The sequence below is a fragment of the Diadema antillarum genome, unplaced genomic scaffold, assembly GCF_040938485.1.
Source record: "Diadema antillarum isolate AM-2024a unplaced genomic scaffold, OU_Dant_1.0 scf00000102, whole genome shotgun sequence".
NCBI lineage: Eukaryota > Metazoa > Echinodermata > Echinoidea > Diadematoida > Diadematidae > Diadema > Diadema antillarum.
This window is the reverse complement of record NW_027270991.1, coordinates 30,857-319,214: the sequence shown is the minus strand read 5'-3', so window position 1 is coordinate 319,214 and position 288,358 is coordinate 30,857. Positions and strand designations below refer to the sequence as shown.

The 288,358-nt window shown below is 38.5% G+C and overlaps 1 protein-coding gene across 1 annotated transcript; it reads left to right on the top strand.

The window, feature by feature from the left end:
* Positions 1 to 103,276: 103,276 nt before the first annotated feature.
* Positions 103,277 to 229,579, top strand: LOC139718919 (prenylcysteine oxidase 1-like). Its single transcript, XM_071630369.1, has 5 exons — positions 103,277 to 103,345; positions 223,268 to 223,505; positions 224,512 to 224,689; positions 226,106 to 226,314; positions 228,786 to 229,579. Exons 1-5 carry the CDS (start codon positions 103,277 to 103,279, stop codon positions 229,577 to 229,579), a joined length of 1,488 nt encoding a protein of 495 aa, XP_071486470.1.
* Positions 229,580 to 288,358: the final 58,779 nt, after the last annotated feature.

Below are 288,358 nucleotides of genomic sequence, written 5' to 3'. Positions count from 1 at the left end.
ATGCTGTGTTTATTTTCAGCACACCCTAGGTGTTTATCACACACACATGTTTATGTTTTAAACGTTTCTGATGTTTAAAAACTAAACACCAGCTCTGTTTATAGCCTAAACACCAAACATTTACACCATAATCACTCGCAGTGTTTAAATACTAAACACCGCACAGTCATATAATCACCCACAATGTTTAAGATCTAAACACTTAACCAAAAAATAAACATGACGCACTGTTTACAATGTAAACACTGCGACATGTTTATTCGCTGTGACAGATTAAAAACACTGCGACATGTTTATTTGCCATTTGAGTGTTTATTCTCAGAACACTCCCATGTCTGATTTTTAGATCGATCACAAAATTGCATACACTAAACATGTGACATGTTTACATATTAAACATCGCAATTTCTCAGTGTTTATATGATACATGTTTACCCCTTATACATGCTGAGTGTTTTTATGAGACATGTTTACACATCGTACATGGTAATTTCCACGTGTTTATATGAGACATGTTTACACATCATACATTCATACATGGTAATTTCTACGTGTTTAAATGAGACATGTTACTCATCATGCATGTTAATTCCCATGTAATTATTAATGTAAAGTGGACTGTTCCACTTTTGCATGGAATGAGATAAACGCATAACATTATGTAGAATTTACCCAGTGTTGTACCAAATCATCAGCACACTTACATCGCATAATACCAGGGAAGACCTGGGTTAGCTTTCACAAACATTTTGGCTACAAGAGTCAAAGGCAATTCTCTGAATGCAAGTTATCAAAACATCAGTCAAAGCTTGGGCAATATCTGATGAATACTTAATAATAAGTTAAAATCCTTTAAAGGGGAAATCGAGTCCAATAAATAAGATAGTCTGATAAAAAAGAGTAAAATCTTACAAGTTTAACAGTAAAAATGTGAATGAAATCGGATGAAAAATAAAGAAGTTATAAAATTTTGAAGTTTTGCTAATTTCTGCAAAGCAGTTAAAAGTGGATATGAATATGCAAATGAGTGAGTTGACCATGTCATAACCTCACAATTTTCCATTGATCGTATACAAAAAAAATGATGAAATTCAATGTTTATGTTAATGAAATGTGAAACATTATGGTATTGCCGGTTGAATAACTTCAGAAAGTGATCAGTTAGATATATCAGGACTTGAGCCTCGGGAATTATTGCGTTTGGATGAAAAACTTTAAATTATTAAAGTAAGTTGTGAGGGAACGACATGCCCAAGTTGCCATTTGCATATTCATATTAACCATTCAAGAACTGTATCCTCAAAAATTAGCGAAACTTCAAAATGTCATAACTTCCTTATTTTACATCCGATTTCGATCAAAATTTTACCAATGAACTCTTCATATTTTACTCTTTCTTATCAGACTAACTTGTATTTGGACTGGATTTCCCCTTTAGATATCGCCATGTTTTGCTATACGACACCATACTGAGTTAAATGCAAGATACCTGGGAGTCACTGGCCTGTACACGAAGACGTAAATGAAATTCTCTCCTATACACACAGTAAAGTTTGTATATGCAGGAAATGGCACACAACTCATTTTGGAGAAAAAAAAATATTGCATTTAACAATTACTTTTCAGTCACATAAATTCTTGGCCTACTTTCAAGAATTGCCGTCTTTCTACTGTATTCAGAACTAATTCTTAGTATTGTAAAACAAACGAATAAACTTATTGATTGTGAATTGCAACTCAACGCTTCGGAAGCTTGACATGTAACACCTCCAGGAACATAACTGCAATCTGTGAACAAATCCATGCCGACCTTGAAGATTGCATCAATTATTGGCAAAGTGCTTTGGGTACCCGAACCAGATTGGGCTCACGGCAAATTATACCATGCACAACATTATGGTCGTATTGGTACTGATCAGGGAGTGTAGATGATGCACTCCATCATAAAGAGACAAAAAAAAAAAATGTTTTCACTGTATTTAGCCTGTGGTGAACATCTGCACTCCCTGATCAGTACCAATAATGGAACTTAAATACATACATGATAGTGTTCTTTTCACTGCGACGATCACTGAAAGTACATGTAAGCTAACAGTACTGTATGGATTTTTCACTTCTGCTATTTGGGGAGAATGTTTAAATAGTGGATTTCAAGGGGTGAGTGAGAAAAAACTTCTACAACTGTACCTTGCTAGAACCTTGGAGAAAGAAGTCAAACCCAATGGGTATACATGAATAGTCTTTTAAAGTCTAATCAGTCTCATCATACTCCACATAATCATGGTATGGAGGGCTATTTTCAATCTCGACACAGCAGAATTTTTGTAAAGACAAGAGGATATGAACAAAGAAAAAATAATGCATTGCAACTGGAGGCGGGAGGGTATGCAAGGCTGTCATGAACACGCAATGTGATCAGCAAGACTCCTCCCTTGTCAATTTTTGGGTCAGTTGCAAGACTCTTCCCTATTCGCCATACATGTTGTACTACATTTCTAATACCTCTCTCCATGCGACGGATTTCAAGAATATCTCAGAAAGAAAATATTAACTACCGAATACTGCATTTCCTATCAGGTCTACAAGAAAATTGCAAAGAATTCCAAACAAATACAACTACTGGCCTCTTATTTGCGTCCAATATCTGCTGATTGTATAGGAAGCGCCTAAGGGGAAAAAATGAAATGACAGATATTTTGATTTGATTTGTTTTGATTTCTATATTCCTTTTTGCACAAGAATATAACAGAAAGCCAATCGAACAAAGTTCTTGAGTAATACCTTAACAGTGAATTACAAGGACATTGGTTGATGAATAAAATGAAGCGAATAAAATTGTTTTTCTTGATAGTGCAAAACGATTTCGAGCAAGTGTCTTTACATATTAGATAAAATTACAATTTTATGTACCAGCTGTTAAAAAGACAATTACACATATCTATGAGCAATAAGAATGCAGGTGACCATTATCGTAAGCACAGAGGACAATAGAACCGCTTTGTTTTGGATATCCCTGCCATTTCAAAACCAATTTTCATCAAATAAGCATTAAATTCCTCTTCGAATTATATAGGCCCCCTACCTTCATATTTCTTTAGAGGTTCGATCGTCATTATGTAATACACACACGCATACACACACACGGAGAACTGAAGCCCCATCGCATACAAAACCCTATCATCCCCCATATACTAAGCATTCTAGTATACAGGTTTACATGCACGCTGTCAGAGAAGAAAAAAAAATAGAAAGGTTGCTCTAACAGGTGGGATGTCTCCTAACAGGTCTGTAGTGCATCATGACGACGTGAGACATCACATGGCTAGCGGGAAAAAGATTATTGATATTCAAAATTGTTATCCATGGTTCATTTCTTTCATATGGCATGTAGGCCTATAGATATACTGTATATCAGTATATCTTGCGATGTCCTTGTAATCCTCGGATGTTTGCACTTTTAGACGGGTTGTATAGAAGTAAGCGCATGCATCTTTCATTCTAATCCAGACAGGTTTGGCGTGATACCAGATCAATTCTTCCATGACGTACTGGTGCTGGTAAAAAGAAATGATTACACAAGGAAAACAAATCAGTTGGCTTTGCAATACCATGGACTTAACTGCTCCCATAAATTCTGAAAATGAGTGGATAGCAAAGAAGTTGACTGAATCCATAAGCAAGTTCAAATTAAAAGGAATGACAGAATCCCTTCATCACATTAGCACTTAGTGTATTGCGTCAGTTTTTACTTACTTTGCTGAATTTTCTGGAAATAATTCAAGTCCTTTTTGTTGTTGTTGTTGTTGCTTCTTTCTTATTCATCATCATTTTCAAGCAGAGTTACGACCATTTCTGTATCCTTTGTCTCTTGGGTGAAGAGTTTCACATCTGTAATTTACACTTTCAACAATATTTGCAATAAATCAATTTTCCATATTTATTTTAGCTAATGGATTGGATTCGGGAGTCGGGAGTAGGTAATCCCCCCCCCCCAAAAAAAAAAAAATCACACAAACAAACAAACAAACAAACAAATAAACAAACAAACAAACAAACAGAAGAACTTAGAGCATCTAAAATCTGCATTTTATAGAAACTCATTTACATGCCCTTTAACTCCCATAATATTCATTGATTTGGCTCTGCAATTTTGAGTACTTACTTGATTTCCACTTTCCACAAGGGAAGTATACAGAGATGTACTATCCCCAGTTAATTTACTCTGCGGACTGCACCATGCCTCGTTCTCTGCCAGCAGAGGTAATGTCTTGCAGAATTTATACAGTCGTCAGGACATCGTCACCCACTTTGTTGCCATCGGCATCCCTCTTCAAGACATCCTAATGGGCTTTACATTCAATTTTCACCACCTGTTGAGTTATGAAGAATCTACAGTGAATAAAACTGAATTTCACTCAAAATATAGTCACTAACCCATCGGCATTCACATGAAAGATACAATCAACTTCGGATACCTCGACGTCGGATAAGCCGAATATCACTTACCTCGGGGGCAAAATGAAAGTCCCGATTGTTCCTATGGAGTTTCCGTGTATTAACATTCGCGTAGCTCGAAGAAAATAACTCGAAGTTCGGTAGTGAAATCTATTGTCCCGATCTTAATCAACTTATTGTTTTTCCCGGCATGTAGCTCGAATCGAAATTGCAGCATCACTCAGCATCTCCGATAAAGCGCGCGTGGACAGCGAAGAAGACATGTCACAAATCTTTTCACACTCGACTGTAAATATTCCCGACCAGAACAATCGCGCGCCCAAAGAAATACCCGGTACACAACTGACAAGAAAATCCCAACACCTACCTACATACGTACAAGGCGTATCCGGGCAATTACCCTCAGAGAACAATTACCCCCCGGCCAAATACTGGTTAGTGGTAAGGTTAGAGTAAAGATTAGGGTTGGGGTTAGGTTTAGGGTTAGGAGTTTGGGTTAGGGTTAGGAGTTTGGGTTAGGGTTAGGGTTAGGTTCAGGATTAGGATTAGGATTAGGGCCAGGGGAAGGGTGCGGGGTAATTGCCCAGGGGGTAATTGCCCTAGACCCGTTTGGACAGTGGACCGTGACTAATGCCAAAGATATAACTGTCAACACCTATAAGCAGGTGCGCCACGACGGTTAAGAAATCTACGCGCACGGTATGACTATCGTGATCAAGAATTAAAACACAGCGGTTAAAGAAAAGAAGATGATGGGGCAGAGCGTAGTGCTGTCGTCCAAAGCACTCCATTGCTTGGCAAGGGTGCTATGTGCATACCTTGTACGGGTCTAGGGCAATTACCCCCTGGGCAATGTTTTAATTCTTGATCACGATAGTCCTACCGTGCGCGTAGATTTCTTAACCGTCGTGGCGCACCTGCTTATAGGTGTTGACAGTTATATCTTTGGCATTAATTACGGGCCACTGTCCAAACATCAATCTCCTGCGTAGTACCTTTTTAAACTTATTTTTATTTTACCTTTCACGAAGTATGTTTCATTTATTCTTCCCCGAAAACGCAAGCACTGATTTTTTTTTTTCAGCGATGCGATTATGAAAATATTGTGGAATATGATGTGGAAGTATAGGCCGAGCATAATAAAGAATATAATAGACAGGGCTCCACACTATTAACTTTTATCTGGCCACCAGTATCACTGATTTTTATTTTTTGGTGGTCGAATCTACTCGAATTTAAAATCAGGCGACACACAAAAAAAAAAATGGAGAAAAACTTTAGAAAAACTAAATCGGTCCTACAAAACATAGAAAAAAAATGAATACTAAGCATTATTAAAGTCAAACAGATGCCCATGTCTAAAACAAATGAATACAAAATCCAATCATCTGGACTCTGTGTTTTAAGATTTAGCAAATAGGCGTATAGATTATTATGAAGGTTGATGCCTATATATTTAGGAGGTCAAAACTTAGGTTTGAAATGAAAAAGTGGGAGCATTTGCCGACATTTGTTAGCATCCGACATTTGTTTTAGCATTGTAAAGAGGCGAAAGTTACCGTTATTCATTTCTTATTGTAAAAGCAATCATCCAACATTTATTTTATTAGTCTGTTAGCACCTTACGGAGCCGAATATTACCGTTAATCATTTTTAAATGTAAAAGCAAACAACCGACATTCATTTTAGCATCTTACGGAGCTGAATGCTATCCTTACCAATTTCCACGCGTGAAAGCAAACATCTGCTATTTGTTTCAGCATCTAGGCCTAACTGAGCGGATTAACACCGTTAATCATTTCCAAATGTAAAAGCAACAATCTGCCATTTATTTTTGCATCGTACGAAGCAGAATCTTACCGTTATTCATTTCAAACATACGATATTTATTTTATCATCGTACAGAGCCGAATGTTACTGCTGTCCTCTTCCGAAAGTGAAATGAATCATCTGACAATTATTTTATCATCTTACGGAGCCGAATGTTACTGTTTTTCATTTTTGAACGTCGAAGCTGACATCAGACGTTTATTTCACAATCTAACGTAGCTGAATGTTACTGTTATTCATTTCGAAATGTAATAGCACATATCCAATATATATTTTTTTTTGCATCATATGGGACAGAATGTTACTGCTATTCACTTCCAAACATGCCAAACGTAAAAGCAATCATTCGAGATGTATTTTAGCATCTTCCGGAGCTGAATAATATTGCCATTTATTTTCGAACGTAAAAGCAAACATCCAGCATTTATTTTATCATCGTAAGGAGTTGAATGTTGTTATTCATTTCCGAACGTCAAAGCAAACATCACACATTAATTTTACCATTGAACGCAGCTGAATGTTACTGTTATTCATTTCGAAATTTAAAAAGCAAACATAAGTTATTTTAGCATCGTATGGAACTGTAGTAGTAGCGCCCCCTAGCGGTTTTACCCTACCCCCCCCCCCCCTGTCTATAGGGGAGGTATAAAAGGGATTGCCTTTACGCGCATCCCTCAGTTGTGACCTGGAACCTGATTGAAAGACATACTGACTGAGCTACGAGACAAGTTACAGTTGCAACTCACCAGTAGTGCCGGTAAGTACTACCGTTACTACAACAGTGGCGTCACGGACAATTGTCCTACTTCCTGTACCATTGTTTTCGTGGACATAGAGCCGCAATTTAAAGATAATAAAAAGTTTTGGTACCTCAAAAGTGTCCTTGAATTTCCTTCTCTTAGTTTGTGTTTCAGGTAAAAGTACCTTTCATATAACTAACACTGTGAGACTTACTCGCCCCAAAGTGCTCTCATGTCTTAGTAATCATGCAGTTAACTGCGACCAGCAGCCCCATATGCATAGCGACCAGCAGTCCCATACGCATAGCGTAATCGGGCTTCGCATTGTAGCATTCAGGATCATGACAGTTTTAGTATCGCAGGGTAAGTGTCAACTTAAAATCCCATAAATTCTTCAATTCGAAGACTTACCAATTAAGTTGAAGTATTGAAAACAGGCTTCGGGCAACGTTTGCTTCTGCCTATAGTCAGTCCCTTTCTGTTCGAATTGATGACTGAATGTGACTCGGTCGACAGGACCTTAGGAGAGCTACATACAGTACACTGAATACTACAGCCAGTGCCTGCGAACACTGTCATCACATGAGCACAAATTTCAAATCCATGAACGGATAAGATGTTTGAGTGCGCATGCGCTGGCCATAGTATCCAGTGTATGTAGCTCTCCCAAGGTCCTCTCGACCGAGTCACATTCAGTCATCAATTCGAACAGAAAGGGACTATTGGCAGAACCAAACGTTGTTCGAAGCCTGTTTTCAATACTTGAACTTAATTGGTAAGTCTTCAAATCGAAGAAATTTTTGGATTTTAAAACATTTACCCGCGATACTAATTCCGTCATGATCCTGAATGCTACAATGCGAAGCCCCATTACGCTCTGCGTATGGGGCTGCTGGTCGCAGTTAGCTATGCGTACAATGGGCTGCACGCTGCTGGTCGCAGTCAGTGGTTTCGTACGATATTTATCGACGCTGTACAGCGTCTGCTCTGGTACGAAACCACTATTGCATGATTACTAAGACATGAGAGCACTTTGGGGCGAGTATTTCTCACAGACAACGTACTTTAACCCGAAACACAAACCAAGACAAGGAAATTCAGGGAAGCTTTTGAGGTACCAAAACTTGTTATTATCTTTAAGCTGACTCCGCTGCCGCTATTATTTTCGCCAACAGGCGTTGCACTCCTATACCGCACCGATACGCGAAGGGTGGAGCACATGCGACGGAGCCGAGGCGAGAGCTCTTGGCAGCGCGAGGGAGCTTGACGGTGTCCACGTTTGTCGATTGTTCCTGTGGTGTAATTTGTCTTGTGCATTACAAAAAGTCTACACGCGTCGGCGGACAAACTCTTAATGAGGTATGATGTCATATTTCCATTAACATACAACCAATTGAAACCCGTTGCTGATAGTGTATAATGAATATTCATTAATTGATCACGCGTTGACCTCATTTACATACAAACACAGGTCAAAGATATTAGCCAATCACGAGCTAGTGCTGGACGACTGGCTAGCGTGGTCGCGCTCCGCGAAATACCAGCATGCGATACGCGCAGCTGTATAATGCATGCACTGCTAGTATAAGGGTCTGAGCTTAGCTAGCTTAGTTACTCAGTATACGTATGCATGCAACACGATAATACTGTTAGAACTTATTTCATATTTGGACAAATTCAACGAGTACTCTATTCTACTAGTACTAGGCTACTTCATTCTGGAACCAATGAGTGAACACCCAACCCAAAGACCAAGGAGAAGATGTGCTTCATATTCCATCGGACATTTCAAAAAACTCGCGGAGACCCAGGAGAAGACAACTGCAGTGCCAGCAGTGGAACAAAAAGTCAGCCTTTGATGTCGAGGTAGGCCTAACGACAAACGTTAAACTCTAACAACAGGCCTAAACGTTAAACTCTACTAAACATCATTCTAATATTTTGAAGCATGTTTAAGCATTGTCTCATGTAGGCCTAACTGTTAGCGCCGATGTAGAATAGAACCTGTAACGAATCAAACTAGTGTATTATTCAGGGGCGGATCCAGGAATTCTGTAAAGGGGGGGGGGGCGTGACTAATATTTTTGGTGCCACTTCCGGGTTTCATTGCAGTATTTTCTTTTTATTTTCTTTGTTTTTAACGAAAATTTAAGGGGGGGGGGGGGGGCGTACGTGCGCCGGTTGCGCCCCCCTCTGGATCCGCCACTGTTATTAATAGAGGAGATTAAACCTAAACTTAAAGGTCAAAACTATTTGTGCATTCATCAAACCGTCACTAACAGTAACACTAAAAAAAGTAAACTGTGTACCGTAACAGTAACACTCTAGACGTCTAGTCTAACAATAAAAAACATGCTCACAGCACCAACCTTAAAGGGCTCCTATAGTTTTGGTTGAGACCTAATTTCAGGTTTCTAACGCTAACATTTTTTGTGAGATACCAATGAGAAACATGAAAGAGCATGGAATTCCATGAGGAATTCAACATTTATTTGATGAAAATTGGTTTTGAAATGGCTGAGTCGAGATATCTAAAGGCTTAAAGCAGAGCGATGTTACTCTTATTTTTTATTATTTTTTTAGGGTGAAGCTTAGATTTGAGGAAATGATATGATTGACAAAAATGTTTGAAAATTTGTCACACATTGTATATAATGTGAAGGTGAACAAGTAACACAATAAAATGAGATTTTGTTAATATGCAGTATTGCACGTCACCAGGAATCCACATGTACACGTGTATAATTGGAAAAGATGCTTGTTCTTGAATTGTGTAACATAATTCATATAATCTACCAGGAATCTTCAGTCGCGTGTCTTTTCGTGCTTACTTGAATGCCCTGTGGTATATGGAATCTAAATAACGTTTTTACTCTTTTGATTGCTCTACTCATGTGAAACTGAATGCCCATTATTTTGTTGCCCTATCGAAATTGAATGACTCTCTATACTCTTTCATGCACTAATACGAAATTGAACAGGAAAACGTATATTCCTATTTAACATGTAATCCGTGTTTAACATTACACTGCCGAAGGGATAAAGCCATTGTTATAATTCAATTATACATTCATTGTGCATAATTCCTTTCTACCTACATATCCTTTGTGTGTATACTTACCACTTCTCTAATAAATGATGGGTACCTATGTAGTATCATCATCTTTGATTTACAGAGAGATTGTATGAACTTGTTTTTTAATTTCAGGCGGATCTCATCACCAAAGAGGATTTTTCAGGCAGCTGCGGAACAGCAAGTGATGTCAATACTGCGCTCAGGCTTGCCATAAAGGAAAAGCTTACAATCAGCATAAACCAGAATCCGGAGTGCGTGGCACGTGTCCCTGTAGATCCACTGGTGTTCGAGGAAGTATTTGCACCTTGCAAAAATACTCAAGACCGTAACCTATTAAATGAATGAGCTGAATGCCATCCTAGGACCCGACTGGAACGTAAGAATAACCAATATGGCAGGGGATTTCGCATACGTGAAAGAAAAGGGGCTTTACCTAAAGGTTAGGAAAATGAGACCAATTACCGAATTTGTGGAACGTAGTGGTACCCTGCCAGGACATCATCTGGAGAGAGGGCACTATCTGATGTTGAGGTTCATAAGGTCGTATGGAACTCGAGAAGAGTGGAAACAGCAGAAATGAAGTCAAGACACAACAACTTTTTGTTTCAGGGTTGTTTAGGAGTTTTACAGTTTCTTAAATTCAAAGTTATTTAGACATTTTACACTCAAACGTCAGTTCCATATTTTTTATGCAGTTTGATTCATTCATGAACTATGGCATACTTTTTTTTTTAAATGTAGATTTGGCTTTTGTTACTGAAGTTACAAAGTTACATAATTATGCATAAGGGTCCACATCAGGTTTCAAACATTGTGTTTTTTTCTATATGCCAACATTATTCTATGAATATGTCTTCAACTCCTCGTCTACTGAATGCAATAAAATCGTATCTAATCAGACCTATTACTCGAATAAAGCAGTCACGACGAGGAGGGAAGCAGCGAGCTCTGTTCAGTAAGGGGCTTAAAAAGACAAAGACATGGCAGCTTAAAATTTTGCAATCAGAATGTCCGCAAAAAAAGTCTGCTTGATACCATAAAGAAACTTAAAAGAAAAATTGAGAAGTTGGCATACATAAAACAGAAGCTTGAAAAAGTTTTGAAAAAGAATGAACGCTTTGAATTGATCAGGAAAAAATACAAAAAACGTGCTCTGCATCTCTCTATGTTACTGAGAAATAGACAATCAGGCAAGCGATCAGCATGGATGAGAAAAGAACATTACTCAAGGAGACATGCCAGGAGACTCTCAATGCATCTCAAAGAAGAGTGTCGGGCCAGGTTACAACTTCTTGATTCGTAGGGAGTTCTTGTCATACATATCACTGTACGAGACAAAAACAGTGAAGAACTGAAGGCTATTTCTCTGATTGAAGATACAGAGGAGTTGTGTAGCATGACAGGATGTAATGAAGAGGATATTTTACAAAGGGTAAATCTCGCCGTGCTAGTAAAGGATGCTCATGGCATCTCAGATGAGTCTTGGAATGCACTTGCGTGTATTAGCAATATAGTAGCCTAGTACTTGTAGAATAGAGTACTCGATGAATTTTGTCCAAATATGAAATAAGTTCTGACAGTGTTATCGTGTTGCATGAATACGTATACAGAGATGTTGTTGATGTTCAAGATAGTATGCATGTCAAAAAACAAACAAACAAACAAACAAACACTGGTGTTTAAACTTTGGGGTACTCTGCCCTACTTTGGGTAAAGGAAGCAATTGACAAAACTGACATTTATTGTAAAAAAAGAAAAATGTTTCTGTCATTCTTTATTGACGCCAATGTAATGTCATGATGTCTTGCCCAGCACATCACTTGGTAGGATGAGTGTCAATGCACAAGAATTGACTACTAAGAGCACACTAGATAGAGTATGAAAATGTCACTAACTCAGATTGGATGGTATGTCATTTGCTTCCCATTGCCAAAGTAGAGCAGTACTGTCCTGATAGAAGTCAACTTTTTGAAAGTTAAAAATTACCCTTTGAAGAAAATTGCATAATTGTGTATCTTTCCTGCGAATATAAGGGTATAAAGTTCTATTTTCACATTACACCGTTTCATGTTTATTAATGTTACTATGATGGATGTACATGACAAACTTTTTATGTTTCCGCCAGAAGAGGTCCGAGAAGTTTTCGGGTTGTTACGACCTATTGTATTCCTTCACAGTACATGTTATAGTGCTGTGTCGTGCACACTTAAAAAAAGTGTTCATAATCATATCCATGTATATCAGTTAAACGACTTAGAAGCAATGAACACATGGCCCAGTCGTTCTGAAATGGACATGACTTTTGGATATGGATTCCTAAATGGTAGTTCTGAATACATTTGATACAAACAGTTAATACATTGTACTATATTACAACTGAAAAGTCATGATGCTCCTTGTTATCGTTGCAGATTATGAAATTTATGTAAGGTTTTTTTTTTTTTTTTGTTAGGGAATGTGGTGAATTATAATGTAATTCATTTTAAATCTTTCCAAACCTCCGTGAAATGTATAAATTGACTCTCTCATAATTGAAATATCCTAAAGATAAAGTCATCAAAAATATAATTGTATTGGCTGGAATAGTTTAGCTTATGAGTCATACAGCCTGCTTCACCCGAAAGCTCATCAGCACTGACCAGTATTTTTGCATTCAAAAGAGAAGACGATACAACCCTTCGTGCCGTCTTCTTCTCTTATAAATGAAAAAAGCAAAACAAAACAAACAAATGGTCAGTCACTGATGAGCCTTATGGTGAAACACCCTGCACGTCTCATTAGCTAAACCATTCCAGCCAATGCAATTATACACACAGCTCCTCTAGTTCAGCGCTTTTCCAAACTTCAGTGTACAAAACGTGTATTACACTCTATTCGTATTTATAAGCAAAATATACCCCTGATTTTTTTGTTACAAGTTTTACGCGCATAGGTACAATCCTGCCATGAAATTAATCCATACATTGTTGCCACAATGACTAACTGTCATTCAATTTTGCACACGCTGGATTCTTTTCTAAACCGTCACATAGTTTTGCAGATATCTATACCTTATAGGACTAAATATTTAATTTATAAAGACAATAGATGATTTGTACCAATTCTGTCTCTTGTTAGAAGATTTGTACCAATTCTGTCTCTTGTTAGAGCATTTGTACCAATTCTGTATCTTGTTGGAGAATTTGCACGTATTGTAATTTTGCAGATGACTAAAAAAGAAGACTGAATAAAAGCAAATGGCTGTTGGTCTATCTTCACACTGTTTTTGTGTTTATGTCCAAAAGGTTTTGTCAGTGATATGACATGTGTATACAGCATGTGTGCTTGTGTTGATTTTGCTCGGTAGAGGTGTGCGTGCATACATTAAGATATGATGTACATGTGTGTGTGTGTGTGTGTGTGTGTGTGTGTGTGTGTGTGTGTGTGAGTGGGGGGGGGGGGGATCGAACCCAACGGAATCAAAAAGTAATTACGACAGTGCAGAGCTCAGTGACATACAAGTACTGTACATTATGCAATTCAGCCACTCAACGACATTGAAAATTGATTAATAGTTAGAATTTTATTCATAGCCGTACACAAAAATCTAATCCAAATGATTAAGTGTCAATTTTATAATAATCAAATTGATAGCTTTTATATTACTGACGTACTTTTCTAGCTGTGCGAGCTGTCTTTAATATCCAATGGGCATGTATTTTGATTTTGCCATACTCTACTAGTACGAGTAGTAGTACGAGTAGTAGTAGTAGTAGTGCCATGGAGGTAGAACCTCCATGGTAGTAGTAGTAGTAGTAGTAGTAGTAGTAGTAGTAGTAGTAGTAGGAGTCGTAGTAGTCGTAGTAGTAGTAGTAGTAGTAATACATTAAAAAAAAAAAAAAAAAACGTATAGAAGGGATTATAGAAGGCAGGAGATGCAGAGCACGCCAGCGCAGGAGGTCACAAAGTACATACACTGTATCCGATGCAGCGAGATCATTATTTTTGAATCTGAGGTTCTTATTTACATGAAGCCAATCACAGCGATCCAGTGGCGTGAGTAGTGATGAATATTAATGAAATGATCACGCGGTGACCGATTGCCCGAAAACCTTTTAGCCAATCAGGATGCGGTATCCTAAAGTGCGGCACGCGTTGAATAGAGTGTATCAGAGGCAGATTCTGTCAGCAGCTATGGAATATGAATATTGCAGAGGTACCTATGGGAAAGTTTTTCCAATTGGCTAGATATTTTACATGAATATTCATTAGAATATGATTATTCATTTTAAGGAGTTACTTTTTGATTGTGCGACAGGAATAATGGTTCTTTTACCTCTCGAAGTAGGTCATCTGATGGGACCTCTCCCTGCCTGTTCGCGCGCACCGCGCCGTTCATATAACGCGCAAAAATGTGTGTCTCTTGCGGAGTACTGAATCCTAAGGTGAAAAACAGCTAATTTTCAACTCAAAAGGTACCTATGTAAAATGTGTACAGAAATGTAAAATTTCTGCATCTACTCCAAGTGTACGACCTACCTTTTCATTTTAATGAGTTACTTTTACTTCCCGAGATATTACTGCGCAGCTTTGGGCTCATGAACTAGACTTTGCGTGTATAAGCCCTATACCTGTCTATGCGCTCAGATCAGTGCTTTTTCAAAACGTGCTCTGCGTATGGAAGATGTCACTTTAGAAATTGTAATGGCTTGTTTTGTATTGGTGTGATCGTTTTCATTGGTAATTTTGCTTATTGGGGAGGAGGAGTGTGTGCCGATTGTTTGAGTGACAGTGCGTGATTTGTAACATCTTGCACTAGACCAGGCCCACCTGTCTTAAGGGAGCCCAAAATTCATTGAAATATCATCTTTTCTGAATGTTCTAGTTGCAAGCGTGTTTCGTTTTGTTAGTTTGATTGTCGATGGTGTTTGCTGAAGTTATTCTTTGGCGTGATTTCAGCTTGTGAGTGCGATTGTCATTGTTTGCGTGGTGCGTTTTCCTTTTTAAACGTGGTCCAGGTCTAGATCTCGGTCTAGCCCTGTATACGCGTTAGGTGTATTTGCGTGGTGGTCGTCTGCGTGCTAGATCTACATTTGTCACATTTGTTTCACGTGTTTCGTTCCACACGTGTGTCTCGGTGGCTTGGGAAGGTGGACCTCCCTTGCCCCATTCGTTGCGTGATATCACTGTATTCGTTGCGTGTTGTATCCCTGTGTATACCTGTGTGTCCCAGTTCAGGCGAATTTTAACTTGCCTGATATTTCGCGCGATAGCGTTGACGGATAGCTCGTGTGTGCGGTGTGTATTCACTGCACTCGCTAGCCGTTCTGTCAAAGCTTCCAGTGTGGGGAATCAAGATGGCGGCCTACGAGTGAGACGTATATCTAACACCTGGGAATTGAAAATGCCTAAGTCTAAGCCCTCCTCCGGTTTCTTCGCCTGTGGAATCACACCTCAGAAGAAGAAAACCAAACTGTTTACTCAGAAAGACTCTCAAGTCATCAACTCAACGGTAAGCCAGAGTTCAACTGAAATTGAAAACCAGCCGAACGTGGCAGCGCAAGTGATCATGTCTGACCATCATGCTCGCGGGGGCTCCGCCGGGGCTGCCCCGGTCGCAGCTGCCAGTACCAGTGCGGGCTCTACCTCGGCTAGCTCGGAATCTTCAGTCACATCAGCCCATACCCGGGATGACAAGCTTCAGGCACCGGCTTGGTTTCAGGCGTTTGAGACCCGGCTTGAAAGCCGTTTTGACGTATTGCTTGCTGAGTGTCGCGAAAAGCATGAAAGCATGGAGATGGATATTGCCAGTCTCAAAGAGGAAGTGGAGAGATTGTCCGTTTCATTGAAAAAAGCTGAGGAGAAAGTGGACGACATTGAAAACCGAAACAGACGCAATAACATAGTTCTGTTCAATGTGCCAGAAAAAGCTGAATGCGCTGACTGTGCAAGCTTCGTAAACAACCTGCTTAACGAGGCTGGCTATCCGGATGTCAGAGATGCAGTACAAAGAGCACACAGAAGTGGCAAGTTGTCCAGAGAGCAAAATCCCCGCCCGCGCCCCATTCACGTTGGATTCAGCACTTACCTGGCGAAGGAAAAAGCGCGCAAGTCCCTGATCGAGTTCTTCAAGAGCAAGAGACAGAGTGATTACCAGACAAGAATGTTCGTCTCCGACGACTTCAGTCGCAGAGTACAGGCAATGAGAAAGGAGAAGCTACCTCAATTGATCAAGCTCAAGAAAGAAGGAAAGATTGCTTTTATGATCTATCCAGCCACTATCCGTATCCGCGATAAGATTACTGGAGTTACCGGTACTAAGGACATTTGACTGCTGTACTTTTATGATTGTTGGTAAGTGGCAATAGACCTCTTTTTGGTCACCTCCTCTCCAATCTACCTATACTGGATATGCACTACTGTGTGGCAGGAATGTTCTCTTGAGGGGAGGGGTATGGATGTGTCCCATGTAGTTTTTGTTTTATAAACAAATCTTGAACATATTTCAGACATTACTTTTTTTTCCTGCATGTTTCAAAGCAGCGCCAAATATGTAATTCAGTTGATCATATTACAGTTGAGATACATGTAGATCTTCCAATTTTTTGTTTGGAACGTGCCTGTGTCCCGCCATGATGTGTATGTGTTGTATGTGTGTGTGTGTGTGTGTGTGTATGCGTGTTTATGCTTTGTACGATGCTGTGTTTGTAATTAATACATGATTGTTGTTAGAACTTATTTCATATTTACCGCAGAATGTTGATCTTGATATTGTTTTTCTTTTTCGGTGAATTTCCTTTTTTCTTTTTTTCTTTTTTTTTCTTTTTTTGGAAATTTGGGCTTACATATTTGTACTTAATATTTTTGCAGAGATACCCCAGGTGTTTACTTGAACATCAGTCGCTGTCTATGACCAATTGTAGTATGTTTTTTTTTTTGTCATGTTTTCGTTATTCATTGTTCAATCTTGCATCCAGCCATTAATTTTTCTTCATTTCAAATTTTGGTACTTTGGTTCGTATGTGTCAAGAGAAGAAGCCAGACTATCGCATACCTTTGAATTATTATGGATTGTGTCATGTCGTCATTGAAAACCAGTTCTTTTGATTGTAGAGGAATCCAGGATTTTTTTTAAAAGGAAAAGTTTATTTAATCATTTTCATAAGAGAGGTGATGATATTATATTTCTACAAGAGACTCATTCTCATAAAAGAGATGAAAATATTTGGTCTACACAATGGGGAGGTAATGCATGGTTTGCGAGTTACACCTCCAATAGTAGGGGAGTAGGAATATTAGTTAAACCCTCTAAAAAAGTACGTATAAATTCTTCTTGTGAGGACCCAGAGGGGAGATTTCTTGTTTTAGAGGTTGTGATAGATAGTTTTATTTCAGTTTTAGTTAATATCTATGGGCCAAATAAGGACTGTCCTGAATTTTGGGGGGACTTACATGGTAAGCTAGAAGAGATAGGATCTTCCCACCTGGTATTAGCAGGAGACCTGAATCTGGTATTAGGCCCGTTTGATTATTATGGTTCTAAACCACACCACTCTATTACTCAGTCTCAAAGAGCATGTAGACTCTTCATGGAAGACTTTAATTTGGTAGATATATGGCGGAAAGATCACCCAAACGAGAGGATTTTTACCCGATACCAGTCAAACCCTGTTGCTTCCTCACGTTTGGATTATATACTAATTTCTACAGATTTGATTGATAATGCGAAGAATAGTGATATTGTTTCTGGTGTAGGGTCAGACCATTCAGTGGTTTCCGTGCAATTACTGTGTAATGAGTCTATTCGTGGTAAGGGATATTGGAAATGTAATACTATGCTTCTTAAACATGACTCAGATTTTGGTTTGTTTATAAAGGAAAAAATAAAAGAATTTAAAGAAAATCAAAGATTCGGTTTGTAATCCAAATATTATTTGGGATGCCTTTAAATGTACAATAAGAGGATATTGTATAGAATACAGTGCCAGAAAAAAACGAGAAAAATATAAAATTAAGAAGGAAGTAAAAGATAAAATTGAATATGTGAAAAAAAGAACTATTATCACTTATGGGGATGGAGCTCAAGATCAGTTAGTAGAATTAACCAAAGAATTGGTGAATTATGAAAATGTTATCAAGGAAATGGAAGATAAAGAAAGAGCAGGTCTGATGGTGAGATCAAGAGTGAAGTGGGTAGAGGAAGGAGAAAGCAGCACAAAATATTTTTGTAATTTGGAGAAAAGGGTTGGTGAAAAGAAAGTTATTCGTCAGCTAAGGTTGCAGAATGATAAAATAATAGGGGGAAAAGATGAGGTACTGTTAGAATTACAAAATTTTTATTCTCACCTCTACACTTCTGAAAATGATCAGAACTCGTTTGAAAAGATGTCAGAATTTTTGAACAATATAGATATTCCCCAGGTAGCAGAGACAGAAAAAACAAAATTAAATGCCCCAGTGACAAAATCAGAAATTTGGGCTATAGTGAAAGCAATGAGTTCCAATAAAACTCCAGGACTGGATGGGCTTCCGGTCGAATTTTATATTGTCTTCTTTAACGATATTATTGATTTACTGTTAGATATGTATAACTTCTCATTTATAAACTCTTTGTTACCGCAGTCTCTGAGACATGGTGTCATGACGTTGCTACCAAAGAAAGATAAGGATCCTTATTTAGTGAAAAATTACAGACCCATATCATTACTGAATGTAGATTATAAAATAATAGCAATTTATTTTTTTTTTTGCAAATAGATTAAGATTGAGTTTACATACCATAATTAAGGAAGATCAACAAGGCTTTATGCCAGGTAGAAATATAAGTGCTAATATTCGGACCATTGTGGACATGATTGAATATACGGACATATTGAAGATACCAGGAACGATTTTGCTTCTAGATTTTGAAAAAGCATTTGATAGGGTTGAACATAATTTTTTATTTGAAATTCTAAAGAAATTTAAAGTGGGTCTGCATTGGTAAGAAACATGTCTAGCGCCATCATAAGGCTCATTTCTCTCTGTGGTGCCCAGCATGTCTCCCATAATGCCGAGCGGCGTGCATCAAAATTAACCCGTTCCATACTGAATTCCGATATTCCCATAGACTTAACACACAGATCACCAGGTTCCCGTAAACGTAGGGGATGGCCTAGCAGCGCAGCGGCTCGCTTCGCTCCCGCATTATCTTGAGCAGTCCAGTGCATACATTCACGTACCACAGATATCTAGATTTAGTTAGAGTCTATATCACTTCGCGATGCGCGCGATCTGCATGTATGTCCGGTGCTTTCAAACACTTCGACACTCAGATCGTTTATTCTAATCGTTGTGTCGAACTTCAATCTGCGATTATGTCGCGGATACGACTTGGTAAATGCTGGATCCAGTAGGAGGAGATGCGAGCTGTTTATCGGCAAGAAATGAACAAGATAAATGTCGCCCTTGACGGCCCATCAAGCCATTCAACACAGGATGACTTTGCTGGTCATTAATAACTGCGGCGCGGTCTCCGGGGCTAGCTGGTCATCTGCTAGCTGCTGGATGTCCACCACTGGGCATCAGCACTGGTGTCGAGCCTGTGAAGCTGTGTGCCAGGATTGCGGGATCAACCCATCGTGAAAGTTTCCACGTGCACTCAGACTGAGTCAGAAGCCTCTAATAAGCCAAGATGGGTGAAACTCAACTTGTATGATATACAATTGTACCTACTTTTTATTCAGTTTCAAATGACATTCACTTAACGCTGAATTTATAACCTTCCAAATCCATGTAACGACTAACGTTACCGTTGGCGTTACTCGAATTAACGCTGCGTTACCGTTGATCATCATAACATCGCGATGAACGATGACAAAATTTAAAACAACCTTATTCACATTTTTTTCAGTGATTATTACAATAAATACTGACGTCCAACTTACGACAAGAAGTGTCTATGATGACTTAATGACTAGACCTAGACCTAGGCCTGATTAAGTCAATTAGTGAACGTGTACGGTGTAGACCCATAACGGGCCACATCAGTATCACTATCAATCAGTATGAACGTTTTCATTTTAGCGTTTAAGGTTATTGTTCCTCACTAACCCAGCCTCAACAAATTGTCGAATGAAATTTCTAGGAAGGGAAATCATGATCAATTCAAGATATGTTATCTGTTTTCCAATTGCAATCTCGAGATATTAGCTTGGTGTCATTTCTCACATGCTTTTGTGTGATAATAATATTCAGGGCAGGGGGACAGCACATAGATATAGGAACCGCATGTAGGCCTACATTTGTTCTGGTACTACTAGGCCTAGTAGTAGTACTATTACTACTAACGTTTAGATCTATAACTCTTACCGTCTAACTGTTAGTAGTAGCAAAGATTTATGTGTGAGAGATATTCGTAAATGCATCTGGAGCTTTCATCACTCATGAGTCATTGTGTTGGACTTCATGAAAACTCAATAAAGAGCATGAAATTTGAAGGAATATTTTTACTGCACATCATGTAGATATCTAAATCAGCTGGCCCGACGAAGAAACCGACGGCCACATTACAGTAATTCACCGCCCAGCGATGTTTTTCTGCTCGCTGCGCTGGTATTGTGTATAGCGAGTAGGTCATTTGGCTGAGTGAGTGGATTGTCGCGGATCTCTCTCGCGACAAAGGTTTAGTAACCCGTTCCCTCGCGATCGGCCGAAAGATCGAGGCCGCGCCGGGCGGGCCGGGCTGGGCTCTCGGTACCCCACCATGATTATTATGCATTGCTTGTGTGTGTTCTCTCGGCTCTGTGCACAGCTGCTGTGAGATCGTGCGCTGACCGGCATATCATGCAGGCGCAAGGCGGCGATCAGCCACAAACGATGTAACCACAGAACTAGAGTTCTGACTAGAGTTCTATGGATGTAACCCGGCCACCGGAAGTTTTGATAGATGGCGCTCTTTACGAAAAGTTCTGGCATCAAAATAATGGCCAGTGCAGACCGGCTTTAACCTTGGAAATAACTTCATTCAGTGGATCAAAACTTTTTATAATGAGAGAAGTAGTTTTTTGATAAATAATGTTTTTTTCACTGATCAAATTTCTTTGTCTAGAGGTATTTTCCAAGGTTGTCCAATATCCCCACTACTTTTCATTTTTAGCCATAGAAGTTCTGGGTATTGCTATTCGTAGCAGTGAACATATTAAAGGTATACCCATTGGGAATTATGAAAAAAAGTTGAGTATGTATGCAGATGATACAACAGTATTTTTGAATGGTGATGCAGAGTCTTTTCAAAATCTGTTTAAGTTGTTACACAAATTTGCAATATTCTCTGGCTGTAAAATAAATCTATCAAAATCTGAAGCTATACACATTGGATCCTTAAAAGGGTCTACCTTTCATCCTCTTCAGTTGGAAGGTTTACAATGGAAGGAAAATTCATTTAAAGCATTGGGTGTTCTCTTTTCGATGAATACGAAATCATTGTATGAATTGAATTATGTACCCAAGTTAGTACAAATAGAACATACACTTAATTGTTGGAAACAAAGAAATTTGTCATTATCAGGAAAGATAGCTGTGGTCAAAGCACTGCTCTTACCTCGGCTGACTTTTATGTTTACTGTGCTTTGTTTAAATATACCTCAGTCGTTCTTTTAAACGACTGAATAGTATGCTCTTTAGATTTATATGGAAAGGGGGTAGAGATAGAGTGAAAAGAGAGTTAATATGTAATGATTATGATTCAGGGCGGTTTGCGTATGATTGATCCTTTGGTTTATGCACAGGCTCAGAAGATGACATGGGTTGCAAAATTCTTAGATCCTTATTCAAATACATGGAAGGATATTGAACAGATAATGCTATTGAATTTTCATGAACAAAGCTTAGTCTTGTGGAGAGCAAACGCCCCAGGTTGTGTTTTGAACAAGCTTAAGAATTCTCAATTAGTTGAAACCTTAAAAGTATGGTACATTTATAGAGAAGGTATTTTGAAAGACCTTGGCCTTTCAAATTTTCATTTACAGGACTATATATGGTGGAATAAGAAAATTAGTTTGAAACATAGACCTTTTTTTATTACTCTGACTGGTTTGAGAAAGGAATTCATTTTATTAATGATTTGCACATAGGGGGGTCGTGTCAAAACCTTTAAGCCCCCTCACACCTGAGCGAATGTAGGGGGACGAAGGGGGACGAATGGGAAAAACGCACGAAATGCGCGCGAATTCAACGATTTCAAATACAATTGCCTTCAAATCATCCGATTATAAACTAAAGTCAAATAATATGATTAACGAACGGTAAGCGAAGGATAAATACGACATGCGAAGGATAGCGATTTTTTCGGTTCACTTCTTTGAGTAAATTGCGGCCGAAGGCGAGCGAAGGGTTGATATGACTCGATAACACGAACGAACAATGAGCAATGGTTTGATATGGCGTGCGATTGGAAACGAAGACAAAAGAATATAGATCAGGCGTTCTCGTACGTGTGTCAGTCCAGATTTCAGTGCGGCCAGAGAAATCATCTACGCAACATTTACATTTGAAGGACGTCAAAGATAAACAGTAAAATCAGCCGGAAGATTCCTGTATTTTTGGCACTGTAAACATTAATGTTTTTTTTTTCGCAAAAATTGTGCGAGTACGTGGAAGGTGATAGTCATCACGATGACGAGTTGGGTAGATATGAAAAGAGTTATTTCTTATAAACATAAGTGCAAAAATGTCAGGAAGCTCATCAATTGAACATTTATACATAAAAATACCAACATTATAATGAAACAAATTTTTACATAGTTTGTATTTTTTTTGCAAGAGATTTTGAAAAGTACAGTTATGAATATTTTATGATAATCAGTGGCACATAAATCTGCAACGCTGGATGCATCTGGAAGGGATATAGATTAGGGCGGTCCGCGGACTACAGTTATTTAGTTAACTTGCCCAACGCCTGGCGGCCCTGTCAGGTGCATTCAGTGTTACGATATTTTTGTGTTATTGTATTGATTGATTATTTTGAGCTTTGTAATTGATTATTTATTGCATGTTTTCTGCCAAATAAAAAAAAATAATAAAATCAATCAATCAGTTTCAGATTTTTGCTTCTACACAAAATATCATTTGTGTGAAATAAATATCCAATATTATTAATTATTCTTAAAGCACGTTTTTGAAGAAGAAAAAGGTATCAAGCAAAAACTGAAACGAGTTGCCCCAATTGCTATCATTTTAGCAAAACAATAAATATTAAAACAGTAACAATGGAGGTGAGGTGATAACAAATCTGACGTACCCCTAAATTGAAAATCCAATATCATTAATTATTCTTAAAGCACGTTTTTGAAGAAGAAAAAGGGTATCAAGCAAAAACTGAAATGAGTTGCCCCAATTGCTATCATTTTAGTAAAACAATAAATATTGAACCAGTAACAATGGAGGTGAGGTGATAACAAATCTGACGTACCCCTAAATTGACTCGACCTACCCCCTTTCCCCTGTTGTATCATACCTACCACCAACATCGCACCAGATAAATTTGTAGTCACTGTCCACTATAGCCAACAGGATTATACTAAAAAGCCCTTGTAGTTGCAGCATAGCGAGCCGGACAGAGGAGGCTTTCTGATGGCCACATGCTTGCCATCAATAGCTGCCACACAGTGGGGGAAATTCCACCGCTTGTAGAATCCACCTCCAGCAAGTTGTTTCCATCCATTAGGGGTTGAAGGGGCTGTCATGACTTCATCTGCATACTCGTCACATATGGCCTGACACACTTCCCTGGCCACTACAGATAGGGCGTTTTCAGGCACCCTCCACCCATACTGCATGTCGGAGTATACTTGGTGCCAGACACAAGATGACGGAGAGTAGCTGCCAACTTGAGACCTTCTTCCAGCGGCTCCCTGTACCAGGTGCACTGCCTCCTGATTCTTCCTCTGACCCTCTCCAGGATTTCATCGTAGAGTTCAGAGGGCATGCAGAGAAATTTCTTGAAAGTCGAAGGGTCTTCTCTTCGGAGCTCAACCAACAACTGGTCGTAGATTCCAAAAGCCCTTCTTCTGGCAGGGTTCAGCCACGTCCTTCTCCAGATACGACGTCGTCTGAAGCCTCGTCTCCATCTGAAGCGGCCTCTGATGAACTGGTGTAGGTTCAGCTGCTGATGTATAATATCATTCTGAGCCATTGCCAGTAAATACTGGACTCTGAGGCGGGCTGCATCTTCCATTTTTCTGAAGATACTTTGAAACTTTCAGGTGGAATGTTTATAAAAATATATGAGTTGCGCGGTGAGTGGCTGGTCACATAGAGCAGGTCAGCATTCGCCATTTTTTTTTTGTCAGGTCATTCGCTCGTATTCGTATCACTTCGCAATCCATAGTTTGTCATAGTATCTCTTAGACTTGCCTTCGTGTATGCATCGCCTTTCAAATTTAGTAAAAGTCAATCTTAGTTTCCCTTCGCATAGAAGATGGCAAGCGAAAATACGTTTGCCATATAGTATCTTCGTTTCTATGCGCAAGTCATATTTAGTCATCATGTTGCTTCGTTTAGAGTTCTTTCGAGATCGGTCCACCTTGGCAAAAGCGCGAAGAGGGACTATGCGTGACAATAGCACACGAACGATAAACGAACGATTACCGCAGACTAGATAAGAGATGCGAATGCCAGACGATTTTTCAATTCGTCGGGAAATTTTAAACATGTTCAAAAATCCCGTGCGAATTTGAATAATCGCAACTGTTAGTTCAGAAGGTGTACGAACCCAAACACGAAGGGTAAATATGACTTACTATAAATTACCATTGAAAACGATTTTTCCAAAAATGCCTTTCGCCAGCCATCGCAAGTCATATTTCAGGCAATTCGCTCAGGTGTGAGGGGGCCTTGAGAAGAGCTAGTTCTGGAATTTGATATTGCAATTAAGGATAGGAGAAAATATAATTCTTTAATGAATGGTATTTATCTTTCATGGTTTGATTCTTCCTTGGATACCGATGAAGATATGTTTGATAAAATAGTGTCAGAGCTGGTGAAAAAAAAAGAAAATTTCTAAACATGCTTATTCGGTAATAAGAAATGTACATTGTGACTCCTCATGTGAGAAAAGAAAAGGTAAATGGAAAGACCTCTTCTCCATTAATGATGAAACAGTTCAGTGGGATGTTATTCATATGAATAACTATAAATGTACTGTTGAAACACAACTTCGTTCCTTTTATTTTAAGGTTTTTCATGATGTTATTGGTCTAAATGCATTCTTATTTAAGATTAAAAAATAGAACACCCAAACTGTATGTTTTGTAGTCAAGAACAGGAAACTGCTTTTCATCTATTTGTACACTGTCCTAAAACACTACCTTTATGGAAAAAAATTATTTGATTTCATAGAGGAAAAGACCAAAAAGGTATATACCTTTTTGCCTTTTAATATGATGTTTGGTGTAAATAATGACGTAGAATTTTGTACATTTATAATTTTTTTATTTCTTTGTCTTAAGTTTTATATATATAGATGTAGATTTCAAGGTTCAACTTTGAATTTTGATGCATTTATGGCTTTAGTAAAGTATAAACAGAAAACTGAATATGCTATAGCACAAAAGAAAGGTAAATTACAATGTCATTTGAGGAAGTGGTCCATGCTTTTGTAATGGTTGATCCTCTGTTTTCATATATCTCATAGACATCCATCTTCTTGTGTTATTCCATTATGGCAGATAGTTTAATGTGACTTGTTTACTGAACCCTTTTTAATGCTATAGGCTGGACATTTGTACATTGTTTATATTGTGTGTTTTGTTTGTTTTATGGTTGCATAGAAAATAAAAAGAAAAAGAAAGAAAAAAAAAGCTTCCAGTGTGTTCAGGCTCTGGCGTGCACAGTTCTCCATGTCCATCGTGTGTAAGGAGGGAGGGTATTTCCCTGCGGTGAGCTGCGCGCCTGTTGTGCTGGACCTCTCTGGCATCGCGTTCCCCTTGCAGTGTGTATTCGTATAGCGCGGCTATTCGTGTTCTTCTTCGTGTTTTCTCTATCGCGCTCTCTCCTACTTTTCGCAACCTGCGAGATTCGAGGCGCGATCTCCTTTCTTTCTCGATCGCGTTTTCTATTGTCGCGCTCATTCTTTCTTTGTTTGTTGCGTCGACATTTTCATTTTCTACTGTCATTCTGACTTTCCTTGCTACCTCTATTTTGCCCTTTCCAGTGCTCTCCTCTCTGTAAGCTGCTTTACTCGTGGAACGTTCGTGTTTTTCTATTTTCGCGGGAGTACTTTGCCCCGCGATTAGTTAGTGGCAGCGGAAGTCTGTGCATTTCCCCACCTTTTGTGGGAGGTATCCCCCCCCCCCCCCTACGTGAGGGAGTGCTACGTCCTTCTTTTCGATTGGGAAGGAGGAAGTTGGTGGGCATCATTCACTCCTCTTGGTGAGGAGGGCCTGTCATTATTTTCTCCCTTACTTAGGACTCGATTGCATTTTCCCTTTTGCTCTGCGGAATTGCAACCGTTTATACAATAATTTTTAATTGTTTGTGTGACTGTCCTTCGATTGACTGGTGCTACAATTTGGCTCATTCATTCTCAATCATTTTGCGTTGCTGAAGGACATCATTCCGGTGAGTACGCTGTGTATCGGATACATTACTCTGTTAACTTTTGATTTGTTTATCCGGATAATAGATTGCCATATCTGTAGTGTATTTCTTCATGCTTTTACTGTCATTTTGGATTGTTTTGCAGATACGAAAATAGTTCTGTATCCGTAATCACATTTGACTTGGGCCTAGTTTCTACTGCTTATGACGTGTGCTGTATTGTTGCTGTGCGTAAAGTGTGTTGTCTTTTTCACTTGTGCTGGTGGTAAAGTTAATTGTGACTGATTGTTTTGCTTCTGCTTTTGCGTTTGTAGGGTAACTTTTAGCGTAAGGAAATTGTGTTTTCATAAATACCTGTTTTTTCTGTAAGCACATATTTATTTATTTAGCATTGCCATATGCTATTCTGGTTTTATATTTGTGGGTCCTAGACTCCAGAGTCTTACCCAAGTTGAGTTGTCACTGTGACCTCTCTATTTTTGTGATAAGGGAGGAGTGAGATCTGAACAGCTGTGATTATTTTTCAAGTAACATCAGGCAATAGAAACGAATTGTAATTTCCCATTTTAGGTTCGTAATTAGTAGCCATGTTTACAATTGTATCTGGAGTTTGTTTTGAGTAGCATTTTGGGAGTGTTTGAGTAGTAAAATTAAAGTGAGTAATAGTTTGTGTGTCAAATGATGTGTCGCTCATTATGATAATTACAGATTGTGGTAATTGGTATATCATTAGTCAGTACCAGTAAGTATATGTTTAAGGTCTTTTCTTCATTAGTGCATGTTGATTTAGTTTAGTTATTGGTACCTGTTTTAAACATATTATTGGTTGAGTGAATAGATTGTTTGCATAGGTGCTAGTCATGGCGATGCCCATTAATTATTTATCACGTAGTGAGTTTGTACGTCTTGGATTGTCGTTAATCCAAGTCAATGACATTTTGAAGCTCAGGAATGAGAATGGAAATGTCACTCAGGACTTGTTAGAGTCCTCTGACATTCCAAGGATCGAGGATTTCATCCCGAAATTTGTGTTCTGTCCGCAGTTAGAGCCTGAAGAGTCTTTAACTTCAGACACTGCGACTGCTGATCCCATTGAGACATCAAGGGGAGGAGTCCAATCTCGGGGGACTTCCCCGTACCCCCATGATGTATATCCTCCCCCCAGGGAGGATCAAACAGGGAAGACCCCATCCTTCCCATGCAGGGCAGTTGCGTCACTGCTCAGTGCAGCAAGATAGATCCCGACAAAACACCCTATGTGGGAATTCATATGGAGGTGCTTTCGATTATGACACCTCTGCCTCCGACTCCCAAGAATTTGAGGGTGTAGCAATTGGACAGAAAATGTTTCAGCGACGTGGAGCTCCCAGAGGGAGGAGTTGGAATGATAGGGAGTACTCCCGAGATAGAGAGATTATTCACTCCCTACCCCAAGAGCATTCATACACACGTATGGGTGGAAGGGCACCGCGATGGGATTACAATGAAACCCAGTGGGGTAGGCAGGAGGGGTACCCTCCTAGCTCTGCCAGGAGAAGTGACTCCCATGACTTCTCCAATGATAGGCCTGGGATGGACCCACCACACCACTGGGGTTGCGAATCCCTCCCAAAGACTGTTACCTTTGATGGAACAGCTAATTGGAGGGCATTTTGCCGCAAATTTGAGGCTTTCGCAAATGCGAGAAACTGGAGCCCGGCCCAGCGTTAGGATCAATTATACTGGTGCCTGTTGGGCAAGGCTAGCAATTTCTTTGAGCTCCTGATTAGTCGCGAGCCGGAGCTCAGATATTGCGAAGTCGTCTATCGCTTTGCAAAACAGTTCGATCGTCAGGAGCCAGCGGAGGCCGCGCAATTAGAGTTCAGCACTGCCAGTCAAAGCGCGGAGGAATCTCTGTGCGAATGGGCGGATCGTTTGAACGAACTTGCTAGCCACGCATTTCCAGAAGTCCCAGAGAGAGCGGTGCAGCAACAGCTGGTACTCCGTCTATGCCAGGGGTGTACTGACAAGGAAGCAGGGTGGTATGCCCTTGACCGACACCCCTTGAATGTAGACGACGCAGTGGAAGCCTTACGGTGGTATCAACACTCCCGTATAGCAGTGTATGGCAGGCCACGCCAAGTCAAGACCATGGCACTCAACCCAGAAGATGAGGGAGAAGCCCAGGACTGTAGGGTGGAAAATGCCCCCCTTCCATTCAGGTCAAGGAGGTACACGAAATGGCCAACCTTTGCCCACAATGGAGTGCCGATTATCAAACTTAGAAGGCTCTGTTGAACGATTGAGCAACAGGTTGGATCGCCTAACATCCATGGAAAACATACTGGGATCCATGGGAAGGAAGCTAGACAACTTGTCCTCCTTAGGAAAACAGTTGAATCAACAGAAGGAGAGACAGAACCCCTGTAACTTTGGGGGAGCTCCAAACTCTCCAGGACAGCAACCCCTTTGCGTCCACTGTGGAAAGGAAGGGCATGTTGAAAGGAACTGCCCAAAATTGTCTAGATTTAACAAGAAGGCGCCACTCAGGAAAGCCGAGGAGTCAAACTCCTCGGGGTCGGAGGATTAGGCCCTGCTCCGACCTGCACAACTGAGGGCCAACCTTCCACTGATATCCAGTATAGTGCTGGAGATGAGGATGGCAGTAGCCAGCCTGAATTTATTCCAGTATTTCCTATATTGTCACCAGACAAAGAGGGAGTAAACCAAGTAGGCGATGCACCCTCTAGTCAGAAAGGAAATACAGGTCAGTCAAGAGATGGAGATAAATCCTTTGGGGTGAGTCCCTTGAGGGAGTTGGACCCTCATACACTCCTAGATGAGGTGGCTGTATGCAAGGTGAGATCAACTCCCTTGTTTGCAGTACCTATAAAGGTAGGTAACCATTCTCTAAAGGCAGTGGTGGACACTGTGGCGGAAATATCAATCATATCCCACAAGGTGTATGAAAAGTTACAACCTTGTCCACAAAAGACCAGGGATGTGTTTATTTCCGCAGATGGCCGTGATTTGAGGATGCCTGGTATGATTGTAGACCCCATTCGGATCAAACTAGGGGGTTGTGAGTTCTTGACGGAGGTTTATGTGGCCCCTATCGAAGGTGAAATGCTGTTAGGGTTAGATCTCCTCCGTAAGTATAGAATTATACTGCACCTACAAGATTCACGGCTAGAAATTGGGAATGTTCACATCCCAATGATGCATGGTGAACAGTCACCATATGGACGAGCTTCTTGCGTGTGCTTGTGGAAACGCGCAATCATCCCTCCAAACACCTTGAAGAGGATTACTGGTGTGATACACCAGCCAGAGAAAGATTTTGGGATTAAGTTTACCCAGGGTGTATGCGTGGCGGTATCCCACGCTACTTATGCAGTAAGGTGAAAGGGATGGGATAGGCATAGATATCAGGGCCACCCCTGTAAGGAGTTAACAGAGGTGTAACAAACCACCTCTATGCTTTCTCCTGTGATTGTGGAAGGTGGATTTATCACACCTTCCAGGTAGGGGTTTACCCTGCATAGCTCCCCAGTATGCTGGGCGAGTAGCTTCCCTGGTGGTTAGGACACTAGGGAGGAGTATGTTTAAAAAGCGATGAGGAAGATCCCATCACCTTTCTTGGGTGTAAGAAGTACACCCATGTCTTTTTGGAGCTGACTCAGCCCTATACCTGTAAAGAGAGTGGTGGCTGCCACCACTAGATATTAGTCCTATAATCTAATGGGAGGATCAGACCCCCACGCAAGGATAAAGTATAGTTCGTATAGGATTTTGTGGGATAAGAAAGATTTGGTTAGGTATCTGTTTGAAAACAAATTTAAAGGCATTTCTGGTTTATCATTTTTTTTTTTTTTTACAGATGCTAGGCTAGGGAATTGCTTAATTTATTTTGGTCACATATTAAGGTTTTATGAGAGTTTTGGTAGCCGAAACAACATATTTGTTATGGTTCGCCAACTAAGCTTCTGCTGCATTCTATGCACGTATTTGTTTTAAGAATGTTTTCTTTGGCGGTTTTTATTTGTATATTGGTGTTCCTTGTAATAGGTACAGTCTTATATTTTGGGACTTAGGTCATCCTATGAGGGGGTGTTTCCCCTATTTTAAGGTGTTGTTTTTAATGCTAGTTAGGGCTATAGGGTCTTTACTCCCTCCCAACATCAACGGTCCCTAGCACCTCCACTCAGTACATGAGTGACCTAGGCGGTGGCCCGCTGAACTGCCCTCGGCAGACCCCCGAGGGCTGGTCAGATTGTGCATTCCCATGGGTGGGGCTCTGCGAGATCCCCGGTTGTGCGGGATTTGGGGATTATAGTTGGGTCTTTATTTTGGCCGGGGTTGATTTTTTTTCCTATTATGCCCCTTGTTTTATAAAACGGGGGGATGTAGTAGTAGCGCCCCTAGCGGTTTCTCCCTAACCCCCCTGTCTATAGGGGAGGTATAAAAGGGATTGCCTTTACGCGCATCCCTCAGTTGTGACCTGGAACCTGATTGAAAGACATACTGACTGAGCTACAAGACAAGTTACAGTTGCAACTCACCAGTAGTGCCGGTAAGTACTACCGTTACTACAACAGAACAGAATATTACTGCAACTTCCGAACATAAAAGCGATCATCTGACATTCATTTTAGCATCTTCCGGAGCCGAATGTTATTGCTATTTCCTTTCGAAAGTATAAGGAAACATCCGACACTTATCTAACCATCGTACGGAGTTGAATATTGTTTTTCATTTCCGAACGTCAAAGCAAATATTCAACATTTATTTCAGCGTCTTCCGCAGCCGAATATTATCCTTATTCATTTCCGAACGCAAAATGAAATATCTGACATTAGTTTTACCACCATACGGAGCTGAGTCTTATCGTTTTTCATTTCCAAAAGTATGAGCAAACATCCGACCTTTATTTTAGTATCTTACGGAGCCCATTGTTACCGCTGTTTATTTTCAAAAGTAAAGGCAAACACCCGACTTTTTTTTTTTTTGGTGGCGCGATAGGGCCACCAAAATCTTCATTTCTGAAATTTTGATTTCAATTCCGATTTTCATTCAATTCAGTCATATAAAAGTCGATTCAATTCCAATTGACAAGCATGCAAACAATCGGTAGGCACTGTAACAGATACCATGTTGAACATCGATAAACGTCGGATAGGTCGAAGAAAATTCGACGTACGTACGCGTACCTCGAATTTCGCGTACCTCGAACCATTTTCTTCAGTCCCGACGACTTCGAGGTATCCGAAGTTGACTGTACTTCATAACTTCGTAAAATTAAAGATACAGTGAGTTTACCCGCTAGGCCGAGTTTACCCATAACTACGGTACCGGTTATCTGTAGAGTGTAGGCCTATTGTAACGTTAACAACACTAACACGTTACAGTTATAGAGCGTTCCCCGTTCTAACGTTAGATTTAGAAATAGAAAACTAAAACAAACGAGCAAAATCTCTTAGGGCGTAGCCTATTTCTACGCCTACTATATAGTTTTACATTAAACGAGGGCAATTTTGCAATAAATCTTGTTATTCACCGACTTAGCAGACTTAGCAGACTTACCGCTTTCATGCAGGCCGGCCAGGCTAGAACTTTCGCTTCGACGCCATCTTAGCTAGATCCGCTCCTTTAGCTTTGGCTGGCTGGTGCTGCCCTAGCAGCGTGATGTGCGTAGGCCTACAGTACGTGCGCATTCGCTCTAGGCTTGGTATCGTCCACTACACTGTACTTACGACTCGATCGATTGCACTGTGAGTCGATCGAGTCGCAAGTACAGTGTAGTGCACGATACCAAGCCTAGAACGTATGCGCACGTACTGTAGGTCTACGCACCTCACGCTGCTAGGGCAGCACCAGCCAGCCAATCAGACAGATCCATCCGTACAGGTACGTACGCGCACATCTCCTTTCCCGCCAATTGTGCATTGATTATGGTCATAATTATGCATAGCACGAGTGTGCGCTAGAAGCGCACGCACAGGGCACCACTGCGTGCCTCCCCCCCCCCCCCCCCCCCCCACGGAAAAAAGCAGTAACTGACATTTTTATGAATTTTTACTTTTTTGGAAAAATGAATAGTTTACCCAATGCTCTTAAATGTGAATAAGTCAGTTTTGAAAAAAAAAATGAGATTGACCAAAAATTCAATTTTTCACTTTTGCAAAGAGCAGTAACTGCATCCACTTTATTCAAGTTTTCAAGTTTCCCCACGGAAGAAAGCAGTAACCAACAAAACCTACGGAACCTACAAAACCTACAAAACCTACGGAAAATCGAATGGAAATCGATCTGTGAGGACGTGTGCGTTGTGCGCTCTTGATAATCCACGAGTTTTATACAGAATGTTTCACGCGCGCGGTTCAATCATGTGCTACGGATTAAGAAGCGGTGCTCAACGAAAGGAACATGCCAGAACTCCGGCGGAGAACATAGAGCGAATGGAGGACTCCCATGCTGACTTCGAGACCTTCGTCCGACAGGGAATCGCAGATATTCGCTCCATGTGCAAGGATCTCGAAAAAGCGTTAGAGTTTCAAGCTGCTCGAACCAACGACTTGGAGAAGCGAGTTGACCCACTGGAGAAAAAAAAATGCGGAATTTGGAACTCAGAGTTCAAAATCATGAAGCTCTGCTGCAAAAAGCCGCCGCGGCTGAAAACAAGCTGGAAAGATTTTCCCGTAAAAACAACTTTCGCATTGTGGGACTGAAAGAACAACTCAATGAGAATCCTATGGAAGTTGCTAAACAGTTTCTGTGCAGTCATTTTCATATGGAAAACCCTAAGATTGAACGCGCACATAGAGACGGACAAAAACTCCCTGTCAAACTCCGACATTTCCTGGTCAAACTACTTTCGTATCAGGATAATAGATATGTGGTTTCGCAGCAACGACGACTTCTCGCCGGCAATGACATGTATGTCATCGATGATCTCACCAAAATGGATCGACTGGAAAAGAGTAAATGGAAAACAGAGGTGCAGAGCGCATTTCAGGCCGGAACCCGCTTCCACTTCGCTGGCGGAAGATGGAGAGATCAAAAAGGTAACCTTGCGCCATTTTATTCAGCCACCCGCAACGCCGAGAAAGCCACGCCCCAACCCAACGCTACCATTGCATCCAACGAAGAGTCACAACCCCCATCCCTGGCCCCCATGACGGAGGGAGCTGTCGGTGGTCAACCCGCTTCACCATAGACCGGCTCATATTCGGTATGAGTCTTGCATCTAGCCAGTATATTACCAGTGCGCCTGTGTCTACTCAACTAAGCTTATTTCGGCGTTTAAAGCAATGATATACCACTGGAACGCCAAAACATGAACGCAATGCCGGATTTTCCATTTGACTGTCTATTACAAACTAAAATACCAAGAATTCCAAGCCTTACTTCGTATTCAAATTTGAACTCATTATCGGCATTTTATTCAAAGCCTCGCAATCTGTTACATCCTGGTCACTGTCCTACGTGCGCAGCGGACTTGAGGAGTTGCGTAATCCTTACCTCATCCACCAGATTTCTGCCTGAAACAGCACCATCACAACGAAACGCTTTGCAACACTTCAAATCTTAGTGTGGTGATAAATTTGTGAGCTTATACGTTTCAACGCACTCTTGTCCACGAAATACCTTACGTAATGCTCTGATGCTGAGTGTGTGAAATGTAAGAATTCACTAGAATTCTATAATTATTTGATACTTCTCTCAATATAATACTCTCGGATCGTTACTCTCGCTACGTACAAGCTGTTCACGTTGTTCGAAAGTTTGCCTTTCTCCAGAAGCTATGCATAATGTGAGCGGCAGATCCGGCAATGAACCGCGACCTTTAACCTTATCTAATGTATCGGAGATCCTTTTAACGGGATGTTTTGACAATCGGATCGCAGCCTTTGCACATCTTCTGGATGTCACATACAACCAAGCGGTGATCATCGTGTACACGTAACTCCTAGCTCCAATGCCCGGAATGCTCCACATCTATCCAGACGCCCAGACCAATGTTGCAGGCCATGTTATGTTATAATATAGCAGACGAAACGCGACCTTTTATACGTCTAATCGCTGATTTTCCTTGTTCTTTTTTTTTTCTTACGTCAATATAACCACTCAGCATAATTTTATGCAGGACCGCACGCAGTTGTTTCCCTTTACGTAACTCCGATAAATTTGTTTCCTGATCACCACAAACAACCCAATTGGAACATTTCGGATACAGTTAGCCTTTGATATAGTGCAATCGATATTAATGGTTCCGCTGCTGGCAACATCTTCCCGTTGCATCTATAGCTATAATAACCAGAAGCGTAATTAGCCTGTCACGCTGTATCAATCACGGAAGGGACTGATAGGACTGACAACCCCTCAAGGAGCTGCTTACATGTCTTTGCATCTTGACCATCGCTCATTTTTGCCAACTTCTCGTAACTATCGTAAATGAAATGCAATAAGTGAAATCCCATCTCAAATGTTAAAGATAATTTACAATTCTATTTATACGCTGAATGTTGCGACTTGTCTGTGTGGGGTTTTTATAAGTTTAAAAAAGAATAAAGTTATTACCCTTTATTTACAAATTGAATCTTACAAAAATCCTTTAAGAGGAGTCTATTCGACGTGATCATGTAATCCGGGTTTTTTTTAATGTCAATAATATGGTTGAATGGCGAGATGGCCCGATATTAGCACGTCTTATCTTGCTTGCTGTCTTGCTGTGTCTATTGTTATGCCATGCGCATAATGCAGATGCATGCTTGCAGGTAGATGATTGGTATGATATTTCGTCTAAGACAGAAAAGTACCTATGGCTTCATTTTCATTGGCATCAACAGCATAATCATTTGGGGTAATATGCTAGATTTGTTTTTCTCCCTTTTGGCCTGGTATCAAGCAGAACCTCTTAAACAAGCAAATTCTATTATTTGAAAAAAAGAACCTCCTAAACGAGGGTATTCTTTGGTGATACAGACATAATCTAACGGTCCATTGTAATGATGAAAGGATTACTTGCAAAACTTTTTTTCCATCTCTTTGATGGGAAAATGTATTTCTTCCCGTCATTGACCCTTGTCTTTTGGGTTTTGGATATGTTTTGTAGGTATTTTGTGGTACCAGGGAGGTAGGAAGAATCCACCTCCCTGGTGGTACGGTACGCGATATATGCATATTTTCTTTTCTATGTCCTTGTTCCGACTTTAAGATCCTACCATATCCCCATATCGTTTGGGTTTGTTTTAAACACAAGGTGTATCCGAGATAAAGGCATTTTTTCTCAATAGTGTTTTGGATAAAATACTGCATTATTGAATGGATAGGAGATTTTATGGTATATATGTGACCGTGCACCTCAAAACGAACATAAAGTCGCACACACTGATTTTGCGTGAGGACTGAAAATAAGTGAAGTGGGTCAACCTAACCGAACTTGACTTTTTCATATTTTCTGAAAGAGAGGGTCTTCCTTTACATTATGCTAAAATTTGGTATCATAAAATGGGCAGGAATTACTGTGTTTTTTAGCAGTTTATCTCGAACATTTTTTTGGTAGAATAGTGTGGTTAGGTGTGTCTTTAGAATCCCTTTTTCATTTCTGAAAAACCTTGTCCACACTCTTCACTTTCAACTGATAACTTTTGAAAAGATAGTGTTAACGCTTTGAAAGTTGGCATTGATTATGGACAGAATGTGTTAATGAGGCATGCTTAATTTCAGTTTAATCTGATAATCCCTTCATTGTTGTTACTCTGGTGGTTTACTTCCTGTTTTTTTGTCTCATTCATCGCACAGCCAGCACGGTTTGGTAAAGATTAAGCGCTTGAATAGCCACTGTACTTTAATAAGAGCCTCTTTTCTCAGTTCACACTTTTCCTGAGTTTGTGCTTTCTTTCCAATATTTAGATAGGTTAGGAGAGTCCATTTGATTTGAGTTATACATCATTTTAAAGCTTAAAGTGTGCTCTTTCAGAATATGGTCTTAACTAAAAATTCATGTCTGGCGACTTTTTGTTTGTTTTGAGGTGCAGGGTCACATATGCATATTTTCTTTTCTATGTCCTTGTTCCGACTTTAAGATCATACCATATCCCCATATCATTTGGGTTTGTTTTAAACACAAGGTGTATCCGAGATAAAGGCATTTTTTTTTCTCAATAGTGTTTTGGATAAACGACTACATTATTGAATGGATAGGAGATTTTATGGTAACACAGTGTGCAGATTTGTCACTGCAAAACGAGAATGGTTGGAAAAATACCTGCTTATTTTTAGCCCAAATTCAGTGCCAGACACGAAAGTAATTAAAGATTTTGATAGGGAGTGCCTAACTCTCTTTGTACGGCGAGTATGCGGGTATGTTGATCAATGCATATCTGCGATCTAATTCCAATTTTAAGTTTACGTATTTTGGTATGACTCATGTAGGATAAAACTGTTTATAAATATGAAATATTCATATGTATTGTATACGATGTCCAGATAAACTAACAGACGAGTAGCTAATGAATGATAACCGTATGTTCACCTGAGTAACCAGACTTTCCCTGAGGGAGAAATTTTCTCTCCCCCTGTTGTTTTTTTTTCTTTCGCTCCCACAACTTGTTACGCTACACAATTTATATTTGCTCCATTTCATGTGTATGTGTGAATGAATATCTAATTTTGTAAAAAGCTCAGTGCTTTGGTGGTTACCCGTGCGCTGCTCTTGTCTGTTGTTTGTTTGTATCGGACTTAGTTTTCTTGTTCTTTTTTTTCTTGAGCTTGTAATCCGTGATGAGTTCTATATGACATAGAGCGGCTTGCTTCCGGGGGCGCTGGGTCCATTCTATGTATGGATTTAGTTCTCCCGGGAGTAAGCTCTTCATCTGTAGTTCGGAAGCAAACCGTTTGCCTATAATAAAGATAATGAAAAAGAATGGACATCTCAATAAACTATAAACTGTGTATGCAAATGAAGTAAAACAAAAATATACGGTAATTGGTAGATAACAACTAATTACATTTTAGTACATACTCGGTAAGTTTTCAGAAAAAAAAAACGAAAATGTTAAATTGCATCGATCATTTTGCAAGCTAACGTGTTTTACTATTCCTTATGTATATCTACAAAAAAAAACGGGACTTTTATCATCCAGTTAACAAAATTGTCAAAGTAAATAAATCATAGAGATTGTTGCCATAGAGTTGGGATACGTCATTCTGCCTAATTACATTGATGAAAGGGTTGAGGCGCAGATATTTGTAAGTCAAGATACGTTGTTTTGGCATACTGAAGTGGCTTCGCGGGAGAATGCTTACGCGCCGTAAGTCAGGATACGTTCTTTTGCCTAATTGATATGTTGCCGCGTGAGGATTCTCGCACAACGTAAGTAAGGATACGCTCTTTTGGCAAACTAGAATTACTCATCAGCACAGTGCTGTGATTCGGTAAAATGCTGTATCTATTCTAAACATGGCGATTACTCTAAAACGGGAAGTCCTATTTTAATGAAATTTTCCCGAGATATTCTTTATTAATGCCTAAGAAACTTCGCTGCTTCAGTGTTTTGCTCCTATGACGGAAAAATGGGAACCAATTGAATTTTCAAAGTCGTTTTTCTCAGAACATGATATTCTGAGTTACGTTGTTTTGCCTTATTACGGCCGTCCTAGTCCCGTGTATTTTGTTTTGACTAAATCAATAATTAAGTCATGGTGATGAGCTATAACTATAATCGACTATTAAGTCTCTTCGTAAAACGGAAACTTGCAGTTGATTTAAAGTTATAGCAGACTTCAAGTTGGATAAAGTTAGTGTTGATTTCACAATCAATGCTAACTTTATCTTGATAAAACAGGGCCCTGATCATTTAGCATTCCACGATACGCGTTACCATATTTGCGTATACAGGAGGTGCATATTGACAATAGTGAGGTTCACACCTAGGCCCCTTTACCTTAAGGTTTTCTAAACCTCGAGGTTTTGTAAACTACGAGGCACTAAACTCCAAGTTAGCGTAGATGTAGACGCATGTAGTTTAGAAAACCACGTCAAAACCTTAAGGCGAAGACACCACGACAACACCACAAGATTTCTTAGGGTGTTGTCGTGGTTTAAGCGCGTAGTCTAAGCGCGCTGTGGCAGCGCGCTTAAACTATGACAGATGTGAACGGAGTTTTGTTAACCACGACGCTCAGTTTTTTCCACAATAGTGCGCAACCCTATGTGCAAACTAGGCGCCCTTTATTTTCTATCGTAGTTATCTTTACCTCGAGGTTTTGCTAACTGCATGTAGGTGTGAACGGCATCGAAGTTTTGTCGTGGTTAGGGGAACGCATTTTTGCGCTCGTAGTTAGTATAACTACAAGTTTTTGGATAGGTGTAGACATGGCTAATGACATGCGCGTAAACTGCGCATGTGCTTAACGCATTATTACAGCTGCTTCTCGTACAGGAGGCCAACTGCAGTCAAGTAACGACAAACATACGTCCTTGATTTCCTCAAATTTCTTGTTAGGCAGTTGACTTTGTCGTAATATTAGCAGTTGCCCAAGAAAACTAGTTTCCTGAGAAGGCTCCGATGATTGTTTTTAGGGCTGAACTATGCATCCCACTTTTGGGCAGCTTAGTGGTAGCCTACTCATTCTGCATCCTGTCTAGTTTTGCTCTGTGTGGCCAGGGAGGTTTAAAGAATGGAGTAACAACAGTCTCATTCCCTTTGATCCCATGTTTCATGCCGCCTCCCAGAAATAAATATTTAAAGTATGTGCTAAACTAGAGCTGCCCCACAGATAGGAAACGATTGATTCATGTCCCATTGCACTATGACTAGTCACTCTCAAAGAAAGTTATATGTTTTATGATGCTTATTACTTTTCGCTGTCTGTTCTTACAAAACAAGCGGTACAGTATGTATACGACACGGGGAAGTGCGAATAAAAATTGTTCAAAAATGATGAAATACAAATCAAAATTACTCGAATGAACATGACTTTACACTATCTAACATATGAATGAATACTAGTAAATAATTGAACTGGAAAGTTATACTGTACCAGTTTCATTTGTCGGAAGTGATCGGAAAGATGATAAAATCGGCTTTGTAGTGAGGGTACAGTTTTGAACATTTTGACGACATACAGCTCGGGGGCGACCGCACAGAAACGTTGTTAGCGCTAACAGCGCACTAACAGTACTGGTAGCGACGACGGCGGCGACGACAGTGAAAGCGTAATGCCGCGCAGAAGCTTTATCAACTCACTAACAGTGCCGGGGGCACTGGTAGTGACAATGACAGTGAATAATTTCTTGAGAGGGCTGTAAGTTCAATTGTCTCCTTTGTTACAACATGTCGACATACTTCAAAATAGATCGACCTAGACTTAATTGAGAATGTGGCGGGTAGCGGGCGACTTAGATTTTGCTGTGAAAAGTTTTCGTGAAATTCTCTTTATATTTTCCTTATATATGATTTGATTTGATTTGACTTGGATTTATTGGTTCCTGTAATATATAATTGATCATGCAAATACATATACATATGTATATATATATATATATATATATATATGTATATATATATGAAGAGTTTCTTTGCAAAAACCGATAAGTCCATATTTGCCCAATGGAGATATTTGCGATCAATGGTCAAGAAAAATAAAGAGAATAATAAGAAAAATTTTGCTTCTTTTGACCATAACTTTAAAAATGTACCTTTAGGGGAGACCCAGGAGAGTTGAGCCATTTTTTACATAATTTGTCATATTTCCCCCTAATTGTATTTTGGGCTGAAGACTTTCTTATGATTGGAAGTTAAGATCATATGTCATAATCCAGTTTTGTTAATTATACGGAAGGTGATTGCATTTCAGAATAGATGTCAAATGGTACAAGTCTCCTGTAGGACGAGGAGAGTTGAGCATACCCGCAATGAGAGTTGAGCCACCCATGGGAGAGTTGTGCCACACTGTACTAGGGAGTGGGAAAGTCGTATATCTCGTGAGGATGGGCCCGCATAAATACATTTAATGTGCTGTTCTCATCAAATATCACTATTTTGTAAATTGAAATACAATGACTCTAACAGAGAACTATGGTTTTTTTTTTCAGATAGAAAGAACTTCAGGATAGGCTTTCCAAATTGTAGACAAATTGATGATGTCATCAAAATGTTCTGACTTAGAGTTGGCTACCTGGGGCCGACAATCAATAACTTTAAAACACTTCCATGACATATGCTCCGGCGACAAATGCTCCGGCACGAATTGCTAATGCTGAAGCTTACACAAACCCTTACCCCTACCCTAACCTTAACCCTAATCCAAATCCTTACCCTGCTCTGACCCAAAAACTCAATCATACCCACGAGGCTCACTCTCTCTTCGGAGAGATATTAATGTCAGAGCAATAATTGTCGGCAGAGCATATGTTGTGTCACCCTTTAAGACACAATAACTTCTTTGAGAAATCATTACTCATGAAGACAATAATTGAGTAAGCGAAAAACCATTGGCAGCTTAATTAAAACTTTAAAACAACATTAAAACACAACTGATATAACCCTTACTTAGATCTTACAGTGCTTTTCAGAGCTCGCTCAACCAGATATGCAACCTTGAACAGGAGATAAAGATTGTAGTGCGTGGAAATTAACATGACATTTTGTTTCATTTAGCTCACGTCAGCTTCAGGCTATGCTATTGATATTTATATATCATCCTCTTTGTTGTGAATTTCAATTTCCATGGGGTTTCATTCAACATCTAAAGACAACAAGGGTCCACAAAACTTTTCAGAATTGCCTGAATACAGTCACATCTTTTCCAGTCACATCCTTTTAAATTTCAGACGATGATATCATATTGTTAACAACATCTGCTCAAAAAATGTAGTCCCATGAACAACTCTCTTAATTTCTAGGACTTAAATTTTAAATCTTTCTTACGACTTAAAATATTTTAAGTCTTTAAGACTTATTTTAGGTGGCTTCGATTAAAAGTTGAGTGTCGAAGCTGTTCGCAATCTAAATCTAACAAGGACTTAAACTTTCAGCCAATCAGATGACTTGTAAATGACGTCATGCGCTATCTTGAACCGCCTAAAACCGGAATTGGCGCTGGCCGTCACTTTGCTTCATGCGATGCTAGATAGCGTAGTCATACACACACATTCAGTGCACAATATGTATGGTTGGGGCACCACCTATCGACAGGGCACCTTCCCATCGACACCCTGCGTATCATGGCTGTTTGCGTATAGAACAAAAAAGTACGCGCGGGATTAAGTGTCATTAGCTATAAAAACAATAAAAACGAAGAAACGAAAATCAAACTCAAACAAACCAAGCTAAAAATTACACATCCGATCAGTAACGACGCATGGCTGTGAAATTCACGTGTATTACCTATGGCCTGTGAAATTCACGTGTATACCTATGCTGTGAAATTCACGTGTATACCTATGGAGGAGAGGGGGTGTCGATCGCAAGGTTCCCTTTTTAGCTGCGCGAAGAAAACGGAACGCACGCACTAAAATTGCGCTATTTTAAAACGGAGATTCATAATCAACGAGACGGTCACGACATTCAAAACTGCAGTATTTATGGCATATTTGAGGTAAGAATTAGGCGGATTTGTATTATATTTTTAGAATAAACAAGCTACAGATCCTTAGGGTGTCGATACGTGGTACCCCCAACCCTACATTGTACATGTACGTACATGTACTATAGTACTTGTACCTTCGACCATTTGCAAACAAACGCTATTGACTCGAACAGTTGAGTTGGTCTTGAAGGCAGAAGTCATGCAGGCCGGAGTTTTCTGAGGGCATGATCTCACGGAAGCTTGACCAAGTTGCTTAAAGGTGAGCATATTACTGTATGAGTGCTTAAGAATGTGTTTGATAACTGTGGGACTCAGTAACCAAAGATAAAAGATGTAAAGATGTGCACTAACCGCCCTACATTTTTGGCGAGTTTAAGCCTTGCCGCTGTATACAGCGCTGTCCATCCCTGAAGCGCCAGTGCTAACGTTAGCTGTTCATGGCTAATGTGTCTATCCAAACATTGTAACAAGTTACATGTAGGCTAACGTTATACTAGTATTGTGGGGGCTCTATTTCGGTGAAACTGCAAGTACAAGTGTAATAATACAGGGACTCTTATAAAGCGCCCATTCTACCCAATGATTTACGATGTTGGTGTCTTGACTGAAAGGTAAAGCTATGGGCATAACAGGCTACTGCAGCGTAGGCCTAACTGTCGTCTAACAATGAGTAACAGTAACAAGTTAGTGTCAGTTCACCCCTTCTTACACTCTTGTAAGGTTTAATTTATCAATTTCTACGTAGAAAGGCACAGTTCTAGGCCTTATCATGCCCCACTATGCTGTGATAAAATGTAGGGCATATGCTGTTAGATGGGTTTTATTTTTAATGTTGTGTTTAGGCCACCAATAGTACGTAGACCCTATGGGCGCTACAATAGAACTGCGACCAGCCCAAACACGAAGCCCCCTGTGTGATGAGCGCCCCAGGGTTTAGGGCGCCAATGTTGCAATGCCAGTGCAGTGGCGTCAAGCTCTGAACTGTAAAAACTTCTATCGCAAGGGCCATATTGGCTGACATCACCAATTTCCATTGACTCCCATATTAAAATAGGGGGTCTACAATTAATAAACAGTTTCTGTTCCATTGCATGACTAGGTCTACTGAGTCTGATGTTTCACCATACAATAAACAATTACCTTTGGCGTGTGCACTCAACACTCTTACTATCAAGCGTGCATCATGTCACTCATTTTACTGGAATAATCAACTTCAATGCTACTTGCACTCGGCTGCGTACATGTGTATGTAATGTGAATGTGCTACTGATTTGCATTCCATGAAAATACTTCTACTATTATTACTACCACTCAGTAGTAGGCCTGGACACCTAGGCCTTATGGTTGCCATTTCTGCACTGAATTCAAGATTCTTTCTTGAACTAGTAAGTCTGTTAGTGTTATTGTTGAAGGCGTTGTGTGAAACAAATAATGTATGGGATTAACTCGTGCAATGGAACAAGATTTCGCACCTGGATAAAGGTATTCTACTCCAGTCTTTCTCTTTGTAGCATAATCAATGTGGTGATCTGTGTTTGAGTAGAAGGATCTAGACTTAAAAATTCTACAGATCTACACTTCTGGCTGAGATGTATGCATTAAGCATCACATACATCAGTGAGAGAATGTAGTGAAGTTTTACAATATATGAGGCCTTTTTTTATTTTTTACTTTTAATATTTTTTAAGATAAAGGGAATGCAAATTACCTGTTATTTGCATAATTTGTACTCCAAGGAGTACTCTGTCAGGACTATCCCTTCTTGGTGTTTAGATATGCAAGACATCCCTGGTATTTCTAAAAATTGATTTGAACGATAACATCTGAAACAAAAATCAGAGATATCGGTCTCATTTTTTCCTCCAGCATGAAATACAACCCTCGAGACCAATAAGAAATAATTAATTACATAAAAATCTAGAAATGTGGCTATGGCGACCGTTTATACCCCCGAAGCATATTTGTTTTCTTCCTTTTTTTTTTTGTCAAGCGTTTCTGTTTTTCATTTTCCACTTCCTGATCACTGATATTTCACAGTTTTTGTGTTTATTTTCACATCAATGCGGACTTTGCCCAGTTGTACCGAGAAAAGTGCAGGAGATGGTGAACAGATGGGGGCCATTTTACGTCAATAGAATCTTGCACTTGCCAAGCGAAACCACCCTTAGTTGCAAGACATCGTAAGAAGATGTGAAGACATGGATGGAGACAGTAAGTCCTTCCGCCAATCCTCATAGATCTTGTGGCATTGATTATAATTACTGGAACAATTTCTGTCCAAAGTGTGAGAGTAAAACTTACTCATTTGTTTATGCTTCATTGCTATTACACCTTTCAGGAAAGTTTGCTCTTCATAGACTGATATTGATAATAAGTCGAAAACTGAATGTTAGGGATTGTCAGAGCTGATACAATACGTCATATCTAAAATGTTAAAGAGAATGGGTGAAATACTTAAAGTTGAAAAAAAAAATGTATTGTGTTCCATTCTATAGGAATTTTGTGGAATGTCACTACTTGCAGCGATGCTTCACAGACCCAACATCCCCATGTAGAAGAAAGGGAGAGGACCTCTCATGCTCCCGAGGGATGCCCAGCAGTACCTGGTGCAGAATGACTATGTGCCTGTAAGTACAGTACATGTATATGCTTAATGTTTATAGACTTGAAATCAGTTTATGATCAAATCATTGAGCTTCCAATTTTGAGAATTATCAATATGCATGTTTCATTGGGCTTTTAAGTACCAGCTGATGTTTAGAGAAGAATATTTGAGCTTTGTATCTTACAAAGCAAGACTCGTGTAGAATCTGCATGTACTCAGTAACAGGTGGAATTGAAAAATCTGAATTTCTCATCCTGTCGTGAGAAATACAAAGTTTTCTTCTCTGATATATCAGTGTTTTTGAAGCGATTCTTCTCAAACAAACTTTAGAACATTCAGCAATGAGTATTGTGTAGGGGTATCTACCGTGTTTTGACAGTTTTCTTTTAAATTCATTAAATTACGGATTAAAAATGCATGCTGACTTCTATTGATTTGTAATAATATGTACATCAAATATCTTATGAGTCTGGAACATGTAAATATCAAGTAGGCCCCACCCCGATGATGGCAAAAAGTAATCTGATTTCTGGGAACTTTTTTCAAGGCTTTGAGGTTTACCAGATGAGACAAAATGTTTTAAAATAATATGTTCCGAAATATATCAGAAATATCTACTTGTACATCACAAACTAAAAGTTATGTGATGAATATGTTATTAGTACATTGTATTTAAGATCAATATGTAAAATTATATTTTAATATTTTTTCCCTCCAGAGTGCCCTCTCACTGAGAACTTAACTTCCCTCTATGTGATGCAAAGTTTATTTGATAATAATTGTAGCCTTTGTCATTTGCTCAAACGATTCAAGTGAAATTTAGTTCGAAATATCAGTAGTGCTATACATGTTTAATCTCTTTTCAGGTAGGAACCAATGTTCATGGCATTGCTGATGCAGAGACTCCAACCCCAGCCCAAAGCATCTTCTGATCTGGAGATTCTCCCACCTGAAAGCCCTAGCAAACGGGAAACGCCAAGTTGATCCGCGCGAAACGTATACATCACGAGCGAGAAGCGCGAAGTTCAGTGATGCTAAAGATGCCACCTTCAGCCAGCCCTGCTTAGTCAGATAAGGGAGTGACTAGGCGTACATCCAGTATTTTCTCATCCTGGACAAGACCATACTAAGTCCAGACTGGAGATGACTGGAAGCAAGAATTTGACAGACTCTTTAAAGCCCATTGTGTCTTCATCGTCAAATACCGGTATGCTTGGGTGCTTGAAGCATTCTTTGATTTTGTGGCGTCATATTCATGTACTGCTACAATCCCAAGTGAGGGCTTCGTTCTGGGCATTAGCCACGAACTTCAAGAACACGTCAGTGTATGATGCTAGTAAGATTTTTCGACATTGTGCCACAAACCCATGCACACAAGAAGCATATCTGACTTGCCCTGATGTGCAGCAAAGTTTTCTTAATTTTCGGTGAATTCTTAAATCAAAGTAACACAGGTAAAATGCTGCAATGTTTCCTTTGAAGATACTATCATGCATAATGTTTGACTCATGGATATTGAGTTATGTAATATGTGTGCCTCACTTTTCCATTTATATTGAGCTACAAATCCATGCACACAAGAAGCATGTCTGTCATGCCCTGGTTGTAGTAAAGTTTCCTTGTAATTTTTTTTTGTGTGCATTTTTAAATGAAAATAACACAATAAGGAAAGTTAATGCCGCAATGTTTCCTTTAGAGGTGCTATCATGTATGTGTGTGCCTCACTTTTGCAATATTTCAAGTTTTTATACATGTCCAGTTTCAATTTATTTACTGTTCATCTTTGGCTTGTTTTCTGTATATTATGTCTGGTTGATGATGAAAAAAAAAAGTAATGCCAGATCCGCATTGATTTAAATTGAAAGAAGAAAGTTTAAGTTCCCCTGAACACTTTTGTAATTATTCAACGATTACCTAATTTTCATCACTCCCACAGTGTTGTTGAGCCATTGTCCATCACATTTATTGAGCGCTGATTTGTTGCTATTTTCATTATGACGTTGTGGCTAAACACTTTAATATGAAACTCTCTATTTATAAAGAAATAAACTTTGGTTTTCCAGCCAAAATATGTGCTTGAACCCACGAGGAAGGATAGATTCAGCGCAGATGGGCACCTTAAACAAATTTAGAGCATTTGACTTGAAATTTGGCACACATGACCACTATGGTGTATAGATATGGAAACAATGTGGTGAGCAATGCGTTGCCATGGTAACAGCTTTTTTTAAACCAAAAAAAACATACAAAAATATTGTGGATTCAGCTAACTTCCTTTAGTCTTCGAGCATTTAGCTAGAAATTTGGCACAAAAGACCACTGTGGTATGTAGATGTGTAAACGTATTCTTTCGTTAGTGTCGATCAATGTGTTGCCATGGTAACGGCATATTTTGAATGAAAATCATACAAAAATATTGTGGATTCAGTTAACTCCCTCACTCTTTGAGTAATTGGCTTGACATTTGGCACATGCAACAACTTTAGCATATAGATGTGCAAACTTAATCTTTCATCAATGGTGAACAATGCGTTGCCATGGTAACAGCATCTTTTCACTAAAATGCATACAAAGATATTGTGGATTCATGTAACAACCTCAGTCTTTGAGCATTTAGCTTGAAATTTGGCACACCTGACCACTATGGTACGTACATGTGCAAACTTAACCTTTCGTCATTGTTGATCATTGTGTTGCCATGGTAACAACATAGTTTGAATGAAAATCATACAAAAATATTTTGGATTCAGGTAACTCCCTCAGTCTTTGAGCATTTGGCTTGAAATTTGGCACATGCAACCATTGTAGTTCAGAAATATGCAAACTTCATATTTCATCATTGTTAAACAATGTGTTGCCATGGTAACGGTGCATTTTCAATGAAAATCATACAAACATTTCGATTCTCCTGTCTCTGTTTAGAGCATTTTGGCTTCAAATTTGGCACATGTTACCTCTACATTACCTAGATGTGCAAACGATCTTTTGTCAGTGTGGAAAATGTGTTGCCATGGTAACAGTATGTTTTGCATGAAAATGATACACTAATGTGAATTCAACTAAACCCCTCACCCTTTTAGCATTTAGCTTGAAATTTGGCACATATGACGGCTATGATATAGGGCCTATAGTTGTGCAAACTTCATTTTTTTCTTAATGTCCAACATTGTGTTGCCATGGTTACACAATTTTTAGTAAAAACCATAGAAATCGTCAGTTTATTTATCTTGCTCACTCATTTCTTGAGCACTTGATTTGAGAGGTGGAACAGTGCATTGCCAAGGTAATTTTTTTCATTAAAAAGTAAGAAAAAATAATCCTGGTTGAGCCAATTCCCTCAGTTGTGGGTGGGGGTATACTAATCACAATGAGTGATAATTCTAGTTAAAAATTCAGATTGCATCACTTCAACATAGTGCTTTGTTGCGAGATATGACATCAAAGTAATTAAGAAACTAGTGGTCCATCTCACTTGAACAGTCTCTTGAGATGGTTCCCTGTCATCAGTTGAGATGGATTCTGAAATATCAATAGATTAAGCAGGAATTTGTATATTCTTTTGTCAAACATTTTGTCTACCAAAATGCAGTATGGAAATGTACTTATGTAAATCCATTTCAGACAATCGATATTCAAGGAATTTTAGAAGTAAGTTTAGAATGCTAATTGTTATTTGAGCTTCTTAATGTTTTAAGGTGAATTTACTTCAGAGTTTACATAGATCTTGCTCCCTACTGTTGTATGTAATACAGTTTGGATTCAATTGTAAATTTTCCCTACGGAATAGTGGAAAAATTAGGGAAGTCTGGTAAGAAATAAGGAAATGTAACACGTTTTCAGAAAACATTTCTTGACTAGTCCGTATGAATATGCAAATACATGCAGGTGAAAAGTGTAAAAATATTTTGAAGGAATGACATCATCAATTCCCTCATTTGGACGTTCATAAAGACTGGACAAGATCTGTTTTCTGGAAATGCGTGAAATTGAAAAGAGGCATATCTTCCTTATTTCGTAGCTGATTTTCATAGTCTTTACACCATTCTGTGTAGGGACATTTCTTCTCTTTTCTAATGTGATTACACTAATTTTGGCCTTTACTTCCCTCTTGATTAAATTTGTACTATGCATCATTCCAAAAAATCAAATAATTCTTTAAATTGCATGCATGGGACGTACAAAGCGTGTAAATCTAAACGTCAACTTAATGGAGGCTGTATTATTTATTACACGGCATCATTTCTAAAATTTAAGTTATTAGAATTCATATATAATCTTATATTTGTTCATAGTTTCCATCTTACGATGCTCACCAGGGAAACAAATACATAAAATGAAAGTGAATCGAGTCGTATGGAGTCATCTTGCAAGATTTAAAAAAAAAGTGAAAAAAGTAATCTATTTTGCAATGAAGGTTCCAGTCGTCTAGTAACTTGTTTACAGAACACAGTGAAAGAAGCATCAGTAACATGAATGTGAAGATGTGACCATCTGAGACTATTGCAAAATATGCTCTGTTTTCATCATGTGGTATTTCATTTTTTCTGGAGCCTACATGTGTATGACAATCATCTGTATATTTTGTAACTTATCGTTGTTTGTGAAAAATGCATCAGTTTGATTTTGTTAAAATAAATAGACCTTTACATGTGAAGAAAGTGCATCAATTGGCTGTCATTTTCAGTAGTCTGAGTTTAAATCCATGATGGATTTATTTGAAATAAATCCAAGGAAGGCTTAAAATAAGTCTTTCGTCGTTTAAATCCAAGCTGGATTTGTTCTAAAAACAAGTCTAAGAAAGATTTAAATGTAATCTAATAAGACTTAAAAAATAAATCCTATAGACTTGAAATTTAAGTCGAACATAGACTTAAATTTTTAAATCCTAGCTAAGACTTACTTTTAAGTCCTAAGGTTTTGTCTGTATTTACAGTCCGCTAGGACTTAAAGCAATAAATCCTTAGGACTTGAAAATAAATTCTAGAAATTAAGAGAGAACATAATGCCAACCAGTGACTCTTCCATCTACAATACAAAACAATACAAAATAAGAAAATGACCTCAACAAATGATTTGTTAGATTCAACGAAATGCAGAATACCATGATGGCAGTGCGAACCAACACAACTTTAACAATAATGACACAACAAATGATGGTGCCCTTCACTCTTAGAAAAAATGTGCTGATTAGAACTTCTTCTTGTCCCGTATTTAAGATTCTTTATAGACCCTTTTTGTATAGGGTTCTACAAAGAACCCTACACAAAAATTGTCATTTTTCTGTTTATCCATGTATCTCTTGAGTTTCATTCGATCTACACCAAATGCTTGAGCGGCAGCTCGAACACTGTTCAACTCTTCGACTGCTTTTGCTCCTCGCTGGAGCAATCCTGGATCACTCCTACGGTCTGATGTCCTTTTGTATATTTGTGGCATTGTCTGAAAAAAAAGTAAAAATTTGTATAAATAAGATAATGGTAAAAGGAGAGTTGAGCCATGGATCATGTCTCCTCATGATGAGTGGCTCAACTCTCCAAAGGTCGGCAATTTTTGCATGTGACATAACTACCAATAGAGCAGTTGCATCATATTTAACCAAAAACATCAGAAATAATCAACAATGCAGAGGCTACGCGTTGCCCATATTGCAACCAAAGTAACTGCTAGTATATGAATAATAAGAAGGGTCTTACCTCTAACTCTCAAATCCACTTTTCAGCGCGATATTTGGTTTTCCTTCCACAAAATCTCCCATGAGGTACCATGGATCTTGCTGACTTAACTGGAAAGAAATTTATATTATACACTACCAGCAGAGGGAGTTTTAACTTTTTATCTAAAGTGCAAGTGTGAGATTTAGGGGTGGATCAACTCTCCTTGTGGCTCAAGTCTCCTGGGTCTCCCCTATATGCAGTGACCGATATATCATTTAAAAGGTATTATTTGTGACCCTGCACCTCAAAACAAACAAAAAGTCGCCAGACATGAATTTTTAGATAAAACCATATTCTGAAAGAGCAGACTTTAAGCTTTAAAATGATGTATAACTCAAATCAAATGGACTCTCCTAACCTATCTAAATATAGGAAAGAAAGCACAAACTCAGGAAAAGTGTGAACTGAGAAAAGAGGCTCTGAAGTACAGTGTCTATTCAAGCGCTTAATCTTTACCAAACCGTGCTGGCTGTGCGATGAATGGGACAAAAAAAAAAACAAGAAGTAAACCACCAGAGTAACAACAATGAAGGGATTATCAGATTAAACTGAAATTAAGCATGCCTCATTAACACATTCTGTCCATAATTAACGCCAACTTTCAAAGCAGTATCACTATCCTTCCAAAACTTATTAGAGTTGAAAGTGAAGAGTGTGGACAAGTTTTTTTTTTTTAGAAATGAAAAAGGGATTCTAAAGACACACCTAATCACATTATTCTACAAAAAAAAAAAAAATGTTCGAGATAAACTGCTAAAAAAACACACTTTCCTGCCCGTTTTATGATACCAAATTTTAGCATAATGTAAACGAAGACCCGCTCTTTCAGAAAATATGAAAAAGTCACGTTCGGCTAGGTTGACCCATTTCACTTATTTTCAGTCCTCACGCAAAATCAGTGTGTGCGACTTTATGTTCGTTTTGAGGTGCACGGTCACATTTTGTACTTTATGACAGAGACCGTACTTCAAAATCTTCAAAAATGGACTTATCGGTTTTTGCGAACAAACTCTTCATATATATATATATATATATATATATATATAGATATGATATACATTGTTGGTGCCATACACATACATCATTAAACATTAATTGTTGACGAAGAAAGTTTCTTCGTTGCCTTTACAATGTACAACAAAACATGTCAGCGATGCAACAAATAACACAGAAGGGCTCTTGCATGCATCTCACGTACATAATGCATAACAGATAAAGGAAAATAGGAGAGAGGGATGACTTGCATAGAGATAGGATAGAAGAAAAGAGAGAGAAGAGGTCTGTCTGATTTCGCTAATACACAAAGATCACCTGGATCAATGAATAGTACAGCATGACAAAGTATTTTCTCACCGAGGTACAGGTGAACAGTTACAGGTCATAGTCGGTTACATTACGCAATACATTCAGAAGGGCGATATTTCCACGAGGGAATTTTATACAATACAATTACTGTACAAAGACATTATAAGACCACTGATATCCAGAGAGCAGCATTGTCTTTACAGCTTTCTTAAAAGAGTACATAGACTTTAAAGTTCGAATTTCAGAAGGAAAAGAGTTGCAAATATCGGGTCCAGTATGTTTGATAGATTTCAGAGGCATCAACGTTTTAGGATTTTGTAAATGAAATTAATCAGACTTCATACGGAAAAGCTGCGCGCATCTGCTCCGCTCGCCCCGCGCGAACTCGTTTAACACGGGAAGTGGACATCGAAACTCGCGCTTTTTGATGAATTGACTGTAATTATATTATGAGAAGCAAGTCACTTTTTTCGAAAACCTTCGGGCGGATTTTGAAACTTTGAAATGTTTTGCGTACAATGATGCCAGATTTGCAAATATTCGATGAGAGGAAAGGGTAGACTTTTTGACATTTAAATATCCATGCTTTTATATTCCCCTATGAAGATTTTGCTAAATTTCCCGATTTTGAGGGCTCGGTGTACATTCGAAGGCTTGTCAAATTTTACTGGAGTGTGGTATAAATTTTCTTCGGGCGGATTCTGAAACTAGAAGATTTTAGCTTGAGATTCATGTTACGATGGTTCCTACTCGTCAATGAGAAACGGTAGACGTTTTTGGATCTTTCTAGACATAGTTTTATCAAAAATTGCGGTTTGCTAAGATATTACAGCGCTGGGTCTGTACGTACTTTGCAGCAAGTGCATAATGTTCCTATCCCTGTTAACGCCGCAGCGCGCCATTGCCCGCAGTGCGCTGCATAGTTGCGTGCTGTTGAGCGACAATCCACCGATTCCGCGAGAGGGAATTCAACGACAGGCCTACTGGAGGGAGCTCATCAAGTTAGATAGCTTTAAGCTTGTGTAGTTGTTTCGTCAGAGTGAGTAAGATAGACGTATGAATAAGGAAATGCATATACTGAAGTATCAAAACGTTCCGTGATAGAGTACCTGCTAATTATCAACAAATGGTGTTTTTCCAAGCAGTCATCACGAAGCCGTCTCGGCGTCTGCTGCGTTGCTACCATACGTACTGTGTACTAGCTGTAGGCACATACAGCCCTAGCTAAAGCTAGCCCAGTCTAGTCGCTGCCGCCCGGCGTCTGGTCGGGCTAGCAGCTAGACGCGACTTACCCTAGGCGCACTGCCTGCGCCTGTGTAGCCGGGTTCACACGTACACCAATTAGCGGGACACAAATCTCGAGATTTGCATCGCGATCGTCATCCCGAGTTTTTTGCACGTGTGGACAGAAAAAACCCGAAAATTAGCGGGATAAGCATCGCGATGCTAATCCCAAGAAATCTTGCGCTGGTTCGTCAATTAGCGGGATAATTGGCCCCGCGCTGGTACGTGTGAACGGTCGGGATTAGAATCTCGAGTTTTTACATCCCATCATGCAATGCGCACATCACAACAGCGAGGCCTCTGCGAAGAGGTCCTTCACCTCTTTGGAGAACAATAACAACAGCGCGCGAACCACACAACTGACGCGTAAAAGACAATGGACAAAGGTAAGTGCGCGCAGGCAGTGATAGAGAAGGGCGCTGTGTGACCCAGTTTGCAGGCTTTGCTGTTATCTCTATCGGCAATTAGCGGGATAATTTGGTACGTGTGGACGCTCGCCAAATTAGCGGGATACCGATCGCGATCGCTATCCCGCTAATTTGGTACGTGTGGACGCTCGCAAAAAAAAACTCGGGATGAGCATCGCGATCGTCATCCCGCTAATTTGTACGTGTGAACCCGGCTTGTGTGTAGCGTATGGATGGATCGGGGAAAATGTATCATTTTGATCTGTGCGCGCACGAATGCACTAGCCTACGCGTAATACTTTCTGCGCGTTTTAGGGTGAAACTTTTTCATATGCTGGGGGGATAAGAATGTGGCAACTGACTGTTATACAAACGGAACATAAAAAGTGAATTTTGCAGAAAATTAATATCATTTGTGTTTAGTGTTTTTAATTCTACAAAGGATCTGAATGGTCCAGATAACCTGAATTGGTGCATTTAGGTATAATTTTCTTTTGAAGAAGCAATATACTGTCAACGTGACTCAAAGTGAGTTTAGCAGAGTAAAACAGTAGGCCCTACTTGTATACTTACAGTAAAGATACATTACAATGCCTGAAGTAAATTGAAATAAAGTGAAATATCAACGTACACAAGGCGAAAGACGGAGGGACCCACTGAAAAGACAAAGCTTGTAGAGTGTGGGCCCCTCGCCCTCGTGAGGGAAAAAATCAGTGGAAATATTGGTAACAATCGGCATCAGGACAGCAACCAAAATGTATGAGGCAACAACACAGAAGATAATTATAACAGCAACAAAGAAAAAAATAGAGAGAAAAAAAAATGTTTAAAGAAATTGACAAATTAGAAATGGAAATGAAAGCCCATAAAGAGTCAGACAGAAAAGGAAAAAATACATAATGACAGGACTAACATATTAACAGACATAAAGCAACACTGGGACATCGACGGGGCTAGTTAAGCGCAGAAGACAGGCTACAACAAGAAGCAAGACTAGCACAACGGAGATGACGATACACGGGGGTTGGACGATGGAAAACAACAAGACAAAACGGACAGAACTCCCTCATTATCTAAAGCGTATAGAGTGCAGATCTCGAAGAAAAATCCATCAACTTCATCATGATTTGGTCATGTATGCTATAGATAGCAGCAGCTGTATACTAACTAGCAAATGATCCTGAGCCACACAGCTGTGTTGGGTGTTATGGATGGAATGATTCTGTACCTGGAATATGATATCCTTCCAGTAGTTTATCACCCTTTCTTCAGGACTTTTCTATGACGGGTACACAGGTCACTGGAGGACACAGCCCACAATGTTGATTCATCAAGAAGTAAACCTGCTTTTGTCCACCACATGCGTTTGATCATGCCGAGAAAACCCAAATATCCATGTGGAATTTGTGCCAAGGCTGTTAACTTGGAAGTCTTCTGGAGTTCACCGTGCGGGCAAAGGTAAAAATGGTTCCATGCTGAATGTATGGGTCTGACTCACAGTGAATAAACACACATCATTTGGTAGTAGCTCTATAGTTTGGATATGCAATCACTGTGGAACCCACTGCAAGTATCAGTAATACCAACTTCAAGGGTATTTCTAGCCTTTCAAGCACCGATTTCGCACCAAATTCTTTTGATGTGCTGGATAATAGCAATGTCGCCAAACACAGACACTCAAGACAGCTCAAGTGACCCCAGGTCCCTGGCGCGCCTGTGCTTTCTTCATCCCCTCTTCATTCAAGACCTAAGAAGGCAAACAGCAAGGCTCATCCTAGAGTGCTCAGGATACCCAATGACAACTGCCAGAGCATTAGAGCTATTTAAGAAGCGTCATTTTGCCGTACTGACACGGCAACACAACCCTGACATCATAGTTGGCATTGAATCCTGGCTTACTGAAACTATCAAGAACAGTGAAGTATTTCCCACGGACCAGTACATACTCCGAAGGGATCGTCCAGACGATATCCCCAAGGGGGAGTATTTATTGCCACCAAACATGATCTCCTGGTAACCAGGGAACACGATCTTGAGACAGCATTTGAAATTCTCTGGTGCCGTATTGAAATGGCAGGCTCCAAATCTCTCCAGATCGCAGCATAGACCACAGGAAGGAGATGAGCCCAGCCTTGTAGCGCTTGAAAGGTCCCTCTCCAGACTCGACAGAAAGCACTTAGTAACACTAGGATGGAATTGGGAGAGCCTGCATGTTGAAGCCTGCAACTACCCCACCCTTCATCACTTTTTGGAGACATCATAAATGACCATGGGCTTGTAAATGAGCCAACTAGACGAGACAATGTACTGGATTTGATGCTAACCAACAATTCCACTCTGATCAACGGCTCAAGGGTTGTACATTGTATCAGGAATTGTGTCTTTTATTATATACACTGTTTAAACATATTTGTGGGGCAACATATTCATCTGCCAATAGTTCTTTGCCGAATGAACTGGTGAGCGATGTATGATATGTCTGCGCTATTTAGGAAAATAGGCAAATCATGTAGTATATCTATATTCGTGAAAGCAGCAAGAAAACCAAATGTGAAAAATATCGATAGATATGTCATAAATGATCATTGGGTGGGTGAACAATAAACCTAAATTAATTTTGTCCAGAGAAAATCACAAAATGCGGCGTTAGCATCCTTTTGAAGCTACGACCCTCCGAAACAACTTTTCCCCCAAAAAAGTATATTGGTTCAAAATATGATTGCAGTTTTATAATTATTTTATTACATTTGTTGCCTGACAATGTCTGTTAATGATTTCATGGCATAGTTAAGGGAATACACCCTAAGAATTTATCAGAAATGTCAAATTAGATGTTTTTGATGTTTCGGAGGCGTCACGTGTTAACGAAAAATGTGTATTGTCTTCTTTTTTTCACAGATGTGGGTGGATCTTAACTATTTTCAGTTAACTCTTAATGTGCCAGACCCAAAACCCCTAACGTGCCAGACGTTTTTACCCAACGCCAGAAAGTTTGCGAACTGGATTGACAATGTAATTTAAAACTGCCATATCTTTGAAACTATTGTCTGTTTTGAATTGGGTTCTTCACAACAAATATCAAAAAATGATTGTTCTTTCGTGTCATGTAGTCAGTTTGCTGTAATATTTATCTGAACTTGAAATATTGAAGAAATAATCGATATCATTAAAAAATTATTACATTTTTTTTTTTTTTTTTTTGGTGTAGTATGGAAAGAAAGAGTCAGGCATAATTTTTCTTCAATAGAACGCTCCCTTGACTCTGTAAGAAAGTTTAAGAGCTACATTTCTTCTTTCAAATGATAACAAATTTGTCTTCTAGAGTTGTATAATTCCAAAGATATTGGCAGTTCAATTTGTCTTTTCAATTTCATTTTCTGCCTCGGTGATTCATTCCCAAATATGTGTCCTTTAGTCCCAGATCCTGTATTTGAAACTCGAGTAAATCCCGCGTCGAGTCCTGGAAGAGTGTCTTTTGTCCACTTGAGAAGGAAGCACCCACTAATCCTTCTTTTGTCTCTACTACGGCCGGGCGTACTCTATTGACATCGGCAGACCTTTGTACGTGGGGAGTTTGTGCTCGTGCAATTCCTTGGTTTACAGGTCTACTTTCCGTCCACTGTACATGTACATAGACAAGAACAAAAGCGTGTTCTTCTTTTGTATAAGCTAGCGAGGGGACGATTAGTGAAGTTCACTGTCCAAGACAAAAGGATGAAAGACTTGACCGACGAACGAAAGCTTTACCCTCTTTTAGGGACAAAATGAAAGCCGCTCCCGCAGGAGAGCGCCCAAGCAGAACAATGCGAGTGGAAACGCATAGACAACACACGCAAATTCAGTAGCATACACACGCGTGATTTATCAATGAGACATTTGATCTATACACATCTCGCAGAGGGTGCGCTCTCTGCGGATTTTCCCGACGCGAAAAAAAATAGATCTAGCTGAAAAATCACGCATTTACTCATTTTTTTTTTCAATGTAAGCATACTCATATTTTTAGTGGAAACGATGGATATGCTAATCAGCTACCAGTACATGTAAATGGCAGTTTCTTGTTGTAACGCGTTTTGGTACCACAAGAACTTAAATGACCAATGTTTTTTGCGCTCTTCTTGGTCGCCGATCGGCGACCATGGTACGTCAGGACTAAGGTCACCGTTCGGCGACCATGGCACGTTAAGAGTTAATTAGGTTCAGATAGGGCCCCATATACTTATACATTTTGACATGAAGATTGGGTCACTTCGTTTATTTATATTCATATTAGTGACCGTGCACCTCAAAACGAACATAAAGTCGCACACACTGATTTTGCGTGAGGACTGAAAATAAGTGAAATGGGTCAACCTAGCCGAACTTGACTTTTTCATATTTTCTGAAAGAGCGGGTCTTCTTTTACATTATGCAAAAATGTGGTATCATAAAACGGGCAGGAAAGTGTGTTTTTTAGCAGTTTATCTCGAACATTTTTGGTAGAATAGTGTGATTAGGTGTGTCTTTAGAACCCCTTTTTCATTTCTGAAAAACCTTGTCCACACTCTTCACTTTCAACTCAAATAACGTTTGAAAAAATAGTTCTACTGCTTTGAAAGTTGGCATTAATTATGGACAGACTGTGTTAACGTGGCATGCTTGATTTCAGTTTAATCTGATAATCCCTTCATTGTTGTTACTCTGGTGGTTTACTTCCTGTTTTTTGTCCCATTCATCGCACAGCCAGCACGGTTTGGTAAAGATTAAGGCTTGAATAGACACTGTACTGCAGAGCCTCTTTTCTCAGTTCACATTTTTCCTGAGTTTTTGCTTTCTTTCCAATATTTAAATAGGTTAGGAGAGTCCATCTGATTTGAGTTATACATTCGAAGGCTTGTCAAATTTTACTGGAGTGTGGTATAAATTTTCTTCGGGCGGATTCTGAAACTAGAAGATTTTAGCTTGAGATTCATGTTACGATGGTTCCTACTCGTCAATGAGAAACGGTAGACGTTTTTGGATCTTTCTAGACATAGTTTTATCAAAAATTGCGGTTTGCTAAGATATTACAGCGCTGGGTCTGTACGTACTTTGCAGCAAGTGCATAATGTTCCTATCCCTGTTAACGCCGCAGCGCGCCATTGCCCGCAGTGCGCTGCATAGTTGCGTGCTGTTGAGCGACAATCCACCGATTCCGCGAGAGGGAATTCAACGACAGGCCTACTGGAGGGAGCTCATCAAGTTAGATAGCTTTAAGCTTGTGTAGTTGTTTCGTCAGAGTGAGTAAGATAGACGTATGAATAAGGAAATGCATATACTGAAGTATCAAAACGTTCCGTGATAGAGTACCTGCTAATTATCAACAAATGGTGTTTTTCCAAGCAGTCATCACGAAGCCGTCTCGGCGTCTGCTGCGTTGCTACCATACGTACTGTGTACTAGCTGTAGGCACATACAGCCGTAGCTAAAGCTAGCCCAGTCTAGTCGCTGCCGCCCGGCGTCTGGTCGGGCTAGCAGCTAGACGCGACTTACCCTAGGCGCACTGCCTGCGCCTGTGTAGCCGGGTTCACACGTACACCAATTAGCGGGATACAAATCTCGAGATTTGCATCGCGATCGTCATCCCGAGTTTTTTGCACGTGTGGACAGAAAAAACCCGAAAATTAGCGGGATAAGCATCGCGATGCTAATCCCAAGAAATCTTGCGCTGGTTCGTCAATTAGCGGGATAATTGGCCCCGCGCTGGTACGTGTGAACGGTCGGGATTAGAATCTCGAGTTTTTACATCCCATCATGCAATGCGCACATCACAACAGCGAGGCCTCTGCGAAGAGGTCCTTCACCTCTTTGGAGAACAATAACAACAGCGCGCGAACCACACAACTGACGCGTAAAAGACAATGGACAAAGGTAAGTGCGCGCAGGCAGTGATAGAGAAGGGCGCTGTGTGACCCAGTTTGCAGGCTTTGCTGTTATCTCTATCGGCAATTAGCGGGATAATTTGGTACGTGTGGACGCTCGCCAAATTAGCGGGATACCGATCGCGATCGCTATCCCGCTAATTTGGTACGTGTGGACGCTCGCAAAAAAACTCGGGATGAGCATCGCGATCGTCATCCCGCTAATTTGTACGTGTGAACCCGGCTTGTGTGTAGTGTATGGATGGATCGGGGAAAATGTATCATTTTGATCTGTGCGCGCACGAATGCACTAGCCTACGCGTAATACTTTCTGCGCGTTTTAGGGTGAAACTTTTTCATATGCTGGGGGGATAAGAATGTGGCAACTGACTGTTATACAAACGGAACATAAAAAGTGAATTTTGCAGAAAATTAATATCATTTGTGTTTAGTGTTTTTAATTCTACAAAGGATCTGAATGGTCCAGATAACCTGAATTGGTGCATTTAGGTATAATTTTCTTTTGAAGAAGCAATATACTGTCAACGTGACTCAAAGTGAGTTTAGCAGAGTAAAACAGTAGGCCCTACTTGTATACTTACAGTAAAGATACATTACAATGCCTGAAGTAAATTGAAATAAAGTGAAATATCAACGTACACAAGGCGAAAGACGGAGGGACCCACTGAAAAGACAAAGCTTGTAGAGTGTGGGCCCCTCGCCCTCGTGAGGGAAAAAATCAGTGGAAATATTGGTAACAATCGGCATCAGGACAGCAACCAAAATGTATGAGGCAACAACACAGAAGATAATTATAACAGCAACAAAGAAAAAAATAGAGAGAAAAAAAAATGTTTAAAGAAATTGACAAATTAGAAATGGAAATGAAAGCCCATAAAGAGTCAGACAGAAAAGGAAAAAATACATAATGACAGGACTAACATATTAACAGACATAAAGCAACACTGGGACATCGACGGGGCTAGTTAAGCGCAGAAGACAGGCTACAACAAGAAGCAAGACTAGCACAACGGAGATGACGATACACGGGGGTTGGACGATGGAAAACAACAAGACAAAACGGACAGAACTCCCTCATTATCTAAAACGTATAGAGTGCAGATCTCGAAGAAAAATCCATCAACTTCATCATGATTTGGTCATGTATGCTATAGATAGCAGCAGCTGTATACTAACTAGCAAATGATCCTGAGCCACACAGCTGTGTTGGGTGTTATGGATGGAATGATTCTGTACCTGGAATATGATATCCTTCCAGTAGTTTATCACCCTTTCTTCAGGACTTTTCTATGACGGGTACACAGGTCACTGGAGGACACAGCCCACAATGTTGATTCATCAAGAAGTAAACCTGCTTTTGTCCACCACATGCGTTTGATCATGCCGAGAAAACCCAAATATCCATGTGGAATTTGTGCCAAGGCTGTTAACTTGGAAGTCTTCTGGAGTTCACCGTGCGGGCAAAGGTAAAAATGGTTCCATGCTGAATGTATGGGTCTGACTCACAGTGAATAAACACACATCATTTGGTAGTAGCTCTATAGTTTGGATATGCAATCACTGTGGAACCCACTGCAAGTATCAGTAATACCAACTTCAAGGGTATTTCTAGCCTTTCAAGCACCGATTTCGCACCAAATTCTTTTGATGTGCTGGATAATAGCAATGTCGCCAAACACAGACACTCAAGACAGCTCAAGTGACCCCAGGTCCCTGGCGCGCCTGTGCTTTCTTCATCCCCTCTTCATTCAAGACCTAAGAAAGCAAACAGCAAGGCTCATCCTAGAGTGCTCAGGATACCCAATGACAACTGCCAGAGCATTAGAGCTATTTAAGAAGCGACATTTTGCCGTACTGACACGGCAACACAACCCTGACATCATAGTTGGCATTGAATCCTGGCTTACTGAAACTATCAAGAACAGTGAAATATTTCCCACGGACCAGTACATACTCCGAAGGGATCGTCCAGACGATATCCCCACGGGGGAGTATTTATTGCCACCAAACATGATCTCCTGGTAACCAGGGAACACGATCTTGAGACAGCATTTGAAATTCTCTGGTGCCGTATTGAAATGGCAGGCTCCAAATCTCTCCAGATCGCAGCATAGACCACAGGAAGGAGATGAGCCCAGCCTTGTAGCGCTTGAAAGGTCCCTCTCCAGACTCGACAGAAAGCACTTAGTAACACTAGGATGGAATTGGGAGAGCCTGCATGTTGAAGCCTGCAACTACCCCACCCTTCATCACTTTTTGGAGACATCATAAATGACCATGGGCTTGTAAATGAGCCAACTAGACGAGACAATGTACTGGATTTGATGCTAACCAACAATTCCACTCTGATCAACGGCTCAAGGGTTGTACATTGTATCAGGAATTGTGTCTTTTATTATATACACTGTTTAAACATATTTGTGGGGCAACATATTCATCTGCCAATAGTTCTTTGCCGAATGAACTGGTGAGCGATGTATGATATGTCTGCGCTATTTAGGAAAATAGGCAAATCATGTAGTATATCTATATTCGTGAAAGCAGCAAGAAAACCAAATGTGAAAAATATCGATAGATATGTCATAAATGATCATTGGGTGGGTGAACAATAAACCTAAATTAATTTTGTCCAGAGAAAATCACAAAATGCGGCGTTAGCATCCTTTTGAAGCTACGACCCTCCGAAACAACTTTTCCCCCAAAAAAGTATATTGGTTCAAAATATGATTGCAGTTTTATAATTATTTTATTACATTTGTTGCCTGACAATGTCTGTTAATGATTTCATGGCATAGTTAAGGGAATACACCCTAAGAATTTATCAGAAATGTCAAATTAGATGTTTTTGATGTTTCGGAGGCGTCACGTGTTAACGAAAAATGTGTATTGTCTTCTTTTTTTCACAGATGTGGGTGGATCTTAACTATTTTCAGTTAACTCTTAATGTGCCAGACCCAAAACCCCTAACGTGCCAGACGTTTTTACCCAACGCCAGAAAGTTTGCGAACTGGATTGACAATGTAATTTAAAACTGCCATATCTTTGAAACTATTGTCTGTTTTGAATTGGGTTCTTCACAACAAATATCAAAAAATGATTGTTCTTTCGTGTCATGTAGTCAGTTTGCTGTAATATTTATCTGAACTTGAAATATTGAAGAAATAATCGATATCATTAAAAAATTATTACATTTTTTTTTTTTTTTTTGGTGTAGTATGGAAAGAAAGAGTCAGGCATAATTTTTCTTCAATAGAACGCTCCCTTGACTCTGTAAGAAAGTTTAAGAGCTACATTTCTTCTTTCAAATGATAACAAATTTGTCTTCTAGAGTTGTATAATTCCAAAGATATTGGCAGTTCAATTTGTCTTTTCAATTTCATTTTCTGCCTCGGTGATTCATTCCCAAATATGTGTCCTTTAGTCCCAGATCCTGTATTTGAAACTCGAGTAAATCCCGCGTCGAGTCCTGGAAGAGTGTCTTTTGTCCACTTGAGAAGGAAGCACCCACTAATCCTTCTTTTGTCTCTACTACGGCCGGGCGTACTCTATTGACATCGGCAGACCTTTGTACGTGGGGAGTTTGTGCTCGTGCAATTCCTTGGTTTATAGGTCTACTTTCCGTCCACTGTACATGTACATAGACAAGAACAAAAGCGTGTTCTTCTTTTGTATAAGCTAGCGAGGGGACGATTAGTGAAGTTCACTGTCCAAGACAAAAGGATGAAAGACTTGACCGACGAACGAAAGCTTTACCCTCTTTTAGGGACAAAATGAAAGCCGCTCCCGCAGGAGAGCGCCCAAGCAGAACAATGCGAGTGGAAACGCATAGACAACACACGCAAATTCAGTAGCATACACACGCGTGATTTATCAATGAGACATTTGATCTATACACATCTCGCAGAGGGTGCGCTCTCTGCGGATTTTCCCGACGCGAAAAAAAATAGATCTAGCTGAAAAATCACGCATTTACTCATTTTTTTTTTCAATGTAAGCATACTCATATTTTTAGTGGAAACGATGGATATGCTAATCAGCTACCAGTACATGTAAATGGCAGTTTCTTGTTGTAACGCGTTTTGGTACCACAAGAACTTAAATGACCAATGTTTTTTGCGCTCTTCTTGGTCGCCGATCGGCGACCATGGTACGTCAGGACTAAGGTCACCGTTCGGCGACCATGGCACGTTAAGAGTTAATTAGGTTCAGATAGGGCCCCATATACTTATACATTTTGACATGAAGATTGGGTCACTTCGTTTATTTATATTCATATTAGTGACCGTGCACCTCAAAACGAACATAAAGTCGCACACACTGATTTTGCGTGAGGACTGAAAATAAGTGAAATGGGTCAACCTAGCCGAACTTGACTTTTTCATATTTTCTGAAAGAGCGGGTCTTCTTTTACATTATGCAAAAATGTGGTATCATAAAACGGGCAGGAAAGTGTGTTTTTTAGCAGTTTATCTCGAACATTTTTGGTAGAATAGTGTGATTAGGTGTGTCTTTAGAACCCCTTTTTCATTTCTGAAAAACCTTGTCCACACTCTTCACTTTCAACTCAAATAACGTTTGAAAAAATAGTTCTACTGCTTTGAAAGTTGGCATTAATTATGGACAGACTGTGTTAACGTGGCATGCTTGATTTCAGTTTAATCTGATAATCCCTTCATTGTTGTTACTCTGGTGGTTTACTTCCTGTTTTTTGTCCCATTCATCGCACAGCCAGCACGGTTTGGTAAAGATTAAGGCTTGAATAGACACTGTACTGCAGAGCCTCTTTTCTCAGTTCACATTTTTCCTGAGTTTTTGCTTTCTTTCCAATATTTAAATAGGTTAGGAGAGTCCATCTGATTTGAGTTATACATTCGAAGGCTTGTCAAATTTTACTGGAGTGTGGTATAAATTTTCTTCGGGCGGATTCTGAAACTAGAAGATTTTAGCTTGAGATTCATGTTACGATGGTTCCTACTCGTCAATGAGAAACGGTAGACGTTTTTGGATCTTTCTAGACATAGTTTTATCAAAAATTGCGGTTTGCTAAGATATTACAGCGCTGGGTCTGTACGTACTTTGCAGCAAGTGCATAATGTTCCTATCCCTGTTAACGCCGCAGCGCGCTATTGCCCGCAGTGCGCTGCATAGTTGCGTGCTGTTGAGCGACAATCCACCGATTCCGCGAGAGGGAATTCAACGACAGGCCTACTGGAGGGAGCTCATCAAGTTAGATAGCTTTAAGCTTGTGTAGTTGTTTCGTCAGAGTGAGTAAGATAGACGTATGAATAAGGAAATGCATATACTGAAGTATCAAAACGTTCCGTGATAGAGTACCTGCTAATTATCAACAAATGGTGTTTTTCCAAGCAGTCATCACGAAGCCGTCTCGGCGTCTGCTGCGTTGCTACCATACGTACTGTGTACTAGCTGTAGGCACATACAGCCGTAGCTAAAGCTAGCCCAGTCTAGTCGCTGCCGCCCGGCGTCTGGTCGGGCTAGCAGCTAGACGCGACTTACCCTAGGCGCACTGCCTGCGCCTGTGTAGCCGGGTTCACACGTACACCAATTAGCGGGATACAAATCTCGAGATTTGCATCGCGATCGTCATCCCGAGTTTTTTGCACGTGTGGACAGAAAAAACCCGAAAATTAGCGGGATAAGCATCGCGATGCTAATCCCAAGAAATCTTGCGCTGGTTCGTCAATTAGCGGGATAATTGGCCCCGCGCTGGTACGTGTGAACGGTCGGGATTAGAATCTCGAGTTTTTACATCCCATCATGCAATGCGCACATCACAACAGCGAGGCCTCTGCGAAGAGGTCCTTCACCTCTTTGGAGAACAATAACAACAGCGCGCGAACCACACAACTGACGCGTAAAAGACAATGGACAAAGGTAAGTGCGCGCAGGCAGTGATAGAGAAGGGCGCTGTGTGACCCAGTTTGCAGGCTTTGCTGTTATCTCTATCGGCAATTAGCGGGATAATTTGGTACGTGTGGACGCTCGCCAAATTAGCGGGATACCGATCGCGATCGCTATCCCGCTAATTTGGTACGTGTGGACGCTCGCAAAAAAACTCGGGATGAGCATCGCGATCGTCATCCCGCTAATTTGTACGTGTGAACCCGGCTTGTGTGTAGTGTATGGATGGATCGGGGAAAATGTATCATTTTGATCTGTGCGCGCACGAATGCACTAGCCTACGCGTAATACTTTCTGCGCGTTTTAGGGTGAAACTTTTTCATATGCTGGGGGGATAAGAATGTGGCAACTGACTGTTATACAAACGGAACATAAAAAGTGAATTTTGCAGAAAATTAATATCATTTGTGTTTAGTGTTTTTAATTCTACAAAGGATCTGAATGGTCCAGATAACCTGAATTGGTGCATTTAGGTATAATTTTCTTTTGAAGAAGCAATATACTGTCAACGTGACTCAAAGTGAGTTTAGCAGAGTAAAACAGTAGGCCCTACTTGTATACTTACAGTAAAGATACATTACAATGCCTGAAGTAAATTGAAATAAAGTGAAATATCAACGTACACAAGGCGAAAGACGGAGGGACCCACTGAAAAGACAAAGCTTGTAGAGTGTGGGCCCCTCGCCCTCGTGAGGGAAAAAATCAGTGGAAATATTGGTAACAATCGGCATCAGGACAGCAACCAAAATGTATGAGGCAACAACACAGAAGATAATTATAACAGCAACAAAGAAAAAAATAGAGAGAAAAAAAAATGTTTAAAGAAATTGACAAATTAGAAATGGAAATGAAAGCCCATAAAGATTCAGACAGAAAAGGAAAAAATACATAATGACAGGACTAACATATTAACAGACATAAAGCAACACTGGGACATCGACGGGGCTAGTTAAGCGCAGAAGACAGGCTACAACAAGAAGCAAGACTAGCACAACGGAGATGACGATACACGGGGGTTGGACGATGGAAAACAACAAGACAAAACGGACAGAACTCCCTCATTATCTAAAACGTATAGAGTGCAGATCTCGAAGAAAAATCCATCAACTTCATCATGATTTGGTCATGTATGCTATAGATAGCAGCAGCTGTATACTAACTAGCAAATGATCCTGAGCCACACAGCTGTGTTGGGTGTTATGGATGGAATGATTCTGTACCTGGAATATGATATCCTTCCAGTAGTTTATCACCCTTTCTTCAGGACTTTTCTATGACGGGTACACAGGTCACTGGAGGACACAGCCCACAATGTTGATTCATCAAGAAGTAAACCTGCTTTTGTCCACCACATGCGTTTGATCATGCCGAGAAAACCCAAATATCCATGTGGAATTTGTGCCAAGGCTGTTAACTTGGAAGTCTTCTGGAGTTCACCGTGCGGGCAAAGGTAAAAATGGTTCCATGCTGAATGTATGGGTCTGACTCACAGTGAATAAACACACATCATTTGGTAGTAGCTCTATAGTTTGGATATGCAATCACTGTGGAACCCACTGCAAGTATCAGTAATACCAACTTCAAGGGTATTTCTAGCCTTTCAAGCACCGATTTCGCACCAAATTCTTTTGATGTGCTGGATAATAGCAATGTCGCCAAACACAGACACTCAAGACAGCTCAAGTGACCCCAGGTCCCTGGCGCGCCTGTGCTTTCTTCATCCCCTCTTCATTCAAGACCTAAGAAAGCAAACAGCAAGGCTCATCCTAGAGTGCTCAGGATACCCAATGACAACTGCCAGAGCATTAGAGCTATTTAAGAAGCGACATTTTGCCGTACTGACACGGCAACACAACCCTGACATCATAGTTGGCATTGAATCCTGGCTTACTGAAACTATCAAGAACAGTGAAATATTTCCCACGGACCAGTACATACTCCGAAGGGATCGTCCAGACGATATCCCCACGGGGGAGTATTTATTGCCACCAAACATGATCTCCTGGTAACCAGGGAACACGATCTTGAGACAGCATTTGAAATTCTCTGGTGCCGTATTGAAATGGCAGGCTCCAAATCTCTCCAGATCGCAGCATAGACCACAGGAAGGAGATGAGCCCAGCCTTGTAGCGCTTGAAAGGTCCCTCTCCAGACTCGACAGAAAGCACTTAGTAACACTAGGATGGAATTGGGAGAGCCTGCATGTTGAAGCCTGCAACTACCCCACCCTTCATCACTTTTTGGAGACATCATAAATGACCATGGGCTTGTAAATGAGCCAACTAGACGAGACAATGTACTGGATTTGATGCTAACCAACAATTCCACTCTGATCAACGGCTCAAGGGTTGTACATTGTATCAGGAATTGTGTCTTTTATTATATACACTGTTTAAACATATTTGTGGGGCAACATATTCATCTGCCAATAGTTCTTTGCCGAATGAACTGGTGAGCGATGTATGATATGTCTGCGCTATTTAGGAAAATAGGCAAATCATGTAGTATATCTATATTCGTGAAAGCAGCAAGAAAACCAAATGTGAAAAATATCGATAGATATGTCATAAATGATCATTGGGTGGGTGAACAATAAACCTAAATTAATTTTGTCCAGAGAAAATCACAAAATGCGGCGTTAGCATCCTTTTGAAGCTACGACCCTCCGAAACAACTTTTCCCCCAAAAAAGTATATTGGTTCAAAATATGATTGCAGTTTTATAATTATTTTATTACATTTGTTGCCTGACAATGTCTGTTAATGATTTCATGGCATAGTTAAGGGAATACACCCTAAGAATTTATCAGAAATGTCAAATTAGATGTTTTTGATGTTTCGGAGGCGTCACGTGTTAACGAAAAATGTGTATTGTCTTCTTTTTTTCACAGATGTGGGTGGATCTTAACTATTTTCAGTTAACTCTTAATGTGCCAGACCCAAAACCCCTAACGTGCCAGACGTTTTTACCCAACGCCAGAAAGTTTGCGAACTGGATTGACAATGTAATTTAAAACTGCCATATCTTTGAAACTATTGTCTGTTTTGAATTGGGTTCTTCACAACAAATATCAAAAAATGATTGTTCTTTCGTGTCATGTAGTCAGTTTGCTGTAATATTTATCTGAACTTGAAATATTGAAGAAATAATCGATATCATTAAAAAATTATTACATTTTTTTTTTTTTTTTTGGTGTAGTATGGAAAGAAAGAGTCAGGCATAATTTTTCTTCAATAGAACGCTCCCTTGACTCTGTAAGAAAGTTTAAGAGCTACATTTCTTCTTTCAAATGATAACAAATTTGTCTTCTAGAGTTGTATAATTCCAAAGATATTGGCAGTTCAATTTGTCTTTTCAATTTCATTTTCTGCCTCGGTGATTCATTCCCAAATATGTGTCCTTTAGTCCCAGATCCTGTATTTGAAACTCGAGTAAATCCCGCGTCGAGTCCTGGAAGAGTGTCTTTTGTCCACTTGAGAAGGAAGCACCCACTAATCCTTCTTTTGTCTCTACTACGGCCGGGCGTACTCTATTGACATCGGCAGACCTTTGTACGTGGGGAGTTTGTGCTCGTGCAATTCCTTGGTTTATAGGTCTACTTTCCGTCCACTGTACATGTACATAGACAAGAACAAAAGCGTGTTCTTCTTTTGTATAAGCTAGCGAGGGGACGATTAGTGAAGTTCACTGTCCAAGACAAAAGGATGAAAGACTTGACCGACGAACGAAAGCTTTACCCTCTTTTAGGGACAAAATGAAAGCCGCTCCCGCAGGAGAGCGCCCAAGCAGAACAATGCGAGTGGAAACGCATAGACAACACACGCAAATTCAGTAGCATACACACGCGTGATTTATCAATGAGACATTTGATCTATACACATCTCGCAGAGGGTGCGCTCTCTGCGGATTTTCCCGACGCGAAAAAAAATAGATCTAGCTGAAAAATCACGCATTTACTCATTTTTTTTTTCAATGTAAGCATACTCATATTTTTAGTGGAAACGATGGATATGCTAATCAGCTACCAGTACATGTAAATGGCAGTTTCTTGTTGTAACGCGTTTTGGTACCACAAGAACTTAAATGACCAATGTTTTTTGCGCTCTTCTTGGTCGCCGATCGGCGACCATGGTACGTCAGGACTAAGGTCACCGTTCGGCGACCATGGCACGTTAAGAGTTAATTAGGTTCAGATAGGGCCCCATATACTTATACATTTTGACATGAAGATTGGGTCACTTCGTTTATTTATATTCATATTAGTGACCGTGCACCTCAAAACGAACATAAAGTCGCACACACTGATTTTGCGTGAGGACTGAAAATAAGTGAAATGGGTCAACCTAGCCGAACTTGACTTTTTCATATTTTCTGAAAGAGCGGGTCTTCTTTTACATTATGCAAAAATGTGGTATCATAAAACGGGCAGGAAAGTGTGTTTTTTAGCAGTTTATCTCGAACATTTTTGGTAGAATAGTGTGATTAGGTGTGTCTTTAGAACCCCTTTTTCATTTCTGAAAAACCTTGTCCACACTCTTCACTTTCAACTCAAATAACGTTTGAAAAAATAGTTCTACTGCTTTGAAAGTTGGCATTAATTATGGACAGACTGTGTTAACGTGGCATGCTTGATTTCAGTTTAATCTGATAATCCCTTCATTGTTGTTACTCTGGTGGTTTACTTCCTGTTTTTTGTCCCATTCATCGCACAGCCAGCACGGTTTGGTAAAGATTAAGGCTTGAATAGACACTGTACTGCAGAGCCTCTTTTCTCAGTTCACATTTTTCCTGAGTTTTTGCTTTCTTTCCAATATTTAAATAGGTTAGGAGAGTCCATCTGATTTGAGTTATACATTCGAAGGTTTGTCAAATTTTACTGGAGTGTGGTATAAATTTTCTTCGGGCGGATTCTGAAACTAGAAGATTTTAGCTTGAGATTCATGTTACGATGGTTCCTACTCGTCAATGAGAAACGGTAGACGTTTTTGGATCTTTCTAGACATAGTTTTATCAAAAATTGCGGTTTGCTAAGATATTACAGCGCTGGGTCTGTACGTACTTTGCAGCAAGTGCATAATGTTCCTATCCCTGTTAACGCCGCAGCGCGCCATTGCCCGCAGTGCGCTGCATAGTTGCGTGCTGTTGAGCGACAATCCACCGATTCCGCGAGAGGGAATTCAACGACAGGCCTACTGGAGGGAGCTCATCAAGTTAGATAGCTTTAAGCTTGTGTAGTTGTTTCGTCAGAGTGAGTAAGATAGACGTATGAATAAGGAAATGCATATACTGAAGTATCAAAACGTTCCGTGATAGAGTACCTGCTAATTATCAACAAATGGTGTTTTTCCAAGCAGTCATCACGAAGCCGTCTCGGCGTCTGCTGCGTTGCTACCATACGTACTGTGTACTAGCTGTAGGCACATACAGCCGTAGCTAAAGCTAGCCCAGTCTAGTCGCTGCCGCCCGGCGTCTGGTCGGGCTAGCAGCTAGACGCGACTTACCCTAGGCGCACTGCCTGCGCCTGTGTAGCCGGGTTCACACGTACACCAATTAGCGGGATACAAATCTCGAGATTTGCATCGCGATCGTCATCCCGAGTTTTTTGCACGTGTGGACAGAAAAAACCCGAAAATTAGCGGGATAAGCATCGCGATGCTAATCCCAAGAAATCTTGCGCTGGTTCGTCAATTAGCGGGATAATTGGCCCCGCGCTGGTACGTGTGAACGGTCGGGATTAGAATCTCGAGTTTTTACATCCCATCATGCAATGCGCACATCACAACAGCGAGGCCTCTGCGAAGAGGTCCTTCACCTCTTTGGAGAACAATAACAACAGCGCGCGAACCACACAACTGACGCGTAAAAGACAATGGACAAAGGTAAGTGCGCGCAGGCAGTGATAGAGAAGGGCGCTGTGTGACCCAGTTTGCAGGCTTTGCTGTTATCTCTATCGGCAATTAGCGGGATAATTTGGTACGTGTGGACGCTCGCCAAATTAGCGGGATACCGATCGCGATCGCTATCCCGCTAATTTGGTACGTGTGGACGCTCGCAAAAAAACTCGGGATGAGCATCGCGATCGTCATCCCGCTAATTTGTACGTGTGAACCCGGCTTGTGTGTAGCGTATGGATGGATCGGGGAAAATGTATCATTTTGATCTGTGCGCGCACGAATGCACTAGCCTACGCGTAATACTTTCTGCGCGTTTTAGGGTGAAACTTTTTCATATGCTGGGGGGATAAGAATGTGGCAACTGACTGTTATACAAACGGAACATAAAAAGTGAATTTTGCAGAAAATTAATATCATTTGTGTTTAGTGTTTTTAATTCTACAAAGGATCTGAATGGTCCAGATAACCTGAATTGGTGCATTTAGGTATAATTTTCTTTTGAAGAAGCAATATACTGTCAACGTGACTCAAAGTGAGTTTAGCAGAGTAAAACAGTAGGCCCTACTTGTATACTTACAGTAAAGATACATTACAATGCCTGAAGTAAATTGAAATAAAGTGAAATATCAACGTACACAAGGCGAAAGACGGAGGGACCCACTGAAAAGACAAAGCTTGTAGAGTGTGGGCCCCTCGCCCTCGTGAGGGAAAAAATCAGTGGAAATATTGGTAACAATCGGCATCAGGACAGCAACCAAAATGTATGAGGCAACAACACAGAAGATAATTATAACAGCAACAAAGAAAAAAATAGAGAGAAAAAAAAATGTTTAAAGAAATTGACAAATTAGAAATGGAAATGAAAGCCCATAAAGATTCAGACAGAAAAGGAAAAAATACATAATGACAGGACTAACATATTAACAGACATAAAGCAACACTGGGACATCGACGGGGCTAGTTAAGCGCAGAAGACAGGCTACAACAAGAAGCAAGACTAGCACAACGGAGATGACGATACACGGGGGTTGGACGATGGAAAACAACAAGACAAAACGGACAGAACTCCCTCATTATCTAAAACGTATAGAGTGCAGATCTCGAAGAAAAATCCATCAACTTCATCATGATTTGGTCATGTATGCTATAGATAGCAGCAGCTGTATACTAACTAGCAAATGATCCTGAGCCACACAGCTGTGTTGGGTGTTATGGATGGAATGATTCTGTACCTGGAATATGATATCCTTCCAGTAGTTTATCACCCTTTCTTCAGGACTTTTCTATGACGGGTACACAGGTCACTGGAGGACACAGCCCACAATGTTGATTCATCAAGAAGTAAACCTGCTTTTGTCCACCACATGCGTTTGATCATGCCGAGAAAACCCAAATATCCATGTGGAATTTGTGCCAAGGCTGTTAACTTGGAAGTCTTCTGGAGTTCACCGTGCGGGCAAAGGTAAAAATGGTTCCATGCTGAATGTATGGGTCTGACTCACAGTGAATAAACACACATCATTTGGTAGTAGCTCTATAGTTTGGATATGCAATCACTGTGGAACCCACTGCAAGTATCAGTAATACCAACTTCAAGGGTATTTCTAGCCTTTCAAGCACCGATTTCGCACCAAATTCTTTTGATGTGCTGGATAATAGCAATGTCGCCAAACACAGACACTCAAGACAGCTCAAGTGACCCCAGGTCCCTGGCGCGCCTGTGCTTTCTTCATCCCCTCTTCATTCAAGACCTAAGAAAGCAAACAGCAAGGCTCATCCTAGAGTGCTCAGGATACCCAATGACAACTGCCAGAGCATTAGAGCTATTTAAGAAGCGACATTTTGCCGTACTGACACGGCAACACAACCCTGACATCATAGTTGGCATTGAATCCTGGCTTACTGAAACTATCAAGAACAGTGAAGTATTTCCCACGGACCAGTACATACTCCGAAGGGATCGTCCAGACGATATCCCCACGGGGGAGTATTTATTGCCACCAAACATGATCTCCTGGTAACCAGGGAACACGATCTTGAGACAGCATTTGAAATTCTCTGGTGCCGTATTGAAATGGCAGGCTCCAAATCTCTCCAGATCGCAGCATAGACCACAGGAAGGAGATGAGCCCAGCCTTGTAGCGCTTGAAAGGTCCCTCTCCAGACTCGACAGAAAGCACTTAGTAACACTAGGATGGAATTGGGAGAGCCTGCATGTTGAAGCCTGCAACTACCCCACCCTTCATCACTTTTTGGAGACATCATAAATGACCATGGGCTTGTAAATGAGCCAACTAGACGAGACAATGTACTGGATTTGATGCTAACCAACAATTCCACTCTGATCAACGGCTCAAGGGTTGTACATTGTATCAGGAATTGTGTCTTTTATTATATACACTGTTTAAACATATTTGTGGGGCAACATATTCATCTGCCAATAGTTCTTTGCCGAATGAACTGGTGAGCGATGTATGATATGTCTGCGCTATTTAGGAAAATAGGCAAATCATGTAGTATATCTATATTCGTGAAAGCAGCAAGAAAACCAAAATGTGAAAAATATCGATAGATATGTCATAAATGATCATTGGGTGGGTGAACAATAAACCTAAATTAATTTTGTCCAGAGAAAATCACAAAATGCGGCGTTAGCATCCTTTTGAAGCTACGACCCTCCGAAACAACTTTTCCCCCAAAAAAGTATATTGGTTCAAAATATGATTGCAGTTTTATAATTATTTTATTACATTTGTTGCCTGACAATGTCTGTTAATGATTTCATGGCATAGTTAAGGGAATACACCCTAAGAATTTATCAGAAATGTCAAATTAGATGTTTTTGATGTTTCGGAGGCGTCACGTGTTAACGAAAAATGTGTATTGTCTTCTTTTTTTCACAGATGTGGGTGGATCTTAACTATTTTCAGTTAACTCTTAATGTGCCAGACCCAAAACCCCTAACGTGCCAGACGTTTTTACCCAACGCCAGAAAGTTTGCGAACTGGATTGACAATGTAATTTAAAACTGCCATATCTTTGAAACTATTGTCTGTTTTGAATTGGGTTCTTCACAACAAATATCAAAAAATGATTGTTCTTTCGTGTCATGTAGTCAGTTTGCTGTAATATTTATCTGAACTTGAAATATTGAAGAAATAATCGATATCATTAAAAAATTATTACATTTTTTTTTTTTTTGGTGTAGTATGGAAAGAAAGAGTCAGGCATAATTTTTCTTCAATAGAACGCTCCCTTGACTCTGTAAGAAAGTTTAAGAGCTACATTTCTTCTTTCAAATGATAACAAATTTGTCTTCTAGAGTTGTATAATTCCAAAGATATTGGCAGTTCAATTTGTCTTTTCAATTTCATTTTCTGCCTCGGTGATTCATTCCCAAATATGTGTCCTTTAGTCCCAGATCCTGTATTTGAAACTCGAGTAAATCCCGCGTCGAGTCCTGGAAGAGTGTCTTTTGTCCACTTGAGAAGGAAGCACCCACTAATCCTTCTTTTGTCTCTACTACGGCCGGGCGTACTCTATTGACATCGGCAGACCTTTGTACGTGGGGAGTTTGTGCTCGTGCAATTCCTTGGTTTACAGGTCTACTTTCCGTCCACTGTACATGTACATAGACAAGAACAAAAGCGTGTTCTTCTTTTGTATAAGCTAGCGAGGGGACGATTAGTAAAGTTCACTGTCCAAGACAAAAGGATGAAAGACTTGACCGACGAACGAAAGCTTTACCCTCTTTTAGGGACAAAATGAAAGCCGCTCCCGCAGGAGAGCGCCCAAGCAGAACAATGCGAGTGGAAACGCATAGACAACACACGCAAATTCAGTAGCATACACACGCGTGATTTATCAATGAGACATTTGATCTATACACATCTCGCAGAGGGTGCGCTCTCTGCGGATTTTCCCGACGCGAAAAAAAATAGATCTAGCTGAAAAATCACGCATTTACTCATTTTTTTTTTCAATGTAAGCATACTCATATTTTTAGTGGAAACGATGGATATGCTAATCAGCTACCAGTACATGTAAATGGCAGTTTCTTGTTGTAACGCGTTTTGGTACCACAAGAACTTAAATGACCAATGTTTTTTGCGCTCTTCTTGGTCGCCGATCGGCGACCATGGTACGTCAGGACTAAGGTCACCGTTCGGCGACCATGGCACGTTAAGAGTTAATTAGGTTCAGATAGGGCCCCATATACTTATACATTTTGACATGAAGATTGGGTCACTTCGTTTATTTATATTCATATTAGTGACCGTGCACCTCAAAACGAACATAAAGTCGCACACACTGATTTTGCGTGAGGACTGAAAATAAGTGAAATGGGTCAACCTAGCCGAACTTGACTTTTTCATATTTTCTGAAAGAGCGGGTCTTCTTTTACATTATGCAAAAATGTGGTATCATAAAACGGGCAGGAAAGTGTGTTTTTTAGCAGTTTATCTCGAACATTTTTGGTAGAATAGTGTGATTAGGTGTGTCTTTAGAACCCCTTTTTCATTTCTGAAAAACCTTGTCCACACTCTTCACTTTCAACTCAAATAACGTTTGAAAAAATAGTTCTACTGCTTTGAAAGTTGGCATTAATTATGGACAGACTGTGTTAACGTGGCATGCTTGATTTCAGTTTAATCTGATAATCCCTTCATTGTTGTTACTCTGGTGGTTTACTTCCTGTTTTTTGTCCCATTCATCGCACAGCCAGCACGGTTTGGTAAAGATTAAGGCTTGAATAGACACTGTACTGCAGAGCCTCTTTTCTCAGTTCACATTTTTCCTGAGTTTTTGCTTTCTTTCCAATATTTAAATAGGTTAGGAGAGTCCATCTGATTTGAGTTATACATTCGAAGGCTTGTCAAATTTTACTGGAGTGTGGTATAAATTTTCTTCGGGCGGATTCTGAAACTAGAAGATTTTAGCTTGAGATTCATGTTACGATGGTTCCTACTCGTCAATGAGAAACGGTAGACGTTTTTGGATCTTTCTAGACATAGTTTTATCAAAAATTGCGGTTTGCTAAGATATTACAGCGCTGGGTCTGTACGTACTTTGCAGCAAGTGCATAATGTTCCTATCCCTGTTAACGCCGCAGCGCGCCATTGCCCGCAGTGCGCTGCATAGTTGCGTGCTGTTGAGCGACAATCCACCGATTCCGCGAGAGGGAATTCAACGACAGGCCTACTGGAGGGAGCTCATCAAGTTAGATAGCTTTAAGCTTGTGTAGTTGTTTCGTCAGAGTGAGTAAGATAGACGTATGAATAAGGAAATGCATATACTGAAGTATCAAAACGTTCCGTGATAGAGTACCTGCTAATTATCAACAAATGGTGTTTTTCCAAGCAGTCATCACGAAGCCGTCTCGGCGTCTGCTGCGTTGCTACCATACGTACTGTGTACTAGCTGTAGGCACATACAGCCGTAGCTAAAGCTAGCCCAGTCTAGTCGCTGCCGCCCGGCGTCTGGTCGGGCTAGCAGCTAGACGCGACTTACCCTAGGCGCACTGCCTGCGCCTGTGTAGCCGGGTTCACACGTACACCAATTAGCGGGATACAAATCTCGAGATTTGCATCGCGATCGTCATCCCGAGTTTTTTGCACGTGTGGACAGAAAAAACCCGAAAATTAGCGGGATAAGCATCGCGATGCTAATCCCAAGAAATCTTGCGCTGGTTCGTCAATTAGCGGGATAATTGGCCCCGCGCTGGTACGTGTGAACGGTCGGGATTAGAATCTCGAGTTTTTACATCCCATCATGCAATGCGCACATCACAACAGCGAGGCCTCTGCGAAGAGGTCCTTCACCTCTTTGGAGAACAATAACAACAGCGCGCGAACCACACAACTGACGCGTAAAAGACAATGGACAAAGGTAAGTGCGCGCAGGCAGTGATAGAGAAGGGCGCTGTGTGACCCAGTTTGCAGGCTTTGCTGTTATCTCTATCGGCAATTAGCGGGATAATTTGGTACGTGTGGACGCTCGCCAAATTAGCGGGATACCGATCGCGATCGCTATCCCGCTAATTTGGTACGTGTGGACGCTCGCAAAAAAACTCGGGATGAGCATCGCGATCGTCATCCCGCTAATTTGTACGTGTGAACCCGGCTTGTGTGTAGCGTATGGATGGATCGGGGAAAATGTATCATTTTGATCTGTGCGCGCACGAATGCACTAGCCTACGCGTAATACTTTCTGCGCGTTTTAGGGTGAAACTTTTTCATATGCTGGGGGGATAAGAATGTGGCAACTGACTGTTATACAAACGGAACATAAAAAGTGAATTTTGCAGAAAATTAATATCATTTGTGTTTAGTGTTTTTAATTCTACAAAGGATCTGAATGGTCCAGATAACCTGAATTGGTGCATTTAGGTATAATTTTCTTTTGAAGAAGCAATATACTGTCAACGTGACTCAAAGTGAGTTTAGCAGAGTAAAACAGTAGGCCCTACTTGTATACTTACAGTAAAGATACATTACAATGCCTGAAGTAAATTGAAATAAAGTGAAATATCAACGTACACAAGGCGAAAGACGGAGGGACCCACTGAAAAGACAAAGCTTGTAGAGTGTGGGCCCCTCGCCCTCGTGAGGGAAAAAATCAGTGGAAATATTGGTAACAATCGGCATCAGGACAGCAACCAAAATGTATGAGGCAACAACACAGAAGATAATTATAACAGCAACAAAGAAAAAAATAGAGAGAAAAAAAAATGTTTAAAGAAATTGACAAATTAGAAATGGAAATGAAAGCCCATAAAGATTCAGACAGAAAAGGAAAAAATACATAATGACAGGACTAACATATTAACAGACATAAAGCAACACTGGGACATCGACGGGGCTAGTTAAGCGCAGAAGACAGGCTACAACAAGAAGCAAGACTAGCACAACGGAGATGACGATACACGGGGGTTGGACGATGGAAAACAACAAGACAAAACGGACAGAACTCCCTCATTATCTAAAACGTATAGAGTGCAGATCTCGAAGAAAAATCCATCAACTTCATCATGATTTGGTCATGTATGCTATAGATAGCAGCAGCTGTATACTAACTAGCAAATGATCCTGAGCCACACAGCTGTGTTGGGTGTTATGGATGGAATGATTCTGTACCTGGAATATGATATCCTTCCAGTAGTTTATCACCCTTTCTTCAGGACTTTTCTATGACGGGTACACAGGTCACTGGAGGACACAGCCCACAATGTTGATTCATCAAGAAGTAAACCTGCTTTTGTCCACCACATGCGTTTGATCATGCCGAGAAAACCCAAATATCCATGTGGAATTTGTGCCAAGGCTGTTAACTTGGAAGTCTTCTGGAGTTCACCGTGCGGGCAAAGGTAAAAATGGTTCCATGCTGAATGTATGGGTCTGACTCACAGTGAATAAACACACATCATTTGGTAGTAGCTCTATAGTTTGGATATGCAATCACTGTGGAACCCACTGCAAGTATCAGTAATACCAACTTCAAGGGTATTTCTAGCCTTTCAAGCACCGATTTCGCACCAAATTCTTTTGATGTGCTGGATAATAGCAATGTCGCCAAACACAGACACTCAAGACAGCTCAAGTGACCCCAGGTCCCTGGCGCGCCTGTGCTTTCTTCATCCCCTCTTCATTCAAGACCTAAGAAAGCAAACAGCAAGGCTCATCCTAGAGTGCTCAGGATACCCAATGACAACTGCCAGAGCATTAGAGCTATTTAAGAAGCGACATTTTGCCGTACTGACACGGCAACACAACCCTGACATCATAGTTGGCATTGAATCCTGGCTTACTGAAACTATCAAGAACAGTGAAGTATTTCCCACGGACCAGTACATACTCCGAAGGGATCGTCCAGACGATATCCCCACGGGGGAGTATTTATTGCCACCAAACATGATCTCCTGGTAACCAGGGAACACGATCTTGAGACAGCATTTGAAATTCTCTGGTGCCGTATTGAAATGGCAGGCTCCAAATCTCTCCAGATCGCAGCATAGACCACAGGAAGGAGATGAGCCCAGCCTTGTAGCGCTTGAAAGGTCCCTCTCCAGACTCGACAGAAAGCACTTAGTAACACTAGGATGGAATTGGGAGAGCCTGCATGTTGAAGCCTGCAACTACCCCACCCTTCATCACTTTTTGGAGACATCATAAATGACCATGGGCTTGTAAATGAGCCAACTAGACGAGACAATGTACTGGATTTGATGCTAACCAACAATTCCACTCTGATCAACGGCTCAAGGGTTGTACATTGTATCAGGAATTGTGTCTTTTATTATATACACTGTTTAAACATATTTGTGGGGCAACATATTCATCTGCCAATAGTTCTTTGCCGAATGAACTGGTGAGCGATGTATGATATGTCTGCGCTATTTAGGAAAATAGGCAAATCATGTAGTATATCTATATTCGTGAAAGCAGCAAGAAAACCAAATGTGAAAAATATCGATAGATATGTCATAAATGATCATTGGGTGGGTGAACAATAAACCTAAATTAATTTTGTCCAGAGAAAATCACAAAATGCGGCGTTAGCATCCTTTTGAAGCTACGACCCTCCGAAACAACTTTTCCCCCAAAAAAGTATATTGGTTCAAAATATGATTGCAGTTTTATAATTATTTTATTACATTTGTTGCCTGACAATGTCTGTTAATGATTTCATGGCATAGTTAAGGGAATACACCCTAAGAATTTATCAGAAATGTCAAATTAGATGTTTTTGATGTTTCGGAGGCGTCACGTGTTAACGAAAAATGTGTATTGTCTTCTTTTTTTCACAGATGTGGGTGGATCTTAACTATTTTCAGTTAACTCTTAATGTGCCAGACCCAAAACCCCTAACGTGCCAGACGTTTTTACCCAACGCCAGAAAGTTTGCGAACTGGATTGACAATGTAATTTAAAACTGCCATATCTTTGAAACTATTGTCTGTTTTGAATTGGGTTCTTCACAACAAATATCAAAAAATGATTGTTCTTTCGTGTCATGTAGTCAGTTTGCTGTAATATTTATCTGAACTTGAAATATTGAAGAAATAATCGATATCATTAAAAAATTATTACATTTTTTTTTTTTTTTTTTGGTGTAGTATGGAAAGAAAGAGTCAGGCATAATTTTTCTTCAATAGAACGCTCCCTTGACTCTGTAAGAAAGTTTAAGAGCTACATTTCTTCTTTCAAATGATAACAAATTTGTCTTCTAGAGTTGTATAATTCCAAAGATATTGGCAGTTCAATTTGTCTTTTCAATTTCATTTTCTGCCTCGGTGATTCATTCCCAAATATGTGTCCTTTAGTCCCAGATCCTGTATTTGAAACTCGAGTAAATCCCGCGTCGAGTCCTGGAAGAGTGTCTTTTGTCCACTTGAGAAGGAAGCACCCACTAATCCTTCTTTTGTCTCTACTACGGCCGGGCGTACTCTATTGACATCGGCAGACCTTTGTACGTGGGGAGTTTGTGCTCGTGCAATTCCTTGGTTTACAGGTCTACTTTCCGTCCACTGTACATGTACATAGACAAGAACAAAAGCGTGTTCTTCTTTTGTATAAGCTAGCGAGGGGACGATTAGTAAAGTTCACTGTCCAAGACAAAAGGATGAAAGACTTGACCGACGAACGAAAGCTTTACCCTCTTTTAGGGACAAAATGAAAGCCGCTCCCGCAGGAGAGCGCCCAAGCAGAACAATGCGAGTGGAAACGCATAGACAACACACGCAAATTCAGTAGCATACACACGCGTGATTTATCAATGAGACATTTGATCTATACACATCTCGCAGAGGGTGCGCTCTCTGCGGATTTTCCCGACGCGAAAAAAAATAGATCTAGCTGAAAAATCACGCATTTACTCATTTTTTTTTTCAATGTAAGCATACTCATATTTTTAGTGGAAACGATGGATATGCTAATCAGCTACCAGTACATGTAAATGGCAGTTTCTTGTTGTAACGCGTTTTGGTACCACAAGAACTTAAATGACCAATGTTTTTTGCGCTCTTCTTGGTCGCCGATCGGCGACCATGGTACGTCAGGACTAAGGTCACCGTTCGGCGACCATGGCACGTTAAGAGTTAATTAGGTTCAGATAGGGCCCCATATACTTATACATTTTGACATGAAGATTGGGTCACTTCGTTTATTTATATTCATATTAGTGACCGTGCACCTCAAAACGAACATAAAGTCGCACACACTGATTTTGCGTGAGGACTGAAAATAAGTGAAATGGGTCAACCTAGCCGAACTTGACTTTTTCATATTTTCTGAAAGAGCGGGTCTTCTTTTACATTATGCAAAAATGTGGTATCATAAAACGGGCAGGAAAGTGTGTTTTTTAGCAGTTTATCTCGAACATTTTTGGTAGAATAGTGTGATTAGGTGTGTCTTTAGAACCCCTTTTTCATTTCTGAAAAACCTTGTCCACACTCTTCACTTTCAACTCAAATAACGTTTGAAAAAATAGTTCTACTGCTTTGAAAGTTGGCATTAATTATGGACAGACTGTGTTAACGTGGCATGCTTGATTTCAGTTTAATCTGATAATCCCTTCATTGTTGTTACTCTGGTGGTTTACTTCCTGTTTTTTGTCCCATTCATCGCACAGCCAGCACGGTTTGGTAAAGATTAAGGCTTGAATAGACACTGTACTGCAGAGCCTCTTTTCTCAGTTCACATTTTTCCTGAGTTTTTGCTTTCTTTCCAATATTTAAATAGGTTAGGAGAGTCCATCTGATTTGAGTTATACATTCGAAGGCTTGTCAAATTTTACTGGAGTGTGGTATAAATTTTCTTCGGGCGGATTCTGAAACTAGAAGATTTTAGCTTGAGATTCATGTTACGATGGTTCCTACTCGTCAATGAGAAACGGTAGACGTTTTTGGATCTTTCTAGACATAGTTTTATCAAAAATTGCGGTTTGCTAAGATATTACAGCGCTGGGTCTGTACGTACTTTGCAGCAAGTGCATAATGTTCCTATCCCTGTTAACGCCGCAGCGCGCCATTGCCCGCAGTGCGCTGCATAGTTGCGTGCTGTTGAGCGACAATCCACCGATTCCGCGAGAGGGAATTCAACGACAGGCCTACTGGAGGGAGCTCATCAAGTTAGATAGCTTTAAGCTTGTGTAGTTGTTTCGTCAGAGTGAGTAAGATAGACGTATGAATAAGGAAATGCATATACTGAAGTATCAAAACGTTCCGTGATAGAGTACCTGCTAATTATCAACAAATGGTGTTTTTCCAAGCAGTCATCACGAAGCCGTCTCGGCGTCTGCTGCGTTGCTACCATACGTACTGTGTACTAGCTGTAGGCACATACAGCCGTAGCTAAAGCTAGCCCAGTCTAGTCGCTGCCGCCCGGCGTCTGGTCGGGCTAGCAGCTAGACGCGACTTACCCTAGGCGCACTGCCTGCGCCTGTGTAGCCGGGTTCACACGTACACCAATTAGCGGGATACAAATCTCGAGATTTGCATCGCGATCGTCATCCCGAGTTTTTTGCACGTGTGGACAGAAAAAACCCGAAAATTAGCGGGATAAGCATCGCGATGCTAATCCCAAGAAATCTTGCGCTGGTTCGTCAATTAGCGGGATAATTGGCCCCGCGCTGGTACGTGTGAACGGTCGGGATTAGAATCTCGAGTTTTTACATCCCATCATGCAATGCGCACATCACAACAGCGAGGCCTCTGCGAAGAGGTCCTTCACCTCTTTGGAGAACAATAACAACAGCGCGCGAACCACACAACTGACGCGTAAAAGACAATGGACAAAGGTAAGTGCGCGCAGGCAGTGATAGAGAAGGGCGCTGTGTGACCCAGTTTGCAGGCTTTGCTGTTATCTCTATCGGCAATTAGCGGGATAATTTGGTACGTGTGGACGCTCGCCAAATTAGCGGGATACCGATCGCGATCGCTATCCCGCTAATTTGGTACGTGTGGACGCTCGCAAAAAAACTCGGGATGAGCATCGCGATCGTCATCCCGCTAATTTGTACGTGTGAACCCGGCTTGTGTGTAGCGTATGGATGGATCGGGGAAAATGTATCATTTTGATCTGTGCGCGCACGAATGCACTAGCCTACGCGTAATACTTTCTGCGCGTTTTAGGGTGAAACTTTTTCATATGCTGGGGGGATAAGAATGTGGCAACTGACTGTTATACAAACGGAACATAAAAAGTGAATTTTGCAGAAAATTAATATCATTTGTGTTTAGTGTTTTTAATTCTACAAAGGATCTGAATGGTCCAGATAACCTGAATTGGTGCATTTAGGTATAATTTTCTTTTGAAGAAGCAATATACTGTCAACGTGACTCAAAGTGAGTTTAGCAGAGTAAAACAGTAGGCCCTACTTGTATACTTACAGTAAAGATACATTACAATGCCTGAAGTAAATTGAAATAAAGTGAAATATCAACGTACACAAGGCGAAAGACGGAGGGACCCACTGAAAAGACAAAGCTTGTAGAGTGTGGGCCCCTCGCCCTCGTGAGGGAAAAAATCAGTGGAAATATTGGTAACAATCGGCATCAGGACAGCAACCAAAATGTATGAGGCAACAACACAGAAGATAATTATAACAGCAACAAAGAAAAAAATAGAGAGAAAAAAAATGTTTAAAGAAATTGACAAATTAGAAATGGAAATGAAAGCCCATAAAGATTCAGACAGAAAAGGAAAAAATACATAATGACAGGACTAACATATTAACAGACATAAAGCAACACTGGGACATCGACGGGGCTAGTTAAGCGCAGAAGACAGGCTACAACAAGAAGCAAGACTAGCACAACGGAGATGACGATACACGGGGGTTGGACGATGGAAAACAACAAGACAAAACGGACAGAACTCCCTCATTATCTAAAGCGTATAGAGTGCAGATCTCGAAGAAAAATCCATCAACTTCATCATGATTTGGTCATGTATGCTATAGATAGCAGCAGCTGTATACTAACTAGCAAATGATCCTGAGCCACACAGCTGTGTTGGGTGTTATGGATGGAATGATTCTGTACCTGGAATATGATATCCTTCCAGTAGTTTATCACCCTTTCTTCAGGACTTTTCTATGACGGGTACACAGGTCACTGGAGGACACAGCCCACAATGTTGATTCATCAAGAAGTAAACCTGCTTTTGTCCACCACATGCGTTTGATCATGCCGAGAAAACCCAAATATCCATGTGGAATTTGTGCCAAGGCTGTTAACTTGGAAGTCTTCTGGAGTTCACCGTGCGGGCAAAGGTAAAAATGGTTCCATGCTGAATGTATGGGTCTGACTCACAGTGAATAAACACACATCATTTGGTAGTAGCTCTATAGTTTGGATATGCAATCACTGTGGAACCCACTGCAAGTATCAGTAATACCAACTTCAAGGGTATTTCTAGCCTTTCAAGCACCGATTTCGCACCAAATTCTTTTGATGTGCTGGATAATAGCAATGTCGCCAAACACAGACACTCAAGACAGCTCAAGTGACCCCAGGTCCCTGGCGCGCCTGTGCTTTCTTCATCCCCTCTTCATTCAAGACCTAAGAAAGCAAACAGCAAGGCTCATCCTAGAGTGCTCAGGATACCCAATGACAACTGCCAGAGCATTAGAGCTATTTAAGAAGCGTCATTTTGCCGTACTGACACGGCAACACAACCCTGACATCATAGTTGGCATTGAATCCTGGCTTACTGAAACTATCAAGAACAGTGAAGTATTTCCCACGGACCAGTACATACTCCGAAGGGATCGTCCAGACGATATCCCCACGGGGGAGTATTTATTGCCACCAAACATGATCTCCTGGTAACCAGGGAACACGATCTTGAGACAGCATTTGAAATTCTCTGGTGCCGTATTGAAATGGCAGGCTCCAAATCTCTCCAGATCGCAGCATAGACCACAGGAAGGAGATGAGCCCAGCCTTGTAGCGCTTGAAAGGTCCCTCTCCAGACTCGACAGAAAGCACTTAGTAACACTAGGATGGAATTGGGAGAGCCTGCATGTTGAAGCCTGCAACTACCCCACCCTTCATCACTTTTTGGAGACATCATAAATGACCATGGGCTTGTAAATGAGCCAACTAGACGAGACAATGTACTGGATTTGATGCTAACCAACAATTCCACTCTGATCAACGGCTCAAGGGTTGTACATTGTATCAGGAATTGTGTCTTTTATTATATACACTGTTTAAACATATTTGTGGGGCAACATATTCATCTGCCAATAGTTCTTTGCCGAATGAACTGGTGAGCGATGTATGATATGTCTGCGCTATTTAGGAAAATAGGCAAATCATGTAGTATATCTATATTCGTGAAAGCAGCAAGAAAACCAAATGTGAAAAATATCGATAGATATGTCATAAATGATCATTGGGTGGGTGAACAATAAACCTAAATTAATTTTGTCCAGAGAAAATCACAAAATGCGGCGTTAGCATCCTTTTGAAGCTACGACCCTCCGAAACAACTTTTCCCCCAAAAAAGTATATTGGTTCAAAATATGATTGCAGTTTTATAATTATTTTATTACATTTGTTGCCTGACAATGTCTGTTAATGATTTCATGGCATAGTTAAGGGAATACACCCTAAGAATTTATCAGAAATGTCAAATTAGATGTTTTTGATGTTTCGGAGGCGTCACGTGTTAACGAAAAATGTGTATTGTCTTCTTTTTTTCACAGATGTGGGTGGATCTTAACTATTTTCAGTTAACTCTTAATGTGCCAGACCCAAAACCCCTAACGTGCCAGACGTTTTTACCCAACGCCAGAAAGTTTGCGAACTGGATTGACAATGTAATTTAAAACTGCCATATCTTTGAAACTATTGTCTGTTTTGAATTGGGTTCTTCACAACAAATATCAAAAAATGATTGTTCTTTCGTGTCATGTAGTCAGTTTGCTGTAATATTTATCTGAACTTGAAATATTGAAGAAATAATCGATATCATTAAAAAATTATTACATTTTTTTTTTTTTTTTGGTGTAGTATGGAAAGAAAGAGTCAGGCATAATTTTTCTTCAATAGAACGCTCCCTTGACTCTGTAAGAAAGTTTAAGAGCTACATTTCTTCTTTCAAATGATAACAAATTTGTCTTCTAGAGTTGTATAATTCCAAAGATATTGGCAGTTCAATTTGTCTTTTCAATTTCATTTTCTGCCTCGGTGATTCATTCCCAAATATGTGTCCTTTAGTCCCAGATCCTGTATTTGAAACTCGAGTAAATCCCGCGTCGAGTCCTGGAAGAGTGTCTTTTGTCCACTTGAGAAGGAAGCACCCACTAATCCTTCTTTTGTCTCTACTACGGCCGGGCGTACTCTATTGACATCGGCAGACCTTTGTACGTGGGGAGTTTGTGCTCGTGCAATTCCTTGGTTTACAGGTCTACTTTCCGTCCACTGTACATGTACATAGACAAGAACAAAAGCGTGTTCTTCTTTTGTATAAGCTAGCGAGGGGACGATTAGTGAAGTTCACTGTCCAAGACAAAAGGATGAAAGACTTGACCGACGAACGAAAGCTTTACCCTCTTTTAGGGACAAAATGAAAGCCGCTCCCGCAGGAGAGCGCCCAAGCAGAACAATGCGAGTGGAAACGCATAGACAACACACGCAAATTCAGTAGCATACACACGCGTGATTTATCAATGAGACATTTGATCTATACACATCTCGCAGAGGGTGCGCTCTCTGCGGATTTTCCCGACGCGAAAAAAAATAGATCTAGCTGAAAAATCACGCATTTACTCATTTTTTTTTTTCAATGTAAGCATACTCATATTTTTAGTGGAAACGATGGATATGCTAATCAGCTACCAGTACATGTAAATGGCAGTTTCTTGTTGTAACGCGTTTTGGTACCACAAGAACTTAAATGACCAATGTTTTTTGCGCTCTTCTTGGTCGCCGATCGGCGACCATGGTACGTCAGGACTAAGGTCACCGTTCGGCGACCATGGCACGTTAAGAGTTAATTAGGTTCAGATAGGGCCCCATATACTTATACATTTTGACATGAAGATTGGGTCACTTCGTTTATTTATATTCATATTAGTGACCGTGCACCTCAAAACGAACATAAAGTCGCACACACTGATTTTGCGTGAGGACTGAAAATAAGTGAAATGGGTCAACCTAGCCGAACTTGACTTTTTCATATTTTCTGAAAGAGCGGGTCTTCTTTTACATTATGCAAAAATGTGGTATCATAAAACGGGCAGGAAAGTGTGTTTTTTAGCAGTTTATCTCGAACATTTTTGGTAGAATAGTGTGATTAGGTGTGTCTTTAGAACCCCTTTTTCATTTCTGAAAAACCTTGTCCACACTCTTCACTTTCAACTCAAATAACGTTTGAAAAAATAGTTCTACTGCTTTGAAAGTTGGCATTAATTATGGACAGACTGTGTTAACGTGGCATGCTTGATTTCAGTTTAATCTGATAATCCCTTCATTGTTGTTACTCTGGTGGTTTACTTCCTGTTTTTTGTCCCATTCATCGCACAGCCAGCACGGTTTGGTAAAGATTAAGGCTTGAATAGACACTGTACTGCAGAGCCTCTTTTCTCAGTTCACATTTTTCCTGAGTTTTTGCTTTCTTTCCAATATTTAAATAGGTTAGGAGAGTCCATCTGATTTGAGTTATACATCATTTTTAAAGCTTAAAGTCTGTTCTTTCAGAATATGTGACCATGCACCTCAAAACGAACATAAAGTCGCACACACTGATTTTGCGTGAGGACTGAAAATAAGTGAAATGGGTCAACCTAGCCGAACTTGACTTTTTCATATTTTCTGAAAGAGCGGGTCTTTTTTTACATTATGCTAAAATTTGGTATCATAAAACGGGCAGGAAAGTGTGTTTTTTAGCAGTTTATTTCGAACATTTTTGGTAGAATAGTGTGATTATGTGTGTCTTAAGAATCACTTTTTCATTTCTGAAAAACCTTGTCCACACTCTTCACTTTTAACTCTAATAACTTTTGAAAAAACAGTTCTACTGCTTTGAAAGTTGGCATTAATTATGAACAGAATGTGTTAATGACGCATGCTTGATTTCAGTTTAATCTGATAATCCCTTCATTGTTGTTACTCTGGTGGTTTACTTCCTGTTTTTCCATTCATCGCACAGCCAGCACGGTTTGGTAAAGATTAAACGCTTGAATAGACACTGTACTTCAGAGCCTCTTTTCTCAGTTCACACCTTTCCTGAGTTTGTGCTTTCTTTCCAATATTTAGATGGGTTAGGAGAGTCCATTTGATTTGAGTTATACATCATTTTAAAGCTTACAGTCTGTTCTTTCAGAATATGGTCTTAACTAAAAATTCATGTCTGGCGATTTTTTGTTTGTTTTGAGGTGCAGAGTCACATATGGTCTTAACTAAAAATTCATGTCTGGCGACTTTTTGTTTGTTTGGAGGTGCAGGGTCACATTATTTTACTAAACACTTTGTTTCGGATGCTTGAAAACTGCTATAAAAGGAAAAAACGGACATCTAACTCAATGGAAGTAAAATCATCATCACAAAATATCAAATAGTTGTAGAAACAAGCAAACTTTGGTATAAATCTAAAAGATTAGCTGTAAGGATAAAAGAAAGTAACCAAAACACATCGACTGATCATTACTATCCATCAAAGTTTGCTCACAATTGTTATCGGAAAATGAAGCCTCCGAAACCGCAAATTTGATGATATCGTTTTCTAAAATACAGGGCAAGTTACCATCCAAACTAATTTGGTCATTTCAATTGAACATGCAACTATGCTTTGAAAAAAAAAAATATTAGAATTTCACATTTTATTTTTCAACGCAACAAAACGGTCATTTTTAGGGTACAAAAATGTATGTGACTCTCAAAACAAAACGCATCAATACCTGGAGCCAACTGTGCTACTCAAGGTGGCTTCTTATAAGGTGACTCACGTGGGTAAAAAAAAAAAAGGCTGAGATATATGAATCACTTTGTTCAGGGTGGGTCAAAAGGCGGAAAATTGAAAGTTAGGCCTACACCCTTTACCGTAAAACTAAACGTTTTATGGAGACTTTCGAGGAGAGCACCAGGGATCTGGAAGCGGTATGTCTCGCTCTCTTCCACATCCGAGTCCACAAGGTCGCAAGAGTGGAGCTGCGAGTATCACCATAATGTATACAGAAAGCCTACCCACATGGACCAACACATCGCCTTCAATTCTCATTTCCCAGTCTCCACTAAACGAGGGGTAGGTAGATGCTTCTCCGATCAAGCCAGCATGCAAGATCATCACTCAACCCTCAGGCACTTCAGCTGAGAAACGTCACTTGTGGTCAGCATTGTCGACCAGTGACTGTGCCTGGTGTTTCATCGATAAGGCACGACTCGCAAGAAGAGCACGTAAACAGGACAAAGAGAAATACATGTCCAAGATTGTGCTTCTCTATTTGGAGTCAATTCCATTATCAGACGCCGGCTGGACAGGCACATCATTCGTGTCGTCTACAAGCCGACGCCACCATCAGAAACCACCATGGTCGAGCCCCGAAGACCCGATACCACCCCTGAGGAAAGATGGAGTGGTCTACCCAATCCCTTGCAGAGACTGGGGGGAAGACCTACATTGGAATGACCGGCAGACCTGTTGGGGGAAATGTAGCGGAAACGACACATCACACACCACAAAACGGAGGCACTTGCAGTGCCCTATCGGCATAGAATTTACCGTAAACGCCCAACATCTTCACAATCACTAAAAGTATTTACTCAGTAACCAATTATACTTAAGAATACACTTTGTAAATTTTGTTCCCTCCAAAGCTTGGAGATAGAACTTATTCTAAGTTTAAAGCCTTCCACTTTCTTCTTCTGTGAATCATTTTTACTATTTATGGCAGACCATAATTATGTGACCCTGCATAACAAAATAAACAAAAAGTCGCCAGACATGGATTTCTATTTTTAGGGCAGATTCTGAAAGAACAGACTCTAAGCTTTAAAGTAATGTTTAGCTCAATTGAAAGGACCTCTCCAAACCTATGTAAATATTGGAAAGAATGTACACACTCTGGAAAAATGTAAACCGAGAAAAGTGGCTCTGAAGTACAGGGTCTATCTGTCTATTCAAGTGTTTAATCTTCACCAAACCGTGCAAGCTGTGGATTGACTGGAACAAAAAAAAAAAACAAGATGTAAACAACTGGGGCAACAATAACGAAGTCAATTATCAGAAATTGAGTTGAAATTGAGCATGCTCTATAAAAACATAAGGTCCATGATTAATGCCAACTTTCAGAGCAGTAGCCTTATCCCTTCAAAAGTTAGCATATTTGAAAGTGAAGAAAGTGCAAAGAGTTAATATCAAGAAATGAAAAGGGGCCTCTCAGACATACCTGATCTCACTACTCTACAAAACAAGATTTGTAGAAAAACTACTGAAAATGCATTTCCCCATTCATTTTGTGATCCCAAATTTAAGAATAATGTAAATTATTTTCAAATGTTTTTTTTTTTCATTTTTTAAGAAAATGAAATGACATTTCACGATGTCATTGACATTGTGACGTAAATGGTATTATATGATATGAAATATCTGTGGTGTTACTACATTGCACGAAAGGCTCAAGTTTGCTACATGTATGTAATGTTTGTAGGGTCGGTGTTGACCTGTACCACTGACGTTCCTATACTATAGGATTACATATCCTACCTTGTTTGCATATCATTTTGTATTCACTTGCTTTTACATCTGTCGTGAAAAGAAAAGGAGTACCAGGTACAGATATTAATCCAGTTCAACGGAGATTGTAATACAACTGAACCAGAAGACTTTTTCTTGTTAATCCAATACATGCGGCCTTATACAACTCTCGATGACCAACCTCAAACCGATGCAATAGTTATGCCATTTTATTGTTCGAATTTCAAACATGGAGTTATGTCCTCAATCGTATCGCCATTTGAAAAACCTACTAAATCGGTGAACAGTTTGTGGATGCAGAAAAATAACCGGATCCTTAATGGACGGACTGGTTCAGCCTTTTCCAGAGCTACTGCCTTTACCAACAACATCATGCATCAAAAATCAGTGAAAGAATAATTTGTGTATTTTAAACTTATTATTCATTATCGTAACAAATGACAAGAAAGAAATGATGCTATGATAATCAGTTGACACTAAACCTTTGAATGATATTGTGGACAATCATTTATTTTGCAGAAAATGGAGAAATGATTTATTTTGGAAGGGTTTCTGGGATTGGGAGAGGTGTATTAGACATCTCAACGAGCTTTATCTGTTAAGTCATATTAGGATGCGAGACCGTAGCGAAATGATCAAAGATGTAGCCCTTTCTTGGAAAATTGTTTTCCGTGGTCTGTTTTTGTTTGTTTCTTTTTTATAATGATTACGCATTTCTTTTTTGTTGTTGAAGATATTATGCATTTAACCATATGGATTGTACTCAGTGACTTTTTTAAGCGGATAACGAGTACTGTGAATGTCGTTGTGCAATTCGGTTTCTCAATGAGATTGTTGAAGAAAAAATAATCACCTCAATAATTCATGTTGATTGAGGGAATGCAGCAATATGTATAGTAAAATAAAATTAGTTAGATTTTTATTGGAAAATCAGACAATCCATCCATAAATTATGCGTTTTGCAAGTTTCAGTGCTGGATTAGCTTGTGATGTCAAATGCGCATCTTTTCACTTGTTCTGTTTTGAACAAGAAACACTTGACCTGCCTCTATAAAGTCAAGGGGAACAAATGTAATCTTAACATACGACATCGAGGGAATATATACGTTTTGCAAAAGTAAATATAGACCGCTGGTGCTACGCTACAATGAACATCTCGGAGCTTGCTCAAAGCATACCTTATTGCCAAGCAGTGAAAACTGTCTTGCCTCCCCTTGATCATGATAGTGTCGGAAGGAAAACTTTGAGGGTTTTTTTTTTTCTCTCTCTCTCTCGAAACGCTTATTTCGCAACAGAAACCACCCGACATGCGCTAATAAAATCATCGATATCTCTGTAACCGAGTACGTTTATGAGTCATGTTATATATGAAATTAAAGTGGAAGAGAAAGGGAATACTGTCCTGTCATTTTCATAAAATTTTCCTTCCCCGACTTTTGGATCCTTTCGTTAAAGCGGGTCGCATATGCATTGTTTCTTTTACATCGTCTTTTCTGTTTCTTGCACGCATATGACTTTCAAAGTATTTGTTTTGCAGTCGTTGGAACTAGAGAACAAAAGCGGGTTATCACTGTAAAGGAATCATTCAATGACGTGTCCTGCGAGAACCATTCAACACATTCAGTAATTAAAAACTGCGCTGTTAACTAAAAAGTAAGAGAAACCACAATAGTCTCGGTGAATACCACATCGATACCTTTGGAAATTCATTATACAATAAAACAAAACTAAATTTCCCACAACACACAAATTTGCTCAGAGTTATATTCTGTAGCACAGCTTCATGACTTTAAGTTCTTGAGTAACTTCAATGCACTTTTTTTTCCTAGTAATCGTATCAGCTTATATTTACAAGGCCGGCGTGATGAGCTGGGAAGGGGGGGGGGGGATCCACCTCCTTTTTTTTTTTGTAGTGCATACGAATATATGGGGTGTTAAGCAATCATCTTCAATGTCTTAAATAGAGTTGTATTCAAATTGATCATCTTCACATATCTCCCCATAAGGCGTTCGTCGTGAATATCTAAATGTGCAGTCAGTTTAAAGCTGTATTTGTTAACATTCTATTCGCCACATAGATGTCATTGCGTTTATCACACATGACCTGACTGAACTATACCCTTAAAGAAAAAAACAATATGTATATATATATATATATATATATATATATATATATATTAGGGCTGCATTCGTGGAATATACAATGTTTACTCAACAGGTCTTTCTTCGAATCCTGCATGTTGTTGCACTCGCAATTTTTGTCCCATATTTACAAGACAGATATAGAGAGAGACAGAGACACAGACTTATGGGGATAGATAATGGATAAGGATTAACAGCAAAGATGCAAATTTGCTTTTGCGTCTAGGTATGTATAATTGGTAACGGTGGCGGAACAAGAGCATCAAACACTTGCACATTAGTTTTGGACCTGCGCTGTGACATGGCAATACGTCTGTTGATGTATTTAACCCCTTCATCAACATTGCAGTAAACAGTATCCATTCCAGAATCCTTGGGTGGATCTTCCGTGAATGAGTACAGATGTGCAGAATGTACCGAAGGCGGAGAATCATCTCCAAGGGTAACGGGTTCTCTTGCGCTCCCGGCACCATCTGCCGTAAATATTTTAGTAGCGTAGGATGGGATGTCAGGGACCTCGTACACTCCATCAGGCTTGCTAAGATCGGATTCTATTGCTCCCTCTTGCCTGTCAGAATGTAGGGATGAATGTGTCTCTGCCCTCCTTGCGCCGTGAGCTCTGGTGTCGTGACGTGCAACCACGACGTATCTGTAGAAGATGGCACAAACCATGACCCCGATACAAACCATGATTAACGTCACGGTAAGGACCCCTGCGATGACCGCTATGTGCCAAATTTCCAGTTGGGTTTGATGTAGTTTTACAGTCGTGTTATTCCCCTTTGACGTCATGATCAATGATGTGGTCAGACTTGTTTGATTAAAAACAATGTCCAAAATTTGCTTTCGAACAAATATGGTAGCCTCCCCTTTAGCTGCCGTTCCGCTGGGAATACTCGAGACTGTACAGGTAACGTTGATTTCTACACTATCATTGGCCAGGTTGACAGAAATTCTATCCGAAAGTGACAAATGTGCAGATTTATTTTTTGAGGTACAGCCGTCTAATATGTCACTTGGGGTACAGGACCATGAATAGTTTTGACTAGTCGAGGTGTTAATGTTCGACATGCAATAGAAAATTGCTGTAGGTACTGTCGAAGAAATGTTTGCAACAGAAGGAACAACAATAATGGGTTCTTCAGCCAACAATCTCAGTGGCCCTACTTGACAGCTGCGTGACTGTTCTGGGAATAAGTTGCTGGTGATGATGCATGATATCACTGCTCCAAGCAAGTCAGGAGTGAGAACAACATTCATGGTGAGGAATTTTCCCTGATCATCATTCCCACGAACCACTTGATTTTCCTGTATTATGACACTACTACTGCTTGACCTCCATTCCATTCTTGGAGGACAGTTGCTTCTGCGGATTCTGCACACAAGAGAAAGATTTTTCCCCTCGTAGAGAGGCTGAAAATTGTCTGGTGTGCAAGATATGTCGCTCTCGAGGGGCAAGAAAGACACGTTCGTCCTGGCGACTTTCGAAGCAAAACAAAATTCCATAACATGGGGAAAAGTGGGTAGGTTGACCAGCGTTTTAAACCTACACCATACAAACTGATCCTCAGTGCCGACGGTAGTAATTGTAAGGGTAGATGTCATTTCCCGGGTATACTTATCGATTGAGTTGACCGTGATGATGCCGTCGTTGCTTGGACTGACAAGCCAATCGATAGATTCCTTTGCCTTGTTGACATTCGGGACAGCGCATGAAAATGTTGCATTTTCGCCTTGCTTTAAGCTAACGTCAGTCGGCTCTAGGGAAAAGATATGGGGAGCGTTGTCGCAGTTTGCCTCCGCATTTAATAATGCTGCTCCAAAATATAACACATGAAGGAGTATTACCCCTTTTTGACAAAATGTTACATTATACGACAGCTTGATTGCCATGGTTGTTATTTGGCTCAGTCAAATATTGTGGCAGCAAACTAAGTCCTTCCTGGAAGACGGAGTATTACGACTCAAAAACAGAACTGGTATGCAATTAACCTGACAAAGACATGCGCACGGGTTGTGAAAAGATCTTGTTATGTTGTGCATTATTTAAAGCTATGCCAACAGAAAACTTATGATATCAGCAAAGAATACCCTGTGCACATGACCGAAACTGATATATTGTCCTCTCTTTCCAGAGCACTGGTAAGGAAATGTGTCAATAATTTTACTGCTAAACCTATTCGTTTGGGGTCAGCTAAAGGTCCTATGCCAAAACCACTGTGAAGTTGCATTCCAGAGGACTGCCCTTCCATTAGAAAGTCACAATTATAGGTTCAAGCCCTATGTTCTAAAGGAAACTGTAAAATAAAAAGAATAATAAGAAAAATTTTGCTTCTTTTGACCATAACTTCAAAAATGTGACCGTGCACCTCAAAACGAACATAAAGTCGCACACACTGATTTTGCGTGAGGACTGAAAATAAGTAAAATGGGTCAACCTAGCCTAACTTCACTTTTTCATATTTTCTGAAAGGGCGGGTCTTCTTTCACATTATGCTAAAATTTGGTATCATAAAACGGGCAGGAAAGCGCGTTTTTTAGCAGTTTATCTCGAACATTTTTGGTAGAATACTGTGATTAGGTGTGTCTTTAGAATCCCCTTTTCATTTTTGAAAAACCTTGTCCACACTCTTCACTTTCAACTCTGATAACTTTTGAAAGGATGGTGCTACTGCTTTGAAAGTTGGCGTTGATTATGGACAGAATGTGTTAATGAGGCATGCTTAATTTTAGTTTAATCTGATAATCCCTTCATTGTTGTTACTCTAGTGGTTTACTTCCTGTTTTTTGTCCCATTCATCGCACAGCCAGCACGGTTTGGTAAAGATTAAGCGCTTGAATAGACACTGTACTTCAGAGCCTCTTTTCTCAGTTCACACTTTTCCTGAGTTTGTGCTTTCTTTCCAATATTTAGATAGGTTAGGAGAGTCCATTTGATTTGAGTTATACATCATTTTAAAGCTTAAAGTCTGCTCTTTCAGAATATGGTCTCAACTAAAAATTCATGTCTGGCGACTTTTTGTTTGTTTTGAGGTGCAGGGTCACAAATATACCTTTACATGTAGTGACCAATATATCATTTAAAAGGTATTATTTTGCACTTTATGACAGAGATCGCACTTCAAAATCTTCAAAAATTGACTTATCGGTTTTTGCAAACAAACCCTTCATATATAAATGTTTACACCCCCTGTTTAGCTGACTTTTCAGGAGCTACAAATGGTAATAACTCCTGGAAAATCACCAACTATACAGTACGGACATAATACAGTATGTCCCCGCAAAAATACAATCAGATTTTCGCACTGATAACACCCAATGTGATTGAAATGTCTACATACTACTTCAGGGTCTTAAGATATGACATCATAGCTCTATTTTGCAGAAAACTCAATTCGATTTGGTTTAGTAGTCACAGATGTGGATTGTTGTAAAGCATGTCATAGGTCAAATTCGTCCAAGTTTGGCACTTCAATTATCTTATGTGTGTATACAATAGACAGAACTTGGAGGGAAGAGATTCGCGACATCCTTTGCAAAATTCCTCATTTCTCTTTGACCACTAAAGCAAATCGAATGAAATTTTCTATAAGATATGGGCAATGAGTAATAGTTTTATACCTTGAATTTGAATTTAGATTGATTCATTATTTTTAAAGATATCATTACGGAGAGTCCCGTTGTATTTTCTCTTTTTTTTTGGGGGGGGGGGGGTGGAGGAACATACGGTATGATAGTAACTATAATGCGAATGTGGTGCAAACAGATAATCAGAGTGTTCTCGACCATTTGAGGCCCGAGAAGGCGTTGTCTTACCCCCAGTCTGTCCTCACCTCTTCAAACCCGACAATTCCGAATGACGAGATCTCAATTCTACCCTTCTTGTTTAGAACCCAAGGGTGAAATAACACTATGCTGACAAATGTTCACGCGTGCATGATAAATGGACCTTTTAATAGCTTTTGGAAGGACGCATCCAGGATCCTCGTTTGTTCTAATACCCTGAAACATGACTCTTTTTCATTTTCTTTTCCCAGTGCCCACGGATATACCGTTTTCTAAGTACTTAAGTCAACGCAATAATCAATCTCTGTTTTTCATGCCTGTATTAGAATATGAAATGGTTGATATCGTAAATAGTCTTTAAGCTAAAAAATGTACTGGTTATGATGGAATTTCTAATTATCTTCTGAAATATATTGTACTTGAGATTGTTGTACCTCTCACCCATATATTTAATTTGTCATTAATGAATGGTGTTGTGCCTACTAGGATGAAAATCACAAAAGTGATCCCGATATATAACAAGGCAAGTGCCATACTGTGTCTCGCTCATTCGTGTACAAGAAATTGTATGCGAATGGGATATAACAGCTAAAAAAAAAATACCTTTTTATAACAGATGAAAAGAGATATAAAAGGGTAAACATTTATGGCAAAAAAGTGCCATAAAAACATTACATTGCGCCCTTGAAGTTCGTTTACCCCTGCCTGTGACCTTTGACCTTGTGGTGACCATCCACTCTCCAAGGGACATCTACCATCCAAGTTTAGTCACAAACGGACCTATGGATGAAAAGTTATGACCCATAATAGAAACGCGCCATAAAACATTGGGCTCTAAAAATTCGTTGACCCATGCTTGTGACCTTTGATCTTGTGGTGACCATCCACTCCCCAAGGAATATCTACCATCCAAGTTTGGTCACAAATGGAGTTATGGATCAAAAGTTATGGCCCACAATAGAAACGCGCCATAAAAACTTAACGTTGCGCCCTAAAAGTTCGTTGACCATGCTCATGACCTTTGACCTTGAGGTGACCTTCATATATTATAATGAAATATGAAACTTTGTATGACCCCTCTTCCCTCGAAGTTCGATTGCAATTGAAGCCCAGAGTAAAGAGGTATTGAAGTTTTTGTAGGGCCATTCTCAGATTAAGTGTTCAATTCCATGTGAGTAAAACCGAAAAATCAACCACAAAGTAATACATTCAAAGATGTGTTTTCGGAAACTTCAAAACCGGTCAAATACGAAACAAAAAGTGGAACATTCTAAATGATGGTCATTCATTGAGTAAAAATGAATTGAAATAGAGCATCATATATGATTTTTGATCACCAATCAGATACGTTACCGCAAATTTACATGTTGTAATGGACTCCTAACTCTGAATTAAATTTATTGTTTTGATCCAATTTCTGTTCAGGAAAAGACATCTGTCCCCCCTAAAGATATTGGGATTTTTCAAGAGGTAAAGATGTTGTCATCCCTTGCTAATTGGTAGAAATTATTTCTGTGTGGTAGGTTGAAATATGCTTTTTGCTGAAATGAAATATAACCTTAAGATTCACTTTGTATTTTTTGCAAATTTCGCTTACAAATAAAGTTTCGAATCCCACAAATCATGCAAAGGGAACGATCCGATCTGGAATTTCCACAGGAAACAAATATGAATTGCTTTCCCGGGGAAATAACTATTGAAAAACATCGAATCACCTTTGGTAACGTATCTGGTAAGATATAAGTAATAATTTTAGTTGTGTATGAATTAATAAATATCACCTGTTTAATTATTTACCTCATGAATTGATGTAAAAATGAATAATGTAAGCCCAAATTAACCATTTTAAACATTGTACGTAATATTTAAACTATGAAATGTAGTGGAAAAGAGCCCTAAATGTGAAAGCTGAGTTCTTCATTCTCAGAATATTCTCATCTTACGTCTGAATATATTTATCCATCTGACTATAAATATTCATTAAGTTTTGATGGATAATGCAAACAAGGTTTAAAATATACATTTTTGCAGGCACTTAGAAGGAAGTAGGTACAGTCTCTATGAACTCGATGTGCTAAACAGTTGTTTGACCTATGGTAACGTATTTGGCTCATTCCTTTTCATGAAAATGAATAAATAATTGTTCAACTTATCAATGAATCTTGAGTAGTTCTTCATATGTTGAAAAACACTAGAATAAATATGCAACAGAACACTGGAACTTTTCTCGGAAGCGTTTCATAAACTACTTTTTACTCTTTCAAAGTTTGGTAACGTATCTGGCGTACCGTAAATGAATCTGTCGGTGAAGTTACAGAGCAATATCTACTGAATATTCTTCATTTGAACATAACTTTAATTTTTTATGGAAGCGTCATTCTATGCAGAATTATTTTATAAACACTTTGTTTTACATAACATTATTTGTCACCGTGGGTGCCCTGAATTATACGTAACGTATCTGCTAAATCTGAAAAGCAAAAAACTGATATGCTGAATCTTAGCTTCGTCTTGTAAAATAAACGTTCAAAGTTGTTGCATAGAATATGAAAGTGGCTGGGTTTTATAGAATAGAACTTTGGAGTTTATGAGCACACAACGATTTGTTTGTAAAACCATTTACAATTTCTTTTTAGCATTTTGATTATGTGGTAACGTATCTGTCGGAAAACTTGGCATTAAGTTGTGAGACACTGACGCACAAAGAAAAATCATGTGGAAGTGTTGCTCTTTTTCACCTCTCTGTCCTTTTGGTGTAAGAATATAATCCTGAGGTCCAACAAAACGAAGCATGTAATGTGTAGGGATGAATTTTGACCAGATTTGATCCCCAGAAAGCACAAGACCAATGAGCAAAATTCGGTCACGTATCTGGGGTAACGTATTTGTGGTAACGTATATGGTCGATCATATTATTATGAGAGCGATATCTACCAAATATTTCTCACTTGTACTAAACTTTAATGTTGAATCGATGCGTCATTCCGAGGAGTAATGTATAATATACAATTTGTTTGATATTGCAATATCTGTCGCCGTGGGTGGCGTGAAAAGTATGTAACGTATCTGTCCAAATAAAAGTGTAGAAAACCGATATTTCAAACATTGTACCGTATTCTCAATAAAGAGCTGTTGCACAAAAAATCTAAGTACTTGCAGTGTATGAAGTATATCCTCAGGGTTTCATATACATAGGGTCATTGCATAGTCTTGTTATTTTCGCAATGCTGTAACACTAAAGAAACTGGTAACGTATCTGGCGGTGAATTTGGCGACAGGTTTCAAAAGGCTATAAAAACAGAAGTCAATAAAAGTTTTGGAACTTTTTGAGTATTGTGATTAGCACATATGATATGCTCATCGTCCATGAAAATGATATTTGGAAAGTATGTTTGTGGACGGAGAGGAGCAATAAAACATAATTCTGAAATAGCCGGCGACACTGCGTTTTGGGGGTCTTAACGAAGTTTAACAGCAAAATTTTATACAAAAAGGCAGACAACCGCATTTGATCGTGTTTATTTCTAACAAATAAAGTCCTCGTGATATATTATAAACATTTAAATAGTATCTAATAGGTTTCAGGGAACCGCAAACTGTCATGGAATGTCGGCGACACCAAAATTCCGTATTTGAACGCTTTTACTGAGAATGGGCCTGTAGCGTTACGGACAGACGACCGACAGACGACGGACGGACAGGCGATCCCCATCATAGTCTCCCCTCACCTCCGGTGGGCTTGACAAAAAGGGCACAGAGGATGAACTGGGAAATTATCGACCAATATCTTTATTAACTCGTTATGTGCCACGTTCGCACGTCCGACTCAGTCGACGGCGTGCCAACTTCGCATATTCTGCTCAACAAACAAAGCCGCCAAAACCGATCGATAAATCGCTAATCCCGCGGTGCAATCAAAGCGTTTCTCGCGCTTTTGTTCCTCTCACATACGGCTTGCATTCTATGTGGTGATTGACTATCAAGCGGTGTTCCAAACTAAATGTACGTGTACATTCTAAGTCTGTGTCACTATTTTATGTGCAAAAGCCATGCCTTTACAGTAATGTAGCAAGTTGTAATTCAAAAGAAAAATTGATAATAGAGTTGTCATATATTGCATATGGAAGCAAAGTTCGGCATTCCTCTTTAACTTTGCTCACTATTATGTCAAGCTTAACAGAAATTTGTAGAATAATACAAATTGGAAAAACAGAATTCTTTCTCAAAGCATGACTACCTTCGTGTCTCAGAATAACGTTGCACACAGGGGGTTTCCACCATGGCACATAAAGAGTTAACTTCCTTTTCAAAATTACTTGAAAAGATTGTGTATACACGTGTGTTCCGATTTTTAAACGACTGTAATATAATAGATGATAATCAATTTGCATGTCGCAAAAAGCATTCCACGATTCATACTATCTTACTAATGATTGAGAAAATTACCAAAGCGATCGATGCCAAGTGTCACACAGTAGGTATCTTGACACAATCAACCATGAAATATTATTATACAAATTACAACACTATAGCCCCTTTTACACTTTCACGGATTGCTTCCCGGATGACCACGGATCGTCATCCGTGGTGTTCCGGCATGCAAAATACAAAATGTATCGATTTTCCTTTCAATGCCGGTGTGAATACGGTCCCAACTGGGTGTGTACACGGACAAGTACGGAAGCTACAAGGACAAGTACGGAAGCTACAAGGACAAGTACGGTGCCTACACGGACAGACAAGGAATGAACGCGGACCACAGCGGAAACGATACGGAGCTAACACGGATTTCAAGGAAGAGCACGGATGCAACTGGGTCACTTCGCGGTCTTTACACGGATATCCCCCAAAAGTTGACACATTACATTTGCTTTTGCTTTTGATACTTTATTATTTTTGGGCGACATGCTTCCAGAGCTAAGTAATATGTAACAAGCACACCAGAAAATCTACAGCAGATTACATACGCATCTGCTTGTCGACATCATCATAAAGGCATATCTCTTTGTTGCAAAATCTCATTTTGCGGGAACATAATAACATAAACAAAGCAAAACAAACTAAGACAAATCAAAAGACAAAAAAAAAACAGCAGGAAGATGTGTGTGGGTCACTGAAGCTTCTCATGCGATAGAAACCTACTAGAGGAGTCGATTGGCTGTACTGATGGGTGAAAATGTGAGCAAATTTCATTGACTTTCTGAGCTTGTATTGGCAAAATACACGAATTTCTCATCCCGGATGGAGCCGATGGTAATACGGACGTTCCGATGTCTTCACGGAGGCAACACGGAGTAGCCGGTGCCTACAAGGAAGGAATACGGATGCAACTGTTACACGGAGTAGACGGTGCCGACAAGGAAGAGTTTTTATTGATTTTAATCCGTGATGTCCGGGATGAAAAATTAAGGCCCCTTTTACACTTTCACGGATTGCTTCACGGATGACCACGGATCGTCATCCGTGGTGTTCCGACATGCAAAATATCAATTTTCCTCTCAATGCCAGTGTGAATACGATCACAACTGGGTGTCTACACGGACAAGTACGGAGGCTACAAGGACAAGTACGGTGCCTACACGGACAGGCAAGGAACGAACGTGGACCAAAGCGGAAACGATACGGAGCTAACACGGATATCAAGGAAGAACACGGATGCAACTGGTTCCCTTCGCGGTCTTTAAACGGAATTCTCTAAAATGTTGACAGATGACATTTACTTTTGCTTTTGATACTTTTTCACTCACGGGCAACATGCCTCCAGAGCTAATAAGAAGCACACCGTGAGAAAATTTACGGCAGCCTACATACGCCTGGGCTAGTAGACATCAGGCAAATCACTACTTGCAAACTCTGATTTTGCGGGAACATCATGACATAAACAAAACAAAACAAAACAAAACAAAACAAATCAAAACACACACATTCACGCACACACGCACACACACACACACACACACAAAACCATCAAGGAAATGTGTGTGGGTCACTGAAGCTTCTCAGGCTACAATTATTTGAAGAGTATGAGGGGTTGCTGGCTGTACTGATGGGGGAAGATGTGAGCAAATTTCGTGGACTTTATGAGCTTGTATTGGCAAAACACACGAACTTCTCATCCCAGATGGAGCCGATGCTAATACGGAAGTCCCGATGTCTTCACGGATTGTCCCGGAATGAGTACGGAGGCAACTCGGAATAGCCGGTGCCTACAAGGAAGGAATTCGGAGGCAACACGGAGTAGACGGTGCCAACAAGGAAGAGTTCGTATTGATTTTCATCCGTGATGTCCGGGATGAAAAATTAAGCAAGCTTAATTTTTCTCGCGGACATGACGGGTGATCAAGGATAATGCCGGATGACTTCACGGAGTCAACACGGTCATGCCGGAAACAGTACGGATGATTCCGGACCGACAATCCGTGGTCATCCGTGATGCAATCCGTGAAAGTGTAAAAGGGGCTCCAGGGATTCGTGGAAGGGCCTTGGATTGGTTTGGAAGTTACCTTACTGGAAGAACTCAGGTTGTTAGTTTCGATAGCCATATGTCCAGCTCACAGCCTATAACTTGAGGGGTACCGCAAGGGTCTCTTTTAGGTCCTCTACTGTTTATTCTTTTTATGAATGATTTTCGCAGTTCATCCTCGCTGTTCCATTTTCTTTTTGCCGATGACACAAGCATTTTCTATTCGAATCGAAACCCTCATGTTTTACTGAATATCATTAATACTGATTAAAAATCAGTTTGTAAGTGGATTAAGGCTAATAAATTGTCACTGAATTTGATTAAGACAAAATTTATGGTTTTTAGCAATGTAATCAATATTTTACCGGGTAAATTGTTTGTTAACGACGTGGAATTGAATCAGGTTGAATATCTAAAATTCCTTGGTCTTTATGTTGATTGCAAGTTGACATGGAAAGTTCATGTTGTTTCTCTGCGGATATTATTACCAAAAAAAATGTAGGTGTTATGTATAAGTTAAAGCATAATTTTCCTAAGTATGTTTTGCATTTATTGTATTCTACTCTTTTGTTACCCTATATAAGTTATGGAATCCTGGCATGGGAAAACTGATGTACAACTAGATTTTATTCTTTATTATTGATACAGAAAAGAGCTGTACGGATGATTAACTTCGCCACATTCCTGGAACATACTAATGCCTTATTTTTTTTTTTCAAGTAGAATTCTTAAGATCCAGAATCTATATTATTTCAATAGCGGAACATTTATGTATTTAGTTAAACTCAGGTGGTCTTCCCGATGTCTTTTCTTTTATGTTTGTTAAAAATGCTGAAATTCATTCTTACCCTACGAGACAAAAAGATTATTTTCATATCTCTCCTGTACGGACGGTATCTGCTTATATTATAGAGAAATAATCCAATCGCAATCTCTTAATTCATTTAAGCATACATTTAGATTAGTGTTTCTAAATTCATATTTATAGCTATTGTTTAATCCTCCTCGATATTCTCTGGTCATCCTTCCTACTTCTGTTATCGATTATGTAACACGTGCCTCGCTCGCGATTTCTTATCTCCTGGACCTTCTTTGTGGATATTTTGCATTTTTGCTATTGTACACTGTATCTGACTTGTAACCTCGCTCGGGTGATCACGCAACTCTTCAAAAGTTTTGTGCCGCGGACATTGGACGCCAGGTCCCATGTTTTGTTGAACACTTATCCGGAATCATGTCATTCACGCAACAGTATTTATGTAGACCCACAATGATGCACCTGCATCAACTCTCACAAATTTTCTTTAGCCAGAATATCTCCTTAATTGTAATTAAAATGATGTGAATTCATTGACTGCATTTCAAATGTCAGCCATTCTAAAAGTGTCACTGTAACGTGCATTATGATGCAGAGTGCCGAAGTTTTGAAGCCATAATTTTATGCATGTGTATTGCAGTAGTTAAACGGTCTTAGTGGGGCCCTCGATGATGATCTCGGGCTATGCATGTGAATCGCAGAAAAATTCTTACCCTTTATTTTTATTGTTCCACTCATCCTTGTATGCCTGCATTTGGCCTGTCTGTGGGAGGTACACTCGATTGGTTCCCAATGCTTATCAAACGAGCCTAAGTGGCACTACAGTGTTCTGTGGCGCCACTGTTAGGCACTCTAAGGCATGACTTGTCATTATTTTCTTATATCACATCCACTGTAAAGTTTCATCTCAGAAAACGTTTTATTTTATATAATGTAGGTCCCTCTTTTTAACATCAACTGGCATACAATTGTAAATGACATCGGTTTCTGAGTCCTTCATGGCTGTCCGCAGTTTCTTTACGAATAAGATTTTATAGATTTAGTCCTACTCACTTTACGGGAAAAAGACCCAACAAACTAACATTTGTATAAACTATCATACGGTTGATAATACCTCGTATACAGTATACGGTTTATCAATAATTCAGAGGTAATATAACATTTATACCTGTCTCTTAGTTGCATTCTAATTTCTGTAATTACTGTCTCATTTTGTAAATCAAATCTATAATTGCATTTCCTTAATTACACCCATAGTGTAGCAGGGAGCTTCCTCTGATATCATGCTAATGTTTTGAATTGTTTTTTCAGCTCATGTACATACCCAGACGCTGACCATGGCATTGAGTACCATCCGTAACAATGTTGATTTTGTTTCATGTGTGTTCATGTTCGTTTCCTTGTTCTGTGTGTGTTTCATGTTTCTCTGTACACATTTCGTGTTCCTTTCTTCTTCTAGGTCTGCATACCCCCACGTAGCTGCTGAGTTAGGTCCAGACGAGAAGCCAGTTATTAACTCCCGAATGTTTTATTATAACCATGGCTAACATAACAAATTTTGTTTCCAATTCCTTGAATAGTGATGAATTTTATGACACAGTAAGGCATTCTGAATCTGACCTGCAAATTATTATTCCAGTTCGTATGAAGATTATATATCCAATAAATACGATACCTCAGCACAAGAATTTGAATATAATTTCGCCTCAAATGATCCAGTTCAGAGTCCATCATGTGTTTATTTGACTGAAAATCAATATAAGAATCGTATTATGAATACAGTCAATGAAACATTTTTGTTAACTCACTTTAACATACGCAGTATTAATAGAAACTTTGACAAGTTGCGTTTACTCCTAGAAAACCCAGATCAAAAATCTTGCTCCATCATAGGGCTAACAGAAACATGATTGAACTCCAATATCAGCCATTTCTTTTCTTTACCCGGATTCGAATTTGTATTTAGAAATAGAAACAACAAAGTCGGTGGTGGAGTTCGTTTGTACATCTCGAAAAAAATTTAAATATATTATACATGAGGAGATCAGTGTTATGAACGATAAACTTGTATCCCTTTTCATTGAATTGATAAATCCACATGGAAAAAACATTGTGATTGGCGTAATTTACAGACCCCCTCGGTCGAATTTGAATGATTTTCTGACATATATGCAGGATTTAGTACAAAATCCCATTATACTTAACAAAGATACATTTTTAATGGGCGATTTTAATATTGATCTCATGAAATGTAATTCCCAAAACAACCCACAAGAATTTATAGAAACATTAATGTCTGCTTCGTTTTTACCATTAATTTCCAAGCCTACCCGTGTCACCAGTCAATCGGCTACCCTCACAGACAGCATTTTTTGTAACGTTCTTCCACTTCCTGAGTCTGGTATCGTCCTCTCAGACATCACTGACCATTATCCTATATTTGCCCAGGTTCCAATTAAACTGACAAAACAAAATAACTATTACAAGCGACGTAAGATTACTGCAGATAAGCTTACAAGTCTCCAAAACAGCCTCAAAGAAATCGACTGGTCCTTTGTATACAACACCACCGATGTCAACTTGTCTTATGACTACTTCATATCTACTATTACCTCCGAAATCGATAACCATATTCCGCAGCGTAACATAAAAGATAGATATAAGCAAATTCCAAGACTCCCGTGGATAACCCAGTCCATATTACGATTTATAAATAGAAAAAATAATTTATTTTATAAATACAGATGCAATCCTACTGAAAAAAATAAGAAAAAAATGTTTCATACAAAATCACACTCACCACATTATTACGTACGAGGAAGAAAATTTTTTACGTAAATCAGATAAGTAAATATAAAAATGATATTAAAAACACATGGAAAATATTAAAAATGCTATGAATACACTTACCGAACAATTCATCCAATATTAATGAAGTTCGATGGGGCGATGCCTCCAGCAACACTCCCGCTGGCATGGCTGAAATTTTTAATGACTTCTTCTCTTCAATTGGACAAAATCTTTCTCAAAATATTCCTCTTTCTAGTAAAACTTTTAATGATTTTTTAGATACACCTAACTCCAAAACTATATTTTGACCCGACATATAAAGAAGAAATAGCAAGGATTGTTGCCAATTTGAAAGAAGGAAAAAGTCCTGGCCACGACGGAATTGATAACCACCTGATAAAAAACATAATTCCCCAAATTGTGGATCCCTTAGTACATATTATCAATTCATCGCTTACAACTGGCCATGTGCCAAATAGCGTGGAACTTGCGAAAGTAATTCCTATTTTCAAGAAAGGGGAGAAGGATGATGTCAACAATAATGGACCTATATCTTTATTATCTTCTATCTCCAAGATTCTTGAAAAAATAGTTTACATCCGGACAGTACGTTTTCTCAAAATCTGCGACATATTTTCAAATTTTCAATTGAGTATATGAATATAAGAACGACCCAAGTCCATGGAAGACCATTTCGAGTAAACTAAAAATAACTTCATATCTTTTTTGTTTGTCCAATAATATTCTATTTAACTGTGATGGGATGGCAACATTGTATGTACAAATTAGAACATATTATTATCATGACAATTAACATTAACATTAATTGTGGAGAGGCCATTTTGTGTGATGGACTTGGGTCGTTCTTTGATTCATATGGACTTGGGTCGTTCTTTGATTCATATACATGATATTCTGCTATAGAGATGAGAGAAGGACGAGAGAGGGCGCTATAATATGAATGTAAGAATGACCCAAGTCCTTCATTCTTACATTCATATAAGATTTAACTCATTTATTTCAGGCACTTCCGGGGGTAATAAGGATTTATCATTTATACACAAGATGAGTCCATGCATAAGCTACAATTTCCCATGTCAAACTGAATTTGGCCAAAAATTGGACTTGGGTCGTTCTTATATTCATATACTCAATTTGGATTCAGGGAAAACCACAGCACAACACACGCATTACTCGCCCTCATCGACAAAGTCACACACGCACTTGACACATTTTCACACACGATAGGTATCTTCTTGGACTTCTCCAAGGCCTTTGACACGATTAACCATGGAATACTTCTCGCCAAATTATCCCATTATGGCATACCTGCAAAGGCCTTGGAGTGGTTCACAAGTTACCTATCAAATAGATCCCAATTTGTACATGTCTACGGCTTTGACTCTCAAAATAAAACGATAACATGTGGTGTCCCACAAGGGAGCTTACTAGGCCCGTTGTTATTCATTATTTATATCAATGATTTTTATAGATCCTCGGAGAAACTATCATTCATATTATTCGCGGATGACTCTAACCTTTTCTTTTCCCATCCTGACCCAAATATCTTAGCAAGAACAGTAAACGAAGAACTGAAAAAGGTCATACAATGGATATACGCAAATAAATTGTCACTTAATATTCAAAAAAACAAAATTTATGCTTTTTAGTAACTCTTTAGATAGCCTCCCGGGCAATATATCATTTGATACTACTCCCCTAGAAGAAGTTTCCACTTTTAAATTTCTTGGTGTTTGCGTTGATAACAAGCTTTCATGGAGGAATCATATTGATAGCATATGTAAAATTATTTCACGAAACATTGGCGTAATGAACAGATTAAAATATTATCTTCCTTCATATGCATTATTAACTCTTTACTCTAGTTTGATACTACCTTATCTAAACTACGGGATTCTTGCTTGGGGTAATACATATCAGATATTACTTGATAAACTTTTTTTTTATTGCAAAAGAAAGCGCTCAGATCTGTTTTTAACCTAAATTCACTAGAACATACAGATCCTTTGTTTTTTTACCATAAAATACTAAAAATAAAAGATTTGTATGTGCTTCAACTTGGTCAGTTCATGTTTAATTATAACAGCAACTTTTTACCCAAAATATTTCACGACTCTTTTCATCGAAACAGTCATGTACATAACTATCCTACGCGACGATCCGACGAATTCCATCTTCCATTAATGAGAACCGCACATGCCCAAAATACATTTCTGTATATACCGGACCCAGACTTTGGAATAATCTAGATAATAGCTTAAAAGATTCACCCTCATTCCTCACATTGAAATACAAATTCAGAAATCATTTATTATATACTTATAATTCTAGATAATCTGAATTAATTGTTTTAATTTATGCTTGAGGTTTTCACCTGTCCTGATGTCGCAGCACTTGGCGTGTTCTGTATGCAGACCTCTCTTCTCTCTTTTTTCTTCTTTCCTCTTCCTTCCTGTCTTTTGTTCCTCTTAGACTTGTATTGTCACCGTCTTCTCTCTTCTCGGTACTGTCTCGCGTCGTATAATTATGTGTGTGGGTAACTGAATGTCTGTACGAGTGTGTCGTCCTTCTCATACTTTCCCGGTACACCAGTTCAATGAACACCGTCTGGGCATTAGCATCGCTAATCTATTCTTATTTCCTATTATTGTCGAAGCCAGTGTATCTCAAAATAGCTATATTTTCACAAATGATTTAAGTAATCTACATTCAATGCAAATGCTGTAAGAAAATAATAAAACAAACTTGAATAATATATTGTTTACTCATCAATTATCTAGCGATCCACGTCCTACAAGCTTAGCTTTTTAGTGGATCGCTACTTTCCAAAATTGAAGTTATTTTCTGAAAGCTCGCGAAGTATACATGTATACGCATTGTTCCTTCTGATTATTGTACATATGTTGATGTATTTAATTTATTTCGTATATTACATGAACCTTTTGTACAAGTTTAGACAATATCATTTTATGATATGTATACTTTGTATTACGTTTTGATTTTCGTCGATTGGAAATAAACTATGATTGAACTATTGAACTATTGTCTTTCTTTGTCTTTTTTGAAAGGGAATAATTTGGGTTTGTTGCCCCTTCAAACAAAGCGGGATTCTATTACCCTAGACATGCTACCTCGCACGTCAGGTGAAAATCCGTCAGAGATTTCTAAAACAGATGTAGAAAATTGGGAGGGGGATCGAGGACACCCCTCGATCCGCCACAATCAAACAAGACATTTCAGTCAGTAATGTCTTCCTGGCACTCACTTAGTCCTATCTTTTGTTTTTTTGTTCTACAGGAGAAGATAAAATTCCACAGTTTAGAAACTCTGAAGCTTCATCCCTCCCCCCCCCCCCTTCAGCGCTGTATGTGTGTGCATGTGTGTGTGTGGGGGGGGGTCATTTTCTCAAATTAAGATCATATCACCATAAAATGCAATTTGCCAAGTTTTGTGAAAATCAGTTGTAGATTTTTTTTTTCAAGAAGATCCTGAAAATGTGGGATATCCCCCTCCTCACCCCCCCCCCCCCTATCTGGGCACATAACCAAACATGAAATTTCTGTCATTAATGTTTTCATTAGCAATACCCTCTATTTTTTTCCGGTTTGACAGAAGAAGAAAAAAATCCAGAGTTTAGGGACTCTGAGGATTCAAACCCCTCTCCACTCCTCGTGGGGGAGGGGGGGGGGGGGGGGAAGGGTGGGGTTTATCAATCAAAGGGGTCGTATAGTTTTAGTTGAGACCTAATTTCAGCTTTTAAAATTTTAATTGAAATAATGAGAAACCTCTCATAAAATATGAAAGAGCGTGTAATTCCATGAGAAATTAAACGTTTAGTTGATGAAAATTGGTTTTGAAATGGCTGAGATATATCCAAAAAAAAGAGCGATTCTGATAAAGTGTGGGGCCCACTTTTTATTACGATCACTTTGTTTTACATTGTTATTGGATGCTTTTGTCATTCCAAACCCGATTTACAACAAATAAACTTTGAATTCATCTTAAAGTAGTATGCTTTGTACTATTTCCTAAGTGTTTTCTTGCTATCTCGCACAAAGTTTCAGGCCCAATTCTCATCGGCACCAATACTGTATCACCCCTTTAAGATCATACTACCCCCCCCAAAAAAAAAATATATATATATATATATCTGCCAAGTTTGATAAAAAATCTTTCGTAGGTTTTAAAAAAAAGCAGAAAATGTAGAAAATCCCCCTCCTTCCCCCACCCCCTGCCCAAACCCCACCTCAACCCCCAATCTGGGCAACCCCTGGATCCGCTATGAAATTTCAGTCATTAATGTATTCATATCAATACCTCTATCTTTTCTGTTTTGACAAGAGAAGATTTAAAAATTCCAGAGATTAGGGATCTGACACTTCATCTACCCCCCCCCCCCCCTTGGCGTTGGGGGGGGGGGGGTGTAGGGCTCATTTCAACAAATAAAGATGATATCACAATAAAGATGTTATCTGCCAAGTTTGGTAATAATCTGCTGGGAGATTGATCGAGAAGATGCTGAAAATGTGGACAATCCCCTACTCTGTGCCTCCCCCCCCCCCTGCCACAGCTAAATCCGCTGTAATCAAAAATGAAATATTAGTCATTGTCTTTAAAGCACTAACTTTGCTCTATCTTATTCAGTTCGGCAGAAGAAGAGAGAACAAAATCCATCGTTCAGGGACTCTGATGCTTCAGTCCCTTCCCCCCCCCCCCCCTTCGGTGGTGGTGGCGGGGGGGGTGTCATTTTAACAAATTACGACCATATCACTATTGAGATGCTATCTGCCAAATCTTGTGAAAATACGTTGTGAGATTAACAAGAAAATGTTTAAAATGTGGTTTTTTTTAAGATAGTTGGTCGCTATAGACAGGTGGTAGCTAAGACATGAAGTGGTAAAGGTAGTAATGATTTATCCGCAGGTTTGACTGAGAGTTTCTCTTCCATCTATACATAATAAAGGTGAAATGAACGGTTTGCACATTTCTCGGCGGCTTTTGCACATGTCCCGGCAAAATTGAACATTTGCCCATTTCCCGGCGTCACGTTTGCACATTTCCCGTTAATGAAATCTAGAGATTTGCACATTTCCCGGCTCCACATGGGCCTTTTGGTAAGTGATAACAGGGTATGAATTAAAATTTGAACTTGATGTGTTGGAATGCCAGCTATTAAATCAATTTTCACGGAGGAATGAAACAAATATAAACACCATGTAGCTTCTAGTGATAAGCAAGAAGTTCAACTTGGCAAACGGGAATTTCAGATACTGAGGCATTCGTGGGAGAATTTATGATTGCTTAAAAGGATATACAGCGTTAACTTCAAATCAGAAATATGTTCATGTATTAACGTAATGAGAAGAATATAGGAGAGCGAAGTCATAATGAATTAAATGAGACATATACATCCTTTTTGCTACATACGGGATAATCAGGGGTATCATACATCAACACAAGTCAACATGCAATTGCATAGCACTGGAACTTTAAAGTTCCAAAGAAGATCAGAAGCATTTATCAATACTTTACCAAAAAAAAAAAATGAAACAGTCACCTATCTTTCGAATTGATCCTTGGAAGAGGATACATACTATTAAAGAAAGATCGAAGGTGAAGAGCCATGTCGGGTGTATATTTGTGTTCGCGTACAAGTAAAGGCCGATTGTAGCAACATAAACGCGTTCTTTTTTCCCCCTTTTACCCACTTTTTCTTGAAAGAGAATACAACGATTTTTTTTTTTTGGGGGGGGGGGGGAGAATGAAATTGAATTTAGCAAAATGCGTAAAGCCAACGGATCAAAAACAAAAATAATAATTCATCCAGTGCATCTATTTTAGTTTGAAAAGCTCAATTCACGTATACGTAATAGTCAACGCCCACATTAAGGAAACACTTTCCTGCGAGTAGACTTTTTTTTCTCTCATAAAGTCCGACCGATTAAGAAATGCAACCGTTCGCCAACAGTACCACATTCTATTAAAAAAAAAATCTTGTTAACTTTTTATGAAGGCCCACTAATTAATAAACAACAAATACATATTGTTACTCAATTAATAACAAGTACATGCTTACGCTCAGTAACCTGGGGTCCCAGTTGTCAACCGACAAGCGGAGGTGACCTAAATTCCTTTCTTGTTTTTGTCGCTTCATCCTATCATCCCTGCTGACAGAAAAAAGTTTCCCACAGTGCGAACAAATTGTAAACACAGTCTGAAATCTCTCCACACTGTTAAATTCGAGCGTTTTAACACTGTGAACATACAGTGAAATGGAATCTATTCACAGTGTGAAACAGAACATTAGTATGTGCAGGATATTAGAGATTCTGCTGATGACATCGTCTTCTATATTAGTTTTCATTAATAAATTATTTTCCTCTATAACACTTGGAGATGATTGAGCTGACTGCCTATACCAGATCATCTGCATTACGTTGGCATAAGTCCTTTCACTTCCCTGTTTTTCCACCTTTCACTATTGCTTCCAACTCGTTCAGAGGTCGCCACTGCCTCTACTTGTGGATCTCTTTGGTTGACCTTCCAGAAAAAAAAAAAATTGATAAGCTTTCATTCGTGTAATTATTCATTCGTTTATTTTATTCTTTTCAAACTTGTTATCACCATTTGATTTGATTTGATTTGATTTGATTTGATTTGATTTATTTCTGCTTAATTCCGTTACATCAGATAGGATCATGTACATGTCATTTATGACAAACAGTATATCGACACATAGATTTTAGTACAATTATACAAGACAAATACAAACATACTAGCTTTCCAATATGGAACTTAAACAGAAGGGTCTCCCAAATAAGCCGAGGCTTGACGGTATGGAGACTATATGCTTGCCTACTTTGAATAGAATAGGGAATAGAGAAAGAGAGAAATAGGGAAGGGTATAGGGGGAAAAGGGGAAGTTACAGAGTATATGGGTACCACTCCAACTACTTTACAATGATAGTAATGATGATAAATACAATATGATAATGATATTAAAGTTAACACGTTCAGTTGCCTTTGCCGGAGTAATGACCGAATATGCACTATGAAAATAATAATGTGTGAATACAAAATATCTTAAACATATTGTTATCTGACATTGAACAAAATATATCGTGTTTGTTTTATGTACGCAGTAATGGTAAGGCACATCGTACACATACATGCTCATATACCATTATAATATACATGATGTACCTATCCTATACATACATATACATACTCATATTCATAATATGGATAGATAAATAAATCGATATATGTATGCACACATCCATGCATTATGTATCACGTACATATTCATATACATTTGATTATAATACAATAAAGGAATCAGAATGTTATCCTGGGGAATACTGCTTAAGGAGGTGAAGTTTTACAGCCTTCTTAAATGAATACATAGTGGTCAGGTTTTTAATTTCGATGGGAAGGGAATTCCAAGTGTCAGGGCCGGAGTGTCTGATAGAATGATGCGCGAGTGCGGTTTTGGGGTTAAATAAATGTAAATTTGTGGATTGTCTGGTTGGATAAGAGTGAATCTCTGAATTTGACCGAAATATTATGTTAAATATTGGAGGCAAGAGGTTTGACTTGAGACAAAACATAAATACAGCTTTTTGGAGAAAATTTATATCATTTATCTTAAGGGATTTAAGCTGGAAAAACAATGGGTCGGTGAGATCCCGAGAGCGTGCTCGACCGCACACTCGTATTGCTTTTTTTTTTCTGTAGGAGAAGTATACGGTCTGTGTTACATTTGTGGGTTGCCCAAATAATGTTGCAATACGATATATATGGTAAGATTAAGGCATTATACAGGGTAAACAATACACGAGTTGGTAAGAAATGCTGAAGCTTAGTTAACAGGCCAACGTTTCGGGATATAGGCAAAATGATGTGTTTTACATGATCATCCCATTTTAGGTTTTCATTTATATACACACCAAAAAATTTATTAAATATTTTCCTTTCAAGAGATATACCATCAATATACAATACATATTCTGGTAGATCAGCTTTTTTACATTTAAAATGAATGAAATTAGTTTTGCTTAAATTAAGTGCCAGTATATTACTTTTAAACCATGTAGATAATTTCGGTAATTCATTGTTCAAAGTAGCAACTAGGTGGTTTAGGTCAGCATGTGAGTAAAACACATTTGTGACCCGCTACAACAAAAGGGTCCTAAAGTCGCGCATGGTCGAAGCCGTGAAAATCGAGTTTGAAGTCAGAGCATCAAAATTGGTCAAAACTTACGATTTTCTGATTTTGACATATTATTGTAGTCTGACATATTTTCTATCATCTGTCGAAATTTTGAAGCAAAATGGTGAAAGGAAAGACCAAAAATAGCGTTTTTCTGGACCATGTTTTTTGGCGTTTCAACAAAGCAGAAACTGGTTCCAAAATTTGGATTGAGCGCCACAGATAGGCTCCGTCCCTAACAACGACCAGAGTGATCTCCTTGGTCAGTTTGCTGCTTGCCGCTAACCGAAGTGTGAAGCTCACACACTGCCCAGTCGACTGGTGCGTGCAGGCGGCGTGCGCTATGCCCAGCCGCTTCTCCTGGCATCCTGGTCACTGATTGGTCGGTGAGGAGACCGCCGACGCTGTGCTTGAATGAGCATTTCGGGAGTTGCTAGGGCTTGCCTTCTATTGTCCGGAGGTGAAAACTGACTTGCGTGTCCCTTGATCGCGATTGCGTCGCAAGGAACTTTTAGGGTGCTTTTCTCGAAACAGTGATTTCCCAGACGTCTTGACATGCTCTCTTTTAAACGTCGATATCTCCGCAGCCGATTATTTTTATAAGATGTGTTATATATCAATTTAAAGCGGAAAGATTGGGAAATTATGCCATGTAATTTTCAAATAATTGACCTCGCCCGACTTTAGGATCATTTTGTTGTAGCGGGTCATATTTGTATCATCGGCAAATAATATATACTGTAACATAGATGATGCGTTTGAAATATCATTAATGTAAATTAAAAACAATAACGGCCCTAAGATCGAACCCTGGGGAACTCCACATGTTACAGGTAGTGTATTGGAGGATACTGAATCAAAGGAAACAAATTGTTTTCTACATAACAAATAGTTTTCAAACCATGTAAGTGCAGTACCCCGAACCCCGTAATGTCGTAGCTTATATAATAATATTTTGTGGTCAAGAGTATCGAATGCCTTGCTCAGATCCATAAATATACCAATTACATGTTTGCAATCTGCCAAGGCACTCGATACTCTATTAAATAACTGCATTAGCGCGTGATCAGTAGAATGATTGGTTCGGAAACCGAATTGATCAGGATTGAAGAAATCATTCTGACACAAAAATCCATACAACCTATTATACGCAATTCTCTCGAGTATTTTGGAGAAACTAGAGAGAATAGAAATGGGACGGTAATTAGTTACACACGTGGGATCATCTTTTTTATAAATCGGTATTACTTTAGCAATTTTGAAGGAACTTGGAAAAACACTTTACAAAGTTTGTTTCATAAAATAAAACGGCATAGAATGTTTTGTATCGGAATCATGAGAATCACAAAATTAGTAATTGAAAAATAATCCCTGGACAAAAACAAACAAACAAACACTGTGTTAATACACGAAATCATTTATAATCATGTGTAATTTAGTAGAAACAAACACAATTCACAGGTTTTACAGAGTAGGATGCACCAGAACATTTACTTAGAATAAAAAAAAACCTACATTCAGGGATATCCATCGAATTGCAACTTAATTCCATCAAAGAAGTGTTGGTTATAGCAGCTTTTAAACTATTTTGCTCTCTTGCTGATCTTGCAAGATTTTTTTATCAATTCAGCTCAAGTCAATTGACATTTCTTTTTTATTATTTCATTCCTCCCCTCAAAATACAAAGTATACAATATACAATTATCATTTCATCATTTCAGAGAAAATATATGTAATTAAAATTTCATTAGGTATTATAAACTAAAAGCATAATTCTATTAAATAAAATAACCAAGAATAACACTTTCTACCCAACTGTAATCTTTTCTGTACCCGCTGACAAAACCGGGCACCTTAAAACAAACCTAAAATCGAGATATAAGCTGGGCCTTCTTTTTTCGGAGAAGCGCTTCTTTCACCACGAAATAGAATATGTTCCCATTCTATAGCACGCCTGAGCAACGTAAATCTTTCAATATTCTTTTTCCCCATTCCATGAACTTTCACGTTCTCTGAATCTTTATTTATCATTTTATGAATTTGTTTCGGCGGTCAAATCTTAACAAGTTATGTATTATTTCAACGGTTATGGCTTGCTCTTTTAAGCTCTGTGGGAAATTGAAAATCAATTTAGCCTGTTTTTGCTCTTTTGAATCGGGAGATAATATTTTTGCTGGCCTTAATGATAATGTTACCTAATTTGTTTTGTTCACATTTTTAATGCATGATGGTATATGAATTAGTATAATTCTTGGTAATTATGGCTTAAAAAGGCTATGATTATACATATACTTTGTAACGTTCTCTACATTTTTTTTTCAATTCAGCTTGATTAGACAATTACATTCTCAACTCATTGAATTGTGTATTTTCTTTCCTTATCTCTTTCGTATGCCTCTTGATGAGTAAATCATTCTATTTTTAATTACGTCCACGACTATCATAAAAACTTTATTGCAAGTGATTTCAGTGAAGTTAGAAATAGAAGTACAATGCATCGGCACATGGTACGGCAATTTGACACTAGTTCAGGTACAAATCCTTGCTGATTGTAAAAGAGTGGGCAGGTGCGTGTCGTAGTTTTGGCGCACGCATTCTTATTTACGACCAACAAGGGTTTGCACCTGCAAATTGATTTTACACAGTGTTTTGTGTTTTTGATTTTTAAAAAATTCCCGTCGACTTCCAACCAAAATAATGAATATGACATGCTACAAAATGTTATCAAACATCACTGCAATTAGCGTTAGTTTCCTCCACGTTTGAATAATGGAGAGTATAAAAAACAAGCCTAAAAATAAAAGAAAGAAATGACAATGACAATGTTCTTCTACACTATTTTGAATAATCACTATGGCTGGCTACGGCTCAGTTGAAACATTCCTGTTGAATTTGAACTGTGACCATTTTCTGTCTGGAATACAAAATAGGTTGAAATTAACGATAAGTCGTAATATAAATGACGAAAAATATAAAATAGGAACAGCAGGACGGACGGACAATCAGAAAACAGTTTCCATCGGTGTGGCGGAGGCATATATGTGTGTGTGTGTGTGTGTGTGTGTGCGTGTGTGTGTGCGTGTGCGAGTCCAAACATGTTGAGAATTCACGTATTGAAAATATTAAAGAAATGAACTGGAAATGCATTTATTTCTTCTTTTTTTTTTGCAATAAAGAATGAGTTCATTCGACTCAAATTTTCAGAAAAAAAGGCCAAAAAAAAAAAGCATTGCCAGTTCATTTCGTCCTTACTCGAACGCACAACTCCGCCTAATCGATAAATCGCCAAATGCCGCGGTGCAATGAAAAGATTCTCGCGCTTCCATTCCTTTCACTTATAGCTTGCTTTTAATGTGGTGATTAACTTTCAAGCGGTGTTCTCTGCTGGATTTGCGTGTTAATCAAAAGTTTCTGGCACTATTTTGCGTGCAAAAATAATGCCTTAATTGTTATGTAGCTACTGGTCATGCTAAAGAGAAACATTCATAGATTTGTCATAGGATAATATATCAAAGCTTGACATTTCCTTTACAACTATACCTACTATCTGTGCAGCTCAACAGAATTCTATAGAAATTACATAGACTTGATAAATCGAATGTTATCTCCAGGCATAACTACGTTAGTGTCTCAGAATAACGTGGCACACAGACGGTTTCCACCATGTCACATGAAGATATTGTTTATATCTATAAATATTTTTCATGCAATGTACATTATACATGTATATATATATATATATATATATATATATATAATATATATATATATATATATATACATATTATATATATATATATATATATATATATATATATATATATATGAAGGGTTTGTTTGCAAAAACCGATAAGTCCATTTTTGAAGATTTTGAAGTACGATCTCTGTCATGAAGTACAAAATAATACCTTTTGAATAATATATTGGACACTACATATAAAGGTATATTTTTTGAAGTTATGGTCAAAAGAAGCAAAAAAAATCTTATTATTCTCTTGATTTTTCTTGACCTTTAATCGCAAATATCTCCATTTGGCAAATATGGACTGATCGGTTTTTGCAAACAAACTCTTCATATATATATATATATATATATATATATATATATATATATATATATATAATAGTGGAACAGATTTTTATACAAAAAGTGAAGATCTGTAATATCATTGTTACATCTTTCTTTCTTTTTTAATCTAATCTGGTAACGTATACGAACTGTCTGCAGCGTTTCAAACATTGGGACGCATTATTCAATCTTCATAGCGAAAAACGAAAAAGCAGAAAAAAAAAGTGGTTTTTAAAAATGTAATGGCTCGATTCCTTTCCTTTTTTACACAAAAGTCCATGATATAGTGTGTCATTGTTTGTTTGTACGGGGAATGCCTATGATTACAAATACTCGAAAAAAGGAGCAAGTATTGTCGGGATCAATGCAATAGAGCAAACGATTAGTAGCGTAACAGCTGCACAAAATACGATCATTTTCCTTTCTATGTAATATCAGAAAGATAGTACTCTTTCTACCGACCGATACAGAAGATCACTTGACTATTAAGTCATAATCCATTATCGTTTCGGTCACGCCTTTCCTTATATTTAGCGATTTCACGAAAGCTTCGCCCGATCGCTGCGGCAACTCAGTTACTTCACGATTTGTTGCGGAACGTATCCGTCAACCGCCCTCTGTTGCTCAAAGACCAGAGATGCAACTACACGAGAGAAAATTGATAATGGGTGACTGTACGGGTACTCACTTTTGTCATGTTCTCTCTATACTCTGCAGTCTGCAGAGTATAGAGACTCTGTTTCACGCACTTTTCATTGCCCTGCCATTGTTATTACCCTTGTGTTACCAGCTACCCATTTATACAACACTGGGTAGAGAAGGAGAACATGGGTAAAAACACCTTATACAGGATGTACTTGACGTGAACTCTGGCATTCTGGTTACAAGTCAGGAGGCTTATTTACCTGCCTTATATGTGACCTTGCATCACAAAACAAACATAAAGTCACCAGACATGGATTTTTGATCGTTAAGGGACCGTTAACGATCGCCCCGACACTGTTAAGGCATACTGACCTGGAAACATTAAACTGCATATTACTTAGATATGAGACCATTCTGAAGCAAATAATTTTCACACAACAATAGACACATAGAGTACTCTTTAAATGAATCCCACAAGAATTGGAACAATCATCCTCATACACTTCCACTGATTCCAACTGATCTAGCCATCCCCTTTAAGAGCAGATTCCGAAAGAGCAGACTTTAAGCTTTGAAAATGATGTATAACTTAATTCAAATGGACTCTTCTATCCTAACAAAGGAAAGAAAAGTGTACCACTTTGAAAAGTGTGAACTGAGAAAAGAGGCTTTGACATACAAAGTCTATTCAAGCGATTATATTTAGAAAACACATAACTTTTTCAGAACATTTCCTAAACTTTTTTTTTTTTAGGTTCCGTACGTCTTCGTATAGAATGGACGTTTTTAAACGTACACATACCGTCAAAGTTGGGACTTATCATTTACCGCAAAGCACAGTTTTTTTGAAAGTTTTCCTTTTTTTTTGCAAAACGTTTTAAAAAGTCAATTGACGTTACAAAACGCTTCTTTTTAATCATGTGTGCTACAGTACGTCTTCGTCCTTGTGTAAACGTCCACAAACGTCTGGGCCATGATTTTCCGACTTTCAGTGTAAAAGGAACGTGTCCGAAGATTTGGATTTAGCGCCGCAGCTAGACTCCGCCCCTAGCAACGAGGGAGTGATCTTATTGGTCAGTGCGTGGCATCCTGATTACCGATTGGTCATGCGTAGACCACTGGCGCTAAGCTTGACTGAACATGGCGGAGGTCGCTAGGAGCGTGCCTTCTATTGTCAAGTGGTGAAAACTGTCTCGCCTCCCCATGACCATGATAGCGTCGGAAGGACAACTTTGAAAGCGGTTTTCTCGAAACTCTGATTTCCTCAACCACTTGACTTGCGCTGATAAAATCATCGATATCTCCGCAACCGGGTACTTTTATAAGTTGTGCTATATATGAAATTAGAGTATTAGAGTACGGGATAATATCATGCCATTTTCAGAAAATTGTCCTCCCCCGACTTTCGGATCCTTTTGTTGTAGCGGGTCACATATATATATATATACAGAGAAAGAGAGAGAGAGAGAGAGAAAGAGAGTGTAATTTCAACGTTTATTTCTTTACGTATTCTCCGGGAAACAAAGTAGTCCTCCATTAGTCCAATACTATAATCAAAGTAAAAATTTTGCTAATACAGAAAATGAAAACGAAATAAACCAACTATCACAGTAATACGGACATAACAACAATATCTTATGATAGATAATAACATGTTGAAAGGTTTTATGTAATTAACATGTTACTCATTTTTTAATGCGAAACTAACAAGTAAACTATATTGCATTCTTTGAGTGTGAGATCTGAAGCTAACATTGTTTGCCTTTGAAAAAGAAGATTTGTTTCAGAGAAATGTAAATACAGAGGGTGATAAAAGTATGTATAGCAAACAGGGAGAGAAAGACAGGAATAAGAGAGAGGTTGCATGTCCGCAAGAGGCTAAATCGATTTAAAAAAAGTTATGTTATCACGTAATATATATATACAGTACTCTCCGCGTAATCGGGTATCGCTTAAATGGGTACTCCGTTTAATTGGGTAGTAATGTCAAAGTCAGTTCCAATGCACATTAAAATTACCTGATAATCGGGTTGCCTCTCCGCATAAATGGGTAAATAAATCTTCTAATCTAATTTCTACCCACATTTATCGCAGATATAACACTTTTAAAGGAATCATGAATGTCAAATTTTCCACTGCTAATCGCATTCTCTGCTTAATTTGCAAAGAAGACTGATCATTTGGGGAGTGATTAAACGTGATGATGAAAACACATGTACCAGTACCGACTTGCCACACGTGAAGGAACATTACAAATGTTGCTGGCACTCACAACTGCATAGACAGACAGGAGTTGAACACACTTGCGCTCCTCCCTATTCCCTCCCTATCCCCAACAACATTTACTATACGAAAAGTTTGCAATGAAAATCAGTTCATGCACCGGCTCCATAATTTTGCTTTTCCTCAGTCACTTCTCGAAAAGTAACCCGACATTTAACGTGACCTATAGTCCACCCAGAGAGACGTGTTCATTTTGGAAAATGCCTGCATGTTAGCGAGGAGTCTAGTCAAACGACAAAGTTTTCTGAAGACATTTTTGTCCATAAAAAGAGTGTAAATTATTGCTCGTGACTGAGCAAGTGTAAGGTATGTATAATGTGCCGTGCAAGCATGCGTGTTAAGCATACAGTGTAGGTGTTTGGTGCAGTGTACAATGTGTGTACAATGTACATACACATTGTGTGTGTCAATTGTGAATGAGACGCGTTCTTCTGTTAATCGGGTACTCCGCTTAATCGGGTAAGAAATGCTCTGCCCGAGCCTACCAGATTATGCGGAGAGTACTGTATATATATATATATATATATGTATATAAATATATATACATGTATATGTATATATATATATATATATATATAGGCCTATATATATCATATATATACATAAACATATACAAACATATACAGTGTACATATATATATATATATATATATATATATATATATATATATACATATATGTATATGTGACCGTGCACCACAAAACAAACAAAAAGTCGAACCCCTTGATTTTAAGTGAGGACTCAAAAAAGGTGAAATGTTTCAACGAAGTCAATCTTGAGTTTTTCATATTTTCTGAAGGAGCTTTTCTTCTTCTACGTTACTCTTCAGCTCGGTATATTAACATGAATGGGAAAGTGTGTTTTTAGCAGTTTTTCTACCACCTTTTTGGGGGAAGAGTAGAATGATCAGGTATGACGTAGAGGCCGCTTTTCATATCTGCATTTTCTTCACCTTCGAGTCTAATAACTTTTGAAAGGATGACGCTACTGCTTTGAAAGTTAGCATTAATAATGAGCAGAATGTGCTAATAGAACGTTATTAATTTCAGCTTAATCTGATAATCTCTTCATTGTTGTTACTCCAGTGGTTAACATCCTGTGTTTTGTCCCTATCATAGCTCAGCTAGCACGGCTTGGTAAAGATTAAGCGCTTGAAGAGACCATGTACTTCAGAGCCTCTTTTCTCATTTCACACTTTTCCAGAATGTGTGCTTTCTATCCAGTATTTAAGTAGGTTGGGGGAGTTCATTTGAATTGAGTAATACATTATTTTAAAGCTTAGAGTCTGCTCGTTCAGAATCTGCCCTTAAATAAAAATCCATGTCTGGCGACTTTTTGTTTGCTTTGTAGCAATGCATTTTTTTTTTTTTGCCGATAAAGAATGAGTTTATTTGACTCGTATTTTCGGTGGCCTGCACCTTCTTCAAGAGTCTCGACGGGGAATCCCAGGGAATTATCTTCAACACCAAGAAAGGGGAAAACAACCCTTCGCTTGCGTAAGCAGTACATCGATTTTTTTTTTTTGTTGATACGCATGGATAGCACGCATGTTTTCGACAGCAACTTGCACGCAATCTTTTCATCGCAGAATCTGTTTACCGTCACACCGTCTGATCTTTGAATGCCTGCCCATTGTTCACGATTTTTGGACTCCTGCTAAGGTCTTATTGTTTTCGTGAAAGATTTTCCATTCATCTCCATCAATTGTTGTATATTGACAATTAAATTCTGCAGGATTGCACATCCTTAACAGCGCTTTACGCTTGACATTTATATTCATTTGAACTAAAAGATTGTCGTTTCTATTTCGGGTAGTTTGACACTCCCCCAAAGCCAGACGTATTATTCTTTTCAAGTTCATAGTACTTTTTACGCACTCACGCTCTTGTCAGTAATAAATATCATGCGAAAATATTTTGTAGCACGCATGAGAGATGTGAACTTTTCATCGAAAGAGATATGAAAGCTTGCAACATTTACTTTGTAATTTCTTTACGTCATGGTTGTACCGTAGTGACATAAACTAATGTCATCACATCCCATCCCACCCATATTGGTATGACGGATTTTACCAAATCTGTAGAATTTGCAGCCTTTGAAAAGCTTATTCAAATTACTTTGAACTTCACTGAATACTTCTTAATCTCCCTATTGACATTCGCTGAATTCATGTACATGTACAATATTGAGATTTTTCCTAAGTGATTGAGAGAGGGATGGAGTGAGCGCCCAGCTACTGTGCCAACCAATCAGCACATTGCTCTATATACACTGTCCTGACAAACTGTAGAATCGTGAATCGTGACAAACCGTGAATCCATTTATGGCGGGACCTGTCAACGCCTATACGGACTGATGTGCACGTAAGCACCCTCCCAAATGGCTGCACAGTTTTAACCAAACAGACCTCTTCAAAATGTACAGCAACGCAAACATCCAACCATACGAAAGTGCGACAGGTACATGGACATGTATGATAACGAAGTCTCATGATTCCAAGTCTAAAAAAAGGAGAAAAAATAAAAGGGGGTACTGTTGCTATGTTATGAATGATTACATTTTTGTGTGAAAGTAACTAGGAAATAACGAGGCAGTAACATGAACTAATTCACTCGGCCTCACTACATACAGACATAATTCAGAATATTCCTTTGCCTTCGCAAATGAAACTCTCTTTTCACACGTTCTTTGCCTCAATTGCTAGCTGTTCAAAGGCGTAGTCCGTGGAGTTTTACTACTCATGTGAATATTGCATTTTATGAATTTGACTTCTGAAACAACATCGTTTTACTTTTAAAATAAGATAAGACTACTCTCAGTGAAATATGAATACATTTAGTCACAAAAAGAAAGCTCTTGTAAAGATAGAGAGAGAAAGAGACAGCTTGCAGGAAAGGTAATTATTCCCTGTTACACTTTGCGTGACATTCTCACCGTACAAAAACGGGCGATATTTTGCTCATCCTTTGTTCAAATCGGCGATCCGGTGGACAAAGTGTATTAAGTTTCCGTTTTAGAGGAGCGTACGTTGTCTGCATAGTCTAGGGATCAAAGAAAATGAAAAAGAAAGAAAAAAACGCATATGGGGCAATTAATAACATGACAATTAATAACATGAACGTGCGCAAACGCATGAGAAGCGAATATAAACCGCATGCTCACAAAACAAAACGAACGAGGAACAAGCAGGGGACGCATGAGACGTACATCGAACGTCAGAGGAAGACGTCAGAGATGTCCTTGCAGGACTCAGTTGCAAGGCTGGAACACATATGTTAAACACTCTACAGGAGGCCTAGTGGATGGAAACTTGTGGAAAAAACGAGCAACTATCAAACAGGGGTCAGATCACGCTGTCTTTTTTTTCCATAACAAAAATATGTGCATGCACAAAGTTTCTGGCTGCTCTGACGGAAATCACCAGAAGATCAACGTTTTTAAAAGGATGAAACATACATGCATCGCATTTTAACGGAGAACAACGGATGTCAGAAATCGACATTCGCTTCTCATGCGTTTGCCTTATCCGGCAAAGAGTGACTGGGATTTACAGGCTGAAGCGAATTAAAAAAGTTTCGTCATTATCGAAGTGTGGTTAAAGTGCTGTTACGTTGATGTTTGTTGAGACGCTTAGACCATTAGACATTAAGCTGATGCATGTCATTTGTTTTGCTTTGTTTTTCTAATTTTTCTTCGTCTTAGTACAACATTTCTTGCAACACCAAAAAGAGGGAAAGAAGTGGAAAACCACACTTGATTTTTTTTTCTTTTTCTTTTGATATGGATAGCATGTCTCATTTCGTCAGCAATTGGCACAGGCATGCAACCATTTCCTCGCAACAACTAGTATGCGTACCGTCACACTGTCTGAACTTTGAACAGCCGCAATGCTGGAGCATTTTTCCTTCTGTCAAGGCCTTTTTCTTTTGTGGGAGGCTTTGCATTCATGAATAGCAATCATTGTTCATTGACAATGACTTCTACAAAATAGGAACCCGTATCTTTAACCGTATTCCACGCTTGACTAACGTATTTATTCAAACTGATGTAATGACAGATCGGCAGATCTTTTCAAGGGTTATTTTCCACTCCTCTGACGTCAGATAGCATTTTCTTCAGATTTCACAACTGTTCTTGCAACTCACACACTATCAACATTAGTTTTGTAAAACAATTTTTTGCATGTTTTCCTTGATAAAATGTCAGTAACAAACACACACAGAGGGGATTTGACTTTTTCATAGTAAAAGATATGGAACCTTGCGAACTTTTCTGTATACTTTCCTTTACATCGTTGCTCCATCTTTGCATCAGCTAATGTTATCCCATTACATTCCACCCTTACTTATCGAGTTTACCCCAACCACAGAATTCGCAGCTATGGAGTAGCTTGTTCAAATTATCCTAAGCTTAACTGATGTATTCTACCACAGTCGTCTTTACTAAATCCTCATGCACACATGTACAAAAAACACCAAGCGTTTTCTTGAGAGAGATAGAGAGAGAAAAAAAAAATATATATATATAGAGAGAGAGAGGGGAGAGAGAAAGGGATAGAGAGAGAGAGAAGGAGAGAGAAAGGGAGAGAGAGGTAGAGAGAGAGGGAGGGAGAGGACTCGTCTTTGACAACAGTAACCTACCATACATTGCCCTACACTGTCTAACAAATTTTTGTACAGCCCGTCTTAGATGGTGGGAAAGCGAAGAAAATCAGTAACGTTAAGGACTGTTCAATCTTTCATCAATAAATCCATACATGGCAGGAGATACATACAGTATACAAACTTGTATAATAGACAAATATGAAAATAAACACCCTCCGATTGGTTGCACAGTTTAAGCTAAAGAGACCACATAAAACTGTACAGCAACACAAATCTGCATACGGAAGTGTTACAGGCTGCTTTAGACCTACATTGTCTTGATAACGAAGTCATACGATTCCAGATGAAAAGGGTGGGGATTTTCTGCTAAGTAATGAATGGCAATATTTTCGTCTGAATTACAAGGCATTAGCATAAACTAATTTACTCGGTTCCACTACATATACTTAATAATCTTCCTTTACCTTCCTTATGAAACTTTCTTTACATGGCTTTGTCCTCTTCGCTCGCTATACAAGGAAGTGGTTGCGTTTAATAAGGTTAATACAGTTTGTAGGTCCTTAGAATCGTTCATGCCACGAAGTGTCGAAGAAGGTGTAGGTTTTTTTGTCATCCTCTGAGGTGTCTAAATCAAACTTGGCTTATGAGTGAAGGAGGCTGCACGCAAGCTCATGATAGAATGGTGAAATTCACTATTTCCCCGTGTCTTTGCAATGCCTGCAATTATTCACTTGAACCCTTCTCGTTCATGCATACTACAAAAGAAAGAGGTTCTTAGGAGAAAGACTTGGCTTGCTTTTGGCCAAAGACTAAGTGAAAATAAGCCAAAATGAAATGTTTCTTTTTAATCCGGGGGGGGGGGGAGATAATCTCAGAAATTTCTCTGGACATCACTTCATAAAGCAACAAAAAATTCAAAAAAGGGCAGCACGAATAATATTGGACAAAACATGACACACCGTCGGCTGATTTATTCAAAAGTCTTGAATGGATGACACTAGACAAACGTTCGAGTTCAGTCACATTATGATGATAATCATATAAATGCGTCCATAACTTATAGCACCTTCATGCCTTTTAAGTACACGTAGTTAAGCATGTAAGCATGTACATGAACATCACGCAAGGCTAATAGACAGTGGAAGTTTACGTGTGCCAGGATTTCGCTCTGACTGTTACAAATGCAGCCCGATCAAATCTTCTCGACTTGAATGGAGCAGGCTGGATCTATTTAATTAGATCAGTTTCTTCCATTATATTCATTTAAGAGATTGTTTAAGCAAAGTTGTTATGTGTAAGTAACACACCAACTTTATTCTTGGCTAGCTAATCATTCTTATGTGATAATAGCGTTTTGATTATTATTTCGGCATTCTGGTGAACTGGTGTTGTGGCATAATCAAGAAACACTGTATTTTTTTTACTTTGAAATGTGCAGTATGTATCTACTTAATGGTATCTTCTGTATACGTTTTGCTATTTAATGTACATAATGTTCATACATATTAATCAGGGCTCCATGGAAGACCACTATATGTGTTGGTGAATGGGCTACCCTGACAAAAGATTAGAAATAAATAAATAAATGAATAAGTAAGTAAATAAATAAATAAAATAAAACCAAATGTTTGAATTATAACCAATTAGGGATTATTTAGAGGGAAGCTGCATTGAGTAATTGCGTAAAGAGTCGAAGGTGAAGTGGGAAAGGTGAAGTCTAGACTGTTAGAGCTACAGTCCCCCTCCCCCTCCCCCTTTTCTGCGAAACTCCGAACAAACTTATACCTAAACGGTGAACATAAAACTTCTTGAAATTCCCAAATAATAATGATCTCTGAAAAATGGTGTCATCCACTTGGAGCTGCGTTAATGTAATGTGTACAACAACTGAATGCACTTTGGATTGTGCCATCAGAGTTTCAAACCTTGCAATAAGTTACATTCTGTTGACACTCTCGTCATGTAGGTCTATTGTGTAGCAATGTAATACACCGTTGGAAAAGCAGTCACCAAAGCGACGTTGTTAGTCATTTCATTTCATTTAATTTCATTTAATTTCATTTAATTTCATTTAATTTCATTTCATGTCATTTAATTTCATTTAATTTCATTTCATGTCATTTCATTTCATTTTATTTCGTTTCATTTCATTTATTTCCATATCCAAATAATACAAATCTATTGTTACGTAGGACATTAACAATTTGTACGAGGTTGGAGTGTCACAAAGCAAATACAAACAATAGTGTAACAAAAGTATGATACATACACAAATGTAACTACAACATGTATGAACCTATGTATTATTCAAATAATTTGATCTTCATGAAATCGCTTTACTAACAAAGCACTAAATTTAGTAACAAATATGGAGGGAACTTGCATAAGAAGCAAAGCTTGTACAAATCGCAAGTTCCCCGAGTAAAAAAAAAAAAAAAAAAAAAAAAAAAAGGAGGGAGAGCCTATGCACATGTGCGTATAGATTCGAATAAACGAGTGGGCATTCCGATTCAGAAGAGATAAGAGGAAAAGGTACAAGTAAAGCAATGGGACCAGATGACACACACAGATACACACACACACACATTCAAATAAACACACGCTAATACAAGAACATCCATGCAAACCCAAACAAATAAACAACAAAGGGTCATGGGACCAGGAAGCCAGCGAGCATACAGCATGTCAGGATTATAGCTTGTGTAAAAAGATCCGGGAAACAAAGTAGTCCTCCATTAGTCCAATACTATAATCAAAGTAAAGATTTTGCTAATACAGAAAATGAAAACGAAATAAACCAACTATCACAGTAATACGGACATAACAACAATATCTTATGATAGATAATAACATGTTGAAAGGTTTTATGTAATTAACATGTTACTCATTTTTTAATGCAAAACTAACCAGTAAACTAGTGAGGTATTGCTCATATTATTGTTTCTGCACTGTGCTTTGTTACCTTCCTTTGCCTGAACAAAGAAAAAAAAAAAAGGTAGTTCATCTGCCACCTTTGCTCGCTGTTCAAATACGTGAGTCCGTGGGAGGTTTATCACTCAATGGAAGATTGCATTCTTTGAGTGTGAGATCTGAAGCTAACATAGTTTGCCTTTGAAAGAGAAGATTTGTCTCAGAGAAATGTAAATACATGGGGTGATAAAAGTATGTATAGCAAACAGCGAGAGAAAGACAGTAAGAGAGAGGTTGCATGTCCTTAAGAGGCTAAATCGATTATAAAAAGTTATGTTAACACGTAATATATATATATATATATATATATATATATATATATATATATACATATACACACATACACAGGGGATATATATATAAATATTATATACATATATGTATATGTGAGCGTGCACCACAAAACAAACAAAAAGTCGTACCCCTTGATTTAAAGTGAGGACTCAAAAAAGGTGAAATGTTTCAACGAAGTCAAGCTTTCATATTTTCTGAAAGAGCTATTCTTTTTCTACGTTATTCTTCAGTTTGGTATCTTAACATGAATGGGAAAGTGTGTTTTTAGCAGTTTTTCTATAACCCGTTTTGGGGGAAGAGTAATAGAATGATCAGGTATGACTTAGAGGCCGCTTTTCATATCATCTGCATTTTCTTCACCTTCAAGTCTAATAACTTTTGAAAGGATGACGCTACTGCTATGAAACTTTGAATAATGTAGAAGAAGAAATCTCCTTTCATAGAATAAGAAAAAAAAACCCTCAAGTTTAACTAGGCTGCTTGCTGTTTTGAGTCTTCACGTAAAACTAGGGCGTACAAATTGTTGGTTTCGTGATGCTCGGCCACATGACAAAACATGATTTCTGTATATTTCGTTGAACTAAAATCTTGAACTCTGTCATTGATATTGATTTTCATTTTGAACAAAAAAGTATCAACCAATTTTTTTTTTTTTGTCAGTGGCAATATTTCACATCATTTAGAATGGTTTATGATAGCGAGAGATGTATTTCGTATCAAGAGCCTCGTCTATTTAATAGAAGAAGTCAAATTATTCTGGAGAGATATTTTAGCAGAAAATAGTTTGATGATGAAAACAGGTCAGTTCAGTTCAGCTTAGCTCAGTTCAATTCATGTAATTTTCACTCTCATTTTTCCTCCATCAAAACATAACACAGCAAAAATCAGGAATAATAATAATCCTAAGCATATGTACATTAAAATGTGCGCAACGAAAATTAACTAATAGAGATATAAATACATATCGGCAAAATGTAAGTTATGTTTGGAAGGGAAAAAGGGAACTGAAAGGTCCACTAAAAAGCATTGCTTTTACATTGTAAAACACTAAGTGGGACCTGCCACTCTATTGATAAAGCTCTTTTTCTTTCTGCACTTTTTTTATTTTAGATACTCGTCATTGCAAATGTTATGCATCATTCTTCCCCCCCCCCCCCAAAAAAAAAAATAAAAAATAAAAAATAAAAAATTGCTTAGTTTTTTGACACATTATCAATGACTGTAAATGTTAGTATCAAATTCACTCCCACTGTGTTGATGGCATTGTCAACATTACAATATATGGAAAATCAGAAGGCTTACTGACACGAAACTTTCAAGAAGCTTTCCTCTTTGTTAAGAGGACAAAATATTATGTCACTATTACATTGCCGTTGTCTGCGTAATGCACGCATCTGGCTTCACACGTATAAACAGCTTTTGTTGTGATCGAAACTGTGGAGACAAAGATGTTTTTATTACTGTAAAGGGATTCAACAATGAGGTGTTCTTCCAGTACCATTCGAAACATTTAATCACTACAGAAACCCCACTATTAAAAAACTTATAAAAGAAATAACAGACTCAATGAGTAAATCATCGATACTTTCAGCGATAGAGTACACAATAAAACTAAACTCACTCTCCTGCATGGCACAATAGATATACTGCAGCAGAGATTTCAAACTCTCGATCAATGCCCGGTTATGCTGGTAATCCTATTAGCATACCAATATTTTTGAGAAAGAGAGAGAGAAAGAGAGAGAGAGAGAGAGAGACAGAGAGACCATGAACTATTCACTGCAAAACGTAACCGAATCAAGAAGAAAGGAAACGTTAATCATAACTTACAGTCGTTTTTCGATTTTGTTGTATGGGTTGAGTATTCTGGTTAATTGATATCTCAGTAATTACTGATTCATTAACACGCTGAAATATATATTATGAAAAAGATATTCCATGAAAAAAAAACAATATTTTTGCAGCATATACACGTTGTGACTTGAATTAGCAGAAATTGCAGTCCAATGTTTGAAGTTGTTTTTATACAAGCCTTTTAATACAACCCCAACGTGATCAACAATTTGATAGTATAGTGATATTTTTTTTTCATGAAATGGTAGAGGACGATCACTAATTCCTTTTACATCTTCCAATTGACTCTTGAATGCATTTGTTTTTAATTAACATATCCCACTTGTACATACCTTAATTCTCTGCTTCCTCTGTCGTAAGAAGTCACTACTTCTGGCATAGAACGATAAAATTCAATTCATTCAGGAAAAAAAAAACTAAAGAAAATTTTAAGTATATTAAACGAGAAGATCATGTACCTCTAAAGATATACGACGAATATAATATAACAATAGTCAGATCCATCGCAGTTCATCATTTGTGATCTTTCATCATCTTTTTTGTGTTCTTGTCTGCTATTTTGTCTTCAGTTCGTCAGTCTTGTCCATCCCGTTTTGTCCTGTACAACCTTTTCTTCAGTAGTTGTCCTGTTGTCTTGTCATGTTTCATGTTTGTTCGCGTCTATGTAAATGTATTTATTTGTTGATCTGATTTTTAGTGGGCTTCCAGACTTCTTCCACTTTATTTTTTTTTTTGTATCTACGATGATTCAATTTATCTTTTCATCGATGTTCTTCTCCAAAGGGGCCCACATACTACAAGCACTGCCTTTTTAGTGGGTCCCTCCATTTTTCGCCCTTAAAGCAACGGTATACATGTACTTCACTTTGATCACTTCTGTTTCTTTCTTACTATACAATGAATGATTAGTATAGGTCCTCAATTGTTGTAGTCTTTTCATCTCACTATGTTCTACTTACCTTATTCTCTGTTATCAAATGAAGTGAAACATATGTTTTGTCGAAAAATGAACTAAACTTTGAATTGAATTGAATTGAATCATAAAACAAGCAAAAAGTCGCCAGATATATATATATTTTTGGTTAAGGGCAGATTCTTAAATGACAGACACTAAGTTTTAAAATGATGTATAACTCAATACAAATGGACTCTCCTAACCTATAATAATCTTGGAAAGAAAGAACACACATTGGAGAGTGTGAACTTTTCATCGAAAGAGATATGAAAGCTTGCAACATTTACTTTGTAATTTCTTTACGTCATGGTTGTACCGTAGTGACATAAACTAATGTCATCACATCCCATCCCACCCATATTGGTATGACGGATTTTACCAAAACTGTAGAATTTGCAGCCTTTGAAAAGCTTATTCAAATTACTTTGAACTTCACTGAATACTTCTTAATCTCCCTATTGACATTCGCTGAATTCATGTACATGTACAATATTGAGATTTTTCCTAAATGATTGAGAGAGGGATGGAGTGAGCGCCCAGCTACTGTGCCAACCAATCAGCACATTGCTCTATATACACTGTCCTGACAAACTGTAGAATCGTGAATCGTGACAAACCGTGAATCCATTTATGGCGGGACCTGTCAACGCCTATACGGACTGATGTGCACGTAAGCACCCTCCCAAATGGCTGCACAGTTTTAACCAAACAGACCTCTTCAAAATGTACAGCAACGCAAACATCCAACCATACGAAAGTGCGACAGGTACATGGACATGTATGATAACGAAGTCTCATGATTCCAAGTCTAAAAAAAGGAGAAAAAATAAAAGGGGGTACTGTTGCTATGTTATGAATGATTACATTTTTGTGTGAAAGTAACTAGGAAATAACGAGGCAGTAACATGAACTAATTCACTCGGCCTCACTACATACAGACATAATTCAGAATATTCCTTTGCCTTCGCAAATGAAACTCTCTTTTCACACGTTCTTTGCCTCAATTGCTAGCTGTTCAAAGGCGTAGTCCGTGGAGTTTTACTACTCATGTGAATATTGCATTTTATGAATTTGACTTCTGAAACAACATCGTTTTACTTTTAAAATAAGATAAGACTACTCTCAGTGAAATATGAATACATTTAGTCACAAAAAGAAAGCTCTTGTAAAGATAGAGAGAGAAAGAGACAGCTTGCAGGAAAGGTAATTATTCCCTGTTACACTTTGCGTGACATTCTCACCGTACAAAAACGGGCGATATTTTGCTCATCCTTTGTTCAAATCGGCGATCCGGTGGACAAAGTGTATTAAGTTTCCGTTTTAGAGGAGCGTACGTTGTCTGCATAGTCTAGGGATCAAAGAAAATGAAAAAGAAAGAAAAAACGCATATGGGGCAATTAATAACATGACAATTAATAACATGAACGTAAGCAAACGCATGAGAAGCGAATATAAACCGCATGCTCACAAAACAAAACGAACGAGGAACAAGCAGGGGACGCATGAGACGTACATCGAACGTCAGAGGAAGACGTCAGAGATGTCCTTGCAGGACTCAGTTGCAAGGCTGGAACACATATGTTAAACACTCTACAGGAGGCCTAGTGGATGGAAACTTGTGGAAAAAACGAGCAACTATCAAACAGGGGTCAGATCACGCTGTCTTTTTTTTCCATAACAAAAATATGTGCATGCACAAAGTTTCTGGCTGCTCTGACGGAAATCACCAGAAGATCAACGTTTTTAAAAGGATGAAACATACATGCATCGCATTTTAACGGAGAACAACGGATGTCAGAAATCGACATTCGCTTCTCATGCGTTTGCCTTATCCGGCAAAGAGTGACTGGGATTTACAGGCTGAAGCGAATTAAAAAAGTTTCGTCATTATCGAAGTGTGGTTAAAGTGCTGTTACGTTGATGTTTGTTGAGACGCTTAGACCATTAGACATTAAGCTGATGCATGTCATTTGTGACACTGCACCTCAAAACAAACAAAAAGTCGCCAGGCATGAATTTTTAGTTAAGACCATATTCTGAAAGAGCAGACTTTAAGCTTTAAAATGATGTGTAACTCAAATCAAACGGACTCTCCTAACCTACCTAAATATTGGAAAGAAAGTACAAACTCAGGAAAAGTGTAAACTGAGAAAAGAGGCTCTGAAGTACCATGTCTATTCAAGCGCTTAATCTTTACCAAGCCGTACTGGCAGTGCGATGAATGGGACAAAAGACAGGAAGTAAACTACCAGAGTAACAACAATGAAGGGATTATTAGATTAAACTGAAATTAGACATGCCTCATTAACACATTCTGTCCATAATTAATGCCAACTTTCAAAGCAATAGCGCTATCTTTTCAAAAGTTATTAGAGTTGAAAGTGAAGAGTGTGGACAAGGTTTTTCAGAAATGAAAAAAGGATTCTAAAGACACACCTAATCACACTAATCTACTAAAAATGTTTGAGATAAATTGCTAATAAAACACACTTTCCTGACCGTTTTATGATACCAAATTTTAGCATAATGTAAAAGAAGACCCGCTCTTTCAGAAAATATGAAAAAGTCAAGTTCGGCTAGGTTGACCCATATCACTTATTTTCAGTCCTCACGCAAAATCAGTGTGTGCAACTTTATGTTCGTTTTGAGGTGCACGGTCACATTTGTTTTGTTTTGTTTTTCTAATTTTTCTTCGTCTTAGTACAACATTTCTTGCAACACCAAAAAGAGGGAAAGAAGTGGAAAACCACACTTGATTTTTTTTTCTTTTTCTTTTGATATGGATAGCATGTCTCATTTCGTCAGCAATTGGCACAGGCATGCAACCATTTCCTCGCAACAACTAGTATGCGTACCGTCACACTGTCTGAACTTTGAACAGCCGCAATGCTGGAGCATTTTTCCTTCTGTCAAGGCCTTTTTCTTTTGTGGGAGGCTTTGCATTCATGAATAGCAATCATTGTTCATTGACAATGACTTCTACAAAATAGGAACCCGTATCTTTAACCGTATTCCACGCTTGACTAACGTATTTATTCAAACTGATGTAATGGCAGATCGGCAGATCTTTTCAAGGGTTATTTTCCACTCCTCTGACGTCAGATAGCATTTTCTTCAGATTTCACAACTGTTCTTGCAACTCACACACTATCAACATTAGTTTTGTAAAACAATTTTTTGCATGTTTTCCTTGATAAAATGTCAGTAACAAACACACACAGAGGGGATTTGACTTTTTCATAGTAAAAGATATGGAACCTTGCGAACTTTTCTGTATACTTTCCTTTACATCGTTGCTCCATCTTTGCATCAGCTAATGTTATCCCATTACATTCCACCCTTACTTATCGAGTTTACCCCAACCACAGAATTCGCAGCTATGGAGTAGCTTGTTCAAATTATCCTAAGCTTAACTGATGTATTCTACCACAGTCGTCTTTACTAAATCCTCATGCACACATGTACAAAAAACACCAAGCGTTTTCTTGAGAGAGATAGAGAGAGAAAAAAAAAAGTATATATATATATATAGAGAGAGAGGGAGAGAGAAAGGGATAGAGAGAGAGAGAAGGAGAGAGAAAGGGAGAGAGAGGTAGAGAGAGAGGGAGGGAGAGGACTCGTCTTTGACAACAGTAACCTACCATACATTGCCCTACACTGTCTAACAAATTTTTGTACAGCCCGTCTTAGATGGTGGGAAAGCGAAGAAAATCAGTAACGTTAAGGACTGTTCAATCTTTCATCAGTAAATCCATACATGGCAGGAGATACATACAGTATACAAACTTGTATAATAGACAAATATGAAAATAAACACCCTCCGATTGGTTGCACAGTTTAAGCTAAAGAGACCACATAAAACTGTACAGCAACACAAATCTGCATACGGAAGTGTTACAGGCTGCTTTAGACCTACATTGTCTTGATAACGAAGTCATACGATTCCAGATGAAAAGGGTGGGGATTTTCTGCTAAGTAATGAATGGCAATATTTTCGTCTGAATTACAAGGCATTAGCATAAACTAATTTACTCGGTTCCACTACATATACTTAATAATCTTCCTTTACCTTCCTTATGGAACTTTCTTTACATGGCTTTGTCCTCTTCGCTCGCTATACAAGGAAGTGGTTGCGTTTAATAAGGTTAATACAGTTTGTAGGTCCTTAGAATCGTTCATGCCACGAAGTGTCGAAGAAGGTGTAGATTTTTTTGTCATCCTCTGAGGTGTCTAAATCAAACTTGGCTTATGAGTGAAGGAGGCTGCACGCAAGCTCATGATAGAATGGTGAAATTCACTATTTCCCCGTGTCTTTGCAATGCCTGCAATTATTCACTTGAACCCTTCTCGTTCATGCATACTACAAAAGAAAGAGGTTCTTAGGAGAAAGACTTGGCTTGCTTTTGGCCAAAGACTAAGTGAAAATAAGCCCAAATGAAATGTTTCTTTTTAATCGGGGGGGGGGGGAGATAATCTCAGAAATTTCTCTTGGACACTTCATAAAGCAACAAAAAATTCAAAAAAGGGCAGCACGAATAATATTGGACAAAACATGACACACCGTCGGCTGATTTATTCAAAAGTCTTGAATGGATGACACTAGACAAACGTTCGAGTTCAGTCACATTATGATGATAATCATATAAATGCGTCCATAACTTATAGCACCTTCATGCCTTTTAAGTACACGTAGTTAAGCATGTAAGCATGTACATGAACATCACGCAAGGCTAATAGACAGTGGAAGTATACGTGTGCCAGGATTTCGCTCTGACTGTTACAAATGCAGCCCGATCAAATCTTCTCGACTTGAATGGAGCAGGCTGGATTATTTAATTAGATCAGTTTCTTCCATTATATTCATTTAAGAGATTGTTTAAGCAAAGTTGTTATGTGTAAGTAACACACCAACTTTATTCTTGGCTAGCTAATCATTCTTATGTGATAATAGCGTTTTGATTATTATTTCGGCATTCTGGTGAACTGGTGTTGTGGCATAATCAAGAAATACTGTATTTTTTTTTTTACTTTGAAATGTGCAGTATGTATCTACTTAATGGTATCTTCTGTATACGTTTTGCTATTTAATGTACATAATGTTCATACATATTAATCAGGGCTCCATGGAAGACCACTATGGTGAATGGGCTACCCTGACAAAAGATTAGAAATAAATAAATAAATGAATAAGTAAGTAAATAAATAAATAAAATAAAACCAAATGTTTGAATTATAACCAATTAGGGATTATTTAGAGGGAAGCTGCATTGAGTAATTGCGTAAAGAGTCGAAGGTGAAGTGGGAAAGGTGAAGTCTAGACTGTTAGAGCTACAGTCCCCCTCCCCCTCCCCCTTTTCTGCGAAACTCCGAACAAACTTATACCTAAACGGTGAACATAAAACTTCTTAAAATTCCCAAATAATAATGATCTCTGAAAAATGTTGTCATCCACTTGGAGCTGCGTTAATGTAATGTGTACAACAACTGAATGCACTTTGGATTGTGCCATCAGAGTTTCAAACCTTGCAATAAGTTACATTCTGTTGACACTCTCGTCATGTAGGTCTATTGTGTAGCAATGTAATACACCGTTGGAAAAGCAGTCACCAAAGCGACGTTGTTAGTCATTTCATTTCATTTAATTTCATTTAATTTCATTTAATTTCATTTAATTTCATTTAATTTCATTTCATGTCATTTAATTTCATTTAATTTCATTTCATGTCATTTCATTTCATTTTATTTCGTTTCATTTCATTTATTTCCATATCCAAATAATACAAATCTATTGTTACGTAGGACATTAACAATTTGTACGAGGTTGGAGTGTCACAAAGCAAATACAAACAATAGTGTAACAAAAGTATGATACATACACAAATGTAACTACAACATGTATGAACCTATGTATTATTCAAATAATTTGATCTTCATGAAATCGCTTTACTAACAAAGCACTAAATTTAGTAACAAATATGGAGGGAACTTGCATAAGAAGCAAAGCTTGTACAAATCGCAAGTTCCCCGAGTAAAAAAAAAAAAAAAAAAAAAAAAAAAGGAGGGAGAGCCTATGCACATGTGCGTATAGATTCGAATAAACGAGTGGGCATTCCGATTCAGAAGAGATAAGAGGAAAAGGTACAAGTAAAGCAATGGGACCAGATGACACACACAGATACACACACACACACACATTCAAATAAACACACGCTAATACAAGAACATCCATGCAAACCCAAACAAATAAACAACAAAGGGTCATGGGACCAGGAAGCCAGCGAGCATACAGCGTGTCAGGATTATAGCTTGTGTAAAAAGATCCGGGAAACAAAGTAGTCCTCCATTAGTCCAATACTATAATCAAAGTAAAGATTTTGCTAATACAGAAAATGAAAACGAAATAAACCAACTATCACAGTAATACGGACATAACAACAATATCTTATGATAGATAATAACATGTTGAAAGGTTTTATGTAATTAACATGTTACTCATTTTTTAATGCAAAACTAACCAGTAAACTAGTGAGGTATTGCTCATATTATTGTTTCTGCACTGTGCTTTGTTACCTTCCTTTGCCTGAACAAAGAAAAAAAAAAGGTAGTTCATCTGCCACCTTTGCTCGCTGTTCAAATACGTGAGTCCGTGGGAGGTTTATCACTCAACGGAAGATTGCATTCTTTGAGTGTGAGATCTGAAGCTAACATAGTTTGCCTTTGAAAGAGAAGATTTGTCTCAGAGAAATGTAAATACATGGGGTGATAAAAGTATGTATAGCAAACAGCGAGAGAAAGACAGTAAGAGAGAGGTTGCATGTCCTTAAGAGGCTAAATCGATTATAAAAAGTTATGTTAACACGTAATATATATATATATATATATATATATATATATATATATATATAATATATATATATATATATACATACATATACACACATACACAGGGGATATATATATAAATATTATATACATATATGTATATGTGACCGTGCACCACAAAACAAACAAAAAGTCGTACCCCTTGATTTAAAGTGAGGACTCAAAAAAGGTGAAATGTTTCAACGAAGTCAAGCTTTCATATTTTCTGAAAGAGCTATTCTTTTTCTACGTTATTCTTCAGTTTGGTATCTTAACATGAATGGGAAAGTGTGTTTTTAGCAGTTTTTCTATAACCCGTTTTGGGGGAAGAGTAATAGAATGATCAGGTATGACTTAGAGGCCGCTTTTCATATTATCTGCATTTTCTTCACCTTCAAGTCTAATAACTTTTGAAAGGATGACGCTACTGCTATGAAAAGTAGCATTAATAATGAACAGAATGTGCTAATAGAACGTTATTAATTTCAGCCTAATCTGATAATCTCTTCATTGTTGTTACTCCTGTGGTTTACATCCTGTGTTTTGTCCCTTTCATAGCTCAGATAGCACGGCTTGGTAAAGATTAAGCGCTTGGATAGACTATGTACCTTTTCTCAGTTCACACTTTTCCAGAATGTGTGCTTTCTTTCCAGTATTTAGGTAGGTTAGGGGAGTCCATTTGAATTGAGTTATACATTATTTTAAAGCTTAGAGTCTGCTCTGTCAGAATCTGCCCTTAACTAAAAACCAATGTCTGGCGACTTTTTGTTTGCTTTGTGGTGCAGGGTCACACACACATTATGTATATGATATAATATATATGTTGAGAATTCACGCATTGGCTCAAATATAACGAAGAATCAAGACGTAGTTATTTTTTTTTGGCAATAAAGAATGAGTTTATTGGACTCGTATTTTCGGTGGCCTGCACCTTCTTCAAGAGTTTCGACGGGGAATCCCGGGAAATTATTTTCAACACCAAGAAAGGGGAAAACAACTCTTCGCTTGCGTAAGCAGTACATCGATTTTATTTTCTTCTGTTGATACGCATGGATAGCACGCATGTTTTCGCCAGCAACTTGCACGCAATCTTTTCATCACAGAATCTGTTTACCGTCACACCGTCTGAACTTTGAATGGTTGCCCCATTGTTCACGATTTTTGGACTCCTGCTAAAGTCTTATTCTTTTCGTGAAAGATTTTCCATTCATCTTCATCAATTGTTGTATATTGACAATGGAATTCTGCAGGATTGCACATCCTTAACAACGCTTTACGCTTGACATTTGTATTCATTTAAACTAAAAGATCGTCGTTTCTATTTCGGGTAGTTTGACACTCCCCCAAAGCCAGACGTATTATTCTTTTCAAGTTCATAGTACTTTTTACGCACTCACGCCCTTGTCAATAATAAATATCATGCGAAAATATTTTTGTTGCACGCAGGAGAGATGTGAACTTTTCATCGAAAGAGATATGAAAGCTTGCAACATCTACTTTGTAATTTCTTTACGTCGTGGTTGTACAGTCGTGACATAAACTAATGTTATCACATCCCATTCCACCCATATTGGTATGACGGATTTTACCAAAACTATGGAATTTGCCGCCTTTGAAAAACTTATTCAAATTACTTAGAACTTCACTGAATACTTCTTAATCTCCCTATTGACATTCGCTGAATTCATGTACATGTACAATATTGAGATTTTTCCTAAATGATTGAGAGAGGGATGGAGTGAGTGCCCAGTTACTGTGCCAACCAATCAGCACATTGTTCTATATACACTGTCCTGACAAACTTTAATACGGCCCACCCTACATGGTGCGACAGTGAGGATTTTTACATCTTTCACCGTGAATCCATTTATGGCGGGACTTGCCACGGACTAATACGGACTAATGTGCAAGTAAGCACCCTCCCAAATGGCTGCACAGTTTTAACTAAACAGACCTCTTCAAAATGTACAGCAACGCAAACATCCAACCGTACGAAAGTGCGACAGGTACATGGACATGTATGATAACGAAGTCTCATGGTTCCAAATCTAAAAAAAAGAGAAAAAAAGAAAAGGGGGTACTGTTGCTATGTTATGAATTATTACATTTTTGTGTGAAAGTAACTAGGAAATAACGAGGCAGTAACATGAACTAATTCACTCGGCCTCACTACATACAGACATAATTCAGAATATTTCTTTGCCTTCGCAAATGAAACTCTCTTTTCACACGTTCTTTGCCTCCATTGCTAGCTGCTCAAAGGCGTAGGTCCGTGGAGTTTTACTACTCATCTGAATATTGCATTTTATGAATTTGACTTCTGAAACAACATCGTTTTACGTTTGAATAAGATAAGATTACTCTCAGTGAAATATGACTACATTTAGTCAAAAAAGAGAAGCTCCTGTAAAGATAGAGAGAGAAAGAGACAGTTTGCATGAAAGGTAATTATTCCCTGTTACAGTTTGCGGGACATTCCCATCGTACAAAAACGGGCGATATTTTGCTCAGCCGTTTGTTCAAATCGGCGATCCGGTGGACAAAGTGTATTAAGTTTCCGTTTTAGAGGAGCGTACGTTGTATGCATAGTCTAGCGATCGAACAAATTGAAAAAAAAAGAAAGAAAAAACGCATATTGGGCAATTAATGACATGACAGAAGAACGTGCGCAAACGCATGAGAAGCGAATATAAACCGCATGCTCACAAAACAAAACGAACGAGGAACAAACAGGTGACGCATGAGGCGTACATCGAACGTCAGAGCAAGACGTCAGAGATGTCCTTGCAGGACTCAGTTGCAAGTCTGGAACATATTTGTTTAACACTGTATACATGAGGCCTAGCGGGTGGAAACTTGTGGAAAACGACAAAGTACAGTTGAGTATAGATACAGGAAGAAACGAACAACTATCAGACAGGGGTCAGATTTTTTTTTTCGTGTTTTTTTTTTTTTTTGTGCGATAACAAAAATATGAGCATGCACAAAGTTTCTGGCTGCTCTGACGGAAATCACCAGAATATCAACGTTATTAAAAGGATGAAACAGACATGCATCGCATTTTAACGGATAACAACGGATGTCAAAAATCGGCATTCGCTTCTCATGCGTTTGCCTTTAATCCGGCAAAGAGTGACAGGGATTTTATATAGGCTGAAGCGAATCAGAAAAGTTTCGTCATTATCGAAGTGTGGTTAAAGTGCTCTTACGTGGATGTTTGTTGAGACGCTTAGACCATTAGACATTCAGCTGCTGATGCATGTCATTTGTTTGTTTGTTTTTTTTTTATTTCTCTTCGTCTTAGTTCAAAATCTCTTGCAACAACAAATAGTCCATGGGCCAGGCCAGATATTGGTACCACCTGAGGTGGCAAAACCTTTTTGGTGTCATCTTGTTTGTCAGGCATAGATATGCTTATCAAGCTATGATAGCATTTCCAAATGAGTAGCTTAGTCATAATTAATGAATTTTTAACCAATTTGGTCTCGTTGTAGTATCCCTATACTTCTGAATCGAGACTAACCGCTATACAAAGAAGAGTGACTGTCTTCTGTTTGTTCACAGGTGTTCTGTTGTAAACGCGGTGCGCTTAGTCTTTATTCAAGGCAGCGAAGGGAATATCCAAAGGTTATGATGTCCACAGCTCTTAATCTTTATTCAAGACGGCGAATGGAATATCCAAAGCTTATAATACAGTTTATATACCTTTATCTAAAAACAACAACAACAACAAAACAATTCCTCGTGAATTGTTTAATCAGTAATCATTTTCTGGTGAAAACGCTACGGTGAAAACACTAATACCACGCCAATGTCGCTTTATTTCCATACAACAATGAAAAATAATGCAAAAACAATGTACCGGTACACTACAATACATTATGATAAATAATATTGTAAATGAACAGAGTGATTTTTGTTTAAAACTGATGTATTTGTTGAGAGGGTAGTATAAGAACAGTAAAGATAATCCCTTTTATTAGGAACTTTAGATATGATAACGGTACATTGTTCTGGATAAAGACTAAGCGCACCGCGTGACACCTGTGGACATTATAACCCTTTGAATATTCCCTTCGCTGTCTTGAATAAAGACTAACCGCACCGCGTTTACAACAGAACACCTGTGGACATACAGAAGACAGTGCTCTTCTTTATATAGCGGTTAGTTTCGATCCAGAAGTATAGGGATATAAAAACGATACCAAATTGGTTAAAAAATTCAGTTATTATGACTAAGCTACTCATTTGGAAATGCTATCGTAGCTTGATAAGCATATCTATGTCCGACAAACAAAATGACACCAAAAAGGTTTTGCCACCTCAGGTGGTACCAATAACCCATTTTTCGGGTCTTGGCCCATGAACTAAAAAAAGAGGGAAAGAAGTGGAAAACCACACTTGTTTTTTTCCCTTTTCTTTTGATATGGATAGCATGTCTCATTTCGTCAGCAATTGGCACAGGCATACAACCATTTCCTCGCAACAACTAGTATGCGTACCTTCACACTGTCATAGCTGGAGCATTTTTTCCTCCTGTCAAGGCCTTTTTCTTTTGTGGGAGGCTTTGCATCCATGAATATAAATCATTGTGCATTGACAATGACTTCTACACAATAGGAACCCGTATCTTTAACCGTATTCCACGCTTGACTAACGTATTTATTCAAACTAATGTAAAGGTAGATCGGCAGATCTTTTCAAGGTTTATCTTCCACTCCTCTGACGTCAGACAGTATTTTCTTCAGATTTCACAACTGTTCTTGCAAACTCAGACACTTGCAACAGTAGTTATGTAAACACAATTTTTAAGCATGTTTTTCTTGACAAAATGTCAGTACACACACGGAGAGGGGATTTGGCTTTTTCATAGTAAAAGATGTGGAACCTTGCGAACTTTACTCTATACTTTCCTTTACATCGTTGCTCAATCTTTGTATCAACTAATGTTATCCCATTACATTCCACCCTTACTTATCGAGTTTACCACAACCACAGAATTCGCAAGTATGGAGTAGCCTTTTCAAATGATCCTAAGCTTTACTGATGTACTTTATCACAGTCGTCTTCACTGAATCATCATGCACACATGTACAACAAACACCAAGAGTTCTCTTACTTGAGTGAGTGAGAGAAAGAGAGAGAGAGAGAGAGAGAAAGAGAGAAAGAGAGAGTAAGGACAATGACTCGTCTTTGACAACGGTTACCTACCATACATTGCCCTACTCTGTCTAAAAAACTTTTGTACGGCACATCTTAGATGGTGCGAAAGCGAAGAAAATCAGTAACGTTAGGGACTGTTCAATCTTTCACCCGTGAATTCATAAATGGCAGGAGATACATACAGTATACACGCTAGTATAATGGACAAATATGAAAATAAACACCCTCCGATTGGTTGCACAGTTTAAGCTAAAAAGACCGCATAAAACTGTACAGCAACACAAATATGCATACGGAAATGTTACGGGATGCTTTAGACCTACATTGTCTTGAAAACGTCATACGATTCAAATGAAAAAGGTGGGGATTTTCTGCTAAGTAATGAATGACACTATTTTCGTCTGAATTACAAGGCATTAACATAAACTAATTTACTCTGTTCCACAACACGCTTAATGATCTTCCTTTACCTTCCTAATGGAACTTTCTTTACATGCCTTTGTCCTCTACGCTCGCTATACAAAGAAGTGGTTCCGTTTAATAAGGTCAATAGGGCCTACAGTTTGTAGGTTCTTATAATCGTTCATGCCACGAAGTGTCGAAGAAGGTGTAGGGTTTGTTTTTTTTTTCCCCAGCCTTTGATGTATCTAAATCAAACTTGGCTTATGAGTGAAGGAGGCTGCACACAATATTTCCCCGTGTCTCTGCAATGTCTGCAATCATTCACTTGAACCCTTCTCGTTCATGCATATTATAAAAGTAATAGGTCCTCAAAAGAAAGACTTGGCTTGCCTTTAGCCCAATGACTAAGTGAAAACATGATATGACACACCATCGGCTGATTTATTCGACAATCTTAAATGGATGACACTAGACAAACGTTTCGAGTTCAGTCACATTATGATGAAATGCGTCCTAACTTCAGGTACACTTAGTTAAGCATAGTGATGTACATGAACATCACACAAGGCTAATAGACAGTGGAAGTTTACGTGTGCCAAGATTTTGCTCTGATTGTCACAAGTGCAGCCCAATCGTATTTTCTCTAACTTGAATGGAACAAGCTGGATTATTCAATTAGATCAGCTTCTTCCATATATTCATTTAAGAGATTGTTTAAGCGAAGTTGTTATTTGTAAGTAACACACTAAATCTATTCTGGGCTATCTAACCATTCCTGTATAATAGCGTTTTAATTGTTATTTCGGCATTCTGGTGAACTCTTGTTGTGTCAAAATCAATATGAAGAGCTTGTTCGCAAAAACCGATATGTCCATATTTGCCAAATGGAGATATTTGCGATTAAAGGCCAAGAAAAACAAAAAGAATCATAAGAAAATTTCTGTTTCTTTTGACCATAACTTCAAAAAAGTACCTTTTAGTAGTGACCAATATATCTTTTAAAAGGTATTATTTTTTACTTTATGACAAAGACCGTATGTTGCGACACGGATTGTCGCCCCTACACGGATTGTCGCCTCCTGCTCGGGGCGACAATCCGTGACGGGCGTTGGCGGCACGGATTGTCGCCCGCCCTCGAAGCACATTTTGCTGGGTAATATCGTTCTGCACATAATCATTGAAATACGAACACATAACTTACATGGCTACATCCATGCAAACATGCCATGTAAAAAGTCATGGTGAGGTTTCAAGGAAGTGTGTATGTGCGCGTGCACATGATAATTTAGTGTCCGTTTGTGCGTGTGTGTGTGTGCGTGTGTGTGTGTGTGTGTGTGTGTGTGTGTGTGTGTGCGTGTGATGGAAGAATGTGTTTATTATGTCAGTTTTTTGCGTATGTGTTTTTTAGCTGCCCGTGGGGAGGGATACCTAGTAAGCTGTTGATGGCATAAACGTTGATATTGATTTTATCAGCAGCTTTGAATTTGATGAGTTTGTTTGGCAGATTTGTATGAATTCGGAGTGGAGCTTGCGTGCGGGCGGATGCTGCTTTTTTGCATACGGTCCATTATGTCTTATTTATCAACATTGGGAAATCGTTTCATCAGGAAGAAATGTGGTATCGGTTCGGGTGTGCGTCGGTATGTGGGAAGGGGGTTACATTTCGTTATTGCAGAAGTTTGTTATTCTGAAGGCTCATTCGTCCGAACGCTCAGGAGGGGGCGGTCGTTTTTTTTTATGACTGATTTCATTCCAGATTTGTGTAATGTATTTGTGTTTTTTTTTATGTATATGCCCTTGTAAGTAAGAAAGTGTTCCGTGTTACATGATCCAAACCAAGGTTTGGTAGGGCCATACATGTCAAAACTTTCTCGTGAAGAAATGATTAGTAGGGTTGGTCTATAATCGAGTTATCTATGTTAAAGTGAGATTATTTGTGGTATAAATTGACAAATGGATTTGTTTGTGTTTCGAATTGCCATTTGTAACTTTTTTTGTTTGTTCATGTTACACCCAGAATGGGTGGATTTATGAATGATTTGAATTAAATCAATAAACATCAAGGAAAAAAGTGTTGAGTTGGTTTATTTGCATTATGAGGATTTGTTTGAGTGTTTGTTGGTGTTTGCTTGTATTACGTATGTATTAGCGGTGTGCAATGGCAGTTCGTTTGTGCTAAAATCAACTAACGATTGACAATTTTTTTTACGGCGTGTGGAAACTATTCGCTCATGCATATAGCATGCCAAACCTATTCTGGGACAAAGAATAGTGGTATGGACGTTCTAGTCTATAAGACTGATGGAAGAAAATGACTGCAGTGAAAAATGAACAAAGACAAATAACACTTGGGGAGGGTACCTCCCTCGTATGAATTTTCTCTCGGTCTCTCTCTCGCCTAGCCCGCCTCACCGCTGAATATTGGTTGACACACCCATACTATTTTTAGATCAACGCTGGTGTGAATTCTTTAAACACGTGCTCATACACTCTGAAGGCGTTTGTATTGCCACAGTAGCGCCACTATATTCTGTATTCCACATACACACGCAAGCATACAGGCACACGTATACACACAGACAAACAAACCACTACCACTATACAACCACCACACATGCACAGTTCCTACATATTGTATTGTTATACTCCAAACACACACACGTACACACACACACACACACACACACACACACACATACGCATAACTTACCAGTCATACCCATTCCACCAAAGCTTAACACCGGAGGAACCACCCCGAGCCCAGGGCGACAATCCGTGTCGCAACTAATTTTTTGCCAACACGGATTGTCGCCTTCGAGGTCAAAAACTGGGAACTGCAAAAGCGTCACGGATTGTCGCCAGGCGACAATCCGTGACGGGGGCGACAATCCGTGCCGCCAGCGCCCGTCACGGATTGTCGCCCCGAGCAGGAGGCGACAATCCGTGTAGGGACGACAATCCGTGTCGCAACAACCATACTTCAAAATCTTCAAAAATGGACTTATCGGTTTTTGTGAAAAACTCTTCATGTACACTGAATTTTTTATGTTACTTAGCAATGTACAGTGTGTATCTATATGTTATTTTCTGTATATACGTTTTGCTATTTAATGTACAAAAATGTTCTTATATATAAATAAGGGCTCCATGGAAGACCACTATTGGTGTTGTTGATTCGGCTACCCTGACAAAAGATTAGAAATAAATAAAAAGAAGTAAACAAATAAATAAACAAATAAACAAATACATAAATAAATGAATAGATAAATAAATAGATAAATAAATAGATAAATAAATAAATAAATAAATAAATAAAATGAAACCTGATGTTTGAATTATAATCAACTGGGATTATTTAGGGGAAGCTGCATTGGGTAATTGCGTAAAGAGGCGAAGGTGAAGTGGAAAAGGTGAAGTCTAGACTGTTAGAGCTAGAGTCCCCCCCCCCCCTTTTTTTTTTCTGTGAAACTCCGAATAAACTTACACCTAAACGGTGAACATAAAACTTCTTAAAATTCCGAACTAATTGATCTCTGATAAATGGTGTCATCCATTTGGAGCTGCGTTAAAGGAATGTTATCAGCAAATGCACTTTAGGTTGTGCCATCAGAGTTTCAAACCTTGAAATAAGTTATATTCTCTTGACAATCTCGTCATGTAGATCTATTGTGTAGCAATGTAATAGAGCGCTGGAAAAGCAGTCACCAAAGCGACGTTGTTAGTCATGTCTAGTATAGTTTTGCTATGTTTTGAGAGAAAAGAATGGGATTGATTTTATTGTTGGAACTACATTAACATTTTAATTTCACGTGGATATAAACACAAAGATATTCACGCTGTGCACACTTTTATACAAAACATGAATCATGTTCTATTGTGTAACGGAAGTATGTAGGGCTAACCAGAGTATGACATCTAGAACAAATTTGTCTTGTCTTATAAATATTAAGGATAGGATATATATGAGGAGCAAATGGACAATGTTTTCGTACATTTGGGGTCTGAAATATACTAACTGCTTTTGCAGTTTGTTTTCACGCGTGTGTTTTGCAGAGACAAACCATGGTCTCGGATAAAGTTCCTCTTTGCCATCCCCCTATTTTATTTCTTCTCAATCATCCTCACGTCCTTGTTGTTCAGAGTTTAGTGTCAGGGTTGTGAGTGATCACGAATATTTTGTACAACGCCAAGAACAAGAAAGAAATTACATCCTCTCTCAAAGCCCTTTTCTTCAAATGTGAAAGACATCTCTTTTCCATCAATTGTGAACCACACGCATTTTTTTTTTCATGACAAATCATGTATATCGTAATGTTTCTGGATAAAGGCATATCAGGTCCATGGGAGCCGGAGGTGCATGGGGTGCCTCAGCAGCACCTCTGACCTTTTTGGAGGGGGGGGGGGGAGATAGCATTCCTGTGGAAAAAAAATGGGTGCCAATTGTGTTTCCATTTATTATACTGTAGTTGACTATTGAAATGTGTGTTCATTTCTGCAGTGCCTATTGCAGTATCTGAAAAAAAGAGAAAATTGTTCAATATTTTTTCACCTCCATCTATAGAAAAATTTTTTCCCCAGGAGCATGAAAGCATTGTTGCCAGATTGGTCCCACCTCGAACAACGCAGCAAATCTTTTGAGAAAGGTTTCAATCTGTTTTCTTATATGTTTTCGTCTGCTTTTGACGTTTTGCAGGTGCAATCATTCAAACATAATGTGATGGGAAAACTAGGATATCTAATGCTTTCTGTCATGCACAAAGTTGTAATGATGGTGATAGTAATGATGATGATAATGATGATGTTGATGATGATGATGATGATGATAAAAATGATAGTATTAAACAATAATCAAGGGTCATTTAAAAGGGCCAAAAGGTGACACCCAAAGTTATACCCAAATTGATGAAATCATGTGTAACGATTGTTCGACTTAACTTGTTCAAGAGATAATGACGCTAAAAAAAGAAATAGATGAAGAGAAGAACTCCTCCTAAAATTAGTATATTCAAACACAATAGTCCATAAAACATATTGTGAATGAGGATATTACAATATAAAGCAAGTATATCTAAAATGTTCTCTCCCGTTCTCTCCTTGTAGTCGGTAGATTCTCTTTTGTAGATCTTTCGTGTTGACGAACTTCATTTTTTCAAGGAACGCAGTACAATTTGGAAAAGTACGCTTACAAGACGGCCGTGATAAGGCAAAGGAACGTAACTCAAAATGTGGGCATTTTGAGTTATGAGCATATGGCTCCTAAATAAAATGCGCTCTTTTTAATGGTGAATGTCTCAATTCTCAAATGTTTACCATTTCAGAGATAAAAAGCGTATCTCACACATTTTTTTCACAACTTTGCCGTTTCCAGCTAGGCAAAACAACGTAACATGAGATACGTATAGAAATGACAAAGAAAGCATTTTCGCTGTTACGGCAAATGAACGTATCTTTACATACACTGTTTTGTCATGGTGGTTTCTCAAGAAAAAAGTTAGAAATTGCGACGCCAAAAGAACGTATGTCATCATACAGCGCTTTGCTGTATAAAATCAGGGCCATGCGCGCTACAGTCAGCACGGCAAAACAACGTATCAACATCGTGGCCATCACAACACACGCTACGCTGCATAACTCTATGTGTAATACCTACGGCTACGTGCTGCAGATCCATTTCAGCCGCGGCAGTGAATGTAGTGCCGCCGCTGCTGCTGCCGCGCCGGTTGCGACAACAGCTGGCAGCAGCTGGGTGCAGCAGAGTACTCTCTGGTTGACTGGCAGGCAAGCTTTGCTGCAGTGTGAACCATGAAGTCATACCCATTGTTCTGTTTTGCAGTCTTGGAATGGACATTCTCCTGACCAGTTAATGCCACCACAAAGAAAAACAGCCGTAACACCGGTAAGTTTTATTTGTCATTTTGTCAGGTCTAAGTTTGATCTAGCCCGACCAGACGCCGTGCGAAGTACGGCGATTGGGCTGTACAGAGTGGACGACAGTACGCTATGCTAGTGTAGGGTCCAGTACTTTCGATCATAGTTTTCACTAACATTTAAGAAAACGATGAGTAAAAAATAAATAAACAAAAACACAGCAAGCTATGAAAATAAAGAGCAAACTTAGAGCTATGAGTATGACAGCTTTTCCTTTCGGTGGGCTTGGCAAAACGTGGCTCATTGGTGTACTTGGTTGTGGTTCTACTAATGTAATAAGGAAATGTAGGTGATACTCGTACTATACTAGTCGTCAAGTAGATCAAGTAGTGAATCTCAAAAGAAATTTAGCTATGCACAAATAAATTAAGTGGACCCCAATATACTATTATAATAATCGACATCATTCGACTTGACGTCGTCTACCTCAAATGCAGTTTTTGTCTAAAAGTATAAAAAACAAGTAACAGCTTTATAGTAAACAGTAGACTCGACTTCAAGCTAATGACAATAACGCTTGATACTGATGAATTTCATTTAGTCTTCAGTGGCAACATGAACTGATGGCAGACGATATATTCTAATAATGGCATTAACATCATTACTTTGGCAAGAAAAGTAAGGACAAAAAATAATGTTTGGTATACATCTTTGGTTAAACACAAGTAGTCTTTAGATCTTGTTTGTTATTCCTTGAAAGGATGAAGAATGTGATTTTGGCGTTTTCATACATACAGGAATCTATCTACTTAAAATTAGCCTAAAAAATAAAGTCATTTAATGGTACTCTGTACCTGCTCACTATGGAGGCCTGATTTATTTTTTTTTTTCTTTGTGCAACTTTAGTCAGCTGTACATATTCTTTAAAACATTTATTTTTTTTTCATTTCGATACAATATGATGCATTGTAGCCATGGTAGATCCTATACATGCTATAAGTTCCACCCCTCCCCCATAAAAAAAAAAATGTTGAAGGCAAAAGCTCATGGAATTCAAACATTTATTCTTAAGTTAGGTGGTTTTTAATACTATGGAAAGTTCAAACATTAAGACCCAATCGTCTACTTTAGAAAATATTAACATTTGTGTTGAAATACATATTTCATTGTCTCTCTTTTCAGGGTCCACACCAACCGCCAGCTTTTACCAGCACAGAAAAGGAATGTAGTGTATCAAATACAATAAAAGGTACAAGTTGAATAATCACCTATTAATTCATACTAAAAAAATAGAAGAAGGGGGAAAAATGAACCCCACCTTTGTCATTATCACTGCGACACAAGCCGGCATTTGGAAAAATTATTTCAAAAAAAAGAAAAGAAGGCAGAATCCATGATGATAAATTTCTGATAATTTGAGAATACCACATTTCACAAATCATTCCTTAGCGATAAAAAATATTTATATTACATGAAAAATGATGATATCACCATTCTCTCTCAAAACAATCACACAGCCTTGTACATCCTCAAGGGGTTATTTGTATGATGTTGAATAATAGATATTGTGAGTGTGTTTCATAAATACTCATTCTCATTTTCTTTGCTTTTTTGGAGGGGGGGGGGTCTGTGAGAGAGAATTTGTTACACATAACCATGTCTAATGAAGAATTTAATCAAATAATATAACTAAAACAGAGTTGAAATTCACTAGCTGTCTATTTTGGAAAATGCAGAGTACCTTAGTTTGTATTAATTATTCTCTTCCGTTTCCTGTACATTTTCCTGCAGTGGTCTACCGAGCAGTTCAAAAGCAGGGAAAAGAGCAACTGGACAAATTTCAGCTGTGCACGCCCGTCAGAATCTCATGAAAGATGGAGTGGAATGTGCACTAGATCAGTCAACTGTAGAAGAAAAATAATAAAGCTCGGATTGTTTATATAGGATCAGGTAAATTGTTCACAGTTAAATAAAGAACTCGTAAAACTCAACTGTGAAGTGTTAATGACTATTCTCACGTTATGAAGGCACAAGAACGATTTTTTTTGTATTGATTTGAAACTAAAGATTCTATTTCGAAAAAAAAAATATGATGAGGGCTCATTGCCCTTTGAAATGATGACTATCAACTTAGGTAAAACTATCACTTGTTCATATCAAATATTGTTGTAAATGTTTTCCCTCAAAATCAATATCATGTCGATTGAAACATGTCAACATATTTCAGAAAACAGGGAAATAGAAACCTTATTTCCTACATAATTTTGATTTATTTTGGGCCTAATCCCTCCGGGAGCTCTCAGACATCGCAGATGTATTGCAGCACAGGAAATCACTGTTGTGATAAGACGTTTATTGAAATATGTTTAAAGTGAATACTGTTGCAGATTTTCCCTTCGTTTCAGCTGCCTAATAATTGTTCTTTACCCGAGTATTTACTTCTTACTACTCTTCAACAACAATAAGGATTAAAAATGTTATGTGTGCTATTTATAATTTGTAATTTGGAGATGTTCTGATCTTCCAAGATAAAAATTGATGCGAAGGTCTGATATGGTAATCGTATAGCTAATCTCCAGAAAAAAAATACACAATTATGTTCTGTTCTATTCAATTGAGAACTTTGTTCCCAGGGTTTTGTTCAACTGTGGTACGTATGTAAGCTACTTTACTCGGGAAGTAAATTACATTTTTTTTTCTATTTCTTATTTATCATCATGATAATGTATAGTTGCTGCTGATTTGCTTTCAATATGATAAAAGCATAATGGCATATCAAACTCTGTCTTTAATTGTAAAAAGGAAGCGTAGATATATATTTCGTATTTTTAAGACTTGCAAATAATCGAATGATTTATGTAATGCTGTCGTCTTTGAGAAACAGATGTACACACATTTTTCCCTATAAACCTTTCAGAAGATGTAAATGTCTCTGCATCATGTCTATCTCAAAGTTATTCTACTGAGAGAATGTTTGCACCTCTGACAAGTCTGCGGTGTGTGTGTGTGTGTTTTGTGTGTTTTTGTACTTGCTTGATTGTGTGCGTGCATGTGTGTGTGTTTTTGTGTGTGTGTGTGTGGTCAAGTTACACCTAACAACATTAAAACTTGGATTCATAATTACCTGATAATTCATTGTTATTGTTGTTGGCGTTGTTCAAAGAATTGAGCCATATTATCATTAGAAGTTTTAACCTTACGGATACAATTCATGTAATCAACCAAACATTAGCAACTTATAGCGATAAACAAAGTACACAATATTATTCTTTCTGTTCAAATCCTTTCATCTCAATGGAAATCGTTAAATAAATAAAAGAAAAGATAGAAATTAAAATAGGAGTCTCAATATTAACACATTAAATGCGTGTTTGTGTCTTTGAAACGAAGTGTATGTACAGATGTTTATACAATTCTTTTTTATACCCATTTTATTTTTTTTACCACTTTTCATACAGTCATAATAGTTGCCACTCATGCATTGTCATACTAAAGATTATACATATTTCAAGTTCATCTTAATTGTATCACATGGCATAAGAAGTGTAATGAAATCCATTTTGCAGACTTTACCCAAACTCGTAGTTTAGTTGTGAATATTAATCCAAATCCATGTTTTTGTTAAATCAACATGAATGATAAACCAAATATGATTATGTTCCCAATGAAAAATCTTACATCAAGGGATAAAAAACATACACTTAAAGATAATAAAAAAAGAATGGACATCTCAATAAACTGTAAACTATATGCAAATGAAGAAAAACAAAAATTTACGGTAATTGGTAGATAACAACTAATTACATTTAAGTATATACTCGGTAAGTTTCCAGAAAAAAAAATGAAAATGTTCAATTGCATCGATAATTTTGCAAGCTACTGTGTTTTACTATTCTTAATATATATTTCAAAACATATAACGGGACTTTTATCATCCAGTTAACAAGATGGAATTCAAACATTTATTCTTAAGTTAGGTGGTTTTTAATACTATGGAAAGTTCAAATATTAAGACCCAATCGTCTACTTTAGAAAATATTAACATTTGTGTTGAAATACATATTTCATTGTCTCTCTTTTCAGGGTCCACACCAACCGCCAGCCTTTACCAGCACAGAAAAGGAATGCAGTGTATCAAGTACAATAAAAGGTACAAGTTGAATAATCACCTATTAATTCATACTAAAAAAAAATAGAAGAAGGGGGAAAAATGAACCCTTCCTTTGTCATTATCACTGCGACACAAGCCGGCATTTGGAAAAATTATTTCAAAAAAAAAGAAAAGGCGGCAGAATCCATGATGATGAATTTCTGATAATTTGAGAATACCACATTTCACAAATCATTCCTTAGCGATAAAAAATATTTATATTACATGAAAAATGATGATATCACCATTCTCTCTCAAAACAATCACACAGCCTTGTACATCCTCAAGGGGTTATTTGTATGATGTTGAATAAAAGATATTGTGAGTGTGTTTCATAAGTACTCATTCTCATTTTCTTTGCTTTTTTGGAGGGGGGGCGTCTGTGAGAGAGAATTTGTTACACATAACCATGTCTAATGAAGAATTTAATCACATAATAAAACTAAAACAGAGTTGAAATTCACTAGCTGTCTATTATGGAAAATGCAGAGTACCTTAGTTTGTATTAATTGTTCTCTTCCGTTTCTTGTACATTTTCCTGCAGTGGTCTACCGAGCAGTTCAAAAGCAGGGAAAAGAGCAACTGGACAAATTTCAGCTGTGCACGCCCGTCAGAATCTCATGAAAGATGGAGTGGAATGTGCACTAGATCAGTCAACTGTAGAAGAAAAATGATAAAACTCGGATTGTTTATATGTGACTGTGCACCTCAAAACGAACATAAAGTCGCACACACTGATTTTGCGTGAGGACTGAAAATAAGTGAAATGGGTCAACCTAGCCGAATTTGACTTTTTCATACTTTCTGAAAGAGCAGGTCTTCTTTTACATTATGTTAAAATTTGGTAACATAAAACGGGCAGGAAAGTGTGTTTTTTAGCAGTTTATCTCGAACATTTTTGGTAGAATAGTGTGATTAGGTGTGTCTTTAGAATCCATTTTTCATTTCTGAAAAACTTTGTCCACACTCTTCACTTTCAACTCTAATAACTTTTGAAAGGATAGTGCTACTGCTTTGCAAGTTGGCATTGATTATGGACAGAATGTGTTAATGAGGCATGCTTAATTTCAGTTTAATTTGATTATCCCTTCATTATTTTTACTCCTGTGGTTTACTTCCTGTTTTTTGTCCCATTCATTGCACAGCCAGCACGGTTTGGTAAAGATTAAGCGCTTGAATAGACACTGTACTTCAGAGCCTCTTTTCTCAGTTCACACTTTTCCTGAGTTTGTGCTGTCTTTCCAATATTTAGATAGGTTAGGAAAGTCCATTTGATTTGAGTTATACATCATTTTAAAGCTTAAAGTCTGCTCTTTCAGAATATGGTCTTTACTAAAAAATTCATGTCTGGCGACTTTTTGTTTGTTTTGAGGTGCAGGGTCACATATAGGATCAGGTAAATTGTTCACAGTTAAATAAAGAACTCGTAAAACTCAACTGTGAAGTGTTAATGACTATTCTCACGTTATGAAGGCACAAGAACGATTTTTTTTTTTGTATTGATTTGAAACTAAAGATTCTATTTCGAAAAAAAAAAATTTAATATGATGAGGGCTCATTGCCCTTTGAAATGATGACTATCAACTTAGGTAAAACTATCACTTGTTCATATCAAATATTGTTGTAAATGTTTTCCCTCAAAATCAATATCATGTCGATTGAAACATGTCAACATATTTCAGAAAACCAGGGAAATAGAAACCTTATTTCCTGCATAATTTTGATTTATTTTGGGCCTAATCCCTCCGGGAGCTCTCAGACATCGCAGATGTATTGCAGCACAGGAAATCACTGTTGTGATAAGACGTTTATTGAAATATGTTTAAAGTGAATACTGTTGCAAATTTTCCCTTCGTTTCAGCTGCCTAATAATTGTTCTTTACCCGAGTATTTACTTCTTACTACTCTTCAACAACAATAAGGATTAAAAATGTTATGTGTGCTATTTATAATTTGTAATTTGGAGATGTTCTGATCTTCCAAGATAAAAATTGATGCGAAGGTCTGATATGGTAATCGTATAGCTAATCTCCAGAAAAAAAAAACACAATTATGTTCTGTTTTATTCAATTGAGAACTTTGTTCCCAGGGTTTTGTTCAACTGTGGTACGTATGTAAGCTACTTTACTCGGGAAGTAAGTTACATTTTTTTTCTATTTCTTATTTATCATCATGATAATGTATAGTTGCTGCTGATTTGCTTTCAATGTGATAAAAGCATAATGGCATATCAAACTCAGTCTTTAATTGTAAAAAGGAAGCGTAGATATATATTTCGTATTTTTAAGACTTGCAAATAATCGAATGATTTATGTAATGCTGTCGTCTTTGAGAAACAGATGTACACACATTTTTCCCTATAAACCTTTCAGAAGATGTAAATGTCTCTGCATCATGTCTATCTCAAAGTTATTCTACTGAGAGAATGTTTGCACCTCTGACAAGTCTGCGGTGTGTGTGTGTGTGTGTGTGTGTGTGTGTGTTTTGTGTGTTTTTGTACTTGCTTGATTGTGTGTGTGCATGTGTGTGTGTTTTTGTGTGTGTGTGTGTGTGGTCAAGTTACACCTAACAACATTAAAACTTGGATTCATAATTACCTGATAATTCATTGTTATTGTTGTTGGCGTTGTTCAAAGAATTGAGCCATATTATCATTAGAAGTTTTAACCTTACGGATACAATTCATGTAATCAACCAAACATTAGCAACTTATAGCGATAAACAAAGTACACAATATTATTCTTTCTGTTCAAATCCTTTCATCTCAATGGAAATCGTTAAATAAATAAAAGAAAAGATAGAAATTAAAATAGGAGTCTCAATATTAACACATTAAATGCGTGTTTGTGTCTTTGAAACGAAGTGTATGTACAGATGTTTATACAATTCTTTTTTATACCCATTTTATTTTTTTTACCACTTTTCATACAGTCATAATAGTTGCCACTCATGCATTGTCATACTAAAAAATTATACACATTTCAAGTTCATCTTAATTGTATCACATGGCATAAGAAGTGTAATGAAATCCATTTTACAGACTTTACCCAAACTCGTAGTTTAGTTGTGAATATTAATCCAAATCCATGTTTTTGTTAAATCAACATGAATGATAAACCAAATATGATTATGTTCCCAATGAAAAATCTTACATCAAGGGATAAAAAACATACACTTAAGGATGATAAAAAAGAATGGACATCTCAATAAACTGTAAACTATATGCAAATGAAGAAAAACAAAAATTTACGGTAATTGGTAGATAACAACTAATTACATTTAAGTATATACTCGGTAAGTTTCCAGAAAAAAAAAAATGAAAATGTTCAATTGCATCGATAATTTTGCCAGCTACTGTGTTTTACTATTCTTAATATATATTTAAAAACATATAACGGGACTTTTATCATCCAGTTAACAAGATTTTCAAAGTAAATAAATGATAGAGATTGTTGCCATTGAGTCGGGATACGTCATTCTGCCTAATTACATTGATGAAAGGGTTGAGGCGCAGATATTTGTAAGTCAAGATACGTTCTTTTGGCATACTGAAGTGGCTTCGCTGGAGAATGCTTACTCGCCGTAAGTCAGGATACGTTCTTTTGCCTAATTGATATGTTGCCGCGTGAGGATTCTCGCACAACGTAAGTGAGGATACGCTCTTTTGGCAAACTAGAATTACTCATCAGCACAGTGCTGTGATTAGGTAAAGTGCTGTATCTATTCTAAACATGGCAATAACTCTAAAACGGGAAGTCCTATTTTACTGAAATTTTCCCGAGATATTCTTTATTAATGCCTAAGAAACTTCGCTGCTTCAAAAGTGTTTTACTCGTATGACGGAAAAATGGGAACCAATTGAATTTTCAAACTCGTTTTTCTCAGAACATGATATTCTGAGTTACGTTGCTTTGCCTTATTACGGCCGAAGAGAGCCTTACATCACACAACCCCAGTATTTCTTTGTTTCTTCTTATTTGTTCACTCGTCTTATATGTCTGTATTTATATGTGTACATCCTTACAAACACAAACACATAAACACTCACACTCATGTTTCTCCCAAGTGCCTGCTTTCTTTCCAAGATATTACTAGTTAGTAGCATGTCAGTCAGTTTTTTTTTCATAAGTTGTCAAGAAGCAAAAATACATTTCTTGTGTTTGGTTTGTGATGCAGGAGCACACGCTCTTGAAAAGTTTGTAGACATTCTGAAAAAATAGGCTTCAAAGTATATGGTCTGTTTAAGCTCTTCATCTTAGCAAGCCGTGCTAGCTGTGCAGTAAATTGGATAAAAAAGAATAAACACCGTAGCAACCACAATGACGGAATTATGGTCGAGATTAAGCTGAAACTAAACATGCTCTCGCATCATTTTATCAATCAATCACATCATATTTTAAAGCAATAGCATCATCCTTTCAAACTTTTTTTTTTAGAATCTAGAGTGAAGGGTGTGTAAAGTATTTTTCTACTAAAGAACTAGAAAGTGCCCATTAACCATACCTAATCTGCCGAATCACATTTCCATACAGAAAAAAGTATTTAAAAATCTGCTAAAACACGATTTTATTTCCGTCATTATCTTGATCCCAAACTTTGAATAATGTAGAAGAAGAAATCTCCTTTCATAGAATAAGAAAAAAAAAAACCCTCAAGTTTAACTAGGCTGCTTGTTGTTTTGAGTCTTCACGTAAAACTAGGGCGTACAAATTGTTGGTTTCGTGATGCTCGGCCACATGACAAAACATGATTTCTGTATATTTCGTTGAACTAAAATCTTGAACTCTGTCATTGATATTGATTTTCATTTTGAACAAAAAAGTATCAACCAATTTTTTTTTTTTTGTCAGTGGCAATATTTCACATCATTTAGAATGGTTTATGATAGCGAGAGATGTATTTCGTATCAAGAGCCTCGTCTATTTAATAGAAGAAGTCAAATTATTCTGGAGAGATATTTTAGCAGAAAATAGTTTGATGATGAAAACAGGTCAGTTCAGTTCAGCTTAGCTCAGTTCAATTCATGTAATTTTCACTCTCATTTTTCCTCCATCAAAACATAACACAGCAAAAAATCAGGAATAATAATAATCCTAAGCATATGTACATTAAAATGTGCGCAACGAAAATTAACTAATAGAGATATAAATACATATCGGCAAAATGTAAGTTATGTTTGGAAGGGAAAAAGGGAACTGAAAGGTCCACTAAAAAGCATTGTTTTTACATTGTAAAACACTAAGTGGGACCTGCTACTCTATTGATAAAGCTCTTTTTGTTTCTGCACTTTTTTTATTTTAGATACTCGTCATTGCAAATGTTATGCATCATTCTTCCCCCCCCCCCCCAAAAAAAAAAATAAAAAATAAAAAATAAAAAATTGCTTAGTTTTTTGACACATTATCAATGACTGTAAATGTTAGTATCAAATTCACTCCCACTGTGTTGATGGCATTGTCAACATTACAATATATGGAAAATCAGAAGGCTTACTGACACGAGACTTTCAAGAAGCTTTCCTCTTTGTTAAGAGGACAAAATATTATGTCACTATTACATTGCCGTTGTCTGCGTAATGCACGCATCTGGCTTCACACGTATAAACAGCTTTTGTTGTGATCGAAACTGTGGAGACAAAGATGTTTTTATTACTGTAAAGGGATTCAACAATGAGGTGTTCTTCCAGTACCATTCGAAACATTTAATCACTACAGAAACCCCACTATTAAAAAACTTATAAAAGAAATAACAGACTCAATGAGTAAATCATCGATACTTTCAGCGATAGAGTACACAATAAAACTAAACTCACTCTCCTGCATGGCACAATAGATATACTGCAGCAGAGATTTCAAACTCTCGATCAATGCCCGGTTATGCTGGTAATCCTATTAGCATACCAATATTTTTGAGAAAGAGAGAGAGAAAGAGAGAGAGAGAGAGAGAGAGACAGAGAGACCATGAACTATTCACTGCAAAACGTAACCGAATCAAGAAGAAAGGAAACGTTAATCATAACTTACAGTCGTTTTTCGATTTTGTTGTATGGGTTGAGTATTCTGGTTAATTGGTATCTCAGTAATTACTGATTCATTAACACGCTGAAATATATATTATGAAAAAGATATTCCATGAAAAAAACAATATTTTTGCAGCATATACACGTTGTGACTTGAATTAGCAGAAATTGCAGTCCAATGTTTGAAGTTGTTTTCATACAAGCCTTTTAATACAACCCCAACGTGATCAACAATTTGATAGTATAGTGATATTTTTTTTTCATGAAATGGTAGAGGACGATCACTAATTCCTTTTACATCTTCCAATTGACTCTTGAATGCATTTGTTTTTAATTAACATATCCCACTTGTACATACCTTAATTCTCTGCTTCCTCAGTCGTAAGAAGTCACTACTTCTGGCATAGAACGATAAAATTCAATTCATTCAGGAAAAAAAAAAAACTAAAGAAAATTTTAAGTATATTAAACGAGAAGATCATGTACCTCTAAAGATATACGACGAATATAATATAACAATAGTCAGATCCATCGCAGTTCATCATTTGTGATCTTTCATCATCTGTTTTGTGTTCTTGTCTGCTATTTTGTCTTCAGTTCGTCAGTCTTGTCCATCCCGTTTTGTCCTGTACAACCTTTTCTTCAGTAGTTGTCCTGTTGTCTTGTCATGTTTCATGTTTGTTCGCGTCTATGTAAATGTATTTATTTGTTGATCTGATTTTTAGTGGGCTTCCAGACTTCTTCCACTTTATTTTTTTTGTATCTACGATGATTCAATTTATCTTTTCATCGATGTTCTTCTCCAAAGGGGCCCACATACTACAAGCACTGCCTTTTTAGTGGGTCCCTCCATTTTTCGCCCTTAAAGCAACGGTATACATGTACTTCACTTTGATCACTTCTGTTTCTTTCTTACTATACAATGAATGATTAGTATAGGTCCTCAATTGTTGTAGTCTTTTCATCTCACTATGTTCTACTGACCTTATTCTCTGTTATCAAATGAAGTGAAACATATGTTTTGTCGAAAAATGAACTAAACTTTGAATTGAATTGAATTGAATCATAAAACAAGCAAAAAGTCGCCAGATATATATATTTTTTTGGTTAAGGGCAGATTCTTAAATGACAGACACTAAGTTTTAAAATGATGTATAACTCAATACAAATGGACTCTCCTAACCTATAATAATCTTGGAAAGAAAGAACACACACTGGAGAGTGTGAAGCAAGAAAAGAGGCTCTGAAGTATAGGGTCTATTCGAGCTCTTTAAAATATTTACCAAACTGTGATAGCTATGACATGAATGCAACAAGAGCATGATGTAAAGACCGTAGCAACAACAGTGAAAAGATTATCAAATTAAGCTTAAACTATTAACAAGCATACTGCATTAAACATATTCTTTCCGTAATAAATACCGACTTAATTGTAAAGCAGTAGCCTTGTCCTTTCAAAAGTAAAAAAGACTTGAAAGTGAATGGTGTGAAAAGGACATAAAAAAGGACCTCCAGGAGACACACCTGATCACACTACACTACCAAAGAAAGGGTTGTATGAAACGTCCTGCTTAAAACACACTCTCCCATTTATTCTATGATCCCACACTTAAAGATAGTAAATATATAGAAGAATAACAGCTCTTTTAGATGATATGAAAGCCTCAAGACTGACTCGCCTGACTCGTTTAACCTTTTTGGAATCCTCACGTAAAATCGGGTGCACGTCACGAGACTGACACCCACAAGTCATGCAGCCCATGAATCATACAGCTCACAAGTCATTCAGTCCATTGTGATACAGCTCACCTGCCAAACAGCCTATTATTTTAGTTCGACACTATAAGCTAGCAAGGCCCACGAGACCGACACATTAAGCCCCGTGTTTTATCTGTCGAGCTCTTGGGCTAGTTTTTTTTCCTAGCTTCGAACTCACGGGATTTATTTGCCTAATGTCGAACTCATGGGCGGCAGCTGTATGACTTGTGAGCTGTATGACTCATTGACATGTTTTCAATGTCGATCTCGTGGGCTGTATGACTCGTGGGTGTCGGTCTAGTGGGATGACCCGGAAAATCAAGGGGTGCGACTTTCTGTTGGGTTTGAAATGCACGGTCACATCTAACAGTTTGCATTTTGGTGTTTGAGAAATGTGATTTGTATCAAGGAAGACCAAAATCCTAGCTTGCTCTCGAACTTGAACGTAAAACCCCTAAACACATAACTTTGTACAATTACAAACATAAGACAGTAAACGAGTACACAAACATGCAATACAAAAACATAACATGCTATCATATCATTATTATGAAAACTTTGAATGAAACATGGAAATTACAAGTGACAAATGGTCTTGGTGGTGTAGTTAAAAAAACAACAACATTGTTTCACGATGGCACAATAAAACAGATGAAGGAATTACAAGAACAGTTCGTTTTAGTTATAGAATTAAGGGATTGTGATTTATCATATAGATAAACAGAAAATAACAACAACACAATATCATACATTATCATCGCGTATTCCATTATGGAAAATCTAATCATCTGATAAATATCTTGTAAGATTCTTCTTAAAGAAAATCTTAGGAGTCGGAGACTTTCTCACTGTATCGGGTAAAGCAATAGTGAGCTGTATTAAAATGGACTATAACTATTTACACATCCCTAATAAGGCGATTGTTATGAATTCTAAAATGTCCAGTCAGTTCAAGCTTTATTTCTTGATGTCTTATTCGCCACATCGACGTCACTAATTGCGTTTATCAAACGCGACCTGACTGAGCTCAACCCTTTACATGGTTTGAATTTTAAAAAAGCGAAAACATGAAAATGCATGTGCAATTAAGCGCTTGTAAACTCCGTGTGAGTGGTTCTTGCTTTTTAACAAGAATGATGCCTTTGAAAACTAATTGGTTACACCATCAATTCTGGTCCCCCTTTTCAGGACCAAAAACAAAACAAAACAAATAAAACAAAACAAAACAAAAAAAAGAGAGTAAATTGGTTTTACCTTTGGTTTCACACAAGTTGGAGTTCCAACAATTACTGTTGTGGCTGTAATTATTCAAACAATTGTCAGTATTCCATTGAGGTACAAAGAATTGCACATGTGCATTTGTGCCCTTCATGATCAATTTTCAATGCCGCCGTCTTGCTGAGCAATCTGAAGATTCATTTTGAACGTCGACATGATTTTGGTTACAATTTGCTTGTTTATCTATTAAATGAAATGAAATGTCACTTAAAGACAACGCAAATTAAAGAAAAAAAGTCAATTCCGTCCAGGAAAGTGTGCAAAAACGTAAATCAGAGCTGTATCATCGGAAAGTGTTTAAAAACTGTTCATTCCTGGAAAAGCCGAATTTATCACTTTTCCACTTAATTCCCACAAATGAGATTGATATCGAATAATCTTCAAGTATAATTCTTTATTCATACATATATCAGATTCGTACCCAGTCATCCCCATTCGAGATTTTTTTTTTTCAATTTTCATTTCATTATTTTTCTTTTGACTCAATTTATATTTGCGCATCCCCGTGTCTTTACCATTAGATATCACCGATCTTTTTATAACATGGATAGCGAAAAGTAATTAACATCAAAAAGTCATATCTTCCCCAGAAAGTGGCAGGTGATTATGCAATGAGACACGAGTCAATTTACACCTACGGGTGTCATTTCCAAATTTTAAACTGTTTTTTGAAGAGTTTCTGAGTAACTGCACTTCTTGTTGATTTTTAATTTAAACAAGACGATCAAGAATTTTACATTAAAATACTAGATTTTTGAAAAATGTGAAAATAAATTTACACCAAAGTAACACCAGCTGGTGTGGTCTCTTATTGAAGCTGGACGGGTGTTAAACCATTAATATTAACACCAACAAATATCAAATCAACACCATGTGGTGTTGTTTTTGAAGTAACACCAGTACAGTGTCAAAATAACACCAGGTACAGTGTCAAATTAACACACACAAAGTGTCAGGTGAACACTTTTCAACACCATCACAGTGCATTTTTAACACCTGTGGGTGTGGTCCTTTATTGAAGTTTGATCGGTGTTAGATTTAACACCCGTGGTGTTAAATCTAACACCGATGTTTTTACAGTGTATCTGCGCGGCAGATCCAGTTTGGCACATGTTTTTGTTTTTGTTTATTTGTTTGTTTGTTTGTTTTTCATCTAGCAAGGGATGTAAGACGGTTTTGACTCCATTCTCTTGAACCTCTTTGGTTTTACGTATGCAAAGTGGGTAAAGGCGGGGAAACAACACCATCAAGCACTTCCTGGAATCTAGCCAGTGACACGCGTTGTGACATGGCAACAATTCTATTGATGTATTTCACCCCATCGTCGACATTGCAGTATATAGTCTCCATTTCAGAGTCCTCTGGCGAATTTTCGATGAAGGAGTAATCGTCGGCCTGACATTGAATAGAAAAAAATGGATTATCCCTGAGAGCGTTTAATCCTCTTCTGCCTCTGGAAGCATCTGTTGTGAATATCTCAGTGGCATATGGTGTGATGTCAGGGACCTCGTACGCTTCATCAGGCTTGCCAACATCTGACGCGACTTCTCGCTCTTGAACATCAGGTTCTTGGGTTGAAAGTGCCGTTGGCCTCTGCGTTCTGTTAGCACTTGAATCGTGATGTGCAGCCATGACATGTTTGTAAAAAGAAAGTGCCAACCATGATCCCTATACAGGCTGTGAGTACCACCACGGTGATGACCCCTGCGATGACTGCTATGTGCCAGACTTCCAAATGGTTTTGTTGCAGTCTTACAGACACGTAGTCATACGTTGGCTGCACGGCAATTGATGTAGTGAGTGTTGTTCCAACAAAAGAAGTGTCTAGCACATGCTTTAGGACATATACGGTTGCCTCACCTTGAGCTCGACCGTAGATACTCGAAACTGTACAGGTGACGTTGATTTCTACGATATCATCAACTAGGTTATTCAAAATTCTATTCGAAAGTGAAAAATTAGCTATATAATTAGATGAGGTACAGCCGTCTAGTACGTCACTTGGGGTACAGGACCATGAAAAATTTTGGACTGCAGAGGTGTTAAGGTTCGACATGCAAAAGAAAATGGCTGTTGATGCTGTCGCAGAAATGTTTGCAAGGGTAGGCACAACATGAATGGGGGGTCTGGGGAACAATCTCAGTGGTCCAACTTGACAGCTGTGTGAATGTCCTGGGAACGTGCTGCTAGTGATGACACATGAAATAACTGTTCCCATCCAGTCAGAAGTGAGGACAACATTCAGTGCTAGGAATTTCCCCTCACCATCGTCTCCATAAAGTACTTGATTTTCCTGAATTATGACACTACTACTACTTGATCTCCATTCCATCCTTACCGGGGGATTACTTCTGGGAGCTCTGCACACAAGGGAAATATTCTCTCCCTCGTAGAAAGGCTGTAGAGTTTGAGGCGTGCAATATATCTCACTCTCTTGAGGGAAGAAAGACACGTTTGTGCTGGCGACTCTCGAGTCAAAGCAAAACTCGATTTCATGAGAAAGAGAGGGTAACTTGACCATCGTGTGAACCCTACACCACACTAACTGATCTTCAGTGCTGACGTTAGTTATCGTTAGGGTACTTGTCATTTGTAGCGTATTTTCATCGAATGAGTTGAGTACGGTAGTAGCGCTGTAATCTGGCCTGATGATCCAATCCATTGATTCCTTCTCCTTGTCGAAGTTTGGGACAGTGCATGAAAATAATGCACTTTCTCCTTGCTTTAAGCTAACGTCTTCCGGTTCTAGGGAGAAGATATCATGAGCGAAGTCGCAGTTAACCTCCGCATTTAACAATGCTGTCCCCAAACATAACACCAGAAGGAGAGTTACCTCTTGTCGCCAAATGGTTACGTTATGTGAAAGATTGATTGCCATGCTGGTAATACTTTAGCTCAGTCTTGTATCGTGCCGTCAATCTGGTTCCTTCTTCGACGAACTGATCACGCCTACATAGTAACTAGAACTCATAAACTGGCATAGTAGCAATTAACCTGACTGAGACATGCGTACGCATTGTGACTAAGTTTTGTGTTGCATTGTACCAGTGACAGGAAGCATTACGTCACAGTGATGATATAAAGAATGTTTACCCTGATGTACATCGCTACCGAAACCGATACATTTAGTTCTCTCCTTTTCACAACAACGACTGGGAAACTTGATCGAAAGTTTTCCGCCGAAAGCGTTGCTCGTTGCTCCTGTATAGGGTTATGTGGTTCAGAGGGTTTCGAGGGTCTCGAGTCCGAGATAATTAAACTGTGTGAAGAAAGTAGTCCATTAGTATTAATCTCATGAGTAGTTAAAGGACAAGTCCACCTTCATATACATGTGGATTGAATGAATGCAGCAATATTAGCAGAACACATCAGTGAAAGTTTGGGGAAAATCGGACAATCCGTTCAAAAGTTATGAATTTTTAAAGTAGTTGCGTAGTCACTGCTGGATGAGAAGACTACTGTAGTGTATGATGTCATATGCGTACAACCATAATAAAGAAAATAAAAAGAGAATTTCACAAAACTTTACTTTTTGAATTAAGTGCACATTTCTTCGACTTGTTACTGTCGACATATGTGAGGGGTAATATCATTCCCCCTGCCTTCTGAAAGAGAGAAGTCAAGTGTTCTTTTGTTATGCGAGAAAGTGAGAATATGTTGAATTATATTTATTCTTTCCTTATATCGTTGTACTAATGTGACATCACAAGCTATAGTAGTCTTCTCATCCAGCCTTGAGTGAGCAGAAACTTCAAAAAATCATAACTTTTGAACGGATTGTCCGATTTTCCTCAAACTCTCAATGATGTGCTCTACTAATATTGCTGCATTCACTCAACCCACATGTCTATGAAGGTGAACTTGTCCTTTAAAAGTGAGTATTTATAATAATATCATGGAAAATTTATATACCGCTTAAGACAAAGATGTTTCAAAGCACTTTCCAATTAAAGGCAGCCGATCGCCATCCCTAATGGTACGTAAACTCCGAACGACCGAAGTTTGTGCATACAATTGCGCAATGCCAGACTCTCGGTGCTACAACTGTATATCCATAAATGTGTGGGACAATGCTGCCACTGAGACACGTGTGTGTGTGTGCATGTGTGTGTACGCATCATACACAAACATTGTCACCGCGAGCTGCGGTGATTGGAGGAGAGAGGCCAGAAGACGCGTGTGTATGTGTGTGTGCATGTGTGTGTACACATCATACACAAATATTGTCACCGCGAGCTGCGGTGATTCAGGGAGGGCCACCTCCCTGGGTGATTGGAGGAGAGATGCCAGAAAACGCGTGGCTCTTTTGGCCTCTCTTCATGCGCATGCGCACTGAGTGTGTGCGTCCATTCGAAAGCTCACGTGGCTCGCTCGGACAGCCATTTTGGGTTTATAGGAGATATTCAAAGCACAGAGAGCGCTGTTGTGACCTACGCGTTTTGTTCGCTGACCCATTGAGCCAGCGCTATTCTCATTCGGGGTCGCTACATTTGATACAGAATGGGGGAGGCAGCGTGTTGCGTTCGTCTCCGTGCCGCACAAACCACTCGCCACGACTGAGTGCCTTTAATAGAAGAGAACAAACACACGAGTATATAGAGTATTTTGTTTTTATATTATCTATTGTTTGTAACAACTCTTTAAAGAGAGGATTTTTTTGTTTTGTTTAGAGAGGAGGTGACAGGTTCCCAACATAATTACTATTTGTGCACTAAAGAGAAACATCTTATGGACTATGACCGAGCAGAATATAACTCTACAAAAATTCAATTAAAAAGAAAATGGTTTTGAAACGATTGAGCTATCCTAAATTTAAAAAAAAAAAAAAAAGTGGTACCAAACTTTTATCAGGATCACTTTGAGTGCTATGTTTTTGGATATCTCAGCCAGTTTAAAACCGATTTTCATCACATGAATTTCAAATCCCTCTTAGAATTGTATGCTCTTACCATGCCACACACTATTTTCTAAGCGTCGTATCAAAGTTAGAAGCTGAAAGAAAGAAACAAAGTCTCGACAAGATATTTGCATCATTATGCACATTCAAAATAATAAGAAACCCTTACGTTGATTCTGTCCCAGTATTGGAAAGATTGATTGATTTAAGCAGAGGGACTGTCCATAGTTTTCTAAATCATTAAAAGTCATTCAAAATACTGCAATTTTAATTATAAACAAATGGAATTTGAATGGCGACGATAACCGCAACATTTCTAATTTGCGTAACATTTTGTGACGTAAGAGTTATATTAATGATAACAATAATAATAATTTCTTCTTTATCTTGGGTAGCCTCTACATTTAAGTGTTGTCACTTGGTACTGCTCTACCATAGGGCCCTGTCATTATCATTACCCCCAGCGTTGCCTATTTATACAACTTGGTAAAACATCTTGTCCAAGCAGGGAGGTGGTCCAAGCGAGCATTGGGGTGGAATCGAGCTCGGATCCTCCGATTGGGAGTCGGGTGTCTCGATATCCTCTATGCCACAGCACCCTACCCAGTTTGTATAACTGAACCTCAATTCTCTCTCGTTTTGTGTCAACATATTCATACGTGCTTTCTGCTATAGTGAAAACGTCACTAAAAAGATTGAAGTTTTGTTGTATTTATCATTTGAGAACTCGTATGGAAAGGGGAAATACAATTTGAAAAGTTGACCCGTACCTCCCGCAATTCTCTGATAGCTTCAATGCACCCGAACGAGATACCTTTTTAGATGTCCACAGGAAATGGGCAGGTTGCTAATTCACGTGTACGAAAGCAGTCAAGCAATATTGAACATTACTTAACGCCTAAATAGATCCTTGTCATTTGTTAGGTTGTTTAACATTAATCGTTCGTCCTGACGTCATCATTCGTGCAATTTGGGCTCCATTTACCGCGTATTTTTGGATCCATGCGATTTGATCCTTTGCACGCAAGCCGAGAGCCCGGTACACCACGCACTGACGCATGTAAAACGCTTGCGTTTGCAGTGTATAGTCCGTGTCACATCTTTCCAGGCTACCTATTAGCCATATATAATTGTTCGAATCATTTCTGTTCCTATATCGCAACAATAATGTTAAGGAATAGATTTTTTTAAACATAGATATACCCGGGAAACATAAAATACAAATAATAAGCAATACAACTGTCTAAAAACCTCCCCAAAAGTTCCACTTTTCTCGTCATGATGTACTCTGTTTCAGCATTAATGTCTCCAAGACATTTGATAACCTTAAATGACTATGATACCTCCTCTATAGTAATTTACAACAGATTGCTATAGAACTTTAATCCTTAAAAAACATTTTTCTCATGTTATTGATATGGCAACAGAAATCATGTGGAATGAACGTTGTTAAAAACAAAAGCTGATAGTAATTTGTGATGAATATGCAACTCAATATCGTCATTTCTTTCATTTTTTTTAATTAAAATATCAGTATTGTCTTTTTAAGATTTGTTACTATGGCAACTGTCATTGCTATGAGGTAACAATGTAATTGAAAAAAGGACTGTTTTTTATTAATTGAGGAAAATGTATATCATGACATATTTGGCCTTAGAAACATGTTTTTATGATGTTAATGAAAACACATGTTCTTTTAAAGAAAATAATTTGTTGCCATGGTAACGGCTGAAGACATCATTTAGAAAAGTGGCCATAGGTGGATTCCTTTTCAGCATTCCCAAAATAGTAAAAAAAAAAAGAGCCGAAAAATTAAACTCTACAAAAATTAATAATTTATTTATTTAGTTTTTCTTCTAATGGGGTACTTCTCCTTTCTAGTGAAAAAAGTCGTTGCCATAGCAACGATAATGTGGCATGAACGTAGTGAAAAAAGCTGATGATTACCACAGCAATTATTTCGTAATGAGTATGCTACTCAAACTGTTCATCTTTTCATGTTTTTGATGAAAAAAATCATTTTCTTTTTAAAAATAGCTGTTACCATGGCAACTGTTATTGCTATGAGGTTGCTGTGACAGTCGGAAATTGTGATTTTTTAATTTGATTGAAGCGTGATACGTTTATATTGACTTATTTTGGTATTTTTAGCATGCTTTTTTGATGTTTAATGAAGAATACATGTTATTTCAAAGAAAATAATTTGTTGCCATGGCAACGGCTAGAGAATTTAAAAATATTGCAACAGACTGATTCGTGTTCGGCACCGACAAAATAAAGGAAATAGCTCAAAAAATCTCACTATACAGAAATTTATCATCTATGGACGTATTCTTGCTTTTCTTTCAATCGCAATGCTTATTTTTCTTTAAAAGGCAGCTTTTGTCATGTTGTTGCTATAGCAACGAAAATGATGTGAAATTAACACAGTGGAAAAATAAGCTGATAATCTAGATAGTAATTTATGATAAATATTCCACTTGTCATGTTTTCTTGCTTTTTCATGAAAAATATGATTTTTTTCTTTATGAATAGTTGTTGCCATGGCAACCGTCATTGCTATTTGGTAACCATGACATTATGAAAATTGTATTCTTTCTCAAGTCTGATTAAAAAGGATTTAAAATGACATATTTGGTGTTTACATCATGTTTTTATGATGTTTAATGAAGAATACATGTTCTTTTAAGGAAAATAATGCGTTGCCATGGCCACAGGTGAAGACGTCGGTTAGAAAAATGGCAACAAGTGGATTCGTGTTCAGCACCCCCAAAATAAGGGAAATAGCACAAAAAATCAAAATCTACAGAAAATTTTAAGAACATTACAACTCGCCGTCTACTACTACGCGGGCTTGTTGCGAGGAGGGATTTTCCATCACGCAGAAAAATTTCCCCGGGCGGACAAGAATGTTTGCGAGTTTCTCATTTGTTTCTTACCTGTTATACACGTGTTACTTATCTTCTACTTGCGTGTATTCCGTGAGACCTGCCTGGGAGCTTTGAAAGCGATCCGTTTTCTGTTACGAGCGACTTACAGGTACTGAGAAGAACATGCGTTGGAGTTGCCTGCGAGGTGCTGCCGGCAAGGGTCTCCTACTGGTGTTCTGCGTGTACCTCTGCGACCGAACTCCCACGATTCACTCGAAACAAGTTTTGAGAATGCTCAACGTCAAACCGTAACTAGGAAAGTTTCGCAGCTTGACTCTCGGGGAAACAAAGTTGCTGCCCGAAATCCTCCGCAGTTGGTCCGCACCTGACAGTACCTAGCGCGTATCTCGCAGCGGCTTGTAGTTGCCCGGAGGTGCTCACGCAAGTTCGATTTAACCGCAGCCAAATTTTCAGCAAGACCATTTTTTTTCTTTATTCTTTTTTTTCAGGATGTGTAGCGGGGATGCCCGGAAAGGTCCACGCAGAACGCCAGTAGGAGACCCTTACAGGCAGCACCTTGCAGACAAATCCCACGCAGGTACTTCGCTGCCGTCCCCGTGTGTAGCCAAGATAATGACATTCTGTGGGATTTTTGCCATTCCTTCAGAGGAATTCCTTTACTGAGTTATCACCCCCCCCCCCCCCCCCACGTGACTGGTATGTACACAGGTCACACAGTATACCCGGCAAGTAGAATTTAAGTAGAACGCGTCCAGCTAGGAAGACACATCAACAATCCCGCGTAGCTTGCCCGGAAAGGTTTGTCAGGGCCTAAAGGCCGTGTCACACCTTTCCGTTCAAGCCTTGCGTGCGACTTATGAAGAACAATTTTTACTACCCGGAGGTACCCGGAATGAGCCGCACATGACAGCCCCTCTTTTGTTGTCGTTGTTGTTGTTTGTTTGTTTGTTTGTTTTTTACTCGCAACCATGTTTAGGCCCTGTCACACCTTTCGGGGCAAGCTATGCAGACTTGTTGCGCGTAGCGATTTTCCAGCATACCAGAAATTTCTGAGGGCGAATAAGGACTTGGGTGAGTCAATGCATGTGTCTTAGTTGCTGGAGGCGTTCTACTTAAATTCTACTTGCGGGTTTACTGTGTGACCTTTGTACCAGTAGCGTGGGGGATGACAACTCAGTGAAGGAATTCCTCCGAAGGAATGGCAGAAATACCACGGAAGGTCATCATCTTGGCTGCATACGGGGACTGCGAAGTACCTGCGTAGGAGTTGCCTGCGAAGTGCTGCCGCTAAGGCCTCCTACTGGCGTTCTGCTTGGACCTCTCAGGGCATCCGCGCGACTCACCAGGAAAAAAAGTTTTGGTCATGCTCAAAACTTGGCTGCGGTTAAATCGGACTTGCATGAGCACCTCCGGGCAATTACAGGCGAGATACGCGCTAGGTATAATACTGTCAGGTGCGGACCAACTGCGTAGAACTCCGGGTAACAAATTTGTTTCCCCGCAAGTCAACCCGCGAAACTTCCCCAGATATAGTATAACGAGGCCTTGAGCATGCTCAAAACTTGTTCCGAGTGAGTCGTGGGGATTCGCTTGCAGAGGTACACGCAAAACACCAGTAGGAGACCCGTACCGCCAGCACCTCTCAGGCAACTCCAACGCAGGTTCGTAAGCATGGCTGCGGGTAAAAATATTTGCGTGCGCTCCTCCCGGCGACTACAGGTGAGATACGTGCTAGGTACTAGCAGTCATGTGCGGGTCATCTGCGGGGGCCTCTGGGTAGTAAAAATTGTTCTTCTCAAGTCGCACGCAAGGCTTGCCCGGAAAGGTGGTATACACGACCTTATGGGAGACAGCGCGCGCTAGCGTAGAGCGCTCAGAGAGAACTGTCTCGATCTCAGATCCCGTACAAATCTCTCTTGTTTCTAAATTCATGACACATCAAATGGCAGGGATCTATTTAAAGACGTCTCTCAGTTGAGCTCTCCACAACGGCCGCGCTGGGCGGCCTCGCTTGGCTCGCGTGCCGACTGTACGCGTTAAAATCTGTACGTACTACGTACAGCGTTTCGGTGGTCCGAGCCGCATAGGGTCATGGTAGCACAACACTGATCAACGGAATCGAGAAGCTTGTAAGTGCTTCCTATTGAAAGAGGCAGACTTAATCAGAAGAAGAAGAAGGAGAAGAAGAAGAAGGAACTGAGCTGTTTCCATTTTTCAATCCATGGTCTGTTTTGTGACACGCAGTTCGTTATCTGTTCATCAACATGGTCAAAATGATTGCTAATGTATCTAGGACCTATAATTAGGCCCTAGTCGGGGATTACTAGTCTACTAGACTAGGTGTTAAGCAACAACAACAAAAACAGACAAACAAACAAACATATGACGCACATTTCATCTTTAGGTCTAACAACTAAAACAATCTGAGTATCTCTGTTAAAATCTAAATTAGATCTACATTTGTCATTATTGATACATTTTTGTTTTTGTTTTTTGTGGTTTGCAAAATACAAGGTCACGAAAGTATAGGTTTTCCCGGTCAATTTCATACTTTTGTCACTCAAATTCATTAATGTGCATTCAAATTCACGTAGCGCACGCACGCGAAAATATTCAGGCATTCAAATTCAGAATCCGAGCGATTAATTTCATTTATGTGCGTTCTATTTCGTTTTCGTGAAATCAAATTCACGATTGGGCATTCAATTTCAAAATGCGAGCACCGACTTTCCTACTCGTGCATTCAAATTCATGCGATAGTCACGTGATAGTCCCAATGAGCTTGTTTGGAGCGTTCAAAATCATGTTTAGGCGATCAAGTTCCTACTTCGTGCAATCAATTTAACGAGGAAACTGGAGTGGACTTTTAAGAAAGGGAAAAGGGCCAACACAACCAAAGGCTTGCATATAGTGTAATTATGATTTTTTACAGGTCCTACATTCTTCTCTGTTCATGTATTCTTTGTTTTACATCTCAAAAAATTTCAAATTGTAACAATGTCCATCAATCAGCAGTGCATCCAAACAACACAACAACTAGTAATCATATTTCTTGGTGATACTGCATGCTGACAACGCCCCAACACCAACCACATAATCATGATAATGACAATGAAGACAAACTGACACACAACGATCTCACATAGTCCCGCAAAAGTAAATCAATTAGACAGCAATACACAACAAACAACACGTATAAAATGTTTAAGTATCAGTTTCAATATAGTTGAAATTGTGTTTTTTTTTTCTCGAAAGTGTCAACCAACCCTCCGTATTATGCTCGTCTGTAGGCCTATACAGTGCCTAATTTTTGCTTGTTTGTTTCGTTTTCCATCAAAGAACCTTTACCCCCTGGGCAATTTGTTACCCCGCATCCTACCCCTGGCCCTAATCCTAATCCTAATCGTGAACCTAACCCTGACCCTAGTCCAAACTCCTAACCCTAAACCTAACCCTAACCCTAATCTTTACTCTAACCTTACCACCAACCAGTATTTGGCCGGGGGGTAATTGCCCTCTCGGGGTAAATGGACGGATACGGTCTGTATATTCCTATTTGCTAAGGGCCCCGTCACACTACAGCGAATGCCCAACGAATGCCAAGCGAAAGCCTAACGAATTCGAAAATGTGAAGACTGTTTGAATGTCTGACGTTCTTTTAATTCATTAGCTATTCTTAGGAATTCGCAGAAATACGCTGGAGATCTTGGACATGTTTAAAAAAAAAATCGGCTCCAGCGTATCTCTGCGAATCCCGACGAATAGCTAATGAACACAAAGAACGCCAAGCATGTTACGAACTATTCTAGTATTACCAAAGGATGGGAACATATCTTCAAATTGTCCAATTTATTGGACATCCGTTGGGCATTCGTTGGGCAGTGTTGGGCATTCGCTGTAGTGTGACGGGGCCTTAAGCGCGAGTTCAAAATTGTCAATGAACAGGTGGACCTCTACTGCAAAATAAATACTCATCGGAAATTCCAATATATTCAAAGCCAAATGAGAAACACATGCATTACACGACCCCAAACCAACTAAATTCAGGACTTCTTTTAAATTGAATGCAGTTATTTGGAACATGGTTGCCTATTCACGAATTTGCATGACCAACGAGATTCCGTCGCCAGCTTGACATGAATTTGACTGCTCATTGATGAAATGCGTGCTCCTCTCTTAAATTTGAATGCTCCGATAGTGAATTTGAATGTTCCGATAGTGAATTTGAATGCTCCGATAGTGAATTTGAATGATCCGACAGTGAAGTTGAATGCTCGGATAGTGAATTCGAATGACCGGATTTTGAATTTGATTGCTAATTCAGTGCTGCGATCGTGGAATGCGTGAAATCGAATGCTCTGAATAGGTACTTGAATGACAAAAGTATGAAATTGACCGGGAAAACCTATATTATCAAACAAGTACTTATCACTTTCACCACGCAATATCAATTTCTAATTACCAAATCAGGTGCAACAAAAGGAGAATCAAAGTTTTGTTTTGTTTTGTTTTTTCGGGGGGGGGGGGGACCTATTCAAGGTACATCTCCATAGTTTACAACACGCACTTTAACAAACCACTGCAACAACCAACACATGCAATCTACAATCAACGTCATTATAATATCAAGATTTTGTTTTTCCTTTGGAGGACCGTCAGACTATGATGCCAAAAACTCCCATTTCCTTATAGTCATATTTCTTCCTCCATTTTCACTTTCTGCACATGATTACAGCAAGTGCGTAAAACAAACAAGAATGTAAATGTGCAGTTTTTCACGCTTACGTCCACATAATATCATTATGGGTGTGTAAGGGAAATAATAACAAAAACGCACATGGACCTTCCTTTCTGAATATTTTGTCCCCATACCACTGCAATTATGGTACGTTTTTGTTTTGTTTTTGTTTTGTTTGTTTGTTTGTTTGTTTTTAGAAAATGGAGTTTTGAGTAAACCGCAGGAGATTCAGGCATCTGAGCAGGGTACATCCCTGCTCTGGTTCCTGGCCAGATTTGGGAGTCTTGCGATGATTTCTGTCGCAAGGAGACTCTGCTAGCACTAAAACGAGCACATGAACCCCCCGTTTTTACAATTGACCTGCATTAGGTAACCCTTCTTCTACAATTTGATAAAGTTTCGTACTATTGGTTTTTAAAAGTATTATTTTGTACTTTATGACAGAGACCGTACTTCAAAATCTTCAAAAATGGACTTATGGTTTTTGCAAACAAACTCTTCGTTTCATTCCGTGAAAGATAAAAATGTTGATCAACTGAACTCGCCTGAATGTTGAATGGATTATTTCTTCTTTCACCTCATAAATTAATATTCTGTCTATTGCACTGATAGACATTCATTGATAGTGGTAATTGATCGGGCGCAAGATCTGAATAACGCGTACGCTGATGGACATAGAAACTTTCATTGTTATATTAAAAAAAAAAAAACACTATCAGGGGTCAGGGGCAATGTAATTCTACAGAGCGTATCAAAATAAGGTAATCCAACTTTGGAGGGCTACCATTTCATGATTATCAGCTATGAAGAGTACAGTGTGGGTTATTAGGAAAGGGAAACTCATCGTCTTTCCATTGATACCTAATTCTGTTGACAATTTCAATGCATGACTGAGCACATGAACTGTAAACACAACAATGACAAATTGCACTATTTCCAAGTTTGCATGTTATTGTGAAGGAACAATGCATGTCTCACTGCATGGATGAGATCTGTTTCATGAAAGCTGCCAAATAGGCCAGCCTGTACGAATGCAGAGTTGTGTTTAGAGTTTATCTTTAGGGTTTGTCTTTAGGCTTTTTCCTAACATTTTTATGGTCCATAGCCTTTAACATGGCCTTTTGTCTGATAACTTGGTCACTCCCACGGCGGCCAACCCACACAGTCCACTTTGCTCTGTTTATATTCAACACATAGCTCCCAGTGACAACCATGTCTTGAATATGAAGAGTAAAATGGATAATGGTTTTGCCTTAATGGGAATGACCAAGTTATCAACAACATGGCCATGTTGAAGGTTATGAACCATAAAACGTTAGAAAAACCCTAAACAGGGAGGTGTGAGAGAGACACAGCTCCCTGCCCTAAACACGAATCTGCAGTCATGCCGGCTGTCCTGATGATTTGACCACTTTCAATGACAGATCTCATCCATGCAGTGAGACATGCATTGCTCCTTCACAAAACAAGCAAATTTGGAAAAAGTGCAATTTGTCATTGTTGTCTTTAAAGTTCACTTGCTCACTCATGCATGGCATTTGTAAACATGTTTAGGTATCAATGGAAAGAGGAAGAGTTCCCCTTTCCTCATAACCAACATTGTGCTCTCCATAGCTGACAATTATTATAGAATAGTAGCCCTCCAAAGTTGGATTACCTTTTTTTGATACGCACTGCGCTGTACTCTGCCTTGGCCACTGTGCATATCTTCACAAGTGTTTTATAACAAAACAAACGCACACTTCATTAGAAAAAAAAATATACAAGAAGTTTTCATACAGAAAAAGAACAGATATTGACAGAAGGAATCCAAATACTCTACTGAAGCCCTTTTCCTGGGTAGCCTAACGCAAAATTTCATGAATTCAGGCTATGACTACAAACAGTCTCGTCTACATTTTGGGGAAAGTGGTATACCAGATACCAGTATATCAGTTGACGCCACGGAAATCTGGTAGAACCAGGATCCCATAAGGAACGGGTTAAGTTGCTTCTAGATTTGAATAACATGCATATTGCAATCAACCGATGATTTTTGCAAAGCACTGTCCTAAATGAACTTATCACTTATTTGCCTGTGTTGTTTTTGATATGGTATTATTTGTAATAGAAAAATATATTGCGGATTTGAGTAAATGACCGGATATATGGTACATATGAAGTAATAGTAAGAATTTAACTGATCTTATCCGTTTTTGAGCCATAATTTTTATGATTGTTATAGCAGAGACGGGTAGATTTCGCTTTTCTTTTTTTTTAATTTCGGATATTGTTTTGTTATAAAGAAAAACAATGAGTGTGGATTGAGTTGATCTCTTTTTCATTCCAGATTTTGATTTGAGATATAGTTTCTTTTTTTTCTGATGGATGTAGTTTTTTGATATGTAGGCCTGAAAGATATGTTTTATTTATGTTGAAGGATGAGCTGTCATGATGATAATAATTGTTTAAAAGAAAAGAAAGAAATATTGTTTATTTTATTGAAATTTGGCACACGTGATTAATGTGATGTGTAGGTGTGATCTTTTTTTTTTAAATCAAAATCAATATATTTAGATGAAATAGTAATGGAAATTTTTTAATGACTAGTTGTGTAATGATATGTTGACAGTGAATTTTTTCCCTTTTCCTCATTTCTTCTTTTTTCGTTTTTCTTTTCTTTTTGAAAAAGTAATCTGAGTATTGATGGGCTGGTTACCTCACTGATTTTATTATCAGTTGTAATAGTAATGACTTTTTTTTTATTCAGTGTTGAGCAGTGTTGCCATGTTGACAGGATATTTTTTTATCTCCTTTTTCTTCTCGTTTTTGTAAAAGCAATTTCAGAATTGATTGGGCTGGTACCCTCATAGATTGATCACCTTTTGTTTTTTACCACATGTGACCACTGTAGTATTTGTTCTTTTTATGTCATGTCCTTATATCATTGTTTGTACATAGCACCGAAATAATCTGTCTATTTTTATAACTATGATTGTAAAACATGTGCAATTCAGCCTTTGGCTGCCAGACATGATTTCTAATAAAACCTGTTCAATTCAATTCAATTCAATTCAAACTTAATGGCTTGGTCACAAATACCATTGAATAGAAGGAAAGTGGGAGTGAAGGAAAGAAAGGTATGTCTTCCTACAATAAAGATTCGAATCCATGCGCTTTGGGAGAGAGGAGGGGAGAAATATACTAGCATTGCTTCAACATGCATTCAGAAGCGTGAAGAGGCAGAATGTGATTTTGTTTTCCTTTTCGCCCGACCTCCGAAAAAGTTTTGAAGGACAATACAATATATAATTTTTTTTTTAATAATAATTGTTTGGATATAAACTCCAAATTTTATTGTCCAAGACTGGAAATTCATTTTGCCCAATTGATCGTGGGCCCGGCAGCCACTGAGCAGCGCCAGATCGACCATTGCTCTAACCTTTTCAACTGTTGAACGGCAAACAAGGTAGCAGCAACTCCCATCTTTTAACGTCTTTTGGTATGACGCGGCCGGGGTTTGAACCCACGACCTCCCGATTGTGAGGGCAGCCGCTCTACTCACTGAGCCAACACATCGGTTCACCGCAAATTTGCAACCTTATCAAACAGCAAGGAGGAAAGAAAAAGAATAGAAATGCATATATTTGTGGTCTACACCTGTACGCACGAACAACTAATTTCAATGAAAAAAGCTTATGTTAATAAGATTAATGATCTGTGTCATTGTTTCGCAAATCTATCAACACACTCATGACGGTTACATAGCGCGAGTGGGAAATTACAGGGATCAAAAGCCAGTCAAAATGTCAATATGCAAATTTGTTGTTTGTTCTGATTGGTCCATGCTACATCATTTGGAAACTTCAGAATAGACGTTGCTCCCAATAGTAGTCTTTGTGCCGTCGAATGTAATTCATATAATAATATTGCGTACTGAGGTGCAGACCGGCTATTTTTCGTGCGACAACTGCGAACTGCGAACCTTTTTGCTCAGCAGTGAAAACAAGCAGCACGACTTTGCTGTGATCAGCGGATACTGGGCAGAAGTACTGGGCAATATCGAGTATGTATTTCCAATTACTGTATTCTGGCGTTTAAAATGTAAGATGTCTGAATAGGAGTGGAAAATGCAGTATGTAATGCATTTCCATAGCTCTCGTTATTGTTTTTTTTTTCTTTGCAATTATGTTTTCCAACTTATGTTTTGTGATGAATAACGAACTACCACTTTACTTATTGGCCTCGGCTTTCTTGACTATACTGAAGATGATAGTTTTATGGGGAAAAATGGGGGCGTCACATTATTATTGCATCATATCAGTGTCTCTCCTGAAAAGTAAGTTAGCTATGATTCACTGAAGTTAATCGCAGTGAAATTCAGTTAAGAGGTTCTCTAAAAATGAAATTCCAACTTGAATTCTTAATATGTGTCTTGTTTACTCTTAATGATAAAGGAGGTATCTCTAGCGTCAAAGAATAAAATGGATTTCCAGTGATTTCGTTTGGGAATTTACATCATTCAAGCAAAGATATTAGTGGACAGGTTATTTGTTTTGAAGCTAAAATTATCAACAATGCCTGACCTATAATTTTACTGTGAAAAAATTGTGATGTTTTAGTTTGTACAAGGGGATAAACAGCTCATCATCGTGAATCTTATTTCCGAGAATTGAAATAAAAATGAATGAGATGTAGCAGTCAGTCCATCCTCAGTAATCTCCTCTTTTCCACCACACACTTGACAAACACCTACACTACCCACATCTACCCATTGACCATCCTCTCCGCTTAAACTTGAAGGCGATGGCTAGTAACTAATCAGTGGGAATCAGTAGGAATGCTGGGGGATAATTGTTCCAATCCTTGTGGGATTCATTAAAGTGTACATTATATATCTATTGTTGTGTGAAAATCATTTACTTCAGAATGGTATTATATTCGAGTAATGTGCAGTTTAACGTTTCCGGGTTAGCATGCCTGTACAGCGACGGGCAATTAAACTGCACATTACTTGCATATGAGACCGCTCTAAAGCAAATAATTTTCACACAATAGATATATGTGCTCTTAAATGAATCCCACAAGGATTGGAGCAATCATCCCCCAGCATTCTTACTGATTCCAACTGATCAGTTACTAGCTATCCCCTTTAAAGGATTGGACAGTATTGGTGGAGGCGAGGATTGATCTTGTAAGGTTTTTGTAAGGTACAAAAAAAAAAACACTTATGAAATAGTACATATCGTATCATTCCAAGACAAATGCAAAGTTTATTTGATGAAAATCGACTGTATAGAGGCTGAGAAATCCAAAAGCAAAGTAAAATAAAACGATCATAATAAAAGGTGGGTCACACCTTTCATTAGGATTAATCTGTTTAGGGTATCTCAGTCATTTCATAACCAATTTTCATCAAATAGACGTTAAATTGCTCTTAGAATTACATGATCTTTCAAATTTCATAGGAGGTTTCTCATAATCTGGCCCAAAAATGTTATAAACCTAAAGTTAGGTCTAAACCAAAACTATACGCTCCCTTTGACAAACTGCAATAAAGACAAAAAAAAAAAGTTTCCGTAACTTCAGTTGTTTTGTTGGCTAATCAACTCTCGAATCGAGAGGAGCGTCCCCATGGTGAGTTCTCGTAGTGTTCAGCCACAAACCCTTGTTGGTCGTATAGGCGTCTGAGCACCTCTCAGACCTGGCACTGCAGGCTCTCAAGAGGAGACAAGCTTTACCAGTGGTGCATGTAGTAGGCCTAGTCTTCGCGCAAACTCGTTTACGACCAACAAGGGTTCGTGCAAGGTAAGTTCTTCCGTAATACCATCTCAATGTACATGTGCGTACGTGGAACATAATCTTAAGGTGGGAGATTAGGTTGAGTGTCTTTGGTCATTCCCAAACAGATTTTACTATCTCTTTGATTATTCATTATCCCCGCGCGCTCCGCGCGTTGCAATCAAGCTATAAAATTCAAAGGAAAATAAAACATGGGTTCCCTTCTATATCTCCAGCGAGTCAGCCCCTCAAAGAGGTTTCGCTCGTTGGCTAGCACTTCAACTTTCCACTCACTACGCCTTCTGAGTTGTAGCAGCTCTGTTTTTGAGCCTCCCTATCTCATGTTTTTGTTTTGTTTTGTTTTTTCGCGGTTTTCTTGGCCATTCCGATGAGATCTTTCCTTTCTCCTTTGTGTACGATGGCCAGTTTTCGTTTTTTGCTGTCTGGAGGGTAGGTTTAAATGATTATAGAACATTTATCACCCCTTCAAAAAAAAAAATATATATATATAACTGAGCCGACCGGCCCTTTGACTTAAAAAAGAAAGAAAAAAAGACCCGTTCCTCTTTCATGTACCCTTGAGTTAGACATTATTTTGCAGAATGTCTATGAAGTGATTTATGAATTGAATCTGAATTTCAGTCAAATGTAGGCCTACGTCTTGACATATTTGTCCAACATTAACAAATTTGATATTGTTGAATTGCTTAACGTTCTCTTTTATATGATGAATGAATTATCAGCTAATATTTTAACCTTGCCCTTTCACGCATTTTTCTTTTCTATCTTTGTTTCTTTTGAAGCTTGAGTTTACGAGCAAATTTCCTTACTCTTTTTTTTCCTCACATAGAATGTCCCGTATGACATCAAAATCATTTGGCAAAAAGCTATATCTAAAACTCACGATAATAGTCACGCTAACACTAAACATAGGCAGAGGGAGAAAATACAGAAAAATAAACGACAAAAAAGAAACAAATAAAAAAAGAAAAACCCACCATTTCGCAGTGTTAGGACTGAAAAATGGTAATTCTATGTTAAGCTGTAACCAGTATGGCATTCAAACATTGTCAATATGCTAGGGAACATTACACCAATAAATTCCTTTCAGAGGAACAAAATTAATGTAACAAGAAAATGAACCTTTCGACATTTACCAGGTAAGAGGGAACAAAAACAACAAAATTATATTCTATATCTATTCAAATTGACGTCAAGTATTCCTATATATATTGATAATATTCTCTTTTCGCACAATTTATTTCCACAGATATGACTGAAGCAGCTTGAGGAAGAGGTGTATCACTACAGATTTCCTCTAAATTTGTCCCCTGCCAGCTTGGTTGATCTAAATTTGCCGGAAAACATGATAGTGGTGAACTGCAGTGATGGCAGGCTTTGGGCACTCTTAATTGTCGTCGCCAGTCTCCTGGACGAGCAAGGTGTTGCGGCGAATATTACGGAGAAACATGTTAAAGAAGGAAAGAGTGTCACTTTAACGTTCGAATACCCTGGTCAGAAAAATTGTATTACACTGGAACACTCAATAGGATATCCTGAAGTTGCCTCTCCAAGCAGACCTAGGGGAAGGAGACATATTATTCCTTCCAACCCATACGTTGTCCATCTAATGTTGCGACATGTAACCCGTAATGACGCAGGGATATATACATGTCATTTCCGTTGCAACGAAACGATACCCTCTTCACAAAGCTACCGAGTGGAAGTGACTTATTATCCTGGACCAGCAAAGTGTACTTGGGAAGAAGCTTATAGCGATACCAAATTGTCTAATTCCTCGCAAAATCGCGGCGTACTTGAATGTCAGGCCACCTCTGGCTATCCTCCAGGAAATATAATTTGTTATTCTCGAGATCACGACGCAGCTTATACCCCTTGGGTGGACAACGTCACGCCAACAATTATACACGCTAAGTTCAGGCTGCCAGTGAATTCTCACGTCGGCTGTTGTACCGTTTCCCGCTTTAAGAGAAGACCACCTCGTTCTTGCCTGGAATCTGACATTTGGATCCGCGCTAAGAGCGACGAAACGTTAAAGTCACCTGAAACTGTAACGTCCATCACACGCACAGTTCAACAGCCAAGAGGATCGTCTGGAGACAGCGGTTTGCACATGAAGTTGTTATTAGTCCTTGTTGCACCGGCTTGTATTTACATGTTTATCTTTTAAGCATGACAATAGGTTTTACCCTTTGAATGGGGCAATAAAAACGCTTTGATCAAAATTTCTGCGAGCGGAAACTTACCGGCCATCAGCAACTCGCTCAAAACGGCTTCATTTATTTAAGTAAGAGACAAAGAGAAGTCTTCCTCGCTCTCCTTTTTGAAGCGACAATCACCTAATGATGAAGAGAACCACAATCGGCTTGTTTCACTGCTTCTGTGTGTTTCAGTTATTCCCACTTATTCACGGGTCCATTTACATCCACTCCTACCAAAATGGGCAAGCGGAATTGGTGTGCAAAACCGAGAGTACCACAAACATATCTTTCAAGCTAGGTCGCGCACATCAAGACCCATTTTACATACATGATAATATTGTCCGTTCAAAACTGAGTCCTCAACAGCGTGGGCGGTTTAATCTACTGGAAACTGAGATAAGCAACAAACGATTTCTTATTTGTACCATCATTAATATAACCGAATCCGATTCCGGAACATATATTTGTGACGTGTATAAAAATAATGAGAAACTCCTCGCCAAGAGGCAGAGTTTCATCATTTCCGTGCAAAGTCCTGCAGGAAGAGTTTCCTGTAAGTATCTTTCTGTTCCAGATGAAATCATTTCGCCTTACTGGAGCATCCTGGAATGTTCATCAGCTGCAGGCAGTAATCCTAACCAGGTATTGCCTAACAATTCTATCCGATGCTTTCAAAACAATCGTGCTGCTCCACCGAAATCGGATTTGTCCATAAACTCAACCCACCTCTCCCAGCAAATATGGGTGAGGAAAAATATTCCAATATCTTGCTGCACAACCATCGAGGAAAATCTGACTCCAGAATATTGTAACGACTTCTTTCACAATAACACGAGATTGAATTATTTACCTGCGTCTACCAAGGGTGGCCATTACGCCGAACCAGCGAGAGTGACAGAACTGACAGCCGCCATCACTGCAGTTAGTAATAAACCACTTCCACCCTACCTCCGAAAACCTTCTCTCCTCTCAGCTAGGAATTCAGATGTTTTGTTAATCAACACATCAGTCTGCATCGGGTTGCTTGTCATAATGTCCTCCTTAAAATGTCTGTTATCCAAGCATTTTTGTCAAAAAGATTTTCCTCTCAAAGTACCCACGCGAAAAAAGAAGTTGAAAACCGAAGCTTATAAAGACAATTTGTGTGATGGCATAGAAGACCTGGAGGTGATATGCACCAGTGCTGTTTGCGAGACAGACACATTTGTTCCAATTAAAGGTGTCGTTACAGATTCTACAGAAGATTGAAAATGCACAATGGTTCTGCAGGAGGAATCGCGGTCAGGAGGATATCAGTTTGTTCGTGAGAATATGACTATACTGTATGCAAACTAGTCAAATGTGTCAAGTAGTAGTATATAATTTTATATACAGTAAATTTTAACATGATTTTTTTTTAAAATTGAAGAATACCACAACATGCCGCACAAAAAGGGAACTTTCAGTTTGAAAAATAAGTGCGCGAAACGGTGGTAAATCCTGTTAGGGAAACGAAACAATCTTGCTCAAACTCAATCTCATTAGGGAGAGAATTAGAGAGGGAAACACTTTCCCTCTCACATAACTGACACAGATATATCACAGCAGACTAAGATAAGGCAAGTGCAGACATAAAGCGAAGCTATTTTACAATTTGAAACTTGTACATAGTTTATACATGTACACATTTATTGGAGGATAGCTTTACCCTCCCTAAACTTTGGGTCTCCAAGCAACTGCATGAAAAGGATAACTATTTGTAAAATCTAGCAATTTAGAGCGTATGATACAATTGAATCTTAACCTTTCATTAAAGGAGACATTCGGGTGATTGTGAGACGTTTACGTATGAATGATGAACAATTATGTTATTGGTTATATTGGGTACAGCGTTTCAGAATGTATAATGACTGGGATGAGGAATAAGAATGCTTTCACAATTTGTAACAAATTGTTGTTGTTGTTGTTGTTTTAAAGAACGAAAGAAGAGAGAGAGAGAAATGGGGCCCTATACAAATAATTTGCCCCAGACAGCACTTATAACATAAAACAAACATTATAGATCTTAAAGAGATATAAACAAGAATATTAAAAGCATACCAAGTCTCCTCGAGGGAGCTCATATCGTCTCCACGAGGGAGCTCCTATTGTCTCCACAAAGGAGCTCATAAAGTCTCCACGAGGGAGCTCATATTGTCTCCATAAAGGAGCTCATTACGTCTCCACGAGGGAGCTCATATGATATTGATGAATACCTCATATTCTTCAAAACAAATCACAGTAAACAAGGATGATGACATGGTAGCCTCACTATAACAATGTATGGGTATACCATATAGGGTCTCAAAGGAAGCAGAACAAAAGGAGACAGCATGCGTAAATTCAAAACTTGTTAAGCATGTGGTATTAGAATGGAATAAGCCAGTTCGTAGTTCTACTTTGCGCATGAGCAGAAAAAGGTCATTGGTGCCAAAACGCATGATGGTTTTTAAATTCACGGAAATAAGCATCTGTCATAATGATTATCCATGCAACCCTTGTACATGATACTTGCCATTACATCCACCTGACTGCAAACCTGGTATTTGGCATTACGAGATTATAAACACGATTTAATGCATCCAATACAAAACAAAGAAATGGAAGCTTCTCCCGAGGATTGTCTGAAGGACCATTCTGGTCACCTGGTCTCGCTATGCAAGATTTTTTTGTTTAACACGAATTCCATAAATTGTTACGCCGGGCAAACTTACCGGTACGCATTATGTTGCTTTGAATATGAGTGAAGTGCCTATTACACCAACTAAGAAAATAGAAAGGTCATTTGTACCAACGTGCACATTACCTATTTACGATGGCTTATTAAGTGGCTACATGAACTTCTGAAATATCATGTCAGGCTCCTATGTAGTCATCGTTGTTATGTTTTGGGCTTTTTGACAGTATTGATTTCTCTGCTTAAGGACCACAACAAATTCCACAAATCCGTACACGGAGCTCTTGATTTATGTACTAAAACATGTGAAATTATTTCAAAAATCTATTCCAATACCCATTTAATGATTACAAGCGCTAACAACTCTTTTGTTACGCTTGATCATCATAATCAAATCTTTTATTTTCTTTTTTAGAATGATGATTTGTAGATAATGTCGCTTGCTCGCAGATGAAAAAGACAAAATACTATTTCTATTATATCTCTGTTTTCTCTTAAAATGAGTTCCTGATCTTTCTTGCGTAAAGCCAGCCATGATTATTGGTAAATCAATGTGAATGTTTTTCGAAAGTTATTCGTTAATTGATTGTACCATGCATAAGCAATAAATAAATGAAATGCCATGACATGAAATAAAACAAATGAAAGAGAATCAATCCAAATGTTAAGGTAGTTTAAAAGTAGGTCCAGAATGGAGCAATGAAGCATTTTGTCGTTGTGTGTGTGTGTGTGTTTGTGTGTGTGTGTGTGCTTGTATGCATGAATATATCAAAGACGCCTGAAGCAGAAAGCGCATGGTTAAATAAGAATATTTTTAAATTACGAACTCTGGTTTCAATAATAACACGGGTCCCCGTCACGAGACAGACACCCTTGAGTCGTATACTAACATCCCATGAGTAATACAGCTCACGAATAGGGTATAGCGTTAGCGTACGAGTCACACAGCACATGAGTATAACACTATAATAATAATAATAATAATAATATGGTCTTATTTACCCAGGGTAACCTCTTCAGTGTTGCCACTGTTCTACCAGAGGGCCCTGCTATTATTATTAACCTAGCGTTGCCAGGTACCCATTTATACACCTGGGTCGAGAGGGACATTGTGGGTAAAAACATCTTGTCCAAGGATGTAAGCACTGGGCGGGATTCGAACTCACGGTCCTCCGTTCGGGAGTCGGGAGTCTTATCCACTATGCCACAGCGCCCCCTAAGCAAAGAAGGCACAGAAGAAAACTCATGGACTGTTTTTACCTCGTGTCGAACAGACTCATGGGCTTTATTTGCCAAGTGTCGAACTCATGGGCTGTATGATAAATGGATGTGCTTTCAATGTCGAACTCGTAGGCTGTTTGACTCGTGGGTGCCAATCTCTTGGGATGACCCTAATAAAACATGTAAAGCCTTGTTGAACTAGGATCTATATTGCCGACTTCATGTGTTTACGTAGAGGTATAAACTTTGTAAGACATATAACTTGATTCTGCCTGTAGATATGATTATGTGAGCGAACAAGACATAGTGATATCTGTAATATGTAACGTGTAATATAAAGGGTTTGTTTGTTTGTTTTTTATTTGTCTGTTTAATTGTTTGGTTGTTACTTGAGCTACGATAAACAATTATTATCAAAGGTTGGTATGAAAATGACTATGAAATATGGGAAGATACTTGGATATCGTTTGGTGGATATCAGGCAAAATCTTTCTGTCATTGTTCTTAGGCAATACACTGTAAAACTCATACGTGCGATTAACGGGTCTGTTAACTCCACCATGATAGTTCCGGGTCTCTGAGCCCTTATAGATTGTAGAGAGATTTCACAAGTTTACGCAATCCAATGTGACTCCGCCCATAAAAAATAAAGAAAAGACTGAAAAAAAAGAAAGCATGTTTAATTATGGTATCACTGTATCACATGCACTGTTTTTTTCTTTTTCTTTTTTGTTACTGTCATTGTGGTTTTGCACTGTCCTAATGTTATTGTGGTTTTTTTCGTCTTCTTGTATGAATACAGGAGCGCCAGTGCGCTTAGAAACACCAGTATGAAGCGTCATTATAAATGTAATTCAATATGATGATGATGATGATGATGATGATTATTGTTATTATTATTATTATCACTATTGTTATCATTGTCATTTTCCTTAAGTGTCTAATACCCTTGTCTGTCCCTCACTCGTCAATAGCAGTTAATTGACGAGCTAAGGGCCTTGCAGGTGCTGTCATTTCATCGTACTACACATAGTCAACGATAATGGCATTATACTGTATTTCATTTGTGACCGTGCCCCACAAAACAAACAAAAAGTCGCACCCCTTAGTTTAAGTGAAAACTCAAAAAAATTGAAATGGTTCAACCAAATCAATCTTGAGTTTTTCATATTTTCGGAAAAAGCTATCCTGCTTCTACATTATTCTTCAGTTTGGTATCTTAACATGAATGGGAAAGTTTGTATATATAAGGCAGTTTTTCTACAACCCTTTTGGGGGAAGAGTAGAATGATCAGGTATGTCCTATAGAGGCCGTTTTTAATGTCTTGAAATCCTTTGCACACTTTTCACGTTCAAGTCTAATAGCTGTTGAAAGGATGACGCTACTGCTTTGAAAGTTATCATTGATCATGGACAGGATGTGCTAGTAGAAAATGTTTAATATCCTCTTAATCTGATAGTCCCTTCATTGGGATTGGTTCGGTGGTTTACATCCTGTGTTTTGTCCTTTTCATGGCACAGCTAGCACGGCTTGGTAAAGATTAAGCACTTGAATAGACCATGTACTTCAGAGCCTCTTAAGTTATACATCTATCATCATTAAAAATAAAGCTTAGAGTCTGTTCTTTCAGAATCTGCCCTTAACTGAAAATTCATGTCTGGCGACTTTTTGTTGGCTTTGTGGTGCAAGGTCACATTTGGCCATGTTCATTTGCATTATCACAGAAATGTGGATATAACTTTTTGAGCTCTAGAACCTGATATCTTAAGGTGATTTGGTGAATACAGTCATGTTATACACATGTTTCAATTCATGTGTATTGCGTGTAATAATGTAAGTATTAAAATATATAACAATTTATGTAACATGCTTCTCAAGTTACGTCGGAGTGATTATCAAAGTTGTCTTTTAATGGGAATTAAATGTCATTTTAATCTTATCGATGAAAGCAAACATTGGTGTGGAGTGTATGTTGTGTTGTGTAGCAAAAAAAAAAAAAAAATATATGAAAACATGTGGCAGTGTACATCCAGAAATAAGAAAATGGAATAGGGTTCGTTATTAAGGTTTTTTTTTTATCCGATAATGAAATGATCTGCTATTCTGAAGGTTCGTTAATCCGAAAATAGAAAACAGTTCGTTATTCGGAGAATCTCGTAACGGCGTGATATGAAATAAACTCATTGTAGTGACACATACACAGACACACACACAGACACACAGACACACACACACGGACACACACACATTAAAAAAAAATGTTGTCAAGATTAAAAACTGCCAGGATATTACGCAATGAAAAATCGATATTGTAACTGGGGGTGGGGATGCACGCCTATCAGGCCAAGCACGTCTTGTTTCATGAAGAAGTGGCGTACAGTTCAATAATCATGATTTTATTTCAGTATAAACACTTATTTACCTCAGCGATTGAATTAAGAGCGCAGGGGACTGTGTGACTTTTCCATAGTCTACCTTCAGACAGGGTCATCCCACGAGATCAACATCCACGAGTCATATATACGGTCCGCGAGACCGACATAAAAAATAGGTTAATGAGCCATACTGGCCAGGGTAACAGCCAATCACACGGCTTACGAGTCATACAGCCCATGAGTTTGACACTACACACAAAAGGAGAGACCGACACTGAGCAAAGAAAGCCCACGAGACCGACATTACACAATAAAGGCTCATGAGACCGACAATCAGCAAACATAGCTCACGAGACCGACAAAAGGCAAAGAAAACTCACTAGGCCGATACTCGGCAAAGAAGACTCATTACTCACGAGACCAACAGGATGAACAGCGCCATCTACATGTCAATAATGTACAGGGTGTTCAATTAAGGGAAGAATATATACTGGCGGGTGCAATTTCGTCACGCTATCGAGCGATAATTGTAACTCATTGAACAGCACCATCTACGTATCAACTTCTGTAAGAATGTATTTCTAAACGTGTGGCTTTTGGGAGCAGTCCTGTCACGCTCCTGGGAGCGACATTGTTACCAATCTCTTTTTTTGAAATTATTGATATTTCTCTTCATGTCACTCCCCCCCCCAAAAAAAAATAATAATAATAGAGGACAAGAACGATGTATGGTTTAATATCAGGTGCCATCGTGCTATTTCTAATAGGCTTTCCTAATTTCTATCTAGAGGGTAGACTGGGTCTAATTCTTTTTATTTCACCCTTTTCTGTCTCGTTTCTCAAGTTAGGTAGGCCTTATTAGATATCCTACCCGTTTGCTTATACCCGCCTGCTTAGAGTAATACCTGTGTAACATCTCTCTGTAATTATAACGAATGAATTCGACGGATGAAAACGTTTAACATCGCAGCGAGTCACCTCGATTTGTGTCTTGTCTGTGTAATAATTATTATTTTCAAAACGGTACATTTTCATGAAATAGAATAGATGTTTTCATAGATGCATCTTCTTTTTCTGAATTCTTAACCTTATACCATGATAATATTATTAGACGATGACATTATTTTTTGTGAGTATATACTTAATCAGCACCTTTACCGTGAACTGCAACATTGACAATTTTGTGAATAATTTTCTTATAGTGACCTTTATGTCAGACCTGAGTACTTTTCTAGTTGAATGATCTAAACGTCCACATCGTTTTATTTTTTTTTCCATTTTTTTTAAAAATCTAAGTAGGTGTATACCGGTATGGGCTTTGCGTAAAGGAAAACGAAGGTGTTTTGGCATTATTTTTCGAAATTGATGTTGAAACATCTTATGCACTTTAATTGAATTTTGTTTCTTCTTTTTCTTTCTCACAAATACTCGCGTACGCAAACACAATCAAAGATCTTGAACGGTCCGGGAAGGAAGGGAGGGGGGGGGGGGGGGGTGAAGGAGGGCAATTGACGGGGTACCACCCTGGCAGCTCTCCTTTTCCATCTCTTCATCTTCCTTATGCCATAATCTGAAAACCCTATACAATAATTGGTTTATAGGTGGCGCTGTTCATCCTGTCGGTCTCGTTGGCCTTCTTTACTTAGTGTCGGTCTCGTGAGTCTCTTTTGCCTAGTATTGGTCTCGTGAGCCTCTTTTGCCTAGTGTCGGGCTTGTGAGCCTGTTATGCGTATACGTGTCGAACTCATAGGCTGAATAACTCGTTGGCTTATTTTACTTAATGTCGAACTTGTGGGCTTTACCATTACTCGTGTTGAACTAGTGGGCTGTATAACTAGCAGGCTGTATGACTTGTGAGCTCGTGACGTACACCCAATTTATGAGAATCGCCTCTGAACATTCGGCAGCCAATGTCTCCAGTCAATCTCTATGCATATGACGTATTGATGAACAATCTGCAAGAAGTAAAGTTGGTATTTTGGAGTTTAATTCAACCCTGAAAAGCCAATGACAACCTATACATATTATAGGTTGTGTATTATATTATATTATATTATATTATATTATATTATATTATATTATATTATATTGTTACATGGCTCGACACTAACTTTTTTGTTTGGTGGCCCGATGGGGCCACCAAAATCCTAAATTTCAATTTTTTGGTGGCCCGAGAGAAAAATTTGGTGCCCCGAAAAAACAATAAAAAACATTAAAAGTCCTTTGTTTTATTGAGTCAAATATTTAAGTTTTATGATAGTAAGAATTAGAAGTTCGACATATCTACTCATAAATAAACTTCAACAAACTTGCAATACTCACTCTCAGGCACTCATTCAGTCCTTTTGATCCATCCTTTAAACAAATTTAACTCCTAATTTCTGGCGCAAAAAGTTACGAATTTATTGACATACTTTTCAAAAAATTTTGGTGGCCCGAGGCGGGCCACCAAATTTGCCCTTTTTTGAAATTTGGTGGCCCGACTTTCATTTTTGGTGGCCCCGGGCCACCGGGCCACCGTTAGTGTCGAGCCCTGTATTATATTATATTATATTATATTACATATATTATATTATAATGTGACCCTGCACCTCAAAACAAACAAAAAGTCGCCAGACATGAATTTTTTAGTTAAGACCATATTCTGAAAGAGCAGACTTTAAGCTTTAAAATGATGTATAACTCAAATTAAATGGACTCTCGTAACTTATCTAAATATTGGAAAGAAAGCACAAACTCAGGAAAAGTGTGAACTGAGAAAAGAGGCTCTGAAGTACATGGGTGTCTATTCAAGCGCTTAATCTTTACCAAGCCATGCTGGCTGTGCGATGAATGGGACAAAAAACAGGAAGTAAACCACCAGAGTAACAATAATGAAGGGATTATCAGATTAATCTGAAATTAAGCATGCCTCAATTACACATTCTGTCCATAATTAATGCCACCTTTCAAAGTAGTAGCAGTATCCTTTCAAAAGTTATTAGAGTTGAGAGTGAAGAGTGTGGACAAGGTTTTTCAGAAATGAAAAAGGGATTCTAAAGACACACCTAATCACACTATTCTACCAAAAATGTTCGAGATAAACTGCTAAAAAAACACACTTTCCTGCCCGTTTTATGATACCAAATGTTAGCATAATGTAAAAGAAGATCCGCTCTTTCAGAAAATATGAAAAAGTCAAGTTCGGCTAGGTTGACCCATTTCACTTATTTTCAGTCCTCACGCAAAATCAGTGTGTGCGACTTTGTGTTCGTTTTGAGGTGCACGGTCACATATTATATTATGACTTTATATCAAACATTACATTTATGCATTGGAAAATAATTTTCTCATAAAGTTACAGCCTCCAAGTCTGTTTTTCATTCATACGGTATATGTCTCGTATTGATTATGGGAATGCATATTGTCTATATCTTCATAACCAACTTGTGAAACTATACAACTTGCTCAAAACTCTGCTGCCCGGGTCCCTATGGAACTTTACGCTTTTCGAACATTACTCCAATTTTCAAGGTTTCTACTGGCTACCACTGTCCAAAAGCATAAAGTTTTATATTCTGCTGCACACAGTCATGTAAAGCAGTATCTTCCCCAGCTTCATATATTTGCGAAAACCTTTCTCAGAATATTGTCATGGCAAAAATAATGTCCGCTCTTCCTTGTAACTCACAGTCCAAAGAAAAAATCTCAACGCAGAGACAAACCATACGAGTTATCTCCATATTTCATCTGCATCGCAATAACAGTTTCAAATATCAGAATTTTGTTTTCATTATTCGGTTTATTCCCCTGCCATTAACCGGCCAGCTTGAGGGGATATGTACTACATTTGTAACACGTGTTTTTCTCTTACATGCCCGATGAAAATCACGATCAGCTTATGAATCGATTGAATATCACCTTTCGTAAATTGAACATCTTTTTTTCCGTGCAAGTCTTTAAGGTTTTAAATGTCGTCTTGTTTTCATCTATGACCTGTACTACATCGCCCAATGTTATCCTCTTTTACACCTTGTGGTATAAATGACAGTTATTTTTCTTTTGTTGTTATGTTTTCCTTACTAATTCATGTTTTGGTATTATAACGAAATAATCTGATTGATTGATAGCCTCACCTGGGTAGTCTTCTTTCCTGGCGCACTGTCACTGCGACAATTTCCCTCGGCACTGTCTTGTTAAAGCACATCGTATAAACATTGGGCCTATTTGTTTCATACCTGTGAGCTTGTTATATTGTCAGGGCTATAACTGATTTTTTATTTTCATTTTTTTATTGCTCCAAATGCTTGTGATTGAACTACTTCCTCCAAGATGGCATTCTGCAGTTACAGCTACAGTACCTTTATTTACCGGTGTCTGTGTGTAGAGATAGTTGCTTTTTTTTTTTTTTACTTTCTACCCACATTCCAATATTGCAGATAATATACATCACTCAGTTAATTTCTTTGATTCAGATAGCATGGATAGTTTGAGGCGAAATGCAGGTAACCAACTGGTTCTTTATCTTCTCCACCCTCTTTTAATTAACTGCCTAATGAGAGTTATGAATAGTTGAAAAGTATTGTTTCACACCCATCGTTCAAGCTAAAGCCAATTCGTATGTTATGATATTGTACATGTATATTGCTACTCTTTATCATAAGGCATGACATTGAATACGTAAATATGCTGCAGGGTGACTGTCTGTATAATGTGTCACCTACAGTAGTCGAGCAATTCAAGTCAAATTTAGTATGTATATGATTTAGAAGTGTAGTTTTGCAAGACACCAATGTGTTAGCATAACGAAAATGTGTTGCCATGGTAACCACTCATCTTTGTATTTAAATAGACCATTTAAGGTATGAAGGTTAAATTCGGTGTACTTGGTATTAACGTCATTGCCCTCATGACATCACGTACTCTAAAGCAACACTCCGGCCGGGGATATACATCGTCTTCACTGATAATTTTAGTTATCTGTGTTTCTTTTTTTTTTCTCTCTCTCTCTACCCACGTTTCACTACTGCTCCGCAATTATTATATAACACCGAGTTAATTCCATGGTCTGTAAGTCGCAGATTTGAGTATTGTATCACAGTGCTTACATTACATTCCAGTGTATTCCACTGCATTTGTACCTTCCAGACATTCATCAATTTTAGCGAGTGGCGGCAGTTCCTTGTATGTCGAGTGTGTATATAGTTTATATTCATAGCTTCTACTCCTACCATTATGTAACATGTATTCCTTGTTTCGTTTATTTTTTTTCGTGTGTTTGTCTAGTATTGTATTGTGAGTTCAAAATGTCGATGCGCCGCTCCCTTGCATTCCGTATATCACTTACATTTCTGCCCCTGCTTCTTCTGCACTTCTCTCTGGGTCTTTGCCTCGTACATTTGAATGTACCTTTGTTCTTACCATCAGCGAATGTTGTAATTTCATTTATTTATGATGGATAGTACGTCACAGGTTGTGAATTTTCCCTTTCACTCTCTAAACCATGAAGATTTTTTGATATGTTTAATCATGGCTCGGTAACTTATGCAATGAATGAATCCGACAGTAAATGTTTTCATCCAAATTATGATTTTAATTCTCATATTAAAAGTGTAGCTTTTGGTGAAGATAATAATAAACAATATCTTAGTTCTGAATATTTTACAATCAATCAATTCAAAGATCTAACTGAATTATCTCAAAGTTTTTCCTTGATGCAACTCAATATATGGAGTTTGAATCGTAATTTCGATAATTTTTGTGTTTTATGAATGACATTCATAAATCATCTTTCTCTGTAATTGGACTGAGTGAAACATGGATCAGTCTGACTTCTATCCCTACGTTCTCTCTTCTCGGTTATGATTTCATAGAAAACAGTCGTCAGCACAAGAAAGGCGGAGGAATTGCCCTATACGTAAAGAAAGACCTTGATTACATTATTCACAGTGGATTGAACTGCATGAGTGAAGCTGTAGAATCACTCTTTATTGAAGTTAACGTGCCTTGTTCTAGGAATATACTTGTATTAGTCATTTATCGACCCCCTAATTCTGAGATGCAAGGTTTTTTTAGTTATTTGCAATCATTACTGCAAAATCAAATTTTCAACAATAAAGATTGTTATATTATGGGAGATTTTAAAATAGATTTATCTAAGTTTCAGACATTAAACTCAGCTCAGAATTTATTAGATATTATGATGTCCTCATCCTTTTTACCCCTTGTAACAAAGCCAACTCGAGTAACTAATCACTCAGCAACTCTAATTGACAACATATTTTGCAATATTAACCCCTTACCCTTTTCTGGCATTGTTTTATCAGTTTTGTCCGACCATTACCCCATATTTACCCATATTCCTCATCCTTATAATCGCAAACGTAATCTGAATTCCTCTCAAATGTATTTTCGAAAAATTACCCCCGATAATGTAGCTTGGTTGCAAAATGGCCTTAATGACGTATCCGGGCAATTACCCCCAGAGGGCAATTACTCCCCGGCCAAATACTGGTTAGTGGTAAGGTTAGAGTAAAGATTAGGGTTAGGGTTAGGTTTAGGGTTAGGAGCTTGGAATAGGGTTAGGGTTAGGTTCAGGATTAGGATTAGGATTAGGGCCAGGGAAAGGGTGCGGGGTAATTGCCCAGGGGGTAATTGCCCTAGACCCCTTTAATGAAGTAGATTGGTCTGAGGTATATGATGCTGAGGACCCAAATAATGCTTATGATTTATTCATGAGAAAACTGAATTCACTATTAGACGAGTATAAATGTTCCTTTAGTTAAGAAAAATAATAGCAATTATAAAAGATTCCCGAGACTTCAGTGGATATCGAAGTCTTTGCTGCGGTCAATTAATCGAAAAAAAATTATTTGTATTATGCTGATAAAATTAAACACACTGAGGAATCTCGTCATTAAAATATATTTCATATAAGAATGTTCTCACTCAAATTTTGCGTTGTGTAAAGCGAAAATATTTCAGTGACCAGATATATCATTTTAAACATGATATCCAAAATACTTTGAAAGTTATTGATTCCGCCGTTAATAGAAACAAACCAACATCCCGTATTACTACAATCAAACAAAATGATCTTACTATTGTTCACCCAAGGTCTATAGCTGATGTTTTTAATCAATATTTTTTTCACAAATAGGAAATAGTTTTGCTAGAAAGATTCCCAAGTCCCAAAAAATATTTGTCGATTTTTTACATACGCCCAATTCTAGCTCCTGTTTTTTTGCTCCCACTCACAGGAACGAACTAATTGATATAGTTCAGAATTTAAAGAGTAAAAAAAACTGTTTGTTATGATAATATTGATAATGTTCTTTTAAAACACATTATAAACTGTATTGTTGATCCTTTGGTTCATGTGTTTAATTTGTCTTTAAGTAATGGTGTTGTCCCCGAGGAAATGAAAGTATCTAAGGTTATTCCAATTTTTAAGAAAGGGAATAGGGAAGACATCAGTAATTATAGACCAATATCTTTGTTATCCATTATCTCTAAATTATTAGAAAAAGTTGTACATTTTAGACTCTTGGATTTTCTCAATAAGCATAAGATTATTTCAAATAATCAATTTGGTTTCCGGCAACAACGCAACACATCCCATGTAGTTCTTACTTTCCTAGACAAAGTCTCCAAAGCCATTGATAATTATCATCATACTATAGATGTGTTCCTGGACTTCTCAAAGGCCTTCGATACCATTGACCACAAAATACTCCTTTACAAATTATCTCATTATGGTATTCGTGGCATGGCCTTGGAGTGGTTCAGGAGTTACCTTACCAATCGCAAACAATTTGTTTATATTAATGGTCACAAATCTGCTATGCATGATATCACTTGTGGTGTACCGCAAGGAAGTTTACTTGGTCCACTTTTATTTGTTCTTTACATCAATGATATCATAAATTCATCAAGTATTCTTTCCTTTTTATTATTTGCTGATGATACAAATGTGTTCCTTTCTAGCTCTGATCCAGTGTATTTGATCGATACTATGAACATCGAGATAAAAAAAGTTACTTCATTGGACTACAGCTAACAAATTGTCAATTAATCTTCAAAAAACTAAATGTATGCTTTTCAGTAATTCTTTAGAAAAGTTATCTCAGAATATTATTTTATTTGGACAATATAGCCATAGAAGAAGTTTCTTCAATTAGATTTTTAGGTTTTATTCTTGATAATAAGCTCACCTGGAATTTGCATATCGATTCAATTTGCCGCACAATTTCTAGAAATGTGGGTGTTATCAATAAAGTTAAATTCTATTTTCCGAAACATGTTTTGTTAATGTTATATTCATCTTTGATCTTACCCTATCTGAACTATGGCATTCTCGCCTGGGGCATCACTTACTCCTCATATTTGAAAAGAATATCATTATTGCAGAAAAAAGCTCTTCGTATTATTTGTAGAGAATCGTGGAGATGTCATACTAATGACCTGTTTCATCAAAATAATATTTTAAAAATTAAGGATATATATTGTTTGAATTTAGGTCAGTTTATGTACAAATTAATAAATCACTCCCTTCCTTTGGTGTTTGATTCTATGTTTATCCAAAATAAAACCATACATTCATACCCCACTAGACAAACCAATGAATTCCATTTACCACTGTTTAGGACAATTTTTGCAAAGTCTATATTCTCCTTCGCTGGACCTAAACTCTGGAATTCCCTTGGCAGCAGTATAAAAGAATCTCTAAGTTTCAACACTTTTGCTTTGAAATTAAAGAAAATGCTTATTAATTCTTATTTTACTGGGGATTTGCATTTTGAAAGCTCCTAACTGATTTCTCTTGCTGTTAACGCCTTTATTTTGTTTACTTTATTTCATAACCATTATGTTATATCATTCATAAATGAAGACAACTTCTCGGTAAGACCAAGGTCTCATGTGTCCTGGTATCGACCCCCAATACTCTCCTCCTTTGCCCTTCCCTCTGTCTTCCTGTCCCTTTCTATCTCCTTTTTATCCTTTCCACGTGTATGTAAGAGAGCTGCTGTGTTGCTGTATGTGTGTGAGTTTGAGTGCGTACTCGTTTTCTGTTCTGGTTCCTGTGGATTATGTTAAAATGTCTCGTGTATTACTATTATATTGCGACTCCGAGGGGACTGCATTCTACATGCTTGGCTTTTTAGCAGTCCCCTCCATTTCCGACCTTTTCTTTGTTATGATTCAGTCACATTTTGTCCTTGTACTTCTTCTACCAAAATATGTTTTTTGTTTCATGTAAACAAATGACGTGTATTAAAATTTCATTTGGACATGTAAAAGTTACTTTGTACTGACTTTTGTATATACAATGTCATATTGTATGCTTTGGCCGGAACTGATACCAAAAAAAAAAAAAAAAATGAATGAAAAAAAAAATGAGTGAATTTCTGCAGCCCTGTCTGTTTGTCTGTCTATCTGTCTGGAATGCTCTTCCACAGGGGATCCGATCAGTATAGAATCCGTAGAAATATTTTAAAGGAATCAGAAGTCACACAAGCTCTCATCTTGTTTTGGTTGAATATTTTTGACTTTATTCCCCCCTTTCATTGTCTTTTCCCCCTAATGTACAACATAAATAACTGTGTCGCTCTTATGTTCTTTCAGAGCTGGGGTGTTCCGTAAAACTGTTCGTAATGCCCCAGCCACACAGTGCTTTAAGCCCCAGTCACATAATGCTCTGCGTCCGGCGTTACGTCCAAAAAAGTCATTTTTTCCACGGACCCCCGCGGATCCTTTGCCGTCACCAGAAATTTGTACAAAACATGCGGATATTCTTACGAATTGGCACATAATAGTTCTGAACACTTGCGGAGGGTTGCGCATATTTCGGATAGTTACGGATAGTTACAGATTGCTATGAATAACTATGGACAATTTGGTTTTCTCTTACGATCCCTGCTAAGTCAGTGTATTATGACAGCAAGGTTATCACATTTTGGACTGTCTTACATTGTACACTGGGGAAAACTGAAATTGAGTTACGTACAAGTTGTGAAAAAAATTCGTAATCCTTTAATTCACTTTACAATAATAAAAGAAATATGAAATTTTGAACTTGAAGTTTGAATTTTGTTTTTGCAACTCAAATATGAATAAACGTCATAAATGTAAAGAATGTATGTGACCGTGCATCACAAAACGAACAAAAAGTCGCACACACTGATTTTGTGTGAGGACTGAAAATAGGTGAAATGGGTCAACCGAGCTGATCTTAACTTGGCTAACCTGGGTAAATAAGGCTTTATAATTATTATTATTATTATTATTATCATTATCATTATTATTATTATTATTATTATTATCATTATTATTATTATCATTATTATTATTATTATTATTATTATTATTATTATTATTATTATTAATTTCAGTTTAATCTGATAATCCCCTCATTGTTGTTACTCCGGTGGTTTCCATCCTGTTTTTTGTCCCATTCATCGCACAACCAGCACGGCTTGATAAAGATTAAGCGCTTGAATAGACACTGTACTTCAGAGCCTCTTTTCTCAGTTTACACTTTTTCTGAGTGTGTGCATTCTTTCCAATATTTAGATAGGTTAGGAGAGTCCATTTGATTTGAGTAATACATCATTTTAAAGCTTAAAGTCTGCTCTTTCAGAACATGCTCCCAACTAAAATTGTTATGTGTGGCGACTTTTTGTGTGTTTTGTGGTGCAAGGTCACATTTAACATCACTATACCACAAATAAAATACAATATAGATCGAAAAGTTAAACATTAGAGTAAGAAAATATTACTTGCAGTCATGGAATAGACAAAACTGTGGTTACGCTGTCTTTGTTCAGCGATATTCATGACTTACTGGGTTATGTTAAGGAGATATTTATGATAAAGCAATGCTTATAAAATTTACAGAAAAAAAAGACATCAAAACCTTCAAACACCCCTCCCACACCCAAGTCCAATATCAAGTCATCTCTTGAAGTAATGTATTTTCTGTTTGAATTTCTTGTATGCATGTCATTTTGTAATGCGCAGTAGAGTATATTATTATAGTAGCTGCGCAATATGAATGTCCTTTATTATTATTATTAGTAGTAGTAGTAGTAGTAGTAGTGTCAAAAAAAATTTAATACACATTCGATGGAGCGTAAAGTGCATGGATAAGATTATAGAGAAATACTAAATTCGTTCTCATTTTATATAGTTGCCCATGTCCCACACCTTCCCCGGCCAGAAAAGTTAATAAAATGCTGTCATCCCATCCCCTACCCAAAATATTGCTTCTTTTTTTTTTTGAAAAATATACATTCGAAGAGTACAAGAAAAAAAGTTCAGCACCAAGAGTCAACCGATGTCATGAGTATACATAGTATATGGGTGCCACTTAAAATGACCATTAATTGTGGGAGAAATTTCATAATTTGACCATGCAGTTCTGCCCTTCCACCGCTCCGACTGTGTTGAAGCATTCCTTCAGGTAAAGGCGCTGCAGCTTGGCAACAGGAGTAGTGTGCCTTCCCTCGAGTCTCTGTGTTCCCATGCGAGTGGAAAACGGAAAACGTCGAAGGACGTAATTGTCCGCAACATCCGTAGCTGTCCGTAAATATCCGTAAGCGGACGAAACTGTTGTGATACGTTAACTTGCGGTTAATTTCGGATACTTACGGTGGACGTAAAGCACTGTGTGACTGGGGCATTACGATGGATTACGTCCGCCGCGGATAGATACGAATGAGTGGACGCAGGGGGACGCAGCGTGGACGCAGGCATCCGCAGGGACGTATGTAGACGTAACTGTCCGTAACTCATCCGTAAAGAAACGCAAAATGACGTCGCCGAACCTGCGAAATTTTGAAATGTTCAAAATTTCGCAGAGGGACGCCACGGACGCAAACTTACGCAAGTAACCGTAACCAAACGTAACTACCCGTAACTGAACGTAACTACCCGTGGCTTGGTCGCAGACCATCCGCAAAAAAAAAAAAATACCTACCGTCCATTTGCGTTCGCTTACGTCCACCATAAGTATCCGAAATTAACCGCAAGTTAACGTATTACAACAGTTTCGTCCGCCGACGGATATTTACGGACAGCTACGGATGTTGCGGACAATTACCGTCCTTCGACGTTTTCCGTTTTCCACTCGCATGGGACACACAGAGACTCGTGGGAAGGCACACTACTCCTGTTGCCAAGCTGTAGCGCCTTTACCTGAAGGAATGCGACAACACAGTCGGAGCTGTGGAGAGGCAGAACTGCATGGTCAAATTATGAAATTTCTCCCACAATTAATGGTCATTTTAAGTGGCACCGATATACCATGTATACTCTTGACATCGGTTGACTCTTGGTGCTGAACTTTTTTTCTTGTACTCTTCGAATGTATATTTTTCGAAAAAAAGCAATATTTTGGGTAGGGGATGGGGTGACAGCATTTTATTAACTTTTCTGGCCGGGAAAGGTGAGGGACAGGGGCAACTATATAAAATGAGAACGAATTTGGTATTTCTCTATAGTCTTACCCATGCACTTTACGCTCCATCGAGTGTGTATTACATTTTTTTGATAATAATAATAATAATAATAATACTAATAATAATAACAATAATAATGATAATAATAAAGGACATTTATATTGCGCAGCTACTATAATGATATACTCTACTGCGCATTACAAAATGACATGCATACAAGAAATGCAAACAGAAAATACATTACTAAGAGATGACTTGATATTGTACTTGGGTGTGGGAGGAGTGTTTGAAGGTTTTGATGTCTTTTTTCCTGTAAATCTAATAAGCATTTCTTTATCATAAATATCTCCTTAACATAACCCAGTAAGTCATGAATATCGCTGAACAACGATAGCGTAACCACAGTTTGTCTATTCCATGACTGCAATTGATATTTTCTTACTCTAATGTTTAAATTTTCGATCTATATTGTATATTATTTGTGGTATAGTGATGTTATATGTGACCCTGCACCACAAAACACACAAAAAGTTGCTACACATGAAACCTTAGTTGGGAGCATGTTCTGAAAGAGCAGACTTTAAGCTTTAAAATGATGTATTACTCAAATCAAATGGACTCTCCTAACCTATCTAAATATTGGAAAGAATGCACACACTCAGAAAAAGTGTAAACTGAGAAAAGAGGCTCTGAAGGACAGTGTCTATTCAAGCGCTTAATCTTTATTAAGCCGTGCTGGCTGTGCGATGAATGGGACAAAAAACAGGATGGAAACCACCAGAGTAACAACAATGAAGGCATTATCAGATTAAACTGAAATTGATATTACTAATAATGATGATGATGATAATAATATAGGTTTTCCCGGTCAATTTCATATTTTTGTCACTTAAATTCATTAATGTGCATTCAAATTCACGCAGCGCACTCACGCGAAAATATTGGGGCATTCAAATTCAGAATCCAAGCGATCAATTTCATTTATGAGCGTTCTATTTCGTTTTCGTGAAATCAAATTCACGATTGAGCATTCAATTTCAAAATGCGAGCACCGACTTTCCTACTCGTGCATTCAAATTCATGCGATAGTCACGTGATAGTCCCAATGAGCTTGTTTGGAGCGTTCAAATTCATTTTTAGGCGATCAAGTTCCTACTTCGTGCAATCAATTTAACTAGGAAAATACTTGAGGAGACTTTTACGATAGGAAAATGGGCCAACACAACCAATGAATGCTTGCATATAGTGTAATTAGGATTGTTTACATGTTCCACACTGTTCTCTGTTCATGTTTTCTTTGTTATTCATCTCAATAAATTTCAAATTGCAATGTCCAATCAGCAGTGCATCCAAACAACACAACGACTAGTTATCATATTTCTTGATGATACTGCAACGCCCCAACACCAACCTCATAATGACAATTCATCAATTTAAGACAAACTGACACACAATGACCTCACAGAGTCCCGCAAAATTAGATCAATAAGACAGCAATACACAACAAACAACACATATAAAATGCTCATGTATCAGTTTCAAAATAGTCGAAATTGTGTTTTTCTTCCTCGAAAGTGTCAACCAACCCTCCGTATAATGCTCGTCTGTCATGTCTGTAGGCCTATACAGTGCCTAATTTGTGTTTATTTGTTTCATTTTCCATCAAAGAAGATGGCTGGATAACCCATATTCAGCTGCAGAAGCTGGTCTTCCATATGGGGTCCAGTTAGATGTTTTGCTCTTTGCGATGAATAAATGAAGTAGGATCTTTACGTGCATGATTTGTGACTCTTTTACATGTGGGACCTCCATTTTATGTCCAATCCCAGGGACATGTGCCTGTATATTCATATTTGCTAAGCGCGAGTTCAGAATTGTCAATTAAAAGGTGGACCTCTACTGTAAAATAAATAATCATCATAAATCCCAATATATTCAAAGCCAAATGAGAAACACATGCATGCACGGCCCAAAACTAATTCGCAGGACTTCTTTTAAATTGAATGCATTTATTTGGAACATGGTTGCCTGTTCACGAATTTGAATGACCGACGAAATTCCGTTGCCAGCTTGACATGAATTTGAATGCTCATTGATGAAATGCGTGCTCCTCTCTTAAATTTGGATGCTCCGATAGTGAATTTGAATGTTCCGATAGTGAATTTGAATGCTCCGATAGTGAATTTGAATGCTCCGAGAGTGAATTTGAATGCTCGGATAGTGAATTCGAATGACCGGATTTTGAATTTGATTGCTGATTCAGTGCTGCGAGCGTAGAATGCGTGAAATCGAATGCTCGGAATAGGAACTTGAATGACAAAAGTATGAAATTGACCGGGAAAACCTATAATAATAATAATAATAATAATAATAATAATAATAATAATAATATCAATAACAATAAAAATAATAATAATGATAATAATGATAATAATAATAATAATAACAATAATAATAATGATAAGGTCTTATTTACCCAGGGTAGCCAAGTCAAGATCGGCTCGGTTGCCCCATTCAATTTTCACCTATTTTCAGTCCTCACACAAAACTAGTGTGTGCGACTTTTGGTTCGTTTTGTGATGCACGGTCACATACATTCTTTACATTTATGACGTTTATTCATATTTGAGTTGCACAAACAAAATTCAAACTTCAAGTTCAAAATTTCATATATCTTTTATTATTGTAAAGTAAATTAAAGGATTACGATTTTTTCACAACTTGTACGTAATTCAATTTCAGTTTTCCCCAGTGTACAATGTAAGGCAGTCCAAAATGTGATAACCTTGCTGTCATAATACACTGACTTAGCAGGGATCGTAAGAGAAAACCAAATTGTCCATAATTATTCATAACAATCTGTAACTATCCGTAACTATCCGAAAAAATGCGCAACTCTCCGCAAGTGTTCAAAACTATTATGTGCCAATTCGTAAGAATATCCGCAAGTGGACGCAAGTATTCGCATCTGGTCATATCTGTCCGTATCGCCCGCATTTTTTGCCCGCATGTTTTGTACAAATTTCTGGTGACGGCAAGGGATCCGCGGGGGTCTGCGGAAAAAAAAAGACTTTTTTTGGACGTAACGCCGGACGCAGAGCATTATGTGACTGGGGCTTTAAATTACCACGAACGGGGGACTGGTGATCTGTTTTGTGCTGAATTAGTGAAATTCCGGTAAGTATAGCACATCAGAACTGATCACCACTCGCTGGTAAGTTGTTCGTGACTTTACGGACAGCTTTATGAAACACCCCCAGGTCACTTGAACCTATGGGCATTTATGCTGTGTTTATCCCGACTATCATTGTTATGATTTAGTGAATCCGCAGATAGATTTATCCAAATCATCCCCCCATTATCTTAAGGTACAAAGGTTGCAGCGGTTTAACACACTGTGATTGAATAGTCCTTTAAAAACATGTGAGTGGGAAGAGGAAGGGAAGGCAAGGCAAGTGAACAAGTGAATTTGTGAGATTTTTTTAGCTTTATGTTACCGTCATTACACATCAAAGAACAACACGAGCTAATACATTGTTCCATACGTTGGGTTTTTTTTTTTCTTCATATGGATGCATGCAATAAGCCTTAGGCCTATGCTGGCCGCCCGCGCCACGTTTTCAAAAGTATAGACGGATCGGAGGCATTTTATATCTATTATGTTGCCACTTCGTTCCGGGTTCTATCTTATTCCACTTCTTCTTCAGCTGCCAAAAAAAAAAAAAGAAATGAAAGAAAAAGAAAGAAAAAAGGCCATATACCCGTCCCCTATATACATCATTCAAGGTTTATTATAATGTAGTACTATGTACTACCCCACCCCCCCCCCCCGTTTCGCCGCACCTGCTTATGTGAAGGATTTACAAATCAATTTGCAATATAAAAAAATGATTTCCAAAACAACTCGACAAGCTATTTCAAAAAACAGTGTATAAAACAACGTCTAAATCCAAATTCGTGAAAACATCTCGACTGAAGAATTTCATGAATTTGAATACTAGCCTACTGTAAACAGTATAGTAATTATACGCAGTATACCCGCTGCGTGCTTTAATAGAATTAGAACCAACGCTCTTGCTGTCACTCGCGAAGGTCGGTGGTCTAGTGGAGATGACGCCAGGCCCTGCACGGAGGTCGTAGGTTCGAATCCTGCTCGAGCATGTAGGCCTACGCCTATGATTTCTTTTATCATGGCTACTACTGAAAAAAAAATCAATTCACTGCTTATTTCCGTCGATGTAGAGCATTTTATGTCTATCAGATGCAACGTCTATCAAGGAAATCAATATAGGGCCTAATCTTCATGTTCATGTAAAATTTAGTGAAATGATAATACAAAAGCAAAAAACAAAATCCTCCGGCGGCCCCTCCATCCCAAACCTTTCATCAATCCCTCAACTCAGCTCAAATCGCCCCCCCCCAAAAAAAAGTATTACTTTTGCAAGCACTTTTTTTTTTTCTACGAGAAAGACATCAAAATTATTTGTTTGTGTATATCTAGAATAAAACGGAAGGAAATCCCTTTACCACGTAATACATAATGTAACATTTTAATGATTTTTAACTATTCATTTACCGGTAAATAGGTATAAAGTTAGCAAAACAGAAACAAACAAACAAACAAACAAACAAATAATCAAGTAAATAAAACGAGGGCGAGGGTTTGTCCTTCACTGACGATGACTGATATACAGTTAAACTCGCCTAAGTCGACGTCGCATATGTCGAATAATTGCGCAAGTCGAAGATTTTAAAAAGTCCCGATTTTCCCCCATTGACTTACGTGTATTAATTCACTCACAAGTCGAATTTTTTTAGTCGAATACTCGCCTAAGTCGATGAAATTCCAAGAACACTTTCACTGAAAAACCATTGAATTCACTGTGCCTAAGTCGAATAAGATTTTATTGTGTAATAAATCACTGTCAAAATCACGAGACGCCAGTTTTTGTTTACATACAGTATTACCAAAAGAAACTTTGCGTCAATAAACATTAACGTTTCATTAACGCAAGCGGTTTCATCTGAATCGTTATTAACGCAAACTAACGATCGGGAAAATTAACGTTTGTAGTAACGATGAGTAACGATCCCAAGCGCAAATTAACGATGTTTCGTTGACATTAAGGATAGGTAACGCAAGAACTCACGCGAGATCTTGGTTTCCGTTACCCAGACCTGGTGAAAGGATGACGTAGCCCCTGCCGGCGATCTATGCCATATATACTTAGCGGAGTCTTTTCGCGAATCGAATCACGATTTCGCGAATGGTTACTACGCGACCGGGGTCACCAAAAACGCACGCCGGGCCACCCAAAAAAAAAAAAAAAAAAAAAAAAAGCCGGATGTTTGCCTTCAGTTTTGGAAATGAACAGCGGTAACAATCAGCTCCATAAGATGCTAGAATAAATGTCAGATGTTTGCTCTTAATTTTGGAAATGAATAACTGTAAAATACAATGTGGATAAAGTGTCTTGCTGAAGGGCAAATATCGGGCACACCGCTCCAGCTCACCGCTCCAGCTCTCGGCTCCAGAGTAGACAACATACAATACATGTACATTATACATGTGTACGCGTGGTGTAACTGTAAGTCGATTTTTTTTCGACTAACGCACAAGTCGAAACTCGCCTAAGTCGATGTGTTTTGCTCAGTCCCGACTAGAAGATCGACTTATGCGAATTAACTGTAATTATCTCTGCGATGCTTGGGATCTCGACGCGCGGACCGTAGTATACCGCGCGCGGATCATGCATCCGGGCCGGATGACTGAAAAGTGGCAGTATCACGGCGATTCGCAGCACGCAGTTGAAGGTGAAGGCTCTCGCTCTCTCGAAAAAGTTGTAATTAACTGTAACCATGATCACGCCAAGACGTACACTACTCGCAACTTTGGTTGCCATAGCAATTATCTGTTCTGTCGTTCCGCCATCGGTGCAACACAGGAAGCAAGAAAATGAAAATCCCGCCAAAGTTAGAATAGGTAAGTGATCATTTACACGAGAGTGGGCGTATGTACGGGACAGTTGCAGACAGGTGTGCAGCGTACGGGAAGCGTTTTTTTGTTTTTTTGTTTTGTTTTTTTTTTTAAGACGGCACAGATTGGGGCATGGCGCGTGTTAAACCTATGGGAAAAACGTTGGGTTAGGGTTTTTGGTTAGGGTTAGGGTTAGGGTTAGGGTAATAGGGTAAGGGTTGGGGTTAGGGTTGGGGTTATGGTTAGGGTTAGGGTTAGGGTTTGATGGTTAGGGTTAGGATTAAGATTAGGGTTAGGTTTAGGGTACCCTGGGATAGGGTCCCCAATAGATTTTTAGGGTCCCCAATCTGCGCTGTCTAAAAAAAACACGCGTACGGGAACGCATGTTACGGTCTTAAAGTGTAACCCGGTCTTAAAGTGTAACTCGATGCCCAGGCTTCTGAAAATGTGTCAGAGCGATGCGTATGCAGCGGTCGAGCACACATTTCGTTGTGCCAATCTCCCATGGGAGAGAGGCTCAGTGTTAGTGGTCCTGTGGTGCAGACTCATTTACGACCAACAAGGGTGTGTGCCTGCAAACTAGCGGTATATCATGAGAAATAATACATTTGTCATCATCAAGCACGTTCATTTCAATTCAATTCAATTGAATTCACTTGTTCTTCAACATGATATAAATGAAATCTTTAAAGAATACAAACTACTTAAAGGCAAAGGACCTTACCTTGTCACCAACGAAATAACAAAATTCATGTCAAACTATTACAGATTAATAACACGTACTGAAGAACGTAGGAGTTCACTAGAAAGCAATAGCTTGACATGTACTCCTCAGAGTATAACCTTTCTAAAGAAATAGATTAGAGGGCAACTGGAGAGAGGAAAAGAAAGGAAACAAACTTCTTCTTTTTTGCACAAATAACTAAGGAATGAAAATAGTTACTATGCAACGCAGCTCACCACATCTCGAGACATACGAGCACGGACAATATTAGGACAAGATGCCTGTACTTCAGAATATAATAGGAAGGGGGATGCAGACATGAGCTATAGGTTTGATACATTAAAAGAAAAAGAACAAAATGAAGAAAAAGAGCAAAATCAACGATAAATAGAACAATTATGATATTTTTCGTAAATGATGTATTTCTTATTCTTTATGATTTATGATTCGAGACATCCCGTATTTTGTTGTCATTGTGTGTTTTGTTTTGTCTTGTCTTGTCTTTTCCTGTTCCTACATTTTACTTCAATTGAACACACTATAGATACATGTAATTGAAATTGAATGAATGATTTTAGGTCAGCTAAAAATAAGGGACATTTCCTTTCTGGCTGCTACCTTTCATAGCATATCTGTTAAACCTATGTATGTATGTGTTATTCTCAATCTATTTCTGTTGTATTTTTTTTTTCCTTTTCACTGTATTATTGATATGTTTGTAATCGTATCCGAATATTGATGTATGTATTGTTTTTTAATATGTTCCATGCTTTGGTGAAATAAAGAAACTTGAAACTTGAAAAATTGAAACTTGAAACTTATTTTGTTTGTAAGATTTATTAATTTTTCTTCAACATATTTTGCTATTATGAATCAAAATCATTTTCCGCGTTCAGCGAAATCTCAGAAAATATCAGATTACTTTGTACATGATTTAAAGGAAAAAAAGAATGAATGTGCACAATAATTCTATTATCAAAATATATTGCATTACCAAAATTAATGTGCAAATAATTACATAAGAAATTATGGATTTTTTTGTATACCTTCTTCAATAATAAGAACCAAATGATAGAGTTAGGCAAATAGTATAGTTAAGTTAGAAGCTTCATGTTAGATTATGGCGGTACCCAGGCGTGTCCATGGTAGGGGGAGGTGGAATTTTCACATTTCCATTATCTTCTTGAAAAATATAATTATGACATACACATCTCCACTAAACTTAAATTTGGGAGATAGCATCCCTGGGTAAAGGAATCCCACTTTGTTTGAAGGGGCACCAAATCCAAAGACCTCAACATACGGGACTGTTTGAACAAAATACACCCAAATCTTCTCCAGAACCAGAAGTAACAGAGCTGATGCAATGCTATATTATAGAAGGTGAATGTATGAATGATTTCTTTTTATTTGCTATGTCGGATGCGGGGGGGGGGGGGGGGAGGGAAAGAGGAGGGCGGTGTAATGTTCATATTTTTTTACATCTTCTTGAAAAGATTTTTACTTTACATGGCAGGTAGCATCCCCAGAGTAATTCAACACCTAACACTGTATTGTTACATAAACAATGTAACGGTTTTGCTGGCTTGTAACTCTTTTTTGTGGACTTTTATTTGCTCAATTTTTGCCTATGCTGACTGTTTTACATCCCAAGATGAGGAAGGTCCTCTGTGGTTTTTCACTTTGAAATCCCAGATGGTGGCCACTGATGCAGCGAAGGAAAGTGATTTCATCATTTTTATTGTCTTTCTTTTATTTCTGATCGGTAAGGTATCTACTGCTTGTATGGTGAAATCCACAATTTTATCTGGAAATGCAAACTTCATTCCCCATGCTTTCACTTTTCTTTTTATTTTATCTCTGCTTTCTTTCTTGATGATTTCCTTATTTCTCATTTGCAAAGTTAACTATGATTAATGGTGAACGAATAAGTATGTTTTCGAAGGTGTTTGTTGATACATAATACCAAACAGAAACAACAATACATGATTATGAAAAGAACTGCTCACATAGGACCTGACGTGTAGGCTTATTACATATTGGTATCTGCTCCACGTAATGTGCGGTTTATTGCACATGATTGTTCTCGAAAACACCCCACAAAATATCCTGCATACAGAAATGATCATCCCTATTGTGATTATTAAGTGTACAAACATTTTACAAGTCACTATGATAAGGAAAAGTTGCTTGGTATATCAAATACTATTGTAGACTGAGGTTTTAACATGTACAAGACAGTATCATATTGCTGCTTAAAGTCATACAAGACACTCGCACATCACGCGTTAACAACACACTGACACGAGACACTCACATATATCAAGCTATACATAGATTAGCTACCAAACCAAATTGTGAAAAGATGGCAATTTTCACTTCTTAAATTTAGGTTGCCAGTATGATGGTTTGCACACATTCCTGTCATTCCACCCCCCCCCCCCCCTTTCAGTGCTATTTAATCCGTCATATCCTCATCTGTCATCCACCTCTTCATCTATAACGCCTGTTAAAATATAAGCGCTCTTCATATCATGATGGAATCTTGTAAGTATAGGGAAGAAAATTATAATATTTCTTTATCTATGACATGTTGAAATATAGGCATGCAAAATAAATGTACTTTTTCTATTCTAAAACCATAGCAAATATAAAAGTTCTGATATAAATGAGTTAGTTAGCTATGAAAATATAACGTGACTCTGCTGACAGTCGCTTATACACACTGCACAGTATACCAAATCCTTTCCGAGGTATACAATATTAAAAATGTATCTTGACATGACGTGCATCATACATAAATAAGGTTGGTCACCTCAGAGTGACAATATGTACGTTATACAGCGTGCAATAATCTGCTTTGATAGTTCAAGGGAACATTGCACACACGTATGGAGCCCATTTCACAGTCCCCTCCTGAGCATTGTTTGGGAGGGGAGGATTGCCACACTATTCTTTTGAATTCCACACCGACAGTATTGCGTCATATGCCATCACTGATAATGCCCTTTTCGACAATGCAATGCATATTATATGTTTCTAAATCTGCCCTCAAAGGCTCTTATGTGTAAGATTCCATTATGATTACTAAAAAGCTGAGAAAATATCTTTAGCGAATATTTATTAAGACACTGAGAACAAAAAGAGCAAAAACCAAGCCTATTACAAATTCCGAATTTGCTTGTGTCTTATGGTAACAGTTAACATTTACATACAATATTTTTTGCACACTAATGCATCAAATTAAAAAAAAGGAATTATATGGATAAACAAATATATTGCTGATAAAAAGCTAAAATACCCGTGAAATCGTGAAATAAATGACTATAGAAATGGCAAGATTGAAACCTTGTCACACTCCCAGGTACAATGACTCTCCAAAGTAGATATTTAACAAATGTTTGAATAGAAAACTTTTCATACAGGATACTTTGGCAACTGAATGCAACATACATTGTAAATTTTGACGATCGTAGAATGTGTACAGATTATTAGTTTATTTAGATACCGTCACACACTACTACAACAAATGCAATACTACAGCTTGGAATACCAGAATGCTGAATAGGTCAACTGGCAGTGGAATAGCTGGAATATAATTAACATGTATGCATGTATACATCAGAAATGGCAAGATTGGGAGACTTGTTACAGTCCCAGTCTGAATGACTTCCAAGTCACAGAGGTTATTTGGCAACTGAAAACAACTCAAGTTGAACAATCATCGATATGATTGTAGTCCTATGTACAATCCATTGCTTTTTATATCATCACACACTACTACAACAAGTACAAAAATGAGTCTGGAATGCTAACGCCGAGTAGGTTGGATTTGAAATACTGCAGCTGGAATGCCAGCATCACCACTGCCTCGACACGCAAATGACTGTCCATCTTCTTGCCATTCGCCGAGCCTTTCTTCGCCATCATCATCTGATTTTCTGCCTGGACGTGGTTGACACTGACACTCAAATAGCGATGTAAACAGGAACAAACACCACAATAACAATACTCTGCAATTCATTTTCGAAACTTTCAAAGTGCAATTCTTATAGCAAGCGAGCGGAAGACGGAAAGAACTGGCTGATAACGTACTCAAAACCACGGATGGTGTGTGAGCAGACGACAGAAAGAACTGGCCTATAAACTTATCCAAAACCACAGTGGCGCTCTATATGTGAGACACATTTTCAGAAGCCTAGGCACCGAGTTACACTTTAAGACCGGGTTACACTTTAAGACCTTAACAAACGCAGGCCGATAGTCAGATGTTGTGTACTAGTATGCGTGAAAGGGTGTTACTTGTAGCGATATTTCTGTGCAATCGGTGGTGGGTGCCGGGGTTTAGGGGCGGACAAGCACTTGCGTCATCAGTTGGTATTTTCGATATTCTGCCCAAAACCAAACCCAAGAAGAGTCTTGTAATGTTAGTTTGGGTTTGGTTGTTATTTGCCTGTTTTCCTGGCGACAGTCAGTTGGTGCAGATCCCAGTCCCATATGTTACAACTCGTGTGGTGTAAAACATACCAATCGCCTGCGTGCGGCATGAACACCATTATTGCATTGTGCATGGCCATTACAGTGTAACCTAGCTAGACTGCTTGGGGTATTTTGAGCATATTTACTTTTTGCCATAGTTTCTAGGCCACTCATTTTTTTTAAATAAAAATATTCATAAATATTGCATATCTTTATCATAATATTAATGTCAGGAAAATCGTAATGCTTTGCTTAGATCTACCGGTACGTAGATCTTTCTACTATGCGTCTAGAAATGAAAAGAAACAGAACACATTCTGGAAAAACATATCAGGCGCTACAATTACTGACACTAAATACTGACAGTGTAGCTATCTATGAAAAGGTGGGGAAAACTCATTTGTTTGTCTTCAAACTTATTGAATTTTCTAGAGCTCTACATTCACCCAGAAGGGTCAAAGCCAGTATGGGCCTGAAACCTTTTCAATTTTTGAGGAGCATCAAGGCCAGGTAGTACCCTTTGATATTGACCGAAAGATCGGTCTGTGTCTGTCCGTCGGGGAATGTTCCGCAGAGACTGCGTCTGGCTTCGCGGATCCCCTCCGTATATAGACCGAAGTCAATGATTGCGGCTCCTGTGTGGAGCAGTCGCGCACAGATCAAACGTTACGATAAACCAAATTTCAGACAGCTTTTTTACATTCAAACAAGTTTGACATGACATGACACATTACGCAGCAATATTTGGGATAAATTTCTCACATTGTGCAATCGAAATACATAAACTCGGGTATAACGCAGAAATTTTATCGATATCGCAACATTGCCATTCGCAAGCAGTAAGTCGCAATTTTGAATCTGTAAACCAATCACATGCGAGGTACGTGTTTTAGTAAAAGAAACACGTAGAAACTACCTCGCATGTGATTGGCTAATAGATTCATAGTGTATGTTTCTGCAGTTTGAACGCGACGACGAGACAGGCTGTGTTTTACGTTGAAAATTCTACTAAAATGTTTGATTATTCATTAATCTGGTGAGTGTAATATCGAGCTAATTTCACTATACAAGCTCAAATTTGCCGACCTAGGGCTGTGAATTAGACGCAATCGGGAAGGGTGAGGTACCTCACCCAATTTTCCATAGAGACAGTGGTTAAGAACATCCACACAGCAATGGGTACTGATACCTTCCGTCTGTCTACGGAGGACAGCGTTAATGGCAAAATACATTGTATATAAGAGTCCTCCGGACAGACGGATCTTTCTGTCTACCTTTGATACTGAGGCATCATGGCTATAAGCCTCATGGACTCAGTGTATTGAACACTGGTGCTGAACACATTGTCCATTTTTTTTTTCCTTGAAAGGACTAGATTATGTGTACCACAATACAAACTTTTTAGTGCCACATTTTCATGACCCTGCAATGCATAGTGCTTTAGAAAACATGTTTTTCAGGACATGCAACTTTTCATAAAAATGTTTCTGCTACTACAAGTGCTAGACATGCAGCAAGCAAAGTCGCAGAGAAAGTATTAGGCTTGGCTGTGATGTCATTTTTAAGACAAGGCTATATGATTATTTTTCCTTCAACATGGCCAGAAAATACATTATTGTGCATGTTTGGGAGGCATGACTTTTGCATAGACACGTGAACAACTGATAGAAAAAAAAAACAAAAAAAAAACGTATGTGGATCACCACTATTCCATCACCATGCATGCAGGCTATCTGTGTGTGGAATGGAATCGTGAGTGAAGCGTTCATTGTATTGAGGCATTTGGAGATTTATCAATCTGTTTTGGCATTATTGTGCATTTGAGCAAAATATGCAAACTTGGTATGCCGTGGATTGAGTCGGGCATGCGAATGTAGCTTATAAAAAATTAATGGGCAAAATGATTATGCCCAACTGGTATGAGAAACCTATTTCTCCTTACAACGTCCTCATTAGCCTTTTTCATTTTCTTTTCCTTTTTTGTTTTGTTTTGTTTATGTATAGCCATCATAGGGGGCGAGCTGTGGAGCCGGGAAATGTGCAAACGCCGGGAAATGTGCAAACGCCGGGAATTGTGCAAACGTCTCGCCGGGAAATGTGCAAACGCCGGGAAATGTGCAAACGTCTTGCCAGGAAATGTGCAAACGCCGGGAAATGTGCAAACGTCTCGCCGGGAAATGTGCAAACATGACGCCGGGAAATGTGCAAAAGTTCAATTTTGCCGGGAAAAGTGCAAAACGTCGCCGGGAAATGTGCAAATCATTTCCTTTAGCGATATTGTGTATAAAGATAGTAGATAAACTCCACATCAAAACTGCCCATGAATTTCCACCATTTAGATTTTCTTAATGAAATCCTTGACAAATTTTCAACAAAATTGGCAGGTAGCACGATTATGGCAATGGGATCTCAATTTGTTTATATAGTAGCCACCCCCGCCCCCCGAAAAAAAAAGGGGGGGGGGGGGGCGTCAAAGTCCCAGAACTACGGTATTATCGAAATTCTTCTTGTATTATATAACCAAATAAGAATGAGCTAGGTTGGTTCGTTAAAGATATTGATGCCAGGAGTTCACGTTTAATGGCAGATCCAGGGTTGCAGGGCACGGGGCGATAAGTGGGGAGGAGTCTTCAAATTGAAGCCTCAGAATCCCTAAACTAGTGCTATGAAGACATTAATGACTGAAATTGCATGTTTGATTATGACGAATTCAGGGGTGTCCGGATCGGGGGGGGGGGGGGTGTGAAGGGAGGAGAGGGATTTTCTACATTTTCAGTATCTTCTTTAAAAGTCTAGGACAGATTTTCACTAAACTTGTCAGATAGTCTCATTGCGGTAATATGATCTTTATGAATTGAAATTAGCTCCCAATCCTCCCCCCCCCCCCACCCCCGGCCGAAAAGGGGGGGGGGGGGGAGTTGAAGCCTCAGAGTCCCTAAACTCTGGATTTTTAAAAATCTTTTTCTGTCGAACAAAAACAAAAGATAGAGCTATTAAGTTAGTGACTTGAAGACATTAATGACTGAAATTTCATGTTTGATTATGGCGGATCCAGGGGTGCTCTGATTGGGGGTGGGGAGAGGGAAAGTGATGGAGAGGAGGGGGATTGTCCACATTTACTGCATCTTCTTGATAAATCTCAAGAAGGATTTTCACCAAACTTGGCAGATACCATCTTTACGGTGATATGTGACCCTGCACCTCAAAACAAACAAAAAGTCGCCAGACATGAATTTTTAGTTAAGACCATATTCTGAAAGAGCAGACCTTAAGCTTTGAAATGATGTATAACTCAAATCAAATGGACTCTCCTAACCTATCTAAATATTGGAAAGAAAGCACAAACTCAGGAAAAGTGTGAACTGAGAAAAGCGGCTCTGAAGTACAGTGTCTATTCAAGCGCTTAATCTTTACCAAACTGTGCTGGCTGTGCGATGAATGGGACAAAAAACAGGAAGTAAACCACCAGGGTAACAACAATAAAGGGATTATCAGATTAAACTGAAATTAGACATGCCTCATTAACACGTTCTGTCCATAATTAATGCCAACTTTCAAAGCAGTAACACTATCTTTTCAAAAGTTATTAGAGTTGAAAGTGAAGAGTGCGGATAAGGTTTTCCAGAAATAAAAAAGGGATTCTAAAGACACACCTAATCACACTATTCTGCCAAAAATGTTTGAGATAAACAGCTAAAAAAGCACACTTTCCTGCCCATTTTATGATACCAAATTTTAGCATAATGTAAAAGAAGACCCGCTCTTTCAGAAAATATGAAAAAGTCAAGTTCGGCTAGCTTGACCCATTTCACTTATCTTCAGTCCTCACACAAAATCATTGTGTGCGACTTTACGTTCGTTTTGAGGTGCACAGTCACATATGGTCTTATATGGTAAAATGAGCCCCACCCCCTCCCACCGCCAAAGGGGGGGGGGGGGGGAGAGGAGGAGTTGGAGTTTCAGGTCCCTAAACTCTGGAATTTGTAATCTTGTTCTGTTGAACCGAAGAATGTGGAACTACGTTATATGAAGACACTATAGTTACTAAAATTTCAGGTTTGATTATGACGGGTCCAGGAGTGCCCTGATAAGGGGTGTGAGGGGGAGAAGGGGGATTTTCCACATTTTCTGCGTAGTCTTGTAAAATCTATGACGGATTTTCACCAAACTTGGCAGATAGTATATTTATGGTGATTCGATCTTAATTTGTTAAATTGAATCCCCCCCCCCCCCCCCGACGAGGAGGAGGGGGGGGGGGGTTGAACCCTCAGAGTCCCTATTCTCTTGATTTTTTTTTCTACCTCTGTCGAACCGAAAAAGTTAGTGCTGTAAAGACATTAATGACTGAAATTTCATGTTTGATTATGGCGGGTCTAGGGGTGCTCTGATCGGGGATAGGTGAGGGTGAGGGGGAGGGGGTGCTGTTCGTTATTCCGAAGGTTCGCTATTCCGAAGGTTCGTTATTCCGAAGGGTCGTTAATCCGAAACACGCAAAGTCCCTATACCTAGAGGTTCGTTAATCCGAAAATTTGTGGCGTTATTCCGAAGGTTCGTTATTCCGAATACTGGTTAATCCGTTAATGAAATTCGGAACAATGAACCTTCGGAATAACGAATCTTAGGAATAAAGAGCCTTCGGAATAATAAATCTTCGGAATAACGAGCTGTAACCAGGGGGGGGGGGGAGGAGGGGGATTTTCAAAATTTTCTCCATCTTCTTGAAAAATCTATGACGAATTTTCACCAAACTTGGCAGATAGCATCTTTATGGTGATAGTACCGTAAATACAGTTAATGCATGATGTAGGTTCAAGTTTACTATGACAGATGAAGGGATGCCCAAAAAGGGGAGGGGGTAGGAAGGAGGCTTATTTTTCACATTTTTTGTCTTTTTCCTGAAAACTCAAGACACATCCCTCGGATAATAGAATTATATATCAGCTTTAAAAAAAAAGCTAATAGAGTGCTGGTGCCTGTTATGGTAAGTTAATTCATGAATTAATGTTAAGTGCGGCGGAGGCGTATTTGTCACATATTCAGCTTCTTTTTGAGTGCATAGGGACATTATCACTATGTGTTATGCGCTATATAAGCACTGTCAATTATTATTATTATTATTGAAACCCTTATATAATAGATATTTGCCAAACTTGAAACGTAGCGTAGCGTATTTATCTGGTGATATGACCTCAATTTGTCTAAATTAGCACTGCCCAAACCCTTAAGGTGGGATGAGATGGAGGCCCCCCCCCCCACCCCATCTCCGCCCCTTGAACTTGAAAGGGACCATGACGAGGGGGGTGGGGTTGTTCGGGTGGAATTCAGCATTTTATTGAAAACCCTATACATATGAAAAAACGGAATACATACTTTTTAAAGACATTTTCTATACAACCAAGAGTAATAGAACACAATTTTATCACATTTTTAGAAGGTAGATCTATACTTTGATGAAATTTCACGTCTGCTTACTAAATTACGTGGGGGCTACCCTGGTCTTATCCCTATCTTTGGGGAAGGGGAACAACTTGGATTTGTTGTCCCTTCGAACAAAGTGGGATTCTATTACCCTAGAGATGCTACCTCCCACGTTCGGTGAAAATCCATCAAAGATTTCTCAAGAGGATGCAGAATATGTGTAAATCCCCCCTTCTCCCCCCCCCCCCCCCCCCCCCCCCCCCCCCCCCCGATAAGGACACCCCTCGATCCGCCACAATCAAACGTGAAATAAAATTTCAGGCATTATTGTCTTCATAGCACTAACTAAGCTCTCTTTTCCAGTTTGACAGAAGAAGATAAAAATTTAGTTTAGTGACTCCGAGGCTTCACCCCCCCCCCCTTAAGCGGTGTGTGTGTGTGTGTGTGTGTGTGTGTGTGTGTATGGGAGGGGGCTCATTTTAACAAATTAAGTGCATATCACCGTAAAGAGGCAATCTGCCAATTTTGGTGAAAATCCGTCGTAGATTTTTCAAGAAGATGCTGAAAATGTGGAAAATTCCTCTCCTTGCCCTCACCCCCTCGATCTGGAGACCCCTTGATCTGCGCCATAACCAAACATGAAATTTCATTCATTAACGCTGTGTCTTCATAGCACTAACTTAGCTCTATCTTCATCGGTTTGACAGAAGAAGATTTTAAAAATTCCAGAGTTAAGGTTTGCTGAAGCTTCAACCCCCCGCAGCCCCACCCCCCCCCCCCCCTTCGGCGGTGGGGGAGGGGGGGGGGGGGGGCTCATTTGAACAAATCAAGATCATAATTATTACCATAATCTTGCTATCTGTCAAGTTTGGTGAAAATCCCTCATAGATATTTCAAGAAGATGCCAAAAATGTGGAATATCCCCCTCCACCCATCACCCCTCCCCCCCCCCCCCCCCGATCTGGGCACCCCTTGATCCGCCATAATCAAACATGGCATTTCATTCATTAATCGCGTTAATGTCTTCATAGCACTAACTTAGCTCTATCTTTTTCGGTTGACAGAAGAAGATTTTAAAAAATCCACATTTTTGGGATGTTAAAAGTGAAGCTTAAATCCCCCCATCGGCGATTGGGGGGGGGGGCGCATTTTAACAAATCAAGATTATATTAACATATATATGACTGTATCTCACAAGTTGGGTGAAAATCCGTCCTAGATTTTTCGAGAATGTGCTGAAAATGTGGAAAATCCCTCTCCTCCCCCTCACCCCCGATCAGGGCACCCCTGGGTCCGCCATAATGAAACATGAAATTTTAGTCATTAATGTCTTCATAGCACTAACTTAGCTCTTTCTTTTTCGGTTCGACATATGAAGAAAAAAAATCAAGCGTTTAGGGACTCTGAGGCTTCAACTCCTCCCCCCCCCCCCCCCCCTCCTTAGGACTGGTGTGTGTGTGTGGGGGGGGGGGTCATTTTTACAAATTACGATCATATCACCATTAAGATGTTATCTGCCAAATCTGGTGAAAATTCATTGTAGGGTTTGCAAGAAAATGCTGAAAATGTAACTAAAAACTAGAAATGTCGCTATGGCGACTGATGCCTCCGCCATAATGCATGATTCTCCCAATAGGTGTATAGTATAATGTCTTCACAATGTGAGATAACAGTTTCACATAACTGGCAAAATTCTGACTGACCCTTTTATAAGTTTATGCATTGAGTAATTTTCAAGGTATAAAGAAAGAGTGTAATTACAGTATAAAATATTTTTTTTTACATTTGAACCTGGCCTTGACCCTTAACCTTTGACCTTTGACCTTCTGGCAGGAAATTTCCAAGAGAATCTCCATTAGGTAATATATGTATATCAAGTTTTAAAAATAATAATGCAAGCATTGCATATACTAGTATATGAGGGAAATAGTAAAATTTTGGACGAGTTGACCTTGACCTCTGACCCATGACTATTGACCCATGACCCCTAAATTCCCTAGATAATCCCTGCCAGTCACTACATGTGTTTATACCAAGTTCCATGAAGATAGGCCTACATTGAACCATTTGTGAGAAAAGTGAAATTGTAACATTTTCACCTAATCTTTGACCTTTTGACGTTTGACCTTATGACATGAAACTCCCCTTGGAGAATCCTTATGCAGTAGATATATGTCTATACACTAAGTTTCAAGAAAATACCTTTGGGCATTGCATGGATATGAGGAAATAGCAACATTTTTAACATTTGACCTTGACCTTTTGACCTTTGACCTCTTGCCAATGTCACTAAAATCTACTCAACTAATTGCCGTATCATACATCATCCTTGGCCCAAGTTTGGTGAAAGCTGCTTCATCCAGTTTTGAGTTATCACGTAAAAAGTTAAATTTTAGGATTTGACCTTGATCTTTGACCTTTGACCTCTGTCCGATTTCACTCAAAAATCAACCAAGTAATTGTCCCACCATACATCATCTTTGGACAAAGTTTGGTGAAATTTGCTTGATCCAGTCTTGAGTTATCGCGTAAACAGATAAAATTTCATGACTTGACCTTGACTTTTGACCTTTGACCTTTGGCCGATTTCACTCAAGATCTAACCAAGTAATTGCCCCATCATACTTTATACTTGGACCAAGTTTGGTAAAATTCCAGTAAATATTACTCAAGTTATCGCGTAAATGAATGCGGGCGGACGTACGGACGGACGGACAACCCGAAAACATAATGCCTGCGGCACCACTTCGTGGCGGAGGCATAAAAAACAAGACAGATGGTCGCTAAGACAGGTGGTAAAGATGGTAATGGGTCGTGCGCAGCTTTGATTGAGAGTTTCTCTTCCATCTCTACATAATATAGGTGAGATGAATGGTTTGCACATTTCCCGGCGACGTTTTGCACATTTCCCGGCAAAATTGAACATTTGCACATTTCCCGGCGTCACGTTTGCACATTTCCCGTTGATGAAATTTAGAGATTTGCACATTTCCCGGCAAGACGTTTGCACATTTCCCGGCGTTTGCACATTTCCCGGCGAGACGTTTGCACATTTCCAGGCGTTTGCACATTTCCCGGCGTTTGCACATTTCCCGGCTCCACACGGGCTCGGGGGAACATCGAGTGCCTACTATATCAGACAACTCTTTGGGGATGCAGCATCCATCACCCTGTACGAGAAGGGCGAGATCGGTGGTCGCCTAGCAACTGTTGCTGTAGGGGGAGATGAATATGAGCTGGGAGGCTCCATCCTGCATCCGCGGAATTATTACATGAAGAATTTTGTGAAGGAGTTTGGTAAATATCAGAGCTTCCTTCTTCATTATTTTATAAAATCATCCCGTGTGTCTTTCAAAATACTTGTTTCTGTGTCTCTTCTGTTTTTCTGCATAACCCAGTTCTTCACACTGGCACTGGTGTGATGGTCCATGACCAGTAAATATCACTGTCAGACCAGTAACTTTTCAGGAATGGACCAGTAAAACATGGAAAAACTGGGCACCTACTGGTCCAACTAGACAGGTCGGACCAGTAGAAAATTAGGTTAGTGTGCAGCCATGCATTGCAAGTGGAAAGTTTATGTGCAAAGAATTAACTTGCTGAAGTTTCGGAAAACATTTCAATGAATCAGATAGTGAATTTGGATTCATTCTGTGTAAAAAAAAAAAAAAAAAAAAAAGCAAAAGATTTAATTTGAAGCAAGTAACCCTGCAACAGGAAGCATCTTATCCTCTTACAAAGGTCTAGACAAATTGCATAGAGTATGGATCTTTCCGTATAGAACTAGTATTGCTGCAAAAGGAGGTGCACTTAACCTGTTGAGGTCAAATCCCAAGTATATTCGGGCAAGCATCTATGGAGAATGCGTGTTGTAGCAAAATCGAACCGTCCTCAACCCCTTAAGACTTTTGTACAAAGAGCCAGTGATTTCATCCACTGTGTGGCAGCAGCTCCTCAAATTTCAAAAGGATTTTCTTTGGCAAATACTTTCGTGACCCTGTAATGTCGAGATGGTATTTGTGGTGTGATCATAATGTAATACTACATTGGGTGTACCTGCCATTAGTAAAGACAAATATGACATGTTTGTCCTATAGATGTTATATATAATAGGAAATTATCTAAAGGGTGAACTTGTGAATAATGTACGCTCCCTTAACCCGTTAAGGATGAGTCTTGAGTGTACTCGGGCAGGGGTCTTTGGGAAATGTGTGTTAATTGTATCAAAATCAGCCCGTCTTCAACGGGTTAAAGTTACTACATAATCCCCAGCTGAACTGATATTTCTTGCATTGTTCTGCAGGTTTTAAAGCGAAAAGTGAGCCAGCAGAACAGACCATGGGAGTCTACAATGGAAAGGAATTCCTCTTCAGGGATAGCTCCTGGTCCGTAATCACTCTCTTGCGGTTGCAATGGCGATACGGCTTTGATGTCTTCAGAATGAACTGGACCATTGATGGACTGCTGGAAAAGTTTGAGAGGTGTGGGCAGGATGCATCATCCCAAATGACTTACCACTTCAAATCCTAATACATTGCACTCTCGTTTTAATGAACACAGTTATAACAAAATTCCAGTTCCAACAAAGTTAATTTCATTACCGGGTACCTGATGTTATCCACTCTATATCTATGGAATGCAAACACTGGTGATTTGTCCCACTTTATTTTGAACACTCGATGCACACACGCAGAGAAAATCATCACACAGAACTTTGCTTAAAATTTTCAATTTTCAAAGAAACCAATGAGATAAGTGCAAGGTTTCATCAAGTCTGACACAATGGTACTTCTTGGGTCTACAAGGATTAACGTTTGAGTGAATAACAGTGCTACGGTTTATCAAATTCAAAATTTTCCCTCTTCTGTAATACCATAACATAAAGTTCTTCGTTTGGTCATTGTGCATGTTTTCTATCTTGCAGGAAAATCAATATGATTTGCAGTTTTCTGAGATTTGATGTCTGAAACGGAATTGTTATGGGTTACAATTTATTTCAACACTTCAGAGATTGAATATAATCACAAAGATGGCTACCAACTGTTACAATGGAAGTATCGGGGGTTCATATGTGGGGATATTGGTGAAGATTTCAAAATTTGATAAAGTTCGATGGGTAAATTGATGCTAGTGGTAATTTCAGAAAGGAAAAAAAGTGAGTCACATGTATAGAGACAGTACTATTACAGTCTAACCTCTCCTATCCAGCCTCCTTTATCCGCATCTTTCAATTATCTGGACACGATCTCTCCATGATTTTATTTTTTTTTTTAAATCTAATAATTACGGGAAAAAGGATGATTTCAAACTCACACAAACTTCCTACTACACAAACTCATAGGTTACACATTATTTCTAACATAATTAACAAACATGTACATTCACATGAACATCCATCTAGAATAGCATGCATTCAGACATTCACTACTTCCCAAAATGTGTGCCAATAGCAAAGAAAGGGTGTCAGTGCTCACTATCTACACAGTCATGTGTCTCATCTCAGGAATGACAATGCAAGAATGTAGAAGGAATGGAAGCTACCCAATTGGCTCGTTACGATCCCCTATCTCACTGCACTGATTATCCGACCTTAGGTTCCACTTTACTTCTAATACTGTGTCAGTAATTGTTAAATGGGGAAATTCTAACTTTAGGAGCAGTGATGTAGAAAATGTTCCAGGTATCACATGTGGTGCATAATGTGTGTAGGTCAGTTGTGTTACAAAATATCCTACCATGTAAAAATTTTGCAATAGAGTTTAACCCTTTGAGGACTGTTTGATTTTGCTAAAGACATATTTCCCATAAACATCTGTAAATACACCATGGAGTAGTTTTGATGTAGTTTCAGAGTCTAGACTGTTCTTTTATTTTTCACCAACCGGCCATTTTTGTAGAATTTATGAGCTGCAGGATGAAGGGAATGCCTATGAAACCATAGAGGACGTCATGGCAGCTATGGATGAGAAGTTTGTGACGTGGCTCAGAGTTCCCATCAGCTCGGTCCTGGAGGAGATGGGCTTCTCCCGGCGCTTCATCGACGAGCTACTTGCCGTAGCAACAAGAGCAAACTACGGGCAGAATCCGGACATGATGGGATTTGCAGGTGGGTCAAGAACACTGGGGTTGTGTGCCCACTACCACCTGTGATGAAATGTTACAAAATAGGTTTATGACTTCATGAGTGACACGGTGTATTACTCCCTTTGTGCCACATTATTCTAAGACTACAGTGCATGAGTACTTGAAAAACTCTCTCTTTTTTTTTTAGAACCACATAACTTTTTAAAGAAAAATGTATGTTAGACATGCAGTGTGCAGAGCTGCAGAGAAAACTCCAGTCTTTGCTGTGATTAGATTCTATGTTAAAGCTATGATTATTTGTTATTGCAAATGGTCAGTACAACATAGGTATAATGTTATTGTCCAGGTCTGAGAGTTATGACTACCACATACATCATGTACACAACTGCAACAGCAACAACAAAAGAAACAAACAAAAAACAAAAACAACAGCAAAAAACCCCGCGGAATTTACTTCAAAAACCGTTCTGGGACACTGCCATACAATTACCAGGTAATGCATGCTATATGCTTGAGGAATGGAATCTAAGAGAGAATCTTTCATTTTACTGTGCCATTTGGCAATTTATCAATTGGTGTTGACTGGGTTTCACATTAGTCCAGATACTGGATGATTTTACTCGTCCGCATTCCCCACTAACACACGCATACACATGCATGCACCCACACAATGCGCCCAACCGCTGATTGCGACACTCCACCAATTGGTACTCCCGAATTCAGGAGGGGTGATCTTGTGTAATACAGTGTACATACAGACACCATCAACGTACGTCCGTACGTACGTGGGTACACTGCATACGAAATACAGTCCAGGAAGTGGACTAGTTTCACATGTGAGCAAAATATCCTAATTAGGCAAACAGTCACTTTAGTCCAGGGAATATCTTCCTTTCTCAGAATTGAATTTAAAGCAGTTTCGGGCAACAGACATACATTTTGAGCAAAATTTTCTTTTATTCTATGATATGAAATTTTTACACTCTATTATGAAGTTCTGTGTATAGTCAAAATGCAGAGCAAATTGCAATGTGATATGCCACGGAAATCATTCCTTCCCTTTATGTAAATTGTCTGCAGGTCATAGAGTGAACCCAGAATATCATAGTTTTGTCATAATCAATCATTTTGTATTGTGAGGCTATGCAGTTGTGTAAAGTAGAGCATTCTGTTCAATTTTACTTGCATGTGCATCGAAAGGCACACTTGATGAGTGGGCCTTTGAGGCAGGATTTGAACTCTGTCTATAAGGCTTTGAGGCAGAATGTGCAAAGTGTATGGAGAGATTTGCAGAACTATCTTACCTACATTTTGTTCCTGCATTTCAATCAGAACAAAGATCAAGTGGAAATGTTATCATCAGGGGGGGGGGGGGGGAGTAAGCCTCTCATGTGATTGCTGTTTGTCTTTCGTCATTCATACCATTCTCCAGCTCTTTGACTCAATCCCCATCTCACCTTACTCTTGTCTGTCTGATTCTACAAGCCCTAATTGCCACCATTTGTGTCTCTCAAATATTGAGGGCAAAGGTCATGTATACTTTCAATATGTGACCCTGCACCTGAAAACAAACAAAAAGTCGCCAGACATGAATTTTTAGTTAAGAACATATTCTGAAAGAGCAGACTTTAAGGTTTAAAATGATGTATAACTCAAATCCAATTGACTCTCCTAACCTATCTAAATATTGGAAAGAAGGCACAAACTCAGGAAAAGCATGAACTGAGAAAAGAAGCTCTGAAGTACAGTGTCTATTCAAGCGCTTAATCTTTACCAAACCGTGCTGGCTGTGCGATGAATGGGACAAAAAACAGGAAGTAAATCACAAGAGTAACAACAATGAAAGGATAATCAGATTAAACTGAAATCAAGCATGCCTCATTAACACATTCTGTCCATAATTAATGCCAACTTTCAAAGCAGTAGCACTATCCTTTGAAAAGTTATTAGAGTTGAAAATGAAGAGTGTGGACAAGGTTTTTCAGAAATGAAAAAGGGATTATAAAGACACACCTAATCACACTATTCTACCAAAAATGTTCGAGATAAACTGCTAAAAAAAAAAAAAAAAAAAAAAACCACTTTCCTGCCCGTTTTATGACACTAAATATTAGCATAATGTAAAAGAAGACCCGCTCTTTCAGAAAGTATGAAAAAGTCAAGTTCGGCTAGGTTGACCCATTTCACTTATTTTCAGTCCTCATGCAAAATAAGTGTGTGCGACTGTATGTTGGTTTTGAGGTGCACGGTCACATATACTGCGAGAATGTCAGATTCATGGTGATGTTCATGTATACACATGTACATTATGGGAGTATCATTCTTTTCCAAGCATACTCTGTGATTTACAAAGATTCCACTGTATCTAAGATACATGCCACATAAAAAGTGCATATCACTGTTTGCTTGGCCAGGTATACACTGCTAACAACTCATGATCTTTGTGTGAAATTGAACTCACTACCTGTTTCCATATTTAATTCCACCTCACAGGCATGGTGTCTCTCGCTGGAGCAATGCCCGGTCTCTGGGCAATAGAGGGCGGCAACAAGAAAGTACCGCAGGAACTCTTGAAGAGATCCGGCGCAACTCTCATCAGGGCTCAGGTTGCGTCTGTGGAGTGTAGGGTTGAGAGTAATGCTGGCAGACCTTCCTTTGTGGTGACACAGGCAGGGAATGGAAACGACGAGGATGGGGACTACGACATCGTCCTTGTCGCAACCCCCATCGAGCCGGAGGCCCGCACCTCTGTCATCCAGTTCGTGGGATTCGACCATCCCATCTCCAATTTTAGGGGTCAGTATCGCCACACTGTTGCTACAATGGTTCAGGGCAGTACAAGGCCATCAGCGTTTGGCGTGGGGCCAAAAGGTGACCTCCCTGCAGAGATCCTCACCAACATAGACATCCCACTCAACGTCAGGACAGTGTCAAAGAACTATCCTGTAGACTTCCACGCCAGCAGTTTCAACGAGTCTAATCAGGTGTACAAGGTCTTCTCCACCGAGGTGCTGAGTGCATCTCAACTGGACACAATTTTTGAATCACACTCAGTGGAATCGTATAGGGACTGGCTGGCTTACCCTTACTACCATCACCACAACTCCTTCCCCTCCTTTGTTCTCTCAGAGGGGCTGTTCTATCCGAACGCCATAGAGTGGGCGGCAAGTGCAATGGAAATGGCGGTGATTGGAGGTCGTAATTCTGCAAATTTAGCTCACCAGTATTGGAAAGGAGAGTCCACGACGGGTCAGCATGGCACTAGCAATATCAAACAAGAATTATGAATTAATCCTATTACTCTTATTTTCCCATTTTCTACATTGGTCAGTATGATGTCCACACCCCCCCCCCCCCCTTGATATTTTAATAAATGCTCAAATCTCTCCATTAATCTTTAAAATACATTTGTTCATTAGCTCATTTTGTGTTTCAAAATCATAAAATAAAGAAGTGTGTTCAGGTAATTATGACAATGAAGAATCAAAAGCTTTCCCTCAGAGTGAACTCTTCATGCAGTTGGAGGGGGATTTTATAAAACTTGTGCAATTCATCTTAGTTTACATTTGAATGTTACCATAATTAATGGTTGTAGAAAATCTTTACTAATATTGCATGTATGAAACAATGCAGAGTCAAGTGGCAATGCACAATTTGCAAAAAAACAAAAACAAAAACAAAAACAAAACAAAAAAGGAGGAATTATATCTGGTCAAAAGAAACTAAGCACTAGACTATGCAGAAAATTCGAGAGGCAATATATTTCAAACATATATAGCTTGTCAAATGTATTATATTATTTTCATCATTTCACTCTTTGTATGTATTTAGATACGTGGTGATCCCTGTCAATAGTCCTTGTAGTTTCTATTTTTGTTTTGTTTTTCTCATCATCACAAAATATGAAGAACTCCAGAATATTTTCCTTGTGCTTAAATCTTAGTAATATATTGATTACCTCAGTGTCAATCTTAATACCTCAGTAACTAATTTCTCACATAATGACATTCCATGTGTAATTTATGGACTAAGAGATTGATACAGTAGAATGCATGAGGCACACTCAAAAAGAAAAAGAAAATAACAATGAAAAGACAAATATGACAGTGCTTTTTAAAGGCCAGTTAGAGAAGGGTCAAATGATACTCTTAGAGCACTGTGGCATAGTAGATCCAAGACTCTTGACTCCCAATCAGAGCACCCCAGTTTGATTCCCATCCAGTGCTTACATCCTTGAAAAAGATGTTTTTACCAACCAAACTGAACACACTGAAAGTGTTCCTTACATCGGCAGAAAACTTAATTTCTTAATCCAGACGTGTGGTAAAGAAGAAAAACAACAACAACAAAGCAAACAAAGACAAATAACAGCAACAACAAAGATGCAGGCACTGTGTATTTCATCAATGACTGGGATTTTTACAGTCCTTACAGTCAACTGCCTGACTTTATATCATGTGCGCTGAATCTTGATATTCATGAAGAAACATTTTGTTTGGTCTAACAGTTCGGAACAAACTTTGAAGGGGTTTCAAAGGAATTGTTACATGGTGAAACAGGCAACTTGTTTCTAGGAAGTTCAGATAAGGTTTGTCATTATACCCCAGCCAAATGAAGTTTGAAGGGGGTATATAGGAATCAGCGGACGGTCGGGCGGTCGGGCGGGCGGTCGGTCCGTTGCAAATCTTGCGTCGCGAACTACTTCCTCAGTTTTCAACCGATTCCCATAAAACTTGGCACAGATGTGTGCCTTGGGTTGTAGATGTGCAAGACGTATTTTTTGACAGTGCCCAAAAGTACGTTGCCATGGTAATGGCATATTATGGGCAAAAATGGGTACAAATCTTGCGTCGCGAACTCCTCCCACAGTTTTTGATCAATTTTTATGAAATTAGGTACAGATGTTCATCTGAATATGTTAATGTGCAAGACACATATTTCCGCAGTGGCAAAAAGTGCGTTGCCATGGTAACGGCATGTTATTGGTAAAATATAGGGCAAAATGCTTCATGGCAAAACTGCTTCATCAGTGTTCTTCCAATTCTCATGGAATTCATATTGAATGTTTGTCTTAGGATATAGGTCAGCATGACACATTTCTTGACACTGACAAAAAGTATGTTGCCATGGTAACAGCTCACATATTATGAGCCAAAATGATGGAAAATTTTGTGGTGCAAACTACTTCCTCAGTTTTGGCCCAATTTCCATGAAACTTGGTACAGATGTGTGCCATTGGTTGTAGATGTGCAAGACGCATTTTTTTACAGTACCCGAAAGTACGTTGCCATGGTAACGGCATATTAATGGCAGAAGATCAAGGAAAGATCTTGCGGATTTAACTACTTCCTCAGTTTTTTGACCAAAGCTTATGAAATGTGGCACACACCTTGATCTTGGTGGGAAGATGTGGAAGACATATTTTTCGGACGTGTCGGAAGCTGCGTTGCCATGGTAACGGCATATAAATGGCAGGAGATCAAGGAAAGATCTTGCGGATTGAACTACTTCCTCTGTATTCGACTGAAGCTCATGAAATGTGGCACACACATTGGTCTTGGTGGGAAGATGTGCAAGACATATTTTTTGGACGTGTCGGAAGCTGCGTTGCCATGGTAACGGCATATTAATGGCGGAAGATCAAGGAAAGATCTTGTGGATTGAACTACTTCCTCAGTTTTTGACAAAAGCTTATGAAATGTGGCACACACAATAGTCTTGGTGGGAAGATCTGCAAGACATATTTTTCGGACGTGTCGGAAGCTGCGTTGCCATGGTAACGGCATTTAAATGGCAGAAGATCAAGGAAAGATCATTCCTTGGGTAAGACTGTCGTCATGGGGCGGGGGTATTAATCACCTTAAGTGATATTTCTAGTTTATCTTGGCCCCCATGTTCAGGGTTGCACAACACCCTATTTGACAGTAAAGTTTTTGACATACCCATGATCATATGCAGACAGAAAGATCAGAGGAAGAATTGCTGAGTTCAAAGTTTTAAACAACTGTGACAATGGACAATTTGCAGTGCTCAAATTGGGCGCATGTCACCCAAGCAGAAACTATGCCAAATATAAAAGCATGCTATGATGTAACATTATAATACATTGTATACTGTAATGTTCCACGTATTGTTGTCTTGCTTCTCCAGATATAGAAACACACTACATTCATCTTACATGGCTGAGTGCGAAAAATTGCATGCACGATGATATAATATTTTTTACAGTAATCGGATGAAATTCAGCACAAATGGTGATAGTGGTTAGCCACATATTACTTGGGAGATTGTGCCCCTTCTCTCCCCCACCCCCCCCCCCCCAAAAAAAACGATTGAAAGTATGAATGAGTAAAAACTAGAGAAAGAAAGGAAAAAAAATATGAAGATGTGATGATACAGGGTTAAGCGCTTTGACATGTCGCAAGGGATTCCAATTGCAGTACTGTGGGGCAGGTGTATAACTGAGTATTTATCACAGAGTAATCCACAATGGCAGTCATTAAATCAAAGAAATCTAAACGGACTAAATAGATTTACATCAGTAGGAAGTTAAATATCATGGCTCGCAGGGGCGGATCCAGGAATTCTGTAAAGGGGGGGGGGGCATGACTAATATTTCTGGTGCCACTTCCGGGTTTCATTTCATTTTTTTTCTTTTTATTTCTTTTGTTTTTGACGAAAATTAAAGGGGGGGCATGCGCCGGTTGCGCCCCCCTCTGGATCCATCACTCGTGTGGAGAACTGGTAAAAGATGTGCCTTCAGAATGAAAGTACATGTTTCACAAATCCATTCCGTGCAAATAAATATTGAGCTGGTGTTCAGATCTGAAAAGAAAACATTAGGTGGTGTGAGCCTTTTGTTTTAAGAATAATGCTGTTATGTAACAAAGATAATTGTTGTTTGCAATCATGACTGCTTATCATGACCAATGATTTACAGTGTAGTGGTCAGATCAGGGGCCCGTTTCATAAAACTTGTCATCAGTGACAACTGCCACATTTCTATGACAAATTTGCTCTCAGCCAATCAGATGCAAGGATTTCAGTACCTTGTAACATGTATGACAACTTGTCACTGATGACAAGTTTTCTGAAACAGGCCCCAGATATGAAAAATTGTGTACATAAATATGACTGCCATGGGACTGAATGTACAGAATCGTGCATCCATTACAGGTTGATATGCAACTGAGGAAGCAAAAAAGTGGAGTTATAACGTCATGGATGTCCCCAACACTTGACGTCATAATACAGTGTATTTATCTTTTGAGTTATGCACATGTACTATGAGAATAAGGTGAACCTTTAACCTTTTCCTGCGTCACCATCACGCAATGTTTAGTCAAGTAAGATCATTTGTGACCCTGCACCTCAAAACAAACAAAAAGTCGCCAGACATGAATTTTTAGTTAAGACCATATTCTGAAAGAACAGACTTTAAGCTTTAAAATGATGTATAACTCAAATCAAATGGACTCTCCTAACCTATCTAAATATTTGAAAGAAAGCACAAACTCAGGAAAAGTGTGAACTGAGAAAAGAGGCTCTGAAGTACAGTGTCTATTCAAGCGCTTAATCTTTACCAAACCGTGCTGGCTGTGAATGAATGGGACAAAAAAGCAAGAAGTAAGCCACCAGAGTAACAACAATGAAGGGATTATCAAATTAAACTGAAATTAAACATGCCTCATTAAAACATTCTGTCCATAATTAATGCCAACTTTCAAAGCAGTAGCACTATTCTTTCAAAAGTTATTAAAGTTAAAAGTTAAGAGTGTGGACAAGGTTTTTCAGAAATGAAAAAGAGATTCTAAAGACACACGTTGCACTATTCTACCAAAAATGTTCAAGATAAACTGTTAAAAAAATACACTTTCCTGCCCGTTTTATGATACCAAATTTTAGCATAATGTAAAAGAAGACCCGCTCTTTCAGAAAATGTAAAAAAGTCAAGTTCGGCTAGGTTGACCCATTTCACTTATTTTCAGTCCTCACGCAAAATCAGTGTGTGCGACTTTATGTTCGTTTTGAGGTGCACGGTCACATTTATTATAAAATGGCCAACTACTCGCGTGATCACGGTATGGTAATCAAATCGCTTTACTGGTGCAATTGTATTTGACAGTTCCATATTGAAAACACAGCTGTAATCATGCTGTTGATATGTATATGATATGTTGGAAAGAAGTAGACATTCGATGGCAAAGCGGTACATCAGTAAGGGTTGGTACTCTGAAATATAAAAGTGAAATAATAAAATCAAGAATTTGCAGTTTACATACATTGTTGCCTATTATTGTTCTTTTCTGTTTTACTTCTGTGGATCCCTTGAGAGAATGAGAAGACACTTATAAATGCAATTGTTTATTTGATGTTGATTTTTTTTTTTTTTTTGCTACCTGGGGACCGTTTCATGAAACTTTTTGTCAGTGGTTTACACTGAAAACTGTTAAAAGCTACTGAAATCCTTGCGTCTGATTGGCTGATAGCAAATTTGTCGGTGAAAACCTCCGACGAACTCGTTGATGAAACGCCCCCGGACCTCCCAGCAGTTGGTCCGCATCTGACAGTCGGCCTACCTAGCTCGTATACACTATACCAAGTCACGCAAGTCCGATTTACCCGCAGCCAAGTTATGAGCATGACCAAAACTTGTTGTTGTTGTTGTTTTTTTCGGGTGAGTCGCAGGAATTGTCCGCAGAGGTCCACGCAGAACACCAGTAGGAGGCCCTTAGCAGCAGCACCTCGAAGGCAACTCCCACGCAGGTACTTAGCAGCTGTAACGCAGGTAGGCCTATTTCGCAGTCCATGCTGCGAAGATAATGTCATGCTGTGGGACTTCTGTCATTGCTTTTTTTTTTTCAGAGAGATTAATTAACCGAGTTGACAGCCCTCACTCGCCACCTATGCGCCTGACACGCAGGTCACCCGGAAGTAATGTGAACGTAAGTAGCACGGGTCTAGCAGGTAAGACGCATGCGAAATTTGCCCAAATCCTTGTCCGCCTGCAAAAATTGTCCTGCGTGCTGGAAATTAATCCCCACGCGCAACAAGCCCGGCCAGCTTGCCCGGAAAGGTGTGACAGGGCCTTAGCTTGATTGCGGGTGAAAAGGACTTGCGTGAGCGACTCCGGGTACTACGGGTGAGATACGTGCTGGGTACATCTGGTCATCTGCTGGTCATCTGCGGGGACCTCCGGGTAGTAAAAATTGTTCTTCGCAAGTCGCGGGCAAGCCTTGCCCGGAAAGTTGTGACACAGCCTTAAGTTGCCCATGCATCTGTGCCTGTACGCCGGACGCACATTTAATCTGCGGGCATTCTACGAGCATAATACGGGTGTTTTACTGACTAGGAACGGTGTTGATACTGCCAACATACATGTCGCTGGTCAGTCCTGAGGGCGTGGAGCGAACAACAAGTGTATAAAAGCAAATTGCGTGCATGCAGAGGATCAGTTACTGCCTTTCTGCTGGTTAGTTGAGAGTCGGCTGCGACCAAGATAATGATATTCTGTTGGACCTTTGCCAAATAAATAGTCCTTCAGAGGGATTCCTTCCTTGAGTTGTCAGCTCTCACGAGCAAGCCACTCTTATTGGTGCTTTGATCTATCTCCAGTGAGATAAAGCCCTTTACCACTAACTCAAAATTCTAAAGTAATACCAAGACAGTTCTTATGAGGATACGCTTTGAATTTGGATATGGCGATAAGATGGTCAATTTTTCATTTAGATTAGATTACCATGACATTTAACATGTTCATTCGTAATATTTTATGTAGAGAAAGAAGACTGGAAGAAGCGACAGTGTCAGAAGAGGAGTGAAGAAGTTAATGGGAAGAGAAAGAAAGACGAAGAGAGAAGAGTGAGAATGTGCTTTGGCAAGATGCCGAAGTGTAGTCAATGTTTTGCCAATTGCTTGACAGGTGCAAGCATGACATGACCTGTCAAAACATAAATGATAAACTAGAGCAATTTATCTAGCCATCCTAAAGGAGCGTTGCACCTACTTTCTAGTGAAGTAGATCAGGTGGTACTAATAGTCACCGTTGAGATTTGTTTTGACGAGAGTTTATACGGTATAAGAGGTGACAGGATGAGTTTAGTCCGAATACCATCTCGACGTGTCCTTCGTAGAAATGCTTTCAAGCATGCTTAAATCTAAAGAGTGTTTGATTGACCACGATGATTAATTATGTTTTGATACAATAATTATACATGTAGGTGTCTGATTTGCCATCTAGCGGAAGTATTGTGTTTTGAAAGAGAATGTTCGTAGATGTTACAATCGTTAGCGATTTCTGATATTCTATCAGGGTTTTTTTTTTCTTTTCGTTGCTTTACGTTGGAATCGTGACATGTGCACAGGAGGGTTTGTTGGCACGACGTTTCATGTCCCTTCACAGTCGTGTATGTATACCAAAGGTCCCTCGATAATTATCGTCCAGTATACAGGCATGTGGTCAACATATACCCTACTTTGTACCACCAGTGTCCATCTAAATACTGGTGTGTCATTTGGTCCCAGGTGGTCATTGTTGTTTTCAATAATGAAGGGGTTTTCCTCTTGTTAATTACTACTTTTTGATACAGGCGATTTATTAGGAAAAGACAGTTGTTTTGTGTTTTTTTTTCTTTGAAGGATAGCCATGTTCAAATGTAAACATTTTTGTGCATTATGTGTCTCTGGTATATATTGCCTATTATCATTCTTTAGAGCCAAGTTGACTGAGATTACCTAAGTGAGATTTAATAGAGAATTTACATGTATAAAGAGCTTGTTGCAAAAAGAGTAAACTCCGTTTGTGAGTAATACTGCTAAAATCGAAGGGAGTGATATGAGAAATAAATTAATGAATATCTCAAATCTCTAACTTCATCAGGAATATTCCTTCGTATGTGACGAATAAGGTTTTCAAAGGTTTTTTTTTTCTTTCTCTTGTTTTGCTTTGCCTGTTGATGGATTTAGTTTGTTTTTTTTTTCAAAAATGTTGCGATCAAACTATTTCCGTGTGTGTGTGTATGTGTGAGCGTGTGCCTGTCGTCCTAGCCTCTTTAGTAGTCAAATTCGTCTGCGAGTCTGCAGCTCTGTATACTCCCCCCCCCCCGATTCCTCAGTCTTTTGAAACTTCCTGCTTTATCATGAAAGAAGTTACGAGAGCACGTTTATCATATTTTTATTGTTATTGGTATATAGAGTGATGCATTTTATCACTTTGCAAAATGCAGACCCGGGGTCTTTTGTCCAGTGTCCCTTTTAATAATCATAACACACGTTCATTTGTGTCAGGCCTATCCTCGTTGTAAGGATAAATTGCCTTCTTCATTGTTCACGTTATAAATTTCTTTTACGAGTACTCCCTAGAGAGCGCTCCAGGTTCCTGTTTCGGTCGCGATGTACTGGATATTGTATGCTAACAGCATCGCAATAGGAACACTTGGATGCCTGTCTTGCGATCACATGTACAGTTCAAATGGAAAGACCAGTTCCTAACTGAAATCACTTTTTTTTTCCTTGTTGCTGGAACAGTCAAGAGAACATCTCGTCTTGTCAAAAAAAAAGAATAAAGTTTGCCGTCGCAAAGTGAGATTCTAAAGCTACGCTTCAACCATGACTAAGCTCTCCAATGACAGATATTTTCTGAAAGCATTTTTAGTGCTCAACGTCTTATGTCTGGGACGAGCAATGCCAAATGCAGAGACAAATTGCCAAGATTCCACCCCGGATATCTTCTCCGCTGAACCTACCGATATCAGCGTAGTGGAAGGTGGAAGGGCATCGTTCACATGCACTGTCCCGAATTTCGATCAGGAGACAGAATCGATCGAGTGGATTGTGAAACCAGACCGCAAAGGTAAAACCATAACCAACAACTTCCAAACAGGCATTCTTCAGATGACATCTACACTCACGATAGATGCTGTCGGTACTGAGAATCACCTGGTGCAGTGTAGGTTCCACACGGTGGTCCAACTTCCCACGCTTCAAAATCTCGCAAAGTTTTGTTTCGCTTCGAGGGAAGCCAGGTTAAATGTCTTCTTCTTCCCACAAGAAAGCGACATATCGTGCATGCCAAAGACTTCGTATCCTCTTTCCGAGGGGGATATGTTATCCTTAATGTGCAGGGTTCGAGCAGGTAATCCCCCGGTGAGGATGGAATGGAGATCAGATGTTAGCAGTGTCGCAGTTGAAAACAGTCAAGGAATCCCTGAAGATCACGGCAAGGAGAGATTCCTGGCCTTAGATGTTATTGTCACAGCTCACTGGACAGGGGCAGTTATTTCATGTATCGTCACAAGTGACATGTTCCAAGGACAATCGCAAGAATGTCACATCGGGCCACTGACCGTGTTGCCAAAACTACTTGCCGCGGTCTTGCCTTCTCGCTCCAGTTTTTCTACAACCAGTTCCGCAGTGGTTCTTTCATGTAACTCGAATTTTGACTCCGCCGCAAACATGAAATACTCATGGAGCTGCACACCAGGTTTTGTACTGGATGGTTGTGGCTCAAAGAACAAAACAGTACGTTTGTCACTTTCCCGCCAATATTTGCCAAGCGCGGTCATGGATGGTGAAATTAACGTCACCTGTACAGTCTCGGGACCTTACGGTACAGCTCTTGATGAAGCGGCGATATTCGTTGAAAAGGATGTGTTAGATGTGTTAGACATCGTTGACAATCAGCAGATAAGTTTGTCCACAAGAGTAGCACAGGGCAGCATGTTTCGTTCAACGGACAGCATCTTGCCAGTATTGTCTTCCCGCAGCCCCACTACGAACGACATGAAAGTTATCGCAGATACGCCCTTTCCGACTGGTGGTTTACAGGATGCTTTTTCAAATGTTTCTGGACAGAAACTTGTTGTCGTAAGGTCGACTTTGTCACCGATCGTGCAGTCAACGGACGACTACGTAACTGGCATAGGGAAACGACCACAGACCCAAATGGACGTCTGGCGCATAGCAGTCATCTCAGGGGTAATCATCGTGACGTTAATCATGGCTTGCATTGGGATCATGGTTTGTGCTATCTTCTACAGACACGTCATGGTTGGACGTTACGACACCAATGCTTACAGTTCTCAGGGTGCAATGACTCTTACCCGTCCGAACCAACATCCTAGTAACCACGATCGAGTGCGGGACTCTGTGCTCAGCAAACTTGATGACATTTACGAAGTTCCTTGCATCCCGTCTTATGACTCGAGGATACCAGCGACAGTTGATGCAGAATCCGAAAGACGAGGGGGTGCACTCGGAGATAATCCAAGTCCTGCCTCAGGCTCTTTGCCTTCTGTAGTTGCTCGAGACCTGTACTCGATTATCGAGGAATCATCGGAAGACTCCGCGTTGGAAAATGTGTATTGCAATGATGACGAAGAGGTGGAATACGTGAACAGGAGAACAATCCCTTTGCCATCTCGCTTTCCTGTGGATAATTGGGAGGCTGTTGTAAGCAGCGTTGTCCCCCCACCCTTACCCACAAGGCCTACTTAGAAAACAACCACTTCCTCACCCTTCTTGTAAGACACGAAACAAAATAAATGTCCTGAAGATCCGGAAGACAAGTTTGACCATTGCAAAGGTGCGTGACCACAAGGCAATTTTTCAACATTCAAAATCTTCAGCTCCGTTATTGTGCTGCTTCACCTCTCTTTGAATTTGAAGGCTGGCTGCAGCCTCCATTGCCGAAGGATACAAGAGGATGAGAGTTAGGGTTCCATGTAGACAATAAATACAACCAACAGGGGTAGTACTCTGAATTTGCACACTATTATTATAAATGTCAGTAATCTCCATGTTATTCTACATACGGTGTATAGGGCTTATTTCAAATCGTCGCTTCGCTATCGTGTGTGAAATGCCTTTTGTATGTATATTTATATGTAGATTATAATACAAGAAGCCCATGCTTCTATGCATTCCAGTTGCAAGGAACTACATGTACAGAGACACGCCATTGAGCGTGAAGCACCCATCGTACGCCATCATTCTTTGTCACGTAATCTTATCGAACGTCTTCTGGTTGACCTCATCAAAAACGATTTCATACGTGAATAAGAGAGACCCAGGTCCATTAGAGAAACTTTGAGGAAAAGGTATATATAACATCATTACAGGAAATCCTAACAGGTAGGAGCACATGTATTATGAATCTCATGTAAAGAATAATGGATTTGTGAGTAAGATGTACATTGGTTGAGTATTCGGTGGACTCCCGGTACAATAAGTTTCCAAAGAGCGTCTGCTGTGCCTGTGTCGTGTGTGTGTGTGTGTGTGTGTGTGTGTGTGTGTATTGTATATATAAATAGATATATATTTACGATAATTTTGAACACCTCACCTGCGATTGACTTCTCCTATCTTGCCTGACAGTGAAAATGATGATACCCATCAATAATGTAAAACTCAATTTGTATGTCTAAAATCGAGACATTCATCCAATCATTTCGACGTTTGTTGTTGTTAATGTAATTATCATCGTTTCATTTTAGATTTTACACACTACAATATTGAAAGAATCTAAAAATTTAGATTATTGCCTGTTATGTTTCTCTTAAAAGAATGAGTGTACCTAGTGCATTTGTCATTTCTTATTTATTTTGTGTGTGTGTGTGTGTGTGTGTGTGTGTGTGTGTGTGTGTGTGTGTTTCTTTCATTTTAAATATGGGTTATCCATGAACTGATCCATGGTTCTGCTTATCGAATTCAGAAAATTGCAGGAGGGAAAATCACCGAACATATTACAGTTGTTGCGATATGGCGTTAATTTTCAAAGATTACCCATTGCCTTCGTCACACCCTAAACACATGCATTTTAAAACCCCTTAACTAGTATCTTGTTCTCGGAACTGACTGGTTGCTTTTGGACATCTCCAATACACATTTTTATTTGATTTTGTTACTTTGTTCGCTATAATTAAGTATCGCAGAGATGACATTGTTCTATTATTCATGACTGGTTTATTTGTCATTGGCCTTGTATATATACATGAAATATTTTTGCCACTATTGACGGTTGAAAAGATCGCATTTTTTATCAGTATCTGGTGTGGTGTAATATATGATCCTGTATGATTAACAGATCGAGATGAATGCTCTACTACCCCAACACTATTACGCAAGCTCCGTCTCATAGCTTCCACAAAAGTCGAGCATTTGAAGTAAAGTTTTGATATCTCTTCCCCATGTACTCCTCGAAAATCCGCACAACCTAAATTAAATCGTATCTTTATCAAAGTCACGTAAAATATTATGGTGGCAGACTTGTTTATGTACCCATCGAACTCTGGAACTTAATTAATCCTCCCAGCTCTTCCCTGTAAATAATATGGTTAGTATATGCTGTTAATTGTCATTAGTGCCTGTTTCTATTTCCATTTATCAGTAATGCTAAAGTTTGTTCTGAACTACGAATAATCTTGACTGATATCAACAGGATTCTTCGCAATCAATATTGTAAACCATAAACTGTAGAGATAAGGAAATGATTGTTCGTCATGGGCAGCTTTTTGTATACGTGTTAGCAGTGATTTTATTTTATCGCTTATAGTAACCTTTGATATCGATGAAGTGCATTATCAGCCATAGAAGTGATACTGTTTTTGGTGCTTGTTTATGAGCGCACAATCATTTTTCTGAGGCACGTAGATACATGATATGCCTATGCTTTGACAGAACATGATGGAAAGCGCCTTCCAAAAGGCGCTAAATCAATATCTTTTTTTTTTCAATGGATTCAACCTCTTCTGGAAGCTCTCTCTCACTCTCTCTCTCTCTCTCTCTCTCTCTCTTATTATATATATATAAGTTTGTTCGCGTGTGTGTATGCTCTCTAAAAAAATCGAGCGAAAATATTCACTCTTGAAGGAGTAAATACACAAAAGAATGAATTTGAGTGAAATTAGAGTGAATTTTGAGTGATAATGTTCATTTTCACTCATTTTGGAGTGACCTCAGGGATCACTCGAAGATTTTGGAGTGATCCCTGAGGTCACTCTAAAACAAGTGAAAATGAGCATTTTCACTCAAAATTCACTCCAATTTCACTCAAATTCATTCTTTTTTGTATCTACTCCTTCAAGAGTGAATATTTTCACTCGATTTTTGTAGAGAGTAGATTGCGTTGATTGATAAATGCTATATACGTATGTTATTTTCTGCACATTCCTCCTGGGAGGAGTAGAATCGTTTGACAACAATATGCAGAATTTTTAGGTTTTTTTTTTTTTTTAATCACGCAACTTTCGAATATTATTCATTCAAAATATCCACTATTTCACATTACAATAGCCAATTTGACATAATCATCCGCAATATCAGTCTAATAATTCTCGTTTAATGATAATGGAAATGATACAGCATAAGATAAAATTTAGCGTATATCGTCGCCATCATCATCTCATCTTCACTTTATCAAATTTTCATTTGACTCTAACCGTGCCTTATACCCCAAAACAACCAATACTTAATAATCAAATCCCCATCTTGACACCTATATTATACATAATTTTCAGAATACATGTATAACAGGAACACAATCACAAGAAACACAAAATTCTACGTTGTTCAGTAATTGATCCATGGTCCACTCTTTCTCCATAAAATTAAATAATAATACATGATATACTCCGTTCACAAAAGAAAAAAAAGACTCAGCATTTTACAGCATCTAAAATTACAGTGAACTCGGTTACAACGAACACGGTTACAACAGATTGAGGTTACAACGAAATGAAATTACAATTTCCAACGCTATTTTTTTTTCCTCTCTGTATTTTTCGGTTTGACGCCATTTCGATATAACGAATGCAAACTGCCGGTCAAGTGGATTTCGTTGTCACAGGAGCCCGCTTTAACTGCCACATGCACCTGACGGTAACCTCGGTACCAAATTGCTTCCTGCTTATAAAGAATACTCGCTCCTGTAATCTCTAATAGCCGTGGACGCATGATTTTGTTTTTCGAAATCCCCCGTCTATACGATGAAAAAATTAGGAGAGAGGGAGAGATAGAGAGAGAGAGATTGAGAGAGTCGTATAGGTGATTCGTCGGCACTTGACATTTTAACAACAAATACGGCGTGGATATCACAGCTTGTTAAATTTGATACATACACATTGTACATTGCTATACATGTATTGTACTACGCCCATGCAGATACACCATTTTTAAGCTTCGGTCTGTCTTGATCACAAGCCCTCTAAACGACACAAGCCATGTTCAGACGCATCTTTAGTCGGAATAAAATTTTATTGCCCAGCAATTGAAATTCAAATTTATATACTTATCTTACCACGACCCTGTGTCCACACGACGGTCGTGGGAAGAATCTCCGACCAATTTACCACGACCTTCGCGGGGATCACCGTCACATGGAGGGTCTATGTAACTTCCGGAAGTGGTACCCTCACGCACGTCGACCATACCATTGTTTTGTTTTATTTTGTTTTCTTTTGTTTTGTTTTTTTACCAGCTGCATTTGTCTTCTCCATATAATTCTTGTTCATGGAAATTTCAGAGCGCTAGCTTCTTCGTCGCGATCGACTAGGTTCAAATTGCACTACACACGCACGTGTAGGCCCTACTCGCAAAATGTCAACATTGCGATTTGACCCAAGTAGTTTTACCTAGGTCGTAAGGTATGTAAGTTCATAGATACTCCGAGGGCTTTTCCGCATGGGCAATTTACTCCGACCGGCTAGTCGTGGTAGCGAGATCTGAGAAAACTCAGGAGTATCTTGGTCGGAGGAAGAGGTCGTGGTAAGTTCCTCCGACCGGAGGAAGTTACCACGACCTTGTTAGACGGGCAGTACTCCGACCTTTCCTCCGAAGTTACTCCGACCAAAACTGCCCCCGTCTGAACACAGCTCTAGAAGCTGTGCTGACGCAATCAACTCTGTTAACGCACTTTGCCGAATCCCCACCTACTGTCTACACAGTTTGATCACAGAGTCGAAACATTTGAATACTAGTATACTGTGATGTGGTCACTCTGTGCTAACGCAGCGGCTGTTTAAACGCTTTGACTAAAAGACTGTATTTCTCACTGCGTCCCTTTCTGCAAGGATAATTAATTTCCTCATCTTTCTATGCATTCTGCATTCGACTCTTGACCTACATATTGTACGACATACCGTGGTCAGCAAAGACATTACGTACGGTCCACCAGTTACCTACACACTGTGTGATTTCAGTGCCGACTGGTATAGAAACCACATAGGCTTGTAAACACTGGCAAACATAAAGGGTTAACAAAGGAACATGAGATAAATTCGTCTTATTTTGAATCAGACAAGAGCCACAAATCCTCATATTACTGTCATACTAAGATGGTTTTAATCATATGGAAACGAATGGCTTAGTTATTCACTTCCAATTTTACATTTCAGTTATTGCTTGTCTGTACATTATGTTAACATTTTCCTGTTCTTGATCATTTATTGGCATGTGTTTGCGAGAATGCTAACTATATAACTGAAGATTCAATTATTACATCAAGTCAAAATAAGTTTTATCAATGTAAAAAAAAAAAAAAGGAATGAGTATACATACAGTTGTTTTCGTTTACCTTTAAAAATAAAGAGTGCCAAGAAACAGTGCAGGGGCGGATCCAAGAATTCTGTAAAGGGGGGGGGGGGGTGACTAATATTTCTGGTGCCACTTCAGGGTTTCATTTCATTTTTTTCTTTTTATTTCTGTTGTTTTTACGAAAAATAAAGGGGGCGGGCGTGCGCCGGTTGCGCCCCCTCTGGATCCGCCACTGCAGTGTAAGAACATACTAAATAATTGATATGCAAATGTTAAGAAGTTTTGCATGATTATAATGCAAAAGTCAAATATTTCATAGTCACAATGGAATGTATGATCAGTTGAGCAGTGAGTAATGGTTCGTTTTTATACACCTTTAAAGAGCCCAATCTATCAATTTCATTGGAAGAGGCTGCAGAAAGTTGAACATTACGATAATTGAAAGACTTTCGAGATTTAAAAACAAACTATGAAATATGCAGTATATCAAAATGACTTTTATGTATAGTTGAAAATACGTAAAATAACAGCACTTGTTTCTATCATACAATCGAGACAGTAAGTTATTTATAAGATTCACTAAACGGAATGGTCCAATATGACACAAAACGGATAATGTGATATGAATGTTAACAATCCTTATGGATGCAAAATTAAAAAGGGGGAAAACAAAACAAGTAAATACACAATTTACGACAATCTTAGTTCTACGAGTAGGATGTAGAAGTGAGCATGTTATGCCATTATGCTCTGTATTTCGGATACAAATAGACATTCTTTTGTATTCCATCGGTATTAGTAAATAAATTATGCCTCAGTGCTCAATTTGTCTAAACGTCAGATAACGTGTCACGATGCAACATGCCTTTTTACATTTCTTTGAAGATTTATCCAAGATGATGCAATAATTTATAGATTTTCTTCTTTCTTGTTATGTTGGCTCACTAATCATTTTCTGTCTTGTCAGGAATCCCTGCCATCTCTTTGAGACTGTAAAATGTACTGCAATACATGATTCATTGGATACATGTACGAAAACGTGGATTTACGGACATATGAAAACGTGTTTCTCAACAAAGATCTTTGAAATGCAATATCAGAAAATAGTAACATCAAACTTTAATATTATTTGAGCTGGAACAGAACTTCCAAATTTCCTGATCGAATAATACGTACAGTTTTAGAATAGCTACACACATTAAGTTAACCTGAAGAAACAAAGAATAAAGAACAAACAACATGTGATTCCATAGGCCTTATAAGTGAAGGTTCTTGAAGTATTAAAGCTAGGCGCGAGCTACATTTGCTCCTCATCATCCTGCTGGTTCATTCGAAAGGTCTCTTGTGGCTCCTGCGGGGGATATGTTGTCTTGTTGATATTACGAGTGTTGCTTTTACCCCTACGTTTGAAAAACCGTGGTCTTGAGCAGGATACTTTCGGACAACTAAGCTTGATCCTAAGAAGGCTCATTAAAACAAGGACAATTAACAGACTGACACCAACTGATATGTAGATTAAAAGAACATCCAAATTTCTAGTTGGGAATAGAAAATGTTCTTGATTTTTGGGGAAAAGTGTGACTCTGATATTTTCGCTGACCCCTTTAGGGACTTTCGGTGTTGTGGCTGTGTGTGGTAGTCTAGTGGTCGTTTGTAAGTAGGCGGGGTTGCTGTATTCATGGTAAAAGTCGTAGCAATGGCCTGGCGTCAAATCAATGTCAGTTGTAGCGCAACAAGACACCGAGAGACCTTTCCACACCCAAAATTGCTGCAGGAGGTGGGTGGAGCTTACAGACAATTCCGATTTCGGTGGTGCTGCGTGATTCTGTTGGAAGCAGCGAAGGAAGCTGTTGAGGTTCCCCCTTGTGGCTGAGCATTCAAGGGCGTCCCAGTCGTGCGCGATGCCAAAGTCTGCAGGAGGAAGGAACTTGCACTGAATCCTTCCCGGGGGGCTTTGCACAGATATGACGTATCCCTGCCTCTCATTAACAAGTTTTTCGTTATTCCTGTACACATCGCAAATGTATGTTCCACTATCACCTTCTGTAATGTTGATGATTGTACAATGCAAGAAACGCTTGCCATTTAACTCGACCTCATTCAGGCGTAATCGACCCACTTGGCTTGGAGTAAGGTTACTCGGTACAAGTGCATTATGGGTGTAAAATGGTTCGTGATGTGCGCGACCGAGTTCGAAAGATACGTTGGGGACATTCTCTGCTTTACAAGAAATCTCCGCATGCCCTCCACGGTAAGGGTCGATGTAAATGTACCCTTGAACCACTGTAACAACCACGAACACCCAGACAATTTTCAAAATGACATAAAACCTTGTCGTCATGGTAGCTAGCCGCCTTCAGGAATTTGCATCTACACAGTACCTTCTGTATCAAATGAAACTAATTAAAGCGATTCAAGTGCTATCGGGATTATGGTTACAGATTTCTTCAGAAAGTGTGTGATGCGTTGTTCTGTCTTGGAAACAGGTTTCATGCCAATAAGATTGACGTAAATATGTTTATCAATAGCCCGATGACAATTGTTAGGAGAAAAGGTTTATTGATGTTGCCTGATGATTTACTTCGCACTGTAGTGGAGTGTTGAGGAGACTGGGTGATGATCTTTGGAGGCTCCGTTACTCTAGGAGCGTCGTCGCTTTTCGGGGGAATGTGAGGTTCAGATTCCCTCGCTGGTTTCAGCGATTCCTTGCAGGCGTGAGGGCCTTTGTTCTTCAACAAGTTTACAGTACAGCACCCGACTCTTGAATCCGCCGGCAGCAGGAACAGAGCATTTATAGAGGATGTGGTGATGTTGTCCCAGATGGGAGTGTGAGCAATGCTCTGGTGATGGTTGTGAGAGTAGCAAATGATGTTCCCTGGAGGATAGCCAGATTTGGCGCTACAATCAAGGAATACGCGATCTTGCAGGAAATCTCTTGATTTGTAACTTTCGTCAGGTTCAATCCAAGTGCAACTTGCCGGTCCGGGGTAATAGTTCACTATAACACTGTAACTTTGCGTACTGTCTACAGTCTCGTTACAGTAGAATTGACATGTATACAGGCCCGCGTCGTCACGGGTTACACGATGAAGTCTCAGGTGAACAGTATACGGTGCAAATGTATCTTGTTCGTGTTCCCTAACTCTTCGCCGATTTAAGGAGTTTATAGCCGAGTTTTCCGTAGAATAGGATAGATAATCAATCGAGTGCTCCCACGCTGGACAAGTTTTATCATCAATATAGCTAAATTCAAGAGTGACACTCCGACCTTCTGTAACAAAGACTTGCCTAGTGTACGCCGTGATTCCGTGTACCCCCAGGAGACAGGTGACTGCTGTCCAGAGTGCGACAAACTTGATCATGATGGTTGATCGCGACTACCATCGTCCGATAATTTTACGACAATCTCATCCATCCACGTCAATGAGCTGTGTGAGAATCAGTTGACTCGAAATCATCTTAGTCGACCCATCTAGTCGCCAGGCATATCTAATGTGTGAGAAAGATATACGAAATTTGATAATGGACCATCATGTCGCATACAAAACGGAATAATGTATCTAGAATATTTTTGTTACAAGCCTTGATGGATTTGATAACATTTCTTTTAAAGACATGATAATAATGAGGACTTTCAGTATGTCGTGTCCATCACACCGTGGTACTCCTGGCGATGACGGGGACACCTAATTTTGCCTATCTTCATTTGAAAGACCTATGAGACTTAGTGAAACAAATATGTTTGATTTCTATGTTGAAAACGAGAAAGGAAGTTTCTTTGCTAACTGTTTTTAACCTAGTTAGGTGATACGCTATCAGCGTATCACCTATTGTGATTGTCAAAATCTCTCTTTATTTCTTTTTAGGTGATACGCTATCAGCGTATCACCTATTGTGATTGTCAAAATCTCTCTTTATTAGGTGATACGCTATCAGCGTATCACCTATTGTGATTGTCAAAATCTCTCTTTATTTTTTTTTATTCTTCTTTCTTTCTGGACAATTTTGTGTCGTCAATATCTCAAGAATGACATAACGAAATAACATGACATTTTCAGTCAACATGTCTCATGACAAAATCTAGCCACAATAAGGTTTTCATGACAGTAACATATCTATGACGTCATCTAGGCGCCATTTTGTGATTTTCGGACCTTGTCACATGATCGATCATAACTTCATAACTAGATGTCATTTCTGTATCATTTTCGGTGGACATGAAGTTCAGGTCACGCTCTATCTTACTTTTTAACGCTAGTTACACAGGTCATCATTACGCGCGCGTAAGCGCGCGTCAAAATTTTAAAAGGCTCAAAACGACTTCCCAATGGGAAATCTCGAAGTTTCAGACAATTTTAAGCGTTTCAAACATTTTCTCGCGTGCGCGTCCGTCCGCGCAATTCCGCGCGCAGAGCCCGTAAGCAACATGAAAATGCAATTTTTTTGACTGATTTGGATTCCTGATACTTTGAGTAACAATATCCATTGATTTCCGATCGATTTCGACCTATAACAAAGGAATGCACTGGCGTCAAAGTTGAAATTCCACGTGCGCGTCTTTCTGCAAATATAGTGAAAAAACATGTCTTTGTTTATTTCGCCATGGCTCTTTAAATCGTCCGTTGACCCTATATTTCTATTGCATATTACAAAAGTATATGAATTGTAAATAACATTCCTGGTATCAATATTGCCAGGAAAACGCGATGACGTCATCATATCGTCATTTTAGATGAAAAAAGTGGAATTGATTTTTTTGAGGTACTGTTTCTGACATTCATTTGCTCGTATCTCTGTTGTTTAAGCTCAATATTATCCCAAATTCAGATATGTTGCAGTTTGAACATTTGCCTTTCAAGTCCATGTGATGGTTTTGAAATATGATGACGTCATCACACTAGAAATTGTGATTAAAGGTAAAGACTCAAAATCAGACAAGTTTACGTGTTATGTCTATGGGAGGTGATTTTTTTTTTTAAACCATGCATTGACTTGACAACGTTTAAGCACCTTTACCTCATCTGATTTTGCTCCATTTCCTCTGAAACATAAATATGTTGTAGTTTAGACAATAAGCTTTAGTAATCATGCATTTTATGTTTTCAAATCTCCTCATCAGGTTGACAATTTTGCAATTTAAAACTGAAAATGAGAATGCAATCTGTACGGAACGATTCCCAATTTTTCTTTGCAACTGTATATTGATCGAATCCACGCTGCCACTTGTGAGAAATTGAATAGCGCCATCACAAGTCGACACTGTCACAATAGTATTTACATTTAAGTTTTGCACTCGATCTTCAGGACAGCAATGTGGCATAATCTGTTAGCGCGCTGGTTCTTCATAACGCCATACCGGAAGGCGAGAGGTTCGACCCCCGCAGGACTTTTATCCGTTCTTTCTTCTTTTTTTTTCTCTCTTTTTTTTTCGGCAGTTCAGCTTTACTCCGATGTCATTTATCGTATTATTTTATCAAGTGTACGTAACCCGTGAACACGGCTGCTCTATTTCCCTTGCTTTGTATTGGAGTTTGGAGATTGGGTTTGCTTCAATAATTTTGTCACACTTAATGTTGTAAATTTCCCCTTGTTACAGTGTCCCGCTTGCCACGATTCGTTTTCTCTTTCCTTTTCTCTTCATTTGTTCTTGTTATACTGTAGCAGGATATTTAGGAACGTGTTCGTTTACATAACTAACATGAATGGGAACTGAATTAATTAACTCTAGTCCAGGTGCATGGCGTCTCGCTTATCTCTTTGGAATTCCAGGTTATTGTTTGACCAAATAACGGAGTTAAAGACAGGCAGGGAAGGAAGTGACTTGATATTGCTTCATAATGAGGAATTTCGGGCAACACCTTTCCAAGTGTAGTGATTATGACGGGGTTCTCTGTCGTTTATTTTCGTCATGGCTGTTTCACTAGTTAGCCATAGGTGATATTATGTTGCTGGCATCTGGGAGAATAGAACAGATCAGTACCAAACTGGAATAGCCCTATAAGCAATGTGGTAAGCGTTCAATTTTTTGCATCATCTTTCTTCTTTAAAGTCAATCACTACTGATCGAAATACGCAATATAATATGACACGTTCCACTGGTAGTTTAGGCAAAGGGAGTTAATGCATGATGCAATGATAAATGTGCTACCATTGATTTTAGAGACGTCATTGTGGTGTGGTACTGGTGATGGTAAGGGAACCATAGATTGCTTTTAAAGTAATGAGACAATCATTGGACCTTTGCATCAAGACCGTATTCCCATCTAGAATATAATGCATGTTCGTGCGGCGTTTTTTTTTTTAATCCTGACGTGGACATTTTTTTTTCTTGTTTTTAATTTAAGAATGTTATATCTAAATTTGTTTCTTTCCCCTAACATTTGTTTTTTGTTGAATATAGAGTTAGACGTTCCGTGATCGAGTAGAAGAGCAGCGATTTAGTTACAGTTTCAATGCATCTTGTTTACCATCTTCTCTGACATTAAATTGATGGTTTTTATATTTGACATTGTCTGTCTATTTGCCAGTTTATGCTCATAAACCACTGCTATAACAACTAATACATTTGCTTCACCTGTCACACGCAATGACATGGATTGCAGTTGTGCATGCAGTTTTCCTTTTGCCACCTCTCGTTTTTCTCTCCCCTTTTCCCTCACTTTGGTTTTGTTATACTGCAGATGGGAATGATTACAATAGCATAACCCAACTTAAAGTAGGAATGAGAACTGAATAAATTAACTCTGGGCCAGGTGTATATAGCGTCTCGCTCATCTCTTTGAAATTTCAGGTTGCCATTGTTCGACCAACGGAGTTGAAGACAGGCTTTATGTTGCTATAGAGGTATCTCGCGCCACATGAATGGAATGCATACGCTGTTTAGTATTAGTAATACACTTTTTCATGCCCATCCCTGCCAATAAAAGTGTGTTTGACGGGGTTCTGTGTCATTCTGCCTACGAGAAAGCAAAGTTTTATTTTCGCCATGGCTGTTTCTCTATGCGTAGCCGTGGGTGATGGGTGTTGTTGGCATCTGGGCAGTAAAGAACCGAGTATCATGCTATAATACCCCCCCCCCCCGTTAGGTTCTAAGCGTTCAATACGGTGATATATCTTTCTTCTTTATTATATCGATCACTGCTGATGGAATTACAGAATTATGTTATGACACGTTTCACTCAAAGCTTAAAAAACAAAGTTTATGCACGATACAAGTAATGGTGCATGAGTCCTATAGGCCATTGATTTTAGATGAGAAATTATGATATGCCTAAAGTAGTGGTGTCATTGATTAGGAATTAATGACACGATTAAGCACTCCTTCCACTTCTAACTGTCCCCTTTGAATGTGTGTCGATCACGTGAGATCGTCATAAATTATCATTCACGTATAAGCTTACGTTCAAAGTGTACTCTTAGTTGGAGGAGACCTATAGTTACATGGTTAAAGGTGATGTTTTGCCCTTTTCTCTTTAATTGAGGTATCACTTTCGTCCAGGATAAATCACATTCTCATGTAAACAGACTCACTTGCTCTATATCCCCTGTTTTGTATCGGAGGCTTCATTGGTTTTACTGCTGGTAAATCTCACAGGCTTGTATATAGTTGTAAGAGCTCTCTGAACTGATCATTGTGATAGCAAGATTAGAGGGAGTCATATTGGTTATGTAAATAATGGTCAAAGGTCATGTTTTAAAAGGCCACTGTTAAAGCCAGGATGGTTATAAACACTTAATTGTCATGTTTTATTTGTACGTGCCGAGGATCACTTGGACCCCGTTTACAGTGCGAGGCTCGGCCGCGTTCGGTGTAAACGCGCAAAAGGCCAAATGCGGGGCCAAAATTGGCCTCGCATTAGGCCACGCTCTGGAGGTGGTCTCGGCCGCGGCCGAGCCGCGGTCGCGCCCGGCCTTTTTCTCAGTGTAAGCGCAAACTGGGCTAAATGCGCGGCCAATTTTAGTCTGGCTTCCAAACCCTCGCCTGTACTATTTCGCTATTCAGGATATTAACTACTTCAACGTCGAAAACTAGTATAGTTTAAGGTGGTTTTGTCCTGCAAAGGATTTTCTCCTTCGACAAAGGCCTTTGCCCGAACGGCGACTTCGTCGCCACGGAATTCAGTTGGCAAAGGATCTGAAAACCAGACAATACCAAATTGCGTTTGTTTAAAAGGGTAGAGCGCCACTACGACAAAATATTGAAAGGTTCGAATCAAAAGCGCGGCCGAGCCCGGCAGTGTAAACGGACTAAATTGCGGGGCTCGGCCTCGCAATTGAGGTTGTCCTTGATTGCAGCTCGGCCGCGGCTCGGCCCAGCCCCGCACCGTAAACGGGGTCTAAGTTTATGCACTGTAAGTACTCAAAAAGTCCGTAAATCGACTTAGTCGCACACGCACAGAATTTCCACTTAGTTTGTGTGACAGAAAAACAAATGTGATCTGAATAATGTAGGCCCAAAAAAGTTCAACTAAGTATCTCATTAGAACTTCAAGGTTCTGTATTACATTCTTTTCTTTGTCGATCACGGATGACCGACATCTGATGACCCCAAGCGTATCACCTAACTCGTCTTCAGTGTGACGAGTTTCATATCTCGTTCTTCTTTCTTTCTGCCACATTTTGTGTCGTCAATATCTCAACAATGACATTACGGAATAACATGACATTTTCAGTCAACATGTCTCATAACAATATCTAGCCACAATAAGGTTTTCATGACAGTAACATATCTATGACGTCATCTAGGCGCCATTTTGTGATTTTCGGACCTTGTCACATGATCGATCATAACTTCATAACTAGATATCATTTCTGTATCATTTTCGGTGGACATAAAGTTCAGGTCACGCTCTATCTTACATTTTAACGCTAGTTACCCAGGTCATCATTACGCGCGCAAACGCGCGCGTCAAAATTTTAAAAGGCTCAAAACGACTTCCCAATGGGAAATCTCGAAGTTTCAGACAATTTTAAGCGTTTCAAACATTTTCTCGCGTGCGCGTCCGTCCGCGCAATTTCGCGCGCAGAGGGCGTAACTAACATGAAAATGCAATTTTTTTGACCGATTTGGATTTCTGATACTTTGAGTAACAATATTCATTGATTTCCGATCGATTTTGACCTATAACAAAGGAATGCACTGGCGTCAAAGTTGAAATTCCGCGCGCGCGTCTTTCTGCAAATATAGTGAAAAAACATGTCTTTGTTTATTTCGCCATAGCTCTTTAAATCGTCCATTGACCCTATATTTCTCTTGCATATTACAAAAGCATATGAATTGGAAATAACGTTTCAAGTACCGATATTGCCAGGAAAACTCATGACGTCATCATATCATCATCTGAAATCAAAAAAGTGGAATTAATTTTTTTGAGGTACTGTTTCTGACATTCATTTGCTCGTATATCTGTTGTTTAAGCTTAATATTACCCCAAATTCAGATATGTTTTACTTTGAACGATTGCCTTTCAAGTCCATGTCATGGTTTTGAAATTTGATGACGTCATCATACTTTAAATTGTGATTAAAGGTAAAGACGCAAAATCGGACAAGTTTACGTGTTATGTCTATGGGAGGTGATTTTTTTAAAAACCATACATTGACTTGACAACGTTTAAGCACCTTTATCTCAGATGATTTTGCTTAATTTCCTCTGAAAATTAAGTATGTTGTAGCTGTGACAATAAGCTGCAGTAATCATGCATTTTATTCTTTGAAATCTCCTCATCAGGTTGACAATTTTGCAATTTAAAACTGAAAATGAGAATGGAATGCGGACGAAACGATTCCTGATTCATCTTTCACGTACATAAGTTTACGTTCCTCTAATTTTCTCGTCGAGACGTATGGCCGAGTGGTTAGAGGTGTCGTCACAGAAACGTGAGGTTGCACACGTACGGGTTCGAACCTCACAAGAGCACGAAAGAAAATAATAATTTTTTTTTTACTTTTTTTCTTCAATGGAGTACTACACCTTCGTCCATGTAGAAGTCACGTTCGCATGTAAACACACCTATAGCACACACTCACACAGTATCCCTTTGTTTATCGTTGGAGACTGCATTGCTTCGACTGCTGCAAAATATTGCAGGCTGGGCTTTTCAAGCTGATCATGGTATATTGTAACAAAATGAAATTTGTTAATATCAATTCAGTAACACAATGTAGTCGTGGTTACTTTGTGCTGATTTTATACATGTAAGAAGCTATACATTGTAAAAAAAGGTATTTGAATTGTTCCTTTAAGTCAGTCTTCTGTATTGATGATTATTTATCAATTAGTGGTTTTTGTGGAGTTTCAGATAATGATAAAAAGTATGTATGATAAGTGCAGCGATACTTTCTACAGTTAGTTCAAAGTTGTGTTACAGAGGTTTGATACATACATTTAGCATTGTGTTTGTGTGTCCACGTGTGTATACAGGTTGGCCATATGGCACATTCTAGACAATAAATCTTAATTAATTAGCAAACGCGATCAGCTATGGAACTGAATATGGTACTAATGTATGATGTTCATGATTCTCATTAAACTGTGACGAGTTTAAAGAGATAGCTTAACTGTGTGTAAAAATAAAGCAATAATAAGGAAATTTTAAGGGAATTTGATAACCATGCCTATAATAATTTCATACAGGTACTAATAGCTGCCTCATATTCGTGTGATTGATCGTCATGTCAATAGCAAACTGACAACGTACGATTAATATATTATACATTAAACAACTGTCTTTCAAATCCATATCGATGTTTTCTAGTTTGATGACGTCATCATACTTTAAATTGTGATAAAAGTAAAGACACAAAATCGGACAAGTTTACGTGTTATGTCTATGGGAGGTGATTTTTTTTTAAACCATGCATTGACTTGACAACGTTTAAGCACTTCTATCTCAGCTGATTTTGCTTCATTTCCTCTGAAACTTTAGTATGTTGTAGCTGAGACAATAAGCTGCAGTAATCATGCATTTTATTCTTTGAAATCTCATCAGATTGACAATTTTGCAGTTTAAAACTGAAAATGAAAATGGAATGTGGACAAAACGATTCCTCATGTATCTTTCACATACATAAGTTTACGTTCCCCATATTTTCTCGTCGAGACGTATGGCCGAGTGGCTAAAGGCGACGTCTCAGAGACGTAAGGTTGCGGGTTGGAACCCCACAAGATCACGAAACAAAATACTTAGCTATTTTACTTTTTTTTCTTCAATTTTGTATTACATATTCGTCCATGTAGAAATCACGTACGTATATAAACGCACCTATACACACACACAGACACACACACACACGCCATATCCCTCTTTTTTGTGTGTTGGAGACCACATTGCTTCGACTGCAGCACAATTTTGCAGGTTGACTTTGTCAAACCGATCATAGTATGTAATGACGACGACTGAGGTGTTGTACTTTGAACAATTGTCTTTCAAGACGATGTCATTGTTTTGTAATTTGATGACGTCATTACACTGAAAATTGTGATTAAAGGCAAGGTATCAAAACCAGCCGATTATAGGTTTTATGTCTGCGGGACGTATTTTTCCCAAGTTGCCAGAAATGGCATAGCGACCTCAGTCGTTACAAGGCCGCTTTTCCGTCTAGCAATGCAATAGATGTTCACACGGCCACGTTGGTTGAGTGGGCATTGACTTTCCCCCTGTTATATCTATACATTGTTTTTTTTTTGTCTTACCATTTCCGTGGATGACCCGTGGCCGAGTGGTTACAGAAACGGTTTCGCATGTACACTCAATATAACTTCAAGGTGCCTATATCACATTCTTTTCTTTGTCGATCACAGATGACTGTCATCTGATGACCACAAGCGTATCACCTAACTCGTCCTCAATGTGACGAGTTTTCATGTCTCGTTTCTTTTTATTCTTCTTTCTTTCTGGACAATTTTGTGTCATCAATATCTCAAGAATGACATTACGGAATAACATGACATTTTCAGGGAACATGTCTCATGACAATATCTAGCCACAATAAGGTTTTCATGACAGTAACATATCTATGACGTCGTCTAGGCGCCATTTTGTGATTTTTGGACCATGTTACATGATCGATCATAACTTCATAACTAAAGGTCATTTCTGTATCATTTTTTGTGGACATAAAGTTCAGGTCACGTTCTATCTTACTTCTTTTGATGCTAATTACCTAGGACATCATTAAGTGCGCGTAAGCGCGCGTCAAAATTTTAAAAGGCTCAAAACAACTTTCCAATGGGAAATCTCGAAGTTTCAGACAATTTTATGCGTTTCAAACAATTTTGCGCGTGCGCGTCCGTCCGCGCATTTTCGCGCGCACAGCGCGTCAGCAACATGAAAATACACTTTTTTTGACAGATTTGGATTCCTGATACTTTGAGCAACAATATCCATTGATTTCTAATCGATTCCTACAAATAACAAAGCAATGCACTTGCGTCAAAGTTCAAATTTCGCGTGCGCGTCTATGTGCAAATATAGTGAAAAAACATGTCTTTGTTTATTTCGCCATAGCTCTTTAAAACGTCAGGTGACCCTATGTTTTTATTGCATATTACAAAAGCATATAAATTGGACATGACGTTTCAAGTATCATTATTTCCATAATTACATTATGACGTCATCATATCGTCATCTGAAATCAAAAAAGTGGAATTAATTTTTTTGAGGTACTGTTTCTGACATTCATTTGCTCGTATCTCTGTTGTTTAAGCTCAATATTATCCCAAATTCAGATATGTTGTACTTTGAACATTTGCCTTTCAAGTCCATGTCATGGTTTTGAAATTTGATGACGTCATCATGCTTTAAATTGTGTTTAAAGGTAAAGACGCAAAATCGGACAAGTTTACGTGTTATGTCTATGGGAGGTGATTTTTTTAGAAACCATGCATTGACTTGACAACGTTTAAGCACCTTTATCTCAGCTGATTTTGCTTCATTTCCTCTGAAACTTATTTATGTTGTAGCTGTGACAATAAGCTGCAGTAATCATGCATTTTATTCTTTGAAATCTCCTCATGAGGTTGACAATTTTGCAATTTAAAACTGAAAATGAGAATGGAATGCGGACCAAACGATTCCTGATTCATCTTTCACGTACATAAGCTTACGTTCCTCTAATTTTCTCGTCGAGACGTATGGTCGAGTGGTTAGAGGCGTCGTCTTAGAAACGTGAGGTTGCACACGTACGGGTTCGATCCTCACAAGAGCACGAAAGAAAATAATATATTTTTTTTACTTTTTTTCTTCAATAGAGTACTACACCTTCGTCCATGTAGAAATCACGTTTGCATGTAAACACACCTATACGCACACACTCACACAGTATACCTTTGTTTTGCGTTGGAGACTGCATTACTTCGACTGCTGCAAAATTATAGTTTTGCAGGTTGGGCTTTTCAAACTGATATAGTATACTGTCACAACATGAAATTTGTTCATATTAATTCAGTAACACAATGTAGTCGTGGTTACTTTGTGCTGATTTATACATGTAACAAGCTATACATTGTAAAAAAGGTATTCAGTCTTCTGTATTGATGATTATTTGTCAATTAGTGGTTTTTGTGGAGTTTCAGATAGTGATAAAAAGTATGGATGATAAGTGCAGCGATAATTCCTATAGTTAGTTCAAAGCTGTGTTACAGATGTTTGATACATACATTTAGCATTGTGTGTGTGTATATACGTGTGTATACAGGTTGGCCATATGACACATGCTAGACAATTACTCTTAATTGATTAGCAAACGTGATCAGCTATGGAACTGAATATGGTACTAATGTATGATGTTAATGATTCTGATTAAACTGTGACGAGTTTAAAGGGATAGCGTAACTGTGTGTAAAAATAAGGCAATTATAAGGATATTTTAGGGCAATTTGATAACCATGCCTATAATAATTTCATACAGGTACTAATGCCTGCCTCATATTCAAATGATAGATCGTCATGTCAATAGCAAACTGACAACGTACGATGAATGTGTTATATATTGAACAACTGTCTTTCAAGTCCATAACGTTCCCCATATTTTCCCGTCGAGACGTGTCGCCGAGTGGTTAAAGGCGACGTCTCAGAGACGTGAGGTTGCGGGTTCGAACCCCACAAGATCACGAAACAAAATAATTAGCTACTTTACTGTTTTTTTTTCTTCAATTTTGTATTACATATTCGTCCATGTAGAAATCACGTTCGTATATAAACGCACCTATACACACACACAGACACACACACACGCCATATCCCTCTTTTTTGTGTGTTGGAGACCACATTGCTTCGACTGCAGCAACATTTTGCAGGTTGACTTTGTCAAACCGATCATAGTAGGCCTATGTAATGACGACGACTGAGGTGTTGTACTTTGAACAATTTTCTTTCAAGACCATGTCATTGTTTTGTAATTTGATGACGTCATTACACTGAAAATTGTGATTAAAGGCAAGGTATCAAAACCAGCCGATTATAGGTTTTATGTCTGCGGGACGTATTTTTCCCAAGTTGCCAGAAATGGCATAGCGACCTCAGTCGTTACAAGGCCGCTTTTCCGTCTAGCAATGCAATAGATGTTCACACGGCCACGTTAGTTGAGTGGGCATTGACTTTCCCCCCGTTATATCTATACATTGTTGTTGTTTTTTTGTCTTACCATTTCCGTGGATGACCCGTGGTCGAGTGGTTACAGATACGGTTTCGCATGCACGCTCAATATAACTTCAAGGTGCCTATATCACATTCTTTTCTTTGTCGATCACAGATGACTGTCATCTCATGACCACAAGCGTATCACCTAACTCGTCCTCAATGTGACGAGTTTTCATGTCTCGTTTAAACTAGGTTTTCGCTTTCAGGTATAGTCTCCTTGTAAGGACTAATAATGTGTACTTTCCTGAATTCATACAGCATTCAATGACAAATACTAGTTCGTGCTCTTTTTTTCTTGCATGTAATACTCCACTTTATAGAACCAGAATGCAACAAAAATACATTTGAAGAAATGATATGACGTTAAAAACATGATATACATGTACGAATATCTTCAAGATTTATACTTACTCCTCAACAAGTGACACGACGGCAGGAAGTATCGAGCAGGAGTGATGTATACTGATGTGTATGATCTGTAATCAGTGCTTACGACTTGCCTAATGCTGGAGGTGGGGCTACGTGCAATATCTTTCGTGGGGCATGATACAATCGCTTAATCTTTATCAAGTATTTCGTGATCCCTGTTATTAATTTACTGCAATAAATGATAAGAAAAGTAACCTCTCCTAACATTTCACTATCTTCGGGAAGTTCTTATGTAGTAGGCCGACCCAAGTATTAAACAATCAAAGTTTCAAAGTGCGTTCTATTGCAAATAATGTATTCTGATTGATCGAAAAGCTCTGTGTTATTGGCATTGAGTCAATGAAGTGACGACATGAACTACTAAAAACAAAATAAATACCTTCCTGCTACATCTTGTTAGGTTGTTATCGTTATGTTAGATAATGAGCTACAATTGCATATGTCAAAGAAGTAGGAGAGAGATCACCTTTACCACATACATTCTAGAGTTCTTACAGGGATTTGAAAAACTGTCTTCCAGGGTCATACACTCGGGTAAAATTTACTGATGTCATACTCATATTACGTTTTCACATAACGATGATAGTCCCTTTTACATGCTTTTACAATACCTAGGAAAATTACGACATCAGAAGGCGACGTGGTTTGATTTCTGCTCTCCTTTATGGAGGATTTTCCATATCCACTTCAATTCCGGATTTCCCGGTGTTGTTCATGACATTTAGGATGCTTTAAGGCTTTTTTAATCTATTTTTTCCTGCCCCCCCCCCTTCCCCGGAAAAAAAATGGGGGGGGGGACCGAAAGTTGTAACATCCTATGTATTCATATGCCTTGTCCCCCCCCCCCCCCCCCCAAAAAAAAAAAAAAAAAGTCCCTCCCCCTTAGAACGACCTTTTTTTATCTACAAACGTTTAGAAATTAATAAGGAGTTAAGAAAACTGTATTTCAGCTTAATTCCAATAGAGACAACATTATGTCTGCAGAATAGTTCCATTTTGTTCTTAACCTTCATTTAGTTGTTTCATGAATGTGTAGAGAAAGACATATTCATTACAGCTTTTGATCCCCACTTTAAAGGTAGGGGATACCTTTTACAGACCTCCCAAAATGCAGCAAAACATTAAATATGAACCTCAGGGGACTTGCTTAGGCCACTGCTTAGAAATGTGGAAGTCAACAGTTATCTAAAATTTGAATAATGCACAAAACTCAACTACTCAGTAGTTCTGTGTGTCAGCCACACTTAAGCCTTTTTGTTGCATTCTTCTGTATTTGTGATCTATAAACACAAATCTAAAAGTACAAGAGCTGATGTAATAACATATAGAGTGTGTGGTAAGAATGTATATAGACATGTTTGTAAGTGTTGATGAACTTTCTTCACAAAATATACATGATGGACACACATGCAGTACATGGGTCTGCAAATGTAGCCTAGTAATGTACTGGAATTTACGGTGAGCCCCGAAAACAATTCAATTCAAAATCTAACCGTCAAAAAAATGTATTAAATGTTACCTTCCACTTTCAATACTTTATGGGAGTTTCTAAAATGATATTCTCTTCAACATACCACTGTATTTATACAACTCTTCATTTAAGGCGTGCAAATGGGATTCCCTACCTTTAACGTACTCTTATAATTTTTTGGGCCCTTTGAAATATAACTCCCACCCAAAAAAGTATATATATATATATATATATATATATATATATATATTATATATATATATACGTAAATAAATGAATGAATAAATAAACAAATAAATAAACTATAATAACAGTTGTATGATCTGATGACTGATTACAACTTTTAGACGTCTAGAGCAAACACATGTCGTGAGATGATATTTTCTACAGCTCTTTAAAACTGAATGTGCTTGCAGAATCATTGTTACTGTAGTTGTTGTTTTGTTGGTGTTGTTGTTGGGGAAGTAGGCCTACAAATAAAATGTATGAATACTACCGGGTTCCTTAATTATTAAAAAGAAAATTGAATGAATTGGAAAAGGGAGGACACACCGCGCGGTGTTTTCGCTCAGAGGTAGCAATTCTGTCTCTAGATGCAAAGGAACTGGCTTCGATTTTTGAGTCTCTTTGAGCAATATTATACGCAAATACCTTCCCCCTCTAACTGCCAAAGCACTTCAGTCATATCACTGTGTATCTATAATACCAGGGCCGGCGGAGCGTTTTCAAAAGTGTGGGGGCCCACTTCCGGATTTCATGAGCTAACAAGCAAAAAAAAAAAAAAAAAAAAAAAAAAAAAAAAAAGGTCCTCTGCTCATCTCTCCTCTTCCACTTCCGGGTTTCTTCAGCTGACAAGCAAAACAAAACAAAACAAAACCTAAAAGGTCCTCACCTCATCTCTCCCCTTCCACTTCCGGGTTTCTTCAGCTGACAAGAAAAAAAAAAGGTCCTCAGCTCATACTCTCCTCTTCCACTTCCGGATTTCTTCAGCTGACAAGAAAAAACAAACAAACAAACAAACAAAAAGGTCCTCACCTCATCTCTCCCCCTCCACTTCCGGGTTTCTTCAGCTGAAAAAAGTCTTAAGTGGAAAAACATAACCTTACCGCGCTCACACTTCAAGATCTCTATCTATTTCTATTTAGCGCCACTTACGTACTTCCGGCTTTAAAAAAAAGTGTGGGGGCCCAAAGTGATGACACCAAATGTATTCCTTTGTATGGTACACAAAAAGTGTGGGGGCCCGAGCCCCCACGGCCCCCATGGTTCCGCCGGCCATGAATAGGGCAATATTTGTAAAACATTTCTGGAGGTGTGATTATGAGCATGCAAGGATTAAAATTGGTATTGTCAAGGTAAGTAGTGAGGGTATTGTATTCGTAACTGTTTATCATCACACGTAACTATCAGCTCTATAGTATCACGCTGAACTTTGAACGATCCACATATTTATCAGTGTTTATAGGTGTCTTCAAAGTTTAATAATTTTGTTCAGATAGTAGGTTTGCCTGTTTTTGTTTTTTTTTTATTATAAGAATTAGTTATACGTGAAACAGTGATCTAATCGGTATCGCTTTAAAAGCCTGACCCGTGATCGCGGTGAAATTTATCCTCATGCATAGCTTGGGATTTTTCCTGATGTTTGATGTGCAGAAAATAAAGCATGGAAGTGCGAACTCTTACGTGTATGCGTGACGAGCAGGTGAACTCTTTATTTTACATGTGCTAGTGGACACTATAGAGGGGTTAAGAAAAGTCATCGAAATTGCCTGGGTCTCAATCAATTTCGTTTATTATAAGGGATGTTTTCGCAGTTGTCTGTATTTAATGACAGAAAAAAAAAAAGATTTGTGAATATGTCTGCTATTTTATATGTATTAGACGAACAGAAGAATAAGGACATCGATTTCGGTAAAACATGACGATTTTGTTCTGAATGTGTTCGTAAAGACGAAAATTTTATAGCTCTCAGAGCCATTTTTTAAAGATATGTATACAATTTAAAGGGATAGTACAGTATTGGTGGAGATGAGAATTGGGCTGTTAACTTTTTGCGAGATACCAAGAAAACACTTTATGATATAGTACAGAGTATACCATTTTAAGAGGAATTCAAAGTTTATTTGATGAAAATCGGGTTTGGAATGACTGAAACATCCAAAAACAAAGTAAAACAAAACGATCGTAATATAGTGTGGGTCCCACACTTTATTAGAATCGCTCTTTTTTTTATATTTCAGCCATTTCAAAACCATTTTTCATCAAATACACGTTGAATTCCTCATAGAATTACATGCTCTTTCATATTTCATAACAGGTTTCTCATTATTTCACCAAAAAATGTTAGAAACATGAAATTAGTTCTCAACCAAAACTATACGATCCCTTTAAGTACGATTTAAGACTATGTCAGTCTACTGAGAGGTCGATGAAGAGTTTGGGGGAAACAAGAAAAAAAAATGTTTGTATCATAATTATGTGGAATAAATGATTGATATATCATTTTTTCGGACTTGGTGAAATCCATAATGCTCTGCCATGCTTGAGACGGCTTCTTTCTCTGAAACATACACCACACTCACACACCCACACACACACACACACACACACACACACACACACACACACTGAATTAGAGGAATTTTTCTCACTAATCACAACAACTAAGTTTTGTTGTTGGTTTTAATGCAGGCCAATGTGTTGCTGCAAACTCCGAAACACTTTTGTTTAGTTCCTCATTCCTTCCCTTCTTTGCCCCTTTAATACGTTTCTGTCTTTCTTCCCTCTTACTGTCCTCCTCGCTCAAGATGTTAACAGTGCTTGGAATTTCATGTGATTTATTTATTTGTATATGTCTTTTGTTCCTTGAATTGAAACATTCCCACAAAGTGATGTAGGCTAAGTCAATACCCCCAGGCGTAGCTTCATGTCAAGCAGCTGATCGCGGTCTCTCGTTATTCTTTTTTTTTCTTTTACAATGACTGCAAAAAAAAAAAATACAATCCCAGTACCTGAAATCCACTTTACTTTTTTTTCTAAATTTTGGTAATTTTTATTACATATTAACATCATTAATTAATACGTTTTAATAAACCCTATGACTTGATTAAAGATTTGCTCAAAATGTATATCGATATTCTTTAGTTGTGCGTAAGAAGAAATGAGATAACCCACAAAAAAACTCAAATTAAGGAAAACCTGTAGGTTATCATACTTTCCCGAGGTAATTATTCCTGTTATGCAAATTTCTTATTTCAAAGAAGCTCCTCCAACTGTAAAACACGAGATACGATGAAATATATGTTTGTTTGTGTGGGTTTTTTTTTAAATCAACCCGTTACTGTATCTATATTTGAGTACTCTGGTTTTTCTTTTGATGTGAAATTTTTGCATTTCGTCACAATGGTATCATATGTACAAATGTAGAAAAAAAACACACACAAATGAATAAACACACACTCATACGTACATGCATAAGCACACGCTGCCAAACTTTGACAGAAGCATTTGCGTTCACCATTTAACCCTTTAGTTACCAGACCAGACCAAAACCACACGTCAGATTATTCCCCAACCTGCCTGAAACCACGCCTCTTTTTTATAGTTTCATGCTTTACTATTGTTTTTATATAGAATACATGATTATGTAATTTCAATGAGGTCAGAAGCCAACAAACGTGTGCCTGAGATATTTCTGTGACACACAAGTTTTTGTCTTAATAGGCTTCCAAATAAACACTTAACTTATAATAGACAACAACAAACTTGCATTGGTCTATTTTGCATAATTTGAAAGTTGTCGAAACGAGAGTCTCATTGTTGTGCCGTCCAGGGATCAATAGACCATGTACGGACTCTTTAGTTGCTAAAGGATTAAAAATAACTGTCCATCTTCACTTCCTCCTGTCTGACCTGTTCCACTTCACCATATTGCCCTCCTAAAATCATATAAATGCGGATTTTTTTTCTTATCGCCTTTATAAAACCTTGACGCTGACACCATAATCGAGAACAGTGACGACCCTTGTAATAAAGAAGGATGACATTTAATAGGGATAGTTACTGTTGATTAAAAAATTCCTTTTAGTCAAAAATCAAGCAAAGTAATCAATATGATTTTCATAAACTAGTTACAAGAAATTATTGACTGTAAGGCTACAGACTGCCAAAGACAAAACATAATCTCGCGAACCGGTATTATAGAACGAAGTGCGTGCATATTAACTCTTTATGTGCCACGTTCGCACGCCCGACTCAGTCGACGGCGGCGTGCCAAAATCGCATTTTCGCATATTAAAGAAAAAATAACGACCAAACCGCTCGATAAATCGCCAAATGCCATAGTGCAATCAAAGCTTTACTCTTTAATCCATTCCTGTCACCTGTGGGCTTGAATTATATGTGGTGACTGATTATCAAGTGGTGTTCCCTACTGCATTTGCGAGTAAATCTTACGTTTCTTTCACTGGTTTGTGTAAAAGTCGTGCCTCTATTGTAATCACAATCTGAAGTTTCTCTACGTGTTGCTGTCTCAGAATAATGTGGCACACAGAGGGTTTACACCATGGCACTTAAAGGGTAAATAGTGTGCAAGTCTCTTGACTATCTACCAATAATTCATGTTGTTTTCTGAGGATTGTTTGGCTTTGAATTACTGTTTAAGTATGGATTGCGAAAACATGTCGTTTCTGTTGGCAGTGACGGTATTGGCCACACAACGACCACATACCACATTAGAAAGCCGTCGTACCAGCGCGGGAGTCCTGTGCAGATTTAGCGCTGCCGGTATTCAAAGTGGTTGCTGGAGTTATAGTTTACTTTTGAATGCTTCGTTGAAGTGCCAAAGGGTTGAATCGGCGAAATACATGTTTATCAACCATCTCCGAAGGGTATGTAGCGTCATCAATGAAACACTTGACAAATCAGTGCTATAAGAATATACACATAAACACACATAAACTATGATTATGTCGTTTGAGGTTTAAACATTGCGTAAATCTATAGCATACGACACCAAAGATGAATTGTGGTACAGTAGATACAGTCATCTTCTACATAGCAAAATAAAATGATGAAATGGTCGTAATGACGAATAAGATTTTTTTTTTTCAAATGAATGTCATTTTCAACGATTCAAAAACAAATATATATGAAGAATTTCGTTAAATATTTTGGATTTCATAGTGATAAAAAGTGCTGACATATGAGCAGCGTAATCTGCTAAGCTCAGCACTTTCTTTTGAATCGCCGCGTTAGATCCAAACTGACTCTGCTATGTCGTGCTTGCGCAGCAGTAATTGTTGGTATATTCACATACTTTAAAAAAAAATTGATTAATAAGTATCGAAAATTTGAAATGAATACTTGATACGAGTGTCTTTTAAAAATCAACATTTAAACTCTGTATATCCATCTAGTTTGTTCTAGAAATCATCCGGAGATTTCATATAGCCCCCGCCCCTACATAAAAAGACATGCAATCACTCTTAGAGCTATTATAACAAAAAGAAAATGCATGAATGCGTCAAAACAAAAAGCGACTAAGGTAAGCTGGTTGTTACAATTTCTGAAAGACAATAAGACAATTCAAGCCTGACAAATGACTCATCAATGTAGCATCTGCATGTGTATGCTTGTTCTCTGTAAAACATCAATATTATTTCATTGTGGATAGAAATCACACATAGATTATCCCTAAAACGTTGCATGTACGTGAAAGCATATCCGATCAAAACAAGTATATCTCTAATCATGCACAGGTAATACTACACAATAACACAGTTCACTACATAGTGTATGAAGACGTCAAGTCTACATCTAAAATGTTTGCATGTACTGCAAGAATGTGCTAATACGTGCAGAAAAAAAAACACCCATAAGATTATACATGACTATAATCATTTCACTACACACGCTATGACAAATCTCCTGTTGCTCTCCCCTTTTGCCCATCTACGAGAATTTTTCAGCAGTTCAGTGATTCCTATTTAGCTAATCATTCAGTTTCTGAAGGTAGTAGTGAGACAACAGAAGAAAAAATGAGAGATTTATACACGAGGATTGCCTACTCTTGACTTTTTCCGTTTGTGTTTATCAGGGGTATAGGCATATGGTGTCTCTTTAAATTGTTATTTTTTCTCTCCACTTTAAATTAAGCCTCTCTTATTGAAAATGAGACTATTCTTACATGCGTCACAGATTGATTAATGCTTTCGTTAGATTTTTCTTTTGCAGACGACAGGCTTCATTTATAGCAATGTGCCTATTATGTTCCTTCGTACAATAATTAGGTCTGCTAGATGATTTTCCATTAGGCCTATGGTTCTTCAGGATTCTGATTATTATTATTATATTCACTGATTATTTGCTGAATCGCTTGGATTCGGCTGACTTGTCCACTGATTTTCTGGATCACCTGGATTCGGCTGACTTGTCCTATGATTTGCTAAATCGGCTCGATTGCAATGACTTGTCTTTTGATTTTTGTTGAATCGCCTGGATTGGGATTAAATTCTTTCCTATATTTCTGAAGGGGGTGGATCGGATTGATTTGTCCCCTGCGTTTTTTTATTCGCTTCGATTGGTTTTTGTAAGTCTTTTAGTCAAATAGAACGAAATGCTAACTAGACAAATGACGAAGCTGTTGCAAACTGATATGTAAATCAAAAGAACATCTGAAATTCTCGATGAGTAAACAGAATCTTCTTGGTATACGTGGGTAGGTGCGGGTATGAAATCTTGACATGTGCTTTTTGTTGCTTCCTCCGAGGTAATCGTGGTGAGTGGAACGTTGGTAGTTGCAGTCACTTGTGAAGTCTTAGTGCTATCGTGAAAAAAATCGTTACAATGATGTGACCTCTGATCAATATCAGTCGTAGTGCAGCAGTGAACTGGAAGATCTGTCTTCACCCATATCTCTTGGAAGAGGTGTGTTGAGTTTAGTAACAATTCTGATTTCGGCGGAGCTGCCTGATTACGTTGGAAGCATCGAATGAAACTGTTCAGGTTACCGCTGGTTGCAGAGCATTCGAGGACGGCCCAGTCACGTGCAAGTCCAAAGTCTGCTGGGGGAACAAACCTGCAGGAAGCTTTTCCCGGAGGACTCTGTACAGATATGACGAAACCCTGCCTCTCATTCAATAGCTTTTCATTATCCTTGTACACGTTGCATATGTATGTTCCCGAATCTGCCTCAGTTATGTTTAAGATGGTACAAGTTAGGAACCGGTTATCTTTTATTTCAATCTCTTTCAATTGTAATCGACCCAGCTGGTTTGGGCTGAAGTTGCTTTGGAGAAGTGTATGGTCAGTGTAAAATGGCTTCTGATGAGCTCGACCGAGTTCGAATTGTACGTTGGGGACGTTCCGGGTTTTGCAGGTGATTTCAGCATTGCTTCCCTTTAAAGGATTTACATAGATGTATGCTTGAATCCCTGTGAGCATTCCTAACACACAAAACACGAACCTCCAAAATATCGTGCACATAGTAAAAGGTTTATCCTCAGAAAGATAACTGTATAAAACTCTTGTTTAATACGCAGATACTTCCAATATGAAAATTGGCACCAACGCACCAAAAACAACTATCAAGTGGAAAAATTTGCTTCGGTTTTCAGAAGATTTATTTCGTTGTTCGATGAATTGCCTTGGAGAAGAGGTGATTATCTTTAACGACTCCGTCACTCTCGACGTGTCGCTCTCATGCGGGACATGAGATACAGATTCCCTTGCTGGTTTCTCAGATTCCTTGCAAGCGTGAGGGTTTCTATTCTTCAGAAGATTCACAGAGCAGCATCCGATTCTTGAATCCGGCGGCAGCAAAAACAGAGCGTTGATCGATGATGCGGTGATATTGTCCCAGATAGGGGTGTGAGCGATGCTATGTTGATGATTGCGGGAGTAACATATTACGTTCCCTGGAGGATAACCGGGTGTGGCGCGACATTCGAGGAAGACCCGGTCTTGCAGCAAATCACTGGATCTGTAACTGTTCTCAGCTTCCATCCAAGTACACTCTGCAGGTCCTGGGTAATAGTTCACTATAACCCTGTAACTGTAAGAACTTTCTATCGTTTTGTTGCAAAAAAAATGACATGTGTACATCCCCGCGTCATCACGGGTTACACGGTGCAGTCTTAGACGGACAGTATACGGTGTAAGTGTATCGCTACTTCTTTGCTGAGGATGTAATGATGTTATCTGCGAGCTTTCCTTGGAGGAGGACCGGAACTCAACAGAATGCTCCCGGTTAAGGCACGTTCTATCATCAATATAGTTAAACTCTAGAGTGACACTCCGACCTTCTGTGACAATGACCTGCCTTGTGTACGCCGTGATCCCGTGATCCCCCAGGAAACAGGTAACTGCTGCCCAGAATACGAAAAATTTGATCATGGTGGTAGATAGAGAATATCATCGTTGTCTTTTTTGCAATATCATCCAGCTGAGGTGAAATGGGTGCAAGACAGTTCTTCAAAAGTCGGCATCCATATCTATTGTGGGAGCAAGATGTGTAAAATACAAATAGCAGACCAATATGTTATACATGCTTGAATATATTCAAAAAAAAAATCAGTGTATGTAAGTTTTCATCAGTTTTACTGTCTTCAATCCACCAATGCAAACTGATGGAGTGCATCGTGTCCGTCACACAGTGATATAAGTCTACTACCACTACATAGATGACAAAGAAGGGCCACGTGTAAGTAGGAGAGTTTGCAGAAACATGTTGTTTCTTTCTTTAATAAAAAGTGGAATGAACGCCTTATTTCAGTTTCACTAAGCTCAGTTGCAGTTACCTTTGTCAGTAGCGCGGTAATTAGTGCAAAGAGTGCCACCCTCGATTCACGAAGAATTCCTTTTATTGGTTTTATTGGTTCCTGTATTTGTTTTCACAGAATAAAGTGGAAACGAGGCAGGGTGGGAAATGCACTAGGAAAAGACACTGTAAAACGACTGAATTGTAATACTTGAAATACATGTGATCAAATTTTATGTTTCGTTTTTCTTTAAGCAAACCAAACAAAACTATGATAGTTTAATGCTTTGTCCAAGACATTTGTCAATTTATTACAATCGTGTCAGCCGTTACCACGTGCCAAAAGATATGCAAGTGTGTGTGCTATTTCTTGTACCCGTACTGCTTGCATTTCTTTTTTGTTAGATGAACAATTCCATTCATTAACTAGAGGTTCCTATTATTTAAAAACGTATAACATACACTTGTGAATGACAATAAGTAATCAGGGAATAAAAGGTTAAGTTGTAAGTCCACGTACATAGACGGAAGTTGTACCACAGATAGTAACAAAATGCACATAGTATGTCGTCAGATGTTCACTTACCTACATACACGGGTGAATCGGATGCACTGAAGCAACGAACTTCAGTGACTAATGTGTAACCTGTAATCATTAACTCACTAGACTTGCCAAATTTTGGTAGCAGGACTACGTGCAATATAATTGTAGGGACATTGTAATATACAGCGCAGACACAATCTCACGAGCGTTATCAGATATTTCATGATCAATGAACTTGTATGGTCGCTTTGAAGACGACGCTTAGGCAAACATGTTAGGAACTCCGCAGACCTTTGACTTTGTTAAAATGTCAAAGTACATCAGTTCATCGCAGATTATATATATTTTATGAATTAATCAATAACTGAAGATAAACATTTGCGCGGAGTAATCCGTACGAGACAATACATGTCGGTATCTGTGACGAGCTGCCGCACACGTGCTGGTCATTTCTTTCTGTGCAACTGTTTATTCCGGTGCAGTTACGTTTATCATGTGCTTATCTGTTACACAGGATGACGTGCCTAATCAAGTCTAGGAAGACAAAAAGAATACTCTTAAGCAAATTCCCAGTTCTTTGTAAATTTCTTTTTACTTTATCCTTCAGAATCATACGTTTGAATCAATTCGTCGTGCACATGGCAGATTGTCATTACAGCGCTTCCTTGCGCCAGGTAGATTGTCGTTACAGTGTGGGAGTGCGCATAGCTGATTGTCGTTAGGGTGTGGGAGTGCGCATGGAGTTAACAACATTCTGCCATGCGCACGGAAGTGCGCTAACAACAGTCTGCCATGCGCATGACGAATTATGCTGCCATCACATCTGGAGTAGATTTGCGAGGGAAAAGTCTTAATCACATTGTATTTTACATTTTGTTGTTGTTATCTTTTATTTTAAAATTGTTTTTTTTTTTTCATTTCACACACATGCATGTTCACATGCATGTTTTTTTTATTTTCATTTCCAATCAAACACAGGTAATACACTTTGACATGATTACATATATTGGAACATAATAATACATATTGGTTCTTAAAAGAACTTCATGGAAATGGAAATTGAGGGGCTGCTAAAAAGCGAACTTGTAGACTGCAGTCCCCTCACTTACGTTACATTACTACAATACATTAATTATATATGACTTTATAACACAATACAACGATACATGTACCGTACAAGCTAATCATTGAAAGTATACAGTTTTCATTCAATCAAATCGGATGGTTACATGAAGTACAGTGTATACGCTTTCACATGTATACACATACACATAGACATAGACATAGACATACACATACACATACACACACACATACACATACACATACACACACACATACACATACTAGTACACATACACACAAGCACACACACGTACCCACATACACATACGCACACACACGCACGTACACACACATGTATGCATCCACATACATTGTGCACACACAGAAGACAGTAGGGAAAGAGAGGGCGGGAGGGGGAGAGGGGGAGTAGAGAGAGCGAAGGGCAGGTCAACATTCTAGATACAGGGTGAAGAAAAAAGAACAACAATTCCAAACAGTCAAACTAATCATGGGGTACATATGAGCTAATCAAATATTTCTTTAGATTACTAGAGAATGATTTCAAACTAATGGAATCTTTTATATTTTTCTCAAGGGAATTCCAAAATTTTGGGCCACTGTAGATAAACGTGGATATTGTAAATAGAGTTCGGGTAAGGGGCAGATGATATTCATCTGTTTGACGAGTGGGGCATTTATGAATATTTTTATTCTTATTAAACATATTTTCAAAAACTGAAGGAAGTGACTTATTATACAAACTGTACATAAATTGACCAAGGTAATAATAATACAAATCCCTTACTTTTAAAACCTTATTCTCCACAAATAATCCGTCAGCATGGGAATATTTGGAGGTATTACATATTACTCGAAGTGCTTTTTTTTTGTAACAATAATAATTTATCCAAATAAGTTGAATGTGTATTTCCCCATACTATAATTCCATACATTAAATAAGGTAAAATTAACGTTGAATATAACATTAGCAACTTTTTAACAGGAAAACAAAACTTTACTTTATTAATTACACCTGTGTTACTGGAAATAGTGCGGCATATACAATCTATATGCTGTTTCCAAGAAAGCTTACTGTCTACAGTTACACCAAGAAATCTAACAGAATAAACCTGTTTTATCACTTCATTTTCAAAAATCATATCATGTGGCAATTTATCAAGTGTATTACTAAACAACATCACAATTGTTTTCCGCAAATTAAGCGATAATCTATTTGCTCTTAGCCATTGCATTATCTTGTTCAATTCTATATTCATGACATCAACTAATGTATGAGGATTTGAATGAGAAAAGAAAAGATTAGAATCATCTGCAAATAATATAAAAGAAAGAACATTTGAAGATTTGGGAAAATCATTGATGTAGATAATAAAAAGTAACGGCCCTAGTATACTTCCTTGTGGAACTCCACAATCAGCTGAGCGCAAAGAAGATTTTTCATTGTTTATACAAACAAATAGTTTCTGTCTTTCAAATAACTTCTGAACCACTCCAAGGCCTTCCCACGTATACCATAATGATTAAGTTTATAAAGAAGAATGTCGTGGTTAATCGTGTCGAAGGCCTTGTAGAGGTCCAGGAAGATTCCTGCAGTATGTTGAAACTTATCAATTGCTCGAGATACTTTTTCACTGAAAGATAATATTGCATGTGCTGTGCTATGTTTCTTCCGAAATCCAAATTGATATTTTGACAAAATGTCATTTCTATTTTAAAAATCTATAACTCGAGAATATATTATCTTTTCTAATATTTTAGATATATTAGGCAAAAGAGAAATAGGTCTGTAATTATTCAATTCTCCAATTGTTATGGATCCTGGTTTCATATTTGCTTTCACAATGTAGATTTTCAATATCCACTTGTAAAGCTGTCACTCCTTCTTCATTAGATTTTCTGTCTATATACTTGCATACAAGCTTGATGATGACAAGACAAATTATCCAGTTTCAGTTTCCACTGAACTTCATCACTTTACACTGCCGCAATCTTGTCAATGATGAAGGATCGAAGCATTCAGTCAATGTGCTCTTTCTTCTTGACATTCTATGTTTGTGTTTCAAATTTCAAAATCACCATGAAATCACCTTCTTTCCCGTAGTCTTAATTGAATAAATAGCACAAGGTACTTCAAGCAAAGTCAACACTACCACTCAGCTCAGTTAAACTAAATTCAAAGTTTATTGTATTGTTCAACAAAACGCGAGTTAATAAAAGCAACGAAAGGAAACGACTGACAACATGTCCATTGACAAGCATATAATATTTCTTTTAAAACAATCATGACAGGTATGTCTAAAGCGTGTTCAGCGAAAAACTAGAGGGACTCACAAGAAAAGCAGTGTTAGTAATTTGATTGTTCCACAAATTCTAATGAATGACGAAATGATTCACATAATATTATAGTTTTAGCTCACTATTCTAGGTCGGAAATTCAGGGCAGGGCATGGAGCAATATTATAATAACACATAAGGTAAACACTGTCAGAACAATATAATGACATGAGAAAAGTATAGCCGCCAGCATTCAAAACAATACCAACCGAGAGGAAAGCATTACAAGAAGTGGAACCAGGTACATTATCTTAGGTATGGAGTAGTATAACATTTTGACGAGGCTTATCATAAAATTGTGTAGGAAATGTATTACACATAAAATGAAAATGCTTCATTTACAAGTGAATTTTAATTGGATAATCAACTAAGTAGTAAATATCAACCGACTATGATTTCGGTTTCCTCTTGAAAGAGTTTAGAAATGGTATAAGATGGGACAAGTTATATAAGAAGACAAGTAGGCCTATACTGAGATTCTTCTAGGGCGCATGTCTTTCTCATTCATTCGTATTGTATGTTAACTGGGAAAAGATCGATTTTTAAAAGAAAGCATTTTATTAAAGGCACTTGAGAGAGCTATCATGTTATAACTGTAGGTCATACATATTATGTTGGCGTACCCGAAACGTATGCACGTCCTCCATACTAGATATTATGATTTTAAAAGGTACATTTTAGTGCTTGTTGGAGCGTGCCGCGATTTTCCAAATTGTGCGAAGGGAATGATTATTCTTTATATACATTATTCATCTACATTAGTAAGGCTTTATGTGCAGTGCTCTTAGGAAGAATTGTATAGTCAAAGATATGAGATACGATGGGCTCATGAGATTCCAGTGTTATCATTACACTCTTATGTGACCGCCAAGACAATTAATCTTCGGTGATTCCAAGAACTTTTATGTAAGTTTTCACACAAGCGGCCCATGCGTGAAATGTTTCGTATAAGTAGTTAAATTCCTCTCCTCTCTCGCTCGAGTGTTGATCAACTTTCAGTTTCCCATGTTTGCCTGTGTATTAATTCAAACACATGACAAAGGGTTTGACCATTTATCAATAAGTGTGTGCGGAGACACGGATCTTTAATATCTGAACCCTTGGCAATTTATAAATCTGCACCTGCATAAGATTTTTTTTTTCCCGTACCATTAAAGATTGCTAAAAGGCCTTGCCACAACTTTCCGGGAAAGCTACGCGGGCTTGTTGCGAGTAGGGATGTGTGTGTGTGTGTGTGTGTGTGTGTGTGTGTGTGTGTGTGTGTGTTCTCTCTGCAACTATACTCACAACTGGGCATATTATACATCGGAATTGTGCTCATTGATTGTAGTGTTGTGATAGCTGCTTCTAACAAATTGTGACAAATTCTGAACCTCTCAGTAGTATAAAATGGTTTACACACTTCCATCTTATCTTCCTCGAATACAGGATATGCGCTGAAATCTAGACGTGTCAATCATTTAAGATGATAAGGCAAAAATTCCAGAGGAACTGATTAGTTTGTTTGTTTGCTTGTATGTTTTTTGTGTTTGTTTTGTTTGTTTTGTTTATGCTTTTGTTTGTTTGTTTTTTCCGTTGGAGTAAGTTTTTGTTTTCTCTTGTTTTGTTTTTCTTATACTTGTAATAAGATACAAATGTAAAAAAATTAGCTCGCCAGTAATCGCAAGAGATTACTCTCAAATATCTTGAAAGATATTAACAACTGTCGCTTAAGGTTTATCATACAGTGAAGCAGTAATATGACATGCGACATACATGTACACGGATTAGCGCATGGATACGCTTTCAACTTGAATAACATAATTACGTTCATTTTTTTGTCATCGAATGAAAATGTGAAAAATAAAGAATGGTTCTCTCTATCCTCTGCTATATCAACCACTTTTAAAAAACTTATTCCTGGGAAATCGTCGGTGGTTCAGTTTTCTTTATATGAAGAGTTTGTTTGCAAAAACCAATAAGTCCATATTAGCCAAATGGAGATATTTCGATTTCGATTTCGATTTCGATTTCGATTTCGATTTATTTTCATATTTCTCGATGAAAAAATACATTAAATATAACAAAATTAAATGAAGTACATGATATCAAGCTGGAGACATACATAAAATATTGCAAATATATAAAACATATAGTGGTCGATCTATGACCTTTTGAATCTGTGAATGGATGCTAAAGAAATATGAAGGAACCTACTTAAAAGCGAGCTTGTTGAGCGTAGGTCCCCGTTAAAATCGAGTTAAAGATTAAGATGGGGAGCACGGGTACAACATTGACCAAAACATAGAGAAAAAAAAGTACATTTATACAGTTATATAGCAAATTCTTCTCTAATACAGATTTGGGGTCGGATAAGCCACATGCTGTAGGCGGATGAACCATTGTCGTTCTGGCGATAATAACAATATGACTCAATATATGATAACAATAATACGGTTAAAAAATATTAAAGATATATATCTTGCGTGTATTAAGGAGGGAACACATGCACCTGCAAATCCCCCCCCCCCCCTCAGAAAAAAGAAGACATTCAACAACCAGTTACAGTGCAGAAGGAATTAAAATACCAGCTGTTACCTCGCCCCAAATGTCTTAGAGAAGGAAGAAAATGCAATAGGTCATAGACACAGTGACAGAATTTGAGGGCACAAATAGCTGGTTTTAACATAACAACAACCCTGGAGTACGGTACAGCGGGATAGTCCTGTGCATCACAAAACAGATTTCAGTGAGCTGAATTAATGTAATTATTCAATAAATACTGTCTTAATTTGCATTTAAAGGATGATAGTGATAAACAACCTGTGAGTTCAGAGGGGAGATCGTTCCAGTATTTCGGTCCCGCATACATAATTGTTTTCATCGCGAAAATTGTTCGAGTACGTGGAAGGTGATAAGCGTCCCGTTGGCGGGTGGGATAATTGTGAACTGAGTAGTTTCTTTTGAACATGTGAAGAAAAACATCAGGAAGATCATTCGTGGAGTATTTATACATGAAAATACCTAGGTTGTAATCAAACAAGTCAGGCAATTTCAAAATTTTATTCTTGTGAAAAAATTCATTTGTATGAGATAGATATCCAGCGTTATTGATAATTCTGATGGCGCGTTTTTGGAGGAGGAAAAGCGAATCAATCAAAAATCTGGACGAATTACCCCATGCAAGAATTCCATAGTTGAGGCATTGTTGAGTATATAATTTGTAATATATGTATGGGGAAAAAAAATTTCAGCTTATTCAAAATTCCTATGTTTCTGGACAAAATTTTACTTAAATAGTTAATATGGGTTTTCCAAGATAGATCACTATCAATGTAAAGTCCTAGAAACTTAATACTATCTACCTGGTTTAAATTGATACCATTGATCTTAACATAATCAGAAACAGATTGCAGAGAATTGCTGAACAGCATGTAATGAGTCTTATCAATATTTAGTGACAACTTATTTGCGTGGATCCAGGATTTGAGATTAAAGGTCAAGAAAAATAAAGAGAATAATAAGAAATTGTTTGCTTCTTTTGACCATAACTTCAAAAATGTACCTTTACATGTAGTGACCAATATATCATTTAAAAGGTATTATTTTGTACTTTATGACAGATATCTTACTTAAAAATCTTCAAAAATGGACTTATCGGTTTTTGCAAACAAACTCTTCATATGTAAGAGACCTTCCGCCAAGATGTCAAAATGTTGTTGATTATTGCTACTTGCATTTCACTTTAATTTGATATGATTCAACTTCCTTTCTTATTCTAACTGTTCACATCCAAAGCAACACAACATTAGTACAACGAAAGAATGTCGTTTGCACAAGCCGGGGGAAGACAGGTTGGAGTGATACAACAAAATAAAAGGAAAGGAGTACAACATAGAAATCTACGTGACTGCAGTTGCACAAACATGCTATTCATCCACATTATTGAACATATATTTTGATCTTCATGAAATCAATGCGAATTCAAAGTATGCCAGTTAAAATGTAAAGAATATTGAGGGTACCTTCATAAGAAGGCAAAGCTTGTACAATTAGAAAATTCTCTTCCAGGAAAATGGAAGGCGAAAGCGGATTCCTCCCCTTCGTAGAGATTTAGAAAACATATTTGTCTAAGTAAACATATAAGCTATAAAGTAAACAAGTGGACCACACGATTCAAAAGAGAAAGGGAAAGAGGCCCTGTTGAAGCAGTAGGATGAAATGAAAAACACACTTCTGAATTTAGAATTTTACTGTCACGTACAGATGCATTCCTTTATCTAATATCTGTAGGAGAAGAAGCTTATTTCCCTCGTTCTGCAACGGACCACAGCACAGAGCAAAGAAATGACCATTTTCCCTATTTGATATTCAACCAGATGTATTTTCTGAATGAATGGGTTACCTCGACTTGTTTCTCGCCTTCCCCCACTTTTTTTATTCCTCCGCAACAAAGTGTCGCCGAAGGCGTTTTGTTTTCTTCATGATTTATTTCATTTTGTTAGCATAATGACATGTCTTCACAATTTACATGTGACAGTTATAGATTAAAAAAAGAAAAAAAACGACGTTTACTGATTTCATTTGATTTATTGCTTATTGCATGATCATTCTACATGTACAGCAATTGCTGATTTTGTACATTTGTTTATAATGTTTTATCACAAAAGTGTATACGCGGTAGAAAGTATAGTGATACAGAATGGCTACAGTTTAAGCGTATCTTTATTTGATTGCAACCCTTATACCTATAATAGATTATACATACGATAATAAATTATACCTATGAAGAAATTCGCGCACAGATTGAATAAAAGAATGGAAAGAATTACAAAAAGGGGAGGTTCGACTGCTTGCAGAAGAAATGTGCCGTTCTCTTAACAGGGATATCGTGTGGATCACAGTTTAGCATAACGTGTTTTTTTTTTCCGCCCAGGTGCAAATGGAGAGTTTTCACTGCCAGGTGCTTTTTTATTATGTGTCTACAAACTATGTACAATGTATATACACGTGAAAAAAAGCTATTTGTGACCGTGCACCTCAAAACGAACATAAAGTCGCACACACTGAATTTGCGTGAGGACTGAAAATAAGTGAAATGGGTCAACCTAGCAGAACTTGATTTTTTCATATTTTCTGAAAGAGCGGGTCTTCCTCTACATTATGCTAAAATTTGGGATCACAAAACGGACAGGAAAGTGTGCTTTTTAGCTGTTTTTCTGGAACATTAGTTGGCAGATATGATTAATTGTGTCTTTACAGTCCCGTTTTCATTTCTTAAAAACCTTGTACACACTCTTCACTTTCAAGTCCTATAACTTTTGAAAGGATGGCGCTACTGCTTTGAAAATTGGCATTAATTAAGGACAGAATGTGTTGGTATGGCATTATCAATTACTTAATTTCAGTTTAATCTGATAATCCCTTCATTGTTGTTACTCCAGTGGTTTACATCCTGTTTTTGTCCCATCCATTGTACAGCCAGCACGGCTTGGTAACGAATAAGCGCTTGAATAGACACTGTTCTTCAGAGCCTCTTTCTCAGTTCACACTTTTCCTGAGTGTGCACCTTCTCCCCAATATCTAGAAAGGTTAATGTAGTCAATTTGATTTGAGTTATACATTATATTAAAGCTAAAAGTCTGTTTTTTCAGAATAATCATGCTCCTAACTAAAATTTCATGTCTGGCGACTTTTTGTTTGTTTTGTGGTGCAGGGTGACATTTGAAAATTAAAAAAAAAGACTCAGTATCATTCGCATGCGATATTCCATCAATAGCTCTGCTACAGAATTTCTCTCAGCTTTTCTTTTCCTTTCTTTAGTAGTCCATCGAATAGTCCATGATGTCCCCAATATCACATTTTTTTTTTCACGCGATGCGTGTATATCTCTATGCTACGTAGCTCCTAGCCTCCTCGTCAACTACAGCTACAACATCCAGTAGAATGCAATGCACCTACACAATGTAAAGTTACAGAAGATTTCCAGGTAGAAACTTTATTATGACGACTACCCCTCCCCCCCCCCCCCCTCCCCATCCGCCAAGGACTTTTCTTTTTTAGAATACCACATGCCTGACAGGTGTTTGATGTAAAACTGCAGCCTTTTTCCCACATATATATATATATATATATATTATATTTCACTAATGATGCTTATTCTCATATGACATGGAAACCTTGGGAACGCTAGTCTGTAATTAAAATAATTGATTCAACTCTGATTTGCATTTAGGGTTACCCTTATATGGAGTTCCAGTTCAAGCTCTAAGTTCCTACTCTTTGGGGAAGTGGCGGAGGCACCAGATTGTCCACTGACTCTCTTATTCCGAGGACACTGGCTTGACGTGGGTTATTTGTTGTATCATCGCGCCTCTTTCTCCCACACTCGACCACCAATTGGTTCATGTAAATGTTATTTCTCTCTGAAGTGGGAAGAGGCATGCCAACTTGTTGGAGACGAATTCCTCCATCCCAAGTGCTATCAATGGACCCTTCGCTGGACGTTCCAATGCTATCAGAGCTGTAATACATGGAGGAGGTAGAGAAAGGGAGATCGACGTCGTACGTGTGACTAGCACGAAAGGCAAACGTGACAGGGTGAGACAGAGGGGCATCAGGCTCTTCATAGATTGCTTCTTCAAAAACTTCAGTATTGGATTGGTTGGTATGAGGTTCTAAGGGCAATCCGGTAAAGCCATCATCGTATACGCGATCGATTTTCGTGTTTGAGATTGGAGCCTTTGCAATGTTCCTACTGTCTCGACGGTTTCGGTACATGATCAATGTTATTAGTGATCCAAAAAATATGACGAATACTACAAGAACAGCAATTCCAACCACTATGCCTATCTGCCATACTGTCAGAACTGATCCTTTGACCTTTGAAATTACAGTTTTTGCCCCCACCAGTATTGATATGGTGGTCCAAGACGTCGTCACAGTTTCTTCCGCAGGATGGGTAGATGCGATGTTGCTTGTGCTGTAAAACATTGATGAGGAGGAATCAGTGGTAAGTGGTAAAGCAGTTGAAGGAAAGATGGCAACTGTGTCAGCCTTAGGGTGACTGGAAGAATATTTAGCGAATATCTTAAGCGGAGATCCAGTCATATTTCGAATATCAGATAAACTGACAGCTGAACGTGCGAGAGTTGTTGGGTCAGAATGAATCTGTACTATATGGGAAGTGGCGGTAGTGAGGGTGGGTTTCCTTGATGTAGGTGCGTTTGGAGATTCAAAAACTTCAATCGTTAACGTTGCACTGCTTGCAGATGCTCCTGCAGAATTTGAGGTTAAGCACGTGACGGTTAACTCATCGAACACAGTCACTTCCTTACTTGCTGAACCAGGAATGAAAGAAATGTTTGCGACGTTGGTCCGAGAGTCACATCCACTCACCTGTCCTTCCGGATGGCAAGACCAGGTGAAGTCAAAATCAAGTGGGAAACCCTGAGGTATGCACCTGAAGACAACGCTTCTCGACAATGGGAAAGAGATTTCTGCATGAGAGGGCGTCACAGTCACTGTAGGTTGTTGCCTTACTTTTATTGGTCCAATTAAGCACTCGAGCCGTCTACCGGGAAACTCATATTCACTTGTTACGATGCACGTTATATTGTTCATATGCATCTCAGCTGAGACAACTACATTCTTTTGGACTTTCCTCAGTAGGCCTTGCTGGGTAATTTGTGGGGACTGGAGCAATGGAAGCATGGTGTCACTTGACGATGTGAATCCAAGGTCAGCAAAAGGGTTACCTTGACGAACTTCACACGTTAGAGAAAGCCTATCGCCTTCATTCAAAAGCGGAAGACTTTGTGGCTGGCATGTCAAATCTGACTCGCTAGGAAAGTATAATACTTTAGGTTGGGCACTTCGAGAGACGTAACATTTCTTGCTCTGTGCTTCCTGGGCGTGGTAGGCGCATCTCAAAAAACGACGTCCTCTCTGCACGGCAATCAGCGTCATTGTACTTGTCATTTTGCCACTTCCATCATCGAATGTCTCGCGCTGGTCCGACGCTGAGTCGGGCACAGGAGGACTCACTTGCCACGATAAGTCATCTGAGTTCTGGTTGAAGTTCCGAATGGAGCAGGTAAAAATCGCGTTCTCTCCTTCGCGTACCGCAGTATTTACGGGTTCTATGGCGAACATTCCTGCATAACCTCTGGTACAGGATGCTTTAGAACCATTAACAAAGACAAACGTGAACAGAGAAACAAGCAAAAAGACTCCAAAGCAATTCATCCTGCTGTCCTCAAGAACTCCAGACTGGCAATCAAAATACGTTACGCAAACTTAGCCGCATACATACAATCTACCCCGACCACTGTAGAGATAAAGATAACTGACATCCCCTTCTGTTGTTTGGTAAAGATTCGAAACAGAGAGAGTACCTGGTTGGTTTTCACGTGACCAACGACGACGTTTCCTTGTTGCTTACAAGTGGATACAGAGCTGACATTTGACCTGAGAGAGAAAGTTGTACTCGTCAAATATACTGGTACATGTATCTACTAGTGTGCTCCAGAAAAAAAAAAGGGAGCAAGTCTATGTAAATTTACAAAATACTATAAAAAGTAATGTTTCGTTAATTCCTCATATTCTTTTTTTTTTTGGTAACTGCTCTCAGATTCAAACATTGCTGTAATGCAGTGAAGATTTCCCATTTCTTTGTTTTTTGTTTGTTTTTTGTTTGTTCTTGTTTTTTAACTGGACATTGTCTTCCAGCAAAAAACAAAAACAAAAACAAACAAAACATTAACGTGTAAACTTATAGAATGTGATTATTAGCCAAACATTGTTGCTAACATATTGTTATTTTTTCAGCAGGAATCAATCATCTGTTATGTACCATAGGCTGTCTGGCGATCCAAATATAACGTCATACAGAAAAAAAAAGATTTTTGTTTTGCTGCTGAATTGCTGCTCTTTAGTCTGTTCATGTTTAATGCCACGTTTTATCCAGAATGTCTGCGGAGCAGACAAAGAGATTTGTCATGATTGAGATGTATATCAAATTGTCTTGGCACCATTACCTTTGAGTAACTTTTTGTTTGTTTCTTTTTAGTCACAATAATAATAAACTCTCTTACCTATGGGAAATCAGAGATATATACTGCTTTAGAATTGCAATACGTCAAACAATTCCGCTACGTGCAAAATGTTCTGTATGGCAGTTCATAGCAGTGTTTTTTTTTTTTTTCATGAATAACATCTGAGGAGTTGACACGTGATTCCGCATAGTCTTTCTCATACAAATTTGAGGTAACGACCTGATATAGGTACAGCATAAGAAGAGCTATTGGCCTGCGATAGGCAAAGACTGATTTGCAGTGTTCAGTGAGTAAATTGGAAAGAAATCGGAAAGGGCAATCACGTACCAAACTTCTAGCCTCCAAAGACCTTTGATATGTTTCTTTGATGAAAATTGGTTCTAAAATAGGTGAAATAGTAAAATCTAGTGACAAATGTGTTCCTAATGAAAGATGTGACCCACCTTTATTAGGATTTCTTCGTGTTTAAATATCTCAGTCATTTCTAAAATATTTTTTCATCTATAAACTGTTAATTTCTCTTCCAGTTATATGTTATCTAAAATGTCGTATAGGTGGTTTGTAATTATCTCCCCCCCCCCAAAAAAAAAAATAAAAAATAAAAAATAAAAAATAAAAAAAAAATAAAAAATAAAAAAAAAATAATAATAATAATTCTGAGTCCCCAACTCGATCAATTCAATTCATTTATTCAATTCTTTTATTCAAACCAAACCTACCATAGAGTAAATCAGGAAGATGTCATAGGCATACATTCAAATGTGCAAAGGATTCCTGATAGTTAGAGAGGCATTATACGGAGATAACCAAGAGCGACAGCAAAGTATAAAGTTATTTGTAGAGGAAAAACGACAATTTCAGAGGTCCAGCAACTCTTCAATGAATCTCTAGCATATATTCTGCTGAAATATGCCAATATAACCATATACGATTTCCCACAGTATGGACGTGTGCAAAATGGTCAAGCAACGTTCAGTAACCTTTGTGATTTCTATTGCTCCTTAAAACTATTAAAATCCCTTTAAACCTTTGCGACCCCAACTTTTTATCACATTTCTTACAATAATCAGCTTGGCTTTTCGGCAAGCACAAATCACGTACAAATATATATACATATATATATATATATATATATATATATTGTGAAGGGTCAGGTCCATGTTATGAGAGGAAAAATAATCAAATCTAGTACAGCAAAAAGTCTGAAAATTGCTCAAAGTTTTTTATCAACTAGGAGACCTAAAAATGAAAAAACAAAACAAAACAAAAACCCGAAATATGAAATATACACATCATACAAAAGAGCGTTTCTCGGATATCAGATCATTCCACTTTCTTTCCATGGCCTGTATGCACGATCTGTTTGACCTCACAATTAATAGGCCTCTTCCTGTTTCCTCGCAAAATTGTTCTCGTTTAAGAGAACGGCAAGATTTGTGAAACAAGAGGTACAATAAATGTCAAGCGTACTGCTCATTACCGTACGTGCAGCGGCCGGGTGTGACAGTATACCATCAATTTAAGCAAACCTGAGTTGCAGATCTTCACCACAACAATTATGTTTTACTATCCACATGTTATGTGTTGACGAAACAGTGATCTTATCAACAATAACATAAACAAGTTAAAGGCAAAATGTTGTCAAACCTTCACAAGACTCCCATTGGCATAACAATATATACACACACACTCAACTAAAAAGTAAGTTCCAACCTAGCAGTTTTGGATATAATCTAAAAAAAAGTATTTAACCGATTTTCGTAATTCAAACGGGAATGGATAAGGAATTTTATTACTCATAACATGAATGGTATATCATTACCACCAGATATCATTATTGGGTGAAAAAAATGCATTTTATGTCAAAATGCATTTAAAAAAAGTTGCACTTTAGTGATTTGCATTGACTTTTACACAAATAATCAAATAATTACTCATTATTCTGAACTTTTAAGCATGGTTTATTGCATATTTCTTAATCTCTTTTCATGAGCATAGAGTGAAGCCTATTATTGATATGTCCACCATTCGCTTCAATGACCAGCCGCCATCTCTTCCTTATACTGTTAACTAAAGTTTGTACTCGGCGCTGCTCATTGTTGGCCCATGCTCTCTGCAAGATGCGCTGAAATTCTTGCAGTGAAGTGTCATCTTTCACCTTCTTGCGCTCTTTCCCCTTCATGATATCCCAAAGATTCTCTATTGGATTATAGTCAGGCGATCTTGCAAGGCCACTCCATACGTTCAATGCTATTTCCCTCAACAAACTGATCTACAACTTTACCGCGATGAGGTCTACCATTGCCATCCATGAAAAATGTGCAGACGCGACATGATGCAAAATGGCCATAAGCACATTAATGTGATCAACCTAAATTGGAATAAAAAAACCACATGGCTTCAACCAACGTTTCATATTGAGCATGCCTATTGTTTAAAAAGTATGCATGACATCTGTTTTACAGGGAAGCAAATTGTACCTGAAGAAATTCCTGAGATTTACATAACAATTTAAAAAGGTCATTTGCTAACTTGCATATAACCTTAAGTGCAAATTTTTTTTCCCATGCATTTTGAAATAAAATGCTTTTCTTCACACCAATTCTGATATCTGGGTTGCAATAGTTGCAATGATATATCATTTATGTAATGAGTAATTATATTCTCTATCCATTCCCGTTTGAATTTTGAAAATCGGTAAAATACTTTTTGAGATATATCCAAGTATGCTAGGGGGAACTCAGTTTTTTTGTTGAGAGGAAGAGGGAGAGAGATTATATATTATTTAAGATATAAAATTACAAAGAACACAGTTTCTTCTTAATTTGGTTTCCATAATTTCACAACGAGATATTTAAGTATCTCTTTCGGGCTTGTCCCGAGCAAAGCACTGAGTTGAATTCTAACTAGGTGCTTTCTCGTTCTCTTATACCTCAAAAGGTACAACGTTTCAAAAAGTAGGTCATGGGACCAAATAGCCGAAGTATTATTTCTTAAAGCAAGGGGTATATCTTTTCAACTATTCACGTACGAAACTGATACTCTGAGACGGAGTACTGGCATTTTGCATGCGCAGACTGGCAAATTATATCTTTCGAAGTCCCCACCTGTTGAGGGGGCTGTTACGATCAGTACTGCTGTGCAGATGCACTTTACCTCTGCTCATTTGGGAATAGACACAATGAAAAAACAAGTAAACAAACATATGTATATAAGATATCGGAGCGTAATCTTCTGTTTCGTCAGTGAGACATTAGGTCAAGATTTAAACCCCTTTCAGAAAAGATTGTTCTCAAAATATGTTGTAATATTCTTACAATTTTTGTTTCCTTTTCTTTCTCTTTTTGAAATACATGTCAATTCATATTGCAACATTTGTCTTCTATTTGTCTTCTTGATATTACAAATCTGTGTGCTTTGTACATATAAGTTTTTGTTTGTTTGTTTATTTGTTTGTCTTTACGCCTTCCAACTCTTGACACAAACTGTATACAATGACAGCATGATTATCACGATGGATTTATACATAAATGGAACCATAATAAAATATGCTCTTTCCATCAATAGCTACAATGTCTATGTCTACATTGGAGATTATAACAATTGAAAGCTTCGTTTAATTGTAACATCAGCTTGATATTTTCGATATCTGCGCAAAACATTGGGTTTTAAAAACAACGTATGTGATTTGCGAAGAAAGTGAGCTCGAAATGTTTCAGCTTCCAAGAAAAAGCAAGCTATATATCGTCGATGGTCATCCGAACAGTCGTATATACAATATTTGCGCATAAAAATGTAATTTATCGCCTTTGAAGTCCTCCCTTTAATAATCACCTTTGAAGTTAACCCATTTTTTTTCCATTGCTATACTTTTAAGTCTGGCATTAGCAATCATTATTTTTGTACTACGTATATGAGTTCAATATTACCACTCTAACGTGCCATGTATCCGTTGGATTGTATTGTTAGGAATTGTGGCATGGGATCCACATGTATTTATGCGTGTGTGTGTGTGTTATTATGTGTGTGTGTGTGAGAGAGAGAGAGAGAGTGTGTGTGTGTGTGTGTGCATTTGGGCTTTTAATTCAAAGTATGCATCTCTCTAGAGTAGAATCTGCCTCCTGTGGAGCTGTAGAAGATTCCTATGTTGAATGTATACACAACGTTAAAATAAAGATAATGTGGATCAACATGGGATAGATGGGGTGGGGTGGTGATGAAATAGCACCAAAAGAACTTGAAGAGATGGTGTGCCCCCCCCCCCCTTCCCCCCACACATACATTCAACGAAATTTCGAAATAGAATGACGTATTTCAATGTTGCTTACATAACTGCATCGTATATAATACACATGACGTTCATAAAGCAGTGTCAGTTTTGCATATGTGACCCTGCACCACAAAACACACAAGAAGTCGCCAGACAAGGATTTTTAATTAAGGGCAGATTCTAAAAGAGTAGACTCTAAGGTTTAAAACGATATAAAACCCAATTCAAATGGATTCTCCTAACCTATACAAATATTGGAAAGAAAGCACACCCTCGTGAAAAGGTTGAACTGAGAAAAGAGGCTCTGAAGTACAGTGTCTATTCAAGCGCTTAATCTTTACCAAGCCGTGCTGGCTGTGCGATGAATGGGACAAAAAACAGGATGCAAACCACCGGAGTAACAACAATGAAAGGATTATCAAATGGAAATGAAATTAAGCATGCCTTATTAACACATTCTGTCCATAATTAATGCCAACTTTCAAAGCAGTAGCGTCATCCTTTCAAAAATTATTAACGTGAAGAGTGTGTACAAGATTTCTCAGAAATGAAAATTGGACTCTAAAGACACATCTAATCACACTGTTCTACCAAAAATTTTCGAGATAAACTGCTTAAAAACACACTTCTCTGCCCGTTTTATGATCCCAAATGTTAGCATAATGTAGAAGATGACTTGCTCTTTCAGAAAATATGAAAAAGTCAAGATCGGCTAGGTTGACCCATTTCACCTATTTTTAGTCCTAACGCACAATCAGTGTGTGCGACTTTCTGTTAGTTGTGTGATGCACGGTCACATATGCATTTATCTATTCCACTTATTACTGAAAGGATACTGATTTTTCTTCTTGAAAGGTAAACAAAAATGAATATGACATCTTTTTAATATGCCTGGGGGAGGATGGGAAGAGATAATGGAAATTACTCTTGCCGTACAGATGCTACAGTACTTTCATATTCGCATATTAG

What these genes read in the sequence shown, in the direction of transcription:
- LOC139718919 (XM_071630369.1), top strand. Translation starts at nt 103,277, where the DNA reads ATGCCGGAAACAGTACGGATGATTCCGGACCGACAATCCGTGGTCATC. An exon ending in GAATTTTGTGAAGGAGTTTG is followed by an intron (nt 223,506 to 224,511) that starts GTAAATATCAGA and finishes ATTGTTCTGCAG; the next exon opens with GTTTTAAAGCGAAAAGTGAG. An exon ending in CTGCTGGAAAAGTTTGAGAG is followed by an intron (nt 224,690 to 226,105) that starts GTGTGGGCAGGA and finishes CCATTTTTGTAG; the next exon opens with AATTTATGAGCTGCAGGATG.